This window comes from Anabas testudineus, chromosome 13 (genome assembly GCF_900324465.2).
Source record: "Anabas testudineus chromosome 13, fAnaTes1.2, whole genome shotgun sequence".
In the NCBI taxonomy this organism is placed as follows: domain Eukaryota; kingdom Metazoa; phylum Chordata; class Actinopteri; order Anabantiformes; family Anabantidae; genus Anabas; species Anabas testudineus.
In genome coordinates this window covers 14458010-14695730 of record NC_046622.1, presented here as the reverse complement: position 1 = coordinate 14695730, position 237721 = coordinate 14458010, and the positions used below count along the sequence as shown (strand labels likewise).

General features: G+C 40.4%; 18 protein-coding genes, 1 long non-coding RNA gene and 1 other non-coding gene across 29 annotated transcripts; 11 read left to right on the top strand and 9 right to left on the bottom strand.

Moving 5' to 3' along the window:
* The first annotated feature begins 12189 nt into the window (after positions 1–12189).
* tyr (tyrosinase) lies at positions 12190–15024 on the top strand. The gene is made up of 5 exons (XM_026376682.1): positions 12190–13017; positions 13482–13698; positions 13878–14025; positions 14501–14682; positions 14777–15024. The coding sequence occupies exons 1-5, from the start codon at positions 12190–12192 to the stop codon at positions 15022–15024; spliced, it is 1623 nt and encodes a 540-aa protein (XP_026232467.1).
* Positions 15025–15728: 704 nt separating this feature from the next.
* On the bottom strand, positions 15729–32434 carry LOC113148316 (NADPH oxidase 4). The gene is made up of 18 exons (XM_026339982.2): positions 32016–32434; positions 31565–31660; positions 27556–27666; positions 27146–27230; positions 25971–26068; positions 25765–25792; positions 25479–25551; positions 24367–24447; positions 23605–23761; positions 22468–22632; positions 22232–22294; positions 21562–21622; positions 20692–20773; positions 19209–19328; positions 18995–19103; positions 18281–18349; positions 17110–17210; positions 15729–17023 (listed from the first exon to the last, which is right to left on the bottom strand). The coding sequence occupies exons 1-18, from the start codon at positions 32070–32072 to the stop codon at positions 16903–16905; spliced, it is 1677 nt and encodes a 558-aa protein (XP_026195767.1). The 5' UTR covers positions 32073–32434; the 3' UTR covers positions 15729–16902.
* On the bottom strand, positions 17648–17719 carry trnad-guc. Its single transcript has one exon. It is a non-coding gene; the product is annotated as a tRNA-Asp (tRNA).
* A 1896-nt stretch (positions 32435–34330) lies between the features above and the next one.
* On the top strand, positions 34331–42143 carry naalad2 (N-acetylated alpha-linked acidic dipeptidase 2). The gene is made up of 20 exons (XM_026363997.1): positions 34331–34483; positions 34856–34967; positions 35703–35889; positions 36699–36800; positions 36933–37058; positions 37238–37318; positions 37589–37694; positions 37774–37867; positions 38067–38162; positions 38662–38747; positions 39013–39132; positions 39220–39302; positions 39399–39462; positions 39575–39642; positions 39740–39831; positions 40157–40247; positions 40675–40939; positions 41048–41129; positions 41219–41311; positions 41569–42143. The coding sequence occupies exons 1-20, from the start codon at positions 34402–34404 to the stop codon at positions 41756–41758; spliced, it is 2220 nt and encodes a 739-aa protein (XP_026219782.1). The 5' UTR covers positions 34331–34401; the 3' UTR covers positions 41759–42143.
* Positions 42144–46841: 4698 nt separating this feature from the next.
* Positions 46842–49499, top strand: LOC113166131 (aggrecan core protein-like). The gene is made up of 9 exons (XM_026366097.1): positions 46842–46882; positions 46965–47000; positions 47086–47115; positions 47298–47429; positions 47691–47841; positions 47989–48095; positions 48353–48523; positions 48613–48970; positions 49100–49499. Exons 2-9 carry the CDS (start codon positions 46967–46969, stop codon positions 49122–49124), a joined length of 1008 nt encoding a protein of 335 aa, XP_026221882.1. The 5' UTR covers positions 46842–46882; positions 46965–46966; the 3' UTR covers positions 49125–49499.
* A 433-nt stretch (positions 49500–49932) lies between these two features.
* chordc1a (cysteine and histidine-rich domain (CHORD) containing 1a) lies at positions 49933–52554 on the bottom strand. The gene is given in 9 exon segments (XM_033326304.1): positions 49933–50324; positions 50654–50716; positions 50848–50967; positions 51100–51209; positions 51369–51438; positions 51749–51798; positions 51892–51995; positions 52286–52342; positions 52520–52554. Coding segments are annotated over 9 exon segments (756 nt in total). The 3' UTR covers positions 49933–50177.
* Positions 52555–53687: 1133 nt separating this feature from the next.
* Positions 53688–55866, top strand: LOC113174606. Its single transcript, XR_003299910.1, has 3 exons — positions 53688–53761; positions 53958–55259; positions 55631–55866. It is a non-coding gene; the product is annotated as an uncharacterized LOC113174606 (long non-coding RNA).
* A 490-nt stretch (positions 55867–56356) lies between these two features.
* On the bottom strand, positions 56357–63516 carry nlrc3l (NLR family, CARD domain containing 3-like). Its single transcript, XM_026378669.1, has 12 exons — positions 63177–63516; positions 62869–63075; positions 62241–62333; positions 61813–62008; positions 61406–61553; positions 61097–61189; positions 60037–60389; positions 59725–59922; positions 59181–59356; positions 58712–58985; positions 58152–58367; positions 56357–58044 (listed from the first exon to the last, which is right to left on the bottom strand). Exons 1-12 carry the CDS (start codon positions 63200–63202, stop codon positions 57658–57660), a joined length of 2367 nt encoding a protein of 788 aa, XP_026234454.1. The 5' UTR covers positions 63203–63516; the 3' UTR covers positions 56357–57657.
* Positions 63517–64176: 660 nt separating this feature from the next.
* On the bottom strand, positions 64177–77889 carry numa1 (nuclear mitotic apparatus protein 1). 3 transcript variants are annotated; one of them, XM_026374221.1, is made up of 25 exons: positions 77769–77889; positions 77380–77452; positions 77193–77278; positions 76954–77024; positions 76463–76551; positions 76287–76361; positions 76066–76159; positions 75759–75918; positions 75474–75613; positions 75216–75327; positions 74897–75014; positions 74526–74666; positions 74131–74244; positions 70071–74021; positions 69635–69844; positions 69302–69492; positions 68999–69133; positions 67948–68053; positions 67449–67629; positions 66988–67124; positions 66395–66688; positions 66172–66273; positions 65550–65873; positions 64579–64625; positions 64177–64364 (listed from the first exon to the last, which is right to left on the bottom strand). In XM_026374221.1, the coding sequence occupies exons 2-25, from the start codon at positions 77416–77418 to the stop codon at positions 64361–64363; spliced, it is 6921 nt and encodes a 2306-aa protein (XP_026230006.1). In that variant the 5' UTR covers positions 77419–77452; positions 77769–77889; the 3' UTR covers positions 64177–64360. The 3 variants fall into 3 exon arrangements, with proteins under 3 accessions (XP_026230006.1, XP_026230015.1, XP_026230025.1); XM_026374230.1 differs by having other exon boundaries at positions 67972–68053; XM_026374240.1 differs by lacking the exon at positions 64579–64625.
* A 479-nt stretch (positions 77890–78368) lies between these two features.
* On the top strand, positions 78369–81527 carry lrrc51 (leucine rich repeat containing 51). 2 transcript variants are annotated; one of them, XM_026375619.1, is made up of 5 exons: positions 78369–78454; positions 78876–78950; positions 79173–79378; positions 79631–79779; positions 80342–81527. In XM_026375619.1, exons 2-5 carry the CDS (start codon positions 78899–78901, stop codon positions 80475–80477), a joined length of 543 nt encoding a protein of 180 aa, XP_026231404.1. In that variant the 5' UTR covers positions 78369–78454; positions 78876–78898; the 3' UTR covers positions 80478–81527. The 2 variants fall into 2 exon arrangements, with proteins under 2 accessions (XP_026231404.1, XP_026231394.1); XM_026375609.1 differs by lacking the exon at positions 78369–78454 and adding an exon at positions 78455–78592.
* lamtor1 (late endosomal/lysosomal adaptor, MAPK and MTOR activator 1) lies at positions 81301–85208 on the bottom strand. The gene is made up of 5 exons (XM_026375631.1): positions 84971–85208; positions 83746–83888; positions 83575–83652; positions 83042–83165; positions 81301–82726 (listed from the first exon to the last, which is right to left on the bottom strand). Exons 1-5 carry the CDS (start codon positions 85010–85012, stop codon positions 82634–82636), a joined length of 480 nt encoding a protein of 159 aa, XP_026231416.1. The 5' UTR covers positions 85013–85208; the 3' UTR covers positions 81301–82633.
* Positions 85209–86829: 1621 nt separating this feature from the next.
* On the top strand, positions 86830–90245 carry sfrp2l (secreted frizzled-related protein 2 like). Its single transcript, XM_026375573.1, has 3 exons — positions 86830–87940; positions 88481–88561; positions 88697–90245. The coding sequence occupies exons 1-3, from the start codon at positions 87265–87267 to the stop codon at positions 89113–89115; spliced, it is 1176 nt and encodes a 391-aa protein (XP_026231358.1). The 5' UTR covers positions 86830–87264; the 3' UTR covers positions 89116–90245.
* Positions 90245–92375, top strand: tomt (transmembrane O-methyltransferase). 2 transcript variants are annotated; one of them, XM_026375596.1, is made up of 5 exons: positions 90245–90375; positions 90709–90975; positions 91071–91267; positions 91423–91545; positions 92080–92375. In XM_026375596.1, exons 2-5 carry the CDS (start codon positions 90714–90716, stop codon positions 92275–92277), a joined length of 780 nt encoding a protein of 259 aa, XP_026231381.1. In that variant the 5' UTR covers positions 90245–90375; positions 90709–90713; the 3' UTR covers positions 92278–92375. The 2 variants fall into 2 exon arrangements, with proteins under 2 accessions (XP_026231381.1, XP_026231371.1); XM_026375586.1 differs by lacking the exon at positions 90245–90375 and having other exon boundaries at positions 90692–90975.
* Positions 92376–92847: 472 nt separating this feature from the next.
* On the bottom strand, positions 92848–95368 carry anapc15 (anaphase promoting complex subunit 15). Its single transcript, XM_026365698.1, has 5 exons — positions 95292–95368; positions 94779–94900; positions 93904–93963; positions 93599–93739; positions 92848–93492 (listed from the first exon to the last, which is right to left on the bottom strand). The coding sequence occupies exons 2-5, from the start codon at positions 94896–94898 to the stop codon at positions 93445–93447; spliced, it is 369 nt and encodes a 122-aa protein (XP_026221483.1). The 5' UTR covers positions 94899–94900; positions 95292–95368; the 3' UTR covers positions 92848–93444.
* Positions 95369–96387: 1019 nt separating this feature from the next.
* On the top strand, positions 96388–98956 carry folr (folate receptor). Of its 2 annotated transcripts, none has more exons than XM_026376085.2 (5): positions 96388–96533; positions 97455–97587; positions 97737–97925; positions 98223–98358; positions 98621–98956. In XM_026376085.2, the coding sequence occupies exons 2-5, from the start codon at positions 97459–97461 to the stop codon at positions 98893–98895; spliced, it is 729 nt and encodes a 242-aa protein (XP_026231870.1). In that variant the 5' UTR covers positions 96388–96533; positions 97455–97458; the 3' UTR covers positions 98896–98956. The 2 variants fall into 2 exon arrangements, with proteins under 2 accessions (XP_026231870.1, XP_026231880.1); XM_026376095.2 differs by lacking the exon at positions 96388–96533 and adding an exon at positions 96892–97255.
* Positions 98957–101819: 2863 nt separating this feature from the next.
* On the top strand, positions 101820–124466 carry inppl1a (inositol polyphosphate phosphatase-like 1a). 2 transcript variants are annotated; one of them, XM_026372461.1, is made up of 27 exons: positions 101820–102367; positions 109181–109244; positions 109826–109970; positions 110517–110598; positions 111952–112098; positions 112359–112449; positions 112677–112766; positions 113607–113705; positions 114938–115088; positions 115394–115500; positions 115937–116039; positions 116141–116337; positions 116528–116645; positions 116879–116975; positions 117191–117329; positions 117418–117517; positions 118091–118179; positions 118279–118360; positions 118530–118619; positions 118861–118974; positions 119304–119480; positions 119582–119737; positions 119918–119993; positions 120320–120400; positions 120534–121287; positions 121528–121661; positions 121969–124466. In XM_026372461.1, exons 1-27 carry the CDS (start codon positions 102171–102173, stop codon positions 122069–122071), a joined length of 3783 nt encoding a protein of 1260 aa, XP_026228246.1. In that variant the 5' UTR covers positions 101820–102170; the 3' UTR covers positions 122072–124466. The 2 variants fall into 2 exon arrangements, with proteins under 2 accessions (XP_026228246.1, XP_026228239.1); XM_026372454.1 differs by having other exon boundaries at positions 119918–120002.
* Positions 124467–126535: 2069 nt separating this feature from the next.
* phox2a (paired like homeobox 2A) lies at positions 126536–128719 on the bottom strand. The gene is made up of 3 exons (XM_026378154.1): positions 128422–128719; positions 127143–127330; positions 126536–127030 (listed from the first exon to the last, which is right to left on the bottom strand). Exons 1-3 carry the CDS (start codon positions 128642–128644, stop codon positions 126536–126538), a joined length of 906 nt encoding a protein of 301 aa, XP_026233939.1. The 5' UTR covers positions 128645–128719.
* An 8164-nt stretch (positions 128720–136883) lies between these two features.
* Positions 136884–166351, bottom strand: clpb (caseinolytic mitochondrial matrix peptidase chaperone subunit B). Its single transcript, XM_026340764.1, has 16 exons — positions 162269–166351; positions 161993–162044; positions 159987–160073; positions 154949–155052; positions 153352–153480; positions 148983–149080; positions 146488–146602; positions 142739–142816; positions 141316–141371; positions 140813–140857; positions 140262–140423; positions 140005–140161; positions 139800–139873; positions 139522–139641; positions 138560–138664; positions 136884–138272 (listed from the first exon to the last, which is right to left on the bottom strand). The coding sequence occupies exons 1-16, from the start codon at positions 162714–162716 to the stop codon at positions 138075–138077; spliced, it is 2028 nt and encodes a 675-aa protein (XP_026196549.1). The 5' UTR covers positions 162717–166351; the 3' UTR covers positions 136884–138074.
* Positions 166352–166979: 628 nt separating this feature from the next.
* Positions 166980–179073, top strand: stard10 (StAR-related lipid transfer (START) domain containing 10). Its single transcript, XM_026340777.1, has 6 exons — positions 166980–167138; positions 173581–173728; positions 173838–173941; positions 176846–176963; positions 177416–177468; positions 177979–179073. The coding sequence occupies exons 1-6, from the start codon at positions 166980–166982 to the stop codon at positions 178183–178185; spliced, it is 789 nt and encodes a 262-aa protein (XP_026196562.1). The 3' UTR covers positions 178186–179073.
* Positions 179074–182620: 3547 nt separating this feature from the next.
* On the top strand, positions 182621–229219 carry LOC113149195 (arf-GAP with Rho-GAP domain, ANK repeat and PH domain-containing protein 1). Of its 4 annotated transcripts, none has more exons than XM_026341126.1 (34): positions 182621–182770; positions 192163–193244; positions 197449–197618; positions 199820–199905; positions 200005–200087; positions 201529–201678; positions 201910–201979; positions 202227–202347; positions 202546–202733; positions 202972–203078; positions 203930–204129; positions 204340–204425; positions 205756–205938; positions 212781–212955; positions 213111–213242; positions 213475–213610; positions 213744–213846; positions 213933–214125; positions 214299–214344; positions 214551–214714; positions 215578–215790; positions 216320–216425; positions 216511–216658; positions 217157–217240; positions 217593–217670; positions 218084–218201; positions 219071–219184; positions 219276–219421; positions 219524–219606; positions 220330–220389; positions 222701–222764; positions 223051–223095; positions 224836–224873; positions 226712–229219. In XM_026341126.1, the coding sequence occupies exons 2-33, from the start codon at positions 192232–192234 to the stop codon at positions 224854–224856; spliced, it is 4686 nt and encodes a 1561-aa protein (XP_026196911.1). In that variant the 5' UTR covers positions 182621–182770; positions 192163–192231; the 3' UTR covers positions 224857–224873; positions 226712–229219. The 4 variants fall into 4 exon arrangements, with proteins under 4 accessions (XP_026196911.1, XP_026196908.1, XP_026196899.1 ...); XM_026341123.1 differs by having other exon boundaries at positions 223051–223126; XM_026341114.1 differs by having other exon boundaries at positions 223051–223209.
* The last annotated feature ends 8502 nt before the right edge of the window (positions 229220–237721 follow it).

Sequence of the window (237721 nt, the reverse complement as noted above, 5' to 3'; positions counted from 1 at the left end):
TATGCATTTATACTCGATATGTACACTTTGGGTGAACCTCTTCCACAGCAACATAAGAAGCATCACATTGGTCATTATAGTTTCAAACATAATGAGTAGTTAACATTGTTAAAACTCAATGTGGCAACTAAAGTTTCGGCTTGAGACCAGGGTTCTTGATTTTATTCTCATAGGGAACTGCTGAAAATCACAGTGACTGTGCACAACTGCAACACTGCATCACACCTCACTGCCGTTAGGTTGTCTCAGACGTTTTATTCTCACTCATAAAACTGTGACACAAACAAGGTCATGTAAAACTACTTGCAGTGCTATTTTGTCTTTTTAATTTATTTTTGTTTAGGTCTGAAGAACCTAGAGCACCAACTAATCCTTTAGCATAGCATATACCAGTGCTCAAGTGTCTGCCCCACAACTCTAACCAAATCAAACTCGGTATGCTATCCCCTATTCTCCTGCTTTAATTACTTTAATACTGGCTTTTGGGTGTTTTCTCCAAATTGAACTCTGTTGTACTGTTAGCATTGTTTTCAAGTCTAAAACAAAGATTGACTGTACACCCATTGTATAAAACTGTGCATTAAGGGGTAACGTGAAATGCTTTTTTGTTTTAGTAAAGAAAGTAGACTATTGCTTTTACCTTATTATTGTTTTTATAAATTAAAGAATGCACCCATTTAGTGAAGTGCAAAGAGGTTAGGTAACAGCGAAAAATCCCTGAGTGGATGATTACAACAGACAGACAAGCTACAGTACAAGAAATCCACCAAGCGTTTTGGGTTTATCACTCAGACAAGCTCTGGGTTTTCATCAAGTCTTACAATTTGCTTAACCTCTGAATTACACAAATACTTTACTTTATTGCAAAGAAGGGATTTAATTGACAGTAAACAGCAGGGGAGCTGGGACAGTTTAGACAGCAGACGATGGCATCCGGTGCTTATGCAAAACAGGTTCCAGGTTATGGTTAGCTGAATGGGAGAGAGAAGTGGGGTTATGGAGTGAAATTTAGAAATAGAAAACGAGAGAGATATGGTGAGAAATAAGCACACAAGATGAAAACAAGGGAATGGTGGTGAGAGAAGGAGGGAGCAGAGAGGCAAGAAAAAGTATGTGAACCTTTTTCTGAAGGTTCTGAAGCATCTTTTTCTTGTGCAGAGCAAACTGAAAAAGTTTCAGTGGTTTTTATCAGTCGAAGTAGCTCTAGTCCACACTTCCAAACTAATTTTCTTCCAGGTTTGCTAAAACCTGACTCCAATTAGCTTTTTGAAAGGGTCATTACTCCAAGGGTTCACATACTTTTGCCACTAGCACTATGAGGTTTTTATGGTTGTTCTCAATAAAGACATATTGAATGATTTTGTGTTATACATATTTATCATATTTGTTAATGCTCTTGACTTAGATGACGATCAGTTCACATTTTAGGACAAATTAACTCAGAAAACCACAAAATTCCAACGGGCTCACGTGCATTTTCTTGCCACTGTGTATGTTGAAAGGGCTTGAGGAAGAAAGATAGAGACAGAAGAGGACGTATGAAAATGAGGCAGATATAAAGGAGAGAGATAAAAGGAGGCATCAAGGGACACAGAGACACGCTGAACATAATTAACACGACAGTGTCAGGATGGCAAGAGGACTAACTGCTGCTCCAACAATGAACACATCAAAAGAAAATCAGCTCACGCTCACACACTCTGTCTCAATCAATAAAACAATGCAGCCACAGTCATGTAAAGACTCAAATATTTTCTCTCTGCCAAAAATGTTTACTCCAAACTGTGTCCACATCGCCACGCACCAAAACACATTTGACGTTTCTCTGTGCTTTAGACAATGCGGACAGTCCACACGCTGTCACATACGTGCTGTCTCTCTCTGTCATGCTCCTCGTGTGTGTGTGTGTGTGTGTTGGCTTCACTGTGGCTGCTAGGAAAAGAAATGAAAATCTTCAGTCCCTCAACAAACATCTTGTACACGCCATTAGGCATCTATATCTCCAGTTCTAAGCCAAACTACGCACAAGGGCATTGCAAAAACCTTCCAAATCAAGTTTTATGCAGACATAAAAACACAGCACAGGCAGAGACAAATTCAATGAGCTTGATTAGCGCCCGCACACTGTTTTATGGGTTAAGAAAGCACTTAATTTATCGCCCATTAAACATGGACCTTAACAATACAACACTAACAATTAACGGGAGAGCACCCCTCATACACAGACACATTTCTTTGTATCTATGTTGTTCACAATATGTACGTATATTTGTTTATGTAATTAATTTTTAATAGGGCATATGGATTTTTTAAATAGATTGCTGCTGCTCTTTTTATTACCTAAGTAGGTTGATTTTGATGCAAATATCCTACTTGTGGACACGTGCTGACAGCAATATACATACAGTAGATAGCCATAACATAGGCACCATGTACGCAACATACTAATATATTCACTGGAGAGGTCTTTCCTTCCACTTTCTACTGACATGTGCACTTCTCTAGCTGAATTGCTACCAACAATTAAGTAAGAAAAGGGCACCAGGGTGAGAGTTTCAGCAGGCTTTGCTCATTTTCACTTAACAGCACATGTGCCTCTGTCTGTGAATATAAACAATACCAAACTAAAGAATATAAACCATAACCTGATATAAATGTGTTTCTCTAAGTATTTGCTGCCAACTAAAATAGGTCATACATTATTTTCTCAGGTATACACAGTTTAAGGAAGCAGCAATGTTTCAGGAAGCTTTAGTTATTTAGGAATTGCTTTTGCTGAGTGTGCATGTAGCACAGTTTCTCCATGTGGTTCTATTTCCCAAATGGACAGAGGTACTGTTTATGCACCTGAGCCCCAGGAAACAATACAATTGTACATTTGAGAGGGTGTTTTTTAAGTTTTCACCAACCCCTGGTCGCTTTGTTTGTTTATGAAATAATGGAAGTAAGATTTTGATTGTTTTCAGTCAACTCATCTATTTTAAGGTATGGTAGTTAATGACCTTATCATAATACCCTTATAATAAAGGGTATGAAAATCTCAAACACTATCAGAATGTGTCAGAACCCTGTTTTTCCTAATGATCCACACCAGATATCCATGTCTATGCTGCAGACATGCTGGTGAGTGCTGATGACTACGAGCTACCTCCCTATGGGAACGTTATCAGCCCCCGTTCACCCACTGTCTTCAGAGAGTCCCAGCACAGTAACGACTTCACCTGCAGCAGCAGAGGCGGCTTCAGACGAGGTGTGACAGAGAGTGCCCGCAGAACTCCTCCTGACAAGCTCTGACCTTAAAACACTTGATCCTGCAACATTTCAACAGGGACTTGTAGCGTACGCACGTCTTCGCAGCCGCCGACGTGTCCACACTCATCTATCGCGGTGCCTTATATGATCCATTAGCCTCCCAATAGAGAAATGCATTTACTAGTATGGTCTTTATTTTCTTTCTTTTTTTTTTTTGTCATGCACTTACTGCTTCTGTTCAAACAGCTTCTCTCCGAGAAGAAATCAAATCCAGAGACAACAACCGCGTCTGGCGCAGCGCTGCATCCGTCAGCCGCAATGGGAGATCAGAGTCCATCAATTGCACCGAACCCAACACACAAACACACACACACACACACACACACGATTTCTTACAAGCGAATGGGGTAAAACATGACAGAGACACCGCCTGAAACGAACATGGCTACAGCATGCACCAATGAAACCCGGGTTTCTGATCATTCTCTGTCTAATTGGCGCGACTGCATCTTTACATCTGTGCAACTGGGTCACACCGTTCGGGGATAACCTTAGAAAAGAATACAAGGATAACTAGTCCAGCTGTAACTGCAAGTAAGTCCCTTTAAGGATGCTGCAAGAACAGTAGGTCAAAACAAAGTGCGACAAAATCACTAGGAGCAGAATATAGAGGAGGACGCACGGGATAAGTCCCTGCAGAGGTGGTGAAGGGATCACGGTGATGTGTCTGCACAATCTCATCAATAAGCCTTACCTTATAGGAACCTATAAGTCTGCCCGGCTCGGTCCCGCATGATAATGAGGCTGTGAGTTCCTAACACAGAGGAAAGAGGCTGCACAGCGCGTGTAACGCTGGTCCAATGTCAAACACACCGGAGCTGCCTCTGATTGCTGTGCAGCTTCCTCCGTTTTCTGGTCACGCACACCTGAGCCTCTCTCCTTCATCCCGCCTTCCTCTCTGCCCCCTCTCACCCCCATCCCATCTCCCCTCTCGGCCACTTACTTATAACATGTGTTTTTCTCCCCACTAGTCGACCTTCCTCCCACATGTGTAGTCTTCCTCAGTGGACCAGTGTGTGCCCCCCTTTTCCTCTCTCCTCCTCTGTTTGGATGCTGTGCAGACTGTGCCTGTGGGTCATTCAGTTTGTTCTGGAGCATTTCATCTCATCTATCCTGCCTCGTCCTTGTGTCCTTTCCTCCTCCTACCTAGTCCACCTGATGTAAATAGACAAACCTTGCGCTGGCTAAAGGAAACGTGTTAATCTCTTGTCCGGGCTAACCATGGCTTTCTAGGTTAATTTCTTTAGCTACTTGGAATAGACAAAAGGGCAATAAGTATATCAATAAACTAATTTACGTTATCTGTGTAACTATATTACGATCTAAGTCTTGTTCAGATGTGGAGGAACCACAACATTGGACCATGGCCTGAGCGTAATTGCCCCTTTTCCTCTTTTACCTGCCTTTTTAATTAAACCCCGCCCTCACAGGTGCTTTTCATTTTCTGAAATAGGTTTAGATCAGACAACTCAAACCCTTTAAACACTCTGCATCAGTGATTGTTCTTCGTGAGTTGATGAGATGGAGGGTTGAAAGCGGACTGCGCGTCTCCGTCTCCCTCTGATCAAACAGACCCCGGAGGTGACACCGTGGGCCGGGAGGGGATCGATGGCGTTTGAAGGTTCATATCGGTCAGGGGAGTAAAGAGCCATTAACCTATACAGCCTGGCAGAGATCAAATCATTGAAGAGCAAAAATCGATCCAGATCTAATGGAAACATCGTCCTCAGCCATCTGAGACTGAGCGTCACTGTAAGCAGCGGGGGAGAGTTTGGTTTGGCAACTTTTAACTTTTACATTTATTTTTATTTCACTTGAATCCATTATTTCATTTGACGTCATTGTACAATTATCAGTAGGTCATAGATGGCTGCCAATACATAGTAGACTACAGTGCAATACCATCCATAGACTGTCAATGGGTCATTGATTATTCCGTGACATGTTGGCTCCGAAGCAGAGAAGAATTAAAGGATATTACAAAACAGTATAGGCATTGCTTTTATGTTGTTATCAGAGGTGATAAGGTGGGTTTAGTCCTAAACAGGCTGACATAATAATACATAAATGGTTTATTTGAGCGAGCGTCTCCTTGTCGTATTGACTTTGGGTTGCATTCCCATACATTCCCATTGACTGGTGTAGGACAGATAAATGCATGACAAACTGTTCATGCCACTAAAATGACCCCCCACGAATGGAAATCGACACACACTGGAGTCACATATAGCCTACCTCTGCTTGCGGGACAGGTGGATGTTCCTGGAGAAACGCAGCATCCCTCATCATGCGTCCATCAGCGCATCATGTCCGTGGTGGTTAATCTACTTTTTCACTATGGCAACAAATGAACCCCCCTCTCCTCTCTCTCTCCTCTCTCTCCTCTCTCTCTCTCTCTCTCTCTCTCTCTCTCTCTCTCTCTCTCTCTCTCTCTCTGCAGCGCCAGTCGCTCCAATGAGGAGGCTCCTTTCGCGTCACAGGTCATCCTCTCTCTCTCTCTCTCTCTCTCTCTCTCTCTTTCTATCACACATACCTCCACGACACCATCTGGAGATAGATACTGATAGTAGCCTGAGAGGAAGAATGAGAGATGGAGAGAGCGAGCATGGGGTAGAAGGGGCTTTTAGAGATTGGCTAGGACAAGGCTTGGATTAATTTAGCAGCCAAATGCATTTGGGATTAGTAGACCATTAAAAGAACATAGGCATACACAAACAAGCACAACTGCACACACTCACATACTGTCTCTCTCTGGCATGCACACACACAGCTTCGATGGGGCTTTAGCTTGATGCAGTGATAGCCTCACTAACCCCCGACCTCTGTCTCTCACACTTTCTCTGTTTCTCTTCTCTGATTCTCTGATCTCGTTTTGACTCCAACACATTGGCTAACAGGCAAACATGCGAGTGCGAACGCACACATAAAACAGACTCTCCAGTCACAGTCTTTATAAAAAATGAATTTGGGTGTCAGTTGGAGTTGTAAACAAACACAGTGGCCTCAGAGGGTATAACCCCTTCAGTATGTGTTGTAGTGCTATTTTTGCCCATCAGTCTACTCACAATAATTCACAATGGCAACATAAAGAAATGCATTTAGAAATCTTTCTAAGTGTATTAAACCAACATTAAAATCCCTCATTTAAAATTGTTTTCAGACTAATTCGGTACTTTGCAGAAGCCCCTTTGGCAGCAGCTCTGAGCTTTCTAGGCTAACTTTTATTGTTTTATTGACAGATCTTCCATCAGTAAGACAGAATATAGTGAACTGACATATTCAGGTCTGTCCACGGGTCTTCTATGGGACTTAGGTTTGGGGTTTCTTTGGGCCACTTGAGGAGAAACCAAGACTTGTCCTCCTGAAGCCACTCCAGCAGCTTGGCTGAATGCTTCAAATCAGTGTTGTGCCGAATTGTGAACTGTCAGCTCCACTCTTGGTAATGTCCAGTCCTTCTTCAGGGCCCCTCTTTGGCTGCTGGCCAGTCCCTTTGTCCCTGCTGCTGAGAAACGTGCCCATAGGATGATGCTGCCACCACCATGCTTTAACATAGAGATGGTATAAGCCTGGTGATGAGGTGCTTGCCTTACATAGTGCTTGGAGTTAAAGTTATGTCTCATCTCTCCAGAAAATTTCTTCTTCATGCTTTCAGAGTCCTATGAATACCATTTTGCAAACTGCAAGCAGACAGGTTCTGTCATATAGAGGGACATATCAACATCTAGACGTTTGATTTTCCAGTTGTTGTTATGCATGTATACAGGTGAGTTGAGTGTCTCTCTCAAATGCATCCTTACAGACACATACGGAAGAGTCTCCTTGTTCAATCACGAAGACATCAACAATACATATACCTAAACTCACTTCTATTTCTTCCTTGATTTACTAAATGGAGTTGTTTGTTCTGATGAAATACCAGAAGGATCTGGGGTCACATTTCTATGGCAACACAATAATATCAACAAGCTGTCAATGGATCAGCTCGATTTGTCCTATTTGATGCCAGTGAAATATGCTGTTACCCTCTCACACACAAATACACACAGATCCAGCTCATTAATCACTAAGCGGCACACTTAGGGACACCCCAAGTTGGATCAATAAGTGAATTAATATTGATGTAACCTAGACCAATCAGTGACGTGATAGAACTGAGCGTGCTGAACCACACAGGATTGGGTTGAAAGGTATGATACAAGAAAATCATATAGTTACCGCACTGTATGTGTATAATCTGATATTGACAATGTTAAGCAGAGTGCGTGGGCTACCGTACAGAGTGCATCACACAGCGACAGGTCCCGTGGTTAGAAGAAAATAAGATTACAGTGACGCAACAATCTCTGAAAGGACACCCTATGAAATCTAGCTGCACTCTTTGTGAGTCTGCTTGTTATGTAACTGCACATAAGCATGCAACACATTCATATGGACACCTATAGGGTAGAAATGTCTTTTTACCACACTCCCCCGCAAAACACAAGCACGTCAGAGTCGGTGTCACAGTCGGCAAATCAATTATTTAATGGCATTTCAAAATAACAGTGGATACCCATGGTTGCCATAGACACATAGCTGATTTACAGGGTTGTCGCTTGTCTGTGATATTCCCACTCTAAGTAGGACAAATAGATAAAAAATACAACCACGTAATGCCGACGGAGAAATGAGGACAGCTATTGTTGTTATCATGTTATGTGATTCTTACTTAATTGACAAAGTGAAGACTGGGTTTCATTTACACTTCATATTCACAGTGGTTTGCACTAATGTCACTGGCTACTATAGAAATAACAAAAGGCAAATCTGTCCACTTACTTCAACTAAATGTGGCTCAAGTATTTTTATTTTTTCTAAAAGGAGAAACCCATTGGATGCAGGTTCAGCATGTAAAACAAAACATTATTTATTGCATTCTATGTATAGAAATGCAAATTTAGTGCACATTAGAAAATAGTTGTCTTCAGATCCAGTGACAGGCTGTTCCTGAGTTTGGGTGCATGCTATCTAAAGGCATCCCCAGCGTCGATGTTAGGTGCCAGTACAGGTTGACAAGCCCCCGCAGTGTCTCTGACTACCAGGACGCCCTGATAACAGGGATGGGACACGCATGAATAGTTCAGCAGCTTATAAATGTTACACTGTTGATATGAAATAAAAAAATCTGCAGAGTCAGTGAAAAGGGGAGATCCTTTTAATAATATCCATCTACCTTAGTAACACTAAGATAGATGGTTTTCCTCATTAAAAAAAAACTAAAATTATTATTCTAATTTCCCTGCTAATAATGCTCAGTTTTCAAAGACATTCAGTTTAATTACTAGAAAATGAAAAAGCATTAACATTTAAGCCAGAACCTGTGAAATGTTTGCTTAAAAGTACATAAAGATATCTACTGATCAATTGATCCGATAATTGTTGTAATCTTTATCCAGTCTTCCTCTTCCTGCAAACAGACGAGGAGCAAAAGGTCACAGGTCAGAAGGTCATAGTGTTTGGCCATCTGTGTGACTGTGGACAGAAACAAAAAACAAACACAAACCTACCTCAGCCTGTTTATTTATATATTTTTATTATATTTATTTCTGATTTATTCCAACACTTCCCTCCTTCCATCAGTCCAGTCCCGTTCGCCACCTGTTCACCTGTTTAAAGATTTTTTATACAGTGAAATGACCAGCTAGGTGCAAATCTGCCTGTTTCCAGCATTGGGCTGGAAATGAATGCTTTGGTTTTGGAGCAGATTTTTTTCAGCTCAGAGAAAGATTATCTCCTTGGGCTACAAGGTGCAAATGATGTCTCTCCTCTGTGTTAGAAATCAGGCAGATATTTTATCTGTGCAGGGCAGCAGCGTGGGTTTTAATTTCAATAAGCTTTCTGAATCAAAGTCAAATGGAGACACCGCCAGCTGGTTGGATCATGTTCTTCTTTCTCTCATTACAACTGATGAGGAGGCAACTAGCAGTGTGCAATAACCACGCTGTGAAGACCTGCGACCCTGTGATGTGCTTTTGTTTCAGCCAAGCAATGGGTCGTGCTGCCCTCTTGTGTCTGTTTGAGAAAGAGAAATAAAATGGAAAGAAAGTCAAATAAAAGATGTTATTAGAAAAGCCTCAAGTAGGAGCTCATTTGTAGTGGAGAGCTGACAGATTTACAGAAGGTGAAATTCTTGGTAAGTTAAAATGAAAAAGCCTCTCACACACGTACACACAGCCTGTCTGTCTGTCTGTCTGTCTGTCTGTCTGTCTGGGGCCCTGCGGACAGGTTTATCCTGTGATGGTCATTCCTGTGCGCTCCACTGCATTCCTGCACAGGGATAAGCTGCATCCCGTGCCTGGCCACGGCAGCATGTGATCGGCTTGTGATCCCGGCTTGTGCGCCGATGTCTTGTGTGGTCTGAGCCCGACTGTACTAGTCTGCAGACCCCGAGGACGTGAAGCGTATGGAAAAAAGAAATTCTCGTACCTTCCACATAATATCCACTCCTGAATTATGCGGCTGATCGTCATACTTCACTGTAGTCTGGGGAGTTTAATATAAGAATTAGCGTTTCTTATAGTATTTTGTAGCTTTGTTATGTAATTGCTCCAGTTGATTTGTTTTACATCGTTAAAATAAAACAAAATAACATGACATTTACTACAGTGCTTTACTGTAATCTACTGTGTTGCAGCATGTGATGTACTAATTAATAATAACATCTTTATTGCCTTAGCAGTATTACATATGACATTTACATTTAGACATTTGGCAGACACCTTTATCCAAAGAGACTTATAAGTGACTAACAAAGTAAGCAAACAATCTGAGTCTATGAGAAAACAATATATTTACAGCAACATGATGAAACAAACAACACATATAACATATAACCAAAGAACAATTATCAAAAATGTGCAAAGATACAAAATATGGTGTAGCTTTTATATCTTCCATAGTAATTTTAAATGTTCCAATATTATCCTCAAAACTGTAAAACACCAGTGACATTAAGTCTTTGTTTGACAAAGCTGTCAGTGCAAATTGCAGTTTTCATTCACAGTAATATGTTTATCTTTCTAAAAATCTATATTTTAAAAACTGCCACAGCCCATTCTTACTTATGTGGAATGAATGACACTCACAGCATCACGCACAACATGTAACATCGTAAACCAAGTCCTCAATGTGGACATGCTCGTGATTTGATGTGAGGGAGAGAAGACGTGTGCCCTGTTTGAATAAAAAGAGAGAATTAAACTAAAGTACTTTATGGCACTTTGTCCACTGAGAGCTGGTTTATGCGTTTGCCAAAACGTTACTTTAGTTTTTCCTATTAAAGATACTGGAAATGCAACATACGATGTAAATTGCTTCTAAACTCAATTTTAAAACTTTTATATGGGCTGCAAGTAATAAAAGCACAACTTCACTGGCAAAGCCAGAAATGGAAGAAGATATTAGAACTGTTTATTCTCCAAGTGGTTTGGATTTTGTGAATTCATGGTACAGGTGTAACCAAGCTTTATTAAAGCTATATTAAGTTCTAGCAGCTGCGCCTCATGTTGTTCATTTAGTTTATTTTATGACTCTTTACTAACTCTTTGCAGATGTTTGTGTATGCTTTGTTGTTCACACACCTCAAGTTCCATAAACTTTTATTAAACACAGAATATTTTATAATTATATTTCAGTCACATTCATGTAAGAATTTTAGTCTAACAATATCTTATATACATATATATATATATAATGTAGATGTATGTTTTGTGCTATCTTTCTGACAGGCTGTTTCTCAAAACTATTATGCATAAAAGAAACTGAGATCTTATGATGTTAAGTGAAAGAAACACAGAAATGCGAGACATCAGGTATTCACAAACTTTCACTGTAACAGCCACAGTGCTGGTTTGTTTGTGTCTGGCTAATAATAAGATCCATCCTACTCATACTATATGTCAAAATGAAAATGTTGTTTTTGTCTTTATCTAAATATGCACATATGACCATTATGACCCATGAACAAGCAGATACATTCACATTTACTAACATTACATCATCAAATGAGAGGGACTGATCACAATGACTGCTGTCAAAACTCAGTTCAGCCTTTTCCCCACAAGTTCATATGGACGCGCTGATACTTCATTCAAACAGAGTTTGGTTGTATCGAAAAACACAAAGATCATAGTGGCGCAGCACATGATTCAGCCAAATCTACCGTCTAATATAAATTTTATACTTTCTCAACAGCACGTACACACTTGATCATGCATAAATTCCTAAAAAAGTGATACACACACACACACACACACACACACATACACACACATTTCTGCCTGAGGTAGAGCAGAGGTCAGCTGGTCTCTAAACAAAATGGAAAAGGAATCAGTGATAATATGCTGAGCATGTGATGGTGTGTGAGTCCGCATGATTGTGTGTGTGTGTGTGTCCTACTGAGTGCATGAGATCACACACTTCAGAGGACGGCCCCTAAAAGAGTTCAATGAGCAGGGAGAGAACAGGAGACTTTTGGCCGGGTGTAAGAAAGATAGAGGGTGGAAGGAGGTTTGGCAGTGGGTTAGATGGTAGCGTAGTGGTGTAGCAAGTTTCAATAAGTAATTGGCTGATTGCATACTATACAGGTAGCTGAGGAGTCCTGCTTTCATTTTTAACAATCTACAGATCAATTTTGGTTGAATGTGCAATTTCTCAGCCTACATCCTACCAAGCTGAAGTAATTTTCCACAGTTAATCTGTTCCTTTGAGCTGCTTTTGCTGAGTCTGACCTCGTCAGCCGCGCAGTCTGTGAGGGCATCAGCTTCTGCTGTGTCCATGCTTTCAACAGGAGTTTAATTCCCACTGTGGTTAACGCTGGACTTGCTTTGACTTTTCACCATGAGGCGCCTATGTGTATCTATAGTTCTGCTCCATCTCTTGGGGACTTCTTTAGGTCAGTTCCCTCGTCCCTGTGCAAACTCTGAGGCACTACGAACCAAAGAGTGCTGCCCCGTGTGGGAGGGAGACGGCTCAGCCTGTGGCGCCCTGTCAGGCCGTGGTTTCTGCACTGAGGTGGTGGTCTCAGATGAGCCCCATGGGCCCCAGTATCCACACAGTGGGATTGATGACAGAGAGCGGTGGCCCTTAACTTTCTTCAACCGGACGTGTCGCTGTGCTGGAAACTATGGAGGTTTTAACTGTGGAGAATGCAGGTTTGGATACTGGGGTTCAAACTGTGCTGAGTACAGAGAATCAGTGCGCAAGAACATCCTGATCATGTCAGCTGCTGAGCAACAGAAGTTTATCTCTTATCTGAACTTGGCCAAAAACACCATCAACCGTGACTATGTGATCTCCACAGGAACAAGAGCAGAGATGGGTGAAAACGGTGAGAACCCCATGTTCTCTGATATCAACACCTATGACCTGTTTGTCTGGATACATTACTACGTGTCCCGAGACGCCTTCCTGGGAGGACCGGGGAACGTATGGAGAGACATCGACTTCGCCCATGAATCTGCAGCGTTTCTGCCCTGGCACAGAGTTTTTCTGCTTCACTGGGAGAATGAGATACGAAAGCTGACGGGTGATTTTAACTTCACCATTCCATACTGGGACTGGAGGGATGCCCAGACCTGTGAGGTGTGCACCGATGCTTTGATGGGTGGACGCAACTCACTCAATCCCAACCTCATCAGCCCTGCTTCCATCTTCTCCTCATGGAAAGTAAGAATATTTGATTGTCCCTCTGTGTGTATGCATGAGTGAAGGATACATGTTCGAGTACTTTATGTCTTTGAGTAAATCCTTTATTAAAAGAGTGAAAATTCCTTTACTCTCAAAACAAAGCCTTGCTTTGTTTCCATTTCATGCTGCAGGTCTATTGTCTTAAACCTGGTTTATCCTGTTAATGAGAGAGAGTCTGAGTCGGAGTGTTAATCAGAAACAAGAGATTTGGTTGGAAGCACACACTTTTTTTTTTAACAATTCATCCTTAAGTGATGCAACATGAAAGATCAGAGGGAAAATCCTATTTCTGAGGCTTTGTCTTAACATCCCAGAATATAAAAAAACTGCATCCTAAGAAATTCAGAAAAATCTTCCAGAAATCTTGTAGTTTGTGTCTACGACTGTATTTAACGATCATGAGAGCCAAAAAAAACAAATGTGGTATGTGTGTGTGTTTGTAGGTGATCTGCAGCCAACCAGAGGAGTACAACAGGCGAGAGATCCTGTGTAATGGTACCGGGGAGGGTCCGCTGTTACGTAACCCTGGAAACCATGATCGGAACCGAGTGCCACGAATCCCCACAACAGCTGATGTGGAGTTCACTCTGAGCCTCCCCGAGTACGAGACAGGAGCAATGGACCGGTTCACCAACATGAGCTTTAGAAATGTCCTAGAGGGTAGGATTAGCAGACTGACACACAACACTTGTGTTACTTTGCTTTTATTTTGCTTTTTTTATGTATACTGTTGACCAATTATCCTTTTTCTTACCTATCACTTCTTCTACACTTCAATAATGTTACTTCTACTGTTCTCTCACAGACCAGTTTTCACTTTCTCTCTCTCTATACTGCAGGTTTTGCCAGTCCAACCACAGGTTTGGCCATACCAGGCCAGAGCACCATGCACAACTCCTTGCATCTCTTCATGAACGGCTCCATGTCTGACGTGCAGGGTTCGGCCAACGATCCCATTTTCCTGCTGCACCATGCTTTCATTGACAGGTGTGATGACATACATACAAACCTAAGAACACAAAAAACAGCAATCAAAATAATAAATAAAAATAAAAAATATATATTTCAAGGGAGAGGAAGCCGTTAGGGGGGTTGTGCAAGAACAGTGTAGACAGCAGGCGTTGATAAATAATAGAGATATTTAATAATAATAGAGATGTAAGCACTGGTAATGTTTTCTTCAGAGGTGTATAAAGAACACATACTAGTACACAAAGAACTCCTTTAAGACAAGAGTGTATATTAAACAATGTAGAATCTAATCCTGCAAAAGGAAACTAGTAACTAATGATGTTAAAATATTTGTAGTGGAGTAAAAGTAAAGATAACCTAAAGTACAGTCCTTGAATAAAAATAACATTTCATGTTATTCTCCACCATTATGTGACTTTTCTGTCTTTATCACATCAGTTTATATCAATCATTCCCCCCCCCACCTTTTTGCCACTTTTCTTTTCTCCAGCATCTTTGAGCGCTGGCTCAGAACTCACCAGCCTCCCAGGTCCAGCTACCCCCGTTCGAATGCCCCCATTGGCCACAATGATGGTTACTACATGGTGCCCTTCCTGCCTCTCTACAGAAATGGAGACTATTTCCTGTCCAACAAGGTTCTAGGATATGAGTATGCATACCTCCTGGACCCTGGTCAGTACAGAGCAGTAGACATGTGCAATAGATAAGTGCTTCTACAACTTTTATTTGATGTCAAACTGTCTCCTCCTGTGTATCTCCACTGCAGGTCAGCGCTTTGTCCAGGAGTTTCTGACACCCTACCTCCAGCAGGCCCAGCAGATCTGGCAGTGGCTCCTGGGAGCTGGGATCCTTGGGGGTGTGATTGTTGCAATCCTTGCTGCGCTGCTGGTTGTTGCAAGACGAAAGTGGAGGCGCAACCAGAGGAGGAAGAGGGCGTCAAGCTACGGAGAGAGACAGCCACTACTGCAGAGCAGCTCAGAGGAAGGTTCAGCCTCATTTCAGACTACTATGTAAAACACCCAGATACTGTACATACTGTATATGAATCCAAATTCATGAATGTGCAAACTATTTGGGACACTGAGTGTTTTTATGTAGTAGCTTACTGAGATCAATTCTGATTTTAAAGACTTCGTTTGTTGTCGATTTCCCATAATAAATCAGTATACATTTTAAAATAATAGATAAAAATACAAACGGGTTACTGACACATCTTTAAAAAGTCAGTTCAAACTAAACACAAAAAACCACAGAGGCAGGAACGTTTTGTGTGTTTTGGGTGAACTGTCCCTTTAAGGTTCGAGCCAATTTAAATAAAGATTCTGAAAAAAAAAGAGCAGGAATCCAACATAATAGATCAAATGTCCCTAATACTTTATACATTCAGTAAATATATTTAATATATGACAGATCTCTGCTTCTCACACACACAATAAACTTCCAGAGCCATTAAATGTTCATTAATGCGAAAGATGACATTATTACTATGACTGAATCGCTGGTGCTCACAGACCACAGCATGACACGATGCCTGTGATGTTTCACAGTCAAAGAAAACGAATGAAGTGAATCACGACTATTTACATGCTGCATTAAAAAAATGTTCCTGGTTTACTGGTTGTGTTTTTTTTTCTGATCTATTAGTTATTGGTAATGTTGACTTTAGTGTTGTTAGCGGCTGACAAATAATTTGAATTAATGCATGCAGGTAATTAAGGTGTAATAAATATAAAATCTTTATTTCAGATTTTGTTAGAACAGTGCTGAAAATATACATACAGTTTAACATTTGAATAGATCTAAATTTCAAATGCTAAATAAATGGAGGCTAATTATAATTAGAGAGAATACAGTAGTTTCAATGACAAAATTGGAAATATCAAGAGTTCAAAAAAATACTTGGAAGAAACCTGGTGTGTCCAGTGTGTGTTATTTTAGCTGACTCTAAAATATATGTTCAACTACTGAAAACGTAGTGTCAAATATACAAATGAATTCCACCAACATCCTAATTTCTTTTAATCAGTACATTGCCAAAAGCCCTGCAGAAGTTATCACATAAAAACACATTTTAACAGTATAAATAACTACAAAACAACTGAATAAAAATACTGGCTTGAGGTGTAGAGTAGGTTCGCTTGGTATAAACACAAGATGTTTGTTGCACGTACACTGAACAATGTTAAATGAGAAAACTGAATCAAGTTTTTCTTCCACTCTCGGCCTCTGTCGAAGCAAATCTCCTCACAGATAATGACAAGTGAAAGGCTCGTACACCAGTCTACGTCACTAGTTTCTGTTCCAATTAACGTGAAGATGACGAGGGTCAGTTTGTCAGTTTGTAAAACCTGAAGCACAGCATCAGTCGGCTGGGATTGGATTTTTATAGCCAAGCCTTGCGACAGCTGTAATTTTTTTAATACAAGCAAAAATACTCAACAGTTTATGGCCTGTATCTGGATGTGAATTAAAAAAGCTGGTGGAACTGCAGGCAGCTATAAGGTGGGTGGCGAAATAACAAACTTTGGAGCTTGTTTGGTGCCAATTTGGTGTCAAGAGGAAGCTGAATGAAGATGAGTATAAATCATTCATTTGGCCGACACTAAAATTGGCACTTTTTTATGTTTTTATATTTTTTTTCCGATGTAAAATCTTCTTCTGGTCCCAGCCTGATGGTTCAGTCCTGGTCCACTGAAAGATTCATTTTCTCTTGTGTAACTTTATAATGTCGTGTTTGCAGTTTGCTTCCAGACTCTTGGACGTGTACAAAATTTCATGTAACCAAGTTTGGCCAAAGATCATCGGAAAGTTACTTCAAATAAAGAACACCTGTCCCAAATGTGTGAAAATACATCCAGCCCTAGATCGCTGAAGGTGACGTTAAAGTGTAGATCAGCTGAAAGACTCCTTGTTGAATTCAAAGGTTGTTCCTGGGGATCGGGCTGAGTTACAAAGTCTGTGGAGACTCTTTGAGATGCCCTTCGGTCCACAGCAGAAAACTCCCACTCGCTTACTGAAACCACACAAGAGACATATATGGAGGGATGTTAACAATTGTGGCTAAATTCATACCTTTAGTAGCTCTCGATTACTACTCACTGTTTATTGGTCTTCCCAATTTCATCAAAAAGCAGTTTCCACCTGGGTCGACCAACCAGCAGTCTCGAGGTGAGGGGGCGATACTTCTCCTCAGACATGCTCTGAAAAAGTCCACATGGAAAACAAAACACTGGGATTTTAATAAAACAATAATAAAACACAGAGAACTAACCAGGTAACATCTACATTTTAAACAGAAACCTTTTTAACATACTGGTTCAGTTTGCACTGTGTGTGACACTGAGCTCTCTACAGCCACTCTGACCTCCTGACACGGCTCAAGCTCCCTCTGTAATCTGACTTCCTGCTTCTACTAAGACCTGCCCCTCAAAGCACGATCAGTGGAGCTGAATGGGAGGGGTGCAGCTCTTTCAGACAACAACTGAAGAGGAGGAGACACGAACGTGCTTCACCGAGTGCTTGGTAAAGTCTGTTAGATTAAACGTTCCTTTGTTCACGTGACAGGAATCCGACTCATGTGAGGAATGCAGTTTTACGGCTGCTCGTAAACTTAGTTGACCTGTGAAAAAGAGTGTTTCTCCCCGTCGGGGAATCGAACCCCGGTCTCCCGCGTGACAGGCGGGGATACTCACCACTATACTAACGAGGAGATGATACCAGCACGGCCATATACACCGAAATATAGTCAGTCAAAGCCATAGCCCTCAAACCATAATGAGACTGTTACTATTACTATTAACTTTTACTGTTACTGTACTAATAATTATTATTAAGATTTGACCTCTACCAAAAATGCAGAGACATATATAAGTTTCTATGAAAACATAAATGTTTAATCTTGATCTTACTTGAATATTTTAGTATGTGTAAAGTACAGACTGGTAAAGACGGTAGAAAAATAACACTACTGTGCAGGATTGAATATGAGGAAGAGAACAGATCAGGAAAAGACAAAACAGCAACAGAGAAACAATCAACTGAGAAACGTGGGCCGTTCAAACAAAGGAATTCAAACAGACCCCTGTGCTGTGGCTCATGCGGCTCTCGCTGCAGTATACCGCCCCCTAATGGCTCTGGTTTTTTAAACACTGACAGAATTGGTGAAGATATCAAAAAATAAAAAGACACTGAAATACAGTGAAATGAGAAGATGAACCACGAAGGATCGACTGTGTGTGTCTGTGCTTGTGCGAGTGTGTCACACACCTACCTGCAGGTTTTCTGTCTGACTGACATACAGCTTCAGGTTGAAGTAGTCTGGTCTGTTTTCCTTCCAAAGCTAAATGATAAACGAACATGAAAAGAGAGGTAAGCAAAAGGCTAACGAAGAAAAAATTATACATTTACTAATTTCTGCCTTTAATTTCTTTGAAATAAATGAAATAACTAACGGCCACAAGATGGCGCTAAACACAACAAACCTTCCAGTGTTTCATATTTTATTGATAACAAACCTAAAACAGTTAAGTTGATACTGTTTAAAAATGAAAAATGAATTTAAACCTAACCTAGTCTAATGTCTTTTTATTTGATCAATATAAAACTCTTATTGTAATCAGACTTCAGAAGCACAGGATCGACTCCTCTTCTCCTCTGTGGTCTTTTACACTATTAACCTCTGACCTTTCTTTGCCCCCTAAAAACATGGAAAACCTTTTTTATCTGGTTGAGAGCAAACACACACAAGAATGGAAAGGTGCTTGCCCCAACAGCCTGTGGCAAGTGGATTATCTTTGCTGTTTTTTTCAAAGAATAATAAAAGCACGGGCATGCACAGACATTTTGAGGGGATGTGTCTCAGATATTTAAAAAAAAAAGTTAAGTTAATAAACACACAAGTCCTGCTAGTCAAATAATTACTCATTAAGTTCCACGAGTTGTTAAAAGTAACATGTTGGCTGTAGCATGCAGAGTTTGTCCTGACCTTATGATGAAGGGCACACAACAGTTCGGCAAACCAGTAGAAGGACTGGAGCTCCCTGCAGACCCAAACAAAGTACAACCTCTGCAATCTGAAACCTGTCCAGCCATCCCTGGATGTACAGCAGGGAGAAAAAAACAGGAAACAGTAAATACTTATAAATACTGCTGAAAGTTTCCATCATTTGTCAGTGTATGACATGTTTTTCATAACTCACAGCAGAGCGTGCAGTACACAGGCAAAAGGAGTGACTCCTATTCCACCCGCAACACAAAGACTGACATCGTAGTTAAACACTTCCTCTGATGGACTTCCAAATGGACCATCCACGTAGAGCCTGAGCAGAAACACAAGAAGCAATTAACCATGAAACCTCACAAATACATAAACACTATATATTATATCATTTCCCTGCACTTGAAATCACACACACACACACACACACACACACACACACAATGTCTACCACAGCTGCTCAAACACTTAAACTTACAATTTCGTTTTTTACAACACCAAACATACAAGGTACACAACTAAAACACTAATACATGTCCTAGTCCATGGCCATACATTTCTACATTAAGAACAAATAATAAAAAGAAGTTTTGCATGTATTAGACAGACAATGTTTCCACCTTGTTGTTGCCCAGTTAACTTTCTCGGACTGTATTTTATGAAACTACTGCATATTTTCACAATGTCACTCAGGAAGACTTAAGTGTTATACAAATTTTACCCACAGATTTACTGACATTTGAAAAAAATGCACTTTACGCCCCTTCTCAGCATTTATAATCAGTATACAAACATTCATTAAATGGTTTATAACACACTAGTTGTAGTTTTAGTGTGTTTTTATTAAACATGTCCTGTTAAAACCTATTTACTTTTATTCATTTTATTATGTTAAGTGTGTTCTACTATAGCAGTTGTCTGTTTATATAACAACTTCCACTTATGGGCGCCCACAAGAGTAAATTAGCCAGTCACAAGAGGAAGATGGTGCTGATTATAATTAGTCCACTGCTGTCAGTAAACGCACCACTGACCTCTGCTTCCTGGCTCAACAGGAGAGTGGAATGAAACAGTGAATGAAGAGAAGGAGAGATAATAAAAGCATAAATGAGAAATAAAATGTTGTTTAGCAAATATCACATTAACCTCCTCCCTAATGCAAAAGGGATAAAGAATGATGAGTTTTTCATTTGAACAGCTGTTGGAGAACAACAGAGCGACCAGAACTGGGTCCATTCAAAAATTTATGATTCTAATCGATAGTATAAACCATTTATTAGATCTTTATACAGCTTAGAAATGCTACAGGAAGGCTGCAAGTATTGTGTCACTGAATTTTGGGTCAAAATGTTTCAAACTTATTGCAGTATTGCAGTAGATGGAAATGAACCCTAACCATTCACCATTAACAGAGGAAGGGTGGGCTGGGCGCTTCTGTTTAGCTCCGGATTACGGTCAAAAAACAAACTCTCATTCCCTCCAAATTTAAATCTCCCTCCTTTTATCTCCATCAATCTCTCTCTCCCAAACACAAAGCAGGAAGAGCACAGGGTCAGAGGTCAGGAGGTCAAAACCTCTGACCTCTCTGTGATTCTGAGCCTTCATGAGAAATCATGTCAGCCGCATCACTCACGCAGTCTCTCAACAAACATGCACACAGTGTATCACGCACACAGCAAACGTACTTCGGGTATCTCCTCTGTTGCACCATGGGAAGGATCTCCAAGTCTAACCTTGATTCAGGAAGTAACAGCTGTGTGAACCGCTCTGAGGAGAGGAGAGGAGAGGAGAGGAGAGGAGAGGAGAGGAGAGGAGAGGAGACAGACATCATCATACTGTACATTCAGTGGTGAAGTTGTCTATTTTACACATCCGATAGCATTTTATTTCCTTACAAACTGTCGTCATGGCAGATTAATGGGCCAATGCAAACTGATTTCCTTCCTGTGTTCTGAAAATCTGTGTTTGTACAGTAGCAGGAGGAAATTAGTGCACGTTCTTCTTCTTCTCTGTCAAAGGCTCCCAAAGGGACGCAACTTCCTGTAGAAGCCAGTTTCTCTTCTTTTTCAGTTGGAGTCAGCTGAATACGAGTGTAGCTTATGAAGTCTAATGAAAAAGCTGCAGAGCGGCAGAGTTCAGTTTTTTATTTCTCTGACATACTGCGCGGTCAAAGCGCTTTAGTGTTCAACAAAGGGAGAATCCTGTTTTTCAGTTTAACTGAAATCATCAGAGCTCTGTGCGAACGTGTGTTTGTGTGTGTGTGTGTGTGTGTGTGTGTTTGTGCGTGCACACAAGGCAGACAATAAAACTGTGGGAACCATGCTGACCTCAAGGTAAAGAAAAAGCATGAGAAGACAAACATACGTGAACAAAGATACAGAGAGGGACACACACACACACACACACACACACACACACACACACACAAATGTAGTTTTTTAGAAATGCATCCTCCTTAGAAAGAAAAGAACAAAGAGGACGAAACAAAATGACTTCTCTGTTCTTTAGTGTGTGTGTGTGTTTGTGTGTGTCTGTGTGTGTGTGTGTGAGCCCACCAGTCCAGTCTCCCACGACTCGGAGATGGATGCCAAAAGTTTCCTTGTTCTCGGTGGGACACTGCGAGGAGTTAGAAAGGAGACAGTGAGTCATGGTGAAACACACACTCACACACACACACACGCAAGTACAATGGGCTGCACACACTCTCGCACACATTCACTAGCTGCTAACACAAGAGACGCAGACAAGCACAGAACACAGAGCGCACCTACAGTGCATAGCTACACCTCCTTGTATATTAAATTTAACAATGCATACACTCATGGACATACACACACAGCCGTCCTGCTGGCAGACAGCATTACTGGCCTCAGGGGTCTGTCTGCTCTCTGTCAGTGTGATTCTCTGCTCTCCTCCTCAAAGCTCCAAAACACACCAGGCATAGGCATGTGTGTGGAGTGTGTGTGTGTGTGTGTGTGTGTGTGCGTGCGCGTGTTTATGTGTGAATGTACAAATCTTTCCTCTAGTTTCATGTTAAACTGGTTAGATTAAATTAGTAAATATTACCAATTAAAATAATAATTGCAACTAACTAACTAACTAATATTAACTTCTTCTTTGCCAGAGTTTAAGAAACAGTAAAAATATACATGTGCACGTGTGTCTGCATTGTGTCATGAGGGAAGAATGTGCTGGAGAAAGCTGAGGAGTTACATAAAGTCTTACCATTGTTAGTGTGAAGGGATGGTTCTCAAACGAAGAGACACCTGGGCAGTTTAGAACAACATACTGAGAAAGAGAGACAGAAGGATGACAGAGAGATAAAAGAGAGGATTAAAGAGGGAAGAAATGAAAGAAAGACGGACGGAACAAAGATGACGTTATATGAAACTTTTACTCAATAATAGTAACAACAGTGTAACAACCAAATATTCAGAGACAGACACCTTCTGTCCTCTCACCTGTCCAGGACGTGCTTTAAAGCTCTTCTTCAGCATCCGTAATTCAATGACATCACAGGGGTGTCTCACCACTGTCACTATGGTGACGGGGTCACTGCTCCGGATGTAACGGAAGAGACGTTCTGCACAGTAGAGACAGAGAGGACCAGACACCCAAAGCCACGTCTGACCACACACAGACACACAACACAAATTAAACCAAACTACGTTATGATACTTTTCTACTTCAAAAGCTCAAAGCGCCGAAGCTGTAGTTAAAGTAATAAAGTCCAGTCCAGAAACTGAACAATCGACTCATTTATTTGACATGCAGGGCCACACAACACACACTAGCTGTGACATCTGGTTTCCCATAACACCTCTGCACACGTGCAGAGAGGTTTGCATGTGGAAGTATAATTTCCAACTCACAGTTCTCAGCACAACTAAAGATGGATTTATCCTTTTCTTATACTGTACAGCTGAAAGTTGTCAAATGAATGTCTGTGTGAATGGACTACTTTAGTATTGGGCCCCGTTAATGTGCAGCTTGGCAGCTTAAAAAATGCATTGTGTTAAACTGCAGTATGGATATGAAGATGATGAATTGTTCTGCTGTGTGCACAAAATAAGGTGAATTAGTGCCGACACAGCAACTTTTGGAAATCTTAGGCTGTGTCACATGTTGTCTGTCTAGGATTTATAATTCTTACAACTTCTACCATAACAATAACACAAGGGATCAAACATAGCCAAAGAGAGTGTATTCAAGAGAGTGCATAAAATATACACTTCTTTATCAATGTGTGCTGTGTTTCTGGATTTCTGTTGGCGGCTATCTGTTGCAGACTAATTGCTCACAGCCCCAGTAAAGCCTGGGGAGCACAATCGGTTTTAAGGGGGATTTTATGGAACCAGCTTGTTGCCAAACGACCATGTGCAAACACATAATCACACACACAGGAGGAAACTCACACACAGGCCTTGATGTAAAAAAGGATGCCTGCCCCTCCCTAACAGCACTACACCTCTAATAAAGAGGACCAACTCCCTGCAACAGTTCTACTCAGCACACGGGTACAACACTCACACTTCCTTCAACTCAAACACACACAATTAAATTCAAACATTACATAAGTGTGCTCCACACACACAGACCTGGGGGGTATGTGGCTGGAAATAAGCCTCCTCTCTGCATCTTTCTTCATCATCCCGCTGCTCCAGCTCCTCGCCCTGCTGCTCTGTGCTGCTCTGATTTGCCCTGATGCAGCCAGGAGGGTGATCCACGATGTTGGTCTGATACTTTAGAGCTCCGCTAGAGAAAAAGAGAAGACTCGAGTTGATTGTTTGAATATTTTAGAGTAACTTTTATTATTAGCTGATATACGGCTACTGAAAGAAATTATCATGAGCCCAAACGAGGCCTGAAGAAAATGCTGCCTAGTAGCTACATGCTGTTTACTGTTGATGTTAATCAATCACGATCAATGTAACAGCACCTGAACACTGCAGCAACAGGACAGGTATGTACAAGCAAACCCTGGTACTACAGTTGACTGACTGCCAATAAAGATGAGCAAAAAAATTCCTGCGCCCTGATTCAACACAAAAAAATTTGTTTCTAATGAAGTCAGTAAAACGTAGCACGCTTTCCTTAGAACTGCATTCCTGCATGGTCGAGGTGGGTACCATGTATCCACAGAAAATCAGAGAAAGGCTTTGTCAGGTCAGGTTTAAGGTGCTGATATCGACTTAAAGACATCTCCACTTGTCAGCAGTGTTTTCCAGTATGTGCAGACATCTGAGGGGAGTCAAATTCTTATCTCGTCGTCTGAAGGTCGTGTTAAAATGGAGACAAACTGTGCTAGAAAAACTCCCTGCAGAAATAACCACAGACACACACACAGTGGAGAGACCTACCCGACCATGTGCACCATAAGAATGACGTAGAAGACGATGAAGAGGTTGTGTGTGTACCAGAAGATCTCGTAGTTAGACACCCTGAAAGACAAATACAGAACCACAAGACACGTAATTGTTCTCACAGAACGTTTCACTCCCTTCAGACCGAGAAGGAGAGATGATGTAAAGGGTAATATGATATAAGGAAACAACAAAAGGAGAGCAACAAAAAGAACAACAATAGAGAAACTGAGGTCAGAGGACAGGATGAACACATGCCTGCACGAGTGAGGTCATACATAATGAGCCGAACTACAGCAATCAACATTCTCCCCCTGACTACAACCTCTTTTGTTTCATGAAAATATTTTCCTTTGTTAAGTATTTTAATTCACACCGTATGTTAATAGACCCGTGCACATCAAAGTGTGCCAGTATACCTGGATCATAGTGACTCATTATGTAGTTATTCCTCTGGCACTCCAGCCACTTACCCAAACTCGTATCTAAAGCCTTAAGTGGTCTGGAAAAGCCTCTTATCCTCTGTTCAGTTCCTGAAGCAAGCAAGTTGAGCACAGGCACACACACACACACACACACACACACATACACACGCTTCAACTCTTACACATGTGCAGAAGTTAACACACACACACACGCATCGTGGGTGACCTAGCATGACCCGAGTAATGACAGAGAAGAGAGTGCAACACTTAGTGAGGATTTGCTCTGTAACCGAACTCTTTTAGCATGTGTCTTTATCGTCTCCATCTTCCAGTTCTCTCGTCTCGCAGACAAAGAGGTGAGTCATAAACTCAGGCAGAAAAGACAAAGGAGCACAGAGTCATGCAGAGAGTCTGACACAGAGGTGGAGACACGTTATTTTTGGTTAAGCACTAAAACAATGGCTGTATTAAGAGAAGTGGATGCTTCAGGATTTAATAACATCGTCGGGGGTTGAAGGTGTCAACAGTTTTACAGGCCTGATCCTTGTAATGGCTGTTTATGGGTAAAATAACGCTGCACGTAGCTTCACCATAATGCAACCTTGTCTTTTAATACATCCACGACATGACACTTAATAAATACAAACTAGGTTAGGATGGAGGTTGGTGGTTTGATTGAATTACCGTACGCAGTAGGAGGAGGACATGAACATCAGGAAGAGGATGAGAACCAACACGACGCCCGTGACTCCTGGGACTAGGGACAATCAGCCATTAGGAGAGTGGAGACAATTACTAACATCCCAGCACACATTATGAAGGGTTCACGTTCATGCATTCACATTCTCATATTTGTTTATTAGACTGGAACAATCAGTTTTTTCCATTAAGATTGTTTTAACCGACTACAAACACATACAATCACTTCTAGTCAACACAACAGCCTATATAAAAGAGTAATCCTTGTTACCTGTGGTGAGAATGATCAACTTAGGGTCCTATGAAGGAAACACAAAAAAATAAATAATGCGTGTGAGCTTCTGCAAACTGGACTGAGGAGTCTCCTTGTTTACACTTGAGTGTTTCTAGTGCTCCTCAGGGTTGAGACGCGTTTGAAGTAAGAGCTTAGGGACAGGCCTAGTATTTAGCACAACAGTGTATATGTTTGAGTCTTACCTCTCCTCTGTAGCGAGCCAAATTGAGAGCTGGAAAGTCATCTGAGTAGCTGACACTGAAGTTGATGACATTCACCAGGTGGGCAGACACATGCACAACTGCAGAAGAAGACAGAGGCATATGACTAAAAGACATATATATCTTTTTCTTTTTTTTTTTTTTTTTGGAAAATCAGCAGCAGACACAGAGCAAACCGTGTCTTGCTTCATACAGATCCTGGCATGGTTAATTATAAAGGTCAAAATGAACCATGTTGGTCACTTTTACAAACATTTCTTTGTCCATTCAGCAAAAAGTCAGAAAGGCATTCTCTTGACTCACACACACACACACACACACACACACACACACACACACACACACACTCTTCCCTGACATCATAGGCTAACCACGCAGCCGTTCAACAGCTGATGGAATTAGAGGGCGTAATCATGAGACACAAGGGTCCTTTTTTTCCTAACTCACATCCTTTCTCACTCCCACTGTTTCCCACCCATCTACCCCCCTCCTCCCTCTTTCTTTCTTGTCTCAATCTGTGTCCCTCTCCAATCCGTGCTGCCTCTCTGTCTTCGGTGTTATTTATTGTCTTTGGCCTGCTGCTTCAGAAAAAGATACGTTCCCCTAAAGAAAATAGTGTTCGTGTGAAGTGTTGATGAGTTCAGAAGTGATTGTAATGATAAAAGAAGGTTTAAACTTACAGATGGTGTAGCAGCACAGAGACCAGACTTTATGAAGTTAGTAAGAGTTGCTATAACCCAACCAGCCAGGGGGTGGATCCTGGATGGGCACAATACTTTCATCTGACACCATCACTAACTTTAGGTTTGTGACAGAAAAAGTGAACTGTTACTTTAAAAACACACATATAAAGAGGAAAAGCCCAACATGGAGGAGTACGAGGAAGTCGTTTGTGAACACACACAGCAGACATGCAGCTGTGAGGAGCTCTCATGAAGTCATCAGCACAGACTCACAAGAACACACACACACGCACAAAACCGGACAAACAAAAACATCCATGACCAGCTGGAAGAAGGATGTCACAGCTTGTACTCTAAGAATGCTGCGCCAGCCTGGATCCATTTAGTCACACTTGCACCGACACACACATTCGTAGATACACAAAGACACCTGAGCTGTGGTGGAACAGGAACTGTTTTTTTTTTTTTTTTTACCAGAGAAGATGCAGATGGCAACTCCACAGGCCACGTGAAAGGTCTTGCTCTTGTCCAGCAGTCTGCGTGTCTTCCTGCTCGATACCTGCATGAGCAACAGACGAGAGCTATTAATGAGCCAAAGCAACATAACACATAAAACTCATTCTGAACTTATCCGACTGCCTCCCTACATCCAGAATAATAACAATAAGCCCCAAAAAATATGTTTCCTCATTTTTACATCATTTTCATTTGCTGTTTCAAATTAAAACGCTAATTTCTCTTTGTGACACCAACTTTATTTCAAAATAAAATGCAGTGTTGACTATCATTCTGCTCCCACACCCCCCACAGAGTGTCTTCCTTCCTCTCTCCTCACTCCACCCCCCTCATCCCATCCTCCCTTTATGCCTTAGTCCATTTCTTACCGTGTGTGTTCCTCGAACAAAGGTGAGCAGGGAGCGACACATGGGCAGCAGCACCAAGCTGCAGTTCAGGTTCAGCACAGATGCAGATGCCCTGCTGATGCACAGCCCGAGCTGGGAAAAGACACACACGCAGTTACTCAGTAACTCTGTTAAGCTGTTTCATTAAGGAAAGATTGAGTAGATCCAAACCGTTTATTATAATACTACCTCCTCTACAGGCAACAGTTCAATGAATACAGCTGAATGTTACATCTCTGACCTCTGACAACACAAACAGATTTATTTCGCCTTGCTGTAATTCCAGGTTAGGTCGGGTACAGACAGTGAAAGACAGTGCACTGATATGTCTCAGAACGTCCTGTCTGGAAGATAAGCAGCTGCCACCGGGCTGAGGGCAGCAGTTTACCTGAAGTAACATGAGGAGGATGTCAGCTGTGTAGTCTGGCTTTACAAATCTCAAGTTGCATCTCGAAAAAATCAAGGCTCTTTTCATGTGGAAACGCTGGATGTACTTTGGCCTCAGCACATTTAAACACTTTCTTTGCAGCTTCAGTGCGCACTGCTGGGGCCGTCTCTTCTCATTACATACTGTATAGCACACTGACATAACGAGTCTTACACAGTGTGTAGATCAGTAGATTAACGGAGATGAGAATGACAGGTCAGTACTCCATATTTTTAAGACACTCCAAGGTTTTAATGGCGGCTGTGAGAGATACAGAGTTATATAATCTGGGAAAGTAAGAGCTAAGTTTGAGCAATTTGAAGAAAACTAGGTGTGATTAGACGAGAAGTGATTAGACAAGCAGGATGAGGGATCACAGTTTCACAGTTTGCCGTAGAACTAAATGAGAAATATGAAAGTGCATAGCAAGGTTTCTGAAATAAAAGAAACATGTCAAGTTAGGATCTATATATAGGAAATCAAGCTTAACACCAGCCTATTGAAATGGTCTGATATCTTTAGCCTTTAAAACCTCCCACCCTCACTCAACACTACTTCTCAAAGATAAGCAGCTGACGGCAAAAGGAAAAGCCACAAGGAAGAGATCTGATATCCTCTCTCTGTACATCCCCAATAACCTGCACAAGCAAAACACACAGACTCACACACACACACGCATGCACATATACACACACACACACACACACACACATAGAAAGACACACATAGACATGTCAAACCATACAGTACAGGAAAATGAGATAATATACTTTTTGAAGTTGAATCTAAATTCCCTTCAATGGATTTAAGCTTTAAATACATCTTACACACACACACACACGCACACACACACACACACACACACACACACACACACACACACACTCATACACACACACTCATACACACACACACAAATACACACACAAATACACACCCTCTGGCAAGGCATTCAGTCAAAGCCAGTGGCTTGCCCACACTTGCCCATCTCTCCCTTGTGCCTCCCACTGTACAGGCAGCACATGAATAGCTCACACATGCCGCTCACTTATTTCATCCTGCACACATTTTCCTCTGTTCAATATTCATACTGCATTGTCTCACAAAATACTTGTTTTGGCCATAGTTTCAATCAACTAATCAGTCATTATTGTTTCTTCCACACAAAAACTAAAATAAATTAATAAAAAAATAGTAACTGTAACAATACTCAGTCACAAACAAGATAACAAACACGATTAAGAGCTTGCCTGAGGAGAACACATGGGGAATCTCCAGGAGGAAAGATTTAGTCTTTTTATTTCTTGCAGCTACAACCCTAAAGCAACATCCATCAAACAGAAGGATGGTGTGGAGGTCCAAAGATGTTTTTCATGTACTTTATAAAGAATAAAGTCCCTGCACCTGACTGCTTTCTGTTGTACAAAGAATAATTGGATGTCAAAGTTTATTTATTGGAACTATTATAACTTCCTGAGTAGAGAAAACATAGTCACAGACCATCTCGATGGATTACCTAGTACTGATAGTAGAATCCTGAAAGACCTACGACTCAATTCAAATTCAAAGTCCTCCTTCGTCCATATTTCCAAAAAAATGCATCTTAATGATTCAAACACAGGTCACTTAGGTAGGTTTTTAGTTGTAGACTGCACTCAGCTCTGTTTCTTAGTATATAGATGTTAATGTGGCTGCAGCACTTCCCATTTCCCATTTTGTGTCTTCTCTCTCCTGTAGTTGCGCTTCCTCCTCTCTGTCTCCCTCTCTCTGCAGGTATCCTTGACCTTGGAGCTGTATATTTCCAGAGTTCAGTTACTGGTCCTACTGACTCGTTCAGTGTTGTTGCTGCTTGTTATTTTCTCTCTCCTCTTTCCACTCACCCCAACCGGCCGAGGCAGATGGCCGCCCCCCCTGAGCCTGCATGTAAGTGTACAGAGCCTTCATTTTCTAGATCGCAGAGATCTGGTGTTAGTGGCCTGAATATACGGCATCATCCACTCAGCATTAAAAGGCAAAAGTTAAAAAAATGAATTCATGTTGTTCTTTCATACAAGCAACTTGCTTAGTCTGCATTTACCTTCAACATGTGTGGACAAAGACATTTCCTTTAAATTAATAATAACACATTACTATAAAAACCAGGAGAAAGAAAGAGCCACAAAGTCAGAAACTAATTTTGGCTCCAACAAGTTGCAACTCGAACAAATCAAATACAACAATAAGGAACAAACACAGCACCGAGCTGGTTTCAACCAAAGGGATGTGAAGCTGTCTGAGCCGAGGCACTGATTAGACAGCAACGTCTGTATCAGCGCGAGAGGACAGAGAATTTTTTTCAGCGCTTACTTGAGTCAGCCAGCATCAAATTCCTGATTCTGTGTGTGTGTGTGTGTGTGTGTGTCCAGGCTTATGTCACTGCTGGTCAACCCTAAAGTCAGCACAGACTAGCCAACCGGTGAACGCACACAGAGCTCCTGTCACATAGTTTATAGTCATAACTCAGCCTCATTAAACCTGCAACTGACAGATGATCTCTATATTCATATACAACTCTGATATAAACAGAAATCAGTGAATTCGCCAAATGTGGCAGCACATTTTATCACCATTTTCGGCCTATACGCCATCTGTGCAGCCACTAACAGAGACGGTGAGAAGTGAGGACACCTGTGTGACTGTGTAATGTGTGTGTAGAGGCTTGAAAATGATATGCAAATAAATCAGTTTTAATATCATCATTACTTTATGTTGTGATGACGTAGACACATAACATTTGATGATATACTTCACTGATTATTATGGGAACATTCTTGTGGGACCACGGCACGTACATGGTGATGATACTCAGTGGCCACATTATTAGTCACACCTGTCCAATCTAATGCAATTCAACACAGATGATAGATCTACTCTATGTTTATTATTGAGGTCATAGTGGGCGGTGGAGACATAGTCGAGTACAAATATTAACATTAAGAGGTGTTTCAAATGAGTCGCAGATTCACCATCCCGCCTATAAACGCGTTTTACTAACACAGCACACGAGAGGACTGATAACAAGCAAGAGATGTTGTTGTTGTTGTTGTTGATGTCCTCTGACACTTCAGTGTTCACATTAGAACCTCTACACATCCTGTCTGTGTCTGATGTTTTATGTAGCTTGTAGATGGATTAATGAACTAAACAGAACTTTTTGTTCTTACTTTATATCAGACTGGGAAATTTGGGGCTCCGACTTCTTTGGTTTGCATTTGTGTATGAGGTTTTTCACAGTTACGCATGAATGACTGTCAGCCATAACAGCAAGAAAGGTAACACCTCTCTACGACCCTTTTTATTCTTTTAACCAGCACTGGTCCTGGTCTTGAATAAGACTGTATTGTTATTTTTAACACAGTAAGAACTTTTGAAGTATATTTTGTTGTGCACACTACTCGGATTTACATACACAGTATCATTTTGGATTTAGGGAAAAACCTTTTAGAACATACCTTTAAATCTTTAAGTGTTGAAACACATCAGGATCCATTATCATGGTCTGTACTGTGTGTGAGTGAGTCTTACCCCAAGCATCTTGTAGAGGTAGTGATACTGTTGTCCAGTGAAGTAGAGCAGGAAGGTCTTTGTGAACAGCCAGGTGTTTGCTCCCAACCACAGCATCTACAGACACATACACATACAGTATGAGCTTCAGCCTGGAGTCCACTATCAGGCCATAGTCAGCCAATAAAATAGAAATACAAACAGCATCTTGTTTGGTTAGTGTTGTCAAGTGTCACAAAATAAGCATTTTATGTATATTTACATTCAAAAGCAACTTGTTTGTGGATTTACATCGTAAAGCGAATTGGAAATCCTTGTTATTCAGCATGTGAAGCAGTGTAAACTCAGTCTAAAGCAGTCAGCAACATAATGACCAACAGTCAAATCATCTCATTGTGCTGTCTTGAAAAAAAAAAAGCAGCTTTAAAATCTCTAACAAAAGTTTTTTGTTTTTGTTTTTTTTTTCCCCCACCAGGACTAAGTGCTTTCCTCCCTCGTTGGCGACCCAGCTCCGCACGGCCACCACCATGATGTCTTCACCGGCTCCGCAGCTGCCCAAACTTTTCCCAGCACAGCTTCGGCGCGACCGAGAGCTACAGAGAGCCGTCCCCCGTGCAGCCCTGCGTGTCTCTGTCTCTCTGTCTGTCTCTGTCTGTCTGCGTAAAAGCGTCCACGCACCGGCCGCCGTGCGCCCTGCTCCGTCCTCCCTGCGCGCCGACGCTGCTCTGAGCACATTTTGAACTTTTCATCTCCCCAAAACGAAACCGAGCTTCAGGAGCTCAGTCTGCAGCTCTGCCGGACCTGCAGGACTTCAAAACGAATATCGACACGGGGAAAAACATGTTGAATAAAAGTGACACTGGGCCAAAGAAAGGCAACGAAAAAGTCGACGAGGAGAAATAAATGTCGCTCCGCCGCGTCTCATGGCTCAGCTGTGTCACTAGGGGGCGTCATAGAATAACTTATCATTAACACTACCTGATAACTGCAGATCTGTTTAACAGCAGTCATGATGATTTCAACCCTTTATTAATGCCTTGTTAATATTTTAACTGCAGCTTTGATGGCTTATTAGAAAGTGACAGACAAATACCACAACACACATTATTTGAGGTTTCACAGAGAAGTTGACTGACTGGCACGTCCAGCTCCACCCAGCACCACCAGTATGAACTGGAACGACGACTGTAGGTCAGGTCTCATCGGCCAACATCTGTGGCAAATACCCTTCAGGGTGACTGGGAGCAAATCCCTTAGAGCCAGGCTGTAAAAACCTTCCCTGAAAAGTGGAAGCTGTAATAGGAGAACATCAATGAGCCTGTATGTTTGAAACGTTCAACGGTCACACATGTAAAGGTGCACGCAGCATCAAAATACAGACAAACATCAAAACATCAGTGTTTGATTTTCATGAGGAATCTTTCGTGATCACATAGGGTTTTTTTAGATTTCTGGATCATAATTATGAACATGTTCAGACCCCAAAAATACAAATACTGTATCTACAGTTTTTTTTCTGACGTATCATCCACTATATGTGTATCAGATTGTTTCTTAGTGGAGTAATCGTCTCTTTACCTGGAAAAACACTGTGTAAAGCCTGAATACACATCTTCAATCACCCATCTGACATGACCTTAAACGTCACAGACAATAAATCTGTTGGTACGTTTTACATTTTAAACAATTCCCTGAGATTTTTCTTCAAAGATAATAAAATCCACTATTTGGTTCTTGAAGGACCCAAACAACTCACTTTACTTTTAATTAAGTCAAAATCAGCCTCCACACACCAGCTGAAGGAGGTTTAGTTCCAGTTTGTTTTTTTCCAGATACACAGTGACTGGAGGATGAAGCAGAGCTGTGGTCTGTGTCCTCCCACATTCCTGAGAGCAGTGAGTCCCCCCCCCCCCCCCCACTCTTCACACTCCAGCCCACCACATGAAAGAGTCGTCCTCCAACCTGCACAGCTGTCCATAGAACCGGAGGGGGGGTCAAGCACAACCACAGCCTGCATGACTTATAGTATGGGTAAATATGTCGGACTGTTTATAGCAACAAGCGTGAATCCCGTGAACCTTTAAGGAAGTGACTCAAGAAAAACGAGGGAAAGTTTCACGTAAACTCGAGCAATGTACCATACATAAGAAATCTATAATGAGGTTTTGCACAGCCATTAAAAAACGTTAATGCTCTGCAGCATCACTTCTCCTGGTCTCTGAAACTCTACAAGTTCCATAAACATTATATTCCTAAAGGAAATTCCCTCACCTGGAGAGTTCTGTCCTGTGTTTATTCAGGTTTCATTCATTTTCTCAGTGCACAGGGTTCATTCATCTTCATACATTTTATTTATTGTTTATTGTTTGATTACTTGGGTATTTTATCACTGGAAGCTTCGCCTCGTTTTATGAAACTCACAGCTCCGCTCTGTCACGCCGGCACAGCTGGTTGAACTTTAAGTAATTAGAATAAGTAAACTTTCCTGTAGCTGTAATACACATGATGTTACATATGCTGATCCAGTGTTGCTGACAGGGACTCGCTCTTGACTTTCGACTCCCCGCTCCTGTGGGGTGGAGTAATATTGAGTCAGCACCAGAAGGTGCAATTGTCAGTTCACTAATCAAGCAGAGCATTATTGACTAGCTCCCTCTTTGTCCCTCTCATTCACTCAGTCTTTGTTAATACCCTCCTCCCTCCCTCCCTCTCTCTCCCTCTCTCTCTCTCTCTCTCTCCTCTCTCTCTCTCTCTCTCTGTCTGTCTGCTGCTCTGCCCCCACTCTGCACTGCTCTCTGTATCTACCAGTGTGCTCTGCAGACGTGTCAGTGTGTGAAAACCTCTGCGACTGTTTTACAATGAGAAAGGAGAGCACGTTAATTCGGTGGATCTGGTGGATAGTGGTTGTGGCAGCTTTGTTTTTCCTGGGTTTCACCATTGGTAAGCCATAATAAGAGAGCAGAAACTTAAACTGGACGCAACTATAGGGAATTAACCACAGCTGGTTACTACTGTCATAGTTGCATTTGTGTTTTTAGTGAATAGAAACTTATTTAGCAGCATGATAATAATAAAAATAAAAATAATGGATTAATTGGCTGTGATAACTGTTAAAATTAAGTGTGTTTTAGTTCAAAGTTCACAAGTTCCTCTTAAAATCGAACATCTTTATAAGTTCCTCTTAACATCTGACACTGTGAGTGGGTTTAATCTCTGTGTATTTCACCTGCTATGACTACTATGTACTATGTACTTCTACATCCTGACGACTTTCTTCCCAAGGGAACAGAAACTAACTGTGCTGTGTTGTAGGCTGGTTTGCAAAGCCCACTCATCCCAACAGTGCAAACAACAGTGGCTCCAACAAACACTTGACGGAGTTTTTGGATGAAATGCGGTCAGACCAGATCAGAGAGCATCTCAGGTAAAATGAGCTAGGAGCACGTTACACTTGTGTTGCCTATTCCTACAAGTAATCTAAAACAAATCTAAGTATACATTAGTCCTCTTTAAAATTGACCTCAGCAGGAAGACATACTACATAGGGGTTTTTACTGTAGCTATATAAAGGAACACAGCTGTAAACCAAAATATCTTGATGACTGAATGAGTCCTTAAACCAAAAACACTCACATTCCTCACTCTTGGCCTCACAAACCCTCCTGGATCAACAGTGAATGAATCATTTTATAAAAGGATTGTTCAAACCCACAGAACCCAATTTTGATGCAGTGAGGAATGAGACTTTAAAAACTGCATCAACAACAGCAACAAACCAGAATCCCATCTCCTGTCAACTACATTTTTATACTAACTAAACTGCAACACTGAAATGTTGATTATTAGATTATTATGATAAGGCCTTTCTGCACATTTCTTGTAGGTTGTAGTACAACATCCAGTTTGTCTGACTACAGTGTTGTTACACTTTGTTATGGTTGTGCTAAAAGACTGGCAGAGAAAGACTGAGGTCTGTATTAATAGAGAAAAAATTAACTTCAGACATAGCGTGTTCGTTAACCACCACACAAAACAACCACAATCATTCTCTGACCTTAACCAAAGTCCTTTTTGTTCTGTAGACGACTATTTCATGTCGTTATCATATTGTCATATTCATCCGGATGACTGAGGATTTTCACTGATATCCTCTCCTTAGGAAATTTACACGACTCCCCCATCTGGCTGGCACAGAGCAGAACCTAAAATATGCAGAGCAGATCAAGAAAGAGTGGCAGGAGTTTGGCTTGGACTCTGTGGAGATGGTGCCGTACGACGTCCTGTTATCGTATCCCAACAAAACACAGCCAAATTACATCTCAATAGTTGATCATCTTGGCAATGAGGTACGGTACACACACACACACACACAGACATAAGATGGTCATGTTTGTACCAAAAGCACACTGTGCGAATGGAACTGTGTATTTCAAGCCCTCTGAAGAAATACACTCCCAAATCCTGCAGTATGTATGTGTGTGTGTGTGTGTGTGTGTGTGTGTGTGTGTGTGTGTGTGTGTGTGTGTGTGTGTGTGTGTGTGTGTGTGTGTGTGTGGATCACACATATATACAATGAAAACACAGCCACAAACTGCTGCAGGCCTCCTCTCCACCTCCCTACTGTTATTCTTCACCACAAAACTGCTAGACAGCAGGTCCAAGGTCCTTTTACAGCCCCTGTTGTGAGATAAACTTCTGCGTTGTGAGCGGAGATAATGAAACAGCACCGAGACAAATGAAGAGAACCAGATCAGGGATAACAGCACAGTCACGATCCAATTTTTAAATTTAAAATAAGTAGTGATCCACACATGATCAAACGGACACAGAGGGTTTGTTTTCAAGCTGGCAACCACAATAATCCACAATAAGGATTCACTGATTAAATTATCGACTGGCTTGAAAATGTGAAATGGTTTCAGCTTTACTTGTACACACTGATTGTTTTATGTTAGAAGCCATTCATATATTTTGTAAAGCATTCATTTGTGTGGTAGCTCACAGCTTAGTATAGTTTATTATTTTCATCTGAAACGTAGTTCAGTAAAAGTATAATCAGTAATTAAATGGTTATTCACAGGTAATTGAGCAGGGCTAGGGCTATTTTCTTCTTTTCTTGTAGTTTTATCACCTCGATTTCATCATTCTTTCTCAGGTTTTTAACACTTCTTTGGCTGAACCAGTTCCTGAGGGGTATGAAGGCGTTTCTAACATTGTGCCTCCGTACAGCGCCTTTTCTGCCAAAGGACAGCCTGAGGTAAACACACACGTAAACATGAGGCACCTCCACATTATCACACTGACACAAAGTTTGATTTGACTTTTCACTGTAGGAGTAAAAGCAGGTTAAATGATTGTTAACTTGCTGAGCTTCCTTCTCTCCATCCAGGGGGATTTGGTTTACGTGAACTACGGTCGAACAGAAGACTTTTTCCAGCTGGAGAGGGAGATGAAAATTAATGTAACTGGGAAGATTGTCATTGTCAGATATGGAAAAATATTCAGAGGCAACAAGGTAGGAAAGGCTTTAAGAAGTGGTCATATACATGTGGTAGTATTTCATGTTATTTATCAACGATTATCTGCTATTATCTGCCGTCCACATGAACTGAACACAGACAGTAGCAAAACAAAATTCTGCACATCATCATGACGACTTGTTATTGTCCGTCTGTCTCTCTCCGTGTGTCTCAGGTGAAAAATGCCATGTTAGCTGGAGCAAAGGGCATCATTATGTTCTCAGACCCAGCAGATTACTGGGCTACTGGAGTTCAGGTGGAGTGAATCATTTGCGTTGTTTTATAGATTATGAGACTGAGAATATGTGTCACTACAGTTGTTAAAGCAATAGAGGTTGGATGTATTCAATTAGTGGTAATAATATAACTACTAGTCTTTAAAGAAGCCTTGATGAGTAGCAGTGTCCAACAATAAAAAGTTCACAGTGCCACAGTTGTCTCCAGCATCTGTAACTACTTTAATCCGGCGTTCAAGAGCAGTGGGTTGACTCACTTTTGAATGCGTTCGTGTTTGTGTGTGTGCAGCCCGTACCCTGATGGCTGGAATCTGCCAGGTGGAGGAGCTCAAAGAGGAAATGTTCTGAACCTGAACGGAGCAGGAGACCCCCTCACACCTGGCTACCCTGCTAAAGGTCTGTCAGTGTACTCGTTCGTGTATTAGACAGTGCAAACATATTGTTCTCTAGCATAGTTCTGTTTCGTCTTTTACAGAATACACCTACAGATTCGACCTCGTGGAAGGAGTGGGCCTCCCAAAGATTCCTGTTCATCCCATCGGCTTCCACGATGCAATTCGCCTGCTGGAGTAGGAATATTTAATTTGTCTTTCATTTTCTGATGCTTGAAAATCGTGAAATTGATTCATTTCTTGCACAGCAGTTGTATAAAAACTAAAAACTAAAAAGGTTAAAACTTGAAATTTAGGCCAAGAAACAAAAATTTGAAGAAATGAGCAGCTCATTTGTATTATTTACAGAATATGTGAATTATTTAATGTTGAACAGGAACATGGGTGGACAGATCCCTCCCAATAGCTGGAAAGGAGCTCTGAACGTCTCCTACAGGATTGGTCCGGGCTTCACTGATGACTTCAAGAGCCAGTGAGTGTATCAGTCCTCCATCAGTCCTGTGTCAAAGGGATCACTTGCGTCCACATTCACCCAGTGATAACTAGACTCTCCCAGCCTCCATCTTTTCTCTGAATAGACCCGACGATAGCCTCTTTTCTACCGCTTCACTGTGTTGTGCTGTTTGAATCACCTCTCCCTGCTCCTGTTCTCTTGTTGAGCTTCAATGGCTCAGTGGCGAGTAGCCAGCTGACGGACAATGCAGCCCTTGTATCTGCTGTGTGTGACAGATACACATGCTCGTTCACACACTGACACAGATTACACACCACACACATTATCAGTTTTCTAAAGAAACAACACAACATTCGTTTGCTGCAGAACTGAGTTCTGATTTAGAAAATACTTGATAAAAGGTCGTCTATGCTCTCTGTACCTATGTTTTGCCCACATCATCCATTTCCTCTTAATGTATCTTCTTACATCTTTGTCTCCCCTTCTTTCCTCTGATGGAATCACTTGTCGGTGTCAGGAAGGTGCGTATGAACATCCACACTAACAACCAGGTGACCAGGATCTACAACGTCATTGGAAGGATCAGAGGATCTCTTGAGCCAGGTGCGACAACCCAGCCTCCTCTAACCCTCCATTAAAGCTTACAGCAACATTTCACACACAACCAACACATGCAAGAAACACTAATAATGCCACATGGGACACTAGTCCCACATCCATATACTATAATCACTAATAGCAGGTTGGAATAACATAAAGATAAAATACAGTTCAAAGCTCAGGTCCCTGGATAGATTTAGCACAGCAAGTTAAAAAAGAGCTGTGTTGTTGTGTTGTGTCATGTAATGGTGTGTGTGTGTGTGTGTAGACAGGTATGTGATTCTGGGAGGGCACCGGGATGCCTGGGTGTTCGGAGGAATTGATCCCATGTCTGGCGCTGCCGTCGTCCACGAAACTGTGAGGAGTGCTGGAAGGCTGCTGAGTAAAGGTACGGTGTGACGCCACAAGAGAGTGAATAATAGTCACTACTCAGTGCTCAGTGTGTGTGTGTGTGTGTGTGTGTGTGTGTGTGTAGGTTGGAGGCCAAGAAGAACTATAATATTTGCCAGCTGGGATGCGGAGGAGTTTGGACTTCTGGGATCTACAGAGTGGGCAGAGGTACCACACACACACACACACACACACACACACACACACACGTATATATGCTGTATATTCACACACATACTGACCACACTTCACCTCTCTCAACAGGATAATGCCAAGCTGCTGCAGGAGAGAGCTGTGGCTTACATCAACGCAGACTCTGCTATAGAGGGTGAGTGTGTAAGCGTGTGTGTGTGTGTGTGTGTGTGTGTGTGTGTGTGTCCAACTCAACATGCTGAAAACATTAAACACTGATGTTTTGATTTAACTCGTGTGATTTCCAGGCATGTACACACTGAGAGTGGACTGCACCCCATCTCTGCATACTTTGGTGTATGACATCACCAAGCAGGTGAGCGGGTTTATATCCACACAACAAACACATTTAGTTTGTCACACATCTCTGTTTAGCTCCAGTTTTCTTTTTCTTTCTGTATGTTTGCCTGTAGATAGCCAGTCCAGAAGAAGGAGAGGAGGGAGTTTCCCTGTACGAGAGCTGGCATAAGAGGGACAACTGGACGAATGACCGCAATGCACCCAGGTACAAAGACAAACAGCTGCTTGTTTGAGTCAGAGTCATAAACCACTGATGGATTTCTGAACCAAACAATCCTAAAAAGACAAAGAATCACACCTTAAAGTCCACAAAGAGAGAAAAGAATGAACTCAAATAGATGAGAAATGAAAAAAAATCAGAACACAAAACGGTTTCAAATGATGTGTCGGCCACATTTGTAGTTGTTTTGTGTCTCTGTAAAGATCTTGTGATATTATTGTGACAAAGGGACAATAATAAAACACATGTTGACATTCACAGGTTTGGATGTGTCAGTGACTCAGTCTGTTGTTCACTCTGTGTCCTGTAGGATCAGTAAACTCGGCTCAGGCAGCGATTTTGAAGCCTACTTCATCCGTCTGGGAATCGCTTCAGGCCGAGCAAGATACACCAAGAACAAGGTAGGTTTGATTCTGATTAATCTGCTTAAACATTGTGTTTTCTCATCACTTTAAGTTCGTGTCAGGTATGATTGCACGTATATTTCTTGAATATTTGCTCCATTTCATTTGCTTGGAAGACTTTTTTGATTTGAATGGACAGACAGGAATATCAGTGTTTCATGAATAGATCTGTTTTTTGCGAACAGTGTTGTATATTTAGGATGCTCATTTTGTCTTTTTGCAAACCTTTTCCCTCCCAAATGCCTCAGCAACATCACTGATAAACAAAGTAAATGACAGATTACATTGTTTTGTTCTGAATGTCTGTGTTATCTGCCTTTTCAACACTGTTGTCTATCATCATTAGTACTTGTGTGTTAACTGAGGGGCTGGGGTCTGTATCCTTGTGACATTAACAGTGAACGTCCTCTGTGTGTGAATTCAGAAAACGGAGAAATACAGCAGTTATCCAGTTTATCACAGTGTGTATGAAACCTTTGAGATCGTGGACAAGTTCTACGACGCCTCCTTCAAGAGACTCCGGGCAGTGGCCCAGGTAAGAGGAGCGCTCATCTTCCACCTGGCTTGTTCTGAGCTCCTCCCTCTCGATGTTATGGAGTATGCAGACTCACTGAGGAAGTACGCACAGAGCATCGCTCAGCTGGCGCAGAGGCACCAGGATGAGATGGAGACGTACATGGTGTCATTTGGTGAGTGGGTCGGAATCAGATTAATATAGAGTGGGTTTAGAGAAATGTTTCATTCAGATTTCCTCCACATGTCTCTGCATTACTTTTATCTTTTTTCATAAACTCCAGATTCCCTGTTTTCTGCTGGGGAGAACTTCACTGTTGCAGCCAAAGGTTTTCATGAGCGCCTTCAGACTGTCAACAGAGCAGAGTAAGAGTCCGAACTGAAGCTGTTCACATCTCAGTCTGTTAAATCCCGTGTGTGTCCAGACCTTCTACAGCTAACTGTGTGTGTATCAGTTCTCTGCAGCTACGTGTCATGAACGATCAGCTCATGTACTTGGAAAGAGCTTTTATAGACCCCCTGGGACTACCTGGCAGGCCCTTCTACAGGTTAGTCAGCCACTCCACCTCTGCAGCCACTAGGTGGCGGTGTGGCCTGTGGATGAAGTGCTATCATGAGCTCTGTTTCACACTTGCTCAGTTCAACACTGGCACTGTTCTCTCATTGGGTAAAGCTTTATCTTTAAAACAGTGTGCTGCTGTGAGGCCTTTCAAGTATCATGATGTGTCCTCACCCACACTGCTGCAGCGTCTGTAATTCTGCCCGGTGAATTCTGAATAACATAAACTCTCTTCTCTCCTTTCAGACATGTGATTTTTGCTCCCAGCAGTCATAATAAATATGCAGGGGAGTCTTTCCCTGGGATCTACGATGCATTGTTTGACATCGAGAACTCGGCTGACCCCGAGAAGTCCTGGGATGAAGTCAAGCGTCAAATCAGCATCGCAGCATTCACCGTTCATGCTGCTGCAATGACGCTAACACCACCTGCATGAAGCACACACACATGCACAATGTGATTTAATCATCAACTAACAATTAATTTAGCACATCAGAAAGTGAAGAGAGGAAATACAACATCTGCTACGTACACGGTGACAGATCTTTCTGATGCAGTCAACACAGTGAATCTGTGAACACCAACAAAATCCTCTTTCTTAATTTCTGATTTCTTGCACACAGAAATAATTTATTATTGTTATTATTATTATTGTTTGTGTTTTTCTCTTCTGGCTACAAGGAAGTCAAATAAAAATCAATCCATCCTTTACACATGGACGGAAAACAGCTAACATCTTGTCTATGTAAAATAACAATGTGAAACTGTGAAATGGCACTGAGCTTTATTTATATCCACTTTGTAATTTTTCAATAAATCACTTTCTCTAATTTTCTCAATGGTGTTTATTTTACACACCAAAAAATTACAACAACATTTAACAAGAACCCTACCATCTGTCCTGCTAGTTTTATTATTTCCTTTTTATTTGGATGTTGTTCCTTGAAAAACACTTCCATCACTCATGTAACATATACGTTATGCTGCCACAATACTACATCCCTAGCATTTACTGTACATACTGATAAACCTACTGATAAACTACCAAACCACCATGAAAATAGTCAAATTTAAACTCTGGCTGACAAAGAACCAGCATTGTACCTAAGAGCATCCTCCATTCTTACAGGAACTACCAATCTTTTCCTCCTTTCCCTCTTCTTCTGCAGAAAAACAAAACCACAGTTGTAACATTGCTTCCTTGTGGAACTGACTTTGTATCTACGTCCATGTTAAATTTAAATCCATGTGTTTACCTGTGTTGTAAGTGTGTTTACAGCCCTTTAGGTCAAGTTTTCTAAGTACCTGTGTCAGAAACAATGAAACCTTTTGTTGCAATCTGACCAGCGGTTCCTCATCACTGCAACAAACATACACACAAAAACGTTTTCCACTACTGAGACAGCATAAGAGAAACAGACACAACATAAAACAGAGCACGAAAATCTGATCTTTATGTATAGTCATTGTGTTTTAGTAAGCAAATTAAATAATTTAGTGGGTTTTTCCATTTCGGATTTGTCAAAACGAAATGTTATCTAGCAATTCTGCAGCAAACTGAACAATGTTTAGGCTCCATTATCTAAATAAGGACATTAAGGTTTTATTTTATTTACAGAAGGTTGTTTTTAGAGATAGAAGTGACAAGAGTGACAAACCTCGGTCGGTGGACCTCCTCCAGCGGTTTAGGAGCTTGAATAATTTAAGGATTCCCGGAGTACCCCCCACAGGATGCCACGAGGGACACGGTCGAACGCCTTCTCCAAGTCTACAAAACACATGTAGACTGGATGTGCGAACTCCCATGAACCCTCGAGCACCCTAGCGAGAGTATGGAGCTGGTCCAGTGTTCCACGGCCAGGACGAAAACCGCATTGTTCCTCCTGGATCCGAGGTTCGACTAGCGGCCTAATTCTCCTCTCCAGCACTCTGGAATAGACTTTCCCAGGGAGGCTGAGGAGTGTGATGCCCCTATAGTTGGAACACACCCTCCGGTCCCCCTTTTTAAAAAGAGGAACCACCACCCCGGTCTGCCAGTCCAGAGGTACTGTCCCTGATCTCCACGCGATGCTGCAAAGGCGTGTCAACCAAGACAGCCCTACAACATCCAGAGACTCAAGGTACTCGGGGCGAATTTCATCCACCCCTGGTGCCTTGCCACCGAGGAGCTTACTGACTACCTCGGTGACTTCGACCAGGGAAATGGATGAATCAACCTCCGAGTCCCCAGCCTCTGCTTGTTAAGGGCCATTCGGTCCTTGTATGACCGGAGTAGGAGCTTGGTTCGCATTGCCGGTAGTAAGTCAGACTTGTTCCCGGTGCACGTTGGAATCCGACAGGGCTGCCCTTTGTCACCGATCCTGTTCATTACCTTTATGGACAGGATTTCTAGGAGCAGCCAGGGGTCGGAGGGAATCCGGTTTGGGAATCACAGGATTTCATCTCTGCTTTTTGCAGATGATGTTGTCCTGTTGGCCTCATCAGACCGGGACCTCCAGCAGGCACTGGGGCGGTTTGCAGCCGAGTGTGAAGGGGCTGGGATGAGAATCAGCACCTCCAAGTCCGAGGCCATGGTTCTCAACCGGAAAAAGGTGGCTTGCACCCTCCAGGTTGGGGGGGAGATCCTCCCTCAAGTGGAGGAGTTTAAGTATCTTGGGGTCTTGTTCACGAGTGAGGGAAATAGGGAGCGTGAGATTGACAGACGGATTGGTGCATCGGCAGCAGTAATGCGGTCGGTGTACCGGTCCGTCGTGGTGAAAAAGGAGCTGAGCCGAAAGGCAAAGCTCTCGATTTACCGGTCAGTCTACCTTCCTACCCTCACCTATGTTCATGAGCTTTGGGTCATGACCGAAAGGACAAGGTCGCGGATACAAGCGGCCGAAATGAGTTTCCTCCGCAGAGTGGCTGGGCGCACCCTTAGAGACAGGGTGAGGAGCTCAGTCACCCGGGAGGAGCTCGGAGTAGAGCCGCTGCTCCTCTGCATCGAGAGGGGCCAGTTGAGGTGGCTTGGGCATCTGTTTCGGATGCCCCCCGGGACGCCTCGTAGGGGAGGTTTTCCGGTCCTGTCCCACCGGGAGGAGGCCCCGGGGAAGACCCAGGACACGTTGGAGGGACTATGTCTCTCGGCTGGCCTGGGAACGCCTCGGTGTCCCCCCGGAAGAGCTGGAGGAGGTGTCTAGGGAGAGGGAAGTCTGGGCATCTCTGCTTAAGCTGCTCCCCCCGCGACCCGGCCCCGGATAAGCGGATGAGAATGGATGGATGGATGGATGGAATAATGTAATGGTCTCCTCGGGGCCTCAGATCCTCCACAATCTCCTTCCTCTCTCCTGTAGTCTTCACCTCAGGACGAACTGCCTCTGCAGTTCTTCTCACTATTGTGGGGCCCTCTGCTGCAGCCCTGAAATATGTACATCAATACCAACATGTGCAAAATCCCACAAATAAGAACTTGTGGGCTGCTGCTGTGTGTGTGTGTGTGTGTGTGTGTGTGTGTGTGTGTGTGTGTGTGTGGGGGTACTCACTTTAATACTAAGAAAGTCGGAGAAGTCTGTTGTGCGTCTCTTGCAGCAGGACCAACCCTGCAGTGAGAACACAGAAGGGGTAAAATCAACATCTCTGTAAAAATTTACAGTGTGAATCTATGAAGAATTTCAATGGTAACAAAAAACTTGCACATTATCATATGATAACCATGTTCTGAAAACAGTTGACCTGACTCACCTTCAGTGCATCATGAAAAACAGGTACTCCTGGATGGAAGGTGCAGGCATCTGTGTGTGGAGACACAAATATGACCAGAGGTGAGAAGAGAAAACCACAGAAGCCGCCTGTTCTCAGAAAACTTGATGAAAGCAGTGAAATCTGTGAGGAGGGCTACATCATGAGCTTTAGTTAAGGGTATAAACTAACAGGGCTGTGAATGTTTTCATCTAAATATAACAAATAAAAAGGAGTTGACATTAAAGTTAAACACTGCTCAGAGCGAGATTCATTTATGTAAAATAATAGCTGGTTTATGTTCAATTACTAGATAATTAAATAAAAGACATAATAAACCTTAAAGATATTTAACTAATGTTGTTGTCGGGGTCAAACCGCTGTCCGCAGATCCTGTTGTAGCACAACACGGACATTTTACTCTTCACAAAATAATAAAAGTGTTCAGCTAAGACTGAAGGGACTTGTAACTGTCTAAAGTAACTGTTGTCTTCTTTTCTCAGTACTGAGATATATTGTATTTTAAATCTGTGCAGCTCTGGTCTTGTGTGACAGTCTGAGGAGAATCACTCCGTCTGCAGCCGAAAACACCCGAAGAGGCTTTCGAGAAGTTTCGCGCATTGTCGAGATGTTGACGTCACTACTGGTCTCATTATACACTGACAAAGAATAACGCAGGAAGTGTTTTAACCATCATACAATCATTCAAAATACAAAAATAAAATATTAAGAAAACATATACTATGTGATGAAGAGAAACGCTGTTAGTTTTACTGACATTCTATAAGCTACGTCAAATTAAAGATGGGACAGACTAAGTTCTTAAACAGACTACCTCAATCAGTGGTGGACTGTAACTAGTGGTGGAAATAAAACAACTTAATGGAAATAATATGGCCTGTACTACACTAGCTAAATAAAAGATTTATGTATTATGTTTAAAGGTCTACTTTTCTACCTGCATAGACAACATCATGAGTGAATAATATTTATGCCTTTGTGCTCTGTTTAATGTTTTAATTCAGGCTTCTTGATATCGACCTGTGATCTATATTTCAATGAGAATGTTGTATGTGTTTATTTTATATTAAAAAGATTGAAAGTGCCTGAATATAAAGTTTTGCAGCTGTTATGTTAATACTGACCTTTGAATACTGGATGAACTGGTGACTGAGCTTCATTTCCTATAGGCCAATAATATTCAAAAAAGAAAATGTTTCCCATGTTTTTCTGTGTCCTGGTTAAATGATCCAGAATTTTTGCATAATGTATTTACATGCTCACCACAACTGATAAGCAGATGTAAGATTTGCAACTAAACAGCCTCTCACACTGTTAGATCTCTGAAATTGGATTTGCATATGATTTGTGAAAACAGGGTGTTGTTGTTTGCCGCTCTAACATCTTATTATTTCCATATGGCCGAGTTCTTCTGTTTTCTCCATGACATTTATCCAGTTATATTAAAAATAGCTTCATCTGTGTTTACTGTCAGTAGTTGAGCTTTTCAGTTTTAAAGGGTAAATCAGTGTAGAAAATTTGTTTAGCTATATTGTTTATTGGAAAAAGTACGGTCTTATAGATAGATCCTCTCAAATGTCATCTTTCCAACTCACCAATCTTTGTATACTGTCATATTTAATTTGAAATGAAAAAATTTAATTTGTCATTTAAAGTTAGTCCTCTTTAGTAAACTGAGCACTGAGTTGTGGGTGTGTGTATTAAATGGAAGTGGGGAGGAGGTAAACAACTCTATAAAGTGATGTACTGTGATGACACCTGTTCACATTTCCCTACCACACTCCCCTCACATTTTGGAAAACAACAAGCCCTCATTGCTCAGGTAAACTTGTGAGTCTAACCTTAGTAAACTTGATTTTTTCTGTGCACTATCATCGGTTTAATTTTTTGTTTTGTTTTAAAAGCCATGGTATGGTTCATTCATCTGTCTATGCTACTGGGTAGGTTTTTTTTTTTAGAATTTTAAAGTTGTTCACTTTCACAATAAAAGAGATAATTGTTTTCCTGTGTTTTCTTTACATTTAGTCCTTTTACAAGGTCCAATGCCTAACCGGGGTAAGTGTGTCCATTACTGAAGGAAGGCCAGAGCTGGGATTCAAACCCCAGTGTCCCACATGGAGAACAATACTCCATATGCTGTGTGGTTGAATTGCAGATAAAATTTCAAATTGTTCAATAATACAAATTATTTATTGATGTCATATTCACATATTGCACATATATGCACCATATTGCAGGTAGCAATTCACACAACCAAGAAGAAATTCAAGTATATGTACCAAAGAAAAGCGTGGTTGAATGTTCTCCGCCTTACTGCAAATTTATCCTAAGTTCAGGCGATGACGTTCAGTGTATGAAGAAAGTAAATGGTGAGTATGTTAATTCTTAGACAAGCTGCGGTGAGTCCACAATTAAATGAGACTATTATTAATTAAATATAAGTAATAATATACAGTCCTGCTTCTCATTGTTTAAAAATAAGGTGTTTACTTAAGGAATTATTAAACACATAACTATACTTTACTTTAGTGTACAATGAAGTAGTATGAGGTAACATTTAGAGTGTAGTAAATTATTTCATGTCTGTCTGTACTGCACCCCCATTCTGATGACTTATTTTCATTAACCAGGTTGTATACAGTCATTTCTCAATGGTGTTGAATTTTCACAAGACAGAAAATATGAAAATACACATGTGGAAATAAATGTGTGTAGAAAAGAGGACTGCAGAAAAGCCTGTACTGGCAATCAGACCTGCCAGTACTTCACATATAATGAAAGGTAAATTACAGCCATAGAGTCAGAACGTTTCTGTCAGATAATTTTACTTTACAGAAAAGACAAATAATGTATAGCACAACATCACTGTTGGTGGTTGGTCGGATTCAAATAATATTTGTGATCCGCAGTTTTGTTTTTTTTCCACAGAAACAAAACCTGTTTGCTGATGCTATCAACAGATGATTTGAAGATAAAATTTAACACAGACACCATCTCAGGGTTCCCTCTTAGAAACTGCTGCGTTAGTACAACTGGTAAGTAATTTCTAACTATTTACAGTGTTTTTTTGTTTGGGGGAAAATAGTAATATGAAAAATACTGAAAATACATAATTAGATTTTTGTTAAAGGTTGTATGTTCTTATCAATGAAAAAACAAATGATCTCTTTGAATGTTTAATATTTATAGATTTTGAAGTTGTCTGCATAATGATCCTCACAGTAACATGCATTAAATGTTTCAATGAACACATTTTATGTGATGTGTATAAAATTGTATGCTTATTCGTTAGGGACACCACTAAGCAGTACAACCAGTACAACTAGTACAACTAGTACAACCACCACTTCCACCACTTCCACCACTTCCACCACTTCCACCACTTCCACCACTTCCACCACTTCCACCACTGAATGTAAATCAACAGAAGTAATGTGTGGCGGCCTGACAACAACAGAGAAATGTAAGTGATGTCCAATATACTGTATGTGTGTGTTGTGACATGCAAGACTTTCAGTGTCTCTATTCTCTTTTGTGTATTTGGCGATACAGGCCTCGACTTTATTAAGGATAACAAAACCTGGTTTGAGGCCATGTGGCATTGCCACAAAAAGAATTCCATCTTGGTTCAAATCACTAACAACACAATGAAAAATATAGTGGAAAGTCTCCTGCTTAATAACACAGGCAACATGCAGAACGGAGCGTGGATCGGCCTGGAGAGGTCCATAATCGGCTGCAGCGCCGATTGGAAGTGGATTTTAAAGGAAACTGTTAATTTCTCCATGTGGAACAGCAGCACTTCTCCCAACTCAGTAAACAAATACTGTGGAAAGATAATCTGGAATAATGGGACATTCAATTGGACGGATGCTGACTGCAATGAGAATTTACCCTTTATCTGCCAGAGGTACGTTGTTTAAGTCCCAGTCTGTAATCAGATTGTTATTAAAATTTCGTAATTTTTTTTGAATTTCCAAGTTAGCAGCAAAAAAAAATCACTTTCACCTTTGACATTGTGTTTCATTGATCCCAACAGGTTCTTCATAAGAAGACTCTGTTGAGTCTGAATCCTAATCATTCTTCACCTTGTCAGTAATGTACACTGAATATTTGTTAGGGATTACTGATCTTTTTTTTTTTCCTCGTAAAACTACAGTAGCATATAAGCATTGTGACAAATGTGCAGATGCTTGATCACTATAATAATCTATTTACCATTATAGCTATTATTTCACCAATAAAATTGTCTTTCTGACTTCTTGCACACAGAAATAATTTATTATTGTTCGTGTTTTTCTCTTCTGGCTACAAGGAAGCAAAAAAAATCAATCCATCCTTTACACATGGACGGAAAACAGCTAACATCTTGTGAAACTGTGAAATGGCACTGAGCTTTATTATATCCACTTTGTAATTTTTCAATAAATCATTTTCTCCAGTTTTGTCAGTGGTATTCCTTTTACACACCAAAAAATACAACATTTAACTATACCCATAAAACCATATTTCGTCAGATTATGAAATTCTGTAAACTTTTATGAGATACATGAGGAATATTATATATTATATAATATAAAAGTATAAGAAAAGTGACAAAGTTTAGTTTCATAGCTGCACAGTACGTCAAGTTATGAAGCAGACGATCAGAATAATTCACTCTGGGAAAAAAAATATAATTCTGTATTAGTGATAAGTGAAGCTGCTGTCTGGCAAAAAAATGTGATGCTAAGTTTTGTTCTAGTTACAAATATCTATAATGTTTTGGTATTTTTTTTCTGACCAATACCAGACACTTTGAATAATGATTGAATAATTATACATATGAATAATAATTTGATCTTGTTGCAAGCTCAAATATACAGTAGAAATGTCCTTCAGAAACATACTTTACTGCAGTGTCTCACCATAGACTGCTTCAACCTTCAAGTTAGTGAATATTTATGCTTGTTGTCATCAGGTTTTCATGTCGACTGAGGTGAAAGCTGCAGAGGTTCACAGGTGACAGCAGCTGCTCTCAAACAGAAAAGGCTCTTGTGGAAGGAAATGCAACTGGGAGCAGCTGAGAAAAGATTTACTGAAGAAGTACAAAACACAGGAAGTTAGAATAAAAGCAGCTATGTCTCTTTGGTGTCTTTTGGTTGTTGACCCTGTGTGAGGGACGGCGGGTCCAGACGGGCCCATGTGATTGGCTCTGCCTTCTTCAGCGTCACCTCCATCTTTGCAGACATCAGGTTCACAACACTGCTCTTCACCTCCACAGACTTAAGAAAAGAAGTCAGAAGATATGGTCTTTGTTTTGGACACATATTTATTGTTGTTTGTTTTCTCTCTGGTGCAGCATCAGTGTTTTGTACTACAGGATATAAAATGCAAGTCTTTCAGATATTACCAGAAGAGGGCGCCAAAGTCCCAACTTTGAAAATTGTACACTCGAGTTGCAGTGACTTATTTCTCTTGAAACAATTTTTACTTTTAGTAGTTTGCTTTTCTTACAACTGATTTTACTAAAGTCAAGGGACGTTAATTTTATCCCAGATCTTACTTTATCATCTGTACAGCTGTAACACCTCAAACCTTAGATCCTACTTACCCCCCATAAACTTATGTTCAGTACAAACTCTTTATCTCCCTCAAACACCACACGGATGTTCACCTGGAATAATCAGAGACATACAGCCGAGTTATATGGACATGTAAATTAGTGCATGTGAGAGTGAAAGGACCTACTGTGTGTATGAAAATGAGGGCATGCTTTCCTATCAGCACGCCTCTGTGTGTATTTACCATGGTGCTGTTGGCCTCCACATAGCTGAGCTGTGGTAAAGAGTTCTTGGCATAGATAGAGATAATGACCTGACTGCCTGTCTGGTGCCAGTCAAACCTACAGGGTATCACTTTCACCCCCTGAGGAGGTTAAAGAAATACGAGGGGGAGAGAGAAAAGTTATCAAGTGAGGGAGCTTCTCTTGCAGGTTTCACAGTGTGTATGTGATGACCATAACAATACATCTGCTACATTAGTTATTTCCCATCTCACCTGGTTGTTTTTCTGTCACCTGAGGTGACTTCCTGTAGTGCAGCCCCGCTGGGACAAAAAGGAGCTGAAGTCTGAGGTTTTCTTCCTGCAGCAGCTCCAGTACTTCATGCTGCAGACAGACACACATCACACACTTTTCATAAAGCACATTCAACAAAAGCTTACAACGAGTAATTTAGACTTCCATCAACTACACACTGAAGACTGATCAAACACTTTGTTGAAGATAATTAGACAGTGGATTGTGTGTGTGTATGCGTTTTCTTAACCCTCATGGGAAACAGGAACTCCAGGATGGTGTTTGCACACTTCTCCATCACTTGCTGGTCCAGAATAAGACTCGCGTAGCACAGAGAACAAAAGACAGTTAGGTATCACACACCGGGCCACACATGTTATACCTTTTGTCTTTCCTGCTCGTTTCATTATTTCATTTTTATTTGAATGTTGTCCCTTTGAAAAACACTTCCATCCCTCATTTAAAATATATTCATCCATAAAAAGTAGAATAAAATAAGAAAGAACTTACTACCACAATGTTACATCTCTAGCATTTACTGTACATACTGATAAACCTACTGATAAACCTCCAAACCACCATGAAAATAGTCAAATTTAAACTCTGGCGGACAGAAAATCAGCATTGTACCTTAGAGCATCCTCCATTCTTACAGGAAGTACCGACCTTTCCCTCTTCCTCTGCAGAGAAACAAAACCACAGTTGTAACATTGCTTCCTTGTGGAATTGACTTTGTATCTACGTCCATGTTTAATCTAAATCCATGTGTTTACCTGTGTTGTCAGTGTGTTTACAGCCCTTTAGGTCAAGTTTTTCAAATACCTGTGTCAGAGACGATGAAACCTTTTGTTGCAATCTGATCAGGGGTTCCTCATCACTGCAACACACACACACACAAAAAACGTTTTCCACTACTGAGACAGCATGAGAGGAACAGACACAACATAAAATGACACAAAAACAGAGCATGAAAATCTGATCTTTGTGTACAGTCATTGTGTTTTAGTAAGCAAATTAAGTAATTCTAATTTGTTTGTCAAAACAAAATGTTGTCTAGCAATTCTGCAGCAAACTGAACAATGTTTAGGCCCCATCATCAAAATAAGGAGATTTTATTTTATTTAGAGAAGGTTGTTTTTAGAGATAGAAGTGACTAGAGTGACAAACCTTGGTCGGTGGACCTGCTCCAGGTGTTTAGGAGCTTGAATAATCTAAGGGTCTTTACTTAAGATAATTAAGTAAAAAACAAAATAAATTACTAAGATATTTAACTAATGTTGTTACCGTCGGGGTTATTGTCGGGGTCAAACCGCTGTCCGTAGTGTTCAGATATAACATTTAACATAAGATTGAAGGGACTTTTAACTGTCTAAAGTAACTGTTGTCTTCTTTTCTCAGTACTGAGATATATTGTATTTCAAATCTGTTTCAAGCATTGTCGAGATGTTGACGTCACTACTGGTCTTATAATATACTGACAAAGAATAACAAAGGAAGTGTTTTAACCATCATCACACAATCATTCATTAATCACTTCTATGAGGCCTCCACTACAACGGTCTCAAATAAGTATTGCAAGAACTTGTTCTTTAAATGACACACTAACACACTGGTCGGTACGTTAGCAAGTAGCTGTTGTCTTGTTTTAAAGGCCTACTTTTTTACCTGTATAGGCAGCATCATTACTGAATATTATTTATGCTCTTGTGCTCTTCTGTTTAATGTTTTAACTCAGGCTTCTTGATAGATATCTGTGATCTATATTTCAGTGAGAATGTTGCCTATGTTAATTGTTTAATAAAAGGATTCAAAGTGCTAGAACTTAAAGTTTTGTAGCTATTAAGTTAATACTGACCTTTGAATACTGGATGAACTGGTGATTAAGCTTCACTTCCTGTAGGCCAACAATATTCAAAAAAGAAAATGTTTTCCTTGTATTGATGTATCCTGGTTACATGGCCAAGTATTTTTGTATAATGTATTTACATGTCTGGCACAACTGATAAGCAGATTCAGGATCTGCAACTAAACAGCCTCTCACACTGTTAGATCTCTGAATCAGGATTTGCATATGATTTGTGAAAACAGGGTTGTTTGGTGCTCTAACAGAATCTGATTATCTGTGCTTGCTGTTAGTAATTGAACTTTTCAACATTTCATTTTTAAAGGGTAAATCAGGGTAAGAAATGTGTTTAGATAAATAGTTTAATAGGAAAAGTATGGCCTTGGATAGATCTTCCTAAATGTCTTATTTTATTATTCTTATTATTCTGATGTGGTAAAAGGTGAAGCAGGTTAAGATGGGCTGTTTAGATTTTTGACCCAATAACTTTTAGCTGAAATCTCATCTTCCCACCTTCCCAATCTTTGTATTCTTACACATTGGAATGTTTATAGAGAGGTCTTCACTTTTGCCACAGTTAACTTTATTGAAAATTTAATGTGAAATGGAAATTTGAAATGTATCATTTAAACTGAGTCCGTTTTTGTAAACTGAGCACTGAGTTGTGGGTGTGTGTATTAAATGGAAGTGGGGAGGAGGTAAATAACTCTATAAAGTGATGTACTATGATGACACCTGTCCACATTTCCTTATCCACATGCCCCTCACATTTTGGAAAGCAACAAGCCCTCACTGATCAGGTAAATGTATGACAGATCAAAACGTCATTAACACTGGGTAGAAGCTGTAATTTTGGTGAATAATTCTGTAAAATCCAAAATGTTAATGGGTTAGTACTATGCAGAGTTTTGTGTAATTGATCAAATTTATTTTAATAGACTAACCTTAGTAAACTTGATTTTTTCATCATCGGTTTATTTATTTGTTGTGTTTTAGAAGCCATGGTACAGTTCATTAATCTGTTTATGCTACTGGGTAGGTTCCTTTTATAATTTTAAAGTTGTTTATTTTCACAAAAAAAGAGATAATTGTCACTACCCTTATTCTCAGCAGCAATTTCACATTTGTCTTGTGTTGTCCTTCACATTTAGTCTTTTGGCAAGCACTTTTATCCAAAGAAACTTACAAGGTACAAGGCAAAGACAGGGTAAGGAGGTCTTGCCAAGGACCCCTTACTGGAGGTAGGCCACAACTGGGATTTAAACCCCAGTGTCCCACATGGGCTCTACCGCATCCACTATGTAGACATGTGGTTAAATTGTAGGTTAAATTTCAAATATATTCAATAATAAAAAAGATTCATTGATGTCATATTCACATTGCAGAAACAATCATTATAACGTTACCTAAAGATATCAAGGTCACATTCTCTCCAACGTGGCTACCTGTAATTCCATCTATGATCAAAAATGCTCACTGCAAAGTTTTATTGTGCTGTGAAGCTCCAAACAACAATTTCTTTCTGTGGGTGAATGGAGAAGATGGTGAGTATGTGAATCTTTTGAAAAGTGTGGTGAATCCAAAGTCAAATAAGACTATTTTTAGTGTGCCTTCTTTGTATTATGTCACATTGGAATGTATAGAGAGTTCTTCACTTTTGCCAAAGTTTACTTAACTCAAAACTCAGAATTTCAGAAAAACAGTAGCTTAAAATAAATCTAACGTGCAAGAATGCGCAGAAGAAATTTAAATACAGCTAAAAGAAATGAATGAAGTAATATATACATACACACATATATATATATATAGAGAGAGAGAGAGAGAGAGAGAGAGAGAGAGAGAGAGAGAGAGTAGTAAATTATCTCATGTCTGTCTGTACTGCTCTCCCATTCTGAAGACTTATTTTCATTAACCAGGTTGTAAACAGTCATTTCTCAAAGGTGTTACATTTTCACAAGGTCAAAACAATATGGATGTGTGTATAAAAGAGGGCTGTAAGCAAAACTGTACTGTCAATCAGAACTGCCAGTACTTCACATATAATAAAAGGTACATTTCAGCCATAGAAAACCGTTTGTGTCAGATAATTTAACTTCACAGAAAAGACAAACGTGTAAATGTGTAGCACAACATCCCTGTTGGTCCATCTGATTTAAATATTATTTGTAATCAGCAGTTATTTTTTTCCACAGCATCAAAAACTGTTTGGTGATGCTAAAGAAAAAAAAAAAATTCTGATAAAATGTAAAAGCACCCTCTCGGAGATCTCTTATAGCAACTGCTTTGTTAATACAATTGGTAAGTCCCATTTACAGTGTTTGTTTGTTTGTACTTTACTTAATAATTTTTCCCAAAACAGAAACGGGAAAAAGGGTTATATGAAAAACAGTGAAAATAGATTATTACATGTTATTTGCTAAAGTTATTATGTTTTTATCAATGACAAAAACATATAATCTCTTTGAATGTTGACAAAAATAAACAGAAAGTAATTGCCTCAATAATTAACATTACTCCCAAAAATACTGACCACACTCATCAAGCAAATGCATACTAAAAATTGGGTGTTGTTTCATAATATTTAATATTTATAGATTTTATGTATTAAACATTTTAATGAACAAATTTTATGTGACATGTGTAAAATTGTTTATATCCTTATACAGTAGGGCTACCACAGTGCAGTACAACCAGTACAACCAGTACAACCACCACTTCTACCACTTCCACCACTGAAGGTGAATCAACAGGAAAAAAAAATAAAGTGTGGCAGCCCGACAAAAACAACGAACTGAAACTGATGTCCAATATGTGTGTGTGTTTTGTGACATGCAAGCCTTCCCCTGTCACTTTTTACAGGTCTCCACTTTCATAAGAAAAACAAAACCTGGTTTGAGGCCATGTGGCATTGCCACAAAAAGAATTCCATCTTGGTTCAAATCACTAACAACACAATGGAGGTCAAAGTGGAAACTCTCCTGCATAATAACACAGGCAACATGCAAAACGGGGCGTGGATCGGCCTGGAGAGGTCCATAATCGGGTGCAATGCCGATTGGAAGTGGATTTTAGGGGATACTGTTAATTTCTCCATGTGGAACAGCAGCACTGCTCCCAACTCAGTAAACAAATACTGTGGAAAGATAATCTGGAAAAATGGGAAATTAAATTGGACAGATGCTGACTGCAATGAGAATTTACCCTTTATCTGCCAGAGGTACGTTGTTTAAGTCCCAGTCTGTAATCAGATTGTTGTTAATATTTTTTTTGTTTGTTTTTTTAATTTTCAGGTTAACAGCAAATAAAAAATCACTTTTCAACTTTGACACTGTGTTTTATTGATCCCAACAGGTCCTTCGTAGGAAGACTGCTAAGTGAATCCTGATCCTTGTTCATTTTGTTATTAATGTACACTGAATATTTGTTAGAGATTACTGATTTTAATATTCATCTTTTTTTTATTTCCTTGTAAAACTAACATATAAGCATTGTGACAGTGACAAATGTGTGGTGAACCACTATAATACTCTTTTTACAATTATAACTATTATTTTACCAATTTCACTGGGTGTAAAATATAAATTACCATTGACATAACATTAATCTCTCATTCTTTAATGGGCCATCATTAATTGAAATGTCTATATGATTTATTTAAAAACATAAAGTCGTTTTTTCTGGGACACACACATAAATTTAAATGTTTCTTCAAGTGTTTAGAGGACCTTCGATTTACTGCCCTGCCCACTGCTGATCAAGGTGTTTTAAGTAGATTTTCTAGATCTAACTTGTCCACCTCTCCCCTCACCTAAGATGGTATGTTCCTGCTTCTGACTGACTGAACACACCTCTCATTACCTGTGTTGCTGACATGAAAACGTGACCACACAGATTCAACAAGTATCAATATCATAAAATCTCTTTTATATTGATGAAAACTCACAGAAATTACAAGAAAGTACAAAATATAATAAGACCAACATGTTCCTACACGACATGATTTGAAGGCGTAAAGTCACACATAAACCTCTTTATCCAGATGTTATTTGATTAAATTACAATGTGTGTTTGCCTCCTTGTGGGCTTGTAGGTTGTTTCCTCTGATGAGTAAAATAGTGGTGTGTCGACAATAATAAAGGTTCAACCTGCATCCAGAACTATATATGCTATATTTGTTTTTTGTAAATGTGTAAATTGTTTCACATATTCTGATTCTTACTGTTTACATTTCCAAAATAAAAAAAAGTAAATGAAAAACAGTTTTTGTTACCTTGTATTTAGCTGAGGAGAATATATCTGCATAAAATATGACAAATAATGACAAGTTATAAGGATTTTTAATGGTGCCAATTGTAAGACATGGCAGCCATAATGTAATATTACATAACGTCCACTGTTGAAAAAAGCACGGGTCATTTTATTTGGTCTGATACACGTTACTGACAAACTCTTTGATGTCATAATCAGAGTAAACAGTTTTTAATGTATGAAATGTAAGGTCATCAAATCCAAAACAATTCAGACTTCAACAAGACACTCTGAGTTCTATTGTGTTTAATGTTTGAGAGTCACAGTTTGATTAATCATCATTTCTAAGGCGAGACAGAAACTTGAAGACACCTACTCCCTGTTTCTCTTTTATCCGTCAGTTCCATATAAAGTGATACCGATTTTCATGATGCAATTTTAACCTAACTCACTCGTCTTCCTGGGTCATCTCTCTAAGGCACTCCTTTAAGTTCTCCACTCTCTCTGCTGGAGCAGTCTGTATCGTCTGCTCTAGCAGCCGCTGCACCTCATCCAAACCACCCACCTTCGGGGCGTTGTGGCGGTAGAGGTACCCACTCAACTGATTGTCGTGGCAGTCTGGGGAAAGCATGCCACACAGAAAGCGCAGGAACATGTCGTAGTAGCCCAGCTCGGAGCTGAAGGTTCGCACCAGGGCACACTGTATGAGGCCTGCTGCTGACTTGGTCTGATACCTGGATGTGAAGATCTTGGGTAACTGCAAAACCCCAGACTCCAGAACGTTCTTAGCATCTGTGCGGAACATGGTGAAGACGTACAAAGCAGCCATAAACTCCTGGAAGAAAGAAGTAGTTTGGTGCTCTTTAGATGATCTAAATATGCTGGAAATGCTAGTTAACATGCGTATGTGAAAGATTTGGCTGAATATTGACACAATTTTACCTGAAAGGTGAAGTGTATAAAGCAGAAAGTCCTCTTTCCATCTAAGGACCGAGAAGGGATCTCAGTACACAGACCAGACAGCACGGTGACCTCTCGCAACTTCAGACCGTTCTCTTTGACATCCTCTTTAAAGAACACATTGGTATTCCTCTCCAGCATCTTAAAGGCCATCTTCCCCATCTTCGTCAGCAGGTTTATCTCAACATCAGTCCATTTCTAAGTGGAAAAAGGAAATCAAACAACAAATGTTTATGTTGCATACTTCATCAACACGTTTTGGGCACTTGACACAACTGTAAAGCAGCTCCTGACAAAACTTCACTTAGGTAATTACCAACATTACACATGTTTCCCTCCCTTCACATTGGCACCAGACTGATGTCTTAGTAAAGTACATATAGTTGTATGTATTTTTTAAGTGGATGAGTCAATAATGTTGCAGTTTGGAAGGTGAAGGACAAGAAATAAAGTAATTAAATCTGAGCAGAAATAACAACTAAAGGCTAGCAGAATAGTTTTGGAGAATTACAGACAAAATGCCACCTGCTGATGGACATTACCAGCTCATTTTCGTTCTTTTTGTAGTAGAACTGCAGCCTGCGATTGATCTGGACAATCAAAATGTTGACGTAGAATGGTGTCAGCCTGGGGGGGTGGTCCCCGTAGCCCTGATAACGATGACAGCGCTCGAACACTGTGGCCACCATCCAGCAGACAAAGGGCTGGCGAGCAAGTATTTTGAGTGTTGGCAGACGCTTATAATGTGCCACAATTTTCGCTGCCAAGTCTTTATTGCTGAAGCGTCTGGTCAGGTAGTCGTCTATCATCTCGTCACTGGAGGAGAAAGTGGACAAAAAGAAGAAACAGACTCATTGAAATGAATTTAACTTCTTCCATTTAAACCATTTTTTGTCATAATCAAACATTTTTTTTAGGATGGTATGTCCACGAAGTAAACACACTAAGGTAAAACAGGAGCAGGGACAATGAGAAGACATATAAAACTAAAAATGACACTGTCACACACACCTAAATCCCTGTATTTCTGTGACGACATCTATGAATTTAGATGGGATTTGTGAGACAGCCGCCGCTCTCCCCAGGATCCAGACGCGGGCGCCCCGCAGCACCGTACCTCGGATGATGTTGACTACCAGGGTGTCAGGTTTTGCTTTGGTGTGATTGTCGTTTATTACTGGAGCATTCTGGGGGAAGTAACCAAAGAAAAAGAGTTTAGACTGACCATTCAGACTATCTTCAAAATGACAATTTATATTTTACACCCTGAAAAGCTTCTTTGGGGTTATTGGTTTTGCAGCATATTACTAATAATTAAAGTAACAGCTTTCATGTTTTAGTAAAATTTACTGTGTAGGATATTAGTTACTTGTTTACAATTTCAGTTACTTACTATTAATTGATGGTGACAATACGTGATGTACAAAAAAAAAAAACTTCCAACTATAGTAATTAAAACAGCAGACTGGGAAACAGCCGCTAAAAAGCAATGAAGTGAAGTGTTTTTTTGGTTTTTTTTACTGCTATATGTCTGAGGTGTATAAGTGACTGATACCTCCCAATCCAGGTCAGCCAGGTAACAATCAAATGAGTCCATAATAATGAGAAATTTGCAGTCGTCTTCATCCAGGTATGTCATGTCTTTGCACTCAGGATGATAGTACTCTATCACTTCCATGATGGACATCATCTGAGCTCTGCTTTGCAGAACCCAGAAAGTGCGGAATGAAAGTTTGATGACAAACTGCAGATCCTGGGAAAAAAAACAGAGAGAGAAAAATATAATATTCAAAACACAAACACTTGCTAACTGTGTCTGTCTGCTGTTAGCATACAGTGAGCTTTATACATTTTTATTAAACCTCACCCTATTGGCACGCAGCTCTGCCCAGTCCAGGGAAAATTTACCCACAGAGACAGACATGCCAATTCCTGGGATCCCAGTAGTCACCACGGTTCTCACTGGACTGCCGTCATCCTTCTGTAGTCTAAAGAGATTATTCACACTAACGAAGGAGTCGCTGCTTGGAACCTGGAGAGCTGCCTGATAGTTTCGTCTGAACTCGTGCGAAGGGTCAACTCCTCCATAAACACGGGTGGAAATTTGGGGCTCAACATAGACTGTATCTAAAAGATTCTGCTTCCCTGCTCGGACGACCCCCTCGCGGATCACTTGATGTTTTCTGATTAAATACTGCTTCAGATGAAATCGCATCAGCACTGGTGGGGGAGAAAGATTCAAAGAAAAGTAAGAACAACAATGTATATTGTCAACATCTTCCTCAAGAGGACAGGTCTACAAGGGATTTCAAATCTAGATCCCACATTGCAAGAATAACCTTTGTAATTCTTTGACATGACATACAGTGGTAACATGTTGCTGCATGTTGTTGCAGTTAAAATGAAATATCACCAGAATCTGATCCAGAACACCACATCATCATACATCTATAACTATCTTTCCATCAATGGTAAGACTTTGTAACGAGATAACAAGTCCTACCTCTTTTAACGTTTGACATATATTAAAACCTGAGTTATGAAAACAAATCATCTATCTTGAGTAACTTTAGACCTGACACACTCACACACACACACACACACACACACACACACACACACACACACACACACACACACCATCCTTAAATTCACGACGGAAAGCTGTCTGCATTCATACAGAAACTATACATCATCTGTACTGAGGCCTTTTTTGGAAGATGAAACTTAAAAACACACAAGAATTGATTTCAAAGATAACGGAACAAGCTGCCTAACTCAGCAGCTGTGAAGCTAATATTAATTTACCCTGTGGCTCTTTATTTTTAATGTCCTCTCCCAGCTATTTCACTGGCTTTGTACCTTACCTGTAAGTCTTTTTAGATAAAAGGAAAATTATCAAATGTAATCCATGTTCATTGACTTACCTCTCTTGCACTGTGTCCGTAGTTCGTCTGCCTCGGTTTTCTTGTTAACGCTTTCTAAAGTACTTATTGTGTGCAACAGAGAACGATCCTGACCTGCAGAACATATTTTAATAAAATTAAAACACTGAGTATTACCAATAGTATATAGGATATAAATATATCAATTATTGGTAGTGGACCTGGACACAAACTCCCTCATGCTTGTAACTGTATTGTTAATTATACCTATACCTACATGCAACAATGTAGGTATAGGTCATAAACATATTCCTACATGCAACGCTGGAGGTATAAGTATTGTTTCCTTACCAAGGACTTCCAGGATCTTGTCCACAAAATCAAGAAGGTCTCCATCCTTTATTTGGTGCTGCTTTATGCCTGGTTCCCACTGGTAAAACCACATCTTGAATTTGAACAGCTCTTCATTACTGAGGCCTGTGAGAATATTCTGGATACTCTACAGACAGAGAATAAATGATAAAAATACAGGTTAATACAGTATGTTAGTATGTTGTCATGTCATGTCTAATGGGATATAATGAAAATAAAGGATAAGGCAAATGGTAACAGAAAAATACTGTATGTACTGTGTTGTTTAATAACAATAGAGATTATTAGATGTTAAAAGGTAAATGCACATGTATCACATTCTCTTTAACATTTATTAAATAAAAATATCCAAAATAAAAAAAAAAAAGATCAGCCATTACACCAACCCTGAATATATGCGGCAGGTCCTGTTCAGGATGTAGTCTACCTGGCTGGCCATTCTCATCAGTCTGCATTGCATCTTCTGGTTCGAACGGCTCAGGTTCTGGTGAATTAGTTATCAGAATTTCATCCTCAATATCCTCCTCCTCCTCCTCCTCCTCCTCCTCCTCATCCACTGGAAAATCTTCCAGATCAGAAGACCTAAAAGACAATGTGAACTTCTGGGGTCATAGCTAGAAACTGCACAGCAAATGCCAGTAATCCCAGTAAAAGTGGACTGTTTACGCACATTTGAATTTTTAATATATTTGGAAAAAAAAAGACTAATTTACCACTGACATAAACAGATTGACAAAATATTTTACCACTACAATTTACTGCTATAGTGTAAATTATAACATGAATCTAATAAAAACAACAAAGAACAAGGCACCTGGTTTCAATGACAACTGCTCCTGGTGGTTTGGTCTGCTCTGTGGTCATGGTGCAGAGGGTTTCTGGAGACTCGGCGCGAAATCGCTGCACCCTGGTCAACATAACAGAAAAAGTACAATCAGTATAATAATATTTTGACTAAATATTTTCCCTTCCTGAATAGCTGAAAGTACTATTGCTTTGGTAAATTGTGCACCCAGAACTCAGAAGTCCAATAAAAAACCAAACGTGTTGGTCTCTAAATGAAACCACAAGTTTCTAGTAAAGGTTAAACGCTGGCATTTACAAGTTGACCATTCCCTTAAGATGTTGACTATCCCATAGACATTAGTGCTGACAGGGACCATTCACTGGAGTGTGACACCAGCAGAACCCAAATGTATATGACCGGTGTGTTTATTAATGTTAATGTTTGTTTCTTTGGTAAAGTAGTGGTAACCTTTACTCTTAAGATGAAATAGGAACAATGAATCCATTCAGTGTGTAAGGATCATACCAGTCTGAAGCAGTGTTTTAATCTCTGCAAACTGACTGGCAGACTACAGAAAAATATTCTGTAAACAAAGGCTGTCTGGATTTTAACACAGAGCAGGGTTAAACTTTAATACTAAACCATGCTACAGCACCTTGACCCATCGTGAGCAGAAGATGCAGGTAATGCTACAGGAACAACATATTCTTTAATTCCTTCCTCCTCCTCCTCTTCCTCGTCCAGCTCCTCACTGTCACTCTTCATTGAACCATAGCTGGAAGGAGGCCTCTCCCACTTCTTCTTCTTCTCTTCATCATCCTCATCATCATCATCATCACCTCCTCTGTCACGTTCAAAGATCCTGAAGGCAGAAAAGTTGAGTGACACTACGTGAAGTGGCAAAATTAAACATGACAGATAAACTCAAACTCAATCAAATGTCAAAGAACTGTCGACACCTACCTTTCCACTTCAGTGTCCGGATCCATGTCTCTTGTTCAACAAATTCTTAAACTTTGAATACACTAAATGTGTATTTTGATGACAATATCTTTGTATCTTAAATCCACTTTGCTAATGTTACGTTAGCATAGTTCGAGGTCCTCGCCCTCCGTCACCGTTAAGCTAACATTAAGCCTAAAGACAATATTTAGTCCATATGAGTAACGATGCTGACACGTTACAAAATGAATGGCTCCTTAAAAATGAATCACTACACCTAAAACAGACTAATAGCTGAAAGCCAATATCACCGGCGACCCATCTTTACTTTTTCCCGAGTAGATTTTAACTTTCGGTTTCTATCGACTTGTTTCCGGCAACTGAACGACTTCCGGAATCTTTCAGAATAAAATGTGCAAATACCTACATTCAAAGCTGAGTAACACACGTGTTAAGCATTTATCCTGCAAATACTTTAGCCTCACATTATCCCAAAATTCCTAATCATTATTTACACTACGGTGCAGTAACTTTTTTATTAGTACATAGAATTTCAGTAGAAAATATTCTGCCTTTATTTTGTGGTCTAAGCTGTGTACTTGCACATTAACTTACAGGGTTTCACTCAGTAGGATTAAAAGTCCTATGATAACTCATTTGCTCTGCAACATTTCTACACTTCTTTTACCTTCAGACTTAAATCAGATTCAACTTTGACATGCAAAACTATCAGGTTATTAAATGTTCAGTGGAGATGGAACCAGTTTCTCATTCAGGAAGTTTGTTAAATTCTTGTTTTGTAACCACAGGTAAAAAAAAAAAAGAAAAAGAAAATGTAATGTGTGGGAGTAGCGAGTGCAGGATATACCTGTTGAATCCATGTACCTTAATACTATCTGCATGGAAATACACACATTCTAGCAAATTAAACTTTGATTGTAAAAGGCAGTTCATTGAACAACAGAGTCAGCAATTTCTGAGAACTGTAAAGGAGAAATATTCTTACAGTGTCATTTAAAATCTTTTATTGACACACATGTAAATATAATACAGAGAAAATTAAGGTAGATTAAGACAAGATGATAAAAAGCCCTGAAGGACAATGATAAAAATATGATTGTGAAAAAAAAAGGTATGATCAGGTAGAACTGTGGACGATCTGAGCTTCAATTTGGGAACCAGTCATCATATGTTCATCTTTCGCATCATCTGTGGAATAAACGAGAAAAGGAATCAGATTAAACACATTTGAACACGATATGTGTGAACGTTTATAAAAGCCAAGTGTTTTAATGTAAGACACATTGACACCCAGTGAGCTGATCTAAAAATAAAGCATACTGTATGTTATGGCACCATATTGTGAGCACCGACAACCAGTTCTTCTACACCCCCCATAGACTAAATTACATTCACTATTAACCTTTTAAGATTTCCAGCAAGGTTTTCTTCATTTATTACCACTTGCTTCTGAAAACAGTGTTAAAATTCATTAGTCAATGAGATGCCAGTGTCAAAGGTACACATTTAAAATACAGTAGTCTTGCAAGGTGTATTAGTTTATTATTAAATTTATCATTGAGGTGCTAACTTAAATTTACAATAATTTATGATACTGCAGATAGCTGTGAAAGAACACCATGTCCAACTGGACACAAATTAAATCTAAGAAACTGCTTTGAAAAGTTGTTAATTGCACACTTCAAAAATATTACTGCACGACATTCTGCCTCGACATGCAAGGGAAAAATAATATTAGAGCCACACTAACAATAATTTCTAGATGAATTCAGCTGTTAAACCTGTTTGACAAGCCTTCATCTTATGAGCAGCATAATGTGGAGGCAACTTTCAGAGTACAATCAATGACAGCACTATTTAGCCTGTTTTAAGTATTTATAACTTAGAGTTATAGAACAGTTATGACCTTTAGCGTAGTAAAGAACGCACACAAAATAGTATGACACACTCCCCTGCTTACAGCGCACACACAAACTGATTAAAATGTGTTTGCTCTGAATTTGATGGGCACAGTGCCATTTAAGGTGCAGCGTCTCAATTCAGTATGCAAAATTGCCTAGGCTGCTCATACCAACCGATGACTGTGTGGCCAGTAAACAACAGCGCTGTAAACAATGCAGACTGAACATGCAGCATTTCACATCTTGTTGTGGCTGAACCCAAATGACAGTTACAGTAATGTTTGTGTCAAAGCTGTAAAGGCTTCACCAACCACCTGCTGCCTGATTAGCAGATTTGTCACTTACATTTTATTTTGATATTTTTGTGCTGGCTTGGAAACATTTGGTGCAGACTTAAGACCCTACAGGGCACCTGAAAAGTGATATAAGTATAACCTTAAAAACCTGAATGGATTTGTCTGTGTGTGTTTACCTTGCGAGCACTACCCGTCAGTCCAGGAGACTTTGCAGACCTGCTGGTAGTTTGAGGAGACTTCTTCTGTCCTTTAGTTACCACCTGTGGTGACTTAAAGTTGCCAGCTCTGCTTGTTCGTCCCAATCCAGCACGAGAATTTCCTGAAGGAATGTTTTCCTGGTACTTTCGTGCAGCTGTTTGACCAGGAGATTTCTTTGAAATTTTGCCTGGGGATTTCCTGGTGGAATTGCGTAGCTTGTTCAGCCCTTTCCTTAGGTAGTTGTTGGTCTTGTTGTTGGGGGTATTGTCAATAGTGAACATCATGGACTGCCTCCTGTCAGCCTAAGATAACATAACCATAATTTAAACTGTTAATGAAGCTGGCAGAACATCAACCACTTAACCCTTGTTACTGAGGAGGTTGTCCAACATACACCATCCTTTGTGAAGAGGTTCACTGCTCCTACCACTACTCATACTATTATAACCACCACTGCTACCACTACAGCTACTACAGATTACATCTGGATATACGTTTACAGGCAGAGTTTTATTCAGGATTTTAATTAGTTTGTCTCCGTTTGCAATAGGGGTTCATTATAAGTGGCTGTATATACAGTATAGCATATATCACACTCACTGGACTTAGAACAGGATGAAGCTGAGAACTGGACGATCCACTGTTCACATTTCTGTTTTTGGGAGTCAGGGGACGGGGAAAGCAGCTGGCCTTCACCTTTTTCTGTCAGAGTGAGACATTGAGGAAATGAACAAACAGAGGCTTTGTAAAAGTCACACTTACGACCCATTATCTTACACAAGAAATAACAAATGTCATTATACACACACTAATGCAGACCAACCTCTGGTGAATTCTGATGTACAGATAACATAGATGAAGCCCGCTTTGTGCCATTCGGGCTTCTCAGCTTAGCAGAGCTGACAGTATTTGATGACAGCTGGCCGGGCATCAAAGACAAACGGTGGGATCGAGTGCTGGCTGAAGCACTTGTCTGTCCCACCATGAAGGAGTGCCGATGCGAGGCAAGAGAATCTTTCAGCTGGCTAGGTATCATGGATGCCCGACGGATTGTGTCTGATGGGTCTCCTGTACGCAGTTCTTCATCTGTAAAAATGAATGCACCACCACGGCCAGTCTAAAGGGACAGACAGAGATACACTTCATTAAACCAGTGGGAAAAGTTTCAAAATTTAACACTGTGCACCATTCAAACCAGCTTTTAAGATCAGCTTTTCAGTCACTGCATAAATTATCTTTGTAAGACACTGAGCCCAGTGGGTGAAGATTATGTAGCACAACATGGCAAATGCTATATAAAAGCCTTTATCATGAGAAAATGTATCAGTCAGGTGTTTAACCAACTACTAGCCACTTGTTTGACTACTATTTGGGTATATTTTTAATCGCTGTGCACAAGTGTCCTTGTTTCCTCACCTCAGACTCAACAGGGTAGCTGCTCTTTAAGTGGGGAAGGCAGGCCTTGTTCCTGGCCTGAAGCTCAGCAATTCTCATCCAATCTTCAGGTCCACCTTCTGGCTCATTTTCTGTCCTCACACAGAATGTACTAGTGGCTGAAGATAAACAGATGTTGAAAATATAATTAAGATCGACACACCTTTGGAAAAATCAATTCCGTTCTTGGCAATGGCAGCTGTAATACTTATCTCTATATGGTAACAATAATAGATTAGTACAGCTCCCCTTTGAGATTGATGTTTTTTAGACCAAATAATTAACTGATTAGGAAAAAGTATGATTAATCAATGAAAATTATGGCTACAGTCCTAGTTACACTATCTCAGCATGAAAAAAAGAAACAAAAAACTTTTATATGAATTTCAAAAGCCTCACTTTGAGCTTTCCAGCCACATTGAATCAGACAAGAATCTACTTACTCTGTGAATGAACTGTGCTTCGTCTCAACCCTGGAAGACTGTTGAGCGGGTCACTGGCAGGAGTGTCAAACAGCTCCATAGACACAGGTCGTGCAGAGTGGGCACTTGAAAGGTTTGGTTGGGAGCGAGCTGAGGCCAGACTATAGAAAGTCTCATCATCTTCACCACAGCCTGGTGTTTTCTAAGGATTAGAGTCCAAGAGTCACTAACAGGTACAGCAGTACAGGTAAATGACAATGTTTAGGTTTGACCATTTGAATGTTTTTTTTAACATTGCTGCAATAAATTGGGAGCAGTCCTAAAAATGTTTTAGTGTGATGGTGTGCACATAGAACAATAATGTACCCTCAACGATCAAACCCTCAAATGCACAAACTTGCTAAATTCTAAAATTTTAAGTAAGACAGAAAGCACCGTTATTATTAAAAGACGACAGCCTTAACAGTGTGTTTCTGTGAGCATGCAAAAATGCAGTGATACTGATGAAAATTCCCTCCACCTTGCTCATCGTGATGTTTATAACCTGCGTGGTCCTGCGTCGTTTCACAGATGAAGTTGGATTTTTCTGGGCTGAATCCAATTCCATATTGTGTCCTGAACTGGTTCTGTGCAGTACAGAAAGAAAACAGTGACATCAATACCAGAGTATTATTTTAAATAATAAAATAATAAGATTTTGGAATACCACACAACAAATTATTTAGGTACTGACGCTAAAGCTGAACTAGTTTTTGCATTTTAAACACAAAGCCTGGATTAAAGACTACTGCCTCTCGCACTGCTTATTTTTACTTGGTTTAACTACACAGCAATATATTTAAACAACTGAACTGCTCAAAAAAATTAAAGGAACATTTTGAAAACATCAGATTTCAATGGGGAAAAAAAAAACAATCACAATGAACTTGCCACATTGTTTGATGGAAATTAAAATTATAAACCTACAGAGGGCTGAATTTTAAAAAAAACTATGAAAATCAAAATGGTAAAATGTTGCAGCAGGTTAGTTCATTTTACTGACATGTCATTCCAGCAACTCCAAATGTTACTTAGTAGTTTATTTGGCCCACATGTGCTTGTATTCATGCGTGACAACAGCAGGGCATCTTCCTAAAACAGCCCAGGGTTATCTTCTCCCAGATCTAGATCAGGACATCACTGAGCTCCCGGACAGTCTGAGGTGCAACCTGGCAGCATTGGATGGACCAAAACGTAGTGTCCCAGAGGTGTTTTATTTGATTTAGGTCAAGCGAGCATGGGGGTTCAGCCAGTGGCATCAATTTCTCCTTCCTCCAGGAACTTCTTTAGGGTCTATGTATCACCTTATGCTACCAGTAGTTACACTGACCTTGACCGAATGCAAAAAACTGTCAGTACCCTCCACCTGTAAAACCACTCTTCTTTTGGGGATCGTCTCATTGCTGCTCCTCTGACCAGATCGATATCTGATTAAAATTAAGGTGTTCCTTTAATTCCTTTGAGCAGTAACTATACATTAAGAGTTGTCTTTTTACTTTTATCATGCCAGTTCCATAGTATGTGTGACATACCTGTTGATTGGTTTTGTGTTTGGTGTAAAATACAAGGTTTCCAGTGACTCAGTCTGCAGAGCTCGGCGTTTGGCTGCCAGACGCTCTGAACTGCGAACAAGCGGTGTGCTTGATTCTTCAGGTGCTGAGAGTTTCCTGCAGAGAAAAGTTTACAGCGTTTCTGATTCGAGATTTGGTAGCTTTTCTTTTTCATCAAGTTATATCCATATTTCTAATTATACACAGTTTCCTGCATCGCTCGGTTGGTATATGAAAAAAAGCAGACTATCAGAGCTATCACTTACTGTTTAATGATTTAGTTACCTTGTGGTGTTCAGAGAATCTTCCAGAGAGCTGTTATCCAGACTGTCAGAGCTCATGGTCCTCTTCACCTGTGTTCTCACATCAACACTTGAACATGTATCAGGAATCGCCAGGTAACATGACTCTGTTGATCTGCCGTCACTTCCATGGATTTTATTTTGTGCCCGCAGGTTGCGGTCAGCGAAGGCCAACTAAAGGTGAAGAGATATCGTGACACAGATCACTGTTAATGTAAGGAAAATGTGCTATCAAAATAATAATTGAATTGTAACATTTCATTATCTTTTTAATATAGACTCATGATCTCTGAATGTGTTTAAATACATAACCAACCTGTGCCTCCAAACTGGCCACCGTCTTCAAAAGGTTCTTCTCGTTGGTTTGAGCCTTTTCCAAATCCAACTGAAGTTGCTTGTTTTCCATTGCAGCCGTTTTGACTTTGTGATCTTGAATCTCTAAGGAATGCCTCAGATTAGCCATTTCCTCTTCGCTTTTCTGGAGAAGCTGCTTCTTGCCGTTGTAGTGACTCACTGCCTTCTCCATCTATGGCATGGTAACAATAAAACAAATATCTTACTATATTACTATTCTATGAGTTCACACTAGTTACGTGACAGCAAACAGCTAAGTGAAGTAAAACTTTACAAACTGTACTAAGGAAACAAAAGCAGTTGATGTAACTGGTTAATACAGGAGATGGACTAAACCAAAAAGTAGTCATACGTACACAGAAACAAGCAGTAAAAGTACACCATGTTGTCACACCCACCTGAGCCTTGTAGTGTTCTACAGCCACTGATTTAGCTGAGAGCTGTTCCTGCAGGTCTCTCATTAGCACCTCAGTTTCTTCTACCTTTTCTCTGTCTTTCAAGAGTTTCTCATTGTCCTTTTTCAGCATTTCTATCTCCTGCTGTAGCACAGATTCCAGTTTACGACAGGCTGTGTTTTCTCTCTCTATGGCCTGATTGGCTTGAGTCAGTCTCTCAGTCTCAAAGATCATGGCTTCAGCTCGTTTCTCCAGAGCTTTTTGATCCTTTTCTGCCTGGAGTATCTTTGCCATGAGTATTTCTTTTTCAATAAGAGTCTCATTTTTCTTTAAAGTAGCAACCTCCAACTCTTGTACCACTTTTTGTAGTCTGTGGGCTGCATTTTCTTTGTGTTGAGTCAGTTCCGCAATTGCCGAGTGTAGCTGCTCCTGGAGGATGTCTATCTGTTGAGCACATTCCTGTTTAGTTTCAAGTAACATCTGCTCCTTGGCGGTAAGTTTTAGAGAAATGGTTTTCACCTCCTCTTGAAGCTTCTCTTGAGCCTGAAGGAGACTCTCTTTCTCACACTGAGATTTATTTAACTTTTCAATCTCTTCCTTGTAGGAGGAAATCTGTTTCTGCAGAATCTCCACTTGTTTGACATTCCCCTGTAGACCCTGGAGTGCCTCTCTCAGTTCAGTGTTTTCCTGCTGTTTTTCAGCCAACAGAAGATCTTTGGATTGCATTTTGTCTTCCACGTTCCTCAGGGAAGACCCAAGAGTCTCCACCTGTTCTTTTAAACTGTGGATCTCTTGATTTAGCAAATGTGCCTGCTCTGAGCTGTCAGACTTTAACAACGCCATCAGTTCCTCTTTAGCTTGGATCTCCTCTCTTATCTGCCTCACCACATCCTCAGAGGCAGACAGTTGTTGCTGCAGGAGCTCTTTCTGATGAGCACTCTCCTGCTCTTGGTTTTTCAGCATCACAAGCTGAGACTGAACTCTTTCTTCAGCCTCTGTAAGAGAATGGCTCGTTTTATCCAGTTCATTTTTCAGAGAGCTGATCTCTTGCTGGAGCATGTCAGAATTTACACCACTCTCATTTTTTAGTGTGACCAGTTGTTCCTCTTTAATGTGGATCTGTTCTTTAAGCTTGGCGATCTCCCCCTCAGAGGCTGCTATCATGGTTTTAAATGTTTCTTTTTCCTGAGAAATCTCTAGATCCTTCTGAGCCAGTAGCTCCTCTTGTGCCTGAACCTGCTTTGTGGAGGTTTTCAGTGACTCACTCAAACTTTGCATTTGATCTTTGAGAGTTTGGATCTCATTCTGTAGCATTTCTGTCTCTTTGTGGCTCTCAACCTTCAACACAGCTACTTCGCTCTCTTTAGTTTGAATCTTCTCCTTCAGCTGATTAATATTCTCTTCAAGAACAACACTGTGTTCTTTAAGTGCCTCAATCTGCAAAGTGCTCTCATGCTCCTGCTTGGCCATCAAGTCTTCTTTGGCCTGAACCTGCTCCTTGGCAATCTGAAGAGAACTCTCCATGTTTTGTATTTGTTTAGTGAGGCGTTCAATTTCCTCCTGAAACAATCCAGAGTGTGTAGATGTCTCAGTCTTTAACTGAACCAACTGTTCCTCCTTAGCGTTAATCTCAGCTTTTAGCCTCCTCACCTCATCCTGAGATGCCATCATCTGCGTCTGCAGTTCTTCCATCTGCTGACTGCTCTGTAGCTGCTGTTCAGTAAACTGATTTTCCTTGGTTTGCAAAGTTTCTTCAGCAGACTTTAGTGAAGTACTAAGACCATCAACCTGTTTCTTCAAGTCTCGGATCTCTTGATTTAGTACTTCTGCCTGCTCTGAACTTTGATTTTTTAACAGGTTCATTTCTTCCTCTTTTGTCTGGATCTCCTCCTTCATGCTCCTTACGCACTCTTCAGAGGCAGACAGTTGTTCCTGGAGAAGCTCTTTCTGATGAGCACTCTCCTGCTCTTGGTCGTTCAGCATCACAAGCTGAGCCTGAACTCTTTCTTCAGCCTCTGTAAGAGAATGGCTCGTTTTATCCAGTTCATTTTTCAGAGAGCTGATCTCTTGCTGGAGCATGTCAGAATTTACGCCGCTCTCATTTTTTAGTGTGACCAGTTGTTCCTCTTTAATGTGGATCTGTTCTTTAAGCTTGGCGATCTCCCCCTCAGAGGCTGCTATCATGGTTTTAAATGTTTCTTTTTCCTGAGAAATCTCTAGATCCTTCTGAGCCAGTAGCTCCTCTTGTGCCTGAACCTGCTTTGTGGAAGTTTTCAGTGACTCACTCAAACTTTGCATTTGATCTTTGAGAGTTTGGATCTCATTCTGTAGCATTTCTGTCTCTTTGTGGCTCTCAACCTTCAACACAGCTACTTCGCTCTCTTTAGTTTGAATCTTCTCCTTCAGCTGATTAATATTCTCTTCAAGAACAACACTTTGTTCTTTAAGTGCCTCAATCTGCAAAGTGCTCTCATGCTCCTGCTTGGCCATCAAGTCTTCTTTGGCCTGAACCTGCTCCTTGGCAATCTGAAGAGAACTCTCCATGTTTTGTATTTGTTTAGTGAGGCGTTCAATTTCCTCCTGAAACAATCCAGAGTGTGTAGATGTCTCAGTCTTTAACTGAACCAACTGTTCCTCCTTAGCGTTAATCTCAGCTTTTAGCCTCCTCACCTCATCCTGAGATGCCATCATCTGCGTCTGCAGTTCTTCCATCTGCTGACTGCTCTGTAGCTGCTGTTCAGTAAACTGATTTTCCTTGGTTTGCAAAGTTTCTTCAGCAGCCTTCAGTGAAGTACCAAGACCATCAACCTGTTTCTTCAAGTCTTGGATCTCTTGATTTAGTACTTCTGCCTGCTCTGAACTTTGATTTTTCAGCGCGTTCATTTCTTCCTCTTTTGTCTGGATCTCCTCCTTCATGCTCCTTACGCACTCTTCAGAGGCAGACAGTTGTTCCTGGAGAAGCTCTTTCTGATGAGCACTCTCCTGCTCTTGCTTGGTAAGCATAGCCTGCTGAGCTTCAATTTGTTCTTTAGCATTTGCAAGAGAGATATTCAGACTTTCTAGGTGACCTTTTAGATCATGAATCTCTTGTTCCATCAATTCAGACTGCTGAGCAGTGTCATTCTGTAGCTTGACGAGCTGCTCATTTTTGACTTGGATCTCTACATTAAGCATCTGAACTTTTTCTTCACAGCTTACAATCTTTTGTTGTAGTGACTCCCTTTGTTGCACATGCTCTTGTTGGGTTTTTGCCAGCAGATCCTGCTCCATTTGAATTTTCTGCTCTGCCTGTTTGAGAGATGAGCTAAGGTCATCCACTTGGACTGTTAAAGTCTGGATGTGATTATGAAGAACTTTTTGCTCATTAGATTTCTCCAGACTTAAACTGGTAAGCATTTCGTCTTTGATTTGAATTTCCTCTTTCGTTTTTTTAGTCTCATCTGTAAGAATGTCAACTTCTTCTCTGAGGCTTTTAATTTGTTCTTCTTTATCAGCCAAGAGAGAACTAGCAGCTGACAACTTTGTCTCAAGATCTTTCACTTTTTCTTCTGTCTGGTTTAGAAGATCTTCTTTTTCTTTTTTTATTTTTTTTAGTTTATCAATTTCTTGTTCACAAGCAGCAATATGCTGCTGTAGTCTGGTCATCTGCTCAGTTCTCTGCTGCTCAGCCTGCTCCAGTTTAAGATGAAGATCCTGTATCTCTTGCTGAAGGACTGCTCTCTGCTCTGCAATCTCCTTTTGCAACTTGTCCAGAATTTCATCTTTGGCTTGTATAATTTCTTCGGTTTTCAATTTCTGTTGCTCCAGGTGCTCTTTCTGTTGGGTGATTTGTTGTCCGTAGTCTGCCAGCTGCTGTGACTTGACCTGAATCTCCACCTCAGCCCTTTTCAGGGAGCTAAATGCACTCTCCAGTTCATTCTTCAAATTGTTGATTTCAGTCTCAAACATTTCTCTCTGGCAATTTAAAACAAGACCATTTTTAATGATAAAATCCAAAAACAGATGTGTGCAAATAAATTGTTTAATATATATATTAATTGTCAAATTGAATTATGCACTTTACCTCCATTATTGGCCCCATATTCTCTCCTACTTCTTCCCTGGTGGCCCTGCTTATTTCATCCTCCAAACAGGAAATCTTTCCCTGGAGGATCTGAATCTGTTCGGTCAGTAGATCCTTAAAAACAAGGAGCATAGCATAGTACATTAAAAGCCCTTGTGTCTTTATATCCGTTAGAGTCAAATTAATGTCAACACGTCAGACAAATTAAATCATTATCTCTGCAATTTAACAGTTTTAAGATAGATGTGATTCATTACGGCAGGACGAGTAACACATTATGTGCGACAGCAATGCATCATTTAAACCACGTAACACACATTATAATATAAAATGAACTGATTGAATAGACTTCACAAATCAAAAACAATGCCGATTAAACTGTTGTAAAGATATACCTTTTGAGCAGTAGCTTGGTTGAGTTCAGACTGTAAGTGGCTTGTTTTGTTTCTCCACTCCTCCTGAGCTGATGCCTGGGATTCTGTCAGTCGGCCAACTTCTGCCTCAAAGGTAGCAAGCTGCGAATACACTGTTCTCACCTGAGAGAGTATTAAAAGCACATTTTATCTTAGCATCAATACACGACTTGGTTGCTGATAGACTTAACACCAACAACATATTCACACGACAGCTCCAGAAGAATTTACTACCGTTAATACCATTTAGGATGTAACAACTGCACAATTTACTGATCTCCTTATACGTACGAACACAAAAGACTCTTCGCAGCAAGACTGCAAATTAAAAAAGAAAAATTGCACAGAATTACCTGCGACGAGAGTACACCATTCTCATCTGTCAGCTCATCAACTTTGCGCTCCATAAGTGAAGATGTGCTTTTCAGGTCTTTATTTTGCTTTAGCATCTCATTAAGGCGCATTTGTAACCTAAGAAAAAAACAGTTTGCAGAAGTTTTTGCCAGTCAATTTTACCCCAAGCTTTTAATAGGTTGCAGGTTTAGGTGTGAAATCAAGATTATTAGCACACATAAAACATAGGACTTGTTAGAGATTATTAAACAGTATTCATAAGTAATGTTATAGTGTGGGGCTGCATGCAAAGGCATTATCATCTAGTTCTGTCCTTACGTGTTGTTCTTCATCTCAAGCTCACTGATTTGGTCCCTGGTTAACTGTTCCTGATCACTTTGCTCTTCTTTCAGCTTATCCAGGCGGTACTGCAGCTGGCTAATGTGGGACTCTAAAGACAACAAAGTAAATTTAGTTTTAGCACGACAACTTAAGTTGACTTCTGCAAAATGATCCACATTATGTTAAGAGAAAAGTGGAAAGTGTTTCACCTATTTCTAATATAACTAACAATGTTTAAAATTCTAAATGTATTACCTCTCTGTGAAATAAGTGCAAGCTTGCTGGACAGCTCTCTCTCCAAACTGTCTCTGTAGTCTCTGTCCTTGATCATCTGCCGCTGCATCTTCCTCAACTGAAATTTAGGTGTGTTCATAATATCTTGCAGAGGAGATTTGCTGCGGGAACCAAAACAGAACAGGAATAGTAAAGAATTATAATCAAAATAATAACATGATTATTTACCATGTACTATATATAAAAAAGAAAACGTAGGTAGTATGATAAGGTCTGTGTTAGATAGGTTCAAATGCACGGTCATACCTGACAGAGGAAGAAGCCACTGTTTGCATGTCCACAAATGTAATTTTGTGTGTGCGATGAAATACGGGAGACTCGTCATCTGAGACCGAGGAGATAGTTGACATATTGGAGGAAGAAGTGGTTGCTGATCTCTCAAATATTTCACGACAGACGGGCAAATCTGAAATTCATGAAGAAAATGTGACAAATTTTAAAACTTGCATGTTAAATACAAAACAATGGTGTCGTACTGCAGACCTGTATGCAAAAAAAAAATATTAATATTGTACCATACAGAAATGGAAGATTTAACAAATGTGTGACTTACGTCTCCTTGCCAAATATGCATCAAGTCCATTGCTCAGATAAACACAGCCTTCACTCTCCATCACATAGGAACCAGTTAGGTTTGCTATCTCTCGCTAATAGAAAACAATGGGGATATGTATCACTAAACACTGATTGAAATAGTAGCACAGCACAAAATATGAGTGAAATGAGATGCATCTCAGGGATTGACACAGCAAATAAAAACTGTTCACTGCTTACCTCTACATCGCAATCCAACATGTTGAGAGTACTGCGGTCATTCATCATGTCATGGTATACAAGCAAAAGAAGCACCTGGTAGTATCATGAGAAGTGAGTCAGAATATGTCTTTTTTTTATGTTTTTTTTTTTGTGTGTGTGTTTGTCTTTAGATTTTACTTTTCTTTGTCTTGTACCTTTGCAATTTCTATTGTCAGGTTGGTGCCATTCCTTATATTGTCCCAAGATAATGAAGTGCCCTTGGCTGCACCAAATCTGCAATCTCCTAATAAGCACAAAAAAAAAGAGAGAGGTCAATCCTGAAAAGGACAGCAATATTAAACACCTGTTTTCTGTGTAAGTTACCAAGTACTTTTAAAAGGAGAAAAAAAAAGTGTGTTCAAGTGGTGCTCTCAGCAGCATGATATCACTGCCTGGCACAATCACAGGTTCACAATTCAGACCACACCCAGCAGTAAGACAAGGTGTGGTACAAATTATTCAAAATGTCCAACCAGAAGATGTCAAAGAAAAAAAAAAACTTTAACCACGCAATTATTTACTCTAAGCTAGTTTACTGACATTTAGGAAACACACAAAATCGTATATTAACAACTTCATATTCTAATACTCTCTCAATCTGATATGACTTTAAGATACAGATTTCTTAAAAGGTAGATAAACTCACTATCCACAAAGTCTGCAATGAGCTGGAAGCGATCTTCAGAATTAGTGAAACAAGGGCTGGGTTGCTTCTTTCTGAAATGACACAAAAAATAAATAACATTTAAAAAAATTTAATTAAAAATTCAAAGATTTGTCATCTTCACAGTATGAAAAAAAAAACAGATGTAATGCTCGCTAAGTAACTAATGACAGTGTCTTGTTTACACAAATCAAACATTTCAACACATTGCTCTTACTTACAGCATGTAAACAAGTTTCAGTAAAACTGTCCCATCGTGTAAATCGTCCATCGTCATTTCATGGTCGGACAGTTTTATGCTGTTGACCTATAAAGAGTTTAAAAAGTTGGATGAATAAAACTGCAGCTATCTAAGGTTTCTTTTCCTTGCATATTTCCACATTAAAATTAACATGACTGTCAACTTACCCAGGCGAGAAGAGCCTTAACACCCAAGTTGATCGTCATCTTGGCTGACCCTTTATCTCAAAGGGAATTTAACCTGGAAGACAAAAAAAGTCCAAACATGCTAGCGTTAGCGAGCTAGCAAACAAGGACGAACTATGTATATTACCGTTAACATGTTTTTGTCACAAATAGCTGTTCACTAACTAAAGATAATCATTCAAACGTTACTATCAAATTGTCTAATTAATGTTAACGTAGTCTTAGCAATGATATTTAAGGCTGGCTAACATTAGGATGGATGGAGTGTTAACCAGGTGTAACGCAAACTACCGCAACTGTAACGGCTATTTAAATGTAACTTCACGAGTGTGTGTTGAAAATCAAGTGGTAATAAAAATTGTGTAACTCACCTTAAAAAAACAAAGTCCTTAGCCACTTTTATGTGTCGTATTTATGTGGTCTATGAAAAAAAATGCGCAGTCTCTTGGTCTGACTAGATTTAGAGTCTGCTAAGAAATAAACAGTTCCATGCCATACCAGACTAGAATTCAAAAGAGCTGGTGGAGATTGAACCAGCCAATCAGCATCCACATGCCGGGCGTGGATTGGCTGGTTTAAAACCCGGAAGTTTATGGTCGTTCGGTATTGACGCCGAGGCACTCGGTTTCGGGACGGGCGGGGAGGGGTTATGGGATGAGATCTCATAAGGGGTAATAAAATAAAAGCCATAGGATAAAAATACATCCCGTTCACACAAGGTATTCAATATTATAGTTTTACGTTTAGGTTTCGTTTTATGTTCATCATACTGGATCAGTATCACTCTTCGCAGGCAACTAAATGTTAATGCGGAGTGTTGACTCCGCCAGAGAATGAAATCCGGTGTAAGCCCGACTACAACTCACGCTAAACTAACTTGTGAAATTATTTTTAACTTTAATAATAAACGTTTCCTAGTGTCTGTTGTGGCGACAAATCCCACTACATGACTAATCCAATTATTATATCGTAGTAGAATCCAGTGGCAAAGTTAGTTTTATCGTTGTCTATCCGAACTACAAATCCCATAATGTACCTCTTCGTTTCCTTGGCAACGGTTTGTTGTCTCAGTCCAGTACATGTTTAGTTAGCGGTTAGCTAACGTTAGCTAAATCGACACGGGTTTCTTCAAATAACCAAAGCTAACGTTAATGTTAAATAGCGTGTTGCTGTTATAATTCGCCAGTCATTGCGGGTAAACGAATTATAATCACTATGTCAACAATTATGTAGCTAAAATTAGTTAGTAATTAAAAGTGGTGCAGTTTGGTTGGATGGAAATAGTTGTAAAAATATAGCCAACGATATGATTTATTTAACCTGTGTAACGAATAGCATATACCTAAATAACATATAATATGTGTATGCTAGACCAATTTACTAGCTATTAAAACTGTTTAAATATGTTTTGGATGTTTAATAACAAATGGGTCAGTTCCTCACCTGTAATTGATCATGACGTCACTGTCCTCCCACAGGTGAGTAGGTCTTTGTTGTGATCATGTATGGACCTCCAGTGGATCTGTCTTTCAAATACATCAGCAGTTTGTCAGGTACTACACTCTTATCATACTACTCTAAGGTTTCTCATTATTTCTGTATAATACTTTACAGTACTCACTACATTTATCAAAGCTCTTTTTGGGTATTTAATGAACCTGAACTGTTTATAATTCATCAGAAAATTACAAATACAAGTAATCATAAATAATTAGCAAACAAAACAACAAGCGGATACTTAATATTCACTGTAGTTGTTTTATTTTTGGTCTCAGATGCATGGACAGAGGAACCCAGCAGCACACTGCGGCCTTTAAAGAGAAATTCGGCAATGAAGTACTTAAGCCGCTCCCTGCGTCTCAGTAACAACAACATCACTGATCTTTACGACCTCCAGAAGACTGTTAGCCACTTTTTGGCTGAGCCATCACAGCTGGCCTGGCTTGACCTGTCATTTAACAAAATCACACATATAGACCACGTGAGTGTCTCTGTGTGGCCTATTTCACACATATATTCACATAGCTTTTTATTGTTGGTTAGAGCCATTATTTCACAATATTTTTGCTGTTTGCTTTTATTTTAGTCTCCAATTGAAAAGATGGCAAATGCTATTTATTATTAAGAGAGCTTTATATGTATGTGGGTATCAAGTCACATCGTTTTCTGTTTATGCAAGATTATGTGTCAAGGTATAATTGCAGTATGGGTTCATATGTGCATTTGTGTTCAGGTTTTGTGCGAGCTGCGTGAACTGCGTGTTTTGTATCTTCACGGAAACAGCATTTTTATTCTGTCAGAGGTGGACAGGCTGGGGGTGCTGCCACATCTACATACTATAACTCTACATGGGAATGCCATAGAAAGCAACAAAGCTTACAGGTGGAGACTTTCTTTCAACTTTAAATTTACCCTAACTCACCCTAAACCTAAGCACATTGTACATAGCTGTTACATGCTTGGATGTGAGGTTATTTTCTTCTCATGTACTGTTTTTCATAACATTAGGCACAGTGACAATAGCTCGCAGGAATCATATACAGTTTACAGAGTACGAACCAGAACTAAAAATAGACAGTCAGCTCCTCATACTGTCACACATTTCAGAGGTGCGGAGAGGAGGAAGCCCATGTCTGGGTGAGAGACAAATGTTTGGCAAGCATGTAGCCACATAACACCATAACAGGTGCCCCAATGTAGATTAAGCTCATATTACATATCCTAGTCTGCGTAGCAACAACACTTACAAGCTCACACACACATGGAAAGTAGCAAATTTCAGAGAACCTTTTTATTCACTTCAACTTGTTGATTAAATTGTACCTCTATTTACCAAGCTATTTGTGTACCATACATAAAATAGAGAAAATACCAAGTTTGAATAGTTTTGAATAGACAGAGACTTCTTCAGTATTCAGATTGACTTTTTTTGTTCTATGTTTAGGAATCGTGTGATTTCTGCTCTACCTGGGTTAAAGACTATGGATTTCAGTGCTGTGACACAGCAGGAGAGAGTCATGGCAAAAATCTGGCATCATAGCAACAACCAAAGCAGAATCAGCAAGGAGACTCTTCAGTGACTCTTATCCAGCATTTTGCTATAGTCTCAACCTATTGACCTATGTTTATTTGTTTATAATATAAAGTTTTTGTCTTCTAAAAGAAACTATTTATTATTGGTTCAACCAAAAAGAAATCAGTGATCTAAAGTCAGCCATGTAAATCCAAGCACATTAGTTAATAAACGTTAATGTTGTTTGTAGTACTACTAAACCTGCTACATCCAACGCATGAGCATGTGGATGTTAATATTTGTATAATAAGACACGGGGGGCTTATGTTTAAAGTCTTTAATGAATTAATTAAACCAAAAACAAAACAAAAAAACCTCTTAAAACTTTTTGGTACTAGCCTAACATATTACAAACATATTTTCAGATAGTATTACACATTTGAGTAACAAATGAAACAGAAACAAATGCCAGGATCCCATTGCAAAAAGCTCAAATCGACTACATGGTTGAAATAGTCACAGCCTTACTGATCATCCCTTTAGAGACTCCAGAGGGGCTCACCATGCTCCCTGCCCATGCATACGGTCACATGCTCTCCTCCAAATATCAAATATACATTTAAAAACAAACACAAATAAATAATCACAAAAGGGTTTTGTATCATTTTATCTGCTGTGGTACATAGATTGTTAACGCTCCCCCACACTGCTACAATGGTTAGTTTCTGACTAATATGAACAACTCAATCATATTACACTCTGGAGCGTATAGCTTTAACAGCTAACAAATGCAGGCCTTAAAAGTGTTTTCCGTTTCATAAAAATGTTTGTTACCATAAGGTCTTAGTCATTCCTCACCAGGGAACTCTTTAAAAAAAAGAGGAACCGCATACAATCCATCATTTGCGTTTATATTCAATCAGAAAATTCTGTACAAACAAGGCATGAATACACAATATCTTTCTCCGCACCCTCCACATCCATCCCGTTCCTTTCTGTATTCCTCCACTGCTATTAAATATATGAAGTTCTGGGGTTTGATTTAAAGAGTCTGCCACCTCCTTATTTTAGTGCTAGAAAACTGCAGAGGACACATTACTGTCTGTAAACTCAAGAGCTTGTGTCCCAAAAAAAGCTCCACCCGTTCCCGCACCCAGTGACATTAGTAGGCTCACCCAGCAGCCCCCGTGTTTGTGTTTGCATCCTCACCCACCAGAGGACACCAGACATGGACAGGTCAGTCATGGTTTAACCTTAAGTGGAATAACAGATTAAACACTGAATACCAAATTACTAATGTAACCAGCTCCGCTGCCAGTGTTTAAAAATTATTACAGTGAAATGTCAACAAATTTTACTCAGGTTAAATTGGTTCATGTTCACGTTGTACTGAGACATGTTCTTCGTGCAGAGTGACACCAGACTATCTTGCTATCCCAGCATATCAGAACTATAGTATTATAACCTTCTAAATTTATAATGGCATTTTACACTTAAAAATATATATATTTTTAGATCCAACTGTGGTTTTCGCTGTGCAAGAAGAAAACCTTTTAAATCGGCAGTGTCACCCAAGGACAACTGAAACAAAGTTAAAGACATGAAGTCAACACCATGTTACAAGTTTAAATGGTTTAAACCCTCAGACTCTGTGATTGTTTCCATAACTCCATGGCACATTGAGTCATCATTTCTTATTTTCCAGTACAGATTGTATTAAGTAAATACAGCAGTTGCCAGTGCCTTGTGCCAACAATCCTACCGCTCTATCCCAGGTGAATATGCTATTCTTTAATTCCTTTAGATAACCAGCTGTGGTGTGGAGCTCACCTTGCTTGCCTGAGTAAACGGGGAAACTAACAAAATATATTTAGAGAGTTTAAAAAGGGGAAATAACCAAGAACAAGTACTGATTTTTCCACAGCTGGTTCTGACACAGCCTGGCTTTGTTGTTGACGTAAATATGAGTTCCCACCCCACTGGCCTTTCTGCAGTAGACAATAGTCATTGGCAACAATGACAATTTGCCACTGATCCATAATGAAGTAGACTTAAATAATGTCATTGGGTGCAATTCTACATCTGTGTCTTTGCAGCAAAGGCATAGCTAAGAAGCACAAGGACCAAGATTCTTTAATAAATGGTGGGCTGGAGGGTGCAGATGCAAGAGTGACACAGAGAGAGCAAGATGGGAGGAACAATATGCAGGCCAGAGTGGCCGAATCAGGGAATGGCAAACTGGACCACTAGTTCTTCTTTAGCATCCACTTTGATCTGAGAGATTGCACTGTAAGCATAAGCTGCTATCTTGGACACCTGCAGAGAAAGCAGAGTTCAGTTACAATATGCAAAACTTACGTAATCTACATCTTCACAGAGAAAACAAGACCCGTCTATGTGTATGGACAAAGACTGACAACAGGAAGGCATTAGATATCACCAAGATCTATTTTAAGCCACACATTTAGTCCTCCCCTCACAAACTGAAATACAACACTGTTCCACATGTTGCATACCGTTTCCAACAAAGCATCTCTCTGCTGATATTTTAGCATGCACAGAGACAACACTTAACAAGAAGCAATAAGAGTGTCGAACACATATGATCTTTGTGTGCTATAATATGATTACCTGCTGAACATCTGAATATGGCACCAGGTCACTCGCAAGCACTTGGTGGGGCTGGCTGGTGAGGTTCGGGAGAGCATTAGCTTTCTTCTGGGGCAGACTATTGCTCAACACGGCCAGTTTTGTACTGCAGCAAATGAAAAACAGATGTTTACTTGATGCTTATGTAAGCAAAAATATCACTGCTGTGATTGTTATAAATCATCCAGCTGTCACCAAGTGTCATTGGGTCTTAAGGTCTAAGTTTAAGATTAAGTAAAACGGCAGAACTGTTGCAATTTTCTAATAAAATCACTTCATCATTTTTTAAGCCACTGGGTTGATGTAGAAACCTCGGCAGTTTCATTCTTACAACATACGCAACCAACAACCAGAAGTTGAATATATTCCTGGTGACTTTCTATCAATCTGAAAGATTCTTATTTTTAAGCCAACTCGTGTGCAAACAGAGACCCACACATTTCCCATATGCACAGAAAAAAAAAAAAAAAAACAGCTTTCCACAGCAAATACTACACAACTGATCATCCACATACCTATATTGCCGAGCTTTGTCCATGTATTCATGCTGCTCCATCATGACAGACTCTGCTGCTGCAACATCAATGATATTTCTGACAGACAGGGAATAATGTGAGGTTAAGAACCATATGATTTACTGCACGCTGAATCTGGCTTATCCATGGTTGCATAAAGGAGTGTCTTACTGTGCCGTTTTGGTGAGGATGGATGTAAGAAGGGCCTGCTCATCAGTCCGAGCTGAGGGGAGGCTGGTCGTAACCCAGTCTGTCCCATTTGGTGGTTTGCTAACAGGGTTTGGGGGAATCAGTGGCTCACGTTGATCCCGATCCTAGAAAAGGTAGACAAGAACATAAATTAATGACCAGGTTTCCAGCTCATTACAGTATTGCAGCAATTTAGGAGTGCCAAAGTATGTGCCTTATTTATTGACTTGTTAAAAGTATAGACTATTAAAAAAAGGGACCCATTTAAAGTTGATCTTGTTAGAAAATGAAAGTATTATATTAAAACTGGAGAAATTCACATGAGCTATCCTTAGCACTTGATTGAACTTCTCAGTCTCACTAAATTGAACAACACATGAAAACAACTAAAACTAACTCAACAAAAAAATCTATCTAAAACCTTAAATCACTAAAACTAATTATGTCCACACTGATTAGAGACTAAATGACAGATTTGAATGACTCTAACAAGACTAAGGTCACATTTCCAGACTAACGCGTGTTCTGTGACTATAACAAAAAACTGAGATTTTATTTGTACTGTTCTCCTTTTGCTACTCTTAGATAGAATAGAAGATAAACTACACATAAGGAAAGATTTTCTGCAAGAAGGAAGAACTGACTTGTTTCCATGTGCTAAACATAGATAAGGATCTTGAGGGTCACATGACATAAAACAGTAACAAGAACATAGTACGCAGAAATGCGGGTCAGTTATGTTGTTGTTTGAGAAGTTTATGTCAGAATTGAGTTTTAAATAGTGCACTAGTAGCTAGTCCATTACTTTCACCATTGCTTTAAACATTTGGTTTCAGACGTAAGTGTGACTCTCAAATAAGTGATGATATCCTGCTAAAGGTAAAGGTGGCTGTAAAATATTTCCCAGAAGTTTCTTAGGAGCTTTTCTCTTCCATGATGGTTTTCCACTTATGTGCTAACTTCACAGCAGCCTGCTTTGGACCAGGCCTTAGCCTAGCCTAGCCTAGCAAGCTAAAGCTACGTTTTATTTATAATTTTACTTCAACTTTAAAAAAAGACCACTCTGTAGCGTCGTCGCATACTATTCAAATACATTGTAAGTATGATGTACCCTTAATAAATCAAATAATATTATTTATTGTGTATTGTAAAATAACATCTTATATTTATCGGGACATTTAGCCAGCTAGCAGCACAAGCTAACTACCTTGTCTGAGCTGTCGTTATCGCTGCTGTAACAGCAACCCATGGCAGCGTCCGAGGGCGAGGCTACACAACCCCAGCTTCCCTGTTGACAGTCAGAAACGAGCCGTGTTTAACTTCTCCGGCAAACATAAAACTTCTGTCCTCCGTGGTTTTTAGCGTAGCTTGTTCTGAAGGTAGGAAGCCACTGTCTCCAGCAGCTCCTCAGATGAGCTATCACATGACAGCAACAGTGGTGCAACAACACACCGACCACATCCGGGTATTTGAGAGGCAGCCGCGGCCCCCGTCACGTGACGGAGGAACATTCAATTCAGAAAAAAAATAAAAGATTAAACTTTAAGTAAAATATGAAACTTTAATTTAAAATAATTATCTAATAATAATACGATATTAATACTAATGTCTTTCATTAATTTCAAGCCTTTAGCCAGAATGTGTCTGACTGACTGCGCATTGTGTGAGTAAACCTGAAAAAAGTAAATAAATACATGTGAAAAGTTATATTATATTGTATTGTAGTGTTCTGAAATCGTAGACCACATGTAGGCTACTGTAATGTAATGTAATGTTATGATTTATTTATTAGCTCTCCCCAGTGAAATCTGATCTCAATTAGATTTCCTGATGAAATAAACTTTTACTAAGTGCTCAACGATTTCACAGTAATGTTTTAATGGAACATTACATACGTTTTGCACATTGTTCATTCTTCCTATCACTTGTTTTGGAATTACCTCCATGTACAATTGGTATAATAACCTAATTGCATTATTTATTTTTCACCTGTACACTTTGTAATAAAAAATATGAATGTATGTAAAGCATAATAAATAAATATACATAACAACAATTGAACAAGTACAAAATAACAACTTGAAAACAAGTGATACATTAAATTAAATGCTTTTCACAGATAATGTATGCATTAAAATTGAAGTTGATGAGTAATTTGTACCACCACTAAAGTACCACATTAGCTAAGGTGGACCAAATACAGGAAACCTGCAGCTTTGTTGCACTGTGCACTAGTTAGTGGGAACTTTGAGGTGACATAGTAGAGGACAGTAGGTGGGAGTAAGCAGCAGCTCAACAGAACATTTTTGCTCTTTAACTGATTTAATCAGCCATGCTCTAGTGTTAGATTAATTGTTGTGATAATGTTCATATTTAAGGTAGTTGTTGTTTAACCTCCATATTCTATTTTATGATGTAAAATAAACAAGTTTCCAGTCACAGCTACCTGTGATATGCAGTAGGCTATTAACACACTGAAAAATGAGTCAATTCCACCGGTACAGTGTGTTTTTCTTTTTAACTATAAGTGGGAAGCAAATTTAGTGCAATGCAAACACTGCAGATACTTTTAAACCATCAACAAAGGTGCGAAATCAAAAGCAGCAAGAGGAGCGAGCAGGACGAGGCTTGCTGCTGCACATGTGACAGTCTCTCTAGAATAGATGAAAGGGTCTCTAACACCCTCTGGCTCAGTGTGATGACAGAGTAGCTTCCCGCACACTGCAGCTGTATTTCATTTGCACTGTTCATTGCACAATACTGTAAATGTTTTTCAGAGTTCTTCATAGAATAAACAGTTTGTTATGTTGTTTGCACTGTTTCTACAAAAATGCATCATATTATTTAAAATCTAAAATAAAGTTTACAAACACAAGTAAACTTTATAGGCAACTGCTGAGTTTATTTTAAAAACATTTCTCCTCCTTTCAGAACCCAGGGCTGTTTTGATCTAGGTATTTAAATTGTTAACTTTAACTTTAAACAAAGCACACTATAAATTAAATACAGACCACGATTCAGATTAACTGTCTATAAAGAATTAAATACAAAAGGGACAAACTCAGTATGACCTTAGTTTTATTCATCACTTAATTTTGGAGCCTCTACAAAAGCTACAAATAAAAACAAGGTGTGCTCTGGATTAAGTAAGCAGTATCCTCTAATCTTCTAAATTGCAGAGAAATATGCTATTCATAAATAGGATTAGGAAATATATAATGTATGTAGCCGTCAACATTTGAAATGCCTAAAATGTTGCCAGCAGAAAAATATGAAGGGAGGTCCAGACTCTGATGCACTGCAAGTTTCTACTTAAAATAAAGTTGATCTCATCCCATAAATAAAGAAAGGGATGTTAAGTAGCTCAAAGGGACTAAAACATGCCACTATAGAGAGGTTTAGAGTCAGGCTTGTCTTGACAGTTCACAACATGACAGTAATCTAAACACTTAGGGTTAGAGTTAGGCAGACCACACGTCCTGCAGACACCGGTCTGATCTGATGGGGTGTGATGATGACTGGGAGGCGCCTGCCCTCTCATTTACCCCCCGCTTCCTCCACACCTCTTTGTTTACAGCCACAGACCGGTCAAGTCCAGGCAGCAGCAGCAGGTCTACCTTCAGTCTGTGCTCACTTGTTGGAACAAAAACAATGTCTGTTTTTCTGCTCAGCTGTTTTTTGCTGCTCGGCGCTTCTCACGCTTCTGACACCGGAGCTCCTGCGCAGCTCGGGTCGCCGTCGCTCGGGTTCAGCTCCTCGGTCCGCTCGGTGTGTAAACCCATCCCCAACACCTTGTCCCTGTGCCACGGGATCGGCTACAGACACATGCGGATCCCCAACCTGCTCGGCCATGATTCCCTGAAGGAGGCCCAGCAGCAGTCGGCGGCCTGGCTGCCGCTCATCTCCAAGCTCTGCCACCGGGACACCAAAAAGTTCCTGTGCTCGCTGTTCGCTCCGGTGTGTCTGCCGGAGCTCGGCGGGCCGGTCAGCCCCTGCAGGAGCCTGTGCGAGGCCGTGCGGGACGGCTGCGTGCCCGTCATGAGCGCCTTCGGGTTCCCGTGGCCGGAGATGTTCAACTGCAGCCGGTTCCCCCGCGGGACCCAGCTGTGCATCCCGGTGACCGGGGAGCAGGAGCCGCGGACGGCGGAGGAGGTGAAGCACGAAGAGGCGCTCAAAGGTGAGTCAGATGTTTATCAGCTGGTCTCCTCCAAGAACAGCTGCTCACCTCCAAACATGTTTGTTAGAGACTCAGTTCACATGAGCTTCTTAGGCTACATTCGCAGGATTTGGCTTCTGCTGGTCCTATCCCAGATGTTTATAATTTATTATTAGCTACACCAGAAACTAGTCCCTCTTATCCCTGCATGTATAATGTTGCACATGTGCCATTATCATGTAGCCAACATGAGCCTTGTATCACTGCTTATTTCTGGTCCAGCATCCAGTCAGACCTTGTGTGATGTGCATCTATCTTGTGATGTGTTCTTACATCATGCTTTCTTGATTTAATTTACAACAGGTAATCTATCCCCTTTTTCTCAGGCTGCTGTAACAACATACTTTCCCTTCTGAAGATAAAGTTTTATTTTATTCAATCATGTCTTATCTTAACATTGTTAAGTTGTTTTTCATGCCTCCCACTATCTGTATACACCTTTGTGCATCCCCACTGCAGACCCTCGCAGTCATCTAATCCCTTCTGTTTTTCATCCCCCAGGGAGTGTTATCTGTGATGCCTGTAGTCTGGCTACTGAAGGAGAGACAGACGTTCAGGAAAACTTCTGCCACAGTCCATATGGTGAGAACATGCTCATGGAGATAACATGCTCAACATAACTTGTCAGATAATAGATTATCTACTCTACAGGTTAAGATTTTTACTTTACAGTGTGTCTGACCCGTCTCCTGTTAAATCAAATTCTTTCTATGGCAGCATTTAAGATGCGCCTGGGCAGTGTATCGACGGTCGGAAGGGACCGTCAGTTGGTGCCTACGGCCCGCAGTCGCATCCTGAGGTGGGCAGGTGGAGATGCAGACAGGGCAGAAGGGATTGGAGGTGCGATGGCCCACAGTGCTTTGTGGCTGCAAGAAGGAGGCTCCTGTACGTGTCCTGGATTAGACTCTGCAGAGACCAGTGAACAAAGGGGGTCAAAGGAGGAACGAATGAATAAGAGACAAGCAAAAGACGGAGGGAAGGAGGGGAGTGGGGCCCATGGTGAATGGTATCTGGCTCTAGCTCAAGCAGAGGAGGGTAGATTGGTGCTAACTCGACTGATGAGGTGGACCAGAGGGGACAAAGAGCTGAAGAAGTTCATCAGAGCGCTCCTTAAACAGTCCTGTCCAGAGCTGTAGACAGGCAGTTATTACCATAGCAAGATTAATGACTAAATCAGGAAACAAATAGTTCCCAAATAACAGTGAAAAAACCACTTGAGTGGCGATTGTTTGGTACTTTGTAAATGAATCAGTGTTAAAAGATTAGCCTGTAAATCTGCATACTCGCCACTGCCTAATGAACCATTCCTGATTAAAAGGTGCTAAATGTCACACAATCAGTGACCAATCAACCCTTCATTGTAGTGATCTTAGACCTTGTTTATTAAAAGACAGACAGCAGATGTGCATGCACCTTACTGTAAAGTTACCTGTTAGACCATGCTAATGGAAATCTCACAGTAGTGGTGGTGGTAAGGCCTCCTTACAAAGGTTGGCCTGCAGAGGTCGATATAATTCCAACTGAGCTTTTGTACTTTTTGTATTTTTGTGTATATTTGTGTATATAGAGGAGACAGTGAGTTTGGCAAGAGACTGATCTCATCATACATTTTCTGTTGATACATATTTTTGGTGAAGCAGTGTAAAGTGTTATTCCTGCAAATGATGACAAATATATATTTACTCTGCACTGTTTATATTTTCCCAAAGAGCTGCAATACATTTAGACGCATTAAACATGTACATATTTCTCATATTCTAATGTTCTTTCTCAGCAGATGAAGTGAAAACACTTCTGATGAATGAAAAGGAAATTATATCACATGTTAGATGCATCAATGCACTGACAAGACATAAAGAACAGAAAATGTGACATATTATGGGGTTGGTCTCGGTTTATATATTTTATTATGTTATTTGTACCTAACATGATTCTTTAGTAGATGATTGGTAGTTTTTTAATTAAATAAAAAGACATAAAGAAAGAAAGAAATTGGACTCCACATGTTCACACACAGATGTACACCTGTTGATGTTACCTTGACATATCGAATGTCAGTTTCACACCACCTCCTTTCTGTGTCACTACATCTACGTCTTTTACAGTGTGAATATCTGGATAAGAATCAATGTGTCTGATTAAAATCGACAAGCTGATGTTTAACAAGTGTAGAGCCAGTTATGTTGATGTCGGTGTCAGTTAGAAATTAGGGTGTATGCTGCCATGCGCCTGGTTTATAAATTATTCATAACCCCGGTCTCTTGCCTTATATTACACACACACACACACACACACCTCTGTCATTCTGCGCTTGTCTCAACTAGTGCTACCCAAAAGTGCTACTTACTTTCATCTTAACACCAGCGTTGCTTCTCTGCTTTTGTTGAGGAATACAGGTAAGGCTGTCTGAGAGACTTTCATTTCGATGCAAATGTTTTTAGTGTCTGTTCTGTGTAGTACAGGAAGCCTGTACAGGAGTCTGTAGTTACCTGAGATAGTAGAAACATCTAGAGAGCTGCAGCATTTCTCTTGTATCTACACATGACTAAGCATTAAGGTGTACCAAGCTCATTTTGTCTAATTAAAAACAAAACAAAAAAAAGGAAGCATTTAACTCAAGATGTTTATTCTGTTGAAATTATATATATAATAGTAAATAACTTTTTTTTGTTGTATTTAACCGAGTGTACATGACTAATAAATGTACTGTGTGTTTCTCTCTATAAAAGCTAGGATGGTGTCTCCTGCTATTGCTCTGGCCTTCCTCCCCCTCCTGCTGACACTGATTATCAGGTACCGGTTCTTCTTTGTGCTGTTCTACCGGGCAGTCCTGGTCAGGATATGGAATGACTGTGCTACTGGTCTGACCCGAGAAGAGCGTGCCTACCAGTATGTTCTTACCAATGCCACCCCTGGAGACCCTGAGAGCATCCTGGAGACCTTTGATATCTGGTGTAGCAAGGTGGAGTTCATCAGCAACATCGGGCCTAAAAAGGGTAAGGAACCCCTTACACAATACAACACATGATCTCTTTATTAGAAACATAAATGAAAAGACTAACTTATGTGTGTCTGCTTCCTCTCTGTGTAGGTAAGATCCTGGACCGGCTGCTGATGGAGCAGAGGCCTTTGACTGTGCTGGAGCTGGGTTCCCACTGTGGCTACAGCACTGTGCGGATCGCCAGGGCTTTGCCCCTGGGTGCCAGGCTCTACAGCGTCGAGATGGACCAAAGGAATGCTGCCATTTCGGAGAAAATCACACGCCTGGCAGGGTTCGATGATGACACGGTGAGTGGAGAAACATGCCATACGTACATCACTGTAAATGCAATGACCAGCATACAGTCAACAGATGTTATTTGTCTTTAGCGGAAGTGGGATATTTCTAGTTCTTGCTGTGGGTATGGAGAGTATTTGAGAAATGAATAGTATGTGTTCTTCAGGTGGAACTCATTGTGAACCCATCTGATGAGGTGATCCCCCGGCTGCGATCTGACTATGGCTTGGAAAGACTGGATTTTGTCTTCATGGACCACTGGAAGAAGTGCTACCTTCCTGATCTGCAGGTGACAGGAAACAAAACATGACCTACATGTACATGCAGAAAATCCATGTTAAATACTAGTTGTGTAATAATGTTACATTTCTAAAAAAGTATTTTAAGTTTTTTATTGAAAATTCAACATGCTGGCATTATTCTGACTGGAATGACTCTTCATATAAAAAACACAGTCCATCTCTATTTATCTACTATTATTTTTCTATTACTACAAAATCATTCTGATAAGATAATAACTTTGTGTGTGTACTTCATTTAAGTAGAGGTATGAAGCTGTATATTGACTTTAGGTCTGCAGAAGCATGTGTTTAAAAAAAATCTATTAAGATACTCTAATAACCCACATGCCAGACATTGTACCGACAGTTGTTTTGCCAAGTATTCAGACCCCTTTACTTTTTATACACTTCATTGTGTTGTAAATTTAATTTATGTTGTAAATATAATAGACATTTTTATCAGTCATACTGGTCATAATTTCTTGCTTCTGTTACCTTTACAGTTCACTGTTATGTCATACTGCATCTGTGTGTGTTCACAGTTGCTGGAGGGCTCTGGTCTGCTGGGAAAAGGATCTATGATTGTGGCTGACAATGTGCTGTTTCCTGGGGCTCCAAAGTTCCTCAGATACCTAAGAAAGAGTGGCCTGTATGAGTGGAAGGTTCACCGGGCCACAGTGGAGTACAGCAAGGGCATCAGGGATGGGATGGCCGAGCTGGTGTACCAGGGAATCAAGTAGATCTTGCAGAATGTGAAAGATAATCACACACTATGACATAAATACACAAGGAAACTTCAATGAAAAAGTCGATTCTAAAAGTAAAAGTGAATTCTGGAAACTAGAGCATTTCAATATTTACAGAACATGGATTTCAACTCAAAGAATTGAATGTCTTCCAAAAAAATCTCACTGCTAGTGCCCTTTTCCACAGTAAAATAACAGGATTATCAGGAAAATAAATTGTGAAATGAAACAATTTTGTACATTAATCTCTTTGTGTCTCTATATACAAACAATGTCCATGTTTCTATTCCTATCTCCTTGTCCTTGTCTTGTGAAAAGTGTTGGCAATGTAAGAATTACTCATAAAGTCTTACCTGACATTAAATGTTCAAAGTGAATTATGGGCAGTGGCACACTTTACCACAGCTCTTTAACAGTTCCGGACTATAATTTTTATCTTACTGAACACTTAATCTAAATCCAAAGCACACCCTTAATTTCCGTATTACATCTACTGCTAGTAAAACTGTAACATAGAAAAACAAACACACACAATTTCATCAAAATAAATTAATTTAATACAAACTTACAAGGCCTCACTTCATATCAGTACAAATAACGTAAGCCTTGGTTAGCCACTCTTTAAGAAAACATGAGACCATTTGAAGAGACACCGTGTTAAAATTCTTCAGTAATAAGTGATGTTTTTACATTTGACAGTGAATCCAAATACTAAAATACTAACACTGCCTCAACATAATACTATTTCACACGCTTTTATGAAACTTCTACTGAAAGTATTCATAGATAACAAATTATTTAGCTGACTGAACTGTTGTTTGTGCTCTGTCAGCTGGTTGCAGACTCTCTAAGAAGTGGCTGAACATATGACAAGGTCAAAGTTCAAATGAGCAAGATAACTGGGCCGATACAAACTGCTGCCAATGCGTGGGTGTGTGCCCTGGTGTTTACAAAACAACAGGACCTTGTTGAAGTTGAAGTTCACAGGTTCTTAAATGGAGCCTCACAGCTGGCTGGAGCTTCTTTTGATTTACCGAAGCTCCTTCTGAAGGATACCATTATACAACTTTCAATTTAACTACATTATTTCCTGTTTACACAAACAATAAAAAGGAAGAGTAGAAATCCAGTGCCAGTCAGAGATTAAAATTGTCTTTTGTCTTATATCATCCACTGGTCTTGGTCCTGGTCTGTTCCCTCCATGTCCACCTAAGAGACAAAGACTATTGTAAGACAAAGCTAAAAAGTATTTGAGATATTCAGTAGCTGTTCCTTTATTTAGACCGTATATGCTATTAATTATACATTAAATTACCTCATTTATCTCGCCGTCATCAGGCGACTCGTTGTAGTCATTCATTTCATCCATGTCCTGCATGTCTTCTTCATCTTCTGAGTCTTCTTCACTATCCTCCTCATCCTCATCATCCTCCTCATCCTCCTCCTCATATCCTGCCTGAACCCAGTAAATGCAGATGAGAAAAAAAAATGCTCATTTATTTAATATAAGGGTAACGAATGGCACAACAAAATGCAGTAGGTTTTAGGTATTTGTACATCATGTATGCTTTTATTAATACATCTGTTGTAATCTGGTGGTTTATGCCATGAATGTCATACCTCAAAAATAGGTTTCCCAATGGGCATCAAGTTGTTGTCCTTCTCAGCAATACTCTGCAACTGAGACAAGAAAAACAATATGCAGTATGCAGTTGTATTTGGTTAATACGTGATGATAAACTTTTGTACAGGACCGCCTAAGACATGAGGATATTTAACAGCACTAGACCAATTAAATGGTATAGTGTGAGATTATTATTTTTCAACTGTAAAATGTCCCATATGCATTTTATGGTCAAAATGCAGTCAAAACAAAACAGCAATTAAAAATGTTTATTTATGATTTGTGTTTATGGTTATGACTTTCAGTATCAGTCAAACTATTCTTGATGTGATTATGATCATGGTTTACTATTAATACGTCAGTATTAAAGGATAGGTTCATAGTTTGCTAGTCTGCAAGATGTCAATATGAGACACTATAATAGGTTTCAACGCTACCATAAACTGTTATCTTGAAAGTCCACTGAAAACACTTCCTGGTACAACCCACGTCCTCCTTCATGCCAAAACAAAGTTTACTTTTAAACAACATAAGGCCTCATCATTCCTTAGTTACTAACATTTATTGGATAACTTGCAAAGTTGCAGCATTTTAATACAATACTATACTCTTACTGAAATTCAACAGGAAAACACAAACAGTGAAATAATAATAATAATAAGAAGCTATTTCATTACCTCAGACTGACCTGAATAAACAATACTGTACAATCATATTACTTTACATACTTCTTTTTATAGAGCAGGGACTGTGGATATTGTCCCCCATCGCATCCATTGTAAGTAATATAGTATCAGTGCATATGTGTGGACATACTCACGTATTCATGACTGAGTATGAGAAAGTGTGAAACAGTGTTTCAGGAGTTTACCCAGGTCTGGTGCTGCTGCTCCTGCTGGTGCAGCTCGGTCTCGTCCACACAGGGTCGGTCCAGGTTGAACCACAGGGACTCCGTTATCCGGGGCAAGAGAGAGGGGAACAGCGTGGACATGTCTGTCAAACGGGGACAATAATAACACACACGGCCAATAAGCACTTGTGTTCAGCGTTAGCGTGGGGCCATGTACGGTTTCTTTAGCCCAGCAATAAAGTGCTAACTTCTGGTCTAAACGAAATAAAATGCAGCCATAAATAATAGATTAACTGTGTGATACAACTACAGGCTTTTATCTCATATATGAAGAAAAACAACACAAAACAAGTACAAACCAGCCAGGAGTTGTCGAGGGACACAAGTTAATGTAACGATTCGATTTAGAGAGATCCTATTTTAAACACTCAAGTTTTAAAAATATGTCCCATTCATGTGTTTTCCCGTTATAACAACGTGATTTATTATTTTAAACAGCATGTGCTTATATTTCAGTGAAATGATCCACAGTACCTGCTGATTTCTCGCTCCAGCTTTCAAAAATTCAAAACAAATTCCACCGGAAACTGGTGTTCACCCATAAAGCGTCCTCTTTTCCAATGTCCCGTTACAGAGGTTCCGCAGCCGAGAAGTGCAGAATAAAGCAAGAATGTACTTTGGCTTGAAGGTCTGATAGCACAGGTGGTAAATAACTAAGAACATTAACATTTGGATTACTGTTCTTCAGTACAATTTGAGGTTCTTGTACTTTGCTGGAATATTTGTATTATATGTTTACTTTTATTTGTAATCCACTACAATTCAAAGGGCAATATTATACATTTTAGTTCCCTACAATTATTTAACTCAAATTTGTACCTGCATATGTATATTATTAATAGCATCATTGTACTTTCGTACTTCAAAATGTATAACACGAGCATGTTTAGGCAAGTGTGTACACTTTTAATTGAGTATTGTGTTTGTGTATATTAATACAAATATTCCCTGATAATTAGGATAAATCACAAGTTCTCAGCTTCCATTTGGTGACCTGTTGCATTAAAAATAAATAGAAAAGCAGAATGAAATTATAAATTTTCTTTCTTCTCACACAAACAGACAGTGTGCTGACACAAACTCCTCTTCAAATAAAAAAGAAAAAACTGTTTTACCTAGTATACAATTTTATATATTGTTGAAACCAATTTCTGCAGCTTTAAGATAATTTTACACTAAATTAGGAGCTGTAACATCAGAGTTACCTGCACACTATTTTACATCCACTTCAGCATGATCATATTTAATGTTTAATGTTCAATCGAGTCAGGAGATCACGCATACAAATGCAGAAGAAGTATTTTGTTAACTGCCCCTTTGTAACTCGTCCTTCCCAGGTCACTCTGCCATTTAACACGCTTTGTGTGCATTACAAAGAGCAGCACTGGCCTTGAGATAAGACAAAACCCACTTCTAAGATGCAATAAAACTCACATGAAGAAATTCAGTTGCATCTTTCTCGTTTATTCTCTCTATCTCAACTCACACACACGTGACACAGACTTTGGACTTTGGAAACACATTAATTGAGAGTACAGCAACCTTCACGTTTAGCTCATTTTCAGTCACATTCCAGTCACACACGCACACACTTTTCTGGACAAATGGGTGTTTTTTTAAACCTTGTTTAGTCTCAGAAAGTGTGTGAGAGGTGACAGGAGACGCGGATTTGTAGGATAAACCACTCAACAAGAAACATCTCAGAATCTAAGAAAGGTAAAGTGAATCAGTATATTATTATTATTATTATTATACAATAGATGTAGCCATAATTGTTTTTCAACTTTGATTAATTACTCTTATGCCTGCTACTTTGTCTGTATGACAGAACATGAATAAGACATATTCTAATGGCTTATTGGATTGAAAGTCATCAGATATTATGACATGATAGTTAGTCAGACTGCCATAATGCAATATTAATCCAAGGTTGAATTGATACTTGCCACCTCTAGATTTTGTTTGTACATAAGAATGCTTTACACTATCTGTGGATCTGTAAAAATTACAGTAGTATGGAATTAAATTGGAATAGTATTTGGTATTAAATGAGAAGGACAGATATAGAGCATTTGAACATTTCTCAGACTGTCCATTTCTTGACATTAATATTGTTTGTGAAATTGTCAGATCATCAGCTTGAGTTGTTCTAAACGTTCACTCTGCATTTTTTGAGGTGTTCTTCAGGCTGATGCTGACTTTTGCATGTCACTGTGGTTTACATTTTCGGCTCATTATTTCCATACATCTACTTTGATTTGAAAATTTTATTTTTAAGTGAGAGAGATTTGAAACAAAAAGCAATAAACAAAACAATCGTTCACCAAGCTATGATACTTCAATTTAGGCCCTTCAGAGTTTATTGCATTATGATGTAAACTTTAGGAAATGTATCATTTAACAGCAGTGCTGAATTTGTTCCTCAACAAATAAACATTGTAAGTTAACAGTTAATATTTATTATACAATATATTTTAAAATATCTGTGTAATACCAAAGCACTTCTGACAATGCATGAACAACACTGTGAAATACTTCTTACAGTCCTCAGATATTTTCAGTGAATGCTTGGTACTGAGAAACCAAGACAATTGCTGACTACGTTATTTTTCCTGTTTTCTTGCCTCCCTCCTGTAGAGCCATGTGGACTTTGGTTTTCTTGCTTCTGGTCCTCTCCAGTGGCACTCTGTCTCAGGACAAACTCAACATGTGTATGGATGCAAAACACCAGAAAACACAACCTGGTCCTGAGGGAAAACTTTATCTTCAGGTACTGAATGTTAATGTCCTTCATCAAACAACAAATCAAATGGTGGGAAGCTGATACTATCACTGCTGATCCAGACTGATCCAGACTCTTGACACTCATTAGGAGCTCTAACAGCATAAAGTGACCCCCTTTCCCCATCCTCTTTTTAGTGTGCTCCCTGGAGTGACAATGCATGTTGCACAGCCAACACCTCTGAAGAAGCCCACAGTGATAACTCCTACCTGTACAACTTCAACTGGAATCACTGCGGTGTTATGAGTTCCCAGTGCAAGAAACATTTCATCCAGGACACTTGTTTCTATGAGTGCTCACCACATCTGGGACCCTGGATACAACAAGTAGGTGTTGTGTCTAAAGACACCTCAGTCTAGCTTGTATGTGTGTACTTGCACCACTAGATGGCAGCATAAGAAGGTGACAGGACTTCAGGGTCACTAAAGTTTCAAACAGTCTGTGTTATCACTATTGCTGTTAGAGACAATTATTGCAAGTATAAAGGTTTTGTAGAAAGAAAAGTGCTCCCATTATACTATATATGATATTCAAGACTTTTGCAACTGTGAGGGTAAGTTTAGAAATATATTATTTGTTTTCCGAAATTATAGATCTAACAAACCAGTCATTGGTACATTTAGGTGGATCAGAGCTGGCGCAAAGAGCGTATCTTGGATGTCCCTATCTGTAAGGAGGACTGCCATAATTGGTGGGAAGACTGCAAGGAGGATTACACCTGCAAGACTGATTGGCACAAGGGATGGGACTGGACTTCAGGTAAGGGTTATATACTCTGGGTCAATACAGGCCTATTCGTGTTTGTATTTTTATATAACCACATAAAACAATTAACACTCATGTACACATCAACATAACCACTCAATACCACTCATTTACTCTAATGCCTTTTCCTTAAAACAACGTTTCTATGCTAGTTCACACATTATAAATATTTTACACATCAACTTCCTATAAATACACTAACATACAAGTCCTCCGAAACTCTTTCTCTCTTCCTTTCTCTCACTCTCTCTCACAGGTGTTAACAAATGCCCTGAAGGCAGCATGTGCAGAAAGTGGACAGAAGTTTACCCCACGCCCAAGTCAATGTGTGAACAGATCTGGTCCAATTCCTACCTATATACAACCTACCCCAAAACCTCAGGCCGCTGCATGCAGATGTGGTTCACTGGGCCAAACCCCAACAGGAAAGTAGCTGAGTACTACCTTAACAATGCACAGCAACACCAGAGTTTTGCCTTGGCAACACTACTTTTCCTGGCAGCCGCGTGTTTCTCTGTGATGATGTCCTAAAATATCCTTGAACTATCCTGTATCACCTTGGAGGATCCAGTAAAACTGATTTAAATCATGACCCTGTCTCTGCTGCTTTCTTGTCCTCTTTTAAGGAATGTCAGTTGATTAATTTATAGTCTAATAATTGATAGAACTGATTTGGTCCTAGAAAACACAGTTATTATGCCCCCACACCAGCCTATGTTTTAGTGTTGCCCATGTACAGTATCCAGTTCCTCCAAATCTCGTATATGTGATATTCAGGAATGTCTTTGTTGAATTTCTTCAAATTTAGCACAAACATCTATTCAGGCCTGGACTGATCACGTGAATGAACTGATTACATTCATACATTCATGTCACCTGCAACTGTACCGGTTGGCAGAGGAATCCAGCTCAACCAGTCAGGCTATAGTTTATACAGCATATGGATCATGAAATGCCTCAGAATACACATGATGTTAGACAGTATAATATAACATATAGTATAATATGTAGTTACATGTGCACTTGATGCATGTCACCACATGTCTGGAAAATAACTGGTCCATATGTTCTTATTGTCAATCTTCTCTGTGTTTTGTGGTCCTTTGTGCTTTTTTCATTTCCCTCTTAATTTATTCTTACTTATTTCCTTATTTTGTGACCAGGAAATGCTCAACACTTTTGTCTACGCTGCTGTCATCACAAATAAATAACTTCAGCTTGAATACTGAATAGTGACGAACTGTCAACTGTCTTCCATCAGGATACTAAATGGCATGCACACAAATGTAAAAATAGGCGAAATAAAGATAGCATTGAGGTTTTGTGTCTAGGAAAATAAAGTATGTTGGAAGATCTGTCTGGATAGTGAAACTAAAACAAAAATAAGATTGTACATATGGACAAGACATTAAAGGACATGTCACAGACAGTTCTTGGATGATATTACTCAGAAGTACCAACTATGAATAAACTTCATAAACCCCAACGACCAGTGAGGACACTGTGAAAGTGACGCAGGATCTGTTAAAATGGAATATGTTTCTCTACACTGGGCCCCAGTCATCACACTATCACATGACCACACTGGGCCAGCTAGTGGTTAGTGGACTCCACAGCTTGGTAATTATGAGGTTCCAGTCCCCTGACTGTGTATGTGTGTGTGTGTGTGTGTGTGTGTGTGTGTGTGTGTGTGTGTGTGTGTGTGTTTGTGTGTGTGTGTGTGTGTGTGTGTGTGTTAGTACGTATACATGACTGCATAGGGCATGAGTGTACTCTACATTTTAACTCTTTTAACTTTTCAGTTACCTTTAACATGAAACTAAATGATCACACCTCTCATGCATTATTCCTACTTGGATGTTGGAATGTGCAATATTTACAAGTTAGAAAGTAGACATGCAACTTCCATAATGTGCTAAAAGTACAATAAAGTAAAATATGTTGACTTTTCCCCCTAAGGTCACAGTAAGTAAAGCTCAGCCAAACTGAGCCTGACAAATGGAAGTCTAACGAAGCAAAGCTCAACTTCAGAGGCTGACTCTGACAACTAAAAAGGCCACTGTATTGCACATTACAACATGACCTGTCCTCTGGCACCAACTAAGGCTTAATTTATTCTTCATCCATTTAACTATTTTGTTTTGGTGTGTGTAATGGCCATTACAATCTTGTCATGCTGTTAGCATAGCAATGACTTATAGTCCTGCAAAAAAAAAAACCAAACAGTTGCTGACAATTGCAGTATTAAATGCAAAAGAAGAGTGAGTTAAAAAAATAATTAAATGACATTTTGCTGACAAACTTACATGAAACCTTTACAATATCTGACGTGTTGTTAAGTTTTTTTACACTCACACCCACAGACACACATTGTGTGATGCCATCCCCAGAAATAGCACTGGGATTGCTCCTGTCCCTGTGACTATTAATACTCAGCTTTTCTGAGGTCACTGGCAACACACACCACCATGCCACATCTCTCAGCCTCTCTCTCTCTCACTTTAATTCTACCTTTTCCTTGCTTAGTATATTTCCAAACCACACTTTAGAAGAAGAAAAGACAATATAAAAAGAATAGCTGGAGTCAGACTTAAGTGCAAGATTCTGTTTCCTGTGGTTTGCCAGTCTGGCCCCTAGGTGGACAGTTACCTCTTGCGGTTGTGTGTGTGTGTGTGGTCTAGAAAAGAATTATTGCATAACTGGATTTGAACTTGTATGAACTTGTACTGAGGACTTACTGCAGCCTGACCTCATCGGTGGCTTCAGGTCACAGATATTCAACTAAGAAAACCCCCTGAAGTTAGTGTGTTAGTGTAGACGACATGGGCTACAACTTAGAGCAATGATTAAAGAGTAGAGAGGAAAAAAATGTAGTTTAGATGAATAACTTTTTAATCATTTGGGTGAAAAGTGTTTATTCTAAATAATGCAAGCCTGCTTACAGCTAAAAGCAAATATTTGAGTCGATTCCAAGCACACACAGGATATAGATTTTAAAAAGCATTCAGTGAGTACTGCAACAAACTACCACAGTGCTGTATTTTTAGGTGTTCACTTTAATCTGCCTGATAGATGTAGGTACATTTTTATTTGAATGTAGAGGAACAGATGTATGAGGTTGTATAAAAAAACACGCCTGATGATTGTACAGGTTGCTGAGTAAATGTATTTACTTTCCACGACTGCCCATTTTCTCTGTCTTGGTCTATTTCTTTGCTTTTCTTTCTTTCTAGCCTTCATTTCCTTGTCCTTCTCCCTCTCTCTTTATCCATCCCAGTATCTCTTCATCTCTTCATCCTCACATCCCTCCTTCTTAGAGAGTTTCGTTAAGCTAACTAGAAAATGACAAAACGAGTAAACATGTGGTTGAACTTAGCTTCAAAAATAAAGTTTGTTAATAAGCAAACGTCATATTGTGGTTTTATTTTGAAAATCCCAACAGGAAGCGGTGTTAGTGCGCGTCATGTCGGTCTTGATGCAGGTCGTCCCCGCTGTCTCTCCCCGGTCTCCAGTGTGGATTTACATACCCTGATTTCCGTGAGACTGGGAAGCGAAAGAGGAGGGTGGCGAGTCTTTCAGGAACTGAGGAAACAGCCGCAGACAGCGAACTTACCAAACTAACAACTTGTAGCTCCGCCGTCGGTCGCGTCGCGCCCCCAGCAGCCTGTGGAGTAACGAGTAACGTCCGTTTCCCTCTCAGCGGTTTTTCTCCCGGGATTGTTTTTCTGCTCCGGAGCTGGACTGGGAGGGTTTTCGGAGAAGACGGGAAGCCGCTTGTGTTGAACCCGGTTTGAAGGGCTGTGGCCATGGCCGGGGGTGGTGGTGGTGGTGGTGGTGGAGGTGGCGGTGGGATTTCTCCGTTGGGGCCCTCACCGCCGATGTGGTATCACCGGGACCTGAGTCGAGCGGCGGCCGAGGAGCTGCTGGCCCGGGCCGGGAGAGACGGCAGCTTCCTGGTGCGGGACAGCGAGAGTGTGAACGGGGCTTACGCCTTGTGTGTACTGTAAGTAACTTTGGGTGGAAGGGCTTTGTTTAGGAGGAAAAGTCTAAAGGCTCAACAACTAGCACACACACACACCTCCAGACTTTCTTAAAGTCACTTCAACCTAAACAAACTTCTCAGATTTGCACACTGGCCTAAACGTTTCTGCAGCACCGCACTGGCATCATGTGCTGCTGTGCACTATGTGATTAACTTGTACTAGTTGAAGCCTGCGTAAGCCAGTGTTAAATAAGGTTTCAGCCAAACGCATGTGTTTACTTTCTCCTTGAAGGCAGTGAGTGGGAGAAGGAGAGAGAGAGAGAGAGAGAGAGACAGTCTGTCTGCCCAGCAGTCAAACTCCAGCATGGCACACAACTTCAGGGCTGTCCCTGCCTCAGTTGTGTCTGATGTGGTCGCCTGCAGCGTGTCTTGTTACAGGGCACACTGCTGCAGTGAGCCTGCGGGTTGTGAGCAGTGGCATTAAACTGGATGGTTGTAAGGGTAAACATCAGCATCTATGAGCTGGGGAAGCCTTGCAGATGTTTTAATTGAAGGTTCAGTTATGATCAGGGCTGACCTGGAGAGTTGGACGCAATTACACCTACGTTTCCTCACAGAATAAACCATGACACACCTAATGACCCCAGTGTGTATGTCAAGTAGTGTTTGTTAATAGTGAAAGGACATGACATCCTCTGTACAAAAAGAAGTGGTGAAATGCCTCCATTACATAAGACAGACTTCTCCAACAACCATTTCTACATGCAGCAGCTTTACTCGGACAGTGACTTAGCGTACATCCCCTGTCAGAGATTATCTCAACTTTTTTGTGTTTGTATATATGCACACCAGCACTACATACTTTATGTACTAGGTATTTAGACGGCCTGTTCTGATGCCAGCTAGAGCTGTGGATTCATTGATTCTTCAATCAGCAGCGCTTTGTATTTTCGGTCATTTTAAAGCAAAATGTCAAATATTTGCCAGTTCCTGCTCTTCCACTGAGTATTTACTGCTTTTATTTGTTTATACAACTTTATGAACTAAATATGGTTTCGGACCATAGGTCACGCAAAACAAGCTGTTTACATTTTCATGAATTTGTATGTACATTTTGTTTTTATTTTTTACGCTGAATTATTAATTGAGAATGTAATTAGGAGGTTTAACGGATACCAAGTATCAGTTCCCCTTATCGCTGCATAATGCACTATTATGTAGCACCAAACTTGTCCTTTAAACCCAATACTGCTGTTTTTGTGCAAACTTAAAAAAAAAAAAAGCTGTACACCTGGCATCCATCTTACCACTGATCTAGTAAGAATACACAGTCAAAGAGATTCGTAAACACTGCTGACAACTTCCACTTTTCGTTCTTTGCTGTGGTCATTCACTAGGTCGTTCTATGACCTACGACATTCCTCACATCTATGCATCACTCGTTTCCGGATTTTTTTCCTGCCTCCACCTCTCACTTCCTCTCCCCTTTCACCTTTCACATCTTGGAGTTTCTTTTCCTTCAGAAAGTTTCCTTCATGACTCTAACTCTGCTTTATAAGCAGTGTTACTGCTTTTTACCTAGACGCGTTCCCCCCACAGTTAAAAAACTAACATATCCCTTAGCAATTTTTACTATTTATTGTCCCTCACTGTCATTGTAAATGTAATCCGGCACTGGCGTATTTTTTTGTTTGCTTTGCAGCAGTCATGATACAGGATTAAGGCACTAAAATGGACTGTAAGTACAATAGTGATAAAAGCTGAACATTTAAATTTGAACTCATCATTTCCTGTTAGTGATTATAAATAGTAGTAGTGCTGTAAAGATTAATGATTCGTGAGTTTTTATGTTGATATTTCAAAACACTGTACCAGATGGCTCTCCTAAACAAGACACTAACATAATAATATGTTTTTGCAATCATAATGGCATTATATTAGCAACAACAACAGAAAGAAATGTAAATATTAGATTTATATTATATATATATATAATTTATACATCTATAAATGTGCAGCCTTCACACAGGTCAATTTGAGTGATTTTTGCAGATGTGTACAAGACAGTTATTCACTCTGAAATTTATACTAATCTCTGTGATGTTTAGGATATGAAGTACATATGGTGATTGCTTTCAAAGAAGAGGAAATCTATCTGAATTATTGAACTAAAGGGGATTCCTATGTGCTGTACATTTTTTGTCAATGGACAATGTATTTTTCAAGCCTACTGGATCTTGTATGCCAGTTTAGTGATGGGTGTTGCAGTAGAGCTATTTTGGCACGTGGGATCTAATGCCATCTTCTTGTAATTTATAAAAATAAACAAATATATCTGGCTTTGAAAACCACATGTCAGGTTGTCAAAGTGACGTTACTCACACTGAAGGGAAGTCAAACCTTAACTTCTAGTTTCTATCCATGCAGAGTGAAACTGTGTATCACAGTTCACTGTACAAAACAGTTCACAACACAAGCACAAAATAAATAAAAAATACGTCAAAGTGTGGCTCCATGTTACAACCTTGCCAACACACATGTTGTGTTGTTATCTGAGTTTGACAGAAACAAGCTGCGTGTCTTAAATGTTTGACAATGGGGGTGACACATTTGATTGTTTCCCAAAAACCCCTGATGGAACAGAGGAAAATATTAAATTGTCAGATGGTGCATTCATTTTTCACCTTAGTCAGCTTTTGCTAAAAGAACTGAATCACCAGATGCTTGAAAAAGCCACACGGGTTTTAGTTATGAGTCAGTGTGGCATCCTGGAGCATCAGAGCTGATCTGTAGTAGCAGGTTGTCTGTATGTTGAACGCCATCTCCTTAAACTCACACTCTCTTAACACTTACAAGATGAGACATGGGAATTTGCACAGTTGTATCAGTGGGGTACCTACTATCACATTTTATCTGTCTTTTAGATCAGTGCCCTTAAAATGTATACTTACTTTTTAGTTGAGCTCGCCCTTGTGACTTGCATAAACAGACCTGTACTTCCCTTTTGAGAGCTTTGGGAGCACCACTGTGTTTAGGAAGTCTTTCCACCCACTCTGTTGTTGTATGAAAACTGTTTGCGTTGGTGACTTTAAGAGCATAGTTTTTCTATATGACATTATAATTTCATGATTTTACATTCAGATTTTGTTGTGCTTTCTCTCAAAATCCTTCCCTTTCACTCAGAATGTAAACTGGAGCACAGGAAATCTCTTTAAGTATCAGTAAATCTGAAAGCACAAATACAGTTTTGGACAGGAGCAGAGGAAATCTGAGCAGTAGCAGGGACCTGTGGGTGCAATGGAAGGGTTTTGAGGGAATATATAGCAAAATCTGAAACATTAAATTGTCAAATTATGCACTAGAACAAAAAAAAAAACAAAACAAAACCTTGAGTCAAGATAGGAATATCTCTCATTGCTTTATTCTCATTTATTCACAGGCCAATTTTTTGTCTTTCACTTCCTCTTACTGTATATTTTAGTCTGTGCACTTTGGGTGTGTGTGTAAATATTTTAAGGTAACACTGCAACCTTTTTAGGAAGTGACCCATCTGACCAGCTGGCCATCTTGTCAGTTTAAAATAATACTAATTCATAAATTCTAAGATGTTTCCCTGTGTGGTGCCACGTTTTTATCTTCCTAGTGAGTCGATGCCATGTGCTAATAATAGCGAGTCTTTACATCTCTGCGTTGATTACAGAGAATTGTTAAATATTTTTGCTGTCAAGAAGCTGTTGCTCAGTTCAGCGTGTCTTAAAATGTCAGAGTTCAGATATGGCCTTCTGTGTTTCTGTGTGCGTTCGAAACTTAACAATCCTCACCAAGAAAGTGTTTAAGTTGGTCTATATATTATTTTCCATAGTTTTTTTTTTACTTATAGATAGATATTTTGGGATAGAAGTACTATACAACTTAATTTGGTTACAGAGTACAGTATGTTTTGCCATTTTATCCTATTTATGTTTTACAGCTTCTGGGCATTTTTGCATGAGAAGATTATTTACGGAAGATTTTAAGATAAGGAACCACATCTATTTTTACACTATCTTTGACTGTGATCAAGTTAAAAAACCATTTGAAAATAGCTCATATATGCAGCATTACAGTGTAGGGTAATTGACGTGACCTGCTGCAAGTTGAATTAGTAGAGGAGGGAGTACATGATGAGCAGAATAGTGGACAACAGAGGATTATAAGAGGGGGGAAATGTAGGTGTTGGTAACTTAAAACACAGAGAGGTATAAGTTTAGCCAATGCCACTGGATCATCTGTGAAAGCGAAAGATAACAGGAGGTGGACAGAGATAGTCAGCAGGTTGGTCACTACAAAGCCCCAGACTCTGACTATCTAGTTGCATTTTGTACCATTTTTGGAGACAGTATGGCTAAACCTTTCAACTCGGCACACCAGTGCAACTTGCAAATATGTCCCCATTTGTTTTAGTTTTTAAACATTGTATAACATGTGAAACACTAAGAGGGAGCGAGGGAGCATCGCACAGTGAAATGTAGAGATAGAGAGTGGAAAAATGAAAGATTGCTGGGGTTCTAAGATATTGATACCAGTGAGACTAGCTGATCTAAATATGTCTCTGATGCAGTGTTTTCACTGCATGGGATCATAAAAGGACTTGAGTTAGGCCCCTGGTCGATAGGTTTCAGAGTTACAGATAGGATTCAGGGCGGCTGGGGGACATTACTTTAAAGCACTACTTCAGTAAACTAGTTCTTATGAGTTTTTCTTTTAAAATAAATCAACACAATGTCATTTCTGTAAATTGTCTCTTTATTACCACAGCATTTATCAGTCATACAGTTAGGATAGGAGAATGTGAATTTGTTTCATTGTACGTCAATTTAAGTGCAGCACCAGTGCTACCAGTGGGAAAAGGTTGGTCTGGAGCCCAGTGTTATCCTCAGACTATTGTTGACAGCACACACTCACTGTATGCTTTGAGTCTACAGTACATGTCTATCCCATAATAAACCTCTCTCTCTTTCTCCATAACCCTCCCTCCTGTTATAACTTTGCTGCTACTGAAACAATAGTATTTACTCCACAGACACGCAGAGAATTTCATCAGCTGCCAACAGGAAGACAAACACCAAGACACACAGATACACACTACTGTACACTGCAGTCAGTATATGGATTATGTGCCACTGGAAGTACAATTTACTGTGTTATAATAATAATAATAACAATAATATAATAATGTGACAGGATTAAATATAGATATAGTTCAGGGGTCAGACAGACAAAAAGAGTAGCTCATCTCACTGGGTTTACTGTTGGACCTTGAAAACCAAAAGCAAATATTTATCTAGTTTGTACTGTTAGTCTTATTAACTGCAAGACACTTGATATATGGAAGTATTATGACAACAGTCTCTCTTCAACATGGGAACTTCTGCTCTGTATGTCCTGGTTGTTTAGTTAACCTAGTCCCATATCATTTAACTCTGACGCAAATCAAAGCAACAATGCTAAATAAAGAAACACAATCTAATGGCATCTGATCTACTACAGCAAACATTCATAAAAATATTAAACATAATTTGGACTACAGAAATAGTCCAAAGGTTAACACAGAGTAAGAGCAAATTTATAGGGTCATGAGGGTTATCATTTTAGAAGCAGTTTAATGGTCTGGACGCATTGGCACTTTGTACTTTGTTATATCTCCTGCTGAATCAAGACAAAATGTTTATTACGTTCTTTGACGTCATCAAGAATAAAACATATAATTTAGAAATGTTGTGTAGGTTTAATTTTTGTAACTGTGCTATGATGTACTATGATTAACATCTCCAGTGAAGAAACTCAGGTATCTGGGGTATCTTCTTATAAAGATGATCTACTCTAGTTGTATTATGTATAACTGCATGGACCAGTATTTGCTTTTTTAGGATTGTAAAAACCAATCCGGTTGCTGTTTGATGTTGAAACACTTTAATATATGAGGACTCACATGGAAACACTGGAAAAACAGCTGAGTAGACAGGGATGAGACAGCATGATTTCCCAACATGGCTTTATCCGCCTTCATTTATATCATGTATACATACACGCCTACTGTAAATAAGCATGGACTATAAACAGAAGTAAAAGCATTACAGAAGTGTTTTGCATAAGCCACCAACATCCACCCTGCTAAACAGACGCACAGCCATGACATATATACACCAACAGACATCAACCACAACGTTTGTTTGGCAAATTGAACATTTTGAGTTCGGTTCACTGAGCAGACATGAAGTGCGCACGTGAAAATCGTTCAGCTGCAGCTTGTGACTGCAGGCCTGTAGCCATGGCTGTGCAGTCACAGTGCCACAGAATTGATCAGCGATTGGTTGAAAAGGAAAAAAGAGCGTGTGGTTCAATCTGAAATGCAATCATAGTTTGAGGCACGCAGATGCTGAGTGAAATAAACATGCCACACATACATCTTGGAGAGATTCAACAAATAGCTAGTCTTTTTTTTTTTTTATGGCGTTTTTCTTTATTTTGTACATATCGCTGTAGATTTCCAATGTATAAAGACTAGGTTTAACTATGTCCCACTTTCCTGCATCATGCTACTGTAAGTATAAAGCCCAGTCTCAAACGTGACAGACAGCAACAGGTTGAAGTTCTCTACAGTGTTTAAACCCCCCCTCCCACTCTTATACATATATAAACACACCACTGTCTGCTAAGGTCAAGTACAACACTTTATGTGCTAATGTTAGATTTGAAATAGTGTATTTTGTTGAATCAAACCATAGTCTAAGAGTCTGCTTTCCACTACATTTGCTCCAACTTGTTCAACCATGTTTCTCTCTTTCTCTGCAGGTTTCAGAAGCATGTCCACACGTACAGGATCCTCCCAGATGAAGAAGGATTTTTGGCTGTACAGGTAAAGAGAAGACACACATGCAGTCCACTGAGGTCAACTGTGTGCATGTGTGCAGCAAAAACTGTATTTGCTTCGGTAGCAGCTGGCAGGCAGAGATGCTTTTGTTGGCACTGAACTCTATCGCACACACACTCACACACTCAAACAAGCAGCCTCTTTGTGCCTTGTGGCCAACAGCTGTGAAGTCCCCACCACCCCCAGCCACACACACACACACACACACACACACACACACACACACACAACAACATAATACCTCAGACTGTCCATGCGGCCACATCACTGCTACGTGATTTTTGGGGGTTGACTGAAATGAGACAAGTCAAATTTTGGAACCAAATTTGTTTACCAAAGTAGGTCCTCCTGGTTTGAATTATATTTAGATTACTGGGTCATATTTGCTTACATAACATTAGATGTAGAACAATAGGGGTCACCAGAGATTTCAGTAAGATAACTACTTGTAGCCAGGGAGCTCGAATGTAATTGTTATGTTCACACCACATATAAATAACTTTCGTTCTCTTACCCTGTCTTTCGCTGTATCCCTCCATGTTTCTCTTTGTCGCTGTCTCTCTCAGACGTCCCAGGGTGTGCAGCCCAAGCGGTTTAAAACCTTACCAGAGTTGGTTTCATTGTACCTGCAGCCCAGCCAGGGTCTCGTCACCACCCTGCTTTACGCAGTGGACAGAGAGGAAACAGCTACTGATGACAGAGACTATTCAGGTATTTCTAGATCCTAAACAAGCACACTCATCTGGAGTATTTCTCAGTTGTTTCACTTTTCACTTTCATTGCATCTACTTCTTATCCACCTTTCTCTAATTTATATTATTGTTCAGAGTACTAAATAGAATAATAAATACCAGATTATATATCTAATGAAAACATTGTTTTTTGCTAAACACACCTACAGATCCAATAGTGCTAAGTGGATGATGAATCTGAAAACTACAAGTTTTTGTAATTGTACTCTGTTGCTTCTGTTAATATTCCTCTCTGGTCAAAAGCTGATGTGATATTAAAATGTGATTTAAGATCAGTAAGTCAAATTAGCAAGGGTCCAATCAGGAGATGTGATGAGTGTTTTGGACCATTCAGAGACTTAAGTTGAACAGTTAAGCTGAATGCTTGCTCCTTGGACTTGGGCAGGATCAGATGAGGAATAAGGAGCAAGGAACAGTCAAACAAGGGAGCTAGCATGTACCTTTGTTACACCCACAGCAGCCTCCCTCCTGTCATTTGTTAACTCCTATTTACTGTGATTGGCAGATGGAGAGGATGATAAGCCACCTCTTCCCCCTCGCTCTGCCTCCACCTCGACTCCTCCTGGACCAGAAACACCCACAGACAGGTACAAAGTCATTTTATTGTGTCCACGTCAAAACAGTAATGTATATTCACTAAGAATCAAATCATAAACGCCGAAGGCTTCTTAACCTACATGTTGGTGAAGGTAGTGGGGCAGTGGTTGGGGTTAGAGAAGTGAGCAGCCCTTGACCCATCAACATCACTGAGATGCCCGTGAGCAAGGCTCAGGGCAGTGTTCACAGGTCAGACTGGTCAGTTCACAGGTCAGGCTGTGGTTGTTACTGGGCAGAATCTGCGTGTGAATTTGTGTAACTGTGTGAATGTGATAAGCGATAAAAAAAGTTAACCTTGTGTTAGTCACACAACCGCAACACACACAGAGGAAGGATGCTTTAAAAATAGTATGCAGATGTGTTACTAGCAAACACGTGTACACACAAACAAACACAGTGCCCCAGTTCCCTTCCATTTCTGATATACACTGTGGACACATCTTGCATCTTGTCTACATATTAACGTCAAACATAATAATTAGTCTTTTACACTCATGTTAAACACATGCACATTCATTAATATCCTCAGTTCCCCTTGTGTGCCCCTCTGTGTCTGCATAGAGAAGGAAAGCCACTTCCTGTTGAAAGCCACACTGATGATGCAAGGCTTTGATGAAGTTGGGACTGCAGTGTGTGTGTGCGCGCGCGTGCGTGTGTGCGCGTGCACGTGTGTGTGTGTGTGTGTGTTCTTTTCACCTTTTTGATATTTCTCTAACAGATTGTTTCTGCCTACAGGAGTTTTCCTAAAAAATTATTAGTAACTTTTTTTCAGTGTCAGCTGTATGTGGAAAAAAAGCAGGTCCTCATTTGGTGAATTCTCATGGAAACAATCATGATAGTGGCTAAGGAAATAAAACAGTCACTATACATGATTCATTACATTTTCCTAAAGCGCAGAGGCATTAAAGGAACAACACATCACCTACTTATTCACATTTTCAACAATCCCCTCCTTTGCAGACTTATTAAAAATAAGGCTTAATGCAGGAAGTGTTTGTTGGTTTACATTGAAGTCCACTTTATAAAAAATTAAAAGTAGTTAAATATTCTGTCAACAGGGGTTCTTCTTAAGAAATAACAGGAGGCATTGAGGCATTGAGTTGCATGTCTGTAAAACAGAATAAGGAAGCAACTTTTCTGTCCTAACTAGACCTTTTAAATGTTCCCCTTAAAATGAAATAATGAAATGTATTTGACACGGTAGACATAGGTCAGCACTCTGGTTGAGAGGAAGTGTGTGATTCAATGGTGGTTCTTATAGTTCTTATAGTTCCTATAGTGTGAATATGCAACTGATAATGCAGAATGTAGATACATTGGTCTTTATTTTTTATTTGTTTTAGTGCTCCAGCAGCTAATGGCCTGAGCACAGTCTCCCATGAGTACCTGAAGGGCAGCTATGCTCTGGACCTCGAGGCTGTCAAACAGGGAGCCTGCGCCCTGCCTCACCTTAACAAGACACTAGTGGCATCCTGCAAACGGCTTAATGGGTAAGAAGGCAACACTAGAACATCTGTTTGTGTACATCTGTACACAAACATACTGCACAGATGCAGGGTTATTCTTTTATTTATTTGCTCTTTTTGCCATTGTGGGGCTGTCTGCTACCTTCACGTAGCACATGGTTATTATATGTTCATTGAATAACATCAACATGTTCCTATAAAAATATTAGAAATTTTGTTTCCCTAATGATTAATAGATAAATTCTTTTGAGTTTTAAGCCAACTTATATATTTTTACCTTTTAGGGAGGTGGATAAGGTTCTGTCTGGTCTAGAGATCCTGTCTAAAGTCTTTGATCAGCAGAGCGCCTTCATGGTCTCCAGGATGATCCAACAGGTACAGCTCTCTGTCTCTGTTTGCTGTGCTTATCTACAATATTAACTTTTCTTTCCATTTCTCTATTAAAGTCATGCTGTTTATCCCTACATTTAAAAAAAATTATAGTAGCAAAATATTAAATCTCATCCCTTGTCTCTTAGTTACATTCTGTTCATCTTTTCGAACAACACAGCAAGGAGTCCTAACCGCGTGTTGTTGTTTTTTGTTTTTCTTTCTTCCATCAGTCAGTGAATCAGGGTGGAGACCAGGAGCTGGAAAACCTTGTGACTAAGCTGGCCGTTCTCAAAGACCTGCTGTCTTCCATTGAGAAGAAGGTACATGTTATGTGTAGGCATGTACACACACATACACACAATCACTTCTGCTCTCTCCATCTGTCTCCTTTTTGTGTTTGGGTGTATACCCACATGCACACATACAGACACACACAGCTGTTAGCTGGAGGTGGTCCAGTTAGATAACCCTGTACACATGATGGATAATTTGTCCACAAGCCCTGCCAGCTGCATGTGTATCCCAGCGGGCTGCTGTGTGTCTTGTTGGGGCCCTTGTTGGGACTTTGACACACAACACATGGAAAAGACACAGATGGAGAAAGATGAAGGGATTTTGTGACATTTTTAGACACAAGAGACGTTTGTATTTGTTGATACAATCTATTAAAATCTATTTTCATAATGTGTAACAATAATAGTAAGAACAGCCAAATGGAGACTGTTCACTATGTGCTATAACGTTTTAAAGATATAAAGTTTTCTTTTTGTTTTGCCTAGCAGTAATTTTTTGCCTTTCCAATCAGATTTTTTGTTTATATCCATGATTTTGAAGTAATGTTTGGCCAGTTCTGCTGCATTAATAGATCAAATTGTTTCTAATCTTCATTGGTAAGGAGAGACTTTTGGAGATTTGGAAGGAAATGGCCTTAGTGCAGTTAAACTACACAAATCATATGATGTCACTGACTCCACCTTCTCTGCTCCTGTTAGCTTGCGTTTAGGAAATGGGAAACTGTTCCCTTGTCGACACCAACCCTGAGACTGAAAACAATACAGTGTCTTTTTTTATGTCCACGACGCTTTCCCTCCTTTCTTTTTTTTCATCTCATATCTGCTAATCGTTTCTCCTCCCATCCCTTCTCTTGTTTCTCCCCTTAGGCCCTGAAAGCTCTCCAGGACATGAGTTTATCTTCTCCATGCTCCCCTCCTCCTCTGTCCATGCGTCACAGCAAAGCCATTCCAGTGCAGGCCTTTGAGGTATCAGTTTATTTGTGGTTGTGTCTCTGCAGAAAGAAGGAAGATGGTATTAGACTTGTAGTGATAATGCTTAAAGGTTTTTTGTACCTTAATGTATTCAAATATGGATGCTGTGGAAAATCTGCATTCTAGCAATCACAAAGACACTGAATAAATAAAGTCATTTTAGTCAAGAGTCAAACCTGAGATCTGTTGTATGGTGCTGGAACACCTCGCGTCCAGATTTGATTTACAGTATCAAGTGAAGAGAAAAGAAGTCGAAGACTGAATCAGAATGAACTGAATGTGACTGTGGAGTCATGTATTTCTTAACACATTGCTGGAGATTCGTCAGCATAGCTTATATGAGACTCAAGCATGGTTAGTATTCAACTTCCTGTGGCATCATCACTGGCTTTGTGATACTCAGTGGTATTTATGACTTTTGGTTTCCTATTTCCATGTAGACCAAGTGTATAAGTAAGTAAATGTTTCTTATAGTGGTAATGGGATTATACTTGTTTTATTTTAAAGTTGTCCCAACAATATGAGTAATAGACATAAGAAGGAGACTACTGAAGAGTGGGAGAAAAAAATTCTAATAAAAGATAAATATAAAAGATATTCAGTTGACAGCAGAGGTGAAGGAGATGCAGATAAAACAGAGTAGGGAGATAAGTGAGTGGGAGCACTTTTACTGCAGGGAAAAGAAGTTGAGTCAGAAGAGTAAACAGAAAGTAATGATTAGAAATATTAACTGTCAGACGAGTCGCTATTCTTTGCTTCTCAGCAGCTTCCTGCTGTACAGGAACAGAAATGTTGTCACGATGGGGCGATAGGTTTAAGATGTGGCATGTAATTCACTCACTGATATGCAAACAGACCTCATTGATGTTTACGCTATACTGTATGACTCAAAGTTACAACACAATTACCTGAGAAATGAACAGTTTTCTCTTCTCATAGACTAAAGGCCCACATGTCTTCTTCAAAATTATTAAAAGATTTCTAAGTGATATCAAGGCAATCAAGACACTTTGTGTGATGACTGCTGACTTAGATTTTTAATACTCATGAAGCCTGCTGTGCATGTGGAAAATAGAGAGAATGCTGATGGGTCCACTACTTGCACTTTAGAGACCCCTGGTGGCGTGAGGATTTCATACGATGATATGAATTTAGATTGCGCTGTAGCAGTCCAAGTCTGTTTATGGTGGGTGTGTGTTTAGTCCTTCTTATCCTACCCAATACAGGTAAAGCTGGACGTCTACCTGGCAGAGCTGACAAAGATAGGGAAGAGTCAGAAGTACACTCTGTCAGTGGACGTGGAGGGAGGGCGACTGGTAGTAATGAAGAAGGTGAAGGACAGTCAGGAGGACTGGACAACCTTCACACATGACAAAAGTGAGAAGCACACCAACAATGTATACACAATAAATATATGATTTAGTATATTTTAGTAAATTTTGAAACATTTTTCTACTTCAGATTAAGTCTTTTATATCATATTCTGGACGGTATCTGTTTTACATTATGACATAAAACAGCATTTAATGCCAGCTTTGACTATAATTTTGACTGTTTCATCTTCTTTGTTCTCTTTCTTTAACCTTAACAATCTGTTCCGTGATCTTGCTTTTTCTTTCCTGCCCTTTATCTCTAATGCGCTGTCTCCTGCCTGTCTATTTGTCTTTTTCCATCTTTCTCAGTCCGTCAGCTGATCAAGTCACAGCGGGTGCAGAATAAGCTTGGTATTGTTTTTGAGAAGGAGAAGGACAAGAGCCAGAGGAAAGACTTCATCTTTGCTAGTGCCAAGGTCTCACACCCCCACACACTCAAACTTAGTTTGAAGATATATGAAAGCAAAGTTTTTACAATTACACCTGTGTACTGTACCTGCAAATATTAGAGTGACAGACTGATAGGGAAATACTATTTCCTTTTTATTTGTGTATTAAGAGTCAGATTAAGAAAAACTAACATGGCTGAGGTTTGTAACCGAGACCTGTTTACAAACAGCTTTAATAAATTCAGATTTCAGTCTTGCTGTAATGAGATTTGCATACATACATTTTATGCATATGCAGCTCTGCAATGCTATTTATGTCTAGATAGTTCTCCTTAATTAACTAAAACATGATGACAAATAAAAAGTAAGAGCTGTATGTATACACATACACACTTGCACACACAGATTGTTGGTGCCCGTTTGTGGCACTCTCCAATAACTGATGTGTGTGTGTGTGTTTCAGAAGCGGGAAGCATTTTGCCAGCTGCTGCAGCTGATGAAGAACAAACATTCCAACCAGGATGAGCCAGACATGATTTCCATTTTCATAGGCACTTGGAATATGGGTTAGACACACGTTATTTGACATAATCTACTTTAATAGCAACATTGACATACTGACATTAGTATTTTTGGTGAGAATGTGCTTTTTTGTCTTTGTCTGTAGGCTCAGTGCCGTCGCCTAAGTCTGTGACCTCATGGGTGTTGTGTCGTGGCCTTGGGAAGACTCTGGATGAGATGACAGTGACTATCCCTCATGACCTCTATGTGTTTGGAACCCAGGAAAACTCAGTGTGTGATCGGGAATGGGTCGAGTCACTCCGTGCTGTGTTGAAGGAGCACACAGAACTGGATTATAAACCAGTGAGGAGGATTTTAAGAAATTGAGATTAAATGTTTGGTTTGTTATGTTGCATTCTTTGACTACATCTGTGTTATTTGTGCTTTCTCACATCTACCAAGTTAGTCATGATGGGGGAGAATGAAGAAAGGTGGATTATTGTACAGTGAGTGGATAAATGGTAACTAGATTGTGTGTTGTACTTGGTTATAGATTGCAGTGCAGAGTCTGTGGAGCATAAAAATTGCTGTGTTGGTGAAACCTGAACACGAGAATCGAATTAGCCACGTGGGGATGTCCAGTGTCAAGACAGGGATTGCCAACACACTGGGTAATAACAATGATTCATTCTATCTTCACTTAAATAACACTTAATTGTTCATTTGTTATATTAATTTTAAGTGGAACAGCAGCACAGTGTGATACATGAATAACAAAGGGGCCATTTTGAATGAAATTTAATGAAAAGTGTGACTTGAATGAAGACGAATTTGTACGTTTTCACATATAAATTTCACGTTTATGTAATGTATTGAGCTTGTGTGTGGTTTGATGGTTTCCTAGGTAACAAAGGAGCTGTGGGTGTGTCGTTCATGTTCAATGGGACATCTTTTGGTTTTGTAAATTGTCACTTGACATCAGGGAATGAGAAAATCGCCAGGTACCTACCACACATTTTACATGGCTTATATCCAGTTTATTGTAGTAAATTCTCACACACCTTACCTTTGTGTTGTATTTGTACACTGTAATTTTAGATTGGGGACAGACATCAGATATTTTGATGTTGTACTGTAAAAAACACAAAGGACACATACAGCCGTGACATTTTTACCAATTATTTCCTGTGACACATGCGACCTTTGACTTCCACAGGAGAAACCAGAACTACCTTGATATACTACGGCTGCTGTCACTAGGAGACAAACAGTTGAGCTCCTTTGACATCTCGCTGCGTTTCACACACCTTTTTTGGCTGGGAGACCTCAACTACAGGCTGGATATGGACATACAGGTGAAGCAGAACACATGCTGTGAAACTGTGAAATGCAGCCAACCTAGATAACTTTTTATTATGTCATTATTTGTGTCTGTCTTTGCAGGAGATTTTAAACTACATTAACAGGAAGGAGTTTGACCCCCTGCTGAAGGTGGACCAGCTCAACTTGGAGAGGGAGAAGAATAAAGTCTTTCTACGCTTTGGTCAGTGTTTGTCATTCTTGAGTCAGAGCAGGAATTGTTTAAGAAATAGTAGTTTAAAAAAATCTCAACACTAACACAAGGTTTCTGTCCTTTTAAACAAAGTTTTGCTGGTCTCATACCACAGCTGAAGTGATGACTCATATTTCCCAAAAGCACCTGTTCAGTCCTTTTGTCCAAGACCATGGATCAAGGACATTTGTCCCATTAAGACTAAAGACATACACACAACCTTTTTCCTATCATGATCTGCAACATGCCTCATTCTCATGTCACTTTTATCTTCTCTTCTAGTATTTTTTCAACAGTAACCATTTACACAGGATGTGGCTACTCGTCCACGCACTCAGTGTGTGGTTTTGACATTTTTTTTCCCTCACTGCAGAAAGATAAATAGAACGACTCATTTCAGGAACTGTTAACATTTTAGTCTCTCTCCTTTTTGCCATTGTGAGAAAATGCGAGAGCTTTCTCTTTCATTCTTGCCATTTAGAATTTACTTTAAGCAATGTTCCTTGAAATATGTACAGCTGTGCACTTTTAGACTGACCTGCTAAAATGTGTGTCTTCTTGTAGCGGAGGAAGAGATCTCTTTCCCACCCACCTACCGTTATGAGCGGGGCTCCAGAGACACATATGTGTGGCAGAAGCAGAAGGCCACAGGAGTATGTTAACTGACTTATCAAACTTTTTATTTCCTGTTTCGTTTGTGAGTCATCCTCATAATCATATTTCATCTTTTTCCACGTTTCTGTCTGTGCCAGATGAGGACTAACGTTCCATCGTGGTGTGACAGGATTCTGTGGAAGTCATATCCAGAAACACACATTGTCTGCAACTCCTATGGTGAGACCATCTGTAAAGAAAAAAAAACAAAACAATTCAACACATTTATTTCTATTAAATGTAACAGGGGTCATTTTTAGCTATTTATTCTGCAGGTTTAGTGGTTTTCTCTAAACTGTATATAACTAATCACCAGGGGATAATAGCAGTCTGCTCTTTTATTCCGCAGGCTGTACAGATGATATAGTGACTAGTGATCATTCCCCGGTGTTTGCTACCTTCGAGGTGGGGGTGACCTCCCAGTTTGTCTCCAAGAAAGGTAAAAATAAATACATTAAAATTTTTAAAAATACTATTTCCTCTTCTAGTCATTTGAAATCTCTCCTGATGATGACTTACTTTGTCTCCTTTCCTTCAGCTTGTTCCTAAAATGAACAACAACAAAGATTAATCTTTTGACTGTTTTCTTATAGTCCTTATAGTTAAAGCTTATGGTTTTAATGTTGCCTGAAAATGGCAAAGAAAACAGAACACACTGTTTAACCTGATCTTCCCTCTAGGTCTACCAAAGTCCTCAGAGCAGGCCTACATCGAGTTTGAGAGTATCGAGGCCATAGTGAAGACAGCGAGTAGAACGAAGTTCTTCATCGAATTCTACTCCACTTGTCTCGAAGGTGAGGTGAACACAGCTGCACTGACTCACATCACACAGTTTTTCCACTGGGTTTTTGTAACACCAGGTGGATGTAATAAAATTATGTCTGCTTTTTTCTTTTGTATTGTCCTTCCTCCCTCCCAATCTCAGGAAGTTAGTATACCTTTAAGCTAGAATTCATTTTTGACCTTTGCTATATCCCCACCTCCTAACCACCATGTACTTTTGAATGACATGCAACAGAAACATCTCCCTGCTTTTGTTCCTTCTTTCCTTCCCACCTTGTTCCCTTTGTTTTCTCTCCCATCCTTTCTGTCCTGCATTTCTCTCTCTGTCTCTCATCTGTAGAGTTTAAGAAGAGTTATGAGAATGACAGCCAGAGTAGCGACAATGTCAACTTCCTGCGTGTGAGCTGGTCCAACAAACAGCTAACAACACTGAAACCTCTGCTCTCAGAGATCGAGTACCTGCAGGACCAGCATCTGCTTCTAACTGTGAAATCACTGGATGGATATGAGTCATATGGTATAAAGACGCTGTTCATGTTTGTAGTGTGGTTTTGCAACTCTGCAACTGACCTTGTTTAATTTAGTCTGACAAATAAAACACGTTTTTTCCTCGGTTAGGAGAGTGTGTGTTGGCTCTGAAGTCGATGATTGGAAGCACAGCACAGCAGTTCCACACTTACCTGTCCCATCGTGGCGAGGAGACAGGAAATATAAGGGGGTCCATGAGAGTCAGAGTCCCTTCGGAAAGGATGGGAACCAGGGAGAGACTCTATGGTAATACACTGTAAAAAAATGTGTGGTGGTAGTCTGGTACACTGTGCAGACACACAGGGAATGACGCAAATAAAAAGATTTTTTAAGGAATATGCAGTTGTTAATTGTCCACATCATTCTTGGTAACATAAAGACATACTGTTAGTGTTTCCAGTAACTCTTTTTATTCTTGCATTTTAGAGTGGATCAGTGTGGATAAGGATGAGGGAGGTGGACCTAAAGGGAGATCCACAATGGTATCCAGAGTGGGACATGAGTATGTCAAGTCAGTACAACATATTGAATGTGTTTTAAAAATTTTCAACAAGCTTTGACTAAACTGTATACTATTACAAACATCATAGTAATGTTGTAGACATTTTATTTATCGAATTTTAATAAGAAAGATTTGCCCTTAGTAGTGTGGTGAAAAAGGAACATGGACCATGCTGTTGAATGTGAACATTTTGAGATTGGCAATTGGAACAAACATTATGTTTTTTATGTTAAATATACCCCCTGGTATCACCATGTTAGCTTGTTATTCTATATTTCTTTTTCCCTTGCTAATTTCAGTCATGTTTTGTTTTGTCCATTATGCAGGCAATCTGTAGTCCGCAAACCATTAGGAGAGCTGGGCAAGGTCAGTGAAGAGGGAGAAAGGAAGGAGGAAACTGCTGCAAGGTACAGAACACTAATGTACCTCAGTAAATGCACCCTTATATTTCACAAACTGTAGATCAATAGCTAAAGCTGCAAATCACAACACATAAAAAGGTAATCAATTAACTGTTCTGTTGCTTTTTGTGCTGTGAAGATCTAAACAGGATGCGTCAGACAGTGATCCATCCATCTGCAAGAACAGCTACAATAATCCCGCCTACTACATCCTGGAGGGTGTTCCCAACCAGTCGGCAGCGGCTCTCTCACCCGAGCTTCTCCCGTCTCCTACCTCCACAAACCCCCAGGCAGCTAAACTCCCTCCTTCCTCAGCTGGAGCTCGAAACAAATCCCCATGTGCAGCCTCGGGACCACCTCACCCACGCAGACCCATGGCGGGACACCCAGTCCGTGCCATTAGCGAGGAGGGCACTTCAGAAGATGATGGAGGCGTTTGTATGGCTGGGGCACAGGGGGGAGGTGTTGGAGGAACAACTGGAAGCACACTGACTCGACCCCCTCCTGACTTCCCCCCTCCTCCGCTCCCGAAGGGAGCCCTGGAGATGGTTGCAGAAGCACCCTTCCCCAAACCTCGCCCTCTTTACCCAGACCTTGCTGAAGTCAGGATCCCAGCAGCCGGTCCTGTTGCCCCGATGGCCCCAGGAGAAGGTTTTAGGCGAGGAGGAGGTGGAGGAGGAGTTGGACCAGGGGCTTTGGACGACCAGTCATGTTCTGTTCTCCAGATGGCAAAGACCCTGAGTGAGAGTGAGTTTCCCGGGCAGCCTCCACGCGCTCCATCCGCTCCACCACCTCTGAGAGGTCCACCCATGGGTTTGGGTTTAGATGCCTGCCGCACCTTCCCCCCCAGAAACCCCATCACAGAGAGCATCGCAGAAGACATGCCTGAGGAGGTAAGCAGTTCATTTAAATTCTCACTCAGTTCAGTAGCTCAGTCAGTAATATTTGTCTTGTAAAGAAGCAAAGCTTAACTTTGACAAGAGCCCAGTGTTTGTAATGTAGTTTCTTACAAACAGGAGTTCTTAAGGAGTTCAACTAAACTAGGGCTTTAGCTGAATACTTTCATGTAGCACAACAATGTGTTCCTGTGGTACTTTTTTAATTGATTCCAAGTTTGTATTTCTCCTGTGCAGGCCCTTTGGGGCAGCAGCAGTTCATCTTTGTCTGTGGGGGAATCGTCAGTGGGGGAGTGGCTGCAGAAACTGGGACTGGAGAGGTATGAGGAGGGTCTTTTACACAACGGCTGGGACGACCTGGAGTTTCTCAGGTACATTCACTCACACACTCAGATATGTTGACAGTCAAACACAGGTGCATGCAGGTGGGGGTGAACATGAAAGTACTGTTGAGGTAATGAAATTGTGTAAAAGTAATGCTCAAGTTTAGTCTTAAACGAAGCAAAGGGTAGTTTATAGTGAAACTTCAAAAATTGAAGCAGGTTTTTTATTATTATGATTATTATTTGTAAAGGGAATGTCTCTGTGCATTTCTAGACTGCTTATTCTGAATTATGACGAAGCTTCACTATTTATTCTGATCTATTATGTTTCTTACATCTTTTATTGTTTTTCCAGTGATATCACTGAGGAAGACCTGGAGGAAGCGGGAGTGCTCGACCCCACCCACAAGCGAATCCTGCTGGAGAGCCTCAGACAGCAGCAGCAGCAACAGAAATAAACTGCACCAAACTGGTCTATGACTGGTCCAAACCAGCCTGGTTCCACACCAGGTCCTGGAAGGCCAAATCACAGCTGAACTGAACGGAGCTGTAATGTGCCAATTGATGCCGGACTGTGCCTTCTGAGAGAAATTGCACTCCATTTGTATTTTCAAAAACACTTGTACCGTCTTTTTTTTTTTTTTTTTTTTTTTTTTTTTTTTTACATGTACTGTAGGTGTGTTGTCATTGCCATAGAAGCGTCTTTATTTAACGAGAATCATTTCAATTTTTCAAGCATCACTACATAACTCTTGGCTTTAAACTTAGCAAGAAGATGTAGTATGAGATAATATTATTTTCATGGCCATAAAAGAGATAATGTAGAGCAGCTGATACTGATCCTGACCTGCATCTTCAAGTTAGAATTAAAGCCAGTTTTCCTTTTTGTGCTGAGGAACCTTAGCTAAGAAGAGGCACAGTTTCCTCACAAGCGGATAATTTAAATCTTTTTCAGTTTAAATCGAAATAAAAAGGGGGAAGTGGGAAACCAGAGCCTTGAAAACATACAGCCTGTGTTTTGCCTCCTCAGCTCCGAATGCTTAAACAACACTGTGTTCGTCTCAGAATCTCAGGTTTTTTTCCCATCAATGTTCACAGTTGGGAACCCGTGTGGGACTTGTTAGAAAGCTCTCTCATGAGTATAACATCAGCCCACAGGTCAGGCGGAGCAACACCTTTGCTTCTGTGATGGAGGTGGACAGGAAGTGGTGACAGGAGAGGAACTAGCCCACAGGCATGTCAGACTGAAGTGAGCTGATGTCTCATCCTTTTTAAACGTTGTGCTTTTGTGTCAGTGTCCGTGCATGTATTTATGGTTTTATGTGTTTTTAATGGTAAAGGGAATGTGGAGCAAACCAACCAAACCAGTCCTGTTAGAGCTAAATGTGCATAGTTCACTTTGGTACAGCATTTGAGCAATTTCGTGTTTGTTGGAACAGTCAGCATTTTGTTAGATTGGTCGACAAACATGAGGCAATAAATGCTGCGCTCAAGTGAAATATCACTTAAAATATATTACCTAGTAGATTTCTCATGCTCAAACTTTAATTATGTGCGAGGACAAAAACATTTCAATTTACAGAAGAATAGTATTTTGGCATTGCCTGAGTCAAATTTCATTAACTTTGTGTCATGATGGAGCATTTTCAGGGAATAGGTTAACATAGCCACATCGAGTAATGTGTAGTCATCATAAGATGTTTTTAAGCCATCATGTTGTTGTTTTAGAGAAACAATTTGTCAGCCAAACATTTTGTTCTTTACAACATGTCATGTAGTGTAGAGATTTCTTTTATTTTTGAAGTATTTGTTCCATTACTGGACACTTGGCACAGTTTTGTGGATCATGAAATTTCTTTTTTTGCGCATGGGAGAAAGTGTCACGTCTCCCAACACATGAAAGCAGGACAACAGTCCGGTTTCTGCAGGACTCAAATGGCGTGAGGGCATTAGTTCGCTGATATACCCAGCAGGTGGCAGTGTTACTCCATAAACCTAATCAGGGGCCACCACTGTGCAAACTTGGCAAAATAAGACAGAACCAAGTTAAGTTCAGTGAAAGTCACACCTCATAGTTTATCTCAATGGTTTGTTTAGATTACCTTCTTAAGCAGTTGAACAGCTGAGCATTGATGCACCTGTTAGTGTTCAGACTACCTTTGTTGGTTCCTAAATTGACCCCTGCCTCCTCTGTCAGACCAGAAGCTAACTCAAAATCAAATTTGCTGTCATATTAGATGATGCTGATGTGGATTCATCTCAACATAGCTGACACCTCTCCTACATCGAGGTGGATCACTTCAGATATTTCTCTAATTAACCACACCACCTGCTTTTGCTACTGAAATATGTAGAAATATTTTACCATGTAACGTCTTATTGTTACACAATTGGGAGTAAATATGATTTAAAAGCAAATTTAAAGAATGTGATTTTAGCCGTTTTATTGATGTCTGAAAGCGATTGCCCTCTTCTGATTGTCTTTGCCACCTACATACAGTTTTGAATGATGTTGCTCACATACACCTTTAGCTACTCGTCTGTATTATGTGCAGTACAGTCTGTCTAATCTTTTAACAGCCAAACGACGGCTAGGTTTTACCGATCAGATGTGTTAAAGCTGTTAAATCTCTGTTTGAGCCTTTTTTGGCCTTTCACTGTTCTTAGTGTGTGTGTGCGTGCGTGCGTGTGTGTGTGCGTGCGTGTGTGTGCGTGCATGAGAGAAAAAAAAGACTTGTTGTGTTTTCTCTGACACACTCCATTTTATCTTGTTTCTTCTTTTAAGTTAATGTAAGTTGTTCACCCATGTAATTTGTTTTTTTCAATTAAAATCTAATATCTTTCCTTATTTTACAGCTTCACTTGTTTTCATGTTTTTGTTGTCAGCAGGGAAAGCTGAAAGGATGGAACGGTTACGACCTGTGACGTGTAGGCCTGCCTCATAGGGAAAGAGTGTACGGAGGAATGAAAACAAGTGATAGCAGCTCACACCCCACTGTTCACAAAAACACTTCACACACAACAGTTCATTTTCCCCCACACACAAGAAACCAGATCATCAAAGTCATCGGGTAGTGCTTCCATAATGTAGATTTATTAGAATATTCAGAGTAGTGCTATAACTTCTCATTCACTAGAGCGTCTGTCGATTCATAGTTTTCATGGACACGCGTCGATCTGTAAGACAGATGCTCTGCAATGAAATAATTCTGTAAAACAACGTGAGAGAAATAAACAAAAGGCTACCTAATATTTATATTACTAATTACAGAATTTACAGTCACAAAATTTCAACGAAACGTGTTGGTTTCTCACAGACATAATAAAAAATATTAATAAATACATGTTTTTTCCCTCCTTTTTTTTTTTTTTTTTTTGTTCTTTCTTTTTTTTTTTTGTAGATTCTTGGAGGAAGCGCTCCCAAAGAATCAGCTTGTTTCAGTGATCTGCAAAAAAATGAAACGGATGATACACAAGCAAGTTCAAATAAAGTAGAACTAGCCGAGTTTTTGTCTTTTCGCCAAAGAGATCAGGTCCACGGGAACAGAAATCAGAGTGTTAATGCACACAGCGTAGAAAACTCCATCTCTCAGTGTATTGCCAGTGTTTGACCAGCTTGCATCGTGTTTCTCTGAAAGATCATCCCATGTCTTTCTGCCATAGGAGACTTAATGAAACTGCACGTCTGAGTCGGAGTGTGTGATGAGTTATACGTCCACTAGTGTTCAGACCACAGACTGAAGCTCTGGCTGCAGAACAGACTCGTTCGTCTCCAGCAGGAAGATCATCAAAAACAAAACCCTTCAGTCGGTGACGGAGGTGAGGAACCAGTTGTTAGATCATGATGCTAACGCTCAGTTAGATTCTATTCAATTAGACTGACAGATTTACACTCTGCTCTGTGTATAACTACGGTTCCCCACCTCTTCGCCATCCAGACAACGGGGCAGGACGGGAACTGAAAACGGGGACAGACACCTCATGTTGCTGAATTTGAACAAAGTGCCCACTGTCTGATAGAGGGAAGAATGATGGGACCAAAAAGACCTAGAGGAGAAGAGAGGAGAGGAGGTGGTGGGTGTCACAGTGAGGGGTAGTCAGGACTTAATACAGTAAAGAAGAGGGAGGGGGTGAATTGAACTTGGGAGGGATCTGGTCTGGACCCAGCCGCGCTAATTGGATTTTGAGTTGCCCTGTTTTGCTCTGCAAAGAGACTTAGGGGGACCCAGTTCCTTCTGGTGGGACTCTCTGTGTCGGGTGTGGGAGGTTGGGGGGGGCTGCTTAGAGAAAATTGTGCTTGACGGTTAAAGTTTGTTTTGTTTCCCCAGCAGAGACTGGAGCGTGATGTTTAGATTTCTGCTTTAAACTCGTACCTGACCGCCATGCTCATCAGGGCTGTGTGAGTGTGCACCGAGTGTGGGAACGCGAGTGTAGGAAAGACAGGAAAGAAGGGCAGAGGGTGCCGGATGTGTGTGTGTGAGTGTGTGTGAAGACATCTTGTAGTGGGCAAATCATCCTCCTTTAGTCTTTGTGAAGGGTTTAGTCAGGTAACAGTAAAAGTACATGAAGAATTTTACACTAAATAGAGTTAACAACATCGTCTGTAGAGGGATTTCTGCTCAGTGTGGCTGAGCAGCTGTGACTTGATCATGTGAATGAAGTGTGTAACGTCACCACGTGATGTTTGCAGGTATAATGTGAAGGATTGCATACTATTTTGTAGAGAGACACCGTTGACTTAATTATCTTAATTATCTGACTTCTGAGTCACTTTGAGGGGACAAGGACTGGGGGCCTCTGTGAACTACAGCAGTCTACACCAGTGAATGTAACGTTATAGTCTCTGTTGAGTCTCAACAGAAGCTACAAGCTCCTCACAGTTCCAATGGACCACATAGTGTCTGTTTCTCTTCCGCTGTGCTTCAGAACAGGTTCGTCTTGATGGTGGGGTTGGGTTTTCTGTGGAAGGAGGACAGGACTCCAGCAAAGGGCCCGGTCATACTGTCCGCCGGCTGCCATGCCTTCAGAATCTCCTGAGTCTGGGCAGCAGGCTGGGCCACGGCCGGGTTGGACGGCCCCAGGCTGGACCAGCTGGGGGCCTTCAGCCCCTGGAGGACCGGAGAGCTGGAGGTGTTCGCGTAGCCGCTGTTGGCAGGAGCCGGGCTGGGGCTCAGGCTGGCTGGGCTGCCCAAGTTCCCGTTGGCTGAGCCCGGCAGGGAGGCCGTGCTGTCAGGTGTGGGGCTGCAGGTGGACTCTTTGGACTCATCATCATCCGATGAAGATCTCGGCTCTCCGCCCTTCTTCCCTCCAGAGCCGGTGCTGCTGGTGCTACCCGTGTTGCCACCAGAGCTGTTAGCCTTGGCGTTGGCCGCACGCTCCTGCTTACGGAACTTGGCACGCCTGTTCTGAAACCACACCTGTAGGACACAGACAGGTTCAATCACTTCAGGTGACTACAGGTACACTGGTAGACAAACAACAGAGTGTTGGCTGTGTCAGCTCTAAAACAATAAAGCCTGCTCCTCTCACCTGTACCCGGGCCTCGGTCAGGTCTATCTTCAGGGCCAGCTCCTCTCGGGTGTAGATGTCTGGGTAGTGCGTCTCTGCGAAGACTCGCTCCAGCTCCTTCAGCTGGGAGCTGGTGAACGTGGTCCTGATGCGCCGCTGCTTCCTCTTCTCGTTCAGGCCAGAGGGGTCCGAGAAAAACTTGTAGGGAACTGAGAGGAAAGAAATATATGAATGGATTAGTGATGGAAAACACAATGACAGACGTTTTAGCAATTTATTACAGCAGCTTAGTCTTGGATGATTATAATAAAATCTCAGGACATTTTATAAATGACAAACAGCTGTTTTCGGGTTTATTCGACAGTCGAGCAGCTGTTTCTGCCCAGTTTAGACTGGTTACTGATTAATTACGGTTTGTTCTGGACCAGTGAGAAGTGAGAGGCCCAGCAGGCCGCATCAACAACGAGGATTTAAAAGACAGCATCCAGGAGTCAGACGGCTGTAATTCATCCTTAGATGGTCGATCCATGCTGGTAAATTCAGATTTTTATTTAGCCGAAAAACGAATTAAGTTAATTAGTTAAACTAGTTATGGACTTAAAAAAATACAAGCAGGTAAATTATAATTATTATAATATTATCAAACGTTTTGCAATAAATAATCCAGGCGACATTTTCATGTCAGTGGATTTTAAACACGATGTCAACGCTCGTAACTAAAGTTTATATAAATTTAATATAAAATATTTTCAAAGTGAGTCGTAGCTTTTATTTTTATATATAATCCTACATTTCACAATTTGTAGTGATCCGAAAATCTGAAGTCTCTATAAATTATATAAATACTATAAATAATATGCAATTTATATTATTATTATTACTTATTATTATTATTATTGTTTTATTATTATTTACCTTTAAAAAATCTCTTTTTATTTACAACGCCATCGTTTTATATATATATATAATTAGAAATAATTGGTAGCGTTAATTACTAATTAAACATGCAAATATCTCCCCGCAAAATTAGATTTAGCAGTAATATAATTAGAAATCAAAGTAATTAATGTGAAATACATCTAAAACAGTTTCGGCCTACAGATCGCCAGGACCTCTCTAATAAAAAGTGAGTTGAACTATTATTTAAATCTTCATTCTTTTATATCGACTAACAGCAGTGCTGAAAATAAAATGATGGAGACAAGATGTTCAGCATTTTTTAAAAGTAATTCTCACTCTAATAGACAATAATTCCTCCATCCTATCTTTGCAGAGATACGTGCAGAGGAGGTCCCTGTACCTGACGAGTAAGGAGTGGGCTGGTGCTCCCGCAGGGCCCCCAGGGTGCAGCTGGCCGTGCTCAGCGGGGTGCATCCCGGGTTGGAGAAGGGTCCGCTGCGGATCGGATTGTACTGAAAGGAGCTGGCCTGGCTGCAGGAGCTGAAGTCCGCGTAGGCCGACGCTTCCATGGCCGCCATGCAGGAGTCATAGGAGTTCAGGTAGGAGTAATCCATCTTATACATGGAGGTCAGCCGGTGCGAACACCGGTCTGCAAACAGACGAGCTGGACGCCGAGTCCGAGTCTTCAGGTGCGTGTGGAGCTGCTTCGTCTTCCAGGAGACACCGTGCGTGAGCCGCTGCGTCTCTCCAGTATCTCCTGTAAACTCCTGCGCGCTGACAGCTGGGAGCCTCGCTCGACTCGCTCTGAGTTGGCTTTTCTGCAGGAAATAATCCAGATGTGCTGTCTCTTCCCCCCTCTGCGTCCTCGCTCCGTCCTCGCTCTGCGCTCTCTCTCTCTGCGTCCGTCTCCTCACTTGCGCTCTGCGCTCGCGGCTCCGTTTGACAGGGCTGCTGCGGCTCGCGCGGTGTTTATAATAAACTTGGCAGAGCGCGAGACAATAGCGAGGCGGTGGTCTAGTTTCCATGACAATGGCAGCAGCGAGCGCGCGCGCGCACACGGATGCCCCCTCCCACCGCGCGCGCTGCACCGCCCACACGCTCCAGAGCGTCACGAGCTCGCAGGTGTCGGTCGAGTTAAAATAATAATAATACAAAATAAAAATAAAAATAAAGAAACGTAATTGATGAGTTTGAACCAAACCAGGGTGCGTGTTTTATTTAAATATGACTTTAATCATCTGGAACAGGTCATTTTAACCAAGACTAACTCAAGGCTGCTTTATGGTTCTTTATGGTTCTTTATGGTTCTTTATTTTCCCCAGCAACTCGGCTAAGTTCGGCTTGGTTCTGCTTATTTCTGCTGATGTTTCACCAAAGCAGAAACCTGCTCCGACAAGAGTTCAAGCAAACGAACTGTCCGTTATGTGTTTTTATTTATCTATGTATTTATTTTGTAGTTTATAACCCGTCTTACCTCCGCGTTCAGACAGGAGAGGTCTTTCAGGAGATTAAACCAGGAAACGTGATTGTTGCGTTAAAGGGAAACTGGCCTGAAACAGACAGTCGAGACCAGAACAGCAAATATTCAAAGGGAATAAATGCGCTCGCTTTGTCTTTAAAATAGACTTGATTTACGTGACGCTATGGTCCAAAAAGATAAACATTGAAAACATGAATAATAACCTACTGACGTGTGATATAACGTGCATGTTCCATGACAGAGCCGGTGCTGCGGGCTGGTCAGTACCGGGAACAGCCCGTGGAAACAAGTGCAGCTGCACAGAAGTCTTTATGTCGGGGGAAACGTCCAGATGTGACGGTGATTGGTGAGATTAAAAGCTCTGATTTGATTCCGATCACTTTTACGGAGATGTCACCGGAGTGAGCGTCAGTTTGATGTATAGGACTAGAGAGGGAACCGGCTGCGGAGACGACTGAGCAGCCACGACAGGCTAACCGTAAACGCATTGACGCTTCATAAATTGGTTTAAGTTTATTGTTCGGTGTCATAGAATGTGATAAGTCATATCCCACATGGCCCCCAACACACACACACACACACACACACACACACACACACACACACACACACACACACACACACACACACACACACACACACACACACAGAGGCAGTTTCCTAACGTGGTGCTACTGAACCACATGACGGCTGCTGCTCTCTGTGTTCCAGCCTCTGTTCGTGAAGTTAACAGGCTTTTGATTAGCGGATAAATTTCACCAAATAATATCACGCACAACCTTAAATTACATAGCACGTGCGCGCAGAAACATTTTTATTTTTTAATTAGATTCGGCTCGTGCGCGACCGCGCGCGTAAAAACGCCTATTATTGCCTTGAAGTGCGCGCTCCCTGTCCGTGTTGACCACAGGCTCCTTAATGTCATTAAGCCGTCACACAGTGGAAGGTGCGCGCATGCGCGCGCTGGCTGCGCCGTACTCACTTAAACTACACACAAGTATTAATAAGAAGGTTTGTTTCCAGCGTTTGTTGTTGTGTGGTCGCCGGGAAGTGCTGGATGTGCAGGGCGGGGCGGCACGAGGTGCTCCTCTTAGCTCAGCAAGGCCAGAAACGAGAGGTGTGAGTTCACGAGGACCAATAAAAATAATAAAATCAAATAAAATAAAAAGACAAGCTACAAAGCAGCTGTAGGGTTTCAGGCCTTCATGTTCTCTGGCTCATTTGTTATCGCTCTCCAGCTCCTAAAATGTTCACTTGGAAGTGATGCTGCAGACTGAACTGTGTGTCTGGCTTTTTAATTCTTGACTATTATTTATTTACTGTTTATTTTTAAGCCGCAGTTCAAATAACGAATTATTCATGTAAATTACTTTTATCGTTTGCATAAATAATTGCTCCAAATTAGAAACGTACCAAAGTGTTTTTATATCGCCTATAATAAAGTTTCGATGCTTTAGGCTCTGGTCTTGGTAAGAAGGATACCACAAACACCAGATTACGTCATGTACATATGGAAAACATGAAACATATATTTGTCAGACAACACAACTTCATAGTGAAAACAGATGTTTTTATTCTAAACTCGACAAATAAAAATAACAAGCTTAAATTACCGGTATGTTCAGTGGGATCATGACGGCATTTTATTATTTAAATCACTTCAAAATAAATATTTTACATATTTATAACATATGTAAACTAATATCCTTGTGATGTGTGTGTGTGTTTGGCTCCCACATTAACAGGCCCACTCTCAGGCCGGACCGTCTGTTGTGCGCTCTCGTCCCGTCTGGGGGGGGTTCAGAGGTTAGTTTACCGAGAAACTTAAACTGTTTCAAAGTTAAACTCTCCAGGCCAAACGCTGCTTCCCGAAAAGAGCAGCCAGGAGCGACCCTAGCTCTCCCGCTTTCAAGAATTTAAACTTTAATCCCTTCAAAGCGGGGACCGGTCTCTTCCAGGCCGCTAATCCGCCCTATAGTGCTCCAGCACAGGGGGAGACTTCTCCTGTGCGGAGGCTTTAACTTTGGACTTTTACATTCATGGGGCGATTTGACGGAAACAGTAACGGGGAGCTTTGGCATTCATGACGTCTGAGTCAACAGAGGGGGGCACAATGGTCCCCTAGAGGCTCCTGAGGGCCCCTAAGAGAGGGACCCCGACTATAGGGATTATGGGCCCATGGAGGACTGGGTTATTAGGGGGAAATTTATGGACGCTTAACACGTTGCATCTTTGAGTTGTGCTGGAGTTTCTATTAATAAACAAGATCAGCATCATTATTCAACAACATATTAAAACATGTCAGGACGCAAAAACTGGCAAAAATCATTAAGATCCTTTAGCAATTAAACACACATCGCTTGGAAAACATATATTCGACTGTCGCAGGAGAATAATTATGAAGACTGCAAAATCCATTTTGATTAGGCCTAATAAAAAATCCATTTAATCATATTTCTCAGTGATATGTCGTTATGTTTCTCTTTATTAATGAATTTAAACTCTGTTTAAACGTCAATCTGCCCTGTTTAATTATCCTGATAGGCTACATAATAAATAACTGCAGCCTACCAACAGTATTAATAAATAACATTTCTCTTTTTAAGGTTTTATGGTGTAAAAGCTGCTCTAATAACTAAATAACTACATTTGTTAACAACTGACCTGCATTTTTCCTACGCTGTGATCATTATTCCAGGGAGAAAACAAACTTATTTCAATCAAGTGATCTGTGGAGAAAATCTTAATTCAATTCCCATCATTTGTTCCTTCTCTGCTCATATGCTTCCTGCTACTGTAATTATTTCTGATAGAAACCGACTGCAGATCTGCCGGGCTGCATGCTGATTGGCCTTAACGACGCAAAAGGAAAACTTGTGTGTGTGTGTGTGTGTGTGTGTGTGTGTGTGTGTGTGTGTGTGTGTGTGTGTGTCAGGAAGATGGTGATGCTGAGAAACTGCTCTCTATGATTGATGGCTGGATGATCATGATAGAGAGACAGAGAGGTACATGGACAGAGGCAGGGGATAAAGGATGAGTAAAGGATGGGGCAGCAGCGACACTGGTTTGAAGAAAAGCCACGCGGGAGGCCCAGCCCGGTATCTGTCCCGCGACACGCGGTGGTGGTCTGAAATCCAAGTGAAGCTGTCAGTCAGAGAGAGAGCCTGCCAGGTCCATCCATCATGAAAACCCCAAGAAGAACATGCGGAAAGCCGTTTTCCTGCTTCGGACTGAGGCAGCTATTGATCCACAGCTCTAGATAGTAACTCGTCTTTCTGTCTCTACTTTTAAGACTTAACTGGTCATGTACACATATTGCAGTCATGCTGATTTTACAAGCAGCTGATGGCTGCTGCACAGCTGCTGCAAGATGTAACCGGGAAAAACAAACGGGCACGAACAGGCCTAATGTCGAGTCTCCTGGTGACGCTGTGTCGTCTGTGAGGAATTAGATAGAAAATAGATGTAGTCATTTAACAAATACCCACCTTTCCAAGTTATTAGTAATAAAATCGAGAAAATTATTTAATATTCAAATATTTTTAATTAATTAATTTGATTATACGACCGTTATATTTAATCTATTAATTGGATATAAAATTATTTTATGCGCTATTTCTACGCGCGCTCCTCTGTTTATTCTTGGATTTGATTCGACCTTTTGTTTTTGTTGTTTTGTGTCGTATTGAATTATTCGACCTGTAGCAACAGATAGTTTGTTTTATTTGGACTGTGTGGCCTTAGAAACCAGTCCGCTGATTTAACTCCAACTTGTGCGTAATTTCCCTGTGCGTAAAATGAGCCTCCTCCCTTATTCACTATTATGATTCACTGGCACACACATGCACACAGGATAATGTCATAACATGTCCATAATTGGAATTTTTTATTCAATATTAATCTATCAAATGTTTATCTTATTGACACAGTTTCGGTAGGTATATTAATAATCTATTAGGATTATTAAGATCCACGCCTCTTTTTTATTTGCCACAGCTGTATCCTCAGCTGTGCTGTGTGATCTTACACAGCTCTCCACTGCAGTGTCACTAAAATGTGTCGTGTCATCGCTGCTCTTAAGAGCCTCTCCCCTCGCAGGTGGATTTGATTGCACATAAAGTAAAATCAAAAATCACAGATCCCGCCGTTAACATCAGTCCGCGTCTTTCCAGCAGCGGTGGCGGGCGGTGTGCATTTGATTTGTCCGGTGATGGATGAGAGACCGTGCAGGAGGGAGGGGGCGTTGGGCCGTGGGCCGGGGGGTCCCGTCGGTGCGCCTGTCCCCGCATTTCAATCCCCAATTACCGGAATGCACCGTGACGCTCCGGCTTGAGACGACGGCGGCCATCTAACAGAAGTAAAGACAGGAGCGTGTGCTGTACTGTGGGCGTTCAAGTGTTCATTCAGCTGGTGATGATACACACGATCTAAATCAGGTCGAGGTCTGTCTGAGCTAAGAAGAGGAAAATAACATAAAACTGACAATAATCATTGTAAAGCTGCAGTTTTATTTAAGCCTGAGACACACACACACACACACACACACACACACACACACACACACACACACACACCGTAGACAATCAGCCGAGCTTTATTTTGACTTGAATGCGGTAAATGAGTTTGCTCAGTGTGAGTTTTGTCAAGAAATCCACCGGTTGTATTGAGAAAGGGTCAAAAACGAGGGTGCACAGAGGTTTTACGTTTCGTCGAAGCCGTGCTCATAAATTTGAAGCCATCAAATCACGCTCATCCTCATTTGTCCGCTCTAACATCAATTCATCGTGCATTCATCAGCCAGAAAATGACGCAGAGCAGCTGCATGCGTCTCTCCGCCGCGGCCCCAGACCTGGATTACCCTAATGGATCGCGGCATGTTACTTTAAAAAGAAGCTTTTTAGGATAAAAAAAAAAAAAAAACGGGTCCCGAGAGACCACGGCGCACACACACACACACACACACACACAAACGCACAAACGCGCACAGCACAGCTGGAGCAGCGAAGGATGGCCGCGCGCAGGAGAGCTTCTCCAAACACGCTAATTAGATCTCGAGCTCTGGCCCCGCGCTCTGAAAGCAGCCCAGCGGCGGGGCGCGCGGAGCTGTGGAAAGTTAATTGAATTAAATTCCCTCTAAACTAATTAGGCTGCAATCTGCCACGCGAGCTGTCCCTGAGCAAGGTTCGAATTAGGCGGAATGGATTTGTTCCTTTTCTGTAAAAGAAAGGAGGACAGACTGGTGCGCTTTTTTTTTTTTTTTTTTTTTTGGTCCTTTATTTGTCTTTTATGCTCATTCTCCCATGGGGGGGCTGTCACGTGATTGTCGTGCTGTCCCTGTCCCTGTCCCCCCCCCCGAACGGCCACAAGCTCACACTCAGTTTAACAAACATGTAAAATCCAGTCCCAGGGTGGAGGCTGTGATAGCTGCTTCACAGCCGCATGAATGAGCAGCTTCTTTACGCAGAGCTGAGTGGACTGAGGTAATGGAGGTGAAATCGATCGCTTTCCTGGGGGAGCACAATAAGAGAGAGAGAGGGAGAGATGAGAGGAGCGCGGAGGGACACGGATGAAAATCCTCTGTTAAGAGCGGGGACAGATATGATAATGGGAGAGCTTCTAGTAGTCGTTCATCATTCACCACCTCCACCTGGCTGCTGCACCTCTCCGAGCTGCTGCTGCTGCTGCTGCTGCTGCTGCTGCACCGAAACCAAACATACCCAAAGTGATTCAACCTGCAGAACAAAGCCTCACAGTTAACTCGAGCTCTGCCCCTGGGTGCATGTTACCCTTCCAAGTAATGGTGTCTTTCTGGGGCTGATGTGTACTTTTACTATACCCAGTAGATCCCAAGCAATTCGTTCCCATCCCCCAGATGTGGTTAGGGTGGAGAATGACTTGCATCAAAGGCCAAAAGCTATTTTGTCACAAAGCAACATAGTCTTTATTTTAGTTTTTAGTATGTGTGAGTGTCTCTCCTCCAGCCATGTTTGACCTTTTACCCCCTTACTCACTTTTCTATTTTGATTCTCGCTTGCACCTTGAACTCTCCTCCATTTGTTTCCTGAGCAGAAGGTGGGAGAGAGGCATCAGGATGGAGACAGATGGACAGCAGAGGAAGAGGGATGGGCTGAGAGAAACAGGTAGATGAGCGAGAGGAAGAGGAACTGAACACGAGGGAGAGGGTGGAAGGTGGGGGGTGGGAGCGAGTGAGCAAAATGCGGGGAGATAGAGGGAGAGGGAGGTTGGAACGATGGATGGCCAGGTTTCTGTTTCTCCATAATCTAATCAGAGAAATGGCAGCAGTCAGAAATAGCCTGACGGACAGACTAAGAGCCTCTTCTCTTTCTCCTCCTCCTCTTATTCTTGTCTTCCTCCGGGAGGGTAAATGGATACACACACACACACACACACACACACACACACACACATACACACACTCATGCCAGCTTGACTTCCTAAAACCATAAAGTGTAGATGTGTTTGAGGGTTATAAGAGAAGAGAAAAGCCTCAAGGTATCATAGCAAAACCCGAGCTACTGTCCAGATGCAGCCACTTCAAGAGTCCCACTTCTGGAAATGTCTGCTGGTCAGTTGTGTGAGCATCGAGAGCGTCCGCTTCAAATTTCAAGTATATCACAGTTTTTACAGCACAAACTACCATGAACACGACCACAGAGTGCACTTAGGTTCACGAGTAGCTGGCAGCTCTCGAGGCTGATGAATGACGGGGAGGCGGGTGGTGAAAAAGAGAGAAAACTGAGGAAGAGTTGAGGAAAACCTGCACAGTCCTTTGTTTTTGTTCCCAGGTTGATTGAATCTATATTTGAGCAAATTACATTTGATTATTAATATTCAGAAAAGTGTTGGCTGAAACTAACATCTGCTCATTAACTAATTGTTTTAACCTTAAAGAACATAATTGCAGTGTTTTGCTATAGAAAATATTGAAGCAGGGGATGATTTATAAACACTACAGCTCCTCCTCCTCCTCCAACGACACGACTGACCGTGTGTGTGTCTGTGTTGTTGGGGGGTCCAGGCGGGGGCACAGTAAGAGTGAATGCCCCTTTTTTTTCCTGCAGCTAATTCTTCTCTACGGGGAGGACATTCCTGACATTAGTGTGTGTGTGTATTTGTGAGATACTTTACTTTCTACATCCCCTCCCAGTGTCCGACACAGACCCCCACACTGAGCAGCTACCAAGGAAATTCCTCTGTCATGTTGCTTCACAAGGCGGACAAGCGTTATTGTTGCAGAATTCCCACCCAGGCGCTGAATTCTCACACTCACACACACACACCTATCCATCCATCCATCCATCCATCCATCAGGAGTGTCACTGCAAGACAAACAGGACAAAAAACAGAGGAATTCCCTTTTTTGTTGTGACGACTTTATTTACACTGCGAAGGGCTGGGATACAAGAATGAGAAATGTTGCTGGGTTTTTATTTGGCGCCTTGTCCGCATGCTGTTTAAACATTCATGAAACAACACTTTGAATATGATTTTTTTATGACTTTAAACTTCTCTTAATGTCACACAGGCTGTAGAGCACCAGAGCTGTGACCGATGACACTTCTTTACATTAACATGCATCAACAGAAACTATTCACGAGGCAGTTATATTACCCATAATTCAAATGGACTGCTACGCGTTTTCATGTGGGACTAAAAGGAAATGAATAAGCAGGTTGTGTTTACATACATTTATTCATGTGGTTGTGCTGGTGAAAGTTACTCAGTGTGGGAAACGTGAATTCAAATGAAAACCCAACAGTCCGAGGCCGTGTCACCCCGTCTTTGGTCATTAATACTTGTTTTTTCCTTCAACAACAACAAATGGAGAAATTCAAAGTGGCTGCTATTCATTCAACATTGGCAAAACTAAACCACTCAATATTTCAGTGTTACGACTAATCCTCAATTTACCATTCTTCATCTCTGCCAAATGATGCAACAGCTTAACTGGTTTCCGCTCTGCAGTCCATCCTTCGGTATAAGCTGTGGAAACTGTCTGCTGCCATTTAACTTAATACACATATTAAGAAATATTTAATATTTTGTCGGTTCTCGTTGCTGTGTAACATGGACGGTAACTTTGCACTACGTAACAGAGACATTGACCAACACTTTGCAACTACAAACAAACAAACAGCAGCTTTTATTTCAGCATCAGTCCACTGATGATGAGAGGTTTCATGTTCACAGACACACGCTGCTTCTTCATCCACACCTGTAACTGATCTAATGAAACTGTGCACACGTCTTGATTTCAGTTCCGGCTGATGTGAAGAACTGTGGTGATGTGAAATGTTTTAGGTTAATGTTTCCAGGACATTTCTGGTAGACACTACTGCACACTGTTGAGAAGTTGGCATGAAGATGAAGATACTGCATGTATGTAGTGAAAAGGAGGCGGTAATGTTGTGGTTATCAGAGGTACTTTTATTGTGAATATCCATCAAGAACGATCCATTCTCCTGATGCTGTAGGATGATGATGATGATGATGATGATGATGAGATTTTATATATATATTGTTTATATCCTCTGCGTTTCTTTGTTGTGTTGTTAGTGTTCAGGGCTCAGCGGTGGACGGATGTCCAGTGTTCTTGATGAGCTGTCCTCTCCTACCACCTCGAGGCGCAGACTGGGTGTGCTCCGCTCCTCCTGGCCCTCTGATTTGACAGAAAGACGCAGGGTGCAGCCTTTGGGCAGCAGCTCCTGCTCGTACGCTGCAGCTAGCTGGTTGACGACCCGACGCTCAACCTGAGATATCAGTGACGAGGTTAGTGGGAAGTTTAGCTCTGTAATCATTCGGTGTTTTCTGTGCTTTGTTTTCTGCTGATTATGTATCACAGACCAAATATCTACTTGTATCCAACTGAGAAACATTTTTGTCTGACATATATGAGAAGTGCGCACGTATGAGAAAACATTACATTAAACAAAAGTAACAAGTCATTTATTAACTAAACTTTTTCATTTTTTCTTTTAAGGCCTTGAGAACAGATCATCTCATTTCAACATCCTGCTTCGTTACACCATCTCCGTACCTCGTGTTTGATGGAACGTGCTCCATAATGCATGTTATACCCTCCCGCTAACAGGTCCAGCACTGGGCGATCCCACTGAAGAGTGATGTCATGGCGTTGCTTGGCCTGATGGCGGGATGGACACGAGAGGAAAAATGAGAAAGAAGAGATGGGGGGAAAAAAAAAGGTGAGAAGTCCAGTATACAGGAGCATCATAAACAATCAAATCAGACAGAGAGGATGATGGCGCAGATGGATCGAGGAGTAATGAGATAGAGAGAAAGAGACAAATGGATCAGCAGAGAGAAGATACCGTCAAGCAACATGTCTGCCAGTGCTAATCAACAGGCCCTTAATGCATTTTAATCACACACCAGTCAATAGCAGTGATCGGAGCTCATTTAGTCAGTCATATTAACACACCATCAATAAATAAGATCCCTGTTTTACTCCAGAGATATAAACACTAATATTACAAATACCATATTAAGACAATAACGGTAGCACTAAACATTTAATTTCTTTAATATAAGAGAGTGATTCAGTAGTAATGAGCTGTTAATACTGCTGCTGCATACAGACATTACAAGACAGGCACATTTGAAAATGAAAGACAACAGACATAAACACAGACAAGAAAGCACACACAGCGACATTCAAAGGAAAAACAAATGACATCAGTGAGAGTCATGAGTCAGGCCCCTATCAGTCGCCTGCAGGGCCCATGTTGCCTGTCAGGACACAGGCTGTAATATTAATAATTAAATATTGATGAAGGCTCCACATGTTAAACACTGTAATTACATTATAGTGAGTAGCAGTGGCACATAATATTGATCTGTGTGTGTTACTGCACAGCTCAGTGGCTGCAGGACAAAATGGCCGAGGCCTTTGGGTCCCACTGGAGGGACACCCGTGTTGTAAATGTAGGGTGCTGTGACGACAGGCCTCCAAATGGCCAAATCTCCTTCCATGTTACCCACCTTTTTAGCCCAGAAGGTGAGCTCTTTGCTGACCAGCTGCAGCAGCTCCGAGTGACAGAACGGCAAGAAGTATACGATTTCATTGATCCGTCCGAGAAACTCGTCCCTCCGGAAATGAGCCTGTGGAGGAACCAAAGAATTAACAATGACAACTATCGGCCAGCACTCTTAGTCCAACTACAGTAAACTGCAGAAGAAACGCAACAGTTCAACAAAAAACTAACCTAATCTACAAAACCTCGAACCAAATCACACCAACTCAATGTGGATTTTATTACCTTCAGGATTGGTCGAATCACAGACTCTTTAAATTGTCTGGAGATTTTGATGTCATGACTTTTCTGTACATCCTCTGGGAAAAACACAGTATTAACATTATTAACTGTAATTATTACATTTACATTTCATCAGAAATCTAACTATTTGAAGTTTATAGTGTCTATTGTGTTTGTATTTTTGAGTATACTTTTGTGTTTCACTCACCGAGGTTGTCTGCCAGTTTTCTGCGGCTCACCTCCTCAGCTTCCTGACGGAGCTGCAGTGCGTGCTGGGCGATTTCGTCACTTGCAACGTTAGACGTCATGATGAAGATGGCGTCTTTACATTCAATGGTCTTCCCCTTACCATCTGTGAGACGACCCTGAGAAAGAAACAGCAGGAATCACAGAGGTATGAATGTTAAGTGTACAAAGTGAACGGCACAGTACAGTAATTATACGTGTTTGTGTTTGCGCGCACACCTCATCAAAGAGCTGCAGCATGATAGTAAGAACATCAGGATGGGCCTTATCCACTTCATCAAACAGGACGACAGCATTGGGACACGCCCTTAACAACTTGGTTAGCTGACCTCCTTCCTCATGTCCCACATATCCCGGTGGAGAACCAATAAACTTTGCCACCTGAGAGAAAAGGAAAAGATGATAACACGTTTTACCAGAACCACACGAAGCCCACAGTGATTACTTTTACTGCCAAGTTCTCAGAAATCAATTGAATATTCACAGTGAATACAAATCCTTGACTTGATTGATTATGAAACATCAAAATATAATTTAGCTTATCTACTGATTAAATGTGCTCATCACCAAACCTCACAGAAAAAGAGCAAAAACAACATTAATGCTGGTCCATGCATCCTTTATGATTACATACACTGAATTAATCCAATGCATCATTGCCATGACTCTGCACGAGAGTGTGAGAGTTATTTTAACATATCAGCTCATCTGAAATGAATAATATAGTGAAGCATGCTCAGTGTATTTGTAACAGGTGTGAGGTATCTTACCTCATGTTTCTCCTGGAACTCAGACATGTCCATACGAATGAAACCCTGCAATCACACAATAGATTAACCTCATCAAAAGGTAACTGCAGAACTGTAAATTGGTGTTTCAGGACGTTATAAGAAACCGCTCTGTTAGATTTGGCAAAAGGTGCCCAGAATCTGTAGAGAGCAAAATGAATCAGAGCATTATAAAGTCTTTCTGAGAGGAAACATACTGCCCAGTGACAGAGAGCTCAGTCTCAGTCGCAGCTTGTGGCTCCTCCAACAAGATAAAGACACCTTGAAGTAGCCTTTGACTATGAGTCCCGAGCTTTAATCCAACTAAACATCAATGGAAAACTGACTGATCTACTAGTTGTAAATACTTTTGTTGTGTTATCTAGAATAAATATTTAAGTGGAAACACGCCAAACATCTTTTGTCCACATCTGTATGTGCTTTAAACAGAGGTGTATATAGGTGTGTCTGAAGTGTGTGTGAGTGTCTGACGGTACATAACTTACCTTTTTAATGTCCTTGTGCATGTAGCGAGCCACCTGTTTGGCCAATTCTGTCTTTCCTAGGAAACAAGCCATCGAACCAATCAGACAAAACAATGACTCAATTTAATTATACAGTTTCAAATAGGAACACCCCCTGCACCCATTTCATTATTTTGTTTTTTTTTATATATAAAAACAATCCCTGCCCTTTCTGGCGTACATCAGTATTCAGAAATTTCAGCAAGTATGGAAAAGAAGCTTACTCATTTCAGACCGAAAGACTAAGTGCTGGCCTAAATCCCAGTGCCTACGTAGTTTTCAATCATATCCGGCTCTCCAGCAGCACACATTATGTTTGTCGGTAAAATATTCTGCATATAAATGCTCATATATGATATTGATGTCTTGTGTTTGGTATGCATATGGGTATGATTGTGTGTGTGTGTGTGTGTATGTGTGTGTGTGGGGGGGCCTGTGTCTTGTTGCTGTGTTTAATATTGATGTCTCATGGCCACTGTTTGTCGCTGAAGGCAACAGAGAATATGAACACTGCCTCTTCTTCATCCATCTCTCTGGCCTGTCATTTCACCATCTCCCTCCTTTTTAGCCATCTATCTGGCCCATAATATCCCTCTGTCTCCCTGCTCCCAGCAAGGGAGTGCAGTCAGCTGTTTTTGACAGCTGGTGTACACAGACCTCAATGGGTGAAAGAGTGGAGTGGAAATGGACCAATACTGACAAATGAAAAGAAAAAAAATATCCTGAATGTTCTGGAAAGCCGTCTTCCAATCTATACAGTAATTAAAAACAATAATCAGACCTGTATTTATGAATGTATTCATTTTTGTTCACTATGTAAGGTGACAAAACTGGTGTGCTGTGCAAATGTAATTTATTGTAATTAATAAAACATAAGGATCAAAGATCTTTTGATAGCTAGAGACCTGGTATGGACCAAAAACGGCAGCTGGTAAAGCTGGAGCTGACTTTAATGCGCTGACAGGTGGTTAATCTGTAACAGTACATCATAATTTACAATAAAACCTCTTCAGTGCCTCCATCGTTTGTTTTGATTTATAGCCCCAATTTTATCTTCAAATCCAAGTTCTCCCAGTTAATCAACTCAATAAGTCAATGTGAGAAACAGTCAAAAATGCAAGTTTCTTTTCAAAGTCCATTATAGCAGACGGGAGACAAACTCATTTACTGGATCCTGTTCAGAGATTCTACAGTGTGACATGCTTTGGTAGTTTTATGCAGTGAATTTGTTTGTTTGTCACATGTAAAATACACTCTACGTCTATTCATCAGACTTCACTTGCTCCAGTGTTGTGTTTATTTTGGCAGCTGCTTTGAGGAGACTGATGAGTTTTTCTTTTTGCTGTCACCTCATGAGGTCAAAACAGAGAGAAGGCATCTGGTGTGAAAGAGGAGAGTGGTTTACCGATTCCTGATGAGCCGAGGAAAAGGAATACGAGAGGATGCTCTTCGTCGTACCAACCATTCTCCTTCCTCCTGATGGCTGCACAGTGCGGCACAGAGAAAGAGAGAGAGAGAGAAAAGGAGGCTATTATTCAATCGTTTGCATTTGTTGCCTTTGCGAGTAAGTTTTGCCCAACTGAGCCATGTTGACCTGAGGGTGGAGGGTATCCCAGAAACTATGATAAAAGAGTGAGAGCGCAGGGATGAGAAAAGGGTCAGAGACATTTGGCTGAAAAAAGGGAGAAAGAAGAGAGAAAACAGAGCAAGAGAGCGAGATGAGAGACCTCCAGAAAGCTACCCACGATGCCCCTGCCCACCCCCCTCAGTCAGTGGGGCCATTAGCCAGCAGTAATTTTGTTAGCCTCCCTGGCGCGGCCATGGCAAAATCAGTTTAGCATGGATTGCAGCCTCACACACGCACAGACACAGACACACATGCTTGCTTAAAGAGGAGTGCCTACCCAACCCTGCCATCACCCCAGCAACCACACACACACACACATACACAAAGACAGGATGATGAGGTGGACAGGAGGGGAGTAAAGAGTGTATTTGGCTGTGGTTTCGGCCACTCAACGAAGAAGCAGACACTAGCACAAACTCGTCCAAATGTGGACCTGTTGAGAGGCTGAGGCCAAAACCTGAGACATACGAGCAGCGTTTTACCAAAAGGATCAAACGAAGTCGGGGGGCCAGTGGCTCAGTGGTCAGCATCGGTGTCTTGACAAAAGAGTCATAGGTTCAAACGTAATGGCCAGCTGGGTCCAGTTTACATGTTCTTCCTGTGTTTCTGATGCATCCTACTCAAGTAAAGTAAAGACCCACCAGGTCTTAGCATAAATATCTTATGGTTAGTAACACAAATGTACAACAACAAGCTTAAACAATGTGTCTCAGAGGTGCACTTTTCTTGGTTTTTTAAGTTATCAACGGCAGCTTAAACAAGTGTCAGGGGAACTGTGGCCAACGCGGAGAAAACTAAAGCTTTAATTTCATTTCTGCTACAGCTGGAGCTAAAAGGCTGCATGTGTGGGAAATTATCTACTAACAGCTGATAATCATGAAGAGCAGAGGAAGAGAAGGAGAGGTAGAGAGGGACACAGAACAAGGATAAGGAAAAGAAAGAGGAGCACGGGTATCGAAGGAGATAAAGAGAGGAAAGAGAGAGGAGTAATGGAGATAAGGAGACAGAGAATGAGAGAGTGAAACAAACGAGTGTGTCAGAGATGGCCACAGAGATGAGTAGTGACAAGAGGGGCTCCAAAGCTCCACTGGCTTTATCAATGGCTGTGTGAATGACAGCGTAACCTTCTGTGTTTCAGCTGATTGAGAGCGACTTTGACAGAAGGACACACTGACATTTTTCAGAGGACCCTGACAACAGAAGGGAAAGGAAGGAGACACAAAACAAATGAAAGCTTTCTCTCACACATGCATGCATGCACACACACTCGCACACACACACTCTGAGCGGTGTGTACTGGGCAGGTCTGGTTGGCTCTAACATGATTACAGAGGGATGATTCTCTTCAATAACTCTTAGCCCTGAGAGCTAAACCTGGATCAATCTAACCTCCTTCCTGTGTGTGTGTGTGTGTGTGTGTGTGTGTGTTTGTACTGTGTGTGTGTGTCTTGCTGCAGGCCAGCTGTTTGTCATGAGAAGTTCAGGTTAAAACAGCCGTTTTAGAGACGTGACAACACACTAAATGTAAACAAACAACAAACTTTTTTACTAATCCTTCTCTGCAAAACTTGGATACAACAACGATCACGTCACATCTTCTCTTTGCCAGTCTCTCTCCCTCTCTGCCTCTCTCTCCTTTTTTTTCTACTGACATATAGCAATGAATATAGGTAAGTAATGTTGAATTGCTCTTCTAATGGGACAACGTTTGCTTTCTTTCTCTGAATGATTTCTCTGTAACCTGAACATCTTGTTCATGCCATCTGAAGATGTCGCCTTTGCCTCTACGAAATTGTAATGGGCTATTTTAATAATTGTTTTAATACAATTAGTCCTTTTCTGGTTGGTATTATTGTAAGAGCGACGGGAAACACAGGGGAAAAAAGAAAGGGCGATAACCTGCATCTGAACCCCTTCCTCTTTCCATCTCCTAACTCCCTCTTTGTCTGGCTGATTTCTGCTCAGCTCACCTATGATGAAAACAGACAACACTCAGCAAACATATTTTAAATCAGATAAAGTGTGTTTTTATAACACTCTTTGCAGATGCACGTTTTCTGTGTGTGTGTGTGTGTGTGTGATATATTCACTGTAATACTTCTCTAAAGATCAATAAGCTGTTCTTTTATCACTGGGGTGATGTCTTCTATGGCTTTCAGGACAATTTGCCATGATAACAACAATCATTTATCACCCTGCCAAAGACTACAAATCCCATGATTCTTTCTTCTTGCACTAACACATGTAACTACTGCTCAAATCTGCGACTCTGTCTTTTAGTTCAGACAACGCCATGTTTTGTATTTTGTGGTTCCGTGTAGTTTTTGATTAAGCATTTAATTACAGGAGGTCTAGAGTGGGGAAACAATCCAAGCTTTTCTCCTGTTGGTTATAAACTCAGCTAAATATTAGCTCTCACAAAAATATTACACATTCTAATGTTTGTTTCTTGCTTTGGGAGCAACTTGATTATTTTCACAAATCTAAACAGAAAATGTCCAAGATCATAAAAGTAACACACAGCCCCTTTCTTCATTGCTTGTTGCTTTCTGAACACACACACACACACACACACACACACACACACACACACACACACACACACACACACACACACACACACACACACACACACACACACACACACACACACACACACACACACACGGATCAATACATGGCCTCCATGGATGCCGGGTGTAATATCAGCTCTTTACTGTCTGCTAGGTTATTGTGCTCTAACTCATCTTCCCTCCTCTTCTCCATGCATTACACTCACTCCCTTTGTCTTTCTGTCAATGCTCCGAGCTTTCTGGTTCTCAGCTATTGCTCTGCTTTCGTCTCCCATCACCCTTCCTGTCTCTATTTTGTTGTTCTTTGCCTCCATTTGTTTATCCCCTTGTCTCATCTGTTTTTATCTTCTTGCCTCCATCATTTTGCCTGTCTCCTGTCCATCCCTGACGGTTTGCGTTCAAAGAAAGGGAGATGGATGGGAGGGCATGGAGGCCACAAAGTGTGAGGAGGAAAAGAGTGAAGGGTGTGATTGAGGCTCAGGGGGTAGAGAGTTAAAAGTGCAAGGAGAATCAGAGGAGAGAAAGGGGAAAGGAGACCGAAGAGGCAAAGTGGAAAGAGAGAGAAGTGGAGGGGAGGAGTGTCTGTAGTATGTCTCCTCTCTCTGTAATCGTGTTAACTGGCGGCTCCAAGCCTGGCCTCCTCAGCTGTCACACACAAACACACACACACGCACACAGCACCTGTGTATGCCTGACAGACAGCTCATTCATCACAATTAACCAATTACAGCCTCTGCCGGTCTGTCTGAACCCGCCTACTGCTGGAGGGCTGGGAGGAGAGCGAGAGAGGAAGAGGAGGGCAGAACCGAACAGAAACATGCTCAAAAGAGAGAGACACAGAAAACTATGAAACAAGGAGGATGAGGCTGTGGTTTAAAAGTGTGTATGTATATGCACGTGTTCGATTTGTAGTTTAAGGTCATTGTGTCTGTGTTATACAGCATGTGTGTTTACCTGAGGCCACAGTATTGATGGCCCCCTCCTGTCCGATGATGTGCTCCTTCAGCCTCTTCTCCAGGGGGAACCTCCTCCTCTCCTCCGCCTCTCGTCGAGCCTGCACCTCCTGGAACTGGGTGGAGGTAATAAAAGTAGAACATACAGAGAACAGATGATGAGGAAGATAAGCGAGACATTTGGCGGGGTGGGGAAATGAAGTAGGAAGATTTTACAGGATCAGCAGGTGTGAGCATCTCCTCACTCCTCTCTCTCTGTAACATCACATTTTCCTCTTTGCTAATTCTGCCAGATACACAACTCCTCCTCGTTACGAGACACTGAAGAAGAGAAAGGGTTTGTAGCAGAGGAGTCCACAGTGCAACACACAGACAGGAGCTTCTTTCTGTTTTTTGGATTTTTTGACATACTGAAAAGAAATAACATTGTTTAAACAATTCTTCCTCTCAAACTCTCCACTACACTTTTCTCTTTGCATTTCTCAGCAGCTTTTGGTTTCCTGGCTTCCTCCTCACTCTACCTCTCTATCTGCCTTTGCCTCCATTTCTCTGACACCCATTTCCTCTCTACTGCTGACTTAATCTCTTTCCACCTCTCTTCTCTCTCTCCTTTTCTTCCAGCCACCCCATGACTCATTCATCTACTCCCTCTTTGTCTCCTCAGACTCTAGGTTTTCACCCTGCAGTGGAAGCAGGCTGTTTATTCTCTCTCTCCATCTTGTTTAGCTCTGGTCTGCTGTCAAGCTGGTAGATAACTACGGATAACTTTATTTAAGAAAACAGCAGACCCACTTCTCCAGCTATATACCTGTGATATACAGCTGGGCAGTGATGAACTCTCTCAGTCAGCTGTTTCTGCAGCTTTATCCAGTCAAACCCAAAACTTCAGGACTGCCCTTTCCTCAACTTACCCACTTTTAATCACATTTTCACATATTTATATCTAAAGAAAATATTAGCTATGTTGCAAAGCATTAGAAAAAGGAGTGCTGACTTCTTTCACACTTTGAGAGAAGTTCTTAATGCATTTTTAATGACTTTCTGTGTTGTGCTTTTGGAAGAAGACTTTTAGCTCATCTGCTCACAGTGATGAGAATTTTAAAGCAATGATAACAACAGCCACTTGAACGGTCGGACTGATACGTGCATGAATTACTAATTAATTTAACTTCAGTGCCCATTTTTGAGAATTTGTTGTACATAGTGATTTATTATCATTCAAGTAAGGACGACTTTCAAGTTAAAACGACCTTTAAGAACAGAGAAAAACAATAGTTAAACAACTTTGTATCACAATGTCAAAACCATATTACACACCATATCTATTCTTTGATAAAATTTATATCATACTTATATACACTGTCACCATCACCACCTGGATTTAACTAAGCAAATAGCTAAGAGCCTCCCATTGGATAATTACTGCATGGATTATTCAGCTGACATCAAGTTATTTAACTGATGCAGTGAGTAGCTTCTCATTTCTTAAACAACCATGACTTTTTGTCGTGGAAAAGATGTTAATCTGTTTCAGAAGAGTCAAATTATTGGCATGAATCAAGCAAAGAAAACATCTAAGGAGGTTAATGAAGCAAATAAAACTGGGTTAAGCACTGTTCAATAGAAGAAGGTCATGTGGTCTGATGAGTTCAGATTTACCCTGTTCCAGAGTGATGGGTGCATCAGAGAAAGAAGAGAGGCGGGTGAAGTGATGCGCCCATCATGACTAGTGCCTACTGTACAAGTCTGTGGGGGCAGTGCTATGATCTGGGGTTGCTGCAGTTGGTCAGGTCTAGTTTCAGTAACATTATGTACCCAAAGACTGAGTTCAGCTGACGACCTGAATATACTTAATGACCAGGTTATTCCATCAGTGGATTTTTTCTTCCCTGATATCACAGTCATATTCCAAGATAACAATTCCAGGATTCATCAGGGTCAAATTGTGAAAAAGTGGTTCAGGGAGCATGACACATTATTTTATACACATGAATTGGCCACCACAGAGTCCAGACTTTAACCCCATTGAGAATCTTTGGGACGTGCTGGAGAAGACTTTGTGCAGCGGTTCGATTCTCCCATCATTGATACAAGATCTTGCGAAGCCAGGGTGAATGCGTGCTGTAATCAAAGCTAAAGGCACTCTGACCAAATATCAGAGTGTGCTACTTTTTTTGTATAATCCAGCTTTAGCAGGTTTTTAACCCCAGTTAACCTCTACCAGCTTTCACATCTCAAATAATCTACAGCACCTGTCACTCAGTCACCACAGTGACACAAACCTCCTGTGGACTATGTGTCTGTGTGCATGACGGCAAGCAAATGATACAGATGTCTGCTGAGTGAACTGTGCTGAGTCATTCAGGCCAGGGCACAGGAAACATAACTGTATTGAAGCATCTGTGTGCATGGAAAGTGATGTTGTTTTAATTGCTTGCACAACTGTATGGAAGCCCATGAGCGTGTGTCTGATTGAATACGATCAGTGTGTCATACCTTGCCCTCCCACTCCTGCAGTACCGTGCCCACTTCTCCTTCCTTAGCATAGGCCCGTGCTGTGTGTCCCAAAGCATTTGTCTGCAGGGGGTTGGCACCTGTATGCAAGTGAAAACAAAGAAAATATAAAACACAAATAAACAGCATGTGGAAAACATAAACTGGTTCAACTAACTAAAAAGTCAACACTTTCTTTTTAGTGTCTTTGTTGTCTTTGTTCTGCCACCTCATCTGGAAGTTCGAAACATTGATCAATAGTAAAGATGGGGGTAAGGGGTCACATGGGTTCAGGGGTCACTGAGACTAACTGCATGACCCTGTTGCCTCACTGCAATGACCCTGTAGGGGGTTACATATCTGCACCGGCTGTCAATATCACACACTCTGACCTCTACACCCGCACACCACCACCCTGGACTATTATATGGTCCATACACACTGCAGGTTGATGCAGGTTGGGGGCCATTGATGCACACAGGCACACACTTCCACACAGCGGGAGGGGACAAAGGGAGGGAATAATTTTGTTAAATGAATTATGTTAAAAGAGAAAAAAAAAAAAAAGTCACAGCACGTGGAGAGTGTGCCAGAGCTGGACAGCGGTGGGCTTGTCAGAGACGGTGGTTAGCAGTGCCTTCTGCCCTGACCTGTGAGCCCGCTCTCAAGCGAGAGTCACCAACTCACACGTGCCTCCACACGAACAAAGAACATGAAATTAAATAGCAATAATTTTTATGTTTCTTTCAGAGATCAGCTATCAATTGGAGAGAACTTGTTTTGTAAGAAATAAGAAGAAAGCAACCAACACATCCGGCAGGCCGCCTGCAGGTAAGGATCCTGAATCAAATATCAAAAACTCAAGAGATGAAAATTGGTGCAAAGTATAACTAGCCCTTGTTTCTCTAACTATATTTACAGAAAACAAATACTCCAGCTTTGTGCTCTGAATTCATAAAAATTGGTAACCCAGTAACTTCAGTGCTCCATCCCAGTGATGAACAACAGTGTGTAACAGACTTTGATAATTCAGTCTGAAGCCTTAATGTAATTTAAGACATTAATGACACTCAAGAGAGGAATTGTAAGAAAAACAGCACAAACCCATTGGAGCGACATGAAATGCTTCATTTTAATGTCGGCTGAAAATACATTTAAATCTCTGTTAAAAGAATATAAGATAATTAAAATAAATAACCGCCAAATTGTCAGTCACAAATTGTCAATACCTCAAGAAGATATATTTGAATTAGGTCTATGAGGAGTATATTATGGTCCTCACTCTACCCTTTTAGCTTATTTTTGCCAATTTAAAAATGTTGAATTCAATTACAGCAGAACCATCTGTTCAGTGTGTGCACGGTGTTGAACTGTGCACGAAGAACCAGAAAACTCATTGGAGGCTTCTCTCACTAAAAACTGTGTGTAATCAATACAGCACTGGTTGTTGCTACTACTCTGATGACCGACCGCAGAGACTAATAATCACTGGGATGATTATCGATAAACCCCTAAATTTTGTAACCTACTCACAAAGTTATCGATCCCAAAAATAATACACCACTAAGCCCCCCCACCCCCAACCCGCCCACCAAAAACATGAGGGAGGAAAGCAATAAAGTAACCACACACACATGCTGGACATAATAAATAGCATCATTTAGGGCTTTAATATCAGGCCAACCCTCTGGGCCACAGCACTTCATAACAGGATCAACACTAACGACACTCACACACGCACACACACACGCGCACACACACACACACACACACACACATGAACACACACTTGCATACACAGGATCCCTTCATTAGAAGTGCTTTAGTTATGCCTATTAGGAGTCCCCTCCTCTTTCCTATTTCCTCCTCCCTCTCTTTCACTGCAGCTGGTGGGATAGAGTCCCTGCTGGTCTTTGTGTGTGTGTGTGTGTGTGTCCTTGTATCTGCATTGTGTGGGGTGTGAGCATGTGTGTCTCTTCTGGCCTCCTACCACCTACAGAGCCGTCCATTACCGAGTGCCCCTGGCCACAGGCCTGATGTGGAGCCTGGGGAGAAACTAGAGTGTGTCTGCAGGTAGGGTGAGGGACTGAAGCCCGAGCAGCGGCCCCAGGGTGGGCCTGGAGACTGTGATGGATGGAGATGTGACTCAAGGGCCGGCTGAGGCCAAAAGAGCAAACCCACGTCTAGTGGAGTAACATGGATGCACACAAACACAGGGGAAATAACAAGCTATAGGATACACACAGAAACACATTCAAGGTACGCAAACAGGAAGGAAAAGGGACCCACACACCCAAATCCACATAGATATCCCGTAGCTGTGGCACTTAATAAGATTTTTTTGTGATGATGTAAAAAAAGACGGATGGGCCACAAAGAGCAAATGCGTTCAAGAAATAGATGGTCGAAATGACGCAAGCTTTGTTGAGAATAATCAAATGCATTGAAAAAATTGCATAAAGGTCTTTAATTATGCGCCTATTTACACGAAATCCCACATGCACATGGACAGAAAAGTGTGTCTGATTGAGAGAGCCGTCATGATCGTTATTGGCTGTGACAGTGGCGCCAACCCAGCAACAGTCCAGTCAAGCGAGCAACAACCCGGCCTGTCTTTAATCTGATCATCTTAAAACAAATGTCCCTGCTTTGTGAAATTTCTTACCTTTTTAATTCAAAAATGCGTCTGCAGAACATCTGATCGAGTTAGACGAGGTGATTTGTTTAAGTGTACAGAGTGCTTACATATACAGGGGTGGGACAGGAGAGACAGACAGACACGTCTTTGGATGCACCATCCATCATAAATATAAACAAGACATTAATACTAGCTGGTGTGTGTGTTTCAGTGTCTGTATAGTGATGGTTGAGCCAAAAAGTGAATGGTTTTCTATTTAAAAATCCATCAGCCTAAAAAGCAACAACTACAATGTCGCCCGTGTTAAGATTCAAAAACACGTGTACAGAGCAGAAGCATATCAGAGGGATAAGTGCAGACATGAGCATATATGGGTTTTAATTAATAAAATGGAGGCACAAAGATACACACACACACACACACATTGACTCACACATATCCTGTAGTTGCAGAGTTACCCCAAGGGCATGTTCTGTGCGGAGGTCATAGTTCAACTAGGCCTAGTTTGTTTAAGGGCTCCTCGCCTGGAAACTGAGGGGGATATTCTGCCCCGAGGGTCTGTGAGTGCGAGTGCGCTGGTGGTGCTGAGTCAACGACAGGTGCGAGTGTAATGGGGGTGAATTGAGAGGGGGTATGAACAAGTGATCAATTTCAAATGAGCTTTGTAATACTGTTTATATGACTCGGGGGTAGGAGCGTTAAGATGATGATACATGGAAAGCTTTTGTAAAGCTGATGGAGGCAATTTTGCCTTTAGCTCTAAAGACAGAGCAAAATGAGGCCTGTGTTGGGGTACGGCTGCTACTCCTTAAGTAATAATTTCTGTGCTTAAATAAGTTGTTTACTTCCTGAAATCCATAAATGTTATGCGTGAGGAGCAAAGTTATCGCATAAAAGTAGGATGTACGGGATGTAACACACCGATAGGACAGTCAGTTGAGGAGAAATAGACCCCAGTGCTGTTTCCAACTTCTTGTAAGACATGTTCTCAATGTATTCTTAACAAACTGTCTGTGATGTGCAAGACTGTTGTAAAAACTGTAAGTAAATGCTGCTAAGTGCTGTTTAGTTTACAGTTTACTTAGCTAAAGTTTAAGCTTTCATTTTCTCTTTTACATTAATGACTCCAGAATACCGCCACCTGCTGGTACAAACTGATATTTTCTAGTGACACTTTTTGGACCAGATGAAAGTGACATGGCAAGAGTTGGTCTAGTAATCTCTAATTCTGTTGTTGGCTTGGTGTGTCACAGCAGTCTAAAGTACAATAAGACTTCAGAGGATGTTCAAAATACCACAGTTGATGTAGTAGAGACTTGATTTTTACTTCTATACTTCACTGAGTAAAATGTAAAATGAGTTAAAAATGAAACAAAACCTGATCACTGACATGTCCAATAACAATATATATTAAAATCCTTGATATTAAAAATAGATGGAGCTGTACAGAGCCTTACAATAATGATAACACACCCTGGTTTAGCTGAGACAGTGCGTAGAGGAGGGATGGGGAAAAAAAAAAAATCAACCCAATAACATCTGGTCAGGACAAAGAAAAGCAGAAAAAGGAGCCACGTTAGAGCCTCAGCTTGTTTGACCACGATGTAAAAATGTAACGTTGCTATCCAGAAACTAGTTTACATTTACCCTTTACCCTTAGAGGTTCCTATAGACTCCAAAGTGCAGTATGATGGGATTAGGTGATATGATTGGGTGGTGGGGTGCACAGCGTACCAGCCTCCAGCAGCATGCGGACAGTGTGCGGGTCATCAGCCAGGGTGGCGTAATGAAGTGCAGTGCAGCCACGGAAACCTGCCCTGCTGCTGAGCCTGCTGCTGAATTCATCCTCCCTGGAAACAAGGACTGCAGAACGGAGTACCCAAGAAGAGATACAAAAGAGATGAGAGTATTGAGAGTACTGTATTTTCTTTATTGGAACATGCACTGACCAGAAAAGGCAATAAAAGGGCTGCTGGGAACACGATTCATGAGTGAGGTTTATATGAAATTTGTTAAATGACAGCGAGAGAGCAGGTTTTAGTAAGTTTGGATTAAAAATTGAGAAAATACACCAATTTCTCAAAGACAGAAACAAGACACCACTGGCACGACTGCAATCTGAGAAGCAAACATTACACTCCCCGGAGCAGAGGAAAATTATGATAATGAAAAAACAAATAACAGCCTGAATCCAGAAGAATTTTCTTTAATCTATTCTCAGTCGACGCGAAGGCTCCAGAAAGTGTGACAATCATAAAACAACACACTACAAAATTGTCTTTCCTGTTTCCAGCTTTCTAAGAGTTTTCACAGATTTAAGCTCGACTGTCCAACACGATCGGAGTAATGGGCGTCGTGTTTTAGGGTCTCCTTTCCTGTGCTCCTCACTTATAATAGAGACAGTCTATCATTCTCTCCTTACATCTCTTTTTCATAAGAGCTCTCATCTCATGCCACTCCTTCATCATCCATTTTTATTTTTCCACCTCCTTCCTCTTCTCCTCTGTATCCATCATTTCCTTTCATCACTTGCACCCTCTTCCCTCCCTCCTCCCTCCCACTATCCCAATAACTTTGTCTCATCCATTTCCTGACTTCCTCTCCTCTCCCTCCCTCATCAGCCCACCCATTTCCTTCATTCGCTCCCTCCCTGTATCAGCCCCTCCAAACCTTCGCATCTCCTTCCTTCTCCTCCATCTTTAACCTCTGCTTCACTCTATCCACTGCTGCTCCCTACCTTCTTCCCTTACCCCTTGCTTTCTGCTTCCCTTTTTTCCTCCTTCCCTCATCAGTCTTTCCTCCCTCTATCCATCCGTCTGACTCTTTTTCTCTTTCTCTCTGACAGTCTGCAGTGTCTGTGTGTGTGGGAGAAAGAGAGAGAGAGACAGGGCGGGATAATCATAGCTAACCCAATAAAGCGTCGCACAGGCCCCCCTAGCCCATCCATCAGCGTGCGTCTGGGAAACGCTTCCCCACGCTGCGCTGGCCCCACGTGGACCCAAACCTGACAGCCATATAAATGTCTGCAATATACATATCCCATATAAATATGTCTGCAGAAACCCAACACAGACTCTGCGTTTGTGTGTGTGTGTGTGTGTGTGTGAGAGAGAGAGACTGAGTGTGCAGCTCACAAGAAAAACAAATAAAACACACACACTATCTGTCACAGAGCGTATAAAACAAATAACACACAAGAAATGAAACATGTACATATATGCAAATCATTATGCAAATTATAATGTCTCATAATATCTAGTTCTACACTGAGGATTCATATGTGTAATATAGCAACCACACACACCCACGCCCACACACAGAGCACTTTTACCTTCCAGTGAGTGGATGCCTTTCTCCCGAGAGGTGTCATAAACATTGTTGAAGTGATCTCCAGCATTTGGGTCAGCACCATTTTCAAGCAGAGTCTTCAGCACACTGAGGAAATAATAAGAAACAAAATATGAACACACGCATGCACACACACACACACACACACACACACACACACACACACACACACACACACACACACACACACACACACACACACACACACACACACCCCTATATATATGCAATAATCCCATATCTGATCTTCTCTTATTGATTAAACTGTTTGTGTATGTGCCGTTTCAGTGGAGGCCAGGAAGACAAATAGCGCCCACTTTGTGGAAGCTGGATGAGGATCCCTTTAGAAATAATGACATTTTATTGGGAATGGATGCCTGATGAATTACTGGCCAGGTGATCTAGCCTTTACATGCTTGTCACTTGCTTTACAGACATGCTAGTGGGGTAAGAAGCAGTTAAAATGTTAGGATTTAATGATTTCTTCCATTTGGAAGAGAATCCTGATCTAATAATCTGTCCTGAAAATTCACACTGGTGCAGGTTTACCTTAAACCCATGTCAGCATATTTGTCATCTGTGACCACCATTAGTAAAGCAGGACACTAACTGGATTTAGAACTGGGGCAAATCTTCAACAAAAGGTTAAGAAAAAAATAAACACACACACACACACACACACACACACACACACACACACACACACACACACACACACACACACACACACACACGTAGGTGCAAATATCTGTTGTCTCTATTGATCACCCCTCTTTCACCTGCTTCACTTCCATTTCTAGTCTGTCTCGTTATGGTGACTAAACTCCAATGGCTGCTTTTCTCCTTTACTACACACTTGCCTGCTCTGTCACATGTACATATGTGTGTAGTGAAGGGGCAAGGGTCGGGTCTGTTTCCGGCGCTGTTGGGGGGTCTGTGTGTGTAGTCTTTCATTGGAGCGTACTGCCTTTTAGAACAAACACGAGAACCTCGGCAACACCACTCAGTGTGACCCAACGGACATTCTAGGTACCGTCTCTCTGTCTACAGAACACACGTAACATTTACCACCAACAACAGACGCAACGGCTTTGACATTGAGACACAGACAAGCACATGAATATGCACAAACACACTACGCCGACTAGGAGAGAGAACAAGGGCGATGGCCGAAACCTGAACCCTGCCAGTACGCTGCTGGCCGTCATTAAACTTGTGACTATGTAATGTGGCCTGGACGGGAGTGATGGATCATTTTCAGCTAAATGGTTATGGCAGAGGCCTGAAAGGGCTTAAATGGAGCAAAATGGTTATTCATAAGGGGATGAGGTGGACTGCTTTTCGAGAGCAACTACACTTGACCATATAACAGGCTACAGCCTCCCACTGGGAGGGCCTGTGCTCTTATAAATTAGGCAGACGAAATGATCAACTGTCAGCTCTGATATCACAAGTGAAGGTGAGACATTTTACAACTTGTTCACCTGTTACTGCAAAGTTCTGGTTTCAGGGTTAGGGTGGAAATCAGAAGAGATAAATCAGAAGACACTGAAACGTCAAACACAATAAAAAAAATGTGTTTCGCTAAATTGAATAAAAGATGGAGTTTTTCTTAATTAAAGACACATTTCACATTTTTAAGCATTTAATTTATCTCTACAATAGAGATATAAAAAATGCCCACTGTAATTTCCTAGAAGCCAACTGCTTGAGTTTCTTCCTGACAATCTAAACCCAGAGATGTGATAGAAAATGGAAATGTATACTTTATAATATACAGTTTTACTTTATAAAACTATCAATAGATAATTAAAACAGGGAGAACTGTTGAGAAATGAGAAATTTCCCTTTGCTTCCATTGCTACACATTATATTTTGAGTCATCACCACAGAAGAGGTACGTTCCTGTGGGAAGCTGAGAACAGCCTGGCCAGGTCTTTGTCTCTGACCTTGCTGAGGGGCTATAAAGGACTATTGGGAAGTGGGGGTCTCCTTTGTTACTGTATCACTGTGACTGGGGTGGAAGGGGGGCTGTGACCCACAGAGGGCTCTCCTCTCACCCCTGCAAGCACATCTACAAACACGTCGATGCATCTCTCCGAGACACATACAGACGCACGCAAACTGTGGCTGGTCACACGAGGCTGGGCAGGGCTCTGTGGAGAAATTAGATGGGTCTGAAAAGGGTTAATGGCATCAGGAAGGCAAACACGATGGGATAAAAAGAGCAAAACTGCAGAGAGGAGGAGGAGAAGAAGGAGGCATGGATGAAAGAAGGGAAGTGCAGCTAAAAAGATAAAAGAGAAAGATTTAATTACACAGTATAGTGCAAAAACTAATGAGCTTTACAAAACACTTTATAGTTTTACTAATCAACTGATGATCAAGTGTTTAACTTTATTTAAGACATGTTGGAAGAGACTATCAGACACTAATTTGAGGCCAAACTAAAGGCATGTAGAGGTTAATAAGGTTAAACCCCCATTTTAAATGAATGGAGCAAAAGGTAACATTATAGACGTCTTGTAAAGATTTCAACAAGACATAAGAAACATCTTGTTGTATTTATTAACAAGTATATTCATGTATTTAGTCTTTTAACTAGATGATATGATTTAATGCACCACTGGAGCTCAGAGGGAGTCAGGGTGTTGCTCAAGGGAACTGGACATTAGACCTGTTGGAAATATTTTAACCCCTAGATGAAGGATGCTACACTGTTCTTCTTTTATCCCAAAAACTTGGGGTCACTCATCAATAAACACACTAACTCTGAGGCTGGTAGACTCAACCTCTAGCTCGGCTGCTGGCAGGTGACTGGTGTTAGTTTCTTATCCTGCCCTTAAGGGAAGACAGGAAAGAGACACTTCCGTCTCCTTTGTGCAGTTATAGACACCTGAATGGAACTGACCATCCATGTCTCTGACCACCTGGCCCAGATGCTGGACTTCACCTGACCCCCACCTCACCTGGTGTTGATCAGATAGATACCACGAGGACAGGTTGACTTCCCTTTTTGTTTATTTCAATTTATCTGTGTTGATCGGAGTAAATGCAAGAAAATATGATATCCCATGTACGGTAACGTATTCTGTCACTAAACCAGGCTGCTTAACATCCCAGTAGTGTTGTATTGTGACCAAGTGATGGTAATATTTCACTGGAAGCTCTCTGGTGATTTCCACTGGTGTTCAATATCCAGCTAATCCCAGTCCCCAACCCATAATCCCACTCCACATCACTCTCTCTACGCTGCTAAACTATTCTCTGCCTCTCTGTTTCCCAACAAGCCATTCAGCCTCTCATTCCATTATCCCTTCGCTTCCCCTTCGTTTCGCCCCCCCCCCTCGCCATCGAGTCACTCGGCCGACAGGTCGGAATGGTCAACAGGCGTTTCACTCGGCTGAGCGCTCATTGTGCACGTGAATGCAGCGAGGGAGGAATGGAGGGAGAGAAAGAGAATTGGAGATGGGTATTGTGTGTTAAAGAGTGCAAACAGTGGGCCAGGCCCTGCGCCTCCCTGATTTAGCCCTACATCAAAGCTAAGCAAACACACGCCCCCCCAATGTCTCACCCTTGATTCTTCACATCCCTCTGCTCCACCCTTGATTCTTGACTCATAACCATTGCACCTCAAGCCTTAAACACAGGCAAGGCTGCCTGCTGAACGCCACATCTACCTCCATACCTACTGCAGTTTCCACTGAAACGGGATGAATTCTTCTCTCTCTTAAAAACACAGTTATCACTTTTGGACCATGGAAATATAAACACAGTGAGGGAGGGCGAGACGAATTCAACAATAAGATCCTCGCTGACGTTCTAGCTACAGGCTAAAGCTTGTTCATGACTGATGTTCTCTGTGTTTTCACTTAACGGCTGCAAATAAAGTTGTGTGTGGCTGAGTAATAGGCAGTTGGCCTGTAAGATATTTGGTATAAACTCTGCTTGTCTGTGTGTGTGTGTGTGTGTGTGTGTGTGTGTGTAAGACAGAGATGTGTGAGTGATGTGTGTGAGCTGATGTTCTGTCTTCCCTGCAGCAGTGACGGCTCACTAGGGGGTTGGAAGTCGGGATTAAACACAGAGGAGTGTCACTGCCTCGCTGAGTTATAACACTCATAACACACACACACACACACACACACACACACACACACACACAGAACAGTGCAGTGCAACGGCACACATACACAAACATACAACCAAACATACACACAACCAAAGATATTGCAGCTAAGACATCACCATGTGCTTAAATTATCAAAGCATATGTTCATATTTGCCTCTGGGAGTGAGTTTTCACTTTATTAATCTTAAAATCCTTTTTATGATTTATTAATTAAGTCCCTAAGATAAAAATCTCAGAAAACTGAAAGGTATAATGCTCATAAAAATATCTGAGAGCTCAGCAGACAGCTGTCAGTTGACTTTCTTCTGATTGTGTTGATTAGCTGCTTAGACACTAAAAAATGCAAATAAAATTTATTTAAACCACGTTGATAGAAACAGGTAGAAAATCATTCTAAATTCTGAAATCACCATCAATGATACACACGATAAACATTTCTGCTTCTTCTATAGCACTGAAGTCCCCCTCTGTTCTTTTTATTTCAATAGGCTCATTTTAAGGTATTTTCATATTCTCACAGGCTCATGGGGCCCTTACACAAAAAAGTGACCACACAGTCCCGATGGAAAAAAAAAAAAAAAGCCTGTTAAATTGGATTTGGCCTGGCCTTAACCTCTGCCCCTCTCTGTGTTGGTGTGTGTGTTCTGGGGTCCAGGAGGCTAATTTAATTTGTCGGACAGAGAGATGGGGGAATGGGTAAAGACCGTCTGTCGGTCTGAAATCCGCACTTTGCACTTCTGAAGACCTACTGTAACAAGCGGAGCTGGGACATGACATATGCTCACACAGTAACTCATGCAGACAGCTGCATGATCCCCAAACACTGAGTTTCTGTTTTGTTCACCAGAACAACGGTAAAACATGATGTGTTCTGTGAGTTTAGCGCACAGACCTGTGCTGTCGATTCATGGCAGCCACCATGAGAGCGGTCCAACCGAGGCGGTGGCGATGATTTGGGTCCACTCCCTCTTTTAACAGCCTGATGAGAAGGGATAAACAGAAAGTGGTTATATTTTGACTTTGGCATCACCGTGTTGCTATATGTTATAAAGATGTTCCAATATTTGTTCACACTTAAAAGGAGAGATCTGGCCGGCCAGCTGCTTGTGCTACATGATAACGTCTTTGTCTTCAATTTAAGTCACACACTTACTCCTTGACCAGTTAATGTGTCTAAGTGCACAAGCCAGATGTGTGGTGAGTTTTCTGCCTGAGGGCATGACATCAAGTACTGGAGTGACACAGTCTGAAGTGTGTGTGTGTGTAAGTGATCGGTCTGTCGTCTCCCATGCTGAGCAGGCAGACAGAGAGTGTGTTTACAGTCAACATAGAGTCCTCTGTCTAGTCTCCACTCAGCTCTAACGCTCTCTGTTTTCACTGCCTGGGCTACATGTGGTATCAGTTTGAACACAGAGTGCTGTGCTGATTTCAGCTATGTCAAAGCTTTCATTTTACAAGAGGAAAGTCAGAGCTTCTACAAGTAACAAAAGAAGCACATGGCAGAATTGGAAGGGAATCGGCTTTAGTCGATTGTAGTTTAGTTTGGTTTCTAATCTTAAACAGAGTGAAACTTTAACACTGTCCAGGCAGTGCTGTCTACCACTAGAAAATAACACAGGAGTAACAACAGTGCAAAGGGAAACACTAACAGCTATTAAAAAATGTTTTCAGATCTAAAAAGTACTGAACAGCAGGGATCATAACACACAAGGCCCATCCTGTAATATGCTCCCTGTGATGCTAACTCAACATCATAAAACCTTTCACCGCACAATATCCTATGTAAAGACTGCATGAAAATAACACCTCTATTCTCTTCGCTACCTCTCAGCAGACACTCTACCACTTTAGACTGTAAATTCAACCAAAACACTTAACACATCTGTGACCTGCTGACTGGTGGTGTCGCTGCACTCTCACCTACACCATCTGCCATACAAGCGCAGGTAACTCAAGCCAGCGACTGGACACACATGGATAAACACACGAACGCGCACACTCAGATACATAAATTTGGATACCCATAGCCAACAGCACCAAGAGGACACAGCAATCACCCATTTAACACACTGAAAGTAGATGTACACATTAATCAGATTTCTTCCCAGTGTTGAGCAGTATGACCTACAGGGAATTCAGCCACAAACATGTATTTACTGAACGTATCCAACTGTGTTTTTAGTGCTTTGCTGTCACAAAAAGATTTTCACTACTAGGTTCAGGTTGATGAGGTGGTGCATATATCTGAGTGTGCATACTGTAACTATGTCAGCCCCCTTCTCCTGCACTCTGGTTTTGTAATGTGATATTATCAGCAAGACAGATGGAGCTAAGAAGTACTACAGGCTTGGTAAAGTGCTTTTCTCTCTCTATCTCTCTCTCTCTCTCACACACACACACACACACGCACACACACACACACACCTTCACTCATGTGGCATACATATTCTGGCTGACGGTGAGTGTGCAGGGAAGTTGTAAGGGATTTTGTTAAAATTAAGGATCGAACTCAGAGCATATGTTTATGTTAATTTGTGAAGTGAATTACAAAAGATGAATGACGGTAATGCAAAGTGACAGAAATTGTTGTAAAAACACCCCCTATACTGACACACACAGGCACAGGTGGTCCTCTTCTTCCATCTGGTGTTTACTGGCAGAACTACAACTACATGTGATGCAACTGAGCTGCAGATGATCCCAGCTATTCTGGCAGCAGGTCTTAGCAGGCAATCTGGGCCTTTATACAAGGATGTGAGGTTTTCCAGATTGATGAAAGATTAATGAAAGACAGAATGGATGATGCCTCCATGCTATGTGAATATGCAACGTCTCCAGGTCTGTGAAATGACTCATTAGGAAATATGAGTGTGTATAAAACTAAAATAGATAAAATACCTGGCCACATCCTGACAGTTACTGGTCCTCGCTGCCTCCAGAAGAGCATCACCTTGTTATTCAAAAACACAAAACAGAAAAACATTACCAAATAAGAATACAGCTGATTAAGTACACATTATTATAGCACCGATGTGCTAATTGAATTGATTCACTCATTTTTTTAAAACTTTGTTGACCACAAAAATACTCAGATACATCACATGAAGTGTGTTTGTGCAGGACTATAGATACACAACGAAACTATTATTTTATTATATTTAATATTATGTTTACCTTTGTTATCAGAGTCTTTCTTCAGGCAGAAGGCCACGGCTGCAGCAGACAGCACGCCGGCAGAGGCCACTGCTGCCCGGCCGGCTCCTCCACCTGGGCCCCGCTCCTCCTCTCTGCTGCTCTCCTCCCAGTACTGCTTGGTGCTGCGCCCCCTGCTGGCCAGCGCCGCCCAGGAGCTGCGGCGGTTCTCCAGACTGGACAGCCATCTAGGGGCGAGGTGGTGGTACTGCACCGACGGGGTCGCACTAGCACTCGCAGTGTCCTCCGCCAAGATCCCTCTTCTGGAGACCCGGGAGGTGGACACGATGGGGTTGCGGTTAGCCTCTGCCGGTGTGTCGCGGATGCTCTGGCGTGCGGCCCCGGGTGCACCGGTCTGGAGGACGCGGGCGCACGGTGACAGGCTGCGCGACCTTCGCGCAATTAGCCTGGTGGGAACGGATGATAACATGGCGACAAAGTCACCGAAAACGAAGCGGGGAATGCAGCCCTCAGTCTGACAGTGGTTCCGGACGGACAGGGACACTCTGCAGACCGGGAACACGGCGTTAATCCCGAGGTGTCAGCAGTTACAGCTCAACATACGAGCATCTGCTCTCAACCAGGGGGACGAAAACAACCGCTTCACCTCATCACAACGTGGATGTCACTAGAACTCGCGGTGCATTCTGGGAGCTGTCGTTTTCCTGGAAACGTCTGCGTAAGGCAGCATGTTGAAGTTTATTATCCATTACATACTTATGTGTTCACTTAAATCACTTAACTCTTTAGGAATCTCCTCTTTTTTTTTAATGAGGCTGATGGTGTTTGGGTTCACACATGTTCGCTGTTGATATGTTTTACGGATACAGGGGATTTAAATGCTTTTTGCCTGAGTTAACCCATCCACCGCTGCTGTCACTGCTATTTCCCTAGTTTGATTCACTGGTACGATTTAAAATAGCTGTCTTAAAATAGGAACTGTACCTTCACATCTATCAGTGCTCTTTAATTTCAAATTCAGCAGTAGTTTTGTTTCTGTGTTCCTACATCTGGACAAAGTTGTTCTTATGTTTTTTTGTTTGTTTGTTTTTTGTTTGCACCCGCTTTGTATTCGCACTATGATCGTGACAAAAAATGTGATGACACAAGCTGTTGTTTTGTCACAACATAGTATTTTCTATTGCGTCACGGCCGCCAGATGGCGTCAGAGCGTCGTGCTGTTGTGTCTGTGCCTGGGGAACAAGCGTCATTGCAGCCAAGTGTCATCATCTGAGGGCGCTTTAATTACTGTAATTAGTTTCAGATATAGGGTCATTTTTAGAACAGCTGGAAAACATTTACTCATTACCTTTTAGGCAGAGAACTGCATATACAACTGTGAATGAACCCTAATCATTATCATAATTACACAACATAACTTAAAATATAAAAGTTTTGCTTGTAATCGTCCCTACATTTTTCAACACAGTGTTCTCAAACTGGGATAGACTGGTGCAGGGCAACCATAATTGTCCCTGTCAGCTAATTCTCATCTGCTTCTTTTTCCTGTTAAAACGTAAACCACTGATGCTCAGTCCCGTCATCCCACTGAAATGTTTCAAATATGTGTGTGTGTATGTGTCTGTCCATCTCCTTCTTTTATTACTATAGAATAACATTATAAAGAAGTATAGATGGTTTGTTAATTTCTGTGTACCTCTTAAGTCTGTTTACATTTGTTGAATCCCCTGCTGCTTTTCTCTTCACTGTGAACACCTTTATCTTGCAATGGCAATTGCGTTTGTAATTGATCTGCTTTATTGTGAAAAGAAAATCCAATGAACTTGATACGTGTTAAATGATTCTTGTATCAGGAAGAAAAAATGGTCTGCCAAAGCAGGGCTGTGCCTATATCTCAAAGTAGAGAGGAACTTCCTGCACAAGAAATGCAGCTTGATATGCCTGATAGTAATTTATCTGCCTGTCTTCCGAGAGCATCTTGCTTCCTTAGGGTGATGTTTTTATGCCCTGTTGAAATGTTTGTACTGTATTCTTTTTAAAACAAGACAACGATATATCATTTAAGGAAAGAATGACCATTTAATTATATATTCAGGATGGGTTGGACAGCTATTAGGTGTTGTTTCTTTTCACAATTCCATACAGGCTACTTGCATCGAGGAGGTTATTTCTACAGAAAGTATAATAAAGGAAACATTTAAGTTAGCTGCATGTACTATTTTGTTGTGACAGAAAATACAATTTAAGCAGAAGCATTTGAAATATACAAGGTAGATATATTGTGTGCTGGCAGAAGGCCCACTGTGCCTTGCCAGGCATGAATCATAGAGGACATCATGCTCTGCCTTCACAAATCCACTGGCACCTTTACCAGCTGTCTCATAGAACTCCTCCAGTGTGGGTTAGGGTTTGTCATTGTGTGCAGTCGACAATACAACCATTATCCTCCTTGACCTTTCAATATGTTAAGGTCCATATGTGCTTCTAAAGCATTTAGACTCATTATCACTAATAACGACAATGATATTATGTGATGCTGATATTGCACTATTCACTCACAAATACACCCTAATAAACAGGTAACGCTGATTATGTAAGTGACGGAGCCACCATGTGTGTTACAGAACACTGAAAGTGGCTCATCCACACAGATTGCAGGTGTAAATGACTATTATGTGCATTTGCTGTTATGGCATGTCATGAAAAAGGTCTGTGCACTTTATAGTTATGTTGCATGACTGTACAGTAGCTTGACTGCACGTTTTACCTAAAGTAGTCATATAAATACTGGATAAACCAGCTGGCAAATTTACGTTCATTGAAATGATAGTTTCATAGTTCATAGTTTCATTTCATTCAACAGAATGGCCATAAAGAGATACAAAACCCCACATGACATAGCTTTATGGTTTAGGTCTGGGGGTCTTGCACATTTAGAAATTGTGGGGGGCCTTTTACTTGTCTGCCTGGCAACCTGCTGTTTTATAATCTGTTCATGCAGTTGCCTGTATCAGAAGCTCAATGTTAGTCAAGGTCGTTAATAGAAAACCTGGGTGTTTTTATTCACAGACAAAGTCACTGCAAAGCAGTGGATTTAGAGTAAAGGTTGAAAAAGCAGTTGCAGTAACCAGAAAGCTGTGTGCAGAAAGGAGTCACACATAACTGACAAAGCCAATCTGTGATGGTACAGTGATGTATGGTTAACAGGTGACCACAACAAAGACAAGACAGTGCAGAGCTAGGTGGTTATCTTCAGATGTTCAGTGGGGTTATAATAAGTGCCAAACAACACAAAATGCATGTGCATGGGTTTAATATCCTAACACGAACATGGGCTTTAATATATGAAAAGAAATGAATGAAATGAAAGAAAGCAAAAGTGCACTGCACATAATTTGGACTTTAAGAATTCGTGAGAACACCCACAGATCAAACTGAGGGAAAGAGGCCGATAATGGGCTTCAAGAGGAGAGGAGGGAGACACCTGGAAGAGAAAATGACACAACTGACAGTGTGAGTGATACAGACAGGGTCCACAGTGACACATGTGAACATGTTCAGTTATGTGGAACTGAGATGCTTCGTTTTATTTGCTGTAAATGACAGAAATCAGCTGAAGACTCACAAATCCTTTACACGTCAGCCAACAGGAGTCAGGCGCGCTCCCGCTGCTCCGTGAACTAACTTCATAAAAAGGTGCGAGTGCGGCGCAGGATGTGTTCAAGTACAAATGGTGGATATCAGCACACAGGTGTTGACTGAATATTGAGGTGTATAAATCTGCTCGGAAGGTCCACAGTCTATCACCTAGCTTAGAAGTTGAAACAGACAAAACAAAGTCACCAATTAACTTGATCTGAATGTTTTTGGCCTGTGGGAGGAAGCCGGAGTACCAGTACAGTGAGCTCACGTATTTCAAAAAGAAAAACAAATAATAATTAGGCTACTACATTGATTAAATCAGGCTTATTTCAAGTTCTCATTCGTCTGAAACCTTACCAACACGGGCTCATGTTAAAATATCCTCAAGGTAGAGCTGAGTGTTTCACGGGGAGCACCTGAAGGCAGCACGGGGGGGGGGCGTGTCCACTGTAGACGTCGCTGCGTCGCTGTGGTCCGTTCTGCCTGACTTCTCCTCCCCCCCCCCCCCCCCCACCTCCTCCTCCTCCTCCTCTTCCTCTTATTTCTCACCGCATCCCCTCCACCACCTGCCACAGCGGCAACGCAGCGATGGAGAGCTGCTGCAAATGATTACAAAGCTCACGGAAGATCCCCACAGAGAGAGAGAGACGAGATAAGAGAGAGAGAGAGAGAGAGAGAAACGGAGCTGCGGAACCATATGGTTTGTCTGGAGAGCGGCTGTTAGTGAGGGCTACTGAAGAAACTTATTCACCCACCGTGACCATTTGTGAGGCGCATTTAATTCGCCTCTTACACTTCTCTTGCCTCGTTTTTTTATTTTTTTTATTTTTTTTGTTTGCTCTCACCTGTGCGACGCTGCGCTCACACCGCTGCGTTTGTTGCACCTCCCCGAGCGCGCACACGGATCATCACAAGACGCGGTGCAGCCCACAAAAGCGTCTTTTCAAGGAGGAAATTGAATTAGACAAGTTATTCCCCACTGAAGAGAAGGATAAGAGTGGCTGGTCTCTCGCGTTTTCCTTTGCTTTGCCCGGCTCATCGTGTCTCCCCCGGACCCCCTTCTCTTCTCCCATCTCCCCGGTAAGGAGCCATGTCTGGACAGAGTGTGACCATCCCGGACGACCGGGCGTTCGCCAGCTTCAAGGCGGAGTGTTTGTGCGAGGAAGGCTGGAGTTTAACCTACAACAAGGGGAACATCGCGGTGTGGAGCCAGGGTCTGGAGGAAGGGAAGTCAGTCCACAAAATTAAGGTGAGACTGCTTACAGGTATCAGACATGTCCAACTATAGTGCAAGTTAAACATATATATGTATAAACATATAAAAAAAAAATGCAATGAGTGATTGATAAGAATAATAGAAAGTAATGAGGACATAGTCATGTGCAGCAGAAACACAAAGGGATAGATTGAACCCACTGTATGATCCAGTTGGCAGGAGAGTGTTTTCTAAATTCCCATATGACTCAAACTGCTGACTCGCTTTAACCACTGCTTTCTGCTGCATGCTCCTATTGTAGCTGCAGAGGCTTCTCCAACCAACCACACAACAGTTCTGATGATCAGACAATTTATATTTTGCCCAAGTGAAAGCACATAAACACACTGGAAGAAGATGTCCCACGATGGTAACGGTGAAACCTTCAAAGCCTTTAGCAGGAAATGTGTTTTCTTTTAAATCACTGATTAGTGGACTCATGATGTTCGAGTCATTAAATGTTTAGTGGTAGACTGGGAATTTATACTAAAGAGAAGTGAGAGCACAGGTCAGCCTCAGGAGGTACATTCAGTACTTCACAGATCTCATCCATTGAAACCAAGTTACTGCTCAACATTATATTAGGTAATGTGAAGTATATTATGTCAGCTTGCCTTGACATTTGTGGAAATAGATTTGCATACAGCTTGTCCTTCATTTAAAGCTCAGGGAATGAACAAAAGCACATCCTGTACTGTAGCAAACAATAGAACTGTCGACCTAATAGTCATTAAAGAAGTCACCACACAGAGTTAATTGAAATATAAATATATATATATATATATATTTTATTCACTGTTTCTTATTCTTCTCTCTGCATTGAACTAGTTTACAGTTGGATATTAGCAACACAAAGGTGATCAAAAGCACATCACTTCCTGGTCATTGTTTAGTTAAGGTAGTAACGTGACAGGCATGTGAAAATACTTGATAGGTAAACTTTGTTATCTAGTCAAATAGTGGTCATGGCAGTTTGTCACAAGTGTGACTGTTTGTCTAGGGAGTTGATGTGAACGTTATATTTTGTCCCAGTCATTAATAATGAATAATTTAAAAATCATAAAACACAGCGCGCCTGATAACTTCATTATTCAGTGTCCTGTCTCACCCTTTTCTTTTATAGATAAACACGTCAAAAAAACATTTCCATTTTAGATACATATAAATACTTCAATAAGGGGTAAACAAAGTAATAATAACAGTGTCAGTGGGATCTCTTGTATGCAAAATCCATTAGCATTCGACACCCACAGCCTCCTGGAAATTGTTATCAGAGATCAAGAAGTTGAAAAAACCATATCTGCAGGTCACTTTGCCAGTGTACACTAAAGTCTCTGCTCAGCCTCAAATGTACTGTGTGGAAATTCAATCTTACTGATTTCACCAAACAATGTATTCTCATGTGTAGACAAGAATTAAACACATTCTCCTGTGTGTGTGTGTGTGTGTGTGTGTGTGTGTGTGTGTGTGTGTGTGTGTGTGTGCTTTCCTGCTGGTGTATCCGGGTTTGAGGAGTGTGACCAAGCTACCAGGTGTTTACTTTGTTGAATAAATTGGTGTTTGTGCTTAGGGGTGTTATCTTCACATGCAGGGGCCACATCAGCAGAGTTTTTTTTTAACCCCCCACACCCCAACCCCCATCAGTATCTTTGTACTGGCGAGGCCGGCTGTTTGTGTGTCTGATAGTGTAATGAATTGGCCAATCAGGTTTGTGCACATCATCCATGTTTGCCTGTGTGATTCCTCAGGCTGCTCTGTAACTTGTGTATGCTGAAGGTGTATATATCCAGGTAAGCAGGGAATAATGTTTGTGTGTCCATTTGTTTGTTTGTGTGTGTGAGCACAGGGGTTAAGGTTCTGCGTAGACATGCTTTTCCAAAGAGGACAGGTGTATTTCTTCACAGGAGCTCTGCAAACAGAGACACTTGTATTGTGGGTGGGGCTTCTATCTGCACTGTAACTGGCACTTTACCTTTATGTAAATACGACAGTTAGAGGAGCTTGATTTTGCATTGTACTTAACTCTCCATCTCACACATGGTCAGTTTTGCGAATGTTGACAAAAGGATTGCAGTAAATATGGTATTTACTGTGTACGTATGTGCTGTGCTGATAGGTGTGTGTACCACATTAGTGATGCCACAGATACTCTTCTATTTATAGACGAAATAAAAGCATGCATCATTGCTGATGCATGCCAAGTGATTAATGTGAGAGTTGAGACCTAACACTTTCTTTCTTCCTCTCTCTTCTTGTTACTCTTTCCTATAACGTTAATGGCAGTAAACTAAAGCGTGTGTATCCTAATCAGAGAGGGAGAGAAACAACACGCTGGCAATCATCATTATCATTAGTTCTAATTTTCATCCGACTCAGCATCATCGTTATCATCGCCACTGCCATATTCATCAATAATGACTCTCCTATCACGTGTGTAATCACAGCTGTAATCAGTCACACTAACCATCGTCATCATGATACCATTAGTCAGACACACAATGCACAGTGTGTGTGTGTGTGTGTGTTAGTGTGTAGGTGGATTTGTTTACTTTAATAGTTGACAAACTGTCAGATGGCTGCCCGCTCCTCCTGCCTCTCTGACACACACAGATACACACACGGGGTCTCCTGGTTTCGCCTTCTCCCATTCTGACACAGAGGGAAGCCCGAGTCTGAATCACGCACGTCCCCTTCTATTTTTCCTTTTTCTGTCCCTATAATTGTCGACTGTAATCATGTTTCAACAGCCAGTGGAGCAAGTGATGAGAGATGACAGTTTGCAGGGAGAGAACAAGAGTGGCTGAGACAGGGAATAAAAGAGAGAAGAAGAAGAAGAAGAAGAAGAAGTGGGTGTAGTGCATTACATGTGTAGGGGTCAGAGGTTACTGAGTGCTCTGAGTGGGAAGTGGCCACAGCATGGACACGCATGAACTCAAAATCACAAACACCCTTACTGTTGTTGTCTGCCTGTTTGTCTCCCTCCGTCTCTGTATTACTTTTCTGAACTCCCTCTCACCCACCTCTCTATCTCCATCTCCTTGCTTCATCTGTCCAGATTACTGAATTAGTATGTAATACAATTACGTACATGTGTACTTGGCCGGCTGTATTTTTCATTCTGTACTGAACCTGAATGTTTTGCTTCCTACAGTTCTCCTCTTTCAGCTTTTCATTCAGATTGGCTTGATCCTCCTACTCTTATTTTAGTTTGGTTGTGAATACAAAACAGTCTTAATTGTCTCTGGTTATTTCAGACCTTCAAGTCCTGCCAATAGGCACACACACACACGCACACACTCGCTGACATAATGCAGTCCCCAGCCCTTTACCCCAACCCTAACCTCTGTTGATATGCTTTGTTGTTTCTCTGTAATGTGCATCTGCAGCCACATCCCTGTTCTGTGCCTCACAAACCTTCTCCGGACACTTGCAGGATCACTGCTGGGAAATCACAGAACAGTTGTTAAAGTTTGAACTATTGTCTTCAATAGACTGACATGCATTAGAATCAGAATCAACAACAACAAGCTTTTACTAAAGAAATGAACATAGCAGTGGCAGAGAGGTGACGTTAGATTGAATTTTTCTGTGGTGTGTGTGTGTGGGTTGTGTGCATTGGCATGATGGAAGTGTAGGAAGAGCTGTATCAGATGACTCTACAATCACCAATCACTTTTAAACCATCAATACACTCAATGAACTCATCTTTGTTATCTGACATCTGCCTAAAACATATAATTGAATTAACTCTTGTATGACAGTGTCAACAGAGAGTGAACATGATAGGCATCAGGAAAGACTTTGGACTTTGTGGCAGACCTTTTTGCAACAGGGTACCTAATAAAAAGACCACTGAGTGTATTCTATTGTCTCATTTAATCTATAGCAATTACTGACCACATGAAACTGTCCAATAAATACTAATATAAATTACAAGTAATAGCAAAGTACAATTATGGGAGACTGAGTCAGGAGGAAGAGCAGCTTGTCCGCTAACAGTAGGATCAGTGGTTTCATCCCTGGTTTCTCCTCTTTATTTTGAGAGAAGAGATACAAGAGTCTTAACCCTAGGTTGCCTCAACACCTTGCAAGGCACCTTTCACTGTGCCCTGAACTTCCCCAAGGGGTTAATAAAGTAGTTAGGTTCAAACAAACTAAGTCTGTTATTTTGTTCTTTTCGAGCTAAGTGTTGAATGGGTGAAAGATCATTACATGTCTCTGTAAGAACTTTTCAATGCAGCAACTACCTGCACCATAGGATTATCACAACAGACTCCAAACTCAGAGCAGGAAGTTCCTGGTTGTGAATCTCAGCTCTCTGCTTCCTGCCACAGACACGGGGATCAGGTTCAGATCAGGTTCACTGGAAACCTTTATGTAAATATAAAAATACATACAAGTGGAACTGTGGTCATGAAAGCAATGATGTGTGACATTCACACACACACACACACACACACACACACCCACCTTGAAATCATGACTTAACAGTGTCATTTTGTATCAGAGTGTGGTTGTTTTGAAACGCTGTCAAACCGAGCTTGACTCTAAGGTGTATATAAAAACTGCAGTGGCTCAGCAACAAGTGAACATAGCTCTCACATACTGTTCCACTAGTTCACACAATAACACTATTGAGTGCGTCCAATTTAGATTCAGAGGTAACCTTTCCTGAACAAGTGGGTTATAAACCAAATTGGGATATTGAGTGGGATGATAGACCATCTGGTCCCATGATAGTAATGTCATTTAATCTGGAGACAAATCATACATTTTCACCAGCAAACTTTATGTGTAATATGTGAAGTCCTCTGTCCTTTGATCCATAAACTGGACAGGGAAAAACTTGTATCTTAGTTTTTGTGAAAGTTTGAGAGAAGAGCTGCCGGCCTGTCTGTCAGTTGGTCAGTTCACCACAGATTAGCAAATGAGTGCATACTAACACACTAAAGTGTGATGGTAAATGTGGTAAAACATACCTGCCAGAGCATCTTAGCATACTGGTGTTAGTATTTAGCTTGCAGTCATGTTTTGTTACTGTTTCAAATGGCTGTATCACTGCCCAGTGATCATTATTAAAGACATTAGCAGGCCCATAACTGAATGATACCTTTAAATTAAATTATTTTTAATGACCAGCATATCTTGTGCTGTTACGCTAAAGATTGGCAGAAAACATTTCAGTAGAACTATTGTTATTCTACACAGAGGGGAAACTTCCTAGTTAAAACAGCTGTAAAGCCAAATGCGGAGGGACGTAGTGATCGTTTTCTTAAATGAAGCCCTCAGGGCACAGTTTAAGGAACATGGTGCAGATTTAGCCATAAAACTCCTGGTCTGATTTGTAATGGGTTGTAAAGTCATCTGGGACAGACAACCACCCCCGGCCCATATCTTTCTCTGTCATTGTCTCCGTCGACCTCTCACTTGCTCTTACTGTGACTTTATGTCTCTCATTCCCCTATACTCCGTCCTTCTTTGTTTTTATCTTTGTCCTTTTCTGTTTACATGACTCTGTCTTCTCCTTCCCCTTGTTGTTATTATTCAGACCAACTCCCACTGGATATTGTAACTGTAGTAACAGCTTTACTCTTGGGCTGCAGACCTCACTTTACATGGGCTATAAGTACTGTGCCAAACCTGACATAGGCAATTAGTCTCAGGGGTTTCCTTAATAAGCTGTGACACACACAAAACTTTTTCCAAATCATTAATTATGGATTTATAACGGCTACATTAGCGTTTTCTTTCTGAACTGTATTGCCTCAATTTAGCTTGAACAACAAGGGACATGTGGACGCATTTGTCCTCTTAAAAGGTAGTATTCGGACCCCTCCTTCCACCATTGCTCAGATCAGGGATCGTCATCGCTTCACACTTGACAGACTGTATGTGTCTGTCTCTGTCAACTACCAAATGGCTTTTCCATTTACGAGCTCAGGTCTAGTAATGACTCATCTGTGGTCAGTAGCTGGTATATTGGTTCTCTCCTAATTGTCTGTTTCTCTCCCCGTGACACACATTTCGCTGCTCTTTGACTCTCACTGACAAGTCTAATCCTGACACGTTGCCATATCTGAGATATGTGAGTAAATGCAGAATCACTCAGTATTTATATTTGCACCCTTCATCCTCATTTATTTACTGCTTGTTGAATTTTGTGCTTGTTCTGTTCACTAGGATTAGTGTTTTGTCCCATTGGTACTTTGTTCAACATGAATAGCACCAAACTCTGTAGCTCCCTACAACAATGAGACAGTACTTTACCTTGAGTTTATGGGATGTGTCTTCATTAAAATGTAATGAATCATCCTACTGCATAGTTTGCCACAGAGATATGGAAGAATATCATGATTCAGTTGCATTAGCTGTGTGCATGTTTTCGTTAATGCTTGACTAAAATTGCGCACTCTCTTTTCTCTTTTTTCTCTCTCAGTGTTGCATGGTGTGTAAGGACGTTTCAGCTGACACCATGTACGATGTTCTCCATGACATTGAATACAGAAAAAAATGGGACACAAACGTCATTGAGACCTTCGATATCGGGAAACTTACAGTCAACTCGGACGTTGGTTATTACTCGTGTATGTTACACACGCATGGCTTTGTGTTGGGAAGCAGATACACAGTATAACACAGGTGTAAATAGATCTACAATGTTCTGTTCATCAGGTTAATCTTGTTTGTTAACAGGGAAGTGCCCAAAACCTCTCCGGAATCGCGACGTCATCACACTTCGCTCTTGGCTGCAAATAGGGAAAGATTATATCATCCTGAACTACTCGGTCAAACATGCTGTGAGTATACACACACACACACACACGCACACACACACACACACACGCACACAGATGCACACACAGAGCTTACACATGCTTAGCTTGGGCAATGCTCATGGACCCTTCCACTAAGCACATCATTGTGAAACAAAACATTTTGAAATAAGTGCACACTGAATGAGAGGACAAATAATTTTTATCCAATAAAGGATTTTTGGTTGCATGCAAAGACATACTTTGCATGCAAGCATATTTGTGGAAGTGTGTGTGCGTACATGTCTTTATTTCCTTGTGTGGACAAATTGAAGACTAGACTTTATGGTAAACATTTATTCGTCCCACAGTGGGGAATTACCCAAATGTTACAGCAGCAGAAAATGTGCATTGTACAGAAAAAAAAGAATATCAAAATACAGTATACACAGTCTAAAGTGAATCTAAAATGAAAAAAATAAATAAAATTAAGAATAAAAAAAAACCCCCTTATGTAGACCATCATACAAGCTGTTTGAGTTAGGACTTAGAAGTGCATTATGTCAATGATTATCCTTGTGTGCTTGTACTTAATTTTACCCAGTTGAATATATTTTTGAGTCTAACTCTATGTCTAGACATGCTTTTTGAAAAACATGATGTAAAAACAAGCTCATTAGAGAACCTGTTAACCATGTAAGTGACTTACAGATTGTGAAATTGCAGCCTGTACTTTGGCTCTGTTTCTGTATTTCTTGCACAGTTAGAAGAGGGCAAAACATCTGTAGTGTAAAAGCTACAGCTGATACTCATTATCTGCCTACAGGGCTACAACAACTGATTTTGACAGTAACAACTCAAACAAAAGCAACTAACCCTCACAGTTTAAAACCTGGAACCAGACAAATGATCACATAAAGTGATGTATTTAAATCACTTCTCAAAACAGTAATTATTGTTCAACAGCTAATGAGTAAACAGAGAACAGAGAATAGTTTCAGCTTTTCTTGTCTTTTCTGATTTCTCTTGTTGTGCCAACATCTCTTTTTCCCTCTGTTGCTTTTATATCTGTCCTCTAGTATATCTGCCCTCATTCTCTCTTTCTGCTTTCCCGTTTCTCATTGCGAGTTTACTCACTTATATAAAGTTTACAAAAGGATAAGATGTCTCATGTGAGGGTTAGCTGTTGACTGTTGACCTCGCCTTCCGCATTCCTGCATCAATAAGTAGCTATGAACATAACAGACTGTGTGGGCCTTTGTTTTCTGTGTGTGTGGTTTGCCAAGGTCACTCTTGATAATCAGCTGCAGTTGAAAATATCTGTAGACTGATGTTATAAATCTTTGGTGAAATCAGGGTATAATCCTTTTACTAAAACTATAGTGTTCCCAAATGTTCAGAACCACCAGGACGCTGCCTAGAGTTGATTATTGGCCAAGTAACTAGAGTAACTAGACAAGAAGGATCTGAACAAATGGTTCTGCAGTGCTGATCTCTCCATCAAACTGGTCCAGACTGAAATATGCTAATAGCTATGAAATGGTGATGGTAAAATTGGTACAGTCATCAGTGGTGCCCTTTGATGGTCCCTGTATCTATCACTAGCAGAAAATGTTGTCTAGCTGCAGGACAAATAAACATTGAGCAAATACCTGATGACATTACCATCAGCCATAGTTGTACAGTTGTGGGAGCATTTTAATTGGGTAACCCAATATAACAAACATGGCAAACAATCTCATACCTCCTCAGCAACATCGTGCTAGTAGAGCATTTTAGCATGCTGCATTAGTATTTAGGTACCTAAATAATCTAAAGACAGCCTCACAAAGCCACTAGTTTGGTTGTTTTCTCTTATTGTTAATTAAGTCTTTGAATATCTAAAATGTCAAAAATGTAATTAGAAGTTACCAGACCCCATTGTGTTCATCTATTTTGTCTGACCAACAGTCAGAGAGTCATTTAACTACTAATCATTATGTATCCATGAGTATAAGATATTATGTTTCCTGGGGTGGTGGAGATAACACAGACAGTAGACTGTAGACACCTCTTTGATGACTAATACTTAATATTGTCTGTAATCCCTTCTACTAAATCCCTCTCTGTTAGCTCAGTAAATTACTATAATGTCCCGGATTTCTCAGAAGCCTGTTTATAATTCACAAAAGATGTCATTGTTTTGTCAGCACAAATTCCTACACCTATTAACAGAGAAGTGCAGGTACCACAAATATGTGTGTCAAATGGAAACAATAAAGCAGCTATATCATGTTCTCCTCGGATACCAGTTCTTCATCAGCTGACTGCTGCTCTGTGTAGTTCTTAGGTGCGCCTCGGTGTGCCTGTCCCAGTTAACGCCGGCTAACCACTACTGCACTTTATCATCATGAATAATAATCTCAGATTTACACTCAAAGGAGCCAACAGTGGAGTTATGGGCTGCTGTGATATTCACAGGCTAGTGTGGACTGGATTTGCTTTAGAAAGGTGATTGTGAGGCAGAAAATCTGATTGGCTGGCAGCTTAAGAACACAACACAGAAAAACACTCTGCTTACCCTGGAGACCTAATTTATTTGATGGATAGTCACAAAGAGCTGAAGATTCTGAGAGTGTGTACATAGAGCAAATATTAGAAAATACTGCAGCTGTTATCGATTTCTGAGTGTCTCAGCTTGTCGATGCATGTGTGCATTAACTCCATCTTAGAGAAGCCATGAATTTAGGAGTGTATGTAAATAATTTAGAAAACAAATAATTTAAACTTACATACTTTGATATGGAGCAACCAGAAAGAAGATTTACGAGGACGCTTGGCAGAAAACAAGGCAGTGGCATTCATTGAATATAATGATAATAATCCTACTAAGATGTGTGTGTGCGTGTGTGTGTGTGTGTGTGTGTGTGTGTGTGTGTGTGTGTGTGTGTGTGTGCATTTTTCCCACAGAAATACCCTCCTAAAAAGGACATGGTGCGAGCTGTGTCCCTTCAGACTGGCTACATGATCCAGAGCCAGGGTCCCAACCACTGTACCCTTACATACATGGCGCAGGTAGATCCCAGAGGTAATTCACTAACACACGCACACACAGACACACTCACCTAGTTTCTTAATGCATAGTAAGAGTTCTTGTAAATGATTCATTCCACTGCCTTCATGTCAACATGCGTCACCATACCTTATGTAGGACTCATCCACCTCTCTCTCTCTCTCTCCCTGCTCATCCCTTTTCCTTCAGTTGACTTCTTTACTGACATCTCAATGCATGATGCCGATATGTAAATTGATGCTGATATTATAAATGTCTGTAATCACCCATTTTTAGTGTGTGATTGCAATGAGTAGAAGGTTACAAAGCTTCACTTTGATCCTGGATAAAGCCACTTTATCTTTTCTCTTTTCTTTCTTTTGTATCTTCCCGATCTTCCTCTTCCTCTTTAACTCTTTCTCACTCACATTCATTCTCTCTCGTTGTTTGTGTCTCACGCTTTCGCCCCTCTCTCTCTTTCATTGCAGGTTCATTACCCAAGTGGGTTGTCAACAAGTCCTCCCACTTCCTTGCCCCTCGCGTAAGTCATTTGCAGATTAAGGCAGATTCAGTGAGTGTGTTTGTGGACGTGTTAATCCTCTGTGCATTAAGGTTATGCAGAGTAAAGTGGGTGTCAAGATGTCAAATGTTGAATTTCTCTTCTACATATTCCAGAAATGTACTGTTTGCTGTATTTGTTTGTCTGTTAGCAGATATGTGCACATTTGTTGAAATAGGGTGAAGATTCTCTAGAGAGCAGCCTGGGAGGAATGAAGAATCTCTTTATGCTCAAAATAGAAGCTCAACAAAATGTGCAAATCCTAGTCAAACTATCCATGCTGATGACTTTAATGCAATGCAATGGATACAGAAATGATTTTCTTTCTGGGATTTAAAGGGAGTTTTTTAAAATATCATTCATAATTCATGCTATAAATATAATAAGAATACTTGTAGCACGTTCAAGCAGAAATTATTTCTAGCAAGCGCTGCCTCTGTTTCCTTTGTTACTCAGCATCGTAAGAATCAACACATTTTTTGTTCTGCCTAGGCAATGAAGAAGCTCAGCAAAGCCTGTTTGAAATATTCAGAGTGGAAGCAGAGACACGACCCTGGCTTCAAGCCCTGGCTCTACCCTGAGCAGACTACATTACCCAGCATCCCACTGTCTGACCTCAGCATCCAGCATGCTGAAAGCCTGGAGAATATTGATGAGAGCTCTGTGACTGAGACCCATGAGAGAGAAGACAGCGATTAACTCAAACAGACACACTCACCGTCATGTATTCATACACACAAAATAATGCAGGGATACATAGATGTCTGATCCACATCTATAACCACACATATGTAGATGTGATGTGTGTATTTGTGTGTAAACATGCACACGCATGCATACTGTACATTCAGTTGTAAATGCTGATGTACTGACAGACACGTCAGCATTTAGGCACACAGACTCATGCTCGACCAAGTCAACCCCCTACATAAATAATCAACATACAAATCAATACGATATATACAGACATGCAACACAGATGCACACTCACCCATTCACAGAGGCTGCAAAACTACTTTACCTATATTTACAATGCAGAAACCCAATATTAAACATTTAAAAAAAAAAAAAAAGACTGTAAATTCCTGTTTAAGGAATATCAATATTTTCAAATCAGGACTTATGAAGACTATCATAGAAAAATATATTTTCAGTAAGGCATTCTACTATTATTTCACATTTGTACACTAAAAAATATAAAAAACTATACTATCCACAATTAGCTGCAAGTTATTTGTACGGTAAATTGTACAAACCTGTGTACACATATGGACACATGCCATTTATTTATATGTTTATGCCCTTAGACATGTATAAAGTTGTTGTTTCTGCCCATGTTGTCACTGTCAGTCATTATGTGTCCCCATCACTTTGTAAGCACGCACTGTAAAAAAAATGCAGGTGTGCAGAAGGCAGCTGGAACCCCCAACCTGCAACCCATACACACACACACACACATACACACACACATCTAATCACCAAATTTTACACTCACATGTACTGTCTGCTCCTCTATTTGAGAGATGTATGAATGTATGTAGAGTTTAAAAATTAAAAACAGATTCCTACAAAGGTTTTCAAAGTTCACTGGTAATCTGACTCTTTTTTTGCCTGCAGGTTTGCATGATTGTTCTAATGCTAAAATAGGTATAAAAATCATTGACCTGATTAATTGGTTGATCCGCTCTCATTAACACACATTCTTTCAGTGACACACACAAAGCTATTGATTTTCAAAGAGGACTCTGGTTAGAAAAGGGAAACATCATGACAAGCAACATATTGATAAGCATTTCACCGCAAAGCATACGTGTGTTTATTTGATTGCGTGTGTCCATGCACTTGCCTGACTGTAGCGTAACGTACGCAGTGGCCTAGATCAGAACTAGGAATCCCCCAATCTGTTGGCATGGCAACTATGAGATCGACTCAGCCCGAAAGAGGAACGCAGAGAGATTAGAGCTGGCATGTCATAGAGGAAGTGACTTATTGCAGGGTGTCCACAGGTTCTTCCTCATGTAGAATTGGATCAAGAGCAGATAAACAGTAAATATGTCACGTGTTCAGCGTTTACAATTTCTATTGGCTTGTAGTGAGTGAATTGGAAACATGACACTTCTCTATGGCTGAAAACCACATTAAACATTTTAGACACACATAAGCTGAGACAGTTATTTTAAAGGCCACAATGTCTGTATCTTGGAGTTCCTTATAACAGACCATTATCATTTTGTTGCACATGTACCATCAAAGCTTAAAATGATTTGTGCATGTCATCCTCTCTGTTCCCTTTTTACAGCATCCGCCTCTGCATATGCACCACCTAATAAAGTATGAATGATGAGGGAAAGTGTATGTGAGAGACGCAAAAATCTATGGGGTGTATGCAGCTCTGTGGTTCTTTGCTCCAGCTGTATTGACTGTTAGTCCCTTTGCTTCTGGACATAGCTATCCATCCATCCATCCTCAGAGTCCTAATGGGGCTTCTAGCTCAGTCGTCATCATTATGTGTCTACATGTGTATGTGTGTGCTTGTGTTTGTGAGCGTGTCAGTGGAAGGGGCTGCATGTGCGCATGTGAGTGTGAACTATGTGTCCCAGTGACATCCCTGTATTGTCTTCCACCCGCCTACACAGCGGGAGGAGACATACGTATGAGCAGCGTGAAGGCCAGCATCCTCTATGTGTGTGTTTCTGCATATGTGTCACACTGCCACCCCCACAGCAGCACGGCCCACCAGGACTGATAGCCTGGTGATGACTCATCACCACCCCACCTCCTCATCTTTCTCCATCTCCCCCTACTCTTTTTCTGCCCCTTTATAATCAGCGTTCTCATCCTTTCCTCGATTTCCTTATCGTGTCTGCTTTCTTTTCTTTCTCCATCCTCCACTTCTCTGTCCAGGCGTCTCTGTCCTCTTTTTATCTTCCCACTTCTAAGCTACAATTTCTTTCGTTTTCCTTTTTCCTTGTCTCTTGATGCCACTCTTGTCTTTTCTTCTCCTCCTTTACATAATCTAAACCATTTGTTCTCCCTCATTTATTTCTGTATCTCTTTATCTAATTGTGCCTCCTCTTCAATATCCAGCTTGTTAATTTATTGTTCTTGTGCTGTGTTGTCATTTCACCACCTCTCATTCTTATCTTGAAACTGCTCCTTCATTATTCCCTAACCTTTGCTTACCTACTTTCCCACTGGCTATTAGCTTTTTTCTCCTCTCCTTATTCCTTCTTCTATTTCCTTTACCCAAGCTAATCTTTCCAGCCCAGTTCCAGATCTTTACCCCAGGTCAAAAATAAAATTAGTAACTGATGTGTCATAGACAGACATAGTTTATTGTTCATCTGGGCTCCCAATGACTGTGTTTTTACAGTTTTACTGGTTAGGTCATTATTTAGTTTTTGACTGCACCATAGAGGAACACAGCACATTGAATCACATACTGTATGACATGCACATACACACACAGGCCAAATATTAGGCTTATTACCCTTCAGTTCTCTAAAAGCATGAAAAACATTTTGGCAGGGTGTCAGGTGACAAAAAGTGCATGTTTAAATGATCCTCCTGTTAAAAGATGATGTACTGTTTGACTGTGAAGTTGGGCAGTGGGCTTCTGCTTGGTCTGGCTTATCACTTTTATCGCATGCCAGGTTCCCCATCTCCTAGTTGCTTTTATTACTCTGACTCTCTCCACTGTGGCTGTATTGCAGTCAAAGGAAATTGCTTTAATAATTTATGGTCTATTTAGATACAGCATTCTCTTTTTACTATTAATGTGCTTTTCAATTTATTACTTTGCACTTTTTAAACTTGATGCTTTTTGAAATCCAGCTACAAGGTTCAATATCTTTATGATGAATGGTTGCCCTCTTCTGGTTCCTCTGGGACCTTACATGCAAAAGATCAGCAGGATGTCTGATTTAATGCCAGTCTGAACTCAGGACATAAATTGCATTTGTTCTGAATGATTTCTCTTGATATATATATTTTCAGAGGAGCCTGTATGCAGTCACTGTCATTTTGCGATTATGCGATCAAAAATCAAAACAACCTCTAAGTTCAGTGTCTGATTCTCCTCTTCATGATGTGCTGTACACTTTCAACAGGAGACAGATCTGGGCTGCAGGCTGACCAGTCAAGCCACACTCTTGTAGCATGTTTTAAATGAGGTCTGACATTGCTGATATATCCACTGCATTTCCAGGAAAAGATGGAAGCATGTCTCGCCAAAATCCCAATATATGCCTCTGTGTCACACAAAGTCACTCAAACATGAGCCAAACCTCCAACCCTGGGGTTCATAGATGTAGTCAAACTGACATAAAAACCTAAATTCTCAATCTTGCGTTGAGAAATCTTCTCTTTGAAATACAATTTGGCACAGTGTTGAGCCATGATCCATCTTGGTCTTTGGTGGATGCTTCCTCCCTCAACTTTTATCTACTAATTTTGAAATTGCTCAGGCTAGTGCTGCTGAAACTTAAGCAAACTTTTCAGTCTTACTTTGCCTTTATTCCAATTTCTATTGAGAGTGTTGAAGGCATCAAACTCTAAATTTGCTTATTTTCACAAAATACAGTAAAGTTGGTTGCAATTTTGTCCCGAAACTATGATTGGCTGTAAATATCATTATGTTCATGTTCATAACACATATGACACATGCATGTACTGTAACAAGAAAGGTTCTCGGAGCTCACATAAAACAAGACATGCATGTACAAAAAGTACAAAAGCTACAAGTGAAAAAGAAGAGTGACATACAGATTTCAAATATTCAAATGTATAGAATATAAGCAAAGTAAAGGCAATTTATGTGTGCGTGCCTTATGAAACAGCCTTATGAAATGCCTTGCGATTTAAAGAGACCTCAAACATGAGGAAATAATAGTGTCTGTGTAGTTAAAGAGCATTTACATGAAAACAGACAGGGTTGTCCAGTTTCTCAGTGATCACATGATGGCCGTACGGAAGCTTCAGCAATGTTGATGCGTCAAGTGAAGAATTACAGATTAAAAATAACAAACGACTTTAAAAAATAAAACATGATGCGATTGAACGCAAGGGTGTGCTTTTACTTTGAAAGGTCTAACAGGAAACGACCTCCTTCCTCCCCGCTAGCTTGCTAGCCGTGAACAGAGTGAGCCGCTGCCGCTGCAGCTTTTCAGCCGTGAGAAAATGTTATCCGCTACTTATTGTCGCTGCTGTGGCCGCTAATTTACCCCCAAAGAAACGACCCGGCAGGCTCTTTCGCCGAGCGGGACACTTACAACGACTCCGAGAGGTAAGTGAATGAAAACTTTACAACAGAAACTTTTCCCCGAGCAGCCGCTGATAAGAATAGAAACTAAGTTAACCGAGGAAAACAGCGAACAGACCGCGGTCGGCTCAAACAGACAATGTGTTGTCCTGGTAACAGCCGTGCGCTGACCGGTAGCTAGCTAAACCTGCCGTGAAATAACGGTAGCACGTCAAACTCGTACAATAAAAAGTAAAAAAACACATAAAGCTTACAGTGAAAACACTGCAGAGGCTTATTCCACTAGGTAATTAATGCTCCACTTTCTTTTGCCTACTGCTTATTTGTATTCAGCTGTCACAGGCTGACCTCCTCGGTTGAGTTTCTTTAAATACAAGTTCTGGGAGTCGAAGATCCTCGTCTGTCTGAAGAGAGCTTGTCATTATCATTTGTGTGTTAACAGGTGGGCATGTGACAGGTGGCCATTCATGCAGAGGATTTTTAAACTTAGGCTCTTTCTCCTGTCATGTAGGAGGAACCTGCTCTACAAATACAACCCTGGCAGGGCTAGCCTGTGTGTGCTGCTTTCTTAGTTCATACACGGCGAGCATGAAGTGTGAATGATAGTGAAACCTTGTGGAAGTGCTATTAGAAAAGGTATGATGATCAGCTCAGTGGAAACTGTGATACCGAAGTGTGAGCTTCTTAGCATTAATTTCCTTTTTAATGCAGATGAGTTGTTGTGTGATGTACCCACAAAGAGGAAGACCTTTTGCCTGTTAGTTAGAAGGCTTAAAATAGAGTGCAATTTGCATGAGTGAGTTGCTCAGTAGACCCTTAAAGTATGTGAATCCTGAACCATGAAAATTCTGTCTCTGGCTGACACAAGCATTATTTTTGCCCCCCACACAAAGCTTAGCAGAGTGAAACGCAGTGGTTTTATCACCACTGTATTAGAAAACTTAAGCAGGACTTACAAGTTTCAGGGCCATGAGTACCAAAAACAACATCATAGATGGACAAAAAGACTAATCAATGCCAAAGGGAAATTCCAGTGTTACAGTAGCCATTTTGTCAAAATACTAAAACCCACAAACCACAACAGTGAGGTTGATGAAAGCAATGTAGCATAAAGAGTCAGACACATTGTGTGATGTTTTTCTATACACAGTGTAATGGCTGATAATTGTTTATTGTGATAAACTGTGCTGTACAGTTAAGTGTACGACGGCAAGAATAGAGTGTAATACAGATTACTGCACTCTGTAATGGTGAAAGCGGTAGAAAGTTGCCCTTCTGATCTTGTTTTTTCCTGAAGTGGAAGCAGATAATAGTAAGCCTGTGGCTGCCTGTTTCGACTTTCAGGTTCACATTAGGAGCCACATGTTGCAGTGTTGGAGGGTGTTTTTCATTGAAGTAGAGAGAGACTTATCTCTGCTGGTATAAGATGCACTCCATGCGCAACTGAGCCAATTCAGATTCACTTGATGCATATGGATGGGACATCTATCAAGAATGTAATGTATTAATTATTTATTGATTATTGAGAATATGTTGCATTCTTAAGCCACGTCTATCCTTGTCCACCTGCTTCTTTTTCCCTTTTACACTAGTCCTTTCTACTCTCTTTGTCTCCCTCTCCATCTGTCTCACACATTCACATGATTATTCGCTACTGAATCACTCCTTAATGAGGTGAGAGGAGAAGTATTTCAGAGGACTCATCAAGAGTTTCACGTGCCCCAGTCAGTTTTCTTTAACCTTTTACCAATCAATTTTAGGCGCATGCATCTTATCGCTGTGAGACGTACACTGTTTTGGCGGTTTATTATTTTGCTCTAAATGTAACATTCACAAAGGTTTCGTAGCGTGTAGTGCTATTGAAATGTAATGGGTTACACTGAGAGGTGTTTTTAGATTATTAAATAAAATTTTGTTATTCATATGATGTCTATAGCTGTCATTGTTATAGTTGGAATGATGTTGGTGTTGAGCATGTTATGTACTGTCCTTGAGTGCTACCGGAAGCAAATTCCATACATGTATGTTAGCATACTTGACAATAAAGCTGATTCACACATGGTCTGTGTGTCAAGGTAGGCCAGACTAAATACAAAAGCATTTTCAGTGTGATTCATTAACATTTTTTCTACTGTATTATTCAAAGTGATGTGATTATGAGAGTGGTTAGGAATGAATAAACTTAACAAAAAGGATTCTGATTTGTGAGGGTGTGCTAAAAAATATCTGTGCTAAAATGTGAAACATCCATTATTATTCCTTAGATATGTTGCTGCAGTCAGAATGGGAAGGGGGATAGAAGATGACAGTAGACAACAGGAATAGTCCAAATGTATGCTGTTGTAAGTTTGTGGTATTGCCAGTTAGAACTTGCACTTATGTCATCTGACATCTGTCATAATGACTTTAGCATCTGTAATGGACACTTAAAATAAACATGCTCAGTAGTTTGTGTTGCATTACGAGGAGAAACATATTCTATGTAATTTTGTACCCCTAAGATTCCAAGCAAGTGTGTGCTCAAAGGCTTTCACACTGGTGGCCATTGTTCGGATGAATTTCTTTACTGGCAGGACTGAGTCACTATTCAGTTTTAATTGAAAGTGGGCTGAAAGCAGCAGTGTGTCTGGTGGTGGGTGTATGACTCATGTCCCCTGTGTGTGTATGAGTTTGTTTTTCAGCATTCCTTATAAAGAAAACACCTTGATAAAAATTTGAGGATCTGAGATAAATTACACTGTAGTGCCCACCAACAATCCAACCCTTGCTCCATGGAAACATATTGTGAAGTAAATGAAAAGTTAAGAATGCAGATTTCAGAAACTGAGCATAACGAGCAGCAGAAGACCAAACAACTTTCTTCAGCTTGTCTGCATTTGGCTGGTGAATACTGTGAAGAATTAATTTTGGACTAAATTTGTCAGGTGGACAGAACACATCCTGTTTCTTATCTACAGGAAATGTGAAAAGAGCCTGGTTGACACTGGAATTTTAATACTTATACATTTGTAGGAATTTAAAGAATCTGAATATTGTGTAACGGCAGATATTCGTTTAAAACATGGACTTATAAACAATTTTACTTAAATTTTTTTTTGTTTGTGTATGTAATGTAATTTTGCCTGTTCTGACAGTATAGCTGGACAGGAAACAGGAAGACAGAGGGAGTTGATAAGCAGCAAACCAGCAGGACTGGAATGGTGAAAGCTGTTGGTATGTGGCATCTGCCTAAATCACCCAGCCAGCAAGGTGCCCTAAATGTGTTTTTTAAATTGTTCTTTCTGGTGGACAAAGTATGTATTTAAGTCACAGTAAAATTGGCATTTATGTCATCATATTTGTTGTCACTTTTTATGTTTATGTATATTGATATTTATATCTGTGACGCGTCATCATCAGCCAATTTTGCAGCCAGACTTATTCAGTTGTCTTGTTCTGATGGTGAGCTTTTGAAAGTGTAATGGTATGACCTAGTAGCCTACTTTGCATTTTAAATGATAACATGTATCATGTCATCATATCCTCTCAACATTTCAGTAGGATGTGAGTTAAATAGAATATTTGCTTTTTATCAGTAAGCATCAGTAGATGGGGCTCACTGAGGCAGTGCTCAACCACAGTCAGTTCAAAGTCACACTGCTGAGATGATTTTGGTGTATCTGACATGTTTTATAAAATAAATGTTCTTTCCTTCATTGTTTTCACAATAGCTGCAGCATACTATATAAGTTTGCAGTGATGTGCAGATTTTGGACAGCACTTGTTACATGTGACACTTAAGTTCAATTCTATATGGAACTGGTATAGTAGTACAGCTGCAAATCAGTGTCACTGTATATGAATAGAGTGAATTCATGTTTTTCCACAGGCAAAACAGTACATGGAGGAGATTAGTTGCTGATTTGAATGTCTTTCCCTAAAGAAGGATATTCCTGGTTTAACAGAGAAATTGAAAATAGGTTTTACAGTAGTCTTTTTGTTGAAGTCTCATTTGAATTCTCCACTTCAATGCCTGTTGGTATTTATTCCTTTTTCATCATGTATTATTGGCAGTTAGCCAAAAAAAAAAAAAAAACATTTGCTTTCACTTGATCTTAGTGAGAAGTGTGTTAAAGGAAGTTGAAACCTATTGTGCACAGTTGAATTCAGGTAAAGAGGAGTGATCTTTATTATAGATCATTCTTTTCATGTAGCCAACTAATGATGCAGCACATACCAGTGAGTACAATAAATACAATATATATTTGTGCTTTAGCTCAGTTTTTATTATAATGTACAGTTAGTTTTGCTACAGCAAACAATAGTATAAAAAATTTTTCTAGTGAAAACCAGTAGGGGTGTAATGACCAAAATTGCTAAATAAAGAACAGTGATATGCCCCCTGGGCTAGGTTAATTAGCTTAAGATGGATAAGAACGTGGAAACTGCAGAACATGCAGATACATTGTGGGAACATTTTGGCTGTCCAGTGGAGTATAAGAAAGGCCATCATCAATCTACTACCCCTAAGCCACAAAACAAACAAACAGAAGAATGAACCAAATTGTGGGATGGGAGTACTGTAGTAGTGCAGACAACTCTTTCTGTTGTTATTTTAGGGATTTTTACCCACTCCCTCTGCATATCACTTCAATCTCTAAAATATTGTATAAATTTGTTTTGCACATGCAGCACAAAATTTAACCACTATTCAAGTGCAGTTAAGGTTTTCTTACCTGCAAACAGACCCTGTTTGTGCATCACCACTGCAGAGTTGAGCGGTGTACCACTACTCCTGCACCAGCTGAAGTTTTTATAGCTCTTCTAGGATTTTGCTGTGTTTTTCTATCAAGCAGAGGTGTGTTTTCGTCTGAAAGTTTTCTGTGTCATCTTGTCTCGACTTCCACAGCTCCCCTCTGCTGACATTTCGTTATTAGAGTGTTGCGACAGTTATTGGTTTGTCAGTTACAAAATGACAAGATTGCTGGCCATAGTGTAATGTCCACAGCCAGACAGCTCTCTTAAACGTTTCTTCCTTGTGCTGTGCTATACACTTGTAGTTATAACATTGTCACAACCTATAGTATGTGCTATTTATTTAAAACAAAATGAGGACAACTTTGTTTGAGAACATATTGTTGCTATACTACTGATAGAGTTGGTATGCCCACATTTTCAACTGTTGTCTTATTTTAACACCTTATTGAAATTACTTACCATAAAGTCAAAGAGAGGATGAAGTGAGGACACTGACAGTAACGAGTTTAACGTGACATCAGCCAGCAAAGATTGCTGCGAGGAAATTAGCTAGCTGTGAGTGTTTGCATTACATTGAGTTTAAATGGGAGATGAAACACTTCTGTATTTCTCAGATTACCCCTCAAAAATCAACTTTATGGGCTCAGCTTAATGAGGTAAGCATGTTTTAAAGTGTGTGATCAGGCTCTCAGAGTAGGCCCCCACCGTGCGCTTCCTTCCTTCTTGTCAGTATGTGTGCGTGTGCGTGTTTCTCTAGGCTACAGAATGCCCCATTGTGAGAGCAGTACAGAGACTCTGTTATTGGCAGCTTTCTGAGTGGGAGGGAGAGAGTGCAAAGTAGGATGGGTTAGAAAGATGAACACAGAAGGAGAAAGTGGACAGACAAAAAGATTGAAATGTCCAGAGAAATGCTTGTCTAAGCAACAGAAAATCAAATACTACCTAGGGAAAAGGAAGTCAGCGGTTGCAGTTACACTGACTCTGTACGAAATTTATGAAAGACCTGCAGTTTTTTTTGTTCTAATATATGCGTAATTTGAAGATACGCCTGCCTGTCTTACTGACTTTTAGATGAAAAGATCCTTATCAGTTTTATTATTTTGCATTTAATACACTGTGAGGTCATATTTAGCTTTTAGCACTATTTAGCACATACCCAGGAAGCAGGATGTCAGAAGCCTTTGTCAAAAGGAAAGTATAGGATATCTGTTACAAAGCTCAATAAAGATGCATCTGTTGTTCATAGACTGGGAAACTGTCTTACGTTATATTATCTGTTTTATTGATGATGCTTGTACGATTAGGCTAATCCTGTAGTGTTCTGCATTCTGTACAGGACTCCCTAATTTCTTATTAGTTTCCTTTTAATGGATATCAAAATAATTTCTTTTAAAACAAAATGTCATTCATTTATGGTTTTATCACCTGGCAAAAAATTATCTATAAGATTATCTGTATTACATACTTTCCTCGAAAACAGAGGATGGAACCCCTCAACACCACAGATCACGAGAGGCCAGAGACGTTTCTAAAGTTCACTTAGGAAAAGTTAGAACAGGAGTTTAGCAGGAAAGATAAAGGCATATTTTGTAATTTTAGCTTCGAGCAGGAACCCTAAAGTGATGGCCAGATGGAAGTTTCTCAAACTCTTGAAAAACGGATGATATGGACAGATCAGAATATCCTCAGCTTTACTAAAAACATGCTTTTTGAACTTGGCTTACAATAACAATAAGACAGGTATACTAACACTATAATTACACAGTTATGGAACCACAAACATCAAAAGATTTCCGTTTTGTAAAGAAGTATAGACACTGTTGAACTTTCCTATAAACCAAATGTTTGCTGTCTATGACTGCACACCACAGTATTTTGGATGCTTGTTTATTTAATGTATAGAAATATGGAATAAAGGATTTATAGGCTATAAAATTTTAAACTGTAGCACCACATCTCTGTTCCTGCAAAAAATAAAAACTGTGTATATACATAATATGTGCATACTCTGTTATTACTGTACAAAATATAAAACTTAAGAGACAGTGAGCAGCAACAGACTATACAAGCTTTAAACCAGCATAAGCTGTTTCTCTTTGTTTTTCTCACCTACTATTAACACTTCTGCCTCTTGATGTTCTTCATGCTACACACACGCCCACTCACCACAAGGCTGATTAGGGCCTTGCCTTGATCAGAGCAGAGAGGTGAAAAATTATGTTGGTCAAAGAAGCCAACTGTCGTCAGTCTCTAATTGATCTTGTGAAGCGTTTCATACTTCCTCAATTTAAAAATAGGAACTGCGTTTGATCAGAGATACAAGAGAAAGATTCACACTGTCCTTGTGCTGTGTGGTCTCTGCCTTGTTAGAGGAAATGTTTGACAGGAAATGAAATGCGCTCATTTCAACACACTCACACACTGGTGAATACTATTTCTCGGACTGGATAGTGTGCCGTACTGTGTATTCACTCAGCTTCCACAACCCTCACTTGCAGTCACCAAATGAAATCAGATTCATATAGTTTCATGTTATTTTCTCTATTGTGTATTTTCTGCTGGTGAAAAATGTATCTGCGACTCTCAAAGGCTCAAACCCTTTCTTCAGCTGGATTATACCTGAAAGAAACTACAAACACCAATTTATTTTAATGTTAAACATCAGGTTTCTTGGAGAAATAGATTTGTGTCTACAGAGTCCAACGTTCGATAGTTTTGTGGCTATGTGTACTTTATACTATATACCTATACTTTGATGGAGTCCAACAATTCATAAGACACACTTCATCATAAAAATAAATGGACAACAATGGATGGAAGCAAACACTGAATCTATTAAAGGTGTTACAGTATGATACAGAGATGTGGAGAGAATAAAGTGAGTCGATGTAAACATATGGTGTGTGCTAATACTGTACTGTACTGTCAATTACACCTCCTCCCTTGTCGGGTCTGTTGAATGATAGTGTTACAGCACTGGCTGCATGTTAGCAGGAATTATAAAGATGCTATCTATTCATGTATGTCCAACAATTAAATCAGATATGTTTGATGATAAGAAGGCATCTTATGTATAGCGCATAAAAAAATGAATACATACCTTAGGCGAGGAATCAGGTATGATCCTCTGACCTGTGCAGTGACTTGAGAAATTTCTGACTGCATGATCTATGCATGATTTACACTGGAGATCAAAATTAGAGAACAATTTATGACCAATTGATTTGTTCACAAATAATGTCATCTTCATTGCTGGACATTTGAAGGAATTTTATTTGTGGCTATACCTACTAGAACAGTGTTTTACAAAATACCAAAGCACTGCAAAAAACGCAGTGATCAAAATTAGAGAACAGCAATCACTGTTACCATGCAAAACCATGACACTTCTTCCTCCACCTTTCACTGACTTCATAACACACTTTGGTTCAGTCTTCTCCCAGTTCAATGATGAACATAATGTTTCCCATCAGACCCAAATAAATAAAAATTTGTTTCATTACTGAGGTGAACTTTGGACCTATTCTTCTCTGTCCACACAACATGCCTCTCAACAAAGGTTGGTCTAGCCGTTTGATTCATTCTGCTATTATGAGGTTTGGTCACAGCAGAGTGGACTATTAGTCCAAATGCTCTTAAAAGTCAAGACTGTATGACGAGACAGATCCTTACCCTGCCCTGAACTGGCGAGCAATTGCAGTTGTAGTGTTGAACTGATTGCCCATTGACATTCTCTGTATCATCCTGTCCTCTCTAGCATTTGTCTTTCATTGACAACCAGCCTTCTTAGGGGATTTTGTGACATTGTAAAGATTCAATATTCTGAAAATCACAGATTTGGAATGACTGACTTCTCTTGCTATGGCTAATAGGGTCATCCCTTTGGCCTTCATCTGCACAACCTGCTGCCAGAGGGTTTCATTGACTTTAGAACAGCTCATCATCTTGCAAAGGCAGTGAAAACTGGAAGGTTTGGGTGCCAGTTAAGTAGGATATGTCAGAAAATAACGCCAGAAATTAGCGCCAGTTGCTAAATTAGCCATAATAACTGGGATCAAACAGGTGTAATTCAGAATATTTGTAACTACTGACATATATGAATATTCCTAAAATATTGCTATTTTACACCTGTTTAGATCATTTCAAATAAGACTAAGCAATGACCTTGATTTGTAGGAAATTGTAGGTTCTCTAATTTTGATCACCAGTGTATATGTGTTCAAACTGTGCATAGACTCTAAATAGAGCAGAAGTGCTGTTGAAAATGACATTGCTTATCAAAATGGCTAAAGTGTTACTTGCTGTTGAGGCATTAACGCAACTTCCTGTTTTACTGAGGTGAGAGTTGTCCATTGTGCATTTTATCACAAACTTAAACACTTCCGTTTGCAGTCTATAAAAATCCTGTATGCTTGATACAAGTTCTGTCTTGATTATTAATCATACTTATTTCTGTCTTGATTAGGAATCAAAAAACACATTTCCCAATGTAGGATCTCTTAAAATAGTGTAGTATGTAGGAAGTGTTATTCATAAACTGCTTTGCAATCAGAGATGCAAAACACAGTTATCCATTTGAGGAACTGAAGCAATTTTGTTTAGATCAGGGAAAAAGTCTTTTTTGAGCTGATATTTGCAATACTTTTTGTTATACTATTAATGTTTTTTCTTCTCCACAGGAAAACCATGATTTGAGGGGTTAACATCTGCATGTTCTCTGTGGTAGTCGACGTAGACACACATCAGTCATGTCTCAGTCTGAACCCTGTATAAATGTGTGGGATTGGTTGCGTGTGCTTCATCTGGAGCAATATTCTGAAGCATTTCGAAGCGCAGGGCTGGCAACATTACAACAATGCCGCAATCTCACGCCAGATACGCTGGAGCTGATGGGTATCATCCTGCCTGGTCACCAGAGACGTATCCTGACTAGCCTAAGCAAAACACATAGTCATCGTGACACACAGTCTAATACATGGTCTTCTCATGCACAGTCAGAGAAAGATCAGAGATCAGAGGAAATAAGTCACACTCAAGTGTTGCAGAGAGAAAGACCTGTTCCTATTCCGGTGGAAGAAAAACTTGTCACTAGGCGAACAGATGGAGAGACCTTGAGACCTATACCTACAGAAAGAGAGAAACCAGTCCCTAAGGAGAGACAGGTGTCCAGAATGAAAGAGGAGAATCTAAAGGTAGGAGAGAACAAGCCGGTTGCTGAACAAAGACAAACAGCATCTAGGATTGGAGGAGTAGATGGAGAGAGGGAGAAGCCCGTGCCCAAAGAGAGGACTAAATTTCGCCCAAGTGCACCAGTGGACTGTCCCCCTGTCCTGATTGTGTCTTCAGCTTCCGACACCGCTTTACCTCCTATCCCACCACGAAGCTCCCCCAACTGCCCTCCACAACGCTTCACCTCTGCCCTGAGCCCTTCACCTCCACCTCGAACACCTGACTCCCCAAAACTGGACAGACATGTAGCTAAAGCCCCAGCAGAACAGAGTAGGTCTGTTACCCAGAGTTCAACCCCCATCCACACCCCTACCCCTACCCCCACCTATGCTCGGCCTCAGACATTAGCCATTCAGCCACATCACCAATCTTTGGTCAGTGATGAGGAGAGGAAAACTTCACCCATCTCCCCCACTGCTTTCCTCAGTGACAACAGAGAAGCTCCACCACTCCCTAAAAAAGTAGGGGGAGGACCTAAAGGCCCCCCACCAGTCCCGCAACGTTCTTCTGCACAGTCTCCTTCAACTAACAGGTAAGACAATTTTTTTGGGGTAATGTATTATTTTATTACTGCAGTTTTTGAATAATATTGTCAGTTTTCAGTCTGGCTGTCTTCAAAGAAGTGAGAGTCCCCCCACTCTATTATGGGTCTTATCCTAAGGGTTATGGCATATATGCTAATTACTGATTTATAAGAGAAGAATAAGAATCCTGATAAATTTGTAAAAATAAAGCAGAATAACTAACACAGAGCATTTGTCTTGCGCCCCTCTACCCTGCCTTTAGTAGTGTATGTGTATTAACTTTTGTTGGAGGCATATTTAAGGTAAGTAAGTTTTAGCATTATACAGTTTTCATTAAGAAATGGTTGATAATCACCGTTGTAAAATTGTATTAGTTCTTAAATGACGATGCTTCCATCTAGTGGACAAGATGGTAAAACGCGTCTTGACAAAATTAACAGCAGTTTACATAAACAGAAAAAGTTGTTGGTGACTTTTAAACACTTCCTGAAATTAAAATTAGACACTTCCTGAAAATAAAAGGCCGAAGCACATTGAGTGATCAGTGGACCTTAAGTCAGTGGCCCCTTGAATGAGAAAAACACTGAGCATAACCTGTTGAGAAGATGGAGCCGATCTGCGAGACTTCGTGTGGTCTGTTTAGTGGTTGCTCATACCTGACCACCTGAGTGGTGCCTTTTTTATATCTACCACATATATGCCTTATATACTGTGTCTTTTTTTGCAAGGTTTAAATGTTTGACTGGTAGTATGTTTTTCACCTTGCACATTTTCCCTTAAGAAGGCAATTTATCTTTTATCAAAGCATCTGTTTGTGCAGTTTACGGTAATGGCACACGCTAGCAGCATTTTTTTTCTGTGTGTTTCGTCCCCATGTTAAAGGAAAAGAAACTTGAACCTTGCCTCAGGCTTTGGGGTACTTCTTTTATGAGTAATGTATGCATGATATCTGTCTTTTTTTTTTTTTTTTTAAGGGAAACAAGCTGTAAAGAGATGGGGGAAGTTACAATGCAGAAGAACTGCCACAGAGCAGTTTAAAACTCTACTCCCTGTTAGCCTCTGTGAGTGTGACACAGGGAGAAAGTGAGAGTGAGGGGAAAAAAAAGACAGATAGAACAAACTTTTTGTCACCAGGAACTACTTTTTGTAGCCTTCGTCGGCCTACATTCACACGCTCTCTTGTTGCTCTCATGTTTCCTTGTTAGTGTGTTTTGTTGCCTCCTCCCACCTTCTGTTTAAGCCAGTCATTTCCTCCTACTTTCCTCGCTCTTCGGATCTGTGTGTGTGTGCATTTAAGATTATTGTGTCATCATGGAAGAGGAGTCCTTTTGAACATGTCGAGACAGGTAACATTTATATAAATAATATCTCTACAAAGCTATTGTCGGTCTCTACTTGTCATTAGCATACTCCCTCTTCTTTTGTCTCCCTGCTGTCTCTGTCAGTGTTGCAAACAAGGAAGCCTGTTTTTCTTGCTATGTTCATGTTTTCTGCTTTGTTAGATTAATTTACGTGAATGGAAAATTGGGTGCCGCTGGTGAGACTTTTTATTGTGTTTACATGAGATTAATTGACCTTGACTGGTAGTTTAATTTTCTAAAGATGCTGAATGAGGCTAGCTATTCAGCCCTGTCCTGAGGCTTATAAATGTTCACAGAACAGATCTTGGTGTGTAATCTCTCCCTATGATATGACATTGTGACAGATAATAAGATATACTTTCAGGCAATATATGGGAGTCTTAGTCAGCTTTCTGCATATTTTGTGTAATTTTGTTTAAATTAAATTAAAAGAGAGAAAGAAACTGTGAGATGAACATATATGTGAGCTTAAATAACCAGCATCTGCTTACACTGCAATGAAAGTGTCCTAGATTTATTGTCAGGTAAGTTTAAATATAGAGGTTTGTCCAGAAATTCAAGTTTATAAACATACAGTGAGGGAGCAGAGAAGAATGGTCATTGTTTTTTCAGCCTGCTGTCATCTGTTAGCTAGCAAAGAGCAGGTTAAATATAACATCTAGCTGGCAGACCCCTGTCAACACTCTTCCTCTGAGAAAAAAGGAGGAACAGGTCAGTTTCCTGTAATTGTGTGCCTTATCGCATAATTTACAGGTTTATATTTAAACAGAGCAAAATTAAATTGAATTACATATTTACAGTATGAATGCTTCTTGATAAACATGTACATAAAGAGTCAATATAATTTGTCCACAAGGACCTGTGGACAACATCCTGTTGCTTTAAACTTTGAATTTTGAATGTAGTTATCTGCGGTCTTCTCTGTTACTCTATATTACAGACTTCTACGTGTCTCTTAAAAAGGTAACTCAACAGAGCAGTTTATCTTGGTGTTAGAGTCAGCCCACAGACCATGGTAGGGTATTCAGTCGAACAGCCTCAACATTGAACAAAGCACTGCATAGTCTGTCCTGTAACAATAGATGTAATTGGTTATCAAAGCAAAAAAGTATATTGAATAGATGATACTGTCCTGTCATTATTAAAGCTTTCTGATATATTTTATTGTTCTTTATCCTTCCCATTTTGTTTTTCACTACAATTTGACTCAGACATGATGCTGAAACAAAGTCACATTTTGTCAAGTTAAAAATATTACTTGCGTAGTTGTGTTGTGTAATTATCTTTCATGCCCTTGTAAGTGTAAAAGGCTGTAATGGGAAGGAAATTCTCAAAAAAGGGAGGAATAAAGAGGAACTTTCACAATACTGGATGGATGGAAACCAAGCCTGTGTGCTCACTCTTGACTTTCCCATCAGCACAGTATACAGTGTATAAGCTGTTACTATTGAAAGAATAAATTACACAATTTTGGGGTTTATGTGTCTTTACAATGAACGGTGGGACTAATTAAACAATGATAAAAGAATAATGCAATAGTAGCAAAGTAACCACGAAAATCTGGAAAGAATATACTGTATCCAATGTAATGCAAAACTTTGCATTTCTAAATGTTATATAAAGGAAGACATTCTGGATTACGTAAATGTCATTAAGAGCAAAAATACAATGAGATACAGCAAAGAGATGTTTTAATAATCAATAATTTAGGTGTAAGACACTGTACCATGTTTTGAATGGATGGAGAGAGGGGTAAATGAGTAAACAGAGAGGTATTGTTTGATAAATCAGTTGTGTGTATTTCCTTGTAACATCAGGCCTGCCGGCCCCGTGTGTTTGTCTTGCATTTGGAAAACACAGTCATACAGTTATTATTGTCTACTACACTGTAGAGGGGCCCATGTGGAGAATTTAAAGTTGAGATTTACAAGGGAGGGTAAATTAATTTCATTTCCCTTGATGAATATATCCAGTCTGGGAATACCTTGGGATCTCTTAGGAATCCCTCACCTGTCTTTGCATTACTGATGCCAATTACCATGGCCAGAGCTGAACTGTGTTTCCGTTATGTTGGAGAAAGAACTAGTACACTGCTAAAAAAAAAAAAAAAAAAACTGCAATAAAACTGTTGATAAAGACAAGTGAAGTGTTCTGTCTTTGCAGTGCTGTATGGAAACTGAAATTCATGGTAATGATGGTAAAGGAATTTGAGGTATTGTTACATCACATATTTTCTCCACACTACTGTTATACCAACACAAATGTGTGCACATTTGTGCGTGTTTTTCCCAGGGATCCAGAGGTATGCTGTGTGTAAATGGGACTGGAATCTTGCAAGGTGTGTCAGGTTCAGACTTGCTGCTAGAAAGAGAGAGAGTAGAAAGAGAAAATTACATAGTCAGGGTAGTCAGGGGGAGTTTAGCAGGACACCAGTTAGCCACAGCTCTCAGATCAGTTCTCTTACTAATTATTCAAAGATGACCCTGCCTCCCAAGCAATAGTGAATGGATTCATTCTAGCTACAAGACTTAGTATCACAGTGTTTTTTTCCCTTTTTCGTTGTTGTAACATCTCATCAGTTTTTTTACCTGGAAGTTGCCTTTTTTGTAGTGGGATTCTTTTTGTAGACTCACAAATGCAGTTACCTTTGTAGTTTTCACTGTGGAATGACAACAGTAATGACAGATGTTAATTGTCTCAGGAAGAAAGGCTTTCTTTCCCAAAAGAGGATGTTTAGAATTGCCCGTCTACGCTGGATCTTTTCTCGATCTCAGATTAGCATGGCATCTGAGGACTCCTCTCCGGAATTCCAAACCTCTGTTGACCTGTCCTCTAACCCTTTATCCTTCAGCCCCTCTCCCACCAAGACGGTTGCTGACGAGATGCATCAGGAACAAACTCCACAGGTCCCACCTCGCATCAGGACACCCCAAAATCAAGAAATCACACAACAGTCAAGTCAACCTGAAACTCAGCCGGCTCTGCCTGCTAGGAGGGTCTGCCAATCGCCCCGTGAGTCGAGTAAGTAATATAATCAGGATTTACATTTAACATTTACTGAGCAATTAGCACTTACTAATGGTTGTATATATATATAAGTGAAATTCATTCCAATTAATCCATTAAGTTTAAAAAAATATTTGTAGAGCCGTTTTGAGTGACATTCAAGTTACCACTGAAACCTGTCTCTATAGCTCAAACAGTAGTGAGAGCTATAGTCAAGCTGCAGGGCATGTCAGATTGACCAGAAACTGACATTTGAGCTGCTGTTTAACTAAAATGTAGAGCTGAGACCTGAATCCATTTGAAACATCTGTGCAATATTTTATGTTAACATGTTACATGTGTTTATATTCTTTTGGAATCACAATCTATCTTATTAGCCAAACATGCAATGTGTCTTGGTTTTAGATTCCCAAGGATTGAGCTTTAGGCTGCTTTTTATTGACTTATGGGCATTTGTAAGTAAAAGAGCAAATAGTTAAATTTGACCTATAGCATTTTGGTTATAGCATCATAGTGTAAGCAGCATTTTTGCTTTCATGTAAATAACTTTTTTTTTTTTCATAAGGAAGTTTTTATTTATGTCTCTTTACAAACAAATTTAATTTTCTGTAGTAAAGCAGGTTTTCAATTAATCTTTTAGTTTTACAATATTTAGGCTTACTTGAACCTGGCAATAAGCGTTTATGCATAAACATATATGTATTACCTGTCTAGGTAAGGTCTAACATATATATCATAACAATATATCAAGATATGTATATCTTAACAATATATACATTTCACATTACATTACTATGACACAAGCTCCATTACTGGCCTCATGCTAACACTTCCTGATAGAACAAATACAAGAGCAGTGAGCTCATCAAAACACCGCTGTGGTAACAGAGGTCAGAAATCTGCACAGGACACTTGAAATGATGCTACATCCCACACAAGCAGGGTATTTTCAACAAACTTACAGGGAAATTCTTCTGGTTATTTGCAGTCTGTTCCTCATTTTCTTAGTTTTTGGCATCAACACCAGGCAGTCACTTCATTGTAAAATGTTACATACCCCACGTAGTGCTGCTCTCCATGCTACCGAAGGCGAAAAAAAAACAGTAACACTCCTCAGTTGCCCTACAAAATCTATAAATAGTTGTCTTGGCTGCTATCTTTTTTTTACATCAAACACTCTTCCTTATGTCTTTGATTTACAGACAGTCTCCTCCTCTATTCACAGGAATTTTCCCATCAGACTAAAAAGATTCTTTGACATAATTTCTTACTCTAAAAATTGTCTGTAGTAGCTATCTAGATCTAACTTGAACCATACCTGTCTACTTCCACCAGCTGCAGTGCTTGATGACTTTAAATTACTTTTATAGCTAGCTTTACACATTATACTTGTGTGCAGCAGAGGTCAAAGGCACAAAAGTTGATAGACCAGTTGTGCATGCCATAGACTTAAAACTGTCCCACGTGTTTGCACTTACGGGACAGAATTCCAATAGAGTTAATCCGATTTTGACAGCATTGTCTTATCCTAAAAAATAGTGTTTTAACTTGATATTGTTCAAGCTATCCCTTGTGCCAGAGGCAATATGCTTGCCTAATTCACTTAAGGCAGTCAACCTGAAAAACTAGTTAAAGAGTCATAGTAGTGACTCAATCATAGCTAGTACTCAAGTGTTGTCCCATTAAAATTCTCACCATCTTTCCCAGACCATTAAGTTTCTGTTCTGGAATAACTTTTATTTGTGTCCAGTTTCATCAGTGAAGCTGTATTTGTTTCAGACTAAGAAAATGGAAGACTCTGTATCCACAAAACCTCCAATATCAAACATTACTCTGTTTTTTATGTATACTCAGCAGTAATAGTTTCCATTAATGTTTTTGAGTCAACCCAATTCCCAAGAAACTATGCCACAGCACTATGTTGTGTTGCATTATAATTAATTTAGGTCACAGCCACTTAAAGTTTTCTTTTTTCTTATTGGGATATCATGGTGTGACGTAAGTCGACTCATTCTGTTTAAGTGTAGTAGATTTAAGGGCAGAGTTGGTAGGGGACTTGTCAATGAACCCCAGAGTTGGTGATTTAATTCCTGGTTCCCACCATTTCCTGGTCAGATGTTGAAGGGTACCAGAACAAGACACTCAACCCCGACCCTTGGTGCCTTAAATATTAGTCTACAGTAACTTAAATCTGTATTTGTTCTTTACTCCTTTAGGGTTGGGTTCACTTGATAATTCTAATGACTACGAGGATCCTGACTTTTTCTGTCTTGGTGATCATCGCATGAACACACCAGACAGGGTAAGAGTGTGTAGTGCGAGTGAAAATGTTTCCTCCTTTTGCATTGTTCTTCCTCTTCATCTCCTGCACAGTGTAAATGACAAGTGTCTCCTCCAATAGGATATGTCCCTGCATGTTCCCCATCAGCTAAAGGAGCGGAAAAATTCTTTATACAGTGATGACGAGCTGTTGGATGATGAAGAGTGAGTCATGCACCAACACACAAACAAACCATTTACACAGAAACGCAACACACAGAGACGGAGTTGACCTTTGTTGTCAGTACAACAATGACTGGTCAGAGGTAATAAGGTTTCTTGCTCATCCACTGATACTTTTCAGGCTTCAAATGTGTATGTTAATTTGGAACAGGCAAATACTCCTACTGTGTTTCATTCATTCACTCTTAAAATGCACTGCATACAATATTTTAGAAAACTTAGTTCTGTAAAGGAATGTACCGTAAATGCAATTATTTGAGTAGTGACCTGATCTGTGACTTGATCCAACTTAGACTTTTCATATTGACATTGTGTCAGAAGGTGAATCCGAATCAGAACCAAAACATCCTCACAACATCCATCACTGTCTGGTACAGTGCAGAACATTGAAGGGCTGCAGCGCATCATTTGTTTAGCTAAGAAGATCATTTGCTGGAAAATTCTCCCAATTTATCAGCTGAACTGCTCCCAGGCCAAACGCCATGCAAGAAAGATCACTTTTGACCCATCCCATTCCAGACACTTAGTCTTTGAACTGCTTCCCTCAGGGAAAAGACTGAGAACAATTAAGACCTTGACTGGGAATCAGAGGAACAGACTCTGGAACATGTTTCTCTCCTGAACAACTGAACTGTACAGCTAATCTAAACCAGACTCACTACTGTCATGTCATCAACTGTTACTCCACTTACTTAGCTGTTACATTCCTGTCTTTTAATCACTATCCATGTTTACATCTTACCAATCAATGTGATGTGCACATTTTGCACTTAACCCTAATTCCTATACCCCACCCCTCTTCATTGTAAGTACAGTTTTCCTTATCTGTCACTTTAAACTTTGTAGTTTGTAGTTGTGTTTTTCTAGTTTCAAATTCTTCAAAATGTCTCCTTGCTTATATGTTTTATTTACCATTTGTTCTGTTGCATTATTTATTCTGCTCTTGTCTTGGCAAGCTAATTTAAAATGTAATAATAATCCTGATTTAACACTTTGCATCAAGCTTTTCAGGTTCTAGTAAATAAAAAACTCTTGAGGCCCCTTTGTTCATTACAAATAGGTTTCATCAGCAAATATTAGTTAGTATATTGATGTGTTCCCTTCGATTACAAAAAGAGTTGATAAAAAACAGTAATGACCAGGACTGACTAGCACTTCTATGCAGAGTCGTTAGAGTATCTGTTATATTTGTGCCTATTTTTGGCTTTTTGTTTTATAACTCAGTTCAGTTCAGTTTATTTTTGCTTGTTTATTCTATTTATTCTTGTTTATTCTTGCTTCAACATTTATTACAGTTAATCAGCAGTGTCACTTTGAATATTACAATAATTGGTTGATTTAACAATTTAGTTAACATTGTTATACCAGTATTGATTTTAGGTTTTACACTGTATGTGTTAATGTATGTGCTTATTTCTTTAAGGCCTACCCTATGGCAGGACGAAGGCATCAGCAGCCAAGGCAGTGTCTACCTGCCAAACACTGGCAGGCAGGTTTCAGCCACTAAAGAAGACTCCTCTCAGCTCACTGCTGTCATCAAGAGTGGCTGGCTGGACAAGAATCCACCTCAGGGGTATGAATGAAAACACACACACACACACACGCATACGCACAAGGTGTGGTTCTGCTTAAAAGAGGATCAAGCAATAAATAGGCTTTGGTGGAGCATAAAGGTGTCAATTAATAGTGCCAGGTTACTATTGTAATGTAGTTATTCCAGTTCCTCTATTATACTAAAAGACCTATACTAAAGAGTGCTTTTTGTAATCTGCCTTTTGTCTTTTGTATGTATCCGCCTTCATAGGGCCCTTTATTACCAGAGACGATGGGTTAAACTGGATGTTGACTACCTGAGATATTTTGACAGTGACAAGGTAACAAGACAAGATGTGTCACATTTTGCATTTGTCATTCTTACACTCTTGAAGTATTAAAATGCTTTCCTACGCACCCAAACGCATATAACACACACATGCACGAACGTACACACACACACACACACACACACACACACACACACACACACACACACACACACACACACACACACAGATGCGGCATGCTGAGTAGCAGGTATGAATCTGTTTAACAGAGGAGTTGTTGCTGTCTGTTGTATTGCAGGATGTATATTCTAAAGGGATCATCTCCACAGCCTTCATCACTAATGTGACCAGTGTGGGAGAGCTCAAGTTTGAAGTTGCTACAAATAACCGAACATTTATATTCAGGGCTGAAAGTGAAGGTTTGTCTGGTCACCTGCTTATTCCTTACCCCCATAGAGTCTAATTTATGCTACTGTTTGTAATATGAAATATGTGTATATGTCCTATGTCTATATGTTGTATGTGTATATGCCATCTCCATGTACAAATATACATTTATGTTTGCTGACATACATGTATGCATGTATATTTTGCTAAACATGTTATTATTCTTACAGCTGAGAGAAATGAATGGGTGACTGTACTACAGGACTGCACCAGGGGGCGCCATCATCGCAGCAGCTCCATGAATCCAGGTTCACCTTTGACCCCAGACCATCAGGGTTATCTGGAACTCAAAGGGTTGCGCTCCAAACTTTATACTGTCGTCTCCTCGGATAAGGTCTTCTTGTACAAAAACATAGATGTAAGGACCATTTGTCTGTGATTACAGACCAAATCAGTTTGTTGAAATTACATACTTATGATAAATCTAGGTTCTCTTTACTTTGTTAAATGTTATGCAGAAGAAATCTGAACATTATTTGTTAAAGTTTTTTTTTTAACTGTGCTAAAATAATAGAAAGTATATTAAGTGATTAAAATGCATCTGTTGATTGATAATACAGAGACAAATGCTGAATTCTTCTCTATTTTTCTTTCAGGACTATCGTATTGGTGTTGGTATCACAGCCATTGAGATGAATGTAGGAAATATTAAAGACACAGATCGTCGGAGCTTTTATCTCACCACACCTTATCGCATTTTCAGGTACTATATGTACACTCACTCTGCCATATGTATACACTACACTCTCTTAACCAGGAAGTGTGCTTTATATCCCCAAAATGCATTGAATGGTCATTAGTGTACTTATCTTAGCAAAGCATTAGAATGCAAAGAAAACCATTTTTCATTGTAAGTCACTGGCTGGGTTGGTCTTGGTGCTAGGATACTTGGGGGAAATTAGATCATGTTGTTTTCCTGAGAACTTACATCGTGCATTTATCCGCAGAGTCCTCAGCTGGACATCTTTTGAGAATGTGAAAAGCTCTTTGTGTGAGTGTGTGAGAGAGTGTGTGCAAAGAAATGTGAGGCATACGTGTGTGATTTCAAGTGCATGTGTTGATGTGGTGTGTGTGGTCTTTTGGCTGAAAGTGCACAGCCTGCAGTGCAACGGCTCAGCTTGACAGGATGGGGAAATGTGAAAAAGCTTGTGTATTTGAAATGTCTGTCTGTGTTGCTGCATGTGCAGCTTTTGTGTCTGGTAAAGCTGCATAAGATGTTTCAAGAAGCAGAGGAAGAATATTTGTGTTTTTGATTTGTCCATTTTAGAAGTGTGTCTGTGTGTGTATTTTAAGCACAGTAGGAAGCATCTTGTTAGGCTCATGAGAAGAGGAAGGATTCTGACATGAGTCTGCGTCAAGCCACAAATCTGTCTGTGTGTGTATGAATTTGTATAGTTTCCTGTCTTTGACTCAAGTATATTTAGTAAAACAAATGCAGGGTAAGAGTCAGTACTCAGTGGACTCATGAGCATAAGGATATGCACACTCAGCAGTTGGCTTTGGCACCGTCATGTCCTCGTTAACATTTGACCGTGCGTTTGTCTCTCTCCGCAGTTTCATAGCAGAGTCTGAGCAGCTGAAGGGGCAGTGGGTGGATGCCATGAGGAATGCTATAGGTGAGGCATTGTCCAACAGTGAGGTGGCGGACCAGATCTGGGCGGAGCCTAGTAACAGTTTCTGTGCTGATTGTGGGGCTCCCAAACCAGAATGGGCAGCCATCAACTTGTGTGTGGTGGTCTGTAAACGATGCGCAGGTTTGTATGTCTGGTTGTGTTTGTGTGTTTCATTCCTATATTTTTTTAAATTGTGGAAGATACTCAAAATTTGCATGTATCAAAAATATATGGACATAGAATGTGTTTTTTATTATTCGATGCATTTTCTGCTAAATTTCACACTAGTGCTACAGTATCTGATGTTAATGTGATTTCTTGTGTTTTGTGTTTGTTTGTGTGCTGTGTCAGGAGAGCATAGAGGACTAGGTCCTAGCATCTCAAAGGTTCGAAGTCTAAAAATGGACAAGAAAGTCTGGACAGAAGAGCTTGTACAGGTACACACACAGAATATAGAGATCCAGTTTGATACTTCAGCAGGAAAAAATCTGGGTAGAAAAGTGAAAAAGCAGGGAGCACTTGTCTCCTCTCTTAATCCCTACGCTGCCCTTAACCCTAACTGCTCCAGTAGAGCTGCTCAGTATATACTCTATACTATATTATTCAACCCCCATTTCTAATTAGGTGTACTGGCAAAAATTAGCTTTCGACAAATCAAACAAGAACAATTTCAGTAGCATAACACATCTAATATACCTCCAAATTCAACACAAAATGCAATTTTTAATGAATAGTAGTGTCATTATTTAACACCCTGAATAGAATCCACTCTAAGAGCAAACATTTGCAAATCGTTTGCAACTATTCAAGAGCTTGATTAGTTGCACCAGGTGTGCTTAAGATAGAACACATCATATACCTGAACTGCCTAGGGGTATATTAAAAGTGTCCTGTTTGATTATATAATAAGAATATAGCCAAGTTAAAATAAAAAAGTTCAAAGCTAATGGAATAGGGGTGGCTTTGTCATGCTCTGATTCTGCGTTGCCTCTTCTGGCACTGTAAATCTGCAGCATGTGAAAGCCAAGATGTATTCATTTAAGATCAGGATATATCTAGGAGAAAATGTTATGCTATCTGTGAGAAACTAATGCTTAGGTTTTATAACACCTACCAACAGGACAATGACCCCAAGCATACCTTAGTAGGTCCATCAAAACTTACTTAAAAAAGAATGCTTGGAAGCTCACCTGAATTAAACCTCATTGAAAATGCCTGGTGGGGATTGTAAGAAGGCAGTTGAAGCACACGAAGAATGTTAGTGAACCTGGAGGGCATTGCACATGAGGAATAGACTAAGAGTTGTCAGGAATGCTGCCAGGAGATGGTGTCTGGCTATGCAGCATGTTTGCAGCAGGTCAACAGTAAAAGACTCTACTAAGTACTGTAGATGCTTGTGATTGAGGGTTGAATAATTTTGAGACTGTAGTAGTCGTCAAAAGCTTTATTTTGTGTTGAATTTGGATGAACAACTAACATTAGTTGTGTTGAGGTATTTAAATTCTTACTTTATTTGTTCATTGCAAACAGCTGAAAGCTTGTTAATTTTGACAACTTGCTCCAACAACTCCAGTTGTTCAAAGCATTTCTACAAATAATGAGTTTTAGTTACTTGATCCAATATAGTGAAAAAAAATAATAATACTATAAAAAATGTGAAAGAATACCTACTACATAGTAAATTGTGTAATACAACATATTGGCCACAAATGTCTCCTACCCTTCCTAATGTGAAAATATTTCTCCTAAATCCTACCTGTGATGCAGCTGTTCCTGGTGCTAGGCAATGAGCGTGTAAACAGTTTCTGGGCTGCTAATGTCCCACCAAGTGAAGCTTTGACACTGTCTAGCTGCAGTGAAGACAGACGCCGCTTTATTACCAACAAATACCGCCAAGGAAAGTACAGGAGGTACCACCCTCTGTATGGAAACCAGACTGAGCTCAACAATGTAAGTAGCTCAGTTTTGATGATTTGCCTTGTTGTCTGTGTTATCCTCATATTTGGATTTGAACTCACAAACTCTGTTTTTTGTGATTTAGAGATTGAATATACAAAACTAAAATGAATACTCAACAACACAATTAAGAGTTACTCAGCTTATGTTGAGTAACCTTATCAGTATCCTAATGGAAAAATTGTGTTGTCTGTCACACACAGGACAGATTTAAAGGCAGTTGAGAGGATTGGTTTAGCAGTGTATTGTGACTAGTTAGTTATTTTAATGCTCTCTGCTAAATGTATTATTCACAGTTTGTGTTGCCTCACAATTCAGTACCTCCCTTTTTTTAGTGGCTACGTGCATATGTTGATAGACTGATATGAGAAAGACCAAGTCAGGAATGTCTATGTGATAATTTCACATCAGTTGTGTGCCCAGAAACTGCTTTCTTCTTCATTGATTTTTCTTTTATATTTACCCAACTGGGTGTATCAGTAATGCTACAGTATATTTGTTATCCAAGTGGGGCATTCTTGGGAGTTATTTGAACTCATTGCAGTTGGGTTGAAAAGTAGGTTGCTAGATTATAAAAGCTGTTTAAGTTCAACATGTAGTCACAGTCTGCCAATTGCAATAATGTTAATAACTGATATTCAGAGTAAATGTAAATTAAACAAAGCAGTATTAACAGAGGTTTTAAAGTAAGTCCTGTGGATTCCGGGCTTGCTTTACCTTCAGGAATTCCCCTGAGCAAGACTTAGCTCAGCGGATACATTCCAGTATAGTCCAGGAATTACCTATAGGCACCAGCACTCACAGGACAGACATACAGGCTGTCTGTTGTGCAGGACATTTGGGAAGAGTTTGGGAATGGATGTAGTTGAAGGTTACCAGCACTTGCATTTGTCCACTATGTGTGATAAATGTGTTAGTGTTCCAGACCCAGCTGGGTCACTCATTAGCTGCTTAACCCACTTACTGCAAACAATGTGGGCTGCTCACAGACACACTGACTGTGTGAGTCACATTTAGCACCTGACTGTGGGTTCTATTTTTCCTCTGTCAAGCATGTCAGAGTGTGTGTGTGTGTGTGTGTGTGTGTGTGTGTGTGAGTCATTGTGTTGGGGATGAGTAGAGGGAGATAAAGAAAATTTCTTAATGTCTCTCTGTCTCAGGGATCATATGCACACACATATAAATACACAATAATTGCACAATACTACACAATCTTTTTTTTGTTTGTTTGTTTTTTTTACACATACTTGTCCTCTCTTCTTTATTTATTCTATTATTTATTATTATCCTTATGCGTGGTAGCTATCTCTTTTTCATGTTAGTATACAGTCATGTGAACTGTTGGAGAAAACTTTCTTGCTTTTTTGTTATTTGAGTATTTCCCTTCAATTAATATATATATGGATACACAGATAGCTCCAATACCTGCTATACCTTCTCTCAGCATATTTGATGTTTTTCAGCTCTGCATTGCTAGAATTTTCACTTGGGTGTGTCTCAAGACATAATATACTCTGCAATGCGGTAACTAAATAGTTACAGTATGCAACAAGTCACTGACAGTAAGTTACAGTAAAGCACTGTGTGTGGCTGTGAAAGGGAGAGGAAACATACATTTGTGTGCCGAGTGAGTAATTATCTTGGGCTACATCCAGGTTTGTGGATTTAGCCCTTACTTTATATCCCAACTTCTTTGTTTCCTTTCTTCTTTGTTTTTCCTTTTTTTTTTTCTGAATGTGACGTCATTACTCATTGCTTTAGCAGGAATGCACCATAACTCCGCCTCTGCCTCTCTTCTCCCCCTCCTCTCCTTCTGCTGTCCCCCTGACTGTTTGGCTGGGACTGCAGAAGAAAGTGGATCTCACCACTCTTTGCTCTCTTTCTTGTTTGTAAGTGGCCAGTATTCTCTTAACTTTTTCTCAAACTGCACTTTTTCCCTCTGTAATTTTGTGTGTGTCAACTGACATTGAAACAGAGAACTTGTTGAGAGGAACTGAAAATGTACAGGTAAGATTGTGTGTGAGATGAGCTGGTATGGTATGGTAGGGACAAGGTAGTGAAAGTATGTTGTGTGTCTGAAACAGTGTGTTCTTGTAGATGATCTTTACACTATGTAAGCATGAATGTGTGTTTTTATGTTTAGTATGAGTTTAGCAATGTGGGTCACTGGACTTTGGATTTTCGACACAGTGTGATCTCTGTGCAGTAGAACAAACTAATGTTTGAAGATTTGAGACTATGAGGTCTGTTATACTGTAGCTCTATGTTAATGAATGCATAGTTATATTGTGTGCATGTTTTGATCACTGGCTGAGATATGGTAACATTCATATTAATGTGTGTGTAGGCACAGTTTTCTGCCTTTTTGCATTTTGGACAGTTGCTCTATTTTTCTATATGAGCCCATGTGTTCTCTGTGTACTCAAAGCAGATGACAGGCTTACCTCTGTCAATGGACATCATTGTCTGTCTCACTCGATCTCCTCCTGCTTTGTTTCCCCCCTCTCTTTTGCTGCCTTCTTCTTAAGCACTAGGTATTTAGCTAATAGTGTCTTCCACAGTCTTTGGTTCATTAATTAGGTTTTGCTTGTAACTTAGTGTTACTGGCAGGTGTAGTGAATAATTTTCTGTTTTAGAGGACGCATAATGTGTAGTAGTTTGCCAACAGCATGTTAAGTATCCAAATGATGAAAGGTAGATGAAAAATGCTTGAAATGCTGTGTGCATGTGAGAGCAAAGACATCTTTTATGGGCGGAGCATAAAAGATTCATGACAAAAAATGTACAGAATGCCATTTAGTTAACACATAAAAATGTGTTGACAGTTTGAGAATACAATATGTATACCCAGAGTTACTGTATTGCATTTGTTAGAACAAAGCATTTTTTCTAAAGCTTGTAAAACCACTGATGATCTCACACATCCCATGTTTGTTATGAGCATAAAAAATGAAGAATGGATAAGTTGATGTCTTCCCACCCTGAATACCTACTGCCAAGTCTTTTTAAGCTTGTGTTTGTTGTGTCTAACTTGACTGTGTATTCTTGACAATCAACATGTTATTGGTACTTATAGTAGCAAGCTGGCATAGCTGAGAGGCAGTAGGAAAAACTCTTATGGGCTTGTTTTTCTCCTTTACAGTTTTCGAAAGCTGCTGTTGCTCGATATTGTTTATTCTAGTGTTTCATATAGATTTGCAGATTTTAAGCAATTTCCTTAATTAGTAGTACGACAGTTAATGTGTCAGGGGCTTTAGCCTCCAGTGGTAAATCACCTTTAATGCCATCCAATGAACATTAAACATGTTGAATCTGAAACGGGTTAACCCACTGGTTTATTTATATGATGGAACCTATCCCTATGATGCACAAATGCTGTTGTACCAACTTTTACTGCCACTGATAAAATACATCAGTATTATACAGAAGGTTTCCACTTAATGCATGTCATCACTTATGTGCCAGTGGTGTTGAAGAGGGCTATTTGATCTGACACAGCCTGCGTTTGCAGAGCCACAGATACCCAGCTAAACCAGCAGTGTTCATGAACATGACCGCCACAATGAGCAAAGAAAGCCACATTACCATTTTTTTTCTACAACAACAGGGGGTGTGTTTGTTTTGTAACTTGTGTGGCCTTTACTGGCTGACACCTTCATCTTGTTAGGAACCTCTGTTGCAACTATCTGTCTATCAGTAAACTATAGTACATTTTGTGAAAGTTACAAATATACAGTATAAGTACATGTCAAGTACTTATCTTATGGTCTGTTAATATTTGTAATAGTTAAATAATTTACTTATTGGTTTACCATTAACAACTTTTTTTTTTTTTGCCTGTAGACTTTAGGTTTTTAACTAATTTATTCTTTTTACAGGGAGGTCTGTTTGAGATGGGATCTGATTTTCTTATTGTTTTTTGGTTTTTTTTCTTTATCTGTCTTTTTCTTTGTGTTTGTATTTCTGTTTCTCTCCATGTCATATTTATTCTTTCCTTCTTTTCTCCTTCTTTGTCTGTCTGGATTTTTAATCTCTACCTCCTTCTCCATCTCTCTCTCTCTGCAAACTGCCCCTGGTGAGGTAATGGTAGAACATGTGTGGATGGCTGCTATTTTTCATCTGGATTTAATGTATGAACATACATACACACACACACACACATAAATGTGGGTGTAGTTTTGGCTGGATGTTCAGTATATGCTAAAACAGACCAAACACAATTGGCTGCATGTGTTGGTGTCTGTGCATAGGTGGTCTAAGTATATTATATTGACTTTGTAGTCAGTTACAATCAGTCTCTGATTAATGTGCCTCCTGAAAAGCTTTCATCTTCCTTTCACAATATTTTTCTTTCTTATGTTTCTCTCGACTCTTTCTTTTCCTACAATTCTGTCCCACATAACTGCAGAGGCCAGATGGAGGCCTGTGATTTTAGACACACCCAGATAAAATCTTACTCTGTCTCTCACTCTCTCAGGGGAAATTGAGTAAGATTCTTGAATTCCCTTCTCTTCTCTCTCTTTATGTATATATGTGTGTGTGTGTGTGTGTGTGTGTGTGTGTGTGTGTGTGTGTGTGTGTGTGTGTGTGTGTGTGTGTGTGTGTGTGTTACATTACTCCCTGTTTCATAGGCAGCAGATGTTGGAGGGTGTGAGGTCTTTAAACACTCAAACAGCCCATTTCCTCATTGCACTTTGTTCTGATTGGTTTACTTCTCTTGGTCAGAGGGAACATGGTGTGTCCTACATACAACATACAGTAGCTTTCACATTTGTGGCCACATGGGGCAGATGGCTAGTATTGTTCTGTTTTACTAGTACTAAAACAAATGCAGCTATTGGTTTTGAGTGTAAATGTGATGTGTTGTGTTGTTATCTGTGTTTACCGATTTTAAAAGCCATATTGAATCTTGCTGACATTAATTTATGATGACAACCTCAGCAGACATTCAATAAATCAATTTCTTCATTCATTTCAACATAATAATTTGCCCAGATAGACTTGTTTGGCTCAGATGCTTTAGGTTGTGAGGAGTAAATAGAAAATAGTAAATCGAAGCAATGCAGGGAACGGTATGGAGGCAAAAGGAAAACAAAATGTTCCAAATAACCACTCTGGAGATCTGTCTGTCTATCATTTAGTTTCCTGTGGATCCTCATTTTTCAGGTAGGGCTGCAAGCATCTTACTGTTCTTTCAGCGTGAAGATCTTAGTCAAAAACTGAATCTTTCAAACTTTTTCACAAGTTTAGCTTGTTCAGAGTTTTGCCTGCTTATAAAGGTTATTTGCCTGTCTGAACACCCATTGTTCAGACAGGTTTAAATGTTAGTGTGTACTTGTGTGAATTTGATATTCATGACTGCTGTAGCCACTGGAATACTTAAATTAGTCATCAGTTTTTGGCTTGTCCCTTCAGGGGACATCAGAACATGTTCCACACATTGATTTGGCATATGTTTTTATGCTGGATGTCCTTCCTACCTCAACCTTCCCATTTTTTATCTGAGCTCGGGACACATCTGTGAGGGGGGGTGCAAACCCAATGCTCTGCCACCAAACCACCAGCCCCGCCAACTAGAATACTTAAAATGCAGCTTGAAAATAACATTGGTGAGCCTTATACCAGCTCTTGACACTCATGCAGTCCAGATGATGAGACTAATATGTGAAGTTGGATCAGATAGCTGACTACAGCTTTTTGTTCAACTGTCTTCAGTGGTGTGTGAAACAGAGAAATGCAGTTTGTCTTTGTGTCTTTTGTATGTGTTATGTGGTTTCTTGTGTAATTTTAATCTTTATTAATCGGTTTGTTTGTCTATGTGTGTGTAGAGGCTCAGTAGTGCTTAAATGAAGGAGGGTTCTGTCTGTGTCTATGACAGATTGCTGTGGAATTTCTCAATCAGAAAAGAGCTTATTGGTTTTAACAGAAGACATACGTGGGGGTGTGTGTGTGTTTACATGACTCTAAGTTGAGTTCCTCAGCTGAAAAAACACAGCATCCTCCTTTTCTCAGTATTAACATCTGTTCTATTCTACCTCCCCTTCCTTCCCCTTTCTTTAAGTTCAAGTTAAGTGTAAATCATCCTTGCACTGTAACAATATTGCAGCATCAAATCTTGTGGGAATATTAGAAATGTTTCAGTAGGTCCTTTAGTGAAATAGAAAAATAAAAATACATTCAATAAGATATACAATTAATCTAGAATTACTCCACTAAATTCAAAGAAAATAAAAGGACTTAAAATGCATTATTAAAAAATATCCTCAGGCTGTGTTGTTATTAAATCAGCATGTGGTGGATTTTCAGAGCAATAATCGAAAATTGGCACACAGAACTCTCTTTATTTTGTACTTTGTAAAGCAATCAAAAACTCATTACAGTCTTGGTGATTCTGGATAAGGAGAGGACAAGCAGCAGGTTTGCCTACACAGACATGCATACAGCATCTACATTGTCATGTCTGTTTGGGTTTTTAATTTGAGTTTGACCTCAGCAACAACAAGCTGGCAGGGAATCACACGACTAAAGATTTGAGCCAGGTTCCTCTAATCCTCTCTTCTCTTTACTTACATATCTTACTCCCTCAACTCCCTTTTCCTTCTGACAGTAGTAGTATTGCAATTGTGGTACCAGCATCATAAAAAAATGGGAAATGTCTTGGTGTGTTTTGCACATAGTATTTGATTTTTCTAATAGGAGCAGTCACTTGTGTAACACATGTTGCTTATGATAACAAGGAAAAAAATAATGGTGTCCATGGGTTATTTTGTACATGAGCATTTACTCATGTGTTGTTTAAATGTTTTTAATGTTTCTTTCTTTCTCTTTCTCCCCAGGCTCTTTGCATCAATGTGCAGGGCAGTGATGTACTGGAGACATTAAGCCTAATTTTCTGTGGGGCAAATGTAAATTGTTCAACTGGTATGACAGCTTGGCCAACTCCTCTGTCCCTGGCCAAAGCACACTCACAATCCTTACAGGCTGAGTTAATTAACCACAATCTCAACACAGGTACAGTATGATTGTGCATTCACAGGGCCACATAAAAGCACTATTGTTTTTGTTTTAAATGTCTGACGTTTTAATTTTTTGGTGTATGTATTGGACTCCCAGCAGATGACAACCTATAAGGTTTTATGTTTGTATATTTGATTGTTTTCTTGTAGAGCTACCACGGTTAGATGTCGGTGGGGACATGGAGGCAAAACATTACTCACCACCACCTTGCGTGTCTTACAATGGCTTCCTTTTCAAAACTGCATCCATGGCTCGGGCTCCAGAGCGAAAGGCTAGAGAGGGTATTTGCAGACACCATGCACACTAACACACTGCTCCCAGTAGTAAAGAACACTAATAATGAATCACTGTGTATTCATAAAGGCATTTTCTAAATAAAGTCATGTAGCTATTGCTTTGCTATAAGTGACATAATAGAGTGAATTATAGTGTCTATGGATACCATTTGTATACATTTGTTTCTTCAATATTATGCTGTTATGGTAAATGTTCATTACTTGTTTTTCCATGCAGAGTTCAGTCGTCGCTGGTGCACGCTGAATGATGGCACCTTCAGCTACTTTGAAAGTGACAAGAACTCAAACCCTAATGGAGCACTGAAGGCTCCAGAGATAGTCTGTATGACTGTAGATACACCTGGGAAACATGGGTATAGACATACACAAACTGATCCTGTCTTAGATAACTATTCTAAAAGACATAAATTGACCTTTTCTCCCTCTTTCCTCCCTGTTTTCTATCTTACCCCTTGTCTCACTTCCTTTCATCTTTTTAATTCTCAGGTATGAAAATACTTTTGAACTCTACTCAGAGTCAGAGCGTCTCTATCTCTTTGGCACTGATGAACCAGACAGCCACAAGGAATGGGTCAAGTCTATAGCCAAGGTAACCACCAAATACACACATACAATGAAGCAGTCGTTATTGTTTGGTGCATTACAAAGCCATAATGTCCCTCTTTTTGTTTGTAGTGCTTTATTCCAGCCGCTGCAGAGCCTTTATTGAGGTTGAGTTTTGAGCGGATCGGGAGGCTGAAGTATAAAGATGGCTTGAACCTACAGACATCCAAAGTTGGTTGGTTTGCTCTGGTGGGCTCCACACTTCACGCCTATATGGAGCACAGTCAGGCGGAGGAGATCCATCTCCGTAAACTTAATGAACTCTGTGAGTGAGACACAAAGACATACTGTGGTCACACAAACAAATTAACTGTGCTAACACTCGGGCTGATGATGATGAAATACAGTTGTTTGAGCCACAAACTTATTGTAAATTGGTCTGCTTTGAAAGAATGACTGTCTGTACTAATATGCTTTCTACATATTTGTGTTTCACAGCAATTCAACAAGACAATGAGGTGCTGGTTTTGGTTGAGAAAGGCAGGTAAGAGGGGAGAATAACTGCAGATTGTTACAATGGTGTTTACAAAGGAAGACGTTTACTTCTGCTCCACAATGCCAACATACTTTAAACAGCACATATTCAGAATAGTATAACAATGTGTTTCTCTTTAAAATGTAATCTTAATGATATTTTGTTTGCACTTTACCTAATGCTGTTTCCCACCTGTTCTTGTTTTCTCTTCTTAGGACCTTGTACATTGAGGGAGAGAGGAAGTTGGATTTTGCTGGATGGTGTGGTGCCATCCAGGCAGCAGCAGGAAGTGGAGGAGACACACTGAGCCAGCAGCAGCTTACAGAGACAGACATACCTATCATCGTTCACAGCTGCATTTACTACATCACGCAGTGTGGTGAGAGACACACAGAGATGTACAGTGACACAAATACATTTGAAGAGTCACAGCATTTCTTCTGTCACATACATTTATATACTCAGAAGGTTCCTCCTAACAGTATATGTGCCATCTGCCACACCTAAATTAACATCACAGAAACAGTTATACACAGTCTACATGACTGTAATTGTTTGTGGTTTTTCTTGCTGCCTCTAAGTATTCACATTTGACTGTTTTTGCATGCGTGAGTCCTCCTGTGACTACAACACCAGGCCAGGAGGCTACAATGCCATACAACAACACTGACATTTGTTTTTTTAAGACATTGATCACGGTTTGGTTGATACAAGATTTTAATCATGACAATGCTTTAAAAAGCAGTTACTAGAAAAAAAAACCAAAAAGATCTCAAAGAATGTACTGTAGTTATTTTTGAATAACCAGAAGCCGTCTAGTGGACATAGGTTGAGTTATTTGAGCATCACACTCATGGCACTTTGTTTTCTCAATTCACTGTATAGGTCATCTAATATGAAATCACACAATGTAAAAAATGTGGGTTAAACCATTTTAGCCCATTGTTTGTTCACAGCAGATACAGCAGTAGGACAAAGCAAAGCTGAAAACAAGGAAAAGCAACAGTCCTTGATTGATATGTTCCAAATTTATGTGAAAATAAAATTATAAAACACCCAAAATTGAATATCCACATATTCTGTAATCATAACCAAATTCTAGCTTCTTATCAGCAGTGGGTATTAATTTCCTTTTGTATTTTACACTCTATACAAAGTATCTTTCAAAATATAAGCTGACAGTTGACAGTTGACCTTGTGTGTGTGTGTGTGTGTGTGTGTTCTGTTAATGTGTTTGTCTAGGCTTAACGTCTGAGGGGATATATCGCAAGAGTGGTGTGAACTCTCGTGTTGCAGCTCTGTGTGACAGATTCCGTCAAGATGCTCGCAGTCTCCGCCTAAAGGAAGGAGAGCACCAGGTGGATGATGTCTCCAACACGCTCAAACGCTTCTTCAGGGAGTTAGAAGAGGGACTGTTCACGTCAGAGGATGGGAAAACCTGGCTCAGTGCTGCTGGTAAAATTCACAAGATTGCATTATACCCAATCAGTTATTTGAGGTTGTTCCTTTTCACAAAAATAACACACAAAAGCAGTTAGTAGAGAAAACTGTGGAAAGGGCATTTTTACATCAAGGAAGTGTAGAGAAGCTCGGTCAAACTCTGGAATTAAAAAAAATGATGAAAGCAGAATGAAGTATTAGGACTACGTCATTAGTGTGTGTGTTTTGTGTCTGTTTTGACACAGAAATCTCACAAATTGTTTACAATTTTTTTATACTGTATATATTTATGAACATATTACCATGAACAGTACATTCAAAAGAAAATAAAGTTTTAGTTACATTATTTAGTTACATTATCTCTATCACCTTTTCACTAATTAGTTCTTATTTTCTTTCTCCATTTTTTCATCAAACTCACGTGCCTTTATTTCCACTTTTCCTTTTTACACTTCTTGACTCTGTCTCTCTTTATTTCCTGTCTGTATTCATAATCTTCTCTTCTCTCTTCTCTATTCTTCCCTCTCTCTGTCTTGTACTCCAGGCATTCAAGATGAAAGTACAAAAATCTCTCAGTATAAGCTGCTGTTGAACAGACTGCCTCTTGTCAACAGGGCTACACTACAAGCCCTCATCAACCACCTCTATTGGTGAGAAAGGCACAAACATTGAGGTCCTCAGGCTTTTATAAAATGTCTGTGTGCACATAGCCATGTGTGTTTTCATGTGTTTCAGTGTGCAGCGGTTTTCGGATAAGAACCAGATGAACCTTCATAACCTGGCTATAGTGTTTGGCCCCACACTGTTTCAGACTGATGGGAAGGACTACACTGCTGGTCGTGCTATAGAGGACCTCATACAGCACTACACACTCATCTTTGAGGTTGGCACAGACATGGAAAAACTTTTTTCCTCTAGGCTGATTCATTTATATTTATATGTATCATCAGTAAATGGCAAACACAACGGAGTGATGTATGTTTGGCTGGATGAACTACTAATGCAAGGAACATGTCTAACATGTTATTTACACAGACTTTCAAATGCATACAATTGTTTTTTTACTAAACCTTCCTAAAACTACTGTATTGTTTTAATTGTGTGGTGATAACATAAGAGTTTCTACAGCAGAGAAAGATTAGGAATATGGGATTTCCTCTATGAAATCCCACCAGTCATTGTCAAATTTAATTATCTTATCTTGCATTATTTTGTGTTTAAGAGATTAAAATCCAACCTGCTAGTGGCGTTACGTGAACCTCTCATTTCAGGTTCCAAGTGCCTTTGTCAGATTGAGATCTAAGACTGGCATGGTGCCATTACTAAGGAATTATGTCAGCTGTTTATGCGAGTGAATGAATGTGTGCATACTTGTTTGCAGGTGGATGAGCAGCAGTTAAAGAAGCAGCTAGATGAGATCATTGCTATCCTCAAAGTGCGGGAGACACTCAGCACAAAGTTTCCTGTGAGTTACACACCCACACAAAAACCTGAGTAGTGACATTATTTACTTATGACAAAGTTTTAACTAGCTGAACTGCCTCTGTTTAGATGTTTTAAATAAAAGTGGGTTCTCAAATGATTATCATATAATTGTTCGGAGTGCCAGTTCATGTCGATGTATAACGGGATAAAGTATATATATGTAAACTATTTAAAATGATCAGTATTTGTATCCTTGGGTTGTGCGCATGCATACAACATGAATGTGCATGCTTCACTTGCTGTGTTCTATTTGTTATCCCAGTGCTGTTACCTTGCTGTCTGACCTTTTCTTTGTTTGTGTGTGTGCGTGTTTTGTGTACCGGACACTTCAGAGTACTGAACCTGGAGGGCACTTCATCTGCACAGTGTACCTGGAGGAAAAGAAGGACACTGCAGAGCAACATGTCAAGGTGACCTGGACTTCACCAGATGCAATACTACTACAAAATTAAGAACCCTTAAGTGGATTGATTAATGATTGGTCAGACAGATTAATAAGCTTCAGATAAAGATTTTGCATGTCCCAACTTCTCAGATGTCAGAATTAGATTATTTTCTTTCCGATATAGTAAACTAAAATTATTTGGATTTTATGCTCTTGGGTTAACTAAACCAGCCATTTCTATAGACTTTACTGAATTACAATGATACTTTTTCTTAACTTTTTCATTTACCAAAATAAATGCATGATGTATGCATCATGTTATTTTGTTGAAAATAATGCTTTTAGAGTGTAAGCCCCCAGCTTATCTAGTGTGGTGTGCAACAAACACTTGGCTAAGTTAGCAACACTGCCAAATAATGTGAAAACGCTTCTTTTTAGATCCCTGGTTCCATGACAGCAGCAGAACTGACCTGTGAAGTTCTGGACCTACGCAACATCCCAGTTAAAGAGAAAGATTACTGGAGCTGCTGGGAAGTCAGCGAGAAGGAGGAAATGGGTGAGAGAGATGTGAATAGACAGTAATTGATAGTCTATAGTATGACTAGATCGTTCTGCTGTGTATTTCTGTTATCTTCTTTTTAAATATACCTATATTTAGGCTCTAGTTACATTTTTAAACTTTTTTGGGTTGTTTTTTTTATTTTGAGAATCATGTAGGTTCACATGACCAAATATAAGCTGTGTCAAATCAACACAGACACAAGGACACAATGCCTGTGTAATGCTCTCCATTCAACCTGCAGCCTGAGCTAAACTAAAGTGGCACACAAACTCCAAAGGCAAAAAGATCATTGTCAGTATTGTGACCGTGTGTCGTAGTTTGAAGTGAGACGGGTATGTGGACCATCTGGTTCTGCACTGGTAAGGCCTGTAGGTGCCTTATCAAATTCCAGTAACATTCAGCTGATTTGGCAGATTTCTTGTTGATGGCTGGAACCTGATTTTTACGGGAACACATGGAGGAATGTTACCGAGCAAAATAAGGAAGTCACAAGGAGTATGACTGATGGGAAGAGCTGGAGGGCATTCTGCCAGTCACTGTTTACTGCAATTCTTTGTATTACAAAAACAAAACAACCAATAAAACAAAACAAAAAATAAAAACGGAAGTTTTTAATTTTGCTCGGCAGGCATACTAGAAGTACTTTGCATTCTTCAACATATTCAACATTAGTATAAACTGGATGCCATTTTTAGCTAAAATAGAAACGTAAATATTTTTATTATTACTAAAAATATTGCACGCTGCCAATCTTGGTGTTAAGAGCTCAGCCTGATTGTGTGACAAAAATGTTCAGGTTCTTCCAGATTATGTAAACTAATGTTTTGATATTATTCAATTGTATGTCACTGTGCTTCCCTCAGAGCGACCACTGCACTATCAGGAGCGAGTCTTACCCATCCTTCACTCCTCTGGCACTGACTCCCATTTGCTTATTAAGAAGCACCATGCTATGGACTTGATGATTGACTACCTGGGTAATCACACAAATCAAACTTTTCTCCAAATCACAGTGTTGCTTTGACTCCACATTTGAAATTGTTACTGAACTCTTAATCAACCTTTTAGCCAATAAAGGGGATGCATCCAAACACGGGATGATAAAATTCAGAGAGGAGAAGAGCATCCTGGGATTGGGATTGACTTCTGGAAATTTCCACGACAGATATTTTATCCTCAACTCCAACTCGCTCAGAATGTACAAAGATGTCAGAGTAAGTCTGAGACACACTAATGCTCTTTTAGTGTCTCTCTCTATGGTGCTGTAGTCTGTCATACACTCATTTGACCCGTTTCTTTTTCTCTATGACTGTCAGAGTAACCGTCCAGAACGTGATTGGCCAGTAAAAAATCTGAAGGTTTACTTGGGTATCAAGAAGAAATTGCGTCCCCCTACGTGGTGAGTATTTCATACCCAGATAAAAGGGTCATCTTGTGTTACTTGAAATCCTCCTCATGATTGGCGAGTGGCAAAAAAACAAGTAGTAGAAGGAAGAGGGCACTAAAGAAGGCCATTGGAATAGTTTTTTTTGTCTATGGAAGTTCAATCTAAAGTGATTTCTTTTAAATGTCAGCAACTCTTACACTTTTAGCAGTGGGTATATTTAGTCTGTCTGACTGAACTGTATAAATCTCCTGGTAATGGTGATGAACTGCCCAACTCTAACAGCAAACAGATTTTAATCAAGCATGGATGAATAATAATACAAATAAATAGCAGAGGCACCCCAGTGTGTATTTATAAAAAGACACACTTTACAAACTTTTGGAACTTTGATGTATTTTTAATCAACGTTTTCATTTAGCTGACTTAGGTATCAAATCTTGTGCCTCTAAACTTACTTTAAAATTAGTTTAAAACTGTACATCAAGAGGCAACAAGCCCCACTTTCTTTTTGACATGTAATTTAAAGGAATAATCAATGTGTAAACCTAATTAACTAATTTATTTTGGATACATGATACAGATTATTTCCCTCAGAAATTGTTGATGGGTGCTTATAAAGACAGTGGCCACTGGAGGGCAGACTGGGCCCAAGAATCATGACCATAAAACATTTGTAGTTGTGCTATAGTTAAAATTATTTTTATTTTTCTGTCTTGTTGTTCCTCTCTCTTCTAGTTGGGGACTGACAGTGTTGTATGAAAGTAAGAAACAAGAGAAACCTGAGAGACAGCAGTGGTAAGTAATTGTTAGATGGACTGTGTATAGCACGTAACCCACAGTTCAGACCAGTGCTGCTCATGCCGTCACTTTTTACAAGCACATATAGTTTATTCCAGGCTTTCTTTGTACATTTATTATTATTATTAGCATCTTGAGATTTGGGGCAGAGAAACTGAACATTGTTGAACAACTAACAAATCATATCACGTTTCTATATTTATTTGAAATGACTGAATTTGTGACTCACATAAACATGCAGTCCATAGGCAAACTTTGTACTGTATCTGCGTGTGTATCTGTGTGTGTGTGTTTTTGTACACTGGTAATCTTTCTATAGCTTGTGTTAATTTAAGTTTGATATTTCAGCAATTGTTCAAACTCAGATTAAGTTAATAGCTTGGTCTTTCCCTTGACTGTCATACTTGGACTTCAATGCACTTTAATTATCTGCGTATTTCAGTATGGTGAATAGAAGATTGTGATTTTTTTTTTCCTTCAAGTAATTTCATTCTTGTCGTGTCCTACACCCACAGTTAAAGCAGTATACTGCTGTATACTACAATGCTATTAGAACATTATATGTCTGCAGTATCGTGGCCTTCAGTGCAGAATTATCATCATTTTGACACTTGTGCTGTCCTCGTGTTTAGCAGGCAGTGGCATTTTACCCTTAGTGGTAGTGTGATCACATTTTTGATGTGCATGTAAACATGACCGGTGTTAAAGAAGGCTGGCAGTCTCTCTGTAGGCAGAGAAAAAGGTCAAATCCCTGCATGAGTTTGAAGAAGCATCCGTATGAAAGGTCGGCTCCGCCCTGGAGACAGATACACAAGGACACCTGTAACCATGCCTCCTTTTGAATCTGGGCCTGTTCACGTATGCATCCCTCTGTTTATGTGCATGCATCAGCTGAACTGATCGTGTTTTCATGTTACAGTGGGCTCCACAGTGTCAACAGCAGTAGACATCAGCACAGTTGTAAAGGAAGTGCTGTTCTTGTCACGCTGTTGGCAGCATCATCTTTTGGTCATGCTCCATTGTCATGTCCCCCACAGCAAAAAACACACCTGAGAGGAAGAAATGGAGAGAGGGAGGGAGTGTAGAGGGAAGAGAAAGTGGAAGGCAGAGAGGCAAAGTGTCTTGCTGAAGGAAACATACTGCCTACTAAGTTATACATTTTACTGCAGGTAAAAGATAATTTAGTGGGGGAAAGAAAGAGAATATATAAAAATGAATGGGTGAGGTTATGCCGGTGTGATAGATGTGCTCTCTCAATCTTACTCATCCACCTGCACTTGATGTTGCTTATTTTTATTCTGTTAATGCTAATCTCTCCTCACAACTCTTAGCGCTTATTAATTTTCTCTTACTGTTGCACTGTTTTATCTGCAAATTCTAGCAGGCACTGTACTTAAGCTTACAAAGGCATTGATACATTTTCAGAATATTATGTAAATTTCATTCTCTAGCTTCTTGAAAATCCATGATGATAGATGAGCAGCATTTATTCATATGCACTTGATAAAGGTCTAGCTTAGAGGGCCATTTAATTGCATAAAAAGTAAAATATACTCAAAGTGTGTAAGTATAGTGTGACCATCCTGTTTTGTTTTGTGTGTGTGTGTGTGTGTGTGTGTGTGTGTGTGTGTGTGTGTGTGTGTGTGTGTGTGTGTGTGTGTGTGTGTGTGTGTGTGTGTGTGTGTGTGTGTGTCAGTGAGAGAGAGGTATGTTAGCATTTGTGCCAGATCTCTTGACTATAGCTAAATTTATGTCTACTGTGTACACATAATACTCTGTTTTGATGCTGTTTGGTTCTAAAGCATGTATCAGTGTTTTGTTGAGTCTCAGTGGAGCGCATGTTTTGTTTGCTGTTGTAGTCTAAATCCGCACACATAACAATTATAAATAAAGTCTATTTATTCAGCACCACAGCATGACTGATGACTTAGAAGCCTTTGTGAAGGCAACCTGAGAGGCATAAAATATGCACATACACACACCGATTACAGAGAGAAAGACACACTTTTCACAGACACAGACACACATGTTGAATCCTAAAAGGCCTAATCAGTGTTTCTCTTTGTTGGGAGTTTAAATGAGGAATCAGAATCAGAGTTTAGGCTCATGGCGTTACCACTGGGCACCATCAGAGAGAGCATGTCAATTTCAGTTAATATCTTTGACTACCTCTCTTGCTTACTTCTGGAACTTTTACCATATTTCACTTCATCTCCACATGCATCTCTGCCTCTCTTCTCACACACCCCACCTCCTGATTTTTATCAAACTGTCTCACTCACTTTAATCCCCATCTGTTTGTTTGCAGGCACCTCTGCTTTGAGACCCAGTCAGAACTGAGGGAGTGGTATGCTACTTTTCTCAGTATCCAGGTGCGATATCACACACACAAACAAAATGTTGAGGAGCTTCAATAATACACATATTATATAGACATGCTGTAACACTGCTATTGCCAATAATTAAAAAAATTATTCTGAATTATTTGATCTAGCTTTTTCTTTCCACAGGCCAATAATCTCTTAGGCCTGTTAACATTAGTGATAGGGCAGCAATACTAGATGACACCTGAACCAGACTATTGACCATATTGTGGAATCTCATGTTGCTCTTTGTCTCCATCTCTCTCTCTCTGTCTGTGTCTACTTGTCATTAAAGTATGATGGCAATGTGTGGCCTCAGGATGGACTCCAGCAGACACGGGTGAGCCGTGTGTTGCCGGAATCACGTCACGGTAACGTGTCACTGATACCTCTGCGTGGCAGTGAGAATGAGATGCGGAACAGCGTAGCAGCTTTCAGCCAAGATCTGCTTGCTGTGAGTCAACCTACCAATCACTGGGGCTAATCTAGGACAAGCCAGGCAGCACAGTCTAAAGCTGCTGGCTAATCAGAGATATTCATGCTGAACAGGTAGACCCTCAACCTTGATGCTCATCAACGAGCAGAACAAATACGCACTCATCTCATATAACTGGAGAAATATGTACTTCACATTTGGAGGACAGATTTCTGGTCAGAATGGAAGTATTTCAAACTTAAGATGGTGCGTGAGATCAGTTCCCTAAGATGTTTTCTTTTTCTTGTTCACTCCTTTCAAAAGAAGGAAAGTATTTGGGGGTTGCACCTGTGCAGGATCAATAATCTCTGTTCCATGATTCATCATTGATTAAATCATCATGACAGGATCTGGGTTCTTAAATTGTGGATTTTGACCAAAAATAGACTACAAAGTTCGTCCTTGTGTATCACACGCAGGAGCCTGGATTTCAGGATGAGAGAATAAATTATTAATTTGCGTCTGAAAATGTTTAAGAATCCAGACAATGTGAAGAGGAGTAGACAGCAGTATTGTTATATTGCAGGACATTTGGATGGAGAACTAACAAAACTCAAGTACAACAAGAGTTATTCTGGCGAGGCTCTGCCAAAGCTCGCTTTAAAACACCAAGGAAACAACAGAAACAAGGAATAACACATTTGAGGTGAACTTGTGCCTTCAGGCAAACCATGGTTAACACTGTTTCACATTACTGCTGCTATATCAGCTCGCCGAGTTATAAACTTGGCATGAGTTTGACAAACATCATCACTGTTGATTTGTTGGATTATATTTCAAGCGCACCGGCATTAAACAAGAGCTGTTCAGAAACATCAGTATCACCCTCTCCATCTGTTCTCTTGTTTTCATAGAAAAATTCAGCACAGCCATCTAAAATAATTTACTCTGAGCCGTCTTGGTGCTGTGGGACCAAATGTCCACAATCTCATGATGCTGTTGTCTCCTCTTCCTGTTTCTAGCCATCACATACCTCTCATTAGTTTCTGCAGATTGCAGCAGCACATAAGAATTCAGCTTAGTTTTCAGGTATTTCTACTGGCAGTAACATTGTTCCAGGCTGGATGTGTTATTGTGTTATTGCCTTCCAGATATTTTATGTTCATTCTCACCTGTTTAGAGTATTGACTTAACAACAATTTAGTTTGGACTGTGAGAGGATGTGTGACTGCTGTGGTGATGGGACAGCTGCAGAAGCTGGGTTTATGCAGGATGTGTGGATATGTGTTGAGACATTGACTGCATATTTATGTCCAATTCTCAGTGTGAAGTGAAAGAGTACATATGCTACACTGACCATGTGTATCAGTGTGTGTCTGTCAGAACGAGGCTCACTGACAGCTCACATAACTCCTCTTCTTATGTGGGTGTCTGTGTGTATGCATGTGTGAAAGACAGCATGGTTAACAGCTCCTGTTTGCTGTTTATCACTCAGGTTGAATTCAGTGATGTTAGGTATGCTGGTACAATGTTAATACCACATAATAGTCTTTTTGCCTTTAATGTTTTTCACTTTTCCCTTCAGTCCATTTCTGTTTCTACTCCATCCAGTTTCACCATCTCTCCATTACCTTTGTCATAACCTCTCTGATGTTTATCTTACAGCTCTTTAGAGATGTTCGATAATGGTTCCAGCAAGAAAGGTAAGAGAGTTTCGCATGCAAACATTATAGATAACAGACAAATTCTAGTATTTATTACAGTATTTTCATCTTTATGAGCAGTATGATGCTGGTTGATGTAAACGTTTATACGATAAAACAAGTACTTAATGTTAATGTGAGTACATTACATGTACAATAGACCAGATGTCACACTGTTGCAGTGATTGCCTCCAGTTATTACAATTACTGTTTTTAGTACACCTTCAGCTATTAAAAGATGAACTGCTGGGTTATGACATAATTAATAAAGTAATAAATGACACTAAATTGTAATTTATGCCGTCATGAAGCTAAAGTTTCTGCACTTGTTGTTTTGTGCATTTTATTGTAGCTCAGCAGTGTAAACCAGTTCAACACGCTAATGATTCAGTACATTATAGTGTTGAAACAACTGGTCAATTATTCAGTCAGAGAATTGATGATGATGATGAAAAATCATGAGTTAATTGTTGTTTATAATTTTATAATTCCCAACTTTTCCTGCTTTTAATTAGCTTTTTTAATTTCATTAAGTAAATTAATTAATTAAGTAATTAATTGATTAATCACAAAACAATGCTAGACAAGGCAAGAAAGAGTATGCGAACCTAATGCTAATTTCATGGTTTTCTGCATTAATTTGTCATAAAATGTGATCTGATCTAAGTTAAGACTGTTAACGTATAGTGCTAGTTGAAAAAGTACGTGTACCCCTGGAATAATAACCTTAAAAAAAACTAATTGGAGTCATGTATTAGCATACTTGAAGTCTTGTTAAAAAAATTTGTTTGGAGGTGTGGACTAAAGCTACTTTGACTGACAACAACTAACTTTGCGTGTGTTTGCGCCGTATAAGAAGAATAGGCTTATATGAGCCATGCCTCATCAAAAGGAGCTTTCAGAGGATCTTCGATCAATACATAAGCTGGAAAGGGTTACCAAATAATTTCAAAGACTTTAGAAATTCACTAGTCTACAGTTAGGCAAACAATCTACAAATGGAGACGCTTTGGGACTGTAGCTACTCTACCAAGAAGTGGGTGACCAGTCAAAAAAAACAGCACTACATCTGGTGTAAAAAGGGCACTGCATATCATTATGAAAACATCATCCCATCTGTGAAGTAAACATCATGATTCGGGCCTGCTTTGCGGCATCAGGGCCTGGCCAGCTTACAGTGATTGGGGGATTCGGGATAATGAGAGAATGTCTGTACATCATCTGAAATCTATAGAAGTTGGATGATGCTACAGGACAATGAACAGCGTACAACAGGATTTCCACTGTCACTATGAGGTTTTTATGGTTCTCAATAAAGACATGAAGGACCAACATTTTTTTTATATTATTATTTTAGGCACATTATATTTGTTAATACTCTTGACTTAGATGAAGATAAGATCATGTTTTGTGACAAATTAATGCAGAAAATCATGAAATTCCAAAAGGTTCACATATATTGTCTTGCTACTAATGGAGGACTGCTGAAACTGAATAATAAGGTTTGAATGAAAGATAATGCATAAAGCTGATGGTTGTGTATTTGGTGTTTATCTGGCCTCTCGACCACAGCTTATGGAATTCACATTTTGTCACCAGCCTCACATCTGGTTGCCATGGTTCTGAGACATTCGTAGTGTGAATGACAACTTAAAGATTCACCTCTCAGGGGACTTTCAAAAAGCAGTGTTTTTAGGTTTTATGATAAAAACGACATGTTAGCTTCACAAAGATGTTTTTACTGTAGACAATGTGTGCAGACAGGAATACAAATGTGTTTTTAAGAATGGACATCACTGATTTGGATCCCTAACTGTCTGAATGTTTTTTCTTCAAAGGGCGGATGGTCAGCTTCATCAGATGACCTCTATCCATCCCTGTGAAGTCATCATTTTGTAACTGATTTGCCCAGAGTGACAGAGACACTCATATTGCATCTAGATTGTGGTGTTACACTGCCATCTGCTCCTCTGAATATCAACTGGACCAAGAAGTTAACGGATCACAAGTAAAATAAAATCTACACTGATTACCTTGCACACATGAATTTCACTTGTGCAATAGAAGTATCTGTGGCATTAAATGAAGGAGAAGGAGTGTGACGGACTCAGAAGGAGTTACTCAGAATTACTTCCAGCTCAACATGCAGCACGTTTGCATGCAATGTTCCACTGTTTCCACTAGACAGCAGTGTGTGGCTCGATCACTGCAGCGTACAATGGACAGAACCACGAAGGACATACTGAGAAAAAAAACCCTGTCTGGGTTATTTTAAGCGCTGGCATTGTGCTTAGCAACTCTTTGGTTTTTATAGAAAATATAAGTTTATTGATATACAGTTATATCTGAATCATAGTTCTAATTTTGTGATTGTTTTTTTTATCTCTCTTTATGTTCTATTGCTTAATCACTCGTTGGGATAATCTTAGTTTAGAATTAAATTAGTACTATTGTAAGCAAAGCCGATGTCACGTGCGACAGTTGCCTGGTTTTTAACTCACACTGGAGTTTTTTCCACAGGGACAAAGACTGGGACTGAAAGAAACTGAAGGTTTATCAGTGTCTAATACTCTGCAGGACATTTGTCAGTACTGTACAAGATCCCGGACAGAGTTGCATAATTGTGCTTTTGTCAGTTTATCTGCATTGTTTGCACTAGAGTGTGTGCAACATGCGTGAACATGTGTATGTGTGTTTGTGAGCAAAGCGTTGTCTTCTTGTTTGACATTGTGTCTTTTGATGAATGATGGACGGAGAGGCATGTGCTGAGGGAAAACATGCGTTTTAAATTAAAACAACTTCCCAGGTAGAGATTTACTGTACATGTTCTATCATTTTGCCTTTGTGTCTAATTAAATAAACTGTGTACCTTAAGTAGGTCACTTTATAAACCATATATACTTACTGTATGAACACTGTTTTTGCCCTGGCCTGATCAGTAGTTTTATCTGCCACAGTTTTCTCTTTTCCTCCTGTCTTGACACAGCCCCCAGAATCGCCTCTTCTCTGTAGGTGCTTTTCTAAAGTCTGTAACAGTCAGGTGATACTTAGAGGCAATGTACAGTTTTGTTATTAACCAGCATTATTTGTGAAGTTTCAGATTGTTTAAGGTTATGACCTAAAAATGTTTCGTTGATTATGCACAATGTAGAATCTTTGCATCATTTTGTTGCATCTAAACCTCAAAACAGGGGTTTCCAGCTTAGGCATGATCTCCTATCTTTCTTTGTTCTTACGTCTAGACTTGTAAATATCTTGATTAGGGGATTAATCAACATTTGCTTTACCGGCTGCATTTAGCATTGTCTGTCCTCACTACACTCTAGTGCTGTTCGACACCTGTAGATTTTCCATGTAAAGTTTTGTAATTTATTTGGACAGCAGAGGACGCTAGATGCTGCATTGTAGAGTGTGTTTGCTCAAAGTCTTTTAAGACATTGTGATGTTATGCTAAGTGTTTTAAACCTATTTAATTGCTATACCTGTGAAAAATGTGTGTCTATACAGTATAGTGAATGTGTCTGTGTGTGATTTTAACTTCCTGTCAGGTCAGGCCTCAGCAGGAGTCAAGAAAAGACGACACTGTTTAGTAATTTAAATACAGTGCATATAAAAAAGTATTATTATAAAAGTAAAATGGTAGTTTTAGCAAACAGGGTTCTGTAGCACCTTCCACAGGGGAGGAGCTGTAAGAGCTCATGTGCATCGGTGAGAAGAGTCTATAGTGTTGTTCTTTGACTATTTTCTGGCTCTAGATGTGTACAAGTCCTGAAAAGAGGGCAGAGGTAGACCAGTGGGGGGGTTTTCTGCACTTCTCACCGTCCACTGCAGTCTTGTCCTGTTTGGTGGCTGAGATGGAAATGTGACAACAGCAGAGTAGAGCTAGTTTAACAGCTCCTGTAGTAGGTTAAACCTTCTCAACTCCCTCAGTAAGTATCTCCTCCACTTGGCCTTTTAGAGGACAGAGTTGATCCTGTGCTCCCACCTTAAGTCTTAAGAAGGTGGACCCCAAGAACCTAAAAGTTTCTATACTTGACACAAGGCTGGTGGATGTAGTGAGGGCAGGCGGTTTCCTCTTAATACTGTACTTGTTAGTTAAGTTGCTGTTTTGTTTCAAATGTTCCTGTTTCTTCACAGTGTCTAGAAGGAAGTTTACAAGCTGTTGTATTTTTTAGAGACGGGTGTGTTAAACACTTCTTACACAAATGATCCTTTTTTGACTAATGATGTAACACAGGTATCTGAGAGTGCTTATTAAAAGCACTGTATATTCTGCCTTTTATTCTTTTACTTGCATTTTACTGATTTGCCTCTCTGGGACTCTAATAAACACATTCAGCTAGTAATGTGTAGTGACTTTCTGAACATGCACATACTTGCCGCTGAGTTTCTCACAAACTCCAGCCCTCCAGCCTGCCCTTGTTTTTCTTCAGAATTTTGAAATTAATGTACAGATACACACAGTGAAACTCTAAATCTGCTCTATACTGACGAATAGGAAAAGATGAGCTGAGTTACAAATACATACCCAACACATTACACTGGTAAACTGGCATACTGTAAACACAAATAAGTAAGGACAGAAACTTTTGAGAGGCGGTGGGTTTTATGACAACGCCATGCTACAGCTACAAAATGCAAGCCTACAGATGTGCTTCGAGGAAAAATGTCAGGTGTGTGTGTGGGTGGGGTACAGTGATGGTAGGGAGAGCCCTGAGGAGGTTTCCTGTGTGAGTCACAGTGGTCCACCAGCTCTGCATTCATTTTTCTAAGCAGAGCTGACACATCAGGGTCACTCTGTACCACGAGACACACACCGGAGAGCCCCTCAAGGCACCTGCACACAGGAGACCTTCACTATACTGTTCCCATACACGCACTGAAGACCCACCAGGAAGAACACACAGTAGAGGATGCTCAGACATACACACACTAAAATGGCCTTTACGATATGGGTCAGTGCCGCAGTTACGTAAAACAGAAGGATGGAGACAGATGAGTGGTTCAGAGAAAGGCCACAAATGGAGGACGAAGATAACGTCAAAACTGAGGAAATGAGCTTCAGGGGTGGACCTACTGGGTGGCAGGACGTGCCAGCTGACAGTACACCTGCCAGCTCCTCAAAATAAAATGTAAATTTTCATTGAGCACAGTGTGCCGCAAGTCCTAAAACAGGCAAACAATAGGAGGGACAACAGCAGCCACCGGCCTCCCGCAGAAATGTGGACATCCACCCGTGTGAGCCAATTTTCTTCATTTCCACTCAGAGCACACAGCAACTACAACAGCTTGAGTGAGTGACACTTAAATTGACTTTCTCTGCACGCTGCTCTGCATCAGCAGACGTGGAATTCATGCGAAGTTCGAGTGAGCAGTGAAAACTCTGAGTACTGAGAAACGGTACACCTGATTTCCAAGCCATTCATCTCTATTTCTAGTGTATCAGTTAACAGGTCCACTATAACATTATAGTAATAAAGTGCATTCTTAAAAAGTCCACACAGATATTAATAAGGATGTCTGTTGTCTGTGTGTTATCATTCACCTGCAGTGTGAACCTGCGTGAGGCATCAGTCCACATTTGGATAATTAATCTGTACCCTGCCAGAACCTGCTGCCACCCCCTGTAAAACTTTCTAATCCACCACTGATGAGCTTGAGACAAGTTTCGCAGATAGAATTGGTCGGACATGTTTGCTCCGTTCATATTCGTTGCATGTTTTCACCTTTTTGGCCCCAGACAAAATAATTTCAGCCTCAGAAACCCTGATCTCCTGCTTCGTTGTCAAGGAAACCAGCCAAGCAAGCAATGATCACATCAAAGGTTTTGATCCTTGCAGCATTTTGAGTGTTTTAGAAAAACACTACTGTCAGAGATCCTAGTATATTTCCAAAGGCATTCACGCAACAAAAAATGTTAAACTCTTCCCTGTGTTAATTTTCTGTTGCCTGAGATTTGGTTTAGATTACACATCACAGGGGTTGAGACCCAGCAAACATCACTTTCGCCTCAATTAAAGTGATTTTGAGAAGGTCAGGAGCCCCTTTCATATCACCAGCACAGTCAGCAGCAAAGAGAATGTCCTAACAAGATGGTGAAGCAATAACAGCAGCCGGAGAGATTAGAGATAAGCGGAGTCGGCCCCGAGAGACTTTGTAGCTAGTGAGCAACGTAGCCGTGCAAAACAGAACTAAATGATGTTTACATAGGACCTTAATTAAAATGTGCAATAGAACATTAATCAACCCCTTCAGCTCAGCAGCCAGATACAGCGTAAAGTGTTGATTTTAATTTAACATGTTTACCCATTAAACACACAGCAAGCCTACATACAACATAGACTGCATGTATATTCTTAGGCTCATATCTATTGTCAAGAAAAGCTACTGAAATGCAAATTATATTGTGGCAGAGGAGAGTTTTCTTTCAGACCAACTCACATAAACCTGTTGCTTGTTGCATGCAGGTATTTCAATAGTTTTGTTTTGGATAGTTGACATGAAGTAGTTCATAGTACAGTACAGGCACTGCAGTATATAGTATGTGCATCTTAGAGCAGTAGGCCACCAAAGAAAACACAATAACAGTTACAGTATAGCTCATTGCTAACTTCACTATTCCAGTTTAAAAACGTATCCTTTTTTTTTTTTGAGACACCGAAATAATCTAAATAGACGGTGTTGTTATTATTCAGTTCGACACCCTTAGTTGTTGTTTGTAGCCCCCAGGTGAGTGTTCCTGTCTGTGTAGCTCTTGTTACCCCGAAGCTCCTCCTGCAGGCTGCAGCTGTAAATTAAAATGGAGCTGGAGTGAAGTTGTGTGATCCTAAGAGGGTTCGATGGTCTGCAGTGCCACACGGAGCATCTCTCAGCTGGATACAGTTCATCTGAACAGTTTCCTTTAATACATTTCATTAGCACCTTGTCTCCAGTCACCTCCAGCTGACTGGAAAACATACAAACACTCACACATGCACACACTCGGTCGTCTCCCCCTGTCTTTCTCCGCCTTTTACACACATATTGACTTTTATCTCACCCGCACACACGCTCGCCGAGTCCTGCAGCACTTTTTCAGTTCTGCAGAAGCTGTCGTGCTTCCCTGCATCTGATTACCACCCTCTAGCCCCCTCCCTTCAAGTTTATCACCAATTACTGGTCCAAAAAAAAAAAAAAAAAGGAGGAAAAAATGCCCTTCTCCTTGTCCCCATGGCAACTGCTCTCCTCTTCTCCTTTTCTGCACAATCAATCAGACAACGACTGTCTAGCTGTCCGGCTAAAGGGGAGAAGTACGAGGACAAATATCACTTTCAGATTCAGGTTTGGCACAAAGGTTATTTTTGGTCATTTCCACCCACAGTGTCTCTGCCTGTCTCGCATCTTCTTTTTTTTTTTTTTTGTTCCTCAGTCACCTCTAACTGACAAAACAAGCTGTATCTCAGATGGCCAACAACAAATATGAAATGAAAGCAGACAGTGAAATTTCAGTGGGGAAATACAACGAGGTACTTTTACTTTGAAAGCTAGTTCATACTTCCACTATAAGTCCTCTACATTAAACACTAGTCTTACAGATTCACTCATGGGAATCCTGTGGGACTTTGAAAAAGGTGATTCAGATTTAGAACTGAAGGCTTAAATGTTCTTTATGAGGTTATTACTTTTCACTTTTAACTGAATAAAATTATTAATTTAATAAATCTATTTTACAAGTGGAGTATTTGTATTGATACTTTCACTCTGCACTTCTTGTGTTTTGACTGTTGCATCTTATAAGATTAACAACTCAAAGAAATACTTCAGCAGTTTGGAAAGTATTCCTTCATTTTGAGTTAAAAAGGAATTATAAGTCTGTGCACTGAATTTGAGCCAGGAACTGGTGAGCTTTACTCTCTGCATCTGTTTAAACTTATTCCCTTCTACTCAATGAGCTACATCTACAGATAAGTGATTGCTAAAACAGACATTATACAGGTTTTCTGTCTTTTTCTCTACTGTTTATTCTGTATGTGCTCCTGGTTTCACCTCTACCTGTCTATCGATCTGCGTGTTTTCACCCTTTTCCTGCTTCCCACCTCTCTATAGTCCTTCTTCAACTTTATCTTTCTGTCTGCCCATTTCTTACCAGCAGCAGACGCGGAGAAATTGGAGAACATTTCATGTCTGACACCCCAGCTTATCTCGCAGATACCAATCACCATGGAGGGACTCAGAGGAGGTGGTGGTGGAGATAGAGGGTGTTTGGAGGGAGAGAGGAAGAAATTACAGAATGAGGAAAGAGAGACAGAGAATGTCACGGTGGTAGCAATATAAAAAGGATAGGAGGCGGTAGAGGAGGACGGGAAAGATAGAAAAGAAAAAGCTGCAGGTTAAGAGCTGAAACGGCCAAATAAAGAGAAGAAAGGGGAGATGAAGAAAACTAACAAGGAATAAAGATAGGAAGTATAAGAAACTAGCTAACAGAGGGGTTATAGAAGATAGTGAAAGAAAACAAGTGTGAAAAAAGAGGCAAGAAAAGAAGGTTAGAGAGAGCAGGTTAAGAATTTGCCATTTCATAATCACCCCTGTTATGTATCCATAAGATGGTAAACCCCCAGACAATCAGGAAACACCTTGAGGGAAAATCGATGAAGGAGGAGAAGGAGCAGAGGAAGAGGAAGGGAGTGGTGAGAAGGATGGAGGGAAGAGAAGAAGGAAGGAAGTGCCTGGCAGGCAAGTGCTAATAGTAGATTAGTCACTCTGAAGATGCTGCGGGCCACTGCGCCACTCGTCACTGACTGTGCGTCTGTGTGTGTGTGTGTGTGTGTGAACTTACGGCTGAGGGTGAGACAGGATGTGTGCCAGCCGACAGGCTGAGGAATCTGCCCCTTAATCACTGTACAGTTTAATTAAATCTAATTGGACAGTGGACCTACAGATCCCAATGCACTGCAACATGGAAAGCACCTGCAAAAAGACATAAAACAGTCACAATAAAAGAAACATATCTATATATATATATATATATATATATATATATATATATTTATATATATATATATATGTTTATGAATCTGACAACACAGGTGACGCCTGTAGAAACAAAAATGCTGCCAAGTGAAAAAAAATCCAACAAAACACAATAGAATAGATACAGAATGTGTGCATTAAGCTCCTCTCAGGGTCACTATACAATCAGATCTAATTAAACTGTGCAGTGATTAAGGGGCAAATTCCTCAGCCTGACTTGATAAACGCACACACACACACACACACACACACACACACACAGAGAGAAAGGGAGAGACAGTGCCACAGGCCAGATGATGTCACTGCTGCCTTGTAAAGACAGCCAGAGCAGTGATGGCGTCATCAGCGCGCTGGTAAACACACATTTCTCCACTGACACAGTGGCATTAACACAACATATTTCTTTAAGCTTTCTGACAGTTAAGTCTTATTTCGTTTCTCATCTATTTAGCCTCCTTCTAATCTATCATCTTTTTCTGCTCCCTCTGGCGCACAGTGTTATGACGTATTAATCCCCTCCTTGACCCTCAACGCTCCAGAGCAACCACTGTCATCACAAGCTCCCGTTGTGCAGACAAACTGGCTTCCAACTCTGAGATCTTTACTTTAAATCCTGTTGCAGACACTACCAAGATAGCAATGTAGTGGTGAAAGTTTAGATTTAAGACAGAAAATAAAAAGGGAAATGAGGTTTGCCAAAACACCACACATGTCCAGATGACTTTTGGGGATGTTGAAGATCATAAGATGAATTTGAATGAAGTTATACAGCAGGCAGATTTTCTCAACTCATAAAGAAACATATCCCAGCCTGTTAAAGCCGGACATGTGGGTTTCACTGGATACATACTCCTAATGAATGACACGTTGAATGGCTTTTTAGGCCAACTACAGTAAGGTTTCAGACATTATACATTTATTATTTCACTCATACAAATGTGCAAAACACCTTGATTAACAACTGTGTGCTATATTTGCCTGTCTTATAATCAGCAATCATTGTCAAAACATTGTTTGTGGATATACACTGATTAAAACAGAATAAAACTAAATACAGAATGTAAAGCATACTACACATTCCTGTCACAGTGATGTCTCGTTAGTAGCTTTCTTAATACATATCTTCATGGACACCGGTGTGCATCTTGCTATTATAGTCAGTCATAGCGCGGTAAGAGTAAAAAGCTGAGAAATATGACATAAAAATGGTGACTGCACACCCAAGGGAGGCTTGTGTGCATCATATGTCAGCAGTCAGGATCACCCTCAGTGAGCACAAAACAGCATGGGTGCTGTTCAGGGAACGAGAGAGAGAAAATAGAAAGTGTGTGCAGACGACGTAGCCTCTTCTCCTACATCATCGGCATGTGTGTGTAATCCTGGTTTATGCTCTCAGAGTTACATAAGCTGTTTGGGATAAGAGCTAAACGCTGCACTTATTAATGTGGGGGCTATCATATGTGGCTGAAAATAACCAGGATTGTAACCTCAGTTACACACAGTGAAGCTACAGTAATTCCACATTCTGCTCCCAACATGAGTCTCCAGGCTTCTCTGCCATTTTTTTAACGTGTGCAGAACTTTTGATGTTGCAGCATAATCCTCTTTTCTCCCCTCATTTCTTCCTGTTCTGCAAAAAACGCCACCCTCATCCCCCTCTCTCGCAACTTCATTATTCATTTCAGTGTGTGTCTCAGCCTGTGTTTGTGCGGCAAATGCGGTGCAGCGTCGTGCGTTGCCTTAGCCTGCCGCTAAGCCGCACAAACATATTATATTTTTCTAATATGTGTCACCATCTGTGTGAGAATGTGTTTGTGTTGTTTGTTTGTTTTTGTTTCTTTTCACCTGAGGGACCAGTCTATGATTTGATACAGAGAGAAATGTGAACTACAGATTAGACTAAATGATAAAACAAAGCAAAGATTTAATGTTAGATTTGGGCCTTGGCAGCAGGAATTGGTTCTTAGAGGGGTTTATTTTTATTTTATTGTATTTTTTTTGGAGCCTTGGCTGTGTGTGAGATCATTTGTATTGTTTTAAAGTGTCCTTCTTGGTAATAACAGGTTTTCGTCAGTGTGATTGTATGCTGCAGAGGAAAGCCCTCATAGGATTTTAGCCAGCGATTGATTATAACAAATCATGCTGGAGAAGCAGGAGGCCTCTTAAGTGTCCCCTGTATCAGGGCAGACCGAGCCAAAGCTCAGTGATTGACTTTGCTTCATCAGACTTGAGTCACTCAGACTGTTCTGGGCATGCAGGTAAAAAAGGACTGGACTGTCAATAGATTAGTTGGATTGGGCTTTTGGGGAGCTACCCATTGGACCCAGCAGGACTTTCATCTCCCTGCAAACTTAATGACATGACGTCGGTATGGATCCTGTTCAAAACCTCCATAATGGAAGCAGCTGCATCTCTCTGTGGCCAGAAGGTGGTCGGCGCTTGTCACGGTGGCAGCCAAAGAGCTAAAGGACATGCTGACTGAAGACCGAGCGCTTCCAAACTCAGCTGGCAGGGAATCAGCAGAGAAGAACCAGGAGCCTTAAAGGACTGCAGCTAAAATGATGAATGATGACGTTTGGACACTTATAAACCAGTGGTGACTGCAGAATTAGAGCTTTTCACATTTAAATATAAGTTGTTCACTTATTTAACTGTTTCTGCACATTTGAGTGTAAACAGTGATAGTGAGGATATCACCTAAAAGATTGAATTGCATGTAATGCATTTGTTAGAAAATCTAAAGGGATCAAATCAAATAGCTCATCACAGGACAGTAACTGCACATTTTGGTTTAGATAGAAGTCTCTGTCCTTACAATTTGTGTGTGTGTGTGTGTGTGTGTGTGTGTGTTAGGCTCTCCTTTTGAAGTATATTAATGGAAAGAGAAGCACAACTGTATCATATGATTTCTTTTAATGCATGCTGCTAAGTCAGCCAGCAGCCATCTGGCTCCCCCAGAAACACACATACTCACACAGTCCCACTTTTACATTTACACATATTAACACACACACACACACACACACACACACACACACACACCACAATAACCTCCATGGGACTGACAATCCAAAGTCGGGCAGTCAGAGTGAAGATATTATGACAGGCCAGTGTGACCATAGCTCCCAAATGATGGAGCAGTCAGACAGCTTGCAGTCTTCTCTCTCTCTCTCTCTCTCACACACACACACACACAAAAACACTGACAGAAGAGGGGAAGAGAAAAGTCTGATCACTTCGGAGAATCAAGTCATTTATTAAGTCTCAGTTTTTTGTCTGTCTTCTGGGTGTTTTTAAAACAATCAGTGATTCTTGAACAGCTCTCAGAGGCTTTAAATCCACTAAACTTACTCAGTCCATGGAGGTCGATGTAGAGGCACAATCGAATCAACTCAAAAGTAAGACCCCGTGTTCCTGGGGGTTCAAAAGATTTTACAGAATATAAATGAAACCCCAGCACAATATGTGGCGCTGGCTGGATCACAACAAAAACAACCAAAAAAAAAAAAAAAAAAAAAGACAAGTTCAAGCTAGTCATGCGACGGAGACAAGAACAAAAAGATGAACCATTGGAAATTTATGATATGGCTGAAGACTAAAAACTGCAGCAGCCACGAGCTGAGCGCTAACTGTGGTCAGCTGGCTTTGTGCTGACATAAAACTCAAACACTGTTAGTTTTTGTTGAATAATGCTGGCAAATTTTCCACAACATAGCCTGAGAAAAGTTTCCATTTCAAATGAAGTACTGTATGACATTGCACATTGCCTGAGGTCTCCCACTCCAACAAAAACCAGTCAGTCAACAGTTTACATTTTAGAGACTCTTTAATCCAGAGTG

What these genes read in the sequence shown, in the direction of transcription:
- tyr (XM_026376682.1), top strand. Translation starts at nt 12,190, where the DNA reads ATGAGGCGCCTATGTGTATCTATAGTTCTGCTCCATCTCTTGGGGACT. An exon ending in CACCATGCTTTCATTGACAG is followed by an intron (nt 14,026 to 14,500) that starts GTGTGATGACAT and finishes TCTTTTCTCCAG; the next exon opens with CATCTTTGAGCGCTGGCTCA. An exon ending in TGCATACCTCCTGGACCCTG is followed by an intron (nt 14,683 to 14,776) that starts GTCAGTACAGAG and finishes TCTCCACTGCAG; the next exon opens with GTCAGCGCTTTGTCCAGGAG.
- LOC113148316 (XM_026339982.2), bottom strand. Translation starts at nt 32,072, where the DNA reads ATGGTGGTGGCCGTGCGGAGCTGGGTCGCCAACGAGGGAGGAAAGCAC. An exon ending in GAGGAAAGCACTTAGTCCTG is followed by an intron (nt 31,661 to 32,015) that starts GTGGGGGAAAAA and finishes ATGTGTCTGTAG; the next exon opens with ATGCTGTGGTTGGGAGCAAA. An exon ending in TTGTTCGAGGAACACACACG is followed by an intron (nt 27,231 to 27,555) that starts GTAAGAAATGGA and finishes TTGCTCATGCAG; the next exon opens with GTATCGAGCAGGAAGACACG.
- naalad2 (XM_026363997.1), top strand. Translation starts at nt 34,402, where the DNA reads ATGAGAAAGGAGAGCACGTTAATTCGGTGGATCTGGTGGATAGTGGTT. An exon ending in CTGCCAAAGGACAGCCTGAG is followed by an intron (nt 36,801 to 36,932) that starts GTAAACACACAC and finishes CTCTCCATCCAG; the next exon opens with GGGGATTTGGTTTACGTGAA. An exon ending in AAATATTCAGAGGCAACAAG is followed by an intron (nt 37,059 to 37,237) that starts GTAGGAAAGGCT and finishes CGTGTGTCTCAG; the next exon opens with GTGAAAAATGCCATGTTAGC.
- LOC113166131 (XM_026366097.1), top strand. Translation starts at nt 46,967, where the DNA reads ATGGTATGGTTCATTCATCTGTCTATGCTACTGG. An exon ending in AGGTCCAATGCCTAACCGGG is followed by an intron (nt 47,116 to 47,297) that starts GTAAGTGTGTCC and finishes ACCATATTGCAG; the next exon opens with GTAGCAATTCACACAACCAA. An exon ending in GTGTATGAAGAAAGTAAATG is followed by an intron (nt 47,430 to 47,690) that starts GTGAGTATGTTA and finishes TTCATTAACCAG; the next exon opens with GTTGTATACAGTCATTTCTC.
- nlrc3l (XM_026378669.1), bottom strand. Translation starts at nt 63,202, where the DNA reads ATGGATCCGGACACTGAAGTGGAAAG. An exon ending in CAGAGCTGCGTGCCAATAGG is followed by an intron (nt 59,923 to 60,036) that starts GTGAGGTTTAAT and finishes TTTTTTTCCCAG; the next exon opens with GATCTGCAGTTTGTCATCAA. An exon ending in TGGCTGACCTGGATTGGGAG is followed by an intron (nt 59,357 to 59,724) that starts GTATCAGTCACT and finishes TACTTCCCCCAG; the next exon opens with AATGCTCCAGTAATAAACGA.
- numa1 (XM_026374221.1), bottom strand. Translation starts at nt 77,418, where the DNA reads ATGACGATCAACTTGGGTGTTAAGGCTCTTCTCGCCTGG. An exon ending in CTTGAGATGAAGAACAACAC is followed by an intron (nt 75,015 to 75,215) that starts GTAAGGACAGAA and finishes TTTTTTTCTTAG; the next exon opens with GTTACAAATGCGCCTTAATG. An exon ending in AACACAAAACCAATCAACAG is followed by an intron (nt 68,054 to 68,998) that starts GTATGTCACACA and finishes TGTACTGCACAG; the next exon opens with AACCAGTTCAGGACACAATA.
- lrrc51 (XM_026375619.1), top strand. Translation starts at nt 78,899, where the DNA reads ATGTATGGACCTCCAGTGGATCTGTCTTTCAAATACATCAGCAGTTTG. An exon ending in ATACATCAGCAGTTTGTCAG is followed by an intron (nt 78,951 to 79,172) that starts GTACTACACTCT and finishes TTTTGGTCTCAG; the next exon opens with ATGCATGGACAGAGGAACCC. An exon ending in GAAAGCAACAAAGCTTACAG is followed by an intron (nt 79,780 to 80,341) that starts GTGGAGACTTTC and finishes TTCTATGTTTAG; the next exon opens with GAATCGTGTGATTTCTGCTC.
- lamtor1 (XM_026375631.1), bottom strand. Translation starts at nt 85,012, where the DNA reads ATGGGTTGCTGTTACAGCAGCGATAACGACAGCTCAGACAAG. An exon ending in ATCCTCACCAAAACGGCACA is followed by an intron (nt 83,653 to 83,745) that starts GTAAGACACTCC and finishes CCTGTCTGTCAG; the next exon opens with AAATATCATTGATGTTGCAG. An exon ending in CATATTCAGATGTTCAGCAG is followed by an intron (nt 82,727 to 83,041) that starts GTAATCATATTA and finishes CTTTCTCTGCAG; the next exon opens with GTGTCCAAGATAGCAGCTTA.
- sfrp2l (XM_026375573.1), top strand. Translation starts at nt 87,265, where the DNA reads ATGGGGTGTGATGATGACTGGGAGGCGCCTGCCCTCTCATTTACCCCC. An exon ending in GCACGAAGAGGCGCTCAAAG is followed by an intron (nt 87,941 to 88,480) that starts GTGAGTCAGATG and finishes TTCATCCCCCAG; the next exon opens with GGAGTGTTATCTGTGATGCC. An exon ending in CTTCTGCCACAGTCCATATG is followed by an intron (nt 88,562 to 88,696) that starts GTGAGAACATGC and finishes TTTCTATGGCAG; the next exon opens with CATTTAAGATGCGCCTGGGC.
- tomt (XM_026375596.1), top strand. Translation starts at nt 90,714, where the DNA reads ATGGTGTCTCCTGCTATTGCTCTGGCCTTCCTCCCCCTCCTGCTGACA. An exon ending in CAGGGTTCGATGATGACACG is followed by an intron (nt 91,268 to 91,422) that starts GTGAGTGGAGAA and finishes TGTGTTCTTCAG; the next exon opens with GTGGAACTCATTGTGAACCC. An exon ending in GCTACCTTCCTGATCTGCAG is followed by an intron (nt 91,546 to 92,079) that starts GTGACAGGAAAC and finishes GTGTGTTCACAG; the next exon opens with TTGCTGGAGGGCTCTGGTCT.
- anapc15 (XM_026365698.1), bottom strand. Translation starts at nt 94,898, where the DNA reads ATGTCCACGCTGTTCCCCTCTCTCTTGCCCCGGATAACGGAGTCCCTG. An exon ending in TTGGGAAACCTATTTTTGAG is followed by an intron (nt 93,740 to 93,903) that starts GTATGACATTCA and finishes TACTGGGTTCAG; the next exon opens with GCAGGATATGAGGAGGAGGA. An exon ending in ATGACGGCGAGATAAATGAG is followed by an intron (nt 93,493 to 93,598) that starts GTAATTTAATGT and finishes TTTGTCTCTTAG; the next exon opens with GTGGACATGGAGGGAACAGA.
- folr (XM_026376085.2), top strand. Translation starts at nt 97,459, where the DNA reads ATGTGGACTTTGGTTTTCTTGCTTCTGGTCCTCTCCAGTGGCACTCTG. An exon ending in TGGGACCCTGGATACAACAA is followed by an intron (nt 97,926 to 98,222) that starts GTAGGTGTTGTG and finishes TGGTACATTTAG; the next exon opens with GTGGATCAGAGCTGGCGCAA. An exon ending in GGGATGGGACTGGACTTCAG is followed by an intron (nt 98,359 to 98,620) that starts GTAAGGGTTATA and finishes TCTCTCTCACAG; the next exon opens with GTGTTAACAAATGCCCTGAA.
- inppl1a (XM_026372454.1), top strand. Translation starts at nt 102,171, where the DNA reads ATGGCCGGGGGTGGTGGTGGTGGTGGTGGTGGAGGTGGCGGTGGGATT. An exon ending in CATAGGCACTTGGAATATGG is followed by an intron (nt 116,040 to 116,140) that starts GTTAGACACACG and finishes CTTTGTCTGTAG; the next exon opens with GCTCAGTGCCGTCGCCTAAG. An exon ending in CATTGTCTGCAACTCCTATG is followed by an intron (nt 118,361 to 118,529) that starts GTGAGACCATCT and finishes TTTATTCCGCAG; the next exon opens with GCTGTACAGATGATATAGTG.
- phox2a (XM_026378154.1), bottom strand. Translation starts at nt 128,644, where the DNA reads ATGTATAAGATGGATTACTCCTACCTGAACTCCTATGACTCCTGCATG. An exon ending in GCCCACTCCTTACTCGTCAG is followed by an intron (nt 127,331 to 128,421) that starts GTACAGGGACCT and finishes CTTTCCTCTCAG; the next exon opens with TTCCCTACAAGTTTTTCTCG. An exon ending in TGACCGAGGCCCGGGTACAG is followed by an intron (nt 127,031 to 127,142) that starts GTGAGAGGAGCA and finishes TGTGTCCTACAG; the next exon opens with GTGTGGTTTCAGAACAGGCG.
- clpb (XM_026340764.1), bottom strand. Translation starts at nt 162,716, where the DNA reads ATGTTATCATCCGTTCCCACCAGGCTAATTGCGCGAAGGTCGCGCAGC. An exon ending in AGGCATCCACTCACTGGAAG is followed by an intron (nt 153,481 to 154,948) that starts GTAAAAGTGCTC and finishes TCCGTTCTGCAG; the next exon opens with TCCTTGTTTCCAGGGAGGAT. An exon ending in TGCACAAGGACATTAAAAAG is followed by an intron (nt 140,858 to 141,315) that starts GTAAGTTATGTA and finishes GTGTGATTGCAG; the next exon opens with GGTTTCATTCGTATGGACAT.
- stard10 (XM_026340777.1), top strand. Translation starts at nt 166,980, where the DNA reads ATGTCTGGACAGAGTGTGACCATCCCGGACGACCGGGCGTTCGCCAGC. An exon ending in ACTACTCGGTCAAACATGCT is followed by an intron (nt 173,942 to 176,845) that starts GTGAGTATACAC and finishes TTTTTCCCACAG; the next exon opens with AAATACCCTCCTAAAAAGGA. An exon ending in CCCACTTCCTTGCCCCTCGC is followed by an intron (nt 177,469 to 177,978) that starts GTAAGTCATTTG and finishes TGTTCTGCCTAG; the next exon opens with GCAATGAAGAAGCTCAGCAA.
- LOC113149195 (XM_026341114.1), top strand. Translation starts at nt 192,232, where the DNA reads ATGTCTCAGTCTGAACCCTGTATAAATGTGTGGGATTGGTTGCGTGTG. An exon ending in GAGCTGTTGGATGATGAAGA is followed by an intron (nt 200,088 to 201,528) that starts GTGAGTCATGCA and finishes TATTTCTTTAAG; the next exon opens with GCCTACCCTATGGCAGGACG. An exon ending in TAACCACAATCTCAACACAG is followed by an intron (nt 212,956 to 213,110) that starts GTACAGTATGAT and finishes GTTTTCTTGTAG; the next exon opens with AGCTACCACGGTTAGATGTC.